General features: G+C 40.6%; 3 protein-coding genes and 1 long non-coding RNA gene across 4 annotated transcripts; 3 read left to right on the plus strand and 1 right to left on the minus strand.

Moving 5' to 3' along the window:
• Nucleotides 1-1,603: 1,603 nt before the first annotated feature.
• Nucleotides 1,604-191,156, minus strand: MCC (MCC regulator of WNT signaling pathway). Its single transcript, XM_054004021.1, is given in 23 exon segments — nt 1,604-5,276; nt 6,277-6,399; nt 16,793-16,890; nt 17,845-18,051; nt 23,851-24,085; nt 30,778-30,961; nt 33,173-33,273; nt 34,438-34,578; nt 36,235-36,383; nt 37,042-37,131; nt 37,430-37,576; nt 46,325-46,531; nt 51,137-51,300; nt 55,823-55,959; nt 62,885-63,027; nt 69,987-70,100; nt 154,119-154,330; nt 167,709-167,956; nt 183,409-183,676; nt 183,679-183,741; nt 183,744-183,888; nt 183,890-184,092; nt 191,006-191,156. Coding segments are annotated over 23 exon segments (3,711 nt in total). The 3' UTR covers nt 1,604-5,095.
• Nucleotides 190,984-221,874, plus strand: LOC128822328 (3'-5' RNA helicase YTHDC2-like). Its single transcript, XM_054004023.1, has 27 exons — nt 190,984-191,329; nt 191,974-192,064; nt 192,436-192,629; nt 194,242-194,441; nt 195,021-195,187; nt 196,971-197,073; nt 204,872-205,028; nt 207,177-207,284; nt 208,368-208,516; nt 208,898-209,033; nt 209,390-209,516; nt 210,486-210,551; nt 211,321-211,499; nt 211,651-211,747; nt 211,824-211,911; nt 212,011-212,091; nt 213,048-213,130; nt 214,015-214,120; nt 214,256-214,375; nt 214,730-215,002; nt 215,499-215,625; nt 216,072-216,277; nt 216,964-217,159; nt 218,267-218,376; nt 219,832-220,121; nt 220,522-220,699; nt 221,836-221,874. Exons 1-27 carry the CDS (start codon nt 191,155-191,157, stop codon nt 221,872-221,874), a joined length of 3,846 nt encoding a protein of 1,281 aa, XP_053859998.1. The 5' UTR covers nt 190,984-191,154.
• Nucleotides 221,875-253,421: 31,547 nt separating this feature from the next.
• LOC128822329 (uncharacterized) lies at nt 253,422-264,093 on the plus strand. Its single transcript, XM_054004024.1, has 24 exons — nt 253,422-253,579; nt 253,848-253,906; nt 254,009-254,173; nt 254,326-254,400; nt 254,546-254,700; nt 255,053-255,200; nt 255,466-255,653; nt 255,740-255,877; nt 256,368-256,482; nt 256,909-257,046; nt 257,291-257,467; nt 257,601-257,756; nt 258,088-258,183; nt 258,329-258,483; nt 258,836-258,983; nt 259,249-259,436; nt 259,523-259,660; nt 260,151-260,265; nt 260,450-260,587; nt 260,830-261,006; nt 261,141-261,296; nt 261,453-261,554; nt 261,963-262,065; nt 263,670-264,093. Exons 1-24 carry the CDS (start codon nt 253,447-253,449, stop codon nt 263,891-263,893), a joined length of 3,387 nt encoding a protein of 1,128 aa, XP_053859999.1. The 5' UTR covers nt 253,422-253,446; the 3' UTR covers nt 263,894-264,093.
• Nucleotides 264,094-282,799: 18,706 nt separating this feature from the next.
• LOC128822619 (uncharacterized) lies at nt 282,800-283,594 on the plus strand. Its single transcript, XR_008441518.1, has 3 exons — nt 282,800-283,032; nt 283,207-283,299; nt 283,523-283,594. It is a non-coding gene; the product is annotated as an uncharacterized LOC128822619 (long non-coding RNA).
• The last annotated feature ends 4,764 nt before the right edge of the window (nt 283,595-288,358 follow it).

Consider the following 288,358-nt stretch of genomic DNA (forward strand, 5'->3'; position numbering starts at 1 on the left):
TTTCTAAGCATTTATATTGTTGATCAGAAGAACTAGCTTCTTGTTTCCAGTATGGGTTCAGTGCCTTTAAGAAAATGATTACAGCTCATGGAGCATGAATCATTTTAAAATAAGGCATTCATAGCTTTTTAAGAAAACACATCCTGCAAACACATTTCCAATGGTGAGAAGAACTTTGCAAATTTTTTAAGCATGTTTGATCAAAATTACTAAACTGTGGGGATGAAATTTGTATCTTACTGGTTGGGTACATAATTTTGTTATGCAGAATATGTATGGAAAACCGCATGATTAAGAGCTCTCAGCAAATACTTCTCACACCAGTAGTTGCATCAGAACTTTACTGTGTTTGCATGGCACTGCGCTATGTCGAAATTTAACTTCATCCCTGAGGAGCAATTTAGCTGGGTTTGCAAGGCACTTTTACCATTAAAAAGCAAAACAGACCCCCCCCCCCCAGAAGGAGGTGTGGCGTTGTTAATTCAGGCAGAATGCTCGATTGGTGTTCATGTCCCAGGATCCGGACTTGGGTATTGCTTCCAACCGATGACACTTTTCAGGGCAGCACTGCATGCCTCGCAGAAAACAGGAGCCACTGCTTTGTGGTGTGGCTCAGGCATGAAGAGTTATGTCTTCCTCCTGTTCGTTAAAGCTCAAGAACTCAATCTGTTTTTCCTCTGTGTAAATGGCACATCGCTGCTCATTAAGTAGAAAGTTCATACAGCTAAAGAGTTAAAATCATTACGGATTTTATACAACTTCCATTATGTCCTTTTGAAGGAAGTTTGCATTAGTCAACTCTTCAATTGTATTAAGTAGAATCTGTAACTACCTGTAACATCTACTGTACTGATGATTGTGATTTTGTTTGTTATAAATTGATTCAAAACTGAAGCACACCATTTAGGAGACTATGACTAAGTTAACATTTTCTTCTATATTGTTATTTTTTCCTCTGTAAAATTAAATTACTTTATAAATAAACATATTGAAGTACTGAAGTATGAATATAAGAATTGCTGGTCATTGTGGAATGTGATGCCTCTGCTGCTGGCACAAGTTATTCTTTCACTGCAGAATGTTTACGTGTTGCCTTAAGCCAGCAGTGATTATATCTCCTCTAAGCCAGGAGAGGGAGTATTTTTTAAAGTCAGCTGTAAAGGTGGATGCCATTCAACACAATGGAAAAAAAAATAAAATGTGTTAGACAAACTGGAGAAAGGAAGTGTGTGAACTTCAATCACTGCTTTTAGAATATTTATGTAATATTATTTTGTTTTCTTTTTGTTTTGGTCCATATAACTTGTTATTAAAATAACTGGATGTGTGGTAACATTTTCACATTCACCCTTCCATTTCCATAAAGTGTTCATTGAAGATGTAGAGGGTACTGATGTTCTTGAGCCCAGCTAAAACCTATGTCCAGATCTGAGTTCTTAACAACTTTTCATAGCTCTTTTAAGTGAACTTTACTGACAATGTCAAACCATCTCCCTCAGCAACATAGCATGGAGATGAGATATCTTTGTGCCAAGGTGTCTTTAGGCAGTCCCACTCAACAGTAAGGTGACAAGCCATGGTGAAACAGCTCCCAAGGCAAAGAAACAGCATTAGAAATTTATTCAGAATATAAGAACATTTGTAAAATAAGTATTATAAATGCCTCTGTATAAATAAATGCAGTTTTTACAATTCTATATCAAATGAACACAAAATAGCTATTTTACAGCTTGGAAACTAAAAGGTAGCAACACATTTAAAGCTAATTCAGAAAGGTGAAAAGTTTCTAAAGTTACAATGCATGGTGCAGTATGCAGGAGGAGAATACTAATTAAACTAGTAAAGCATGACATGAATGCAAATTTAGTCACATGTGCTTTGCAAAAGCTAACAGTACATTCAAGCTGGTGAAGATTTATACATCACAGAATTTTTTAAAAAAAGTGAATTTTTTCTGAGTACTCTGTGAAATACAAAGTTTCATGCACTCTGGTGACTTCAGAAAACTCAAAAGAAGTCCAGTCATTAATTAACGAATGGACTTAGGTTGACAAGAATCACCTCTTTTTCTTGCTTTTCAAATGTATTATTTCTGCAATAAGCGTTAATAGTTAAGTTGCTGTAACTCACGGTGCACTGCACGCTCAGGTATTTCTGGTGTGCTGGTACTTCAGAGTTGCATAAAAGGAGTTTGAGGGTTTTTTGGCATTTTTTTGTGAGGGTTAGTGCCATTTTAATGGGGTACACTGGAGCTGAAGCTGATTATCACTAATGAACAGTTTTCACAGTAACATCATACCTGTGACCACTTTCCAGTTGATCCTTTCCACTATGCTAACAAATGATGCAGTAGCTGCTTGCTGAGACAAATAAATCAACTGGTGGTCTGGCAAGCTATGGCTACTGCTGAGGCTGGATGGTACCAGTGCTGCTTTTTCATCTACAACCCTTATGGGGAAAAAAATGGGAGTGGTTTACATTTACTGATGATTTATAATTTATTCTAATGCACGTCTAGAGCACAGTTGGCATGGAAGATTTGTGCTAAATGTAGAGAAATAATCAGCAAATTGTCAGGTCTGGAAAAAACACTGAGGCTGCAGCTTTTTATACCTCTGTGTAAGAGTATCTGAATTTTTTTATGGAAGAAACTCTTCTGTGCTGAGGGTGCAGAGGCAACATCTTCCACTGGCCCAGGTTGCCCAGAGGAGTTGTGTCTGCCCCATCCCTGGAATGTCCAAGGCCAGGTTGGATGGGGCTTGGAGCAGGTCCAGTGGAATATGTCCCTGCCCGCAGAAAGGGATTGCAACAAGATGATTTTTAGGGTAGTTTCCAACCTAAACCGTTCTGTAATTCCATTAATCTAAATAGGGGTGAAAAAATGAGCTAAGAGACAGCCCAGTGCAGTATAGTTTCTGTCCTCTCCAGTGAAGGGTATTTCACATGGACATTCTGAGGTGACCTCAAGTCACATGGGTGTTTCAGATGCTGAAAGACAAAAGTGTAACTGCATTTTTGCCACAGCACATGCTGGATACTTTCCTTTGTGATTCTTCAAAACGAGTGCTCAGCTACCACTGAACCTGATGGCAAACCCCCACCCTCCTGGGCATGAGAAAATTGGGTCAAAAGGGGAAACACCTTAGAGAACTGCTAAGCAAAACCACAAAGACAGAAGAAATCAATGTGCCTCCTCCCTCAAGAGATTCATTTGCAGTAATTTCTAGTGACATTATAAATTAAGAAGTGCAATTATTCTGAGAAAGAGGACTGATCAAAACCAGAACATGACTACCTAAAAATTTTGAAATCAGCATTATTTTAATTTGCTGTTGCAATCAACCACATGGGATGCTGGCTTTGTGGATGATGTACTAGACTCGAGAGAAGTAGGAATGACTCTACTACTCTAAGGACAGAAGACAACAGCAGCTACAGTAGTAAGAGATGGAAAACCAACTGCTACACTTCCAGATGTAACCAAGACTTAACAATAATGCCATATTCTGAACACGAATTCCCACAACTATGTTATCTGACCTAACCCAACAGTAGACAAAAAGAGTCCTCTAAAATATTCCCTTAGTACTAGTAATGAGAGGAATAAATGAGAAAAGTTATCATAATTCTAAATATCCTAGTAAAAAACTTGAGGTGCAACTCAACATGTAAAGCAAAAACAATAAACATCTCCTGAAATCAGATTCACTGAAAATCAGCCTGGAAAATGCAAAGCAAAGGCATAACACAGCAGCAGGCTAACACAGTGAATGGACTATAGCTTGGCTTTTTAAAACACACATGAAGATTTTTAACGTACTCTGTCAAAAAAAGAAAAAGAAAAAAAAAAAAAAAAAGGAAAAAAAAAAAAAAAAAAAAAAAAAAAAAAAAGTTAATTCTGAATGTAACAGGTGCTATGGCAGACTCCTGTATTTTGACCCCTACAGAAATCAACCTGATCCCCATGATTTGCTTAATGTTCATTAACCTAACAGGACAAAATTTGCACTTCAGTCACTTTGATAATACAGTAATACGTGATTTAAACAAGTGAATGTTAGCAGTAACAAAAACTAACCTAAGAAAGCTGTAAGACTTCACCATTCACATTCGGTTTGTGGCTGGATATCCATACATCTACACATCTATAATTTTGTGCCTATGTATTCAATATTAAACAGGTACATTACTTAAGTACCCCTTTTTGGTCAAAAAAAAGTATAAAAAGAAGACATTCCACCTCTTGATCACAGTAAGCTGTAATAAGCACAACACACATGACAAAAATGGCCCAGCTTCTTAAAGAAAATCTTGGATATAGTGTATATCTCAAGAAAAAACAACTTTTTCTACAAAGTAGTTGCAAACACCATGCAATATAAATACCAGGAGGTCTTCTGTAATTTCTTACTCACCCTTGGCACAGACTGTGTGGCATGGTGAAACCCACAGCCTTTGGCCCTCTTATGCAATGTAAGAATTACACTTTTATCATCATTCTTAGAGATGCAACTATGCTTTCTTGGCTTTTTCCCAAATCAACAGGAGTTTCCCCACCTGACCTGCACTGTGAGCAGCAGAACTGCAAGCAGGGCACAAAGAAAAAGCCAGCCAGGCTGTCATACCCACTCTGCAGCTGCCTGTTTGGTGGTGTAACCACAGCAGCGAGTAGCGAGTCATGAGGGTACAGTATGGACTTGTGTCAGAGAGAGCTCTGGGACTGGGAAAACTTCCACATGACCTCCAAACTACCCAAATGAAAACCTCTTAACATGAATTATTCTGCTGTGTGACACTGTCACCCATGGGCCATTGATAAAATGGAAGAGAAGCTGTATGAATACAGACATAACAACACAGACAATGTACACAATTATAGCATGATAATTCAGGCACTGCCATTTTACATTATGAAACAGTCATTAAGGTTAACACTTTTATTATCCCCATAATACCTCTCTGGGATCTCAGAGAAGGAGCTTTTAAGTTTGTCAGTATTGACAATCAGAGTTTTTAACATTTGAAGCTACCTAAAAGTCAACCTCCAAAAGAAAGAAAGTTGTAATGGCACTAAGCATCCTTTAAAGAGATGCACTTAAAGTGAAGTTTCATTGGTGTGTGGTCTGGAGTTCTCTTCTTCCAGTAAAGCTATTCTTTGTTTGAGCATTCTTACTTGGGTTTCATGTCTCTCCACCATGGCCATCATTTGTGATTCCAGTTTCTTCAGCTTATTTTGATGCTTTTTCTTTGCTTTTTCATAAGCTGCTACCAAGTTGCTGTTAAAAACACAAGGCATACAAGGTAATTTAAACAGGCTTGTTTCAGAGTAAGCGCTACAAAAAATCTACCCCAAAGTCCCACCCTCAGGGAACTTCAAAGGCTGGCTACTGATCCCCTTCCCAAAATTTACCAGTGCTTTAAAATGGATTAGATCCAAACCTTTCTGATCCAACCCAGATCAATGCTAATGTCTGTGTATTTCCTGGAAGAAGCACACACCTTTTCCAGTGAACTGGTAAAGAAAAACTAAACATGGTTCAAAGAGGCAGATGGAGGTTGCTGTTGATGACCTCTCATACCACTTCTTATGAGTCAAGATACCGCAGCATCAGATGTGATTTATAAAAACATTGCATGGCCAGAATCTGCTTAGAAAGTTAAGGACTGATTTTGCATTTTTCATTTTAAAAAAGTAAGATTTACATTCAGAGGACAGCATCTTGTGCTGATTTGCTAGCTGCTGAGTAGCTTCTGTGCCTCCACCTTGACTGGGTTGGAAAGCTTGAGATGGGTGCTGCTTCTCACCACAAAGGCTTTTAAAATTCATTTGTGAGTCAGAGGGCAGCTGCAGTCTACCATATCCAAATACAGTACAAGAAAAATGCCCTGAGTGAGCAACGGAACTTAGGTGTGATTATCCAAGACAGTTTATTAATGAAGAGGTTGGAGCCAAAGAAAAGGGAGCAGTTAAAAACTAAGTAACAGATTCATAAGTCTTTGTTTGTTTGTTTGTTTTTTACATTATACAATCACTAGTAGTAACTCAATTGAGATTAACCTACTTCCCTGCTTTCTGTTCTTAACTCTGTAGTTGTCAGTGGCCTACATGGGAAGTTTATACCTCCCCTTTCTCTAACTATAACCCTGGAGTGTCAACACGTGGACAGAATGTGAGGGTCCCGAAACATCTCATTAAGGTAAGTGGAATATTAATGTTTTGCAAGAACAAAGTGAAAATAAACCAATAGTGCATTCATCTGCAGGTAGATCCTTTACCTGTTTGCCCTTTTAAGGTCATTAACAAATTCTGCAGACTGCTGATGTCTGATTTCACTGCTCTTTGTGAGTCTCTCCAAAGCACTCACTAACTCCTGCACTCTTGCTTTCAGTTTCTTCTCCCTGGATCAGGAGAACAGGAGGTAGAAAACTATTTTCAAAACAGAAATAGTACTTCAGCTTGGAAGTGTATCAACAATTGTCCTGTGCTGGGTTGACATGCTGAAAATATTTTCCTTACTATTACTAGGATAATACAAGAGGTAGTTCTTACATTAAACTTTTCCAAAGATTGGTATTTATAACATTCACCATTTTAGAATTCAGGATCAGAGAAAGAGCAAACAAAAGAGTAAAATAACTTCTCTGGTATATCATGATGCTGTATGCATTGAATCACACTAAGAAATAAGATACATAAATAGCTAATATAGTTATCCATAATTACTTACCAACTCTGAACCAAAAGCTAAATACATGAAGTGTGACAAAATGGAAATAAGGTATCTTAAACATTTTCACATTACAAGTCTCTCTATGAGGGAAAGAAAAAGTGAACAAGATAGAAGTTCTGGGCAGGAGCAAGCATTACAGCCAGGGGATTAAACTGGATTTAAAAAGCATTTCCCAGGTAATCACATGACACGAGGCAGGTGCTTCTTCCTGGGGAGCTCCCTGCTCCAGAGCTGATGGCTGATGCCTGCTCAGCCCACTCCTACACAAACACGGGACTGTTCCAGGAGCTCTTCTCTGTGACCCAAACTCTGCACAGATAGCCCAGAGAAAATTTGGAAGGGGGGAGGGGGGGAAAGAAGAAAGGGGGAAAAAAAAAAAAAAAAAAAAAGGTTTTAAGAATGATACGATGATATGGAGAGCTGGGCTCAACGGGGACACAGATTTTGCAGCATCAAATCATCAAATCTGCCATGTGGGAACTTTGTGTGTTTACATGGAGTCTGTGCTTTGCTGCCTAGAACCACTCTGCAGTGACCCACCTCTCTCTCCTGCTTTGGTGCTGCTACATGAGTACACTTGTTTTCACCTCAATAAAGAGACAACTGCCAGCTCCCATATAAGCCCTTGGAATGGATACCTTGAAGTTTGTGAAAGCTTCCCTATCTCTGCAGAGACCACAGGGATCCTCCTGGAATCCCAGCTCAACAGCCTGCAGTTCCGAATAAGACCTGGATATGGCAGCCTTTTATCACTGGAGAGAGGGACAGCGCCCAGCTCCAGCAGCAACAGAAGGGCTTTCACGAAGTCAGCTGGGGAAATATTCCAAGTTAGAAATCTATCCAAACAGACTCCAGCGCTGGGTTATCAGCCAAATTAAAAAGGATATAAGAGGGTCCTTGTTGATGAAGAATCATCAGTATTCTTTGTACGTCCCTTCATTGAAGGAACACGCCCTCTGCTTTCAAGTAATGCAATCCTTCTCCCTTGCAGTTAGAAGTTCACTGCCATCCATCCCAAATGTAAATTTTAATTTTTATATTCTATCTCAGCAGTCAGAAAGGCTCAGCACAGTCTACAGGCAAAATCTGTTTTGTGCAAAGAAAACAGGAAGAAATAAGAAATAGAGAGCACAAATAAGAAAAGATCAGATGTGGCAGAGGCCAGACCCTAATGCATTTGTGGCACTGCACTACTGATGTGACAGAACAGAGTAAAATGTGACTGTAACACAGTAAATTTGTGCTTCTCTGATCCAATGGTTGCTACATCCAGAGGCTCTGGGGAAGGCTCAGTAGCACCATTTTCAGCATGACAACCTAGTTTGAACAGCAATTCCAGTGGAATAAACAGACACAGTGTTTACATAGGCAAAGGAATCGCAAAATTGTGTGAGGTTGATTTAACATCATGTCCAAGAAAAGGTATCACTGAGGAAACGCTGCACACAGTGCCATGTGAAAGAGCCCTGTAGAGCCACAGTTCACTGCAGCTGAACTGCTTCACACACACCTGTTGAAATAAAAGCTGCGTGGTAAAGAAATACAGTGGAAAGACTTTGAGGACCTTTCCATGCATGGTAAAGTTTGGTTGCTATGGTGATTGTTACCTGATAAAACAGTATCACCTTTTGTCTGTTTTTCACTCACACCATTCAACCAGCTCTGTTCAGGCCGAACCCAGCTAAACATCAAGCTGTATTTCTTTACATTTGGTCTAAAACATCCTTGTCTTGCTGCTTGTCAAAGACACAGAGCCAGCAGAGTGGTAAGCACCCTGTTCAAGCTACGTAAACAACTTTCAGAGTTCTGAACCTTCTGAACCAGGAAACAGTGGGTAATACTTCAAATCTATAGATGACTCAAATTTACACTAGCATCAGTAAAATATATGTATTTCTTTTGGCTTTTCAGGGATGTCTTCAAGTCAGTGAAACAGCACTAGATAATACCTACTCAACCTTAATCTCATGGAAAGCAATTGGTTGTTTGATTGCATGTACTGAAATGTCTCAAAAATCTGAAAAAACCAACACATTAGGATCTACTTTTACACTCTTTTACAATTTTAAAACTGCTTATCTAAATATCTTTGCTTCAAGAGACATTTCAGAGAACAAATCACACCTGAGGAGCCACACACAGCAGCAACAGTAAAGGCAGAGCAAACACCTTGGTTTACTCTGGGAAATGAAGATGCACTGGGTTAATGACTATTACACACTAAAACATGTAAAGTTTTCCCCAGGGTGCTGCATCTTCTGTTTGAGCAGCAGCAGAGAGACCTCAGAGCTGTACGTCACAGGCTCGTAAGAACCCCATGCTTCACAAGGGTGACTCCCCCTGCTTCCCTCAGTTTCTATCACTGACCACCTCCGTTTGGTCAGAAAGAACTGTCCACACTTGTTTCTCTTCAGAACTGATTGCATAGTTAGGCAGTGAATAGGAGCTATACTGAATCCTGAGGTGTTGTCCTAAGGGGATTTCCAGCACCACAGCACTTTGCTGACTGCAGGATGTGAAAAATCAGCCACTACAGGGCTTAATATGTCACAATATTTTCAATATTGCATATGAACCACGTCTCTACAATGAGAACACGTCAAAGCTGCAAACCAGGGATAGAACTGCATTTGATGTGACAGACATATGCAACATCCTACTGATGTAGGCATAGCCTGCTGCTGCCAGACAGTCTTCCAGAGTCCAATGTCTAAACTGCCATGGAAGCAGACACATCAAACTCACACTGCTATTGTGCCCCAGGGGTGTAAATATGGACCTCTGTGTATCCCAAGAAAGTACTTATCTCTGTATTTTGATGGGAAGGGGGAAGGAGAAGTGAGTGTTTTTCAGCGAACACAAATTCTGTGAGCTCCTGACTCAGACTCTATTGGACTGCAGAAGTCCACAGAGCTCCTTATACCAACAGCTCCTCCTTCAAGTGGCTACTGCAAGCTGGGGCTGCAGAAAACACAGCCACGACACTTCATGTGCACAGAGAAAATGAACAAGTATTCCCAGAAGAGGGAACGAGCCTATGATCGGAGGGCATGGCTCACTTCCAGCACAAGGGCTTTCTGCTGCTGAGAAGTCAGCTGGAGAAATCCCTGACTGCTCCATTTCCAGGGAAAAGCTCAGAATGAGTGTATTCACAGCCTACAGCCTACAACATCTGCTAAAAACACTATTTTCAGTGAAATGTCTAGTATGCTGGTAATAAAGGCTTTTGTTTGGTATTTTCACAATCAAAACACTCAGTGGACAGTTTCATAGTGGTTTTCAAGGGCTTTTTGTTTCAGGATGGCTGAATAGGAAGGTGCTAACTGGTGTTCTCTGGTTTCAATGCTACCACTTTGGACAATAGGAAATTCTGTCAGGGCCATAAAGGAAACTGTTTCTGTCAATTTGGCCTCCACACACTGACACCATGTTTGGCACACTGCAATGTAAGCAAGGTCGTGAGCACCTTGTATTTTCCCTCCTGACTAGGCTTTTCCAGACATGTTCAGGTTTCATGTGCTAGAAGTCTTCCCAGATTTTCCTGCTCTTGCTGATTTCACTGAAAATTCCCCAGTGCTGCAAACAAGAAGCTGCTCTTCTCTGGCACGCAGAAAGTTGATTTTTCTGCCCTTGGCTTGAAGTGCACCCAGCTAACTCCCCTGCTTATGAAAGTAACAACTACCACCCCTCTGCCCTGGGGTCAAGAACACCACAGCTCTTGCCAAATCTGAAGCAAAAGAGGAACAATGAGGTTTCTCCAAATGAAGAGGTGAGAAACTTTCCCACAGCCAGGCAGAGAACTCTTGTCATCCCTAGGGCACATCTTCTTACTCATCAAAAGAGATCTGCTGTGGGCAGATCCCTTCAAATCCTGGCTCCCCCTGAGGAGTGGGATGACACGGTTCAGCCCAGCACCTGCCCCTGAGCTCTGCAGGCACAAAGCCCTGATGCAGCAGCACCAGCAGCAGCCAGCCCAGGGGAACAGAATTCCTGGCAGAGCTATCCATGCTGGAAGAGCAGCCCCAGGCCGCGAGGGTGTGGGGAAGGGGAGGGAGGGAAGGCACTTCCTGCACGGTCCACAGCTATCTGCGAGGTACTCTGCTTTGAAGAGAAGGCACACATCTCCCATTCTGCACTCCACTCCTACTCCTTCCCTGATATCCTCCTGTTGGAGTGCGCCCGGCACCACCCCTCCCTCCCCTCTCTGACTTTTCCAGTCGAACAGAGTGACACATGATTGCTTTCCTAGGCACCTGACTCCTCTCAGGAGATAACAGCTGGACATTTAAAAGGAATACAGATAAATTCTCTCTTCATCAGCTAACTCTAGCTCTTCATCAGCTAATTCTCTCTTCATTCTTTTCATCTAAACTAACATCTTACAGGCTGGCATGCAGAATCCCCAGGCTAATTTGAATGCACAATGCACGCTTGCCTCACTGGTCTGGCTTGGCCTGCTAAGGGAAACAACCAGAATATAATAAATGTTTTAAAGAGGCAATAAAGCAACACTACACAAATGCCAAGAGAGCTACCCTCTTCAAATGCCGTGTCTCCCTGGCTCACCTGCTGAAGCACCACCTGTGCTTGCCAGCTACCTGTGTACAGGAGGCCTTTTCCAATTGCAGAGGTGACAGAGGGTGCTTCAAAAACCACTTTGCTGGTGAAAAATACTGTACTGCTTTTTTTGCTGATTGCCAAGATGCTCAGAACAGATCTCAAAAACTGTAACACAGTACCACAGATGTGTTACACCACCTGCAGTGGGGAGACAGGCCAGGTGTGGTCCTGAAGCAACATACTGGCAGCAAAAAGGGAGAACAAGCCCTGAAGGGAGGCAGCAGCATGCCTGCTACATTCACTGCTCAAACCTCCCACCCAGCTTTGTTAGCCCAGCCTGGAAGCTCTCCAGACCTGGAGCTATTTGGAGCTCTCTGTGATGATTATATCGAAGAGCACAGCAGTTCAGCAGTTCAAATGGTGCTAAGAATGACTTACTCCGTGTCAAAAATGGCAAAAAAAAGACAAATTATGGTTGTCTGTGAGGCATATGGTAAAAATAGTTACTCAAGGTGCTTTCTAAGGAATCTGTCCCTGCTATCACCATGAGTAATTTCTCTTGTGAGAAGGTTTCTCTTAGTGCGGCTCTCCAGAGGGATTTCCCCAGACAGGCCATGCCTTCTGAAACCCCCCTGGAAGCCAAGGGGAAACCACAGCAGGATACTGCACAGTCACAAAGAAGAGACATGTGGATGACTGCAAGCCATACTAGTGTCTGGCTTTCAAATGCTTCAGAGCTTCTTATCTCCTCATTTAATCGATGTGGTAATTGGAGAACAGAAATAAGCAAACACTGACATGACAGAAAGCAGCCAAAGACACATCAGTAGGTCCAGAACACAAACCTGTCTCTCTCCCCCTACTTTTATCTGCATGTTTGTCCTGTACTTTGTTCAAAGAAAAGTCTAAAGAGTAATTTTAAATATGAATGGCTATGATGTGTTTTAGACATTTCTATTTCCATTTCTGAGACAGCCTTACTGTGCTCAGCATAGGCCTGAATTTCAATGATGAAATTTACTGACTGCTGCTATCATGAAACTAAGGTCAGCCCTTGAAAATATGCAAGCTTAAAATGCCATCACGTGGAGTTTATGGAAATTTAAAATAAAGGAAAGTGGCTTGATTTCTCCCTCACTGACATTGTGTCAGGAAGTAGTCACTGCCATGCCTTGGCCTAGTTTTCTATTGAAATGTTTGCTCTCTGAAAAGAAGTGGACGTAAGAGTGCAACAAACATTGTACTGTCTCAATAGACACCAGGAAGTTATGGCAATAGGATTTGTTTTTTATGTCCTACTAGAAATACCTGCAGCTTCCACTCCAGAGAGGTGGGACCACAGCTCTGGGCAAAATGTACCTTTTGTTAACAGAAGAAAAGCTCTTTGCCAGTCCTACTGATAACTACTCATTTCCCCTCTCCAAAGTGACTTCACAATTAGTAGCATCATTCACTACATTATATCTTAGTTTAGAAGTCATCAGGCATGGTAAATAAAAAGTTCCTTTGCAGTGTTGCCAGATGGAAAGTCACTCTTTTGTGAAGGAGATACTGAAACATGTCTAGACTGACACGATTCATGTAATCCTGCACAACCATCAAGGATAATAATTTTGTGCCAAATGATGATGCAGCTGAGGTCTGAACAGTCAGTCTAGTTACAAAGTGTTTTGCCTGCCATGGTCCTTGCCTAGTACTGCTAGATCCTTCTTGACCAAGCATTTTAATGATTTATAAATGATTCTCTAAATGTATGAATAAAATACAACCCTACGCAGACAGAAAAGATATCAGCAGCTGGAAATACAAGCATAGATCACAGGAGCACCTCAACCATCAAAACATTTGTATCAAGGCCTAGGGAGAGGAAGAAGCTTCAGTCTTGCCAGCTTGGCCATTTTTCACAGAATGAAAGAAAATAGTAGAAGAAAATACCAGCTCTATCATCATTATCATCAGCCTTCTAAAGCAGAATGGAATTCTTACTGCCTCCCTCCTGCCACTTGTAATGCATTTACCTGCATTAATGCATAACCTGGTATATGTCTACTGAGTTACAAACTCATATAAGTCATGTACAGTGCTCCCTGCCCTGCCCCAGCAGAAGAGAACAAACCAGTAAGGAAGAGAACTCATTTAAGGTCTTCCCTCAGAGACTGCATCATGTGTCTGATTTTGCGGTATTCAACCAAATCTTGTCTTATAAAACTGGCCTCTGGCACAATCATCAAGGTGTCAGCACCAGGCCATGAGGCTGCTGAGAACACATTCCTACCCTCTCAAGAGTAAGAAGCCTGCCAAGAAGGCTGTTTATGGATGTGTCAGACTCAAGAAAGAAGAGGCTTTGTGCCCATTAAAGCACTTCATCATTCCATTAAGAAAAGAGAGAGGGAAAACCAAAACTGTTAAAGGCTCTGGCAGAAAGTGTTTACGTTTGGCTGGAACAGGATATGTCTGAATTAGTAAGCTTAGCCTGCAACACCAGAAATTGGTGTAACAGATGCAGCTTTAACCACATAGGACTTTAAGATAATTTACATTTCTCCCAGTTAGCATAGTGACCACGTAAAAACAAGTGAATTCTGTAAAAAGCTGGTAAGCAGGAGTTTTAATGCTGAGCACTACTACAGGAAATCTTGACTTTTCTAGAACAAATATGTTATGACCCAATAGATGAAGAACTACTTCTGCCTTGAATTTCTGCTGATGGGCACTACCAACAAAAGTTTCACAACGCGCTACTGGATTCCAGATTTACGAAAATATCCACATCTGCAGAGAGAAGCTAGCCTGGCTCTGTGGATGAGACTGTTCTGCTGCATGGCCATTTGCAGACTATGAGCAAATAAATGCTTCCAAACTACACCAAAACCCAAACTGTAACTATGTCCTGCTGTTTTATTTGGGTTTCACTCTGTTTCAATTAACTGAAAAGAACCTGACAATTTAACAACAGCAGAAGGACAGAATGGGAAAGTAGCAGAGGGGAGAGCAGCCAGAGCTTTAGTCTTTGTAATGATGGGATAAGAAGGGGACAGGAAGTAGGGCTGCTGATCGATATCACACACTCTGATAAACAGACTCAAAAACCAGTGGATTTCTGCCCCTATCTTTGCAGCTGTTGTCCCCTGAACCAGTGTCTACTGCCTGGAGAAACAACAGGGAGGACCAATTGCAGGACGTATGCACCAATTGTAACCAGTCCTGAAACACTCCTGAATGCTGGCATTTAGATACTGCCTCTGGACCCCAGAGCATGATATGCACTTGTTTCACATCTCCCTCCACCTCTGCCTTTCAGCAAACACAGCTACTGGGACTAATACCTTAAATTTTGTATTCTGGTCCTACTTCCTTGGCAGGTGAGGAGGATGCACTTGCAGAGGAGAAAGGACTTTGATCAACTTTAGAATTCTTTTGTGGATTTGTGATGGTCTAAATATCACTGTGATATTTGAGGGCTCATTTATCCAGAACAGCAGTTAGGTTCTTCTGGTATTTTTTAGCATAGCTGCGGCTAAACAGGTTGCAGTAAGCTTTCTCCATGTCCCAGACAGACCTTCAACTGACTTGCAGAGACAAGACTTCAGGGTAAGGAGGGCTAAGCATGCAGCCTGATCTGGCTGGCACACTGATTAGGGAGAAAAATACCCTGTCCACACAGCTTGCAGGAACTGTACTTGAGCCCCATTGGCAGCAGCAATCACATTTAGTACAGCTGTATTTCCATTACACAGAGAGCCTTCACAATTTATGTGCAGTCTAATCCGATTATTTTTCTTCTCCCTTTCTGCCTGACAAACTGTACTTGCAAGGCCCTTGGCTAGAAATCCATGCTAATCAACTTAAGGCCTAGTAGATAAAGCAAAGTTGTTTTCTCTGTGTTGTCAGCAAACCACATTTCATGACTGTCGCCCTGGTTATCAAGAGTTTTCTAAAGCTTTCTGAGTTTACATTCTTGCAGAGAACTTTCTCACACAACTTTCTGTAAATAACCTATTGTTTTGCATTCTTTCATAGAGGCGGAGAAATTTGATGTACAGGTAGTTTGTCCAGTGTCGTTGGAGAGGTGGCACGTTCACCCTCCAATCCACTGGCATCTTTTGAGAACTATAAAAGATTGGAGTCAGAAAAAATAAATTAGTCTCTTCATCGTGACCAAGGCTGTGGTGCGTCGTTTTCGCTTGTGTCATCTGGTGACACATGACTATCCTCAAACTTCTGCTAACTAAGGTCATTGGCATCTTCTCAAAATCCAGGAGCAAATAACAAGAGCTGGAAGAGCAGCAGCTTGAGAGAAGGGAGAAAATGCTGGTGGAGCAGCTCACACCAGTGAGCAATGTGGGGGATACAGGGGAGGCCAATGGCTCTCTGCAATGTTTATGTAAATTACTTTGCTGATGGGTTTTATCCACCCACATACAAATGACAGTTTTGATTATTTTACCCACAGAATTTTGTTCCCTGCATCATGCAAACTAAGTACTCAGCAACTGCCAGACTACTAAGCAAATGGTATGAAATGTATTGATTCTGCAGTGGTAATGATCTTACATTTTTACATAATGCCTTTCAGGCTTAAGTGTCCCTAGGCACAGCACATGTTGCACTTAAGAAAAAAAGCACCTCAGGAATGAAACACCACAGCTGCCCGAAAGGACATTCCACCATCAAAGAAGGTGCACCAGTAAAGCAAAACACATTCTTAGCAGCATTTTGGACAGGTTCTAAATATAAGAACCAGATTAAATACCAGACAGCCATTTCTTGGTAAACGTGGAACAAGTATTGAAACAATTATCGAAACTATGAATTTCTTTGTCATTAAGTTTACCAAATAGCTGGTGAAGGAAAAACTGCTGCACAAACAAATACCTAGCTAATGTATAACTGTATTGAAAGATTAGGCTTAAAACCTGGCTGTTGATAAAAGCTGTTTGTCAAGACATCAATTTTCTCTCCCATTGGAAAGCTAATGCCTCACACAATGTCATTTGTAATTGAACTGTGGCTCCACTTACATACTCAGGAGGCAAATGGAGCATCTGAGTCATCAAAATGCCTGCAATTCCCACTCCCGTAACTCCTATCCAAGTTTTAACCTGTGGCCAGCCTTCTTAACCAAAGATCAAACTTCAAATCCTGTCTTTACTAAATGTTTTCTTTACACACAAGAAATGTGTCATGTCACTGTTTTATGTCTCATAATCTTGCCTGGTAGTGGTCATTACTGCCATTTCAAGGGTTTCTTTTATTTCTAAAATTCAACTGAATTCTGGAGAACCTCAAGGAGAATGGAGTTGAGCACCATGTGAAAGCAGCTAAAGAACAACAGCAGGAGAGAGGGGAAAATTAGAAGGACTTTGATAGTTTTCCTTCTCACAGGACAAATCTGTGATCATTCTTCAAACCACTTGAGGGTTAGAGTGAAGGCTCAGAAATAAACCTTTCCCTGGACCTACAGGACAAGTCCTGACCGTGGTGAGGGAAGCTGTGCTTACCTCCTGAGTGCATTTGTCAGCTCAGCAGTCAGTTCACTCTCATTGTATGGTCTCAGCTCAGCAAGTGTTAGTGGTGTTGCGGTGCCATCACTGCATTCCTGAGAAGGAGGAAAAGCCACCTGATTAGAAATTACTGACCATCTTAATGAGAGAATTCTGAAAACACCTTAGTTCAGAGTACCTTTGAAATGAAGGTGAAATAGACAACACAATGCTACAGCAACACAGCAGTGTATCATCATACCAAGAAATGTACTAACAGATTAATACTTGACAAATGCTTCTAAATGTTTTTAAACCACCACAGCTCATCGACTTGCAGAATTCTGCCACGGTGTGCAAAACTGCCACTGCCTTCCTTATATTTCTTTTGACACGACACATGAAACAAAGAGGCAGTGGGATCAAGAAATTTAGATGACATATTGCCAGGAGCAAGAAAGTAAGACATTATGTCTCGGTTTTTGTTTTTAAACGCATTATTGACATTTTCTGAGGACACAGCATTAAAATAAAAAAAGTTTTCCAAGGTATTTATTTCTTAATGCAAATTATTACTGCAAATGCAGCAATCTGTTTATTCTGCATTATTTTGCATTAAGGGGAGAAGAGTCTTCATTCTCAAATTGTTACAACATGACTTGGAGAAAGAGATTGTCATTACAATGCCCTAAACGCTGCATAGAAATGAGTAGTCCTATTTTCATATTTTGTGTTTATGTGAGAATGTTATTTTGCTTAGACTCCCTTCCAGTGTTTCCAGTGAGTGGCAACAGGCAAAACACATGCTCAACCACAGCAAGTTGTATATCTGGCAAGACTGGCCTTGTGGTAGTCTTCAAAACACCCTTATTTTAGCCCATGCTTAACACCAATTCTGCAAAGTCCTCAAGTCACAGCATGGAATGAACCACCTCACAACTGGGGAAGAGAGAAAAGATCTGCATACAGACAAAATAAGAGCATGATTAACATGCTAAAGACTGCAATAGGGATGGGAAAGGTTTCATTAATCATGTTTGCAACTTTGGAAATGTAGCTTGACTCCCAACCTTGCCCAGTTTGTCTCTGCTTCCGCTGCTGGTTGAGCTGAGAGATCTCATTCTCTGCTCTTTTTGTTCTTCCACTTCAGACTTCAAGTGCTCAATATGGACGAGGTAGGCCTGCTCCTGGGCCTCTCGAGTGCTCAACTTCAATTCCAAAGCCTTCTTCTCCTTCTCCAGCAGGTAAAGCTGTGCCTTGAGCTCTGCCATCTCTTCCTGTTGAAGAAACATTGTATTATCACATGCTGCTTCATGGGACTAGGTACCTAAAGGAAGATGAGGTTAAACAAGATTTTCATCCACTCTTATAGCCTAAGTGTTCTTTTCATTGAGAAAACTATCAACATCCAGATGACTTTTTATAATCACATTGCATATTTGTCAAAGACCCGTATATCTTCAGTCTGAGTAGGATGAGCCGTGCCACTCTTTTATCATCTTCAGGAATAAGCTCAGAAGCAACATTAGAATTAGGCTATCAGAGATCTGAGAGAATTGCCACAGCTGTTGAAATTTCTCTGGTTCTACTTTGTCCTTCAGAGACTATTGTCTTAAAAGCAGAAGTGTATGACTTTGTCAAACATCTCCCTAAAAGCAAGATTTCAGTTTCTTATTGATATGCAAGAATTAATCTCCCTACAGTGGAAGAGGCTGGAGAGACCAGGACCTATTCGTGCCCTGTAATACCAGCCTCTGTGGTAAAATGAGTTATGTCAAAAAGATCAACTGAGTATGGCACCATCAGATGTCCATTTATAATTTCCCTCCCCTAGGTGGCCAGAATCCCAAGTACACACAACTTGAGTTGAACAGAAAAATGCATTCATTTATTTTCTTCCCTAAATACAATTCACAGCAGATGGATACTGGTACTTGATAGAAAGAAGCTCAATTCTGAGAGCTCCTTCTTGCTTTTGACAGGGCTGTCACCTATTGTAACACAATGTCTGCTGCCTAGGGACAGACCTCTGTTTTAACATCTGTCTGACAGTGGTTGGGCAGAAGTTTAAGAGCAGGGCATGACTGCAATGACCCTTCTTTTCAGCACATGCTCCAAGACTCCTGTGAAAGGAATAACTCCTGGGTTATTCCTGAACCAGAAGGCTCTTTGTGATTAACAACACTTCAGAAATGTTTCTTGTACAGAATGCCTAGTTGTTTTCTATACCCAGAAAATCCAATATCCACAAAACCTTTCAGATAGTACTAATACATAATTTATGTTATGTGCTTAAAACCACCATTAAACAAACAAAAGACTGCCAAAACAAAACAAACAAAAACCCAACAAATATACAAACAAACACAAACAAACAAACAACCCAGAATCATGTTTCCACTGTTTAGCTTTGCCCTTGGTCACTTAATGGGTGAATACTAAGTTCATGCAGACATTTTCTGTATTACATTTCTCTTGTTCACTGTGTAAACACCTCTGAAAGACAGAAGTTTCTTGTTGTGTGGCCAGCCTAGGAACAAGTCACTATTTATTTAAAAACAAACAAACAAACAAACAAAAAACCCACAACCTAAAAAAAACCCTAATCACAAAAATAATAGAGGCATCTTGCTTTATTGCTCAAAAATAATGCTGTTCATATTTTAGCCATTATTAATCAATGTTATACAAAACGAAATCTTTACATGTATTTAGACAAAGTTTTTATGCTGAAGGGAATCTAAGTTCCTACCAAAAATCTACTGTCTGGATTAAGAGTAAGCAGTGCACATAGGTGTATCACAGTTACTACAACCATTACTGGCTTATTCAGAACCACACAGAAATAGAATCCGTATCTTAAAAACCCTGAGGGGCTTGGAAAGGTTTGTATGAGCTTTAAAGTCATTGATTTATTCATCTGTGTGTTTGTGAACTGAAGGTTAGAAGCACAACCAGTTTCATTCAATGTGGTTTACATGAATTTAGATGTTGGGCAAACTTACCCTTAATTGCTTCTGTCAACAGTAAAAAATGTAAATAACACTGATAAATAATGATGGGGAAATTTTGTTACAGGAGTTGAACTGGATAGTCTGATATACTCAAGTGTATGCATTTAACTTCTTAAGTCTCTACTTCTAAAACCATTAATCTACTTAGACTTCTTAGTGAAGGCTGAGAAGAAATTTGAACAGAGTATTTTGACACTTGTATGAATAAAAGATACTTTCGGCTGTCTGTGTGGGATGGTCATGACAAGATCTTTCCTGGCTAGAGGATGAATCCAGGCAAATTCAGCCCAGAAATAAGGGACATTTATTTCCTAAAATAAAAAGGTGAATTTATTCACTACAACAATGAATCTGTGGAACAGGTTTTTCTCATCATGCAAAGATTTTAACTTATTTAATTTTCAAAATTTTAACTTATTTTAACATATCCAAACTCAATATTAATTTGACAATCAATGTGTAACTCCTTTATTTATGAAGACAGTAAATTAGATCATCATATATGAATTCAGCAGTTTGCATCCTGTCCCAGAAGATATATCATGCACCTCCCATATGTTAGTTACTTTTCTCATGTCAAAACAATGTGACTTGGAAATAAAGAAGCAAAAAAAAAAAAAAAAGCAGGGGAAAATTTAAAAAGCTTGTGTCAGCCAGTGTCTTACAGAGGCTCATAGAGAAGGAACAGGAGGGAACTGAAAGGCTGATGATGGTTAAAAATTTGATTGCAGTTGAGGATTGTGGTATGGACCCATGCAATGTGTGAGGCAGAGGGGTAGCAGCCATTTTGGGAAAATTCAAGTAGCTCACGTTTACTTAGAGAGTCAATATGCAGCAATTTTTTCCATGAAAATATGTTTCCTAAAGACTTCATCTAAATTTAATTGAAATTACAGTGCCACCTTTGTATATTTACTATTTCCATTTTCTTCCAGCTACAGGTTGCTGTGAAGCATTTTTGCGGTTTAACACACCTGCATCTTCAGAGTGTGAGCACAAGTGGCATTCACTAAATGAAACCCTGAAGGAGGAGGGAGGTAGCAAGTGTCCCTCTTCTAGGGGATTGCAGAAGACTTAAGACAATCCATGCAAATTCACAAGCTTCAGGAATCAAATCCAGCAGTTGTTTTGGGACTAGTTGATTTATTATTGAGGGATAATTTGTACTTGCAGTCATACTGTAAGCCTGATTTTGGGCAAAAACTTGAACAAAAATTAAAAACTTCTGATCCAAAATAATCAGAGATACCACAGAATTCTTAAAATCAAAATTCGTATTTGATTTGGTCACACAGGACTCTAATGTGGCAAGAAGTTTTTAAAGTCACAAAAAGTCATGACTCTAGGAGAACCACAGTAAACAAGGTGGGATGTACCAGCCTTCAGAATTAAAACAAACATCACAACAGATAAATGTCATGCTCTAGTTAACTGTGTTTCACTGTACAAATCTGTAAGAGCATGAAGGGCTGTAACAAAGGTGGACAATGGAATTCTTAACATTTTCCACCAAGAGACTGTAGTCTCAAAGCACATCATGAGCAACATTATCAACACCTGTACACAAAAAAGGAAAAATTATCAGTGGAGAAAGCTGAGACTTTTTATCTAGATTATGTCCTTTGAAATGCAGAAAGGCTGTAAACCAAGAATTATTTACACCCATCAGAAGTAATCTCCTTGCTAACTGGGGCATGACAACAACTGACCTCAAAGCAAGACTACTCAATGATAAACCTAGGATGAGAATGTATTTGGAAACATGGTTAATTATTGCTTGAAGCAAAGAACTGAATTTTATAGGAGTACTGGCAGACCACTACGTCTTACGCTCTGGATCAGTAAAAAGTAATAATGAACCCTCAAACTGCCTTTCTAATTAATAATGTAGAAGTACTGTTGTAAAGGTATTTCAAACTGATGAGGTGATCAGTTTTTACTGGAAATCAGAAATGGAAGGTGTCAAAAAATGTGGCAGAACCAAGTTTTGGGAAAACAGCAGGAGATTTTTAGACCCAGCAATGCAGGAAATCATCAAGTAGCTTGGTAGAGCTGTATTATCCTTGCTAAGAATGTAGAACGGAGAGAACAAATTAAAAATGCTAAACAATTAAGTCTTCTGCAGTCCATCTGCTTCCAGTTAAATAAAATACTGTAAGGAAACTTAAATTTTCTGTTTATCTCAGAAGGAGGCAGATGCATATGCTGTTCTGTGTAAGATACATGTTTCATATAATTGATACAAAAAATATACTCAGAAAGCCAAAGTGGGTCCCGACCTTAGGTTCAACTCTGTTCTAGCCTGACAAACAGATGAGGAGGTGTAATGCAGATAAATCACAAGTTTTCACAATTGAGTTTTCACAAAGTCTCTTTCAGAAACATAAGGTTTTCCTGCAGCTGTGAATTTCAGCAAAGTACAAGAAATTACAATGAATAACAGTATTGTCAGTTTCTCTGTACTGCAAAGGGCTGAAAATAACTTCACACTCCTATGCAAAATGCTTGTCTATTCTGTATGCACTCCACACAACCCAGTCAAGAAGAAAATGTTCTTCCAGAGGCAATTCATGCAGTGAAAACCCTGCCAGGTCCAGCCAAATGGATGCTGTGTGTCAAAAACAAGTTAGATGACTGTTGTGGGGACAAAAGAATTACCAGCACTCAAAAGTGTACCAGAAATTACGATACGCAACTGCTGGTGTTCCTGACAATCAGGGAAGACAAGGCCACTACTCACAAGGGATACAGCTCTGCAGTTTGCCCTTACCTTTAAATTAAAATAAAGTTAGAAAAATAAAGTAAGTTAAAATTGAAAAATAGAGGTAAGAATGGCATACAAGAGATTTCAGGAAAGATATGGATGCCAAAAAGGAGAAGGAAGTGTGCTATCTGAAATACACATCTGATTATCTACCAATATCTTACATTTCAGCTTGCATGCTTTAGTTGTGGGGAATATATTGCTGCTAGTCACAAAATATTCAAACAAGTAACATAATTTTATATCTCCCAACCTCTAGCAAGCAATCTTTTCTGGACTGCAAATAATGAATGCATTATTGCAAAACTGTATCTGCCATCATGGAAAAGCAGCACCACTAAGAACACAGTTATCATCACCAGGCTACCCACTTAGCCAGAAGCAGCACATCTGAACAAAAATCTCTAACTTTAGAAGCTCATGAAACTACTAGGATGTTCTGTCCCACTCAATATTGGGATATTCTGTCCCATCACCTGACATTTCAGCAATTAGTTGGCTAAAATATAGAAGTTAAACTTAAACTGAATCAAAGCCAGACAAATTCTGAATGCAGACATACACTTGTATAGCCTTTGGTATGTTCCTACATTTTAGTTCACCTCTCAAAATCAATACAGAAGACAGACTTAAAATGATGCAAGCTCTACACCTGCTCAGTAAAGATCAGCTTTTCTAGACTACATTTTAAGAGCTGGATATATAAACCAGGGTTTTCTCCAAAACCCTCTGTTAATGCAAGTCATTACACACGCTACCCTTTGCTCAGTCTCTGGACTGAGCTACAGATTGCAGCACAGTGCCTAGAACAGCTCAGGACTTGTGACCAACTGCCAGAGAGCATTAGGGATGATATCTGACAGATCATTCCTCCTTCCACACCAATATGAATTTGTTCTGCTTCAGCTCACAAATATTCACGATGCATATTTGCAAGCTCATAAGTAATGAACTATCTCTTGGGAAGTGCCGAATCATGTTTTTTGGTCATCCCTGAGCAATTCAGCTGCCATATCTCTCCAAAAGAGTGCATCTGGTTTGTCAAGTAGAGTATTCCAAGTTTAGAGAGACAGATGAAGTACTCCTAATTCAGAACACACATAGCTCATCACTGTTAATGCACTGCCTTCTGTCGCTTTCTGACTACTGGACTTTCAGTCCAGATTATGTGTTTCAACAAAGTTATCCTTTATTACCCAGTGACCACTATCAAAGCCTCCCGTGTGTGACTGAGCATGTTTTGTGACACAGGGGCACTGCCAGCAGAGCAGCTCCCCTCCCAGTTATGAATAAAATACCTTCATTGCCATGAGTTCCTGCATCAAGACTGCATTTTCCAGGTCCAGCCTCTGGTTGTCTCCACGTGGCTTAACATCATAACTAAGAGGATCAATGTGGATGCTTTCCAGCTCCAGCATTGTCAGTTTCACTGCTGCCCTGTCGTTTTTCAGCTGCTGGATGTAATCCTTCAGCCGCTGCTCATCCTCCTTCGTAAACTCCGTGTCACAACTGCTTGCGGTTGAGCTGGTAGTACTGGAAAGACAAAGAATGGTATTAGAAAAAAAAATACATTTGAAACAAAATCCTGATTTTTACATCAAACATCCTCCCAACACTTCATCAACATATCTGAGCCTTAATTAAAAGCTCATAGAAAGGAAACAGATGTAGCATGGGCTGGACACTGCAATGTGAAGTGTGACAAATTCAGAAAAGAAATTAATTCTCTAACCTGCACAAGAAAATTGAATTATGTGAGAACTTCTCTGCAAAGCCAGATATTTACTGATGTCTAACAGAATTACTTTATCTGAAATGGTGCCTTCTGAAAAAAAAGTGGTGGATTTTTTTATTCAAAAAGGAAAAAAAAAAAGCTATTTAAGACTTCTTAGCAATAACAGCACAGCAAGCTGCTCAGACACTGCGTCTTCTTTGAGAAGAAGCATCTGCTAAGAAAAAAGAATGAACCTAGACTTGATCTATCTCTTCTAATGACCATACCAGTTATCACCTCAGATATTTTAATGGACACTTTTAGGAATCAACCTAATGAAAAATCCACTGGCAGATGCCAGAACTTTCAGTTCATGTGAAGGTGTACTCCTCAGCATTCCTTCAGGGCTAGAGTGATTTAAAACTAACCAATGGAGTAGCAGGAATTCTAATAAAAAGTCATCATGAAAGACTTGGTGTATCTTCTGAACAAATGAGGGCCCCTTACTCTGCCACGTAAGTGTTTACACAGAGATTGCAGAAAGGGGTAATAATGTCATTAGAGCAATGGGGGCTTGAGTGCTGCCTACCCACCTCTATGCATGCCAGTGCTGCAGGGGGCCCAGACTGACACAGCTGTAGCATTCCAGAGCTGAATATAGTTGCAATAACACTAAAAGGAAAATAAAATACCATGTTGTTTCTATAGCCTCACTCAAAGCTCCCTGCTGTCTCCTGAGGTCCTGTAATCAGCTGCCGGGTGAGGGATAAGTCATCCATTAACTGTGCCTGTCTGGAATGCTAGATGATCTCAGTTATCAGCAGGGGAATAAATCACTTTCTGTATCAAATTGCATTGCTGTTCAACATTTTTGTACTAAGAAAAAAAGTCCCACCCGCTAGATGGTGTGAGAGCCAGGATGATATCCTAAAATATTATGCATGTGCAAAGGGGAAGCCTATCAAGACAGGCTTGATTTTTCTCTTTCCTTTGGATCTACTTCAGCTAAAGCTACACTGTGCTTTTAAAGTGCTTCATATAATTGCCCATCTTTCCACAAATTCCAAGCACAGCCTTGGAGAAGATAGAGAATTGGCAGGTCTACCAAGATTTCTCAAAATCCTTCCCCCTCATGGAATATTGTATTACAGCTCTTTATTACAGTTCTGTGTTAATTTCACATTATTCCCTCCTTTTCTGAGCGACAAGAGGTGCCTGCTATAGTCAACATAACTGTAAATTGGTCTTTGCTTTTGTTTTCATCCATTTCCTTCTGCAATGGCGCTTAAGAGCACTCAGTACCCATATGCATAGAAACCCTTTCAGGCTGAAACAAATTTTTGTTCATACTATTCCTTGATTAAAAAATCATGAAACACTTACTAAATCCTGCTTTACTGAGCCTAAAGGCATCTGCTGAATTAGATATTTATATAAAAAGAATGAGGATAGACAATGTGAAAAGTACTTTATTCTGTACTGAAGTCATGTTGTAAGTTTCTTCCTCAGCACCCAAAGACTGCAATTGCAGAGCTTTTCTGGATTAAATGTAAAACGGCTGTTGTTAGAGGAAGGATAGCTTTAAAAGTCTTGGGGCACAAAGACCTCATCTCAGTCTTTGCTGGAAAAGGAAAGAAAACCCAGCCTTCCTGCTGCAAATGAAACCTGAGCAAAAAAATGCTGAAAGTTTATTATTATGTTGAGCTGGACCTCATACTCCATGCATATTCACAGATTTTGGCCCTTGAAGACCCACAGTTATGCACATATATGTTAGGGGACTGGAACCCAAACTGAGTAAGGCAGTCTGGGCTGCTGCCAGTGATACTCAGGCTGCTTTTACTTCAGTCCTGGCTGCCTGCCTGCCTGCCTGTCTGCAGCTGAGTTGGCTCCTCTGGTGAATTGCTAGCAAGATCCTCTTCTTCTTCAAGGGTTTTTTTTTTGCTGTTGGTTGTTTTTTTTTTTTTTAAGTTGGAGGGAGCTCAGCAAGGAACTTGTGTCTCAGCCAGCACACAAGAGGACAAGAACCTTCAGCCTCCCCCTGCATTTAGCAGCACATCCCCACCCAAAAGACTGGAAGCAGCTGGGGTAGAAAGGACAGAAACAGCACTGCAGTGTTTTTGATCTCCCCAGCAACTCTGCCAGCGTGTGCTGCCCCAAAAACCCCACCAAACAGCTCTCCATAGCCACAGTGCTGGTCCACTACTGCTCTCTTCAAGTTGGTGAGCACTTCATCCTGAATTTCTGATATTGCCCTCCCTTCTGAACAGCAATCAGGACAAAGGAAAACATTTATACTATAATGCATCCATCCAAAAACCACAGGAAACTGTTGCAAAAGACGTGCAGTTTCTTATTTCTCAAGTGTTTAGGTAAGCACAGGGAAAGGATCACAGTTTCATCACAGCTGGAGGAAATACATCATCAATCTGCTCATTCTCACAGATGCTGTATGAGAACAAGAAATATTCTTCACACTTGTTTCACTCCTTGAGTCCTTTATGATGATGTCATGCCTGGGTGATGTCAAATTAATTTTCATATAAAATTTCTGGAAAATATATGGCCTGGTACAGTGTAATGTCAGTCTTATATGCTAGCATGCGTGTGTGTGTATAACATACAGTAGATGGACATAAAAGAGGCTTTCAGCAGTGCTTCTCTGTGAGTATTTTCTGCACACTACAAAAATGTATCCATAAAACCTTACATGAGCATCATTTTATCTGTTAAAAATCAAGCAAATAAATTAATATAATTGCAATTAAGCAAAGGTGTGGATAATACAGTTGGTAGAACTGAGATTAACATTGTCAGAATTGAATCTATAAACTTGCTTGAATACCTGCACAGAACCTAATGCTTTAAAGAATACAGTTGATCCACAGTGCACATAGCCCAAACACCTTCTTTCTAGCTGAACACTGTGGTTGAGATCTGGGACAGCACAATGCCAGTTTCTCTTCCTGAGAAACTGAAAAATACCCCAATCAGGCAAAGGACAAACAACAGCTAATACCAGAGCCTTTGGTAAACTGCCCTGCTTCCTTCTGAGACTGCTTCAGTCCAGCAACAAAGTGTTATGCAGGTAACACTGAGCTATCTATTTAGACACTTCCAAATAATGCATTTGCACACCTCAGCCAAGATAATCTTGTCTGTCACCACGTTATCTGAAACCTGAGATGGTTCTGATGAGAGATATATTCCTACCATTAACTGAGTTCAGATATTTCGTGACACTGCATAATACTGAAAAGAATTGCCTTTGCATATAAGGGACCCAATCTGTCCTCCCATGAGCCCAGATGTAAGGTTGGGCTTACTAGCACAACAGGGAATAAAATACACCATTTTCAGACAGTGTTACAACTGGGCTTCTTCCTTTTTGTTTCCTTCCAAAGGTGCAATCAGTCAAACCTTGTTGGCAGTGTATGTTCTATACTTAGCTTCTGTCCATTTAAAATAATTATGACTTCCAACTCCATTGCAAACCCATTTCTATTTTCAAAAACTGATCTGGCAACATTATTGTGGTGCTGTTGCCAGTCAAATGAATTTAGATGCTCTTTCATTGCTTTTCATTTATTTTCATTTCAGTTGCTCCCTTTTACAGTCTTTAACCACTCGTCACTAGTGGCTCACCAAGCACTTACTCTCAGTAACACGTTCAGTGATTGGATTCAGAATCTCATCTGAAATTTCAAAACCCAAGGTCAACAATTCCACTGTAAATCCATATTCTACAGGATTTCAAACAACAGGGAGAATTAGTAATTTGTCACAAGTCTCAACAAAGGATAGTTTTCATCATCCTACTACCACTTTATTCATTTAGTTTCAAAAGGGAAAAGGCAGCAATACATATCTGCAACTAAAAGCCTGCAACACTGAAACATCAAAGGCAAGAAAAATCTGTTTTGCAGATTCAAAGTATGTTTCAATTGAATACTGTAAAAATATTTTCGCAGTGGTCCCCAGGTGGGCGGTAGTTCACATAGCACTCACTAGAGGTGAGAAGAAACAACCTTAAATTGTGCCAGAGGAGTTTCAGATTAGATACTAGAAAAAAATTTTCACTGACAGAATCGTCAGGCATTGCAATAAATTGTCCAGAGAGGCAGTGGAGTCACCATCCCTGGAAGTGTTCAAGAGGTATTTGGATGTGGCACTTGGGAATAAGGTTTAGACATGGTTATGGTGGTGCTGGGGTGATGGTTGGACTGGATGACCTTGAAGGTATCTTCCAAACTTGATTTCTGTGTTTCTGTGATATAAACATAGAAAAGTGTATGCCTTTTGAACCAAGACAGATATTCCATCAATGGGGTAGCACAATGTCTGTTTCTATAAGCTGGAGAGAGGATTCCTCACTTTTGAGACAGGGTAGAAAAAATCTGAAAACACATCTAACCTCGTGTCACATGAATGCAACAGAAGGAAAGAAGAGAAGATTTATATTTTCTGGAGAAGCTGAAGTTTCAGAAGTGTTTTCATTGATACATATGCTTAGGCAAAGATAAACTACTTGGGGCATGGGGGAGGGGAGAGGGACAACAATCTGTAAGTAACAATCAGATCAGTGTGCCAATGTCACAAATTCCTGACTTGCTGTGTGCCCTCTGGGTGAGTGACAACAGCTTTTATCTCCTATGTTCCACATATATAAAAAAAAATTGTAGAAGTTACCTCATTCAGCACAGTATCTTGCTCCACACCAGAAAAAAAAATACTACAATGATAATAGTGGCTCAAGCTATAACATTTCTTTAATATAAGAACACTAAATTTGCATTTTCATATTCATGACATAGCTTATCCTGATGAAATTTTAAATTCAATGCCACTTTAAACATACTCTGCTGAAACTTCATCTACTGAGCCAACCTCTTACATAGACACACACACAGGTCCAGCTGTCCACCAATGAACACAGACACAGACTCTTATCCTCCCAAAAATTCTGCTAAAGCAAGCAAGAGCTGTAGAGACTACGTTCCTACCAAACGCTTTCAGTGCAAGTCTAGGAAAGCAAACACTAAAACAGGAACAATCCCCCTCCGCCCCAGTTCTTCCCTGTCAATACTGGAAACTGGCTGAACTGTTTCCAAGAAAAAAAAAATCACTATGCCTTGACTACATGCCACATATCTCACAAGGAACAAAAACACTGAGGTAGTCCTGAAAAACTAAAAATGACTCTTTTAAACAATAGAATGGGAAACAAGCTTGGCTTAGGTAGAGGTGTTACTACATGTAGACACAGACAACATGTTTGCATACAGGTGTAGATACGGCCTAAGACACAGGAAGCTAAGTGCTTGAAACAGCTTCATATAATTTCTTTCTAAGCCTGGTTTAAATGCTTTTGGTAGAAAGTGCTATTAGTGTGCTTCTAGCACAGATGCTGCCACAATCATTTCTATGCAAAGACACAGCTTTATTGCACTGAGAGTGCACCAGAAAACTTCTCTGAATAAAACATTAAAATTCACCTCACATTAGGACCCTGTTCCCTCAGATTACCTTTTTGCTCCCTTTTTAGCTATTCCATGCCAGTCATATGGCAGGAAATAAGATCCTTTGGAGGAGGCATCAGCAAGAAGAGGAAATGATACAGTACTAAAATAAACTTTTGAAGTGTCAAAAAAAAGACAGCATTTGAATAAAGAACTGGCTAGAAAACTGAATTAAAATGAAGTTTTAGAGCAAATCTGAGAAACAAAAATAACTTTTAAAGAGAAAAATGCTCATCTATATTTATCCAGGACACTTGCCAAATTTGTATCCATATACAAGCACACATATTTACTGCAGAGCACAATTACACCACAGGCAGGCAGAAACTCAAAATGAAGCTGCTGGCAGATACATTTGAACTGGAACACTTCTGCAATAATAGCTCATCTATGTTTTATTATTTTATAGGTCTTCAGAAAAACTGAAGTATCCAGTCCTTCCTGGAAGAATCCAATCTATTCCACGCCATGAGTGAAAAAGAACAGGATGAGAAGGAATAATTTGGAGGGGTGCAAAGGGTAAGGAAGGAGAAGGGAGAGGAAATGGTTTAAAAGCGAATGGCTAGATTTGCAACATTTAGAAAACAATTCTTGAGCACTCCAAAATGCCAGTGAAAGCCTGTTTCAGATCTCTGGTTCTCCGCACGTCCATGCTATCTCCATACCACAGATATGAGTAACAAGAACATGATTTGACTTCCAATAAAACAGTAACAAAGTGTAATAAAACAAACGTAATGGTTTTGCCCATTATAAGGAAGATCAAAGTTCTGAGTCACACATTTGCAACAAATTTATACAAAACTCTTCTTGGCTGGAGTTCCTCAAAGTCCAAAGACAATTAGACCACTGAGGCATGGCAACTTACAAATCAAAGCACAGAAGCCAAAGGACTGAGGTGAGGGGAGGTAGCTCAGCAAATACAATAGAGCATAAATTTTTGTCTGGAATCAAAGATTAGGAGATTAGGAGAGCAGAAGAGTTGCAGTTACCTGGTGTGGCTGTTGGAGGACAGGCTTTCCCAAGGCTGCATACTACAGCCTGTGACTGCATAGGCTCCCCCACAGCTCCCATCCAGCTTCATCAGCAAGGCTTTTGCTGCATTCTCAGCTGTCTTCCTGCAGTCATGAGCCCTCTTAAGTATCTGTGTGACATTTTCATCACCTGTCTGGTCCCCTAGTTTTCAAGCAAACAATGTTTCAGTCAGGAATTAAGGCAAGAGATTCTTCTACTCGCTCTCAGTTTATACCAAGACAATGACAGTAAATTACCAATCTGTGAACTAAAAGCAACTTCACTTCCTTGTGAGCATCAGTGATTAATTGGGACACTGGCCTGAATGCACCCTGCTCCTAGTCACAAGCTCCAGATACTTGTGGCTCCAGGCAACACGTCTTAAGTGATGCAGAATTTCAGCTTGTCTATTTGTAATGGGTGTGCATTCTGCATTAACATTAGGTTTGGATGCTCAAATTATGAACACACTGGAAAAGCCTCAGCCTCAATTACAACTCTTACTCCAGTCAGTGCAGTGTGGTTTCACAGTGTAGTCAACTCCATAACTTCCCCTCCCAGGTACCTTGATCTCAAGCCTGATGGTTTGCCAGAACACCTTCTTACAGGCTACCTGGCCAGACAGAAGAATTGCCCTGCTGCTCAGAAGCACCCTCTCACATTTTACAGTCATGCATATTAAGCCAAAGGAAAACTAGCCCTGGTTAAATTGCTGTAATTTTTAGTGGTTATACAGCGCCTGTGTAGCTCATAAGCTTCAGGAGAAGCAGGACTGAAACCACCACTGTCATTACTCCTACAGTCTTCCAGCTGCACTGCAGTCAAGTAATTAAGACATGTTATTGGCTACACAGAAAATCTACAAATGTATTTGTAGATTAAGCTACAATATATTTGTACTTTAGCAAAACCCAACAACTTGCTCTTGTGTTGGATTTTCATTTAATTCTTGTTCAAGTCAATTACTTATACTGCACACTTGTTGATTGAAGGGTATGCACTAGAAGTAACATTAATGAGGAAGAAAGGAAGGGTGAATGTTCTGTTAAGAGAAGCTGGATATGCTCATCGTTAAGTGATTTTACACCCATGAATTTTCCGCTCACAGATGTTGATATAAAGCTTGACTGATCTTCAAACCAATTATTTTATCTAGGTGTGTTCATCAAATTTCATAATGAAGTAAAGTTACATAAAACATACACAACTTCCTCCACGCTGTGGTGTATAATGGGAAATTTGCACTATTTCTCAGGGCCGTAACTGATAATACCATAACTAAGAGCCGTAGACAGATACCTACATAAAAATATAACTACAGTCTCTTCCATAAAATGCACATCAGATGAAATCCTACTCAAACCCAAAGTATTTCTTCCTAATAAGATTTCCTTCTACCATCTACAGGAATAGAAAATCCAAGCCTAAATTCACTTTTGCTACTCAGTGATCTCTGCCAACTGGGAGAAGTTCCCCAGCACATTGTTCAAGGGAATAAACAGAGTTTGGAGAAAGGCAGAAGAAAATCTCAGACATCCCCTCTACTGAGAAGCCAGTGCTCCTAAACACACCAGGCACTTGCTATGCATCAGCACAGTATGAATTCTCTCTCTGAATACTTCTTTCTAGTTTAAGATTACTATGACTGCCTTCTCCTGTCAAATAAAGGATAACACTGGAATTTAATTGTGCGATCACCTTTTTCTATCAGAAGAATGGAGCCAGCAGCAATGTCAAGCTCCAAATTTCTGAACTGTACTGTACCTGTGATAGTGGCTTGTTCCATTATTTAGCAGGCAGCATATTAAAAAACAATACCTAGCCACAGGATTAACTAACCACAAAAAAAGAAAAATCCAGAACATATAGGCTAAACAGAATGTTTTAAAATTCCACAGCAAAGGTAAAACAGGGTGTGAAAAACTACAGCCTTTAAAAAAATTTTTATTTGTAACTACTCAATGCTACCCTTGTATTATTTTCATCTCAGTTTTTCACAGATTAGACTGTTTCTGGGGAGTCAGTCTTAGTGAATCTGACTTGCAACTACCACAGCTGTACAGTCCTAAGCCACCTGTGCTCACTAGTATTGTTTAATTATTCCACTCTGTACAATTGCACGCCTACAACAATCTCACCCCTGCCAGGAGAGGCATCTCCTCGTGAAACCAACACAGGTGAATTAAAATTGCTCTCTTGCATTTTACCCCTATTTCTGGGGTGTATAAAATAATTTAAATAGTTAAAAACAAGAAATGACTGGAGAGCATTCTTAAGTAATGGGTGATGACATGATTCACCATTACAACCAATTCTAATGCTAACTGACATGCCAAAACAACACTTAAATTAAGTGATACATTGACATCTTACCAACAGAACCAACACCTGCAGCTCTGAATTGTCCAAGAATGAGACTCTGCTCACTTTCTGCCAATGCCAACAGCAGCTCATATGCTTCTATGCACTGTTCGCTGAAAGGGAAAACAAAAACCACACAAAATGTTAACTGCAGTTTAAAGAAGAACAATACCTGCAATAGCAACAACAAAAAAAGAGCTAGCTGATTAACTGCACGATTCTCTACTACTTGTCTAGCAGCAGGGATATTAAAGAACATGACACACATAGCTTCTATCACAAGCATTCAGCAGTCTCCCCATTCTTGTAACAGTGCCAGGCTGGTCTCAAGTAATGTAACAAGACAAAAGATAAGAGAGTGACCCAAAATAAAGGAAGCTCCAGAAGCATGTTTTAAACAGGTGGCAATAGAAACAGCGGTCAAGATGATCCCTTTGAGAAACTTTTCCCAGACCATCTTAGTATACAACATACAGTATTCTATATGCTACAATATAATTATACTACACAGTATTGTAAGCAGAAAAGAGGCAAGAAGAATACTTCTTGTTCTGTCCTGACTGTAAGATGTTCCTCCTTACAACAGAACAGCTTCCAATTATATTTATGAGTCATACAATCCGTGTTGCATTTTAATGTTTTTAAAAATACATACTAATATACTATTAGCAATTTACACTTCATTGCAATTTGCTCAAGGCTGATAGTAAAAGAATACATTCTTTAAAAGGCACATGATTTGTTCCAAGACCAAATGTGCCTGTCCCAAATTAGTTGCAGTTGAAGGTGTTAAGTGATACCGTATTTTTGCGAACAGTTTGATGCAAATTTAGACACTTACTACCAAACACCAAGCCATTAATCCACAATTCCAACTGATGCAATACAAAGTCATTCTGAGTTATGTGGAGTGTAACACTCTCTGCTCCACTGGTCTTGGGAAAGTACAGAGAACCTTAATCTTAAGGCTGGATTCAGCAACACAGTCTCAGCCTACACACAACCCCTAATTTAAATGCTAATTCAGTATTTAAGAATGAAGAGATAAAACCTCTACATTCCTGTCAGATGCTGGTCAACTACAGTTGAAATACCCTGTAAGAATAACTTCAGTTGCGTAGTTTGTCAGGTAGTTTAACCAAAGGGGTGCCTTTTCAGGGAGGAAACAAAAAATAAACAGTATTACTATGGCACACCATCAACTTCAATCTTAAACACTTCTACCAAGTCTCCCCCAGCTCCCTCTTCCTGGCTGAGCCCCTTGTGTAAGTACATACCTGTACTGCAGTGCCAGCCTGAGGGCTGTGGCATTGGACTCGTACTTGCCCACAAGCATGCTCATCCTCTCTGCATTGCTCTTGCACTCCTCCAGTGTTATTGTCAGCAAATCGTTTTGGGATTTCAGGTGTTCAATACGGCTGCAAAAAACCAAGTAATTTGCAACCTTCAAACTTAACTTGCAGTCATTGTCCTGAAAATTCTAGGAATATCACACTTCAAAATGAAAATTTCTTAGTCTGCACAAGTGTTTTTTAATGAAGATGACAAAACCCATTAGTTTTGTATATCTTATCAGAAGCCAAGAGAATAGAAATTTCTCTTAGGTAATATTCTCCTCCTCCCCATAAAACGTAGTCATAACCCTGTGCAGCAGCAGCAAGCAGAAAGCTGTATCCTTGTTTTGCAGCCACAAGACTGCACAGGACAGTTTCATATTAACCTTCTGCTCAATTTTTCTGCCTTCATTCCTCACTTTCTGCTGCCACATTTGCAACTTGTTTTAAATGGCATATTCATTAGTGTGATTGCGGGTGTGTGTAGGGATCATGCAGTTGCATAAATGCCTCCTTTCTTCTGAAAATCCAGAGTAACCATTCCATCTGAAGTCATGTTTGGGTTGTGATTAGAGAGGCAGCTTCCAAACTACGAATGAGGTTTCAGTGAGGCAATGTAACCTCCAAATGTTCTGGCAAAAGTCAAACAGAAGCTTAACTGTAATACCCTCCCACAATGAGGTTAACTCTGAACATGGAAATGAAGATTGTATTACTGTTTATTCTCTCTGCTGAACCACACATCAATATACTTTGCCTAACTGTAAAAATTGGATATATGCCAAAACCAGACACAAACAATTTGAAGCCTTGAGTTAATGAAGAAATCCATGCCATCCAGGACTCTAAAATCACTAACTTCTTGACAAAAACTGAGAAGGGCTAGTATATATGTTTGTCAGAACAAAGCCCTGACTTTTCTACCTGCTAGAACTGCCACTTTCCGTATCTTAACATCTTCTATAATGATACATGTTGCCAAAGCATAATTGTGCAGAAAAAAAAGGAAAAAAAAAGAATCAAGTTTTGCAGCGTTACAAAAACACAAGCTATAAATAAAAAGAGATATTGTACTCATCAGACTACATTTGAGCTAGCTATGGGGAAGACAGAATTTGGATACAGACATGCTGACACACAATTCTCATACTCCTGATCTAGTTTTGATTTTATGTGCCAAAAAAGACATGAAACACTGGTTTTGATAGAGCTTGCTAAAGGATAACACCAGCAGTGTTTTAACTGCAACCAGAAAACTGTAATCTCTCTTCTGCAGACAGAAACCTATTTGCTGGTATATATGCCACACCACCATGCATCAGTACATTTACTGAGACAGTTAAATGCCATTATTTTGTTTCTTCAGGACAAAACAAAGTCAAGTGATTTCAGAATGATGCAGACTAAGTTATGGGAGTCCTTATTTCAAGGAATAATGTGTCTTATGAAAAAAGATGCCGTGACTACTTGGTCAGCCACAGAAAGGGACACTCCAGAGTGCAGACAGGGGAAGGTGCTGCGCTGATCTAATAATGCACAAACAAACTTATTGTCATGGAAAGAATCCTTAGCACACGATTCAATCTCCTCTTCAGCAAGCACATTCCATGCTTATCTGCAGCTGCCACAGCTGAGCTAGAATCAAACTAAGAAATGTTCAAAAAGGGTAAAAAAAGCAGTCAACTCTAATGAAGCTAACAGAAGACAACATCTGTGAGCACATCTAAATTTCTAGCTCACCTATTTAATCTCTCCGTCTCCACTTCAAACTCTCGGATTTTGCTTTCAGAGATAGCAGATCCATGTGAATAAAGAGTCTGGAAGATTTCCTGGATGTTTGAGCAGTCTTGGAGGGAATGTGCCAGATGCTCAGCCACGGTACTAGAGACCTGCACAGGGCAGTTAATAGATCATTGTGAAGAGATACCGACCGGATTTCTCCCAGATACCTTCTGCATTAAGAACTGCATTTGATTGCATGCACTCACTCCAATGCGTTCATTATTAAATTTTTGTTATGAATTTTACATTGAATAGAACATTTACAAGATTCCACTTTTAGAAGCCATTTTGTTCTAAAATTCTACTAACCAAGGGTAAAGTCCACTATTTCATTATACATTTAAAAAGCCTACTGTGCAAGTTATTTATGTTCTTGAGAGCTTTGCAAAGGGTTAGAGCCAAGTTCTTCTGTAAAATAAATATTAACACACAGTAACAACAGTGTTATTGATTTACACTGGCATTTCAAAAGCAGAATCCAGTTTGCTGTTGGTTGAAAGTTGTGAAATGAAACTGGAGAGTCTTTCTGAGAATATTTTGGTGGAACTGACTCCAAAATTTTCCTCTTGAAGTCACTCATGAGAATGACTTCTAGCCACTGGTTTTGGGAAAATGAGATCTTAATACTGGGTGAAATATTCTTTGTTGAAATATTTTTGCTCAAACTAGCTTTTAAAGTATTTTCAGATAGCAAACAATTTTATTAAGAAAACAATGCTTTTATCGGAACATGGATCATGCAAGCACACAGTTCTTAGTCCTTACCCCTATGCTGCTGATTTCTGATCCTAAAACAGGTCTATCAGATGATGAAGACTCTGATCTTGTCTTTGACAACTTCACTCTTTCAGCAATCTGTAAGTCAGAATGCTGCACAGGTTACACAGCAGCCCATACCCCATAAAGATCACGCAAACCCCATCTGTTCTCTAGTTACATTTGCAAAGCTGAAGCAAACTACTAGAGAACTGAGTCCTGCATTGCAACTGAGAGAACTACAATCAATAATGTTTAATTCCTCTCCACAGTTCAAGTTCACAGACCTGCTCAGGACTCCCCTAAATGTCTCCCAGCTAATTCCATGCTTGCACAGCACAAAATGAAGCCTGGTTTTCCCAGGTCATGAGAAGGGTTACAAATACACAAACCCAACCTTGGCGATAGGAATGTCATTGCTGCTGCTGCTGGTGCTCAGCTCTCCTGTGCTGGGGTTGACGGGGCGGTTGGCAGGAGTAAGGCGGCTTGGGCTGGATGGGCCCGTGGCCTGCACACTCTGCAAACGAGTCTGCAGCTCCCGGACCTGCAATAAAACATAACATTCTGATTTTTCTATTTTTATGGTTTAAATAGTCTGAAGATTTTTTCATTGTCTAGCCAAGTCTAATTGCTTCTGGCTTCATCACAGAAGTTACATTTCTGTACTTTGGTGGCCGCAAAGTTTTCACGTGGGGAGCAGATGAGTGGAGGTTATTTTAAAATCCCACTGCTATCAGTTTTTTTAAATATATGCAATGTGGAAATACGCAGAATACTGTAGAGTAAGTATTCAAAGTTTCAGCTGTACTACAGGTATAGAAATAATTCTCTCTGGGGTAAAGCTAAAGCTCCAGCCTAAGATGATGATGGCTAAACAAATCAAATGACAATCCTCCTGTTAATGGAAAACTCCAGTGCTGAAAAAACCTCTTGACATAAATAGATCACATGGCGACTTGGTCATATTTAAAGGTTAAAGAAATTCAAACATGAATCATGCTTTGAAACTACAGTCAACTAAAATGACCATTCAGTGAGTAATGTACAGACAAAAAAAAAAAAAATACCAGCAAAGTATTCAACCAACAGTCTGCAAAAGCTCTCTGTAAACATACCCTGCAAACACTACATGGTCCTCATAAAACTTCAGACACTTCTAGAACTGATGTCAAAAGATTTTCAGTTTAAAGGTTAAAAAAAAAAAGAAAGGCCTGCAGGAACCAAACTATAGCTGTGCTAAAGATTATAGTGTTTACCTTGGAATAATTCTTAACAGACAAGGAATAACTGGTCTGCTTAACTCAACAGTTATGACACAAGGTAAAGTGACAGAGCTCATTTTTCCCACAGATCTCAAACAGAGTGTGAGATGGGAGAAGGTGAAGGAAACCATCTAAAGAGGAAATTCCCCTGAACACAGCTGTCCTTAAATACACAGGTTTCTATGCGATTTTGTTGGAACAGTCCCTCTACAAAACTGAACTTGTGAAATTTTATCAGAAGGCCAGTCAAGTAAAGTTCAGTCCATTTGTTATCTTCCCTCGTATGTAGCATGAAATGCAACTGTGATTCCTACTGTCTAAAGAAAGGTGGGATTTTATACTAAATACATTTATACAAAGACTAAGCAAACTGAAGTTCTGTAGTCAAAAACCCCCAAAATTAAAGTTACATCAAAGCTTAGACTTTCTTAGGTGTAGGTGCATCTGGACAGTGTTTATCTATCTCTGCTTGAAGCAGCAGCAGCAGTCATGTTCTCTGCACAACAGATGCTTCAACCTACTGCAGAGAGAGGAAAGAGTTGAAGTTGGAATGCTCTCCAGTCACCAAGGCAGTATTTTATGCCTCCTACAATCCTCTACAGCCTGCTCCTATTTCCTGAAGAGTATTCCTGCCTCTCCCTCCATTGTATGCAAACTGAAGGACAGACTGCCTGCACATTTAGTGTCAAAAGAATTTTTAGGTATTTACAAATTAAGAAAAAAGAAAAAAAAAAGTCTGTGTGTTTCACATAACATGATATTTTAAAAAAGCCATAAGTGGCAACAATAAAAACACATAAAGTCACATTGCACTTCTAAGTTCCCTGTTCAGTTGTGGAGGAGTGTTACACCTTGAACAAAATAATTCCAAACAACTAAAGTACACAAAACTCAAATCAAATCCCCCAGTGTTAAAAGTAACTTGCTGAAAAATAGATATGGGTGCTTGACCCAGAATTATGTATCATAAATTCAATTTTCTCATGAAGTTAACTGAGCTGAGTGTATGAAGTGGACATCCATAGCAAGTATCTTCTACATATTTGCAGCTGAGGCCTCCTTTGTTTATGCAGACATATTAGCTTCAACATGGGTACAGCTGCACTAATGCAAACCTTAAGGACAAAAGTGCTCTACTGCTACAAACCAATAATTACAGCCTGTTGATATGCATAAACCTGAAATAAACCACGCATGCATATTTTTGCTTGCAGATGTGGAATGTCAGTGCAGATAGGATTTGTACTGTGGCATTGACACTGAGAAAAAAAAAAAAAGCAACCCCAAAACTTCATTAAGTCAAAATTGCCATTTATTAATATTTCTTTTAACCCATGCTATACCAAATTAAATTTTCCAAGTGCTTAACTTACAGCACTGTTTAAAAGCAAACAAACAGGAAGGCCATTTGGATGTATTCTTTATAAAATAAAACCCAAGCCTCCATGTCCAGCTTAGAAATTGCTAAAATATTCACCTATGCTCAGAAACCAGTCCTGGAAGGATGCAGTTCAAAAGCAAGTAACATTTTAAATTTAAGTGCAACCAGGAAAGAGAGTGGTAAAGTTGCTTAAATGCCAAGTGTTTGTAGACTCTGAGGTTTAGAACTACCTTATGCAAAGACTGTATCACACAAACCTTTAATGCAGATAGGTTTCCTTTTTTCTGTGTTTTCTTACTGTGAAGTGACTATTGGCCAGGATTACAAAGTTAATTATTCATACAAATCTGTAAAACAACACTGGCAACAGAAAGAGAAATTAACACAGTTAAGAATGTAGTCAGGTGAAGTTTTGCTCAGAAAAGCACTTTTAGAAGATAACTTAGAGCACAGCACGGTTATTCATCTGTGCAACTCACTGCCTTAATATTGTATCATAGAAGCAACCATGAAAACAAGCTGCCTGCTTATCTGTCCTTCTTGATGTATTTACTAAGTCAGGCCTTCATTTATGAAATTACATGCTGAACTGACTGCTATAAATAACTGCACTAATTTTAGCAACACTGAGTAATGGATGCTAAATCTGAGCAGGGTAACAGGGCAAGTTTGTCTGACCGGTAAAATCACACATCTCACAATTCCCACATTCACCAAGCGACTCATGGCTGGGCAGCCCATCTTCCACACTGCCCAGAGACACATTAGGTAACTATTTCTGGTCACCAAAACCTCAATTTTAAATAGAGGCATATGCAGCATCTCTTCAGAAAGGACTTTTCCACACCAGTAGCTCTTCTACAGAAAAAATAAAGAATGACCAAAGAAGAGAAAAAATACCCCAAACTCAAATCAAAGTTCAGAAGAGCCATTTTATTCTCTGGCTTGGTGAATCCACAGGTTATGAAAAGACTGGTTTTAAAGGCAGGATTAAAAATAGTCTGACCCCCCTTGTCAAGTCTTTAGCATCATTACCAATGTAGTATAAATTATTCTGAAGGTTAACTCATAGAATGAAGGTAAATTGCAGTACTGCACATGAGACACAATAAACACTTGGAAATGGGAGAGAGAAGAAGGGAATGTCTTACAGGAAATCGATGACAAAACTGGCAAAATGCAATGGGCAAAGACAAGTATAAAAAGAAACCCAAAACAGTTACATTACAAGACAGGAAGAGTGTGGATTTCTGAGTTTGGGAGGAGGAATAACCAGGAAGGACTTAAAGAAAAAATTCTTGAGTCCTTGCATCACACTAGTTTAAAAACAAACATGCAGAAGGGTATAAAAACTGCCATAAACTCCTGAAGCACTAAAATGAGGTGGAAATTGTCTGGCAAGCAGATCTTATTATGTGGTCAGAAAAAAAAAAAAAAAAAGGATTTGAGAATGAAGGGAAAAATGAGATATCCAGGGAAATGTCTGTGAAATCCAGAAAAAAAGATATGGAAAGATCTTCCAAATGATTGAAGGAAGTCCAAGAAATTACAGAAGTAAAGAAGTGCTGGAACCCTGGGAAGAGCAGGAGCAGGTGCATTAAGTGAGACACAAGGCAATAGAACCATTAGGTTTCAGAGCAATGGATAGCCTAGATACAAAAAAAAGGTCAGGTGCAAACAGATGTTCTCAAGTTATAAATATGAACAAAAGTAACTTGAAATGTCACTTATAAATATTTTATGTTTTGCAATTGAACCAACTGTTGAGCTGCATTTCTAATTTTTTTCCTTTGAATGCTGAGAATTGGAGTAGGAAATACTGAAAAATTGAAGGTAATTTCTTATCACCTTAAGAACTAAATAAAAAGAAAGTAAGAGTAGAAGAGAAAAGGGGCTGACACACTATAGCAATGTTCAACTTATGAAAGACTTAATAAGCTATTAACAGATGTCACAGACGTGCTTGTCCAAATGCATTATGGGCTACAGAAAAATATTTCAATGGAATATTTTCATTATTTGTAACCATGACTCTGAGAAGAATGTTTTCAGTCTTTTTATTTTGCACATGCATAGTGACAACTACATGATTCATTAACATATCCTAAATAAAACACCACAGCTACGAACTGCCTGTTTCTATCACTGATTTCCACATTCAAAGGACACCTGCTGTTTTTGTTTCTAAACCAGTTTCAAATGAGGGACATGCCTGTGATTCTTTTCATTCTACCCTGCTTGTGACCTGTTTCATCATACAATACCTTTGAACCCTTCAAGTAAAAGCACTTTTCCCCCCTCAGCATTTTAATGTTGCTTCATTTCCTTTCCCCTATTATACAGTGGAGGAAGACAAACTACAACAAACTACAGGGAGTGAACTCCTCCCACTTCCTAATTTATTCATGCATACTGCAGATCTGTGAGGAGAAGATGCCAAATCTAACATCCGTGTAACAATTTGAGCTGCTCTGAGTAGTGAGAGTCTTTCCCAGGGAAAAAAAAAAAAATCCCTTACCTTTAATTCATTTTCAGTCAGATAATTTCTGCCTCTCCTATATCATGAGCACCAGAGCAAAGTTTGCTGAGTTTCTATGTATTGTCTTTTGTGATCAACTAAGTATGGTAAAGAAATCTTTCCTGGTATCTATAAGATCAATTAAACACTGAGTATTTGCATGCAAGCTTGGAATCACAAGTAAAACTCTACTTTGTTGACACCCAAGAGGAGATGCTGCTGCATAAGCAAATGCCATGCAAGTGAAGGGTGCAGAGAATGGAAATAGCTTTGGCTGCTAGCTCAGGTTTCTGGTGCTCAGCAAGAGATAAAGGAGACAGAACAGCTCCAGGGTCACTTTAAGCTGTGCAAGCAGATAATAATCTCTAAGGGCTCATAATGTATCAGTGTTCTCCAGCAACCTGGAACAATACCTTCTGATCCCAACGGGAATGACTAGAAAACACAGTCCAGCAGATCCTGCCAGCTTTGTGTCATCTGAGAACAGTGTGGGCCCAAGAACACCTGCAAAGCCAAGGATCTGAGTCCTGCTGTGGCAGGGATAGGTTTCAACTGTTCACAAGAACCACATATTTTTGGAGAGCCCTCTGCTCAAATTAAAGTTCTTTGGAGTGGGAAATGTGGGCAGCTGATGGGATCACACATAAAATGCTGATTTTCTACTACTCCACACATTATGTTTCTATTAGGGTCTTAGCTGAATACAGCTAATGAAGTGATTTTCTTCTGGTCAGTTTGGTGATTTCAGCTGAGTTTGGAGAAGGTACAGAACAACCTTCACAACCAGAAGCATGGGATTAACTGCACAAGCTGACATGGCTCATGTAGAACAGATTTAACAGACTTCCAGAGCTGGAACTGCCTTTTCACTTCAGACTTAGTTCTTCAGAACAGCCTCAGGGAAGCCTGAATGTTGCCCACATCCACTGCCTTTTATGCCAAACAACTCCTTTAGACTGTGCTGAGGTAACACTCATCTGACAACTTTTAAGGGCAGTAATTTAAAAACCCACAGTTTTTACTTTACCATCAGGATGGAGTTTATATGCTGTTTCACTGCTGCTCATCTGAATCCCCTGCTGAATACAAGGGCTTTTGTGTAAGAACACAAATATTACTTTTTCTTCTACTACTTAAGCCTGTTACTCTGTATAGCAGTTGTAAATAGTGCTGACCTGATTACAGCCTTATTCTCATGTAATAATAATATTAATCCCACAGACTGGTACAGAAGTTCCCTACCATCTTATCTGTATTACTGGATTCAGGATTATGGTCAGTTATGTGTAAGCAGTTTCTAGGGCACTAACCAGCCCAGACTTAAATAGATTTTATTTTTAATGCAGCAAAATAATGCAGAGGACAAAATAAACCCCTGCATTATGAAATTAGCTGTTACACTGCAGACAACCTATAGAAGTAAGCAATTACCTCACTCGCTAATGACCTGTGAGAAACAAACTCTGAATGTATGATGTTTCTTAGCTACTGTTCCAGAGAGCAGTTCAATCTGTTAACTGAGCGCAGTAAATACCTAATTAAATTAAATCTCCAACAAGCCTGAGAAAAATGTATTGAAATCATTCTGCTTGTTTACAGGCATTGGTCTGAAGCAAGAGACCTATTGATCTGGTCAACTTCAAGCTTGTTCACTTCACCCGATTTAATCTGAGAAGGACAATAACTAAATTTTAGTTGGATCTCCTTTCCCACTCTCCAGGGAAATAATTTGAAGTGACTTTTGAGTTCAGGTGGCATTTGAAAATATTTCATAGGTCAAAGAAAACATTTATTTTGTTGTCACTATGGACATAAAGCTACACTAAAAATGCAAATATGGTCCCCAGTGCAAGAATTACATAGTGTGCAGACAGGGTCATATGTCACGAACTAACTTCTCTGGTGGGGGTAATAAATCAGTTATTCTGCATGATAAGGATTATAGTAATTACCAGATTTCAGTAAAGTCCTCTGTAGTTACAAACAACTGAAACAAACTGATTACCTTAATTCTGCTTCTGCCAGAGATGCCTCCATAACAGACAACTGGAACTGCTGGCAGCCAGACAAACCATAGCAGAATTGTGAAAAGATGCTAAGGCTGGCTCTAGAATTTAAGCAGCTGTGTTAACTTGGCTTTTTCTGCTTTTCTTCGGATACAATGCTAATGTAATGATCCTGGTTTTAACAGGTATCCTTGCATAGTCATATATTTCATTATACAAACATAACTTTAATATGTTAAAGCTCCATTTAGAAAGTAGTCAGTAGCTTTACTCCTTACTGTTTCTTCAGAATCACAATCTTCCTGTGTCTTGGACACCTCACAGTCTAACTTCTGGCCTCATACAGCCACAAGTGGTTAGTATTATTCTGTTCTTGCTCCAGTTTTGTCCCTGAGTTTAGAGAGCCATTGATACCATTGTTATTTTCTTTCTCTAGCATTTGTAAAGAGAAAACAAATTAAGAATTTGTTTTGTCATGCTGAACAGGACAAGTCTCTACTCTACAGACAATGACTATTTCTCTGACCACTGTCTACATAATTTTCTGCCCATTTAAACTGCACCTTTAAGAGATAAGAATGACATATAACAATCCAGATCAGATCTCACCACTCTTTATACAGTTTTTCCAACCCCTACTGAAAATAACTTCTCTGGTACCTCATAGGACTGGATTTGTTACTATGGCTCAGCCATGCTGATCCCTGAGGGTACAACACCAATTCTTTCCCCTTTTCTGTTTCTCAACTGATGAGCTCCTGGATGTCAGCATAGATTCTTGGTACCATTCTTTTAAGCCCCTTAACTTGCATGTCGTACTTCTCAAAACAGGAATCTTTTTGTATACTCAAGGCCACCTATCTTTCTCTTGTTTGATATCTCAGTATTGTATCTCAGTGTCACCTGGAGTGTCAATAACTGCATTTGTGTAAGCAAATTTCTCAAGCACACACTTTAATTCTCTGCCTGCTTGTGTTCATGTCCACCCCCCTCAATTTGGCAACAATCCAGCCAGTCCATAAATGCTACTTCTGTAGCTCAAGGGGTAGTATTGCCTCCACTAAAAAAAATTGTCACTATCAGTCCAAAAATTTCAGGACTGAAAACAACCTATGGTATATTATAAGACAAAAATTTTAAAAGGGAAAGTTGAAGTGGTCTTGCTTTATATGATATGAGATTACTAGTCTTGCCTCATCACACATGCCTTTTTAGTGTTAGGAGAAGACAGGGAGTTTTGCAAAGGTAATTTGAGGCTTCATTCCTGAAGACTGCAAATCTCACACGATGTAGATTCATGCTATAATGGCAGAGTCACTGCAAAACAATGTTGGTTAGAACAGCAAAAAAAGCTAATCTGCTGCCAACAGGTAAAGAGCAATACTTGCAATCGTTTACCATGATATGGTGGTCTGAACTGACATTTAGACTGAACACAAACTTGAAACTGCCTGTTCTAAAAATAAAAAAACTTGACATCTAAACAAAACTCCGCAAATTTACCAGGTACAAAGTAAACAAATTTTAAAAGTAACTGAGATTGAGGTCACATTCTCTTGGATCTTTCATCTTTTTTTGTGAACAAATCTTCTCCCTTTTTTATTCCACTTTGGACTCCACACAAAGCACAAAGCCTTTATCTGACCTTAAATCATCATAAAATGTAGACAGGGAAGCAGGACATGGCTGGAACTACTCATTGTTCAGTATAAGAATTACTGCCCACTGACAGGAGTCCTGCTCTTTTTCTTTCTCCTAATCACAAATTGAATTCCCATCAAAAACAAAGAAATATTTGTTGTTTACAGGAAAAAATAGCCTCACAGGAAAATTCACTAGATGAACATCTGCTTTCTCTATATCCAAGTTATGTATGCTTCCTTGAAGATGAATATCAGTTTTTCTGATTTCTCAAATCAGGCTGTTGTGCACGCTGGCTGTTTTTCACACACTCTTTTTCAATTATGTTCAGTTCTGTCCTAGTTTGGTCATTTGTACAGCCCAGCTTTGAAAACAAAAAGCCCTATAGCCTATAGTACAGAAAGTAGGATTAAAAAGAAGCCTGTTCTGGTGACAAAACCACACAGGTTGGAGGAAGAAGGCGTCATCTATGCAGCAGCCTTACCCTTCTACGCAGCCTGTCCCTCTCCTCACGGACAGCGTTCATGGTGGCCTTGGTTCTGTTGAGCTCCTCTTCTTTACTGCACAACATAGCTGTGAGGCTCTCATTCTCTTCCCGCAGGCCAGCCAGCTCCTTCTCCCACCGAGACCTCTCCTCAGACAGGTTTGGATAAAGGTCACGTCCCAGCACTCCCTCAATCTCCTCCACAGTCTGCAAAAACACAGTCATCAACAAACAGAAAAGGGCAAAGACAACTGATCAGGACTAATGGGTAGATTAAAGAGACCTGTGTGTTAACAGCAACTCTATACACTTATATATACACTCCCAGCCTCTCAATACCATTACTTTGCTTCTTTTGTTTGCTAAGTAATATCAAACAAAATTATTACTTATTTTCTTTGACAGTTTGACCATATCATTAAAACATTTCATACTGACAAACACCCAAGCAGACAAAAACATGCAAACAAAACATGTCACCTGTAAATGACAGCAATCTTGGTAGTTTAATCTCAGAATACTTTAATAACTCCTTGTAATGGGCGAGCACTGTACTTACTGTTTCCCTCCTGAATAACAGGCAGAAATGAGCAGTCTGTGAATGTGCATGGCATGGGGCCTTATTTATTGCTAGACCAATGCCACAAAAGGGCAATAAAAAGAGTGGGAGAGGATTAAAAGAGGGTTCTTCCTTCCTATGTTCTTGAGTATGTTCTTTCCTTGAGGTGACAGCAAAATAAAAGAAAGAACTCTGGCCTTGACTAGGCTTACAGGGCATGTTACAGCCCTTCTAGTACCAAAAAAAAGGCTGGATTTCTCTGGGACACAATGGCATCCAGCACTTCCTGTCCCACCTCTGCGCTCACAGCTGTGTAGACACTGCTTAGTACAAGGGACATTCAGGAATTTCCAGTGAGAGAAACTGAATGAGCACCCACCACCAGCAAGGGAATACTGCCATGCCTGAACTGACTGTCAGGCTGGCCACTAACATGCTGAAGCACAGCATAATAGCCTGTCAGGGAGCCACCTGCAGTTTGGAATCTACTACCCAGTCTATGCTGTGCCTGTGCTCTATGTCTAACTATGGAAAATACCTGCAACAAGCAAAACCACTCCAGATGTTGCCCATAAGCTTTTGAATCTCCCTGAACACAGTGTATATTGAAATGATGAGAAGAAACATGGAAAATAAAAAAATATATGACATCACTGGCAATGCAGAAAGTTTCATTTCACTGGCTAATCAAAAAACAAGTTATAGGTAAAGCCTTTACTTTTACATCTAATATGGAAGATAAGTGATGCACCAAGGTTAATAATAATCTATTTAGTTGTTTTATTCAAAAGAACATTTATATCCTGATGTGTCCCTTCCAATTCAGCATATTCTAGGAATCTATGATTCTATATATTACTGAATATTTACTGCTTTGTTTATTTCTTTAAACTGGGAGGGAGCAAAAGAACCAACTAGACTACAGCTGAAAATAATAAGCCTAGTTGGAGACACTTTTTTTTCCTGCAAGAAATCTTACCACTGTTTTCAGCATTGTCTGACTTTGAGGTATCAATGAAATTTTATTATTTGTTCAGTTTATCCTTTTGAATTGTATTTCATGTCTCTCTTACATAAAACTGCAGTACAGTTTAGAGCCACAATTATGAAACTCTATTGACAGAGTATCAGAGTACCTACACTGTAATTCTGCTTACAGATTTGGCAGGAAACTGAAATTACTTTTCTGAAAAAGTAGAGGCTTGCAATATCTCCGTGAGGTGAAAGAAGCTGCAGGTCTCCCTTGTATTAGCTTCACTTGGACCCACAGGTCTCAAATTATGACTGGGTAAATTATTTCAACACAGCACGAGGATGAGTTCACATTAATAAGCATAGGGTGGTTAATCTCACAATGTAAAGAGAAGCTCTGTAATGGAAGGAGCATCCTCTTTTGATGATGCCAGCTTTATTTTAAACAGTGCCTCTTTGTTGCTGATTTCTCCACTCCCTTCTTACACCACCCTCAAACTTCCCCTGCTCTCTCTAATGCGAAGTTCTGCTGCTGCCTCCTTCCTCCCTATTCCCCATGCTCCAGTGTTGCTGTTTTCCCAACCCCTCCCCTTCCTAGGCCACTGCTTCTCAGAGCACTACCATTAGAGCAAATCTCTGGTGTCCAATATGCTACCAACCATCCTCCATGGAAAATAAAACGTAAACACTGTACACAGATATAGCTATGTAAAATAATGCTGATTAGTTTTCTCCAAAGCAGCATTACAGAGCAGCTTTATCTGGTGTGTTGCTGCACAGCAGATAATTCAGGTATAATTTTACGGAGTATGGGATTGAATTACAATGTCATGTTTTGAGCACAGGGCAGCAGGATGTCATATCATGGTAATTCCAGTCTCGTCGCTGACACTGCCATCAGTGCCCTCTGCCTTATTTTCTTTACAGTAAGTGTTGTGTTATAGATGAGATATCAGATTGAATCAGCAAGTATCAGGTTTAAAAGACACTAAAGCAGTACTTCTTTCCATGGTGTAACTTAATGGCAAAATTTATTCCTAACAGAATTTATGGAGGCCAAAAATTCAGACAGGTCCAAAACCACAGTAGATAGAAACAAAGAAGAAGATTTCACCCATTAAAATTAAACACAAAGACATAATCTTTGGTTCAAGTTCCTACAGACCCACTTTGCTGGAAGTATCTTTGAAGGAAGGAGAAGAACATACTATGCATGTCATTTTTGATGCTGTCTTTCCATTAGCGTCTGCCACTAGGTAGATGGACTTTTGATCCGACCCAGTACAGCTGTTCTCATATTCTAAATGTTTCAGGCTTGGAAATATTTACAGCTTCTTTAATCAGCATAATTTTAGTGGTTAGGTATCTGTCACTGATGTGATCTCCGGAATAAGCAAAGCATTAACCAGACTATTCTGTGGAAATTTTCTTAAATCCTTTTCTTAAAGTATGCTTTTGTAACTGTTCAGTTAGTAAGACATTCTAATAAATTTAATTTCAAGGTATTTTCAGTTTCTGTAGGGCAGAAACAATTGAGACAGCTAGGGTGACGTAATTTGTATAAAAGAAGCAAAAAGTAATTCAGCAGCAACTTCAATAAAAGGGACCCAGTGAAATTTAACCACCAAAGCTGAAGGATTTAAAACACTTAAATGCATCAGTCTATTGCTGAAGAAAAAAGCCAGTAGCCAAGGCAAAAGGTAGTCAGAACACTTCAGGTTTCCATTCACAATTCCACCCACTTTAAAATTCTCTCCATTTTTTCTCTGAGGAAACATGAAAGCAGAAATGGCCTGCAGCCAGGGGTGCAGCCAGGGTGGAGAGGGGCTCTATGTGTGGGTTTTGCTCTGTTAAACACATCTCACTTCAGATACCTCTGTGGGCCTCCACAGGCTGATCTCTATTTCCCAGAATCCACAGTCTCTCTTTTGGTGAATAGTGACCTCTGAAAAGAGTTAACCCTAAAATTCCAAACAGTAATTGGCAACACTCAAAGTACCGATCCTAATCCTCTGAGACACTCAAATAAACTGCTTTAATACTGATCCCAAGAGACCAGAAGTCATACACACATTCTTCAAATTACTACTCAACATTAATTGCTTTATATTTTGTTATATTCCTCAGGCACCACCAGGGAGAGAAGGAACTTTTCCCAGTAGTAGGACAAAGGGCTGTCAAAGCCATCTAGAATGGTCAGAGACCTCCTCACTGCAAGACCAAACTTGTCAGTACAATTTTTCTTGTATAAATGAGTCACTGACACCTTTCCACCTGACACAAAAAGCTTGTTCATGTCTTCCCCTGTATATAGGAAGATTCTCTGTGGCTCTCTGATCCTGAACTGCAGTGCCTTTTGTTACATGTGCCAGCAAACATCCATCTCCTTGATCTGTTACATTCACAACATACAGATATCACTTGAATTTGTTCCTGAGGCTGACTTATCTCATTTGAACGAATGCACAACCAATGCTTAGTGTTAAATTAGCTTTTGCTGTGCTGTGGGGAATGGTGTTCCCCAATTTAGTGTTCCCACTGAAACAACTCCAAACCACCCCCAGTTCACTCACTTCCCAGTCTCCAGTGGAGGGATAGAAAGGGAAATCAGAGGCATAAAAGGCAAAGATTGGGGGTTGAGATAAGAACTATTTACTGGAAATAGCAATGAGGTAAGAAAATTAATAGTAACAGCAAAAATACTAATAGGGGAGTGAACAAGAAATGGGCAGTTTGCACATGAGTTCTCACCCCCAAGAATACATGACGAGGAAGGGACCCCTTCCCCCCTTCCTGGAAAATGAGGGATATAAGATAACCTGGCCATGCCCCGTCCTGGCTACTGCAAAAATTAGCCCAGTCCTGGCCGGAATCAGGACAGCTTTATATTTTAAGGTAGCCAATCACAACTTAGCCAAGCACAAACATACACAGTCTGTTTTCAGTCACTGGTCAATGATTAGCTGTAGGACCTTGGGCAGGTGAGAACAAAATTGCTTAAGAAAGTAAATTAACTGTTGAGAATCCCCATTTCTCTTATCTTTGAAATGAGCACAGGACAAATACATTTCTGATTTGAGGTCCAAAGTAGCTCCTCCTGTACCTTGGAAGGTGAGAACAGGTGTGTTACTACTTACAAACACACACTGTGAACTTGAGTTGACTCCTGTAAAGTACTTTTAACACCTTTGGAAGCAAAGTGTGATTATGATTATTACAGAAGTGATCAGGTGTCTCAGGCAATGAACACGCTGCATTTTAGAGCCTAATGTTACTATTACCTTAATAGCTAAATCACAGTGTTCGCTGGCAGTAGTGAGTTGTTCAATGTGCCTGTCCACTTCTGCCACCGATAAACTGCAGCTGCTTTTCTTCCTCCCACAGACAACATTTTCCAGACCTGTCAGCACTCTCTGCAGTTCTGAATTCAAGTCACTACAGTTATCTAAAAGAAAGCAAGACAAAACAAAACAAACATCACAACAATTAGTGACTCAGTGAAAAAACAAACTCTTAACCAGAAGTGTCTGCTGCAGAACAGCCAGGACCGATACTGTTCAAAGAGTGTCCTTGCACTCTTGCCACTTTTCCCTCAACAACTGATAGGCTTAAGTACCATAATCACATCAACTGAAATCATGAGCTACTTCTCATCTGACAAACAACACCCCACAGCTTATCTGAAGTGTTCATTCTTTCTTCAAAACTCCCTGTTTTCTGAAGAACATTTCAAGATATTACATGCTTACATTCTGTGACCTTTTTATGTTGTTCTTTTGGCCATTCAAGGTTTATTATCCTGATTTTATTTAAGTCATACATTCGTCACTGTAAATACAAGATTCTTCTGTCTGGTACATTCAGGGATGTTATGACTTGATGTTTTTCAGAGGAATTTTTGTGGTTGTACTTAGGTGTGGTTGTACTTAGGTATTGCCTGATTTAAAAAAATCGTGGTGTTTACAGAAATGATCCCTACCAATCACCTTAGAACCTGTGTTTTATTTTAACAGCTACTCCTTCAGATAAAATGGCAGAATATTCAGGGATCATATCACCACAGCTTATGTTTCATACTACAACCATATTACCACTTATAGAACAATGCTATTTTAATTATAAAGTATCACAGAGAATTATTTTCTTTCCTGTCTTTAGGCAAACCTCTTCTAGTGCCCACTGCCCACTTATGTGAAAACAAGTGAGTCTCTGCACCTTGCTAGCTCACTCCATAAATTATTTTTGTTTCTCTTAGGTTCACCTCTGGTGATGGACAGTGGCAGATCCTAAGGCAGACCTGTGGCAGAATTCACCCTTGTGCTGTCTCTTGGATGTGCCAGTCAGTATTTCTGGCTTGCTAGGTCAGAGTCTGCAGTAGCTACCCACAGCAGAGCACACAGGGGGTGCACTATGAGGTGGTAGCACACCTGCAGCTCTTCTATCCCACTAAAAACAGCAGCAAGCATTCTTGGTGGAGGCTGTGATTCCTGTACTGCTGCTACGAACGCTTCAGCATGGTCAGAACTTCGTGGTAGTCTCACAGCTGTGGTTCTTGCAGAGCACTAAAGCAGTGTGGCATTGAACTGGGTTGTAATTTTAACATACTTGAGTCACCAGATTATTGCAGAACTGCCTTGAAACCTCCCTCTGCAAGGGAAAACTGAGAGCTGATGGATGAAGGAATAAGAGGAACAGAAAGTAAAAAACTGCAAACCCATTATCATTAACCTAACTCCACAGCCTAATAGACATAAACACAAACCTACTGCTGACCAAAAAGAAGAGTTTAGAATGATGTTACAGCATTGCATGAAAAATTTGAATGGAAAACATATAAAGTTTTTTCTGGGAAGTAATTTGACTAATTCCTAATTAGCAGCCACCCATGTGTTACAGTAGTACCAAAAAAGCCCTTCATAATAATACCACCACTCACTCACAAGCAGAATATTGCAAGCAGGATGCTTACTTGTAAAAACCTTGTGTTTTCTATGCTTGAATTTGCTTTTTTCCATAACATCTTCTGTAATAATAAAACCTTGTACATTTAAATAACCTTCACAAGACTTTGTCTGCTGGGATTTGTTTTGACTGTGACATTTGCCCAATAAAATAAATAGTTTACAATGTGAGAACCCCATTTCTGACAGAAAACCAGCACAGCCCAATCACAAGCTCTGCAAGACATACTGGAGAGCATTCACAATTCTAGCTCTCCATGTTTTATTGCCTGTAGCAACAGAGCAGCAGATCCACATGCATTAGAGTGTCGTGAGGTATTACTGGTTTTACTAAGTCACTGATTACGGGCACTCACTCTATCAGGGCAGTAAGCAGATCATGTACATGGGTTATTAGAGCATGATTTTTTATCCTTATATACCTATATCTAGAAGGATTTTAAATCATGCATATTCCTGTATCTATATATGTGTGTGTGCAATTTATTTTCACAGGAATATGGAAACAACATCCAAAAAGGACATAGTCTATGGATAGAAGGTAAATATGGAAGAAATGCAGGAAACTCTAGAGAGAACGTTCTTACTTTGTCCATTGTTGTCTGTGAGCCTACCCTTCAGGGAAAGGCAGCACCCAAGATTTGCAGATGCTTGTGGTCAAAGGAATGATGTAAGTCAGAGGGTCCACAGAAGCTCACAAATATACACTTGGCATGGAAACTGGGTCAGGTTAGGCCCTGACCTACTATATAAGCACATGGCAGTGGCTTTTGGATGAAGTGGGAAAGGGAAGAGGGAGAAAGGGGAGATAGAAAGAGAAGAAGAGAGAAGGAGAGAGACAAAGAGAGAAGAAAGGAGAAGAAGAAAGCAAAAGAGAGATTAAGATCACCAGTCCTGGCTCTGGCATGATTCAGTTGTTCAGGATGCTGGGTTGCACATGCAAAGCAAGCAACCTGGGCTTTGTGGACCTTTTTACAGGTAAGTTTTCCCCACTCTGGATACAAGTTTCTCCCTTTCTATGCAAATTAGTTATCATGGGTAATCTGTTCTTTCAGACCTTTCTGAATGTCTGGGAGGGCTTCTGGGGTCTTAGGTGACCTGGATTCCGCTCTACAGCACATGACCCCTTCTCAGCTTCATCCCCGTGCTGGTGGTGTGCTGTGTTGCACTCATGTCCTGGAGCTGAACAAGGACACTTGTCTCTGAAGAGTGCTGCCTGTTACCTCTGTATGGCTCTTTCTCCAGCCGCATCCTGTTCCTCCTCAGAGTGTGTTATTACCAACAATCCTTGGCTGGCTCCAGAGCTATCTGTCTGTTGGTTTTTGAGACAGAAACGTTATCCCCCTTATCTTCTAGGTCTCTACACTTTACATCATTCTACTGCCATGTTTTTCATTGTTAGAACAAACTTAGACAACTTGCCATTTATATCCACAAACCCTGGTTCAGCTTCACTTCATGAAGACAAAATAAACCCTGAAAAACAAATTAGTTTCTTCTTTTCTTTTCTTGGTAAGAAGAAAATTAAGGAAGAAAAAACTCTCATATTAGAATCTGTTCAAATAGGAATTTAACAGTAAGCACTAGCTTTTGAAAGTAAAACATTAACTTCTTTATAACTTTAAAAACCTCTATTAAATATTTTTAATTCCTAGGTCAGACACTTCACAGCTACATTATTATTAATACTGTTGTACCAATATTTGTAGAAATTGTAGACATGAAAATACAAATGTGCTGTTGCAGGTCTTGCACTCATAAACAATATAGTATAGAAAACAGGAATAGACTTCTGAAGAGAATTCTGGAAATCTGTCATAGTAAGGATTACACCAGAATTCTGCTATGCTGCATGCCGGGTTGGTTCAGTTAGGGGTTTTAATAAATGTTAGTTGTCGGTTCTATGTACCCCCATTTCCCCCCACGATGGTTCGTTCCGAGTCACTCACCATTGGAGCTTTCCCATGTCAGTCTTGTAGTCACCCCCTGTTCATTCCTGAAAGTTCTGGGTCAGTCATCCCACCCTTGTATTCCTATTCATCCCGGAACCCTGTACCCACCTCTGTTATGTTCCCGTAGGCTGCCGTGGTCCACGAAACTCCCCTGTTGTCTGTCCCCATTGGGTGAGGGGGGCTCCCGCCCCTGTCTGCCCGCCCCCTATATAACCCCATGCCTCCTTTGTCCGTGCGCGCGCTAGAGACGCCGCTCCAGCCACTGCAGCGGCCATGCGGGAAATAAAATTCTTCAGCCAGGCAGGACAAGGTGTGCCTCCCTCGTCCCTTTGCCTCCTCTCAGTGTACGGCTACGAAACTGGCAAACCCATGCGGAGGCTCAGCCTTAGAGCTCCGCACACACGTGGCAGCCCCAGTCTCTCCAAAGGGCAGCACTAGCTGGGCTTCCGAAATGCCCAAGACCAGAGAGAAAAAAGAAAAGCCACACTGCTAGAAGGTCTGCTTCTGGGGAAATGAAGGCTCAGGGGGGACCTTACTGCTCTGTACAACTGAGAGGAGGCTGCAGTCAGGTGAGGGTCAGACTCTTTTCCCAGGTAACAAGTGACCAGACAAGAGCAAACAGCCTCAAGCTGCATCAGAGCAGGTTTAGATTGGATATCAGGAAAAACCTGTTCATGGACAAGGTTGTGAAGCATTGGAACAGACTGCCTAGGGGATGCATGGAGTCACCATGCCTGAAAGTGTTCAAAAACTATATGGATATGGCACTTGAGGACAATAATTAAATTTAATGGTGAACATTGTGGTGGTTCTGGGCTGATGATTGGACTCAATTATGTCACCAATTTTTTCCAAACTTAATGATTCTACGATTCTACAATCAAGGCACAAAGATTACTTCACATGTAAGTTCACAGTCGTATAGAAGCTCAGAATCAATTGTGATTAATGCATCCTACATTCATTCATTTCCTCACCAAATGCTTTGATTTGCATTTCAAAAGCTATGATACCTTTCTGCTGTGGGAAGTCATCACTTCTGCTGAGAACTCACCCACATCTGCAGTGACCATGGTGGACTGGTTCTCTGGCACTGAGACGGAGTTCTGGTCCATGCTGCGTGAGTCTTCATTAACCTCTTGCTGGCTTTGGCTCAGCTCTGACCGCAGCTCTGAGTACTCGTCCTCCTCCCTGGCAGAGAGAGCAAAGGCAGAAATTAAATTCTCTGAGGAAAAGTGCATTTTTGCGACACTCATTTCAGACCTGTAAGCTGAGCCACAGGATCCAATTCACATGAGTGTTTTGTCCAGTAGAGATGACTTTAAACTCTTCACTGCAAAGCCACTGTGCCATGCCCGTAACAAACCACTTGCAGCAGTCGGTGCCTGGCTTTCATTTCTTTATTCCCAGATTCATTATTTCTCTTGGCCACTGGAGAAAGAAGCAATGGGTGGAACTGAGTGCTACCAAGGATGTGTGCAAGGACACAGGCTGCTCTGCAGTAACTCCCCATCTGATAATTTACACAAATCAGCACAAGTGGCTTTGATCCTAAAGTGGATTTAGACATAACTGGTTTTGGTCTCTTTCTCAGTTCAAGGATGTCACCACCTCATGTGCAAAGTAATCATGCACATGCATGTACCTGCATATGTGAATCAAAAATGCTCTTAGAGACAGGTTGGTTTTTTATTTCCTCTTCCCAAAAGAGAGAGGAACAGGTAAGTGAGCACTGCACTGAACTGCTGGAGTTAGTGTAAAAGGAAAACCCTCAGTTACCTAGGTTTTAGTTTATTTGTCAAGCTGGTTCGACTAAAATAATTGAGGACACAGAATACTTTAGCTAAAGCTAATGAGCTTAAAAAATTAGGGCTTTTCTCTCCCGTCTCCACACAAAGAGTTCAAAGCACTGGGAAGGAAGATAAGTAAATGAATAATAGCTTTGCTTGAGAACATTTGTAAACATTTTTTCTTTTGATCCATTTGCTGATTTGACTCAGACTTTTTTTTTTTTTTTTTTTTTTTTTTTTTTTTTCTTTCATAGCAACTGTTTTTACATTAAAGTATCTATTTTAAACATTGGAAAAATACCGGTTTACCCAGGTGCAGGGCTCCTCTGATAGAAAACAAACAGCAATCATTTTGTTGCACACTAAATCACATGCAGAGATTAATTTTGCTGCAGATTCAGCAGAAAAGTGTGAGAATGGAACCGTCTGGACTTGGAAACAACGAGAAACAGCAAAGACCTATCTGGGTATCTGCATCTGGGAGGGGTATCTATAATGTTAGGTCTGTTGTGTGTATGCTACATGGTGATGAGTGTTTCTTGCAGGATTCAGCCTGGAGGTATGTCTCGATTTGTCAAACAGCAGACAAGATGGTCCACACATGCAGGCATCAATGACAAAAGTAAAGTCTGCTCTCAGAGCTGCAGAGGCGAGAACTTATGTACCTCAATAAAACCCCAAAAATGATTTCCAGCTTGCTTGCCAAGCAGGGTTTCCCAAGGTGGTGAGATGCAATTTCTACCATGCTCTTCTAGCCCTTACATTTGCTTCACTGCAAAGAAAGTGTAACTTTAGCAGAAGTACTTAGTGGCTACTGTTACTAAACAAAATGCAGACCAACTGGTTAACACTGAGATTTACATCAAAGCAAAGTCTTAGAAGTACCATGCAATGCTTGTTTAAGACAGTGATAGAACCTAATCACGAATAGCAGGAGTTAAAACAGTGTAATGAAGACACATAAGCATCAGTTAATGTTCCATGAGACAGTTTGTTATTAGCCACAAAAAAAGCCACTAGTAATTAGCTTTAGACAAAACAATTACCAAGCACTCAAACAATTGTAATTTTTCATCTGAAGGTAATTGATTTTTTTAATTTATGAAACAATTAGTCTTACATTTTTAAAACCCGAATTACCTCTACAAATGGATAAAAAGCTCTACTGGCCCTAAAGCAACAGCATACATAATAATAATTTCTCAGCACTCTTCTTTGGGTCTTCTTGCACATATTTTTTTGTTTAGAATACAACACAGCCTCGTCTAGCTAGCTCTAGTTCTGGGTTTTTCAGATTAAGTGCCCCTCAGTATCTTGGGACAGTGAAAAGTACATCATGCAGTAGGTCTCTCAGCCTTCTCAAGCCAAAAGTCAGTTTCTAAATGAACTAATGCTTTTAATGGCTGACCAGAAAGATCAGAAATCCCTTTCTGATAAAGCGGCAGCAAGGTCCATCAGTGCCTCCAACACCAGAGAACAGACTGGAAACAGACTGAGGGCAAGAATAAGGGGGAATTCAAGGGCAGTGATACATCACAAATATAAATTTTGCCTTTAAAACTGATGCTGGTAGTAACAAAAGATGCTGTTTGAGATTTTTCTTTCTCCAAAACAGGGGAAAGAGTTCTCCAGTGGCACTGGAAAGGCAAGGTGCTCGACAGCTGACAATGACCAGCCACTGGACTCCAGCCACACCACCCAGAAGGTGGAAACATTACAACTTCCTTATTGCTGCCATTAGCAACAGCCTGGTTGTAAAAAGCAGGCATTTGCACTGTTATGGGCCCTGATGGTCCCACTTGCTGGAATGTCATGGTAAGTCGGGGACAATTAAGACCAGATCAAGCCATTCCAAACAGAGAGGATGAGAGGATTGGAGAAAAATGCCTGTGGTTTTCAGTTACTTCTGCACCAATTGTTTTCTTCACAACAGGTGCAACCAAGGACCAGTGTGTTGCACAGATGCTCAGAAAAATTTGTTCAAACAGTGAGCAAAATTACACATTTTTAAGCATCCTTTCACACCACAGCACACTGGCAAAAGGTACATGTTCTCTTCATGGCTGCAAACAGTCCATAGCTTTGTATTACAGGTGCCAGCAGTTTTTCAACAATCATTTAACTTAAACAACTGTTTTTAAAACCTTCTAAGACCCTCAGATAGAAAATATTACAGGTGTATGTGCACAAATATTGACTGCACTCTGTGTACAAACACTTGAGGTCCCTCTGAACTAGTTCATTGTGAACAAATAGTGACACGCTTGAGATGGCACAGAAATTAATCACTGAGGGCAAGTGGAGCTAAGCATTGTGTGCTGAAGCCAACATTATCACACCCACACTGCCCTTTGAATTGAATCCAGTATGTGCCAAGTTCCACCTAGCACATATTCCACCTAGAAGCCAGAATTAGACCTTCAGGTCGCTGTGTAAATGTGACTGTAAGTGCTGTGTGTTATTTCTTCTGATGCTGTAGTCTCTTTGCTACTCCTCCATTAACTTCTAACAGTTTCTGAACGTACCTCAGATTAAAAGTTGTAAGTCTGAACAAATTATTTTACAGTAATGGCTTATAAGCTTCTTGAAAACTGCTTCAAGTAATTCTTAGCAGGCACCAACACTGAACAGAGTATATTTCTGTCTGGTATTGTTATAGTTGCTTGTTATTTTTAGAGTTGCAGGGATGCACCCAAACAGCCACTGGTTTAGAACTAAAAGCAATTAGACATCTCTCTTTTCCTTTTCTTGAACCTCAATTTGACATCTAAGAAAAACTGTTAGTCACATGCTGAAGTTACAGTTGATTTTGACAGCTAAACAAATTATTAAGAAAAAAGAGTCAAGTTTGAATGAATCTAAGTCAATACTAAAAACTTCTTTAGTCAGAAATTTTCACCTTAAATGTAGATATTATTACATTTTAGTACTCTACTGTATAATTTCTAAATAGTTTTTGTCCTTCAGAGTTACTGGTTGTGTCCTTTATGTCCAAGTATTTACAATATGACTATAACTAGGAAGATCCATTCAACTGGTTTTCCCTCTTCTAGCCTGTACACACTTTGAGATAAAATTGCATGCACTTTGTCAAAGGACAGAGATCTTTGGCAACAGAGGCTCATCTACTTGCACATGAGTATTTGAGTACTGGAACTCATTTTTTTCACTTGATACCTGTTTTTGGAGGGGATTTCAAACCAGCTAGGCTGTCTGGAGCATCAGCAGTAGGGAGATGAGACAATTGCAGATGAATGCTGGCTTGCTCCCCCCCAAGCATGGTGAACTCATTTTCCTCAAGGAATGCTGGAAGAATGCAGAGCAAGAGCTGCAGCTAAATTCATGAAACCACACACATGGACCCAAGAAATGGCTAGCAAACCTAGAAAAATCCTGTAAACTTCTGAAAATATTCCTGTAAGATTACTGCTCCTGAGATCAGCGTATCAGACACACCTGGGAAGAGACACATGATTGACATGTGACTTAAGCTCTCTCCTGTCCCAGAAAAGCTGTGGCTGCCCCATTCCTGAAAGTGTCCAAGGCCAAGCTAGATAGGGTCCTGAGCCACCTGGTCTTGTGGAAGGTGTTCCTTCCCATTGCAGGGGTTGGAACTAGATGGTCTTTACAAGTCCCTTCCTACCCAAACCACTCCATGATTCTAGAGCTGGCATTACTAAACCACATGAGCAAAAGCCATTACAATTCTAAACTCTGACACTGCAAAAGCAAAAAACCCCCAACGCACACCAAAAAACAGAGAGAAAAATTCTCAGAATGGAGAATATTAACCAGCTTATACAGCCTGCCAAAACTCCTCCTCAAACTGTTGCAACACCTTATTCAGATTTAAAAACATGGTGTCTCCTTTCTTTCTGTCCTACATTCTGAGGGCACTGTTCACATTCAAATAAATAGAATACAATTTAAAGAGTATAGTCAAATACCCTCCATGAAGTTCTGGTTTCTTCTAATTGTTTCCAAAATATTTTTGTGTTTAGGAACTATAAAGAATGTCATAGAGTAGAGGTACATGAAGCTACACATTAGTTATTTTTACAATCTAAAATCATTATGTGAAAAGGAGAGTCACTGTGTCACCATTGGGGAAACATTAATCTGTTATGCTATTTATGTAAACTCTGCTTCCAGAAAGACAGCCCAAATTTTGTGACAGCACAAGTAAAGCCTCTGCTCAACACTACCTTCAAGTTTCAAAGAGACAAATCAAAACTAAAATCCTCCTGTTTTAGAGGAAAGTGTAACTGCTGAGGCCCCAGCAGGGCCATGGTCCCAGAACACTTCCACTCAGGACTGTTCTGTTCCAGCTCAGACTCAACAGTCCCCAGAGCCAAGGGTGGAGTGCTGTGAGTCACACCTGTTCCAGCAAGGACAGCAACTACACCACCCTTGCTCTGTGGGATGCACAGACAGCTTCTCAAGACTGACACATGTGGATCCCAGAGTGTATTTACAGAGAGCCACAACAGGAGTTATCAGTTTTCCTTCTTTCAGCTGGTTTTACAAACCCTGTGGAATCCCTTCAGTTTCCATTTTCAGTTGAAATATTACTCCTCTGTTCCCCAGATACCAAATTATTGGCCTGACAAAGAAAATAAGCTATTTCCATCATTAAAAGAAACAAAAAGAGCCACTAACTTAACAAACATTATTTGTTCTTACTAATAAAACCAAAGTAAATAAAACCAGATGAGGCATTCCAGCTGTCTGAGCAAAACAAGCTCTCATATGATTGAATTAAACTGGAGTGGCATGACAGTGGTGTGGTACCTGTTGCAGCAGTATTGCTCTGATGCCTTTAAAGGCCAGAACTGCCCAAAAGGGACAGAAAAACTGCATTTTTCATAAGAAGCAACATGTACATCCCATCAGGCTTGGTTCTTACACCTCATGTTCCTGCGCATGTCACAGCTGACTTATTTATGGACATGGTTAAACATTCAGAGGTATCCACCTGATTCCAGTAGTTCATAATTGTACACTAGTTGGCATTTACTTTGCCACAAGGATTCCAAATACACCATTTTTATGAATTCTATGTAATATTCTTCTTAAATGTCATCGAGTTTTTCTGTCACTCAAGAAGGAAAATAATCAGTGCAGCTCTCATGCTTTCTCAGATTTTGCTTTTCAACTAATCTTTTCAAAAGACAAATGGAAAGTTTGTCTGCAGAGGTATCAAGCATAAATGAAGAAGGGAGTCATGGGGATTTTTTTCAGAGAACTACTACCAGCAGAGAACTACTGGAAAATCTCACCATGACCATTGCTAGCTATGATCATCTCATAGGCAACGTACTTATGCTCTTAAATAACACGAACATGTGATTCTAACAAAGCTTTAGTAGTGGTAAATATGTATGTGATGGTATTTCCTCTCATTTATGGTACATCAAACATTCTTCTTTTTCCATTCTAATATTTTAATGAAAGATTAAGTGAGTAGTTGTAACAACGCTGCCTTGTGCTAGCAGAAGTATTTACAATGAAGAAATGAAGCAATTACCAAAAAAAAAAAAAAAAAAAAGCACAACTAATAGGTAAAGGAAAACTGAAAATTGGCTACATGGCCAGAGTACCGCATCAACATTACCCAAAAATGTATCAAATCTAACTTGACATTCCCTGGAAAATCCAGAGATCCTGACATATCGTTGCATCCTCACTAGGTAGACTTTAGGAAGCTCCTTCTGCACTCTAGTCCAACTTTCCCACATTGAAGATAATATGCAAAAACAAGTGAGGAAAAATGCTTCCACGTAGTCAAACATGAAGTTTATTTTAACAACCTAGTGTAATACCTCAAGCTTTGCTGCTGAACAATCAGGCAACAAGATGATTTGTACCATTGTGTTTTGTCAAAAAAGCCAGCACAAGAAGAGGTAAAACCTACCAATATCTATTTGAACCATATCTTTCCCACAAATGATTTTGCTTAGGTGATCTACAGGAGGCTGCAAAATAAAGTTAAAAGCAGAGGGTCAAATTGGGTGTCTTCACCTTCCTTTATACACTGTTGCTATCACTTATATGGCACACTGGCACATTACAAAAAGGAGTATTTAGATGTCATGGCACATGTTTTGCAGTGCTTGTCAACTTTTGCGAAGTGTGGCTTTGCCAAAGAGAAGGTAGCACTTCTTGGGTGCCTGGATGATACCCTGCAGAATACTCACCTTAATTATGGGCAGCTATTCTGTACCCGTTATGACAAGCCTGAAAGTCGTCATCATATTAGAGTATAACTCACACTATGTCTTGCATGAGTCTTGCCCTGGCCCAGAATCCCCAGGAAGCTGCAGTACCTTATGGTTGCTCCCTGCAGCCGATCGATTTTCTTGTTGAGCTCGGCAATGATGCTGTGCAGCTCTGTGATCCGCTCCTCGTAGCGCAGCGTCGTTCGCTCCTGCACATCCTCGTGCTCTCTCATCAGGTGGGACTGCTCACACTGCAGCAGAGAAGCAAGGAAACAGAAAGGCTGTTATGGACAACTGCAGGGAGATTGGGCACAGGGCAGGAGTGCACTGCACTATGGTTTTCTTACTCGTCAAACCAACGGTGCCTTAGCAAGAGAAAAGGACAGACACAAAACACTGACAGCTACAGACAGGTAGGTAGTTACAATATTTGAGGAACTGACAGACTATGCAGCACACTTCTTTTGTTTGGTTTTTTCCCAAAGAGAAGTTGCCATTTCTGCTTGGGAAAAAAACCACTATTTGCAACTCAAAATAGCTAGAAAATATATAATCGTTGAATCCTAGGATCTTCCCAATATGGTCTGAATTAGAACAAATCCTACAGCAGAAACCACATTATTATAAACTAATCACACTTTGAAGCTATAGCTTCTTCTCTAGTGTAAGTACTTCTTTTTCTTAATGTTTATAGGTAACACAGCATATTTTTAATATGTTCGTAATCTCCAATAAAATGCTCATGATCTGAACAATTAAAAAGCTACATGGCTGTTTGTTTTTCATACATATCACAAAATAGTCCTTCTTCCTTCACACAGTATTTTAAATGTAGACTCCCTGGCTTACTCTTCAGGCCAGCACACGCTCTATTTCAGTTACAACAAACCATTACAAACCATGGCAATTACAAGCCAGCACTGCATGCTGATTGAAGCTTTGCTTTGATTTCTAACATTTTGCTTCTGACCCCCTTCAGCCAAGCCTCCTTGCAATCACACAATGCCAAGTATCATGCTGTCAAAAAAAGAAAACTCACAAGCCATTTAACAGTATAAAACCCAAACTACTTAATTGAAGAGATGCAATGTAAAATCCTAGCATTTCTAAGGGCCAAAATTGATGGTAATATTGGAGGTCCTCCAAAACTGCTGAATCAAACATGTTTTTTTTCAAATCAAGTAAACACTCTATACAAGCTAACTCCCTAAACCCTTCGGACTACACAAAATAATAAAGTAGTAGATGTGCCAGAATTTTCATAATTTGCTCCCATATTTTTTGCCACTTACATTCACAGCTTGAGAACATAAGCTACATAAAAGACTGCTTCAAAATTAAAATTTAGAATAAGCTTCAATAATATTTTTATTTTGAACTTTAAATTTATACCACAGTTTTTAACTTCCATGAATATGCACATTTAAAAGTAGCACAGACATAAGAGCACCCTTCCACACACTATAACAAAATAGTTTCTACCTTCAGCTGTGATAAAAATCACTTTCACCTGCATTACGAAAAACAGATCATATTATCACACTGCAAAGGAGAGGAAAGGAACACATTTCACAAGACTGATAATGTTCATTTGGCTTAGAAAACTTCATGTTGGCAACTGATACGGCTGTACATGTAGGCTATGACGACAACTCTTTATCATAGTATAATTCTACAGCTTATTTCTCATATTTCCACATCTTAACATTGTATCTTTCTAAAGAAGTACCACAGCTTTCAAAGTGCAGAAATAACACAGAGAAAATGTTTCACAAAAGCTTTAGAGCAGATTTAGGGGCAATAAAGAGTTGCTTCTTCAGCCTTTCTAAACCTGAATTTCCTCTGACACACATATGCCCACAAATGCTACCTCAGCATTATCAAGATCAATCTATTATGTGCTCTTGTGGTTTTTTTAGCTTTTAAACCAAAGGGATGTTTCAGATAGAGTGTATAATAATTGTTTCCAGGCAATAAATAAAACCCTAATCACAACAATTTTTGTCTTTCCAAGCTATGCACTGAAAAGCAGAATTTGTTTATAGTGACCGAAGATATATGGACTTTTGCTAATGGGTCTCAGCCACATTACAACTTGATTTCTGTTTTCTCCAGACATTTCTCAGTCATCATTTTTCAGGATAACATCATTCAGATGTACTTTGTGAACAACCAGCAGTCTGGCAATATACAACAATAGCTTCACATTGTGTTTTTTAAAAGAACTCTTGAATTATCTTAGGTAAAAGCAAATGGAAAAGGCTGAAAAGAAACCCCTGTAAAGACAGGCTAAGGACTGGTCTGTCTTTGAGGTGGGGAACAGAATTGCATCTCCTAAGTTCTGGTCAGCCATCAGAAAAAATGGCAAAAGCATCCAAGCAAGTAAACATGGTTCAGAATCTCAAAATTCACCAGTGGAAATTTTTTCTGGCTATTCAGGATTGCTCTTTATTATGGAACATTCATCTGAAAACTTAAAAAGGAAAAGAAACAAATGCATGCACTTCTACCCACCGGTAAAGTTTTTCTCTGGGATACTGTAGCTGTTCACCATCCTCCTTAGTTTCTTTGTGCTTTGAGCCTCAGAACAGCAATCTGCCAACACTCTGTGCTTATTTGCAAGGTGTAGACATTCAGCTCTTAAAATTTATTTGCATGTTAGTCATACAATATAAGGTAAATATAAATACCTATACCCTTAATAATAAATAATAAATACCTTCTACCCTTTTCCTTATCTCTCTTCCAGCCTCATACTTAAGAGCTCCAGTCTAAAATTCTTAAGAGGTCTAATTCTCTAAGAAAGTAAACACAGGAATAACCTACTGAGAGATTGCAAAAGATGAGCAATTAATTGTTGAAGTCAGGAGAGAAGTTTCCAGCACAGTTCTCAATATAAGTTGAGAACTCTTGGTTGTTTTTTGGTACAGATTAGAAAGGTTATTTCATTTACAATAAAAATTAACAATCGTTAGAAGCATCATTGTCTGATCTTTTGATGTTGGGAAACAACAACAGCAAGAAGTGTATGAGGGAGAAGGACGAAATTTCCTATTAATGTACACAAATTCTTACTGAAAGAATGTAATGTGCTAAATTCTGCTAATCTTTATATTGAATTTGCAGTGTTCAATCAGAGCTCAAAAAAAAAAAAAAGAACTACTAGCAGCAGTGCTCACTAAGAGATGCCCCAGTGCCCCAGGCCCTGCAGAGATGAACACTGGCTGTGGTATTGTTCACCAAGAATACAAGTCATCACCTGAACAAGCCACAGTGATAAACCTGTCTAACAGGATTACAAAAGCTAAAAAACTTTGCTCAACTAATACAGTGTTTTAATTTGAGAGGAGTGGCAGATTTAGAAGTGGCAATCCATTAATCTAAATTTAAGTATAAAAACAAGGCTATAGTGCTAAATCCTCAATCACAAATACATGCATGGTCAGAATTAAGTGTTCTGTGGTATGTTCTGTGCGTACTTAATGTGGAAGATGAATACAAGAACACAGAATTAATCCAAGTCAGATAAGGACATCACACAACAAAACAAGTAATTTCAATGTTCATCTGAGCACCATGCATTTCTATTTCAAGTTTCTCTGTTAAATGAGAAACTGAAGCCTTCCTGTGAAGTTCACATGTTCTTACATGTCTACAGAGAATGCTGCTTCTGTTCTTATATGTCTACAGAGTGTTGGTTTTATTTTTATACTGAAACTCTGCTGTTCCTCCCTATATTCTGAATAATCAAGACGATGGCAAATAATTATTACTGCAGTAATGAGACTTACTGCTGTGACACAGGATCCAGAACAATATAGCATATTCTTTGTCTAGAGCTATTATAAAAATCCAAAATAACAATGACTAAGCACAAAAAATGAGAGAGCAGGACAACCTTGTGACAGGAGATGAAATTATAATATAGTAAGTGAATTATCTATTCTTGTTGTACTTGCTGAGACATTCAGCATGTTATTAAATCCCATGCCCAATCACAGAACTGCAGAACTCAATGTTGTCAAGGATATTGGAAATGGCAAGAATGCAGATAGATTAGAAAGATTATACAAATCCATGGAGGACAGGACTATAGAGGACTATAAAATGTGATGTGGCCTCCTGCTCACAGATGTTGGCAGAAAGGTGGGGGATATGAAAGAGAAAAAATTCTCTATGTGCATTTCTTATGCTCTCCCTTCAGACTCCCACTGTTTATCAAAGCCAAGATACTGTGCCACACAGAGCCAGTAGAAAGCACAACAATTCTCATAATCACAGAAAGATTTTTGGAAGAAGGCCACACAGAGCCAGTAGAAAGCACAACAATTCTCATAATCACAGAAAGATTTTTGGAAGAAGGCATTTTTGGAAGAATGCATAATTGGTAACCCATCAAAGAAAACACCAAACAATCTTGAGCTAACAGAGCACATATTAATTGGTATTAAGTTTATCAAAGCCAAGATACTGTGCCACACAGAGCCAGTAGAAAGCACAACAATTCTCATAATCACAGAAAGATTTTTGGAAGAAGGCATTAGTTGTGGTTGACCAGCGTTTCACAGCAAATTTCATTCAAGAGATCATTTTATTGCTGAATTGGACACTGATAAAAATACAGAGAAAAGAGATCTGTGTTACTGAAATAATAGAAGCATGTAGAGAAATGCTAAATCTGGTCTCCATAGGCTGCAGATTTGGAAGGGAGTATGCTACAACAACCACTAATCAATTACATCACTTCACAAAATCTTAAGCCCAGGCTGTCCAACTAGCTTTCTTCACCATTTGTCATCTATTACTTGTGTTGTGGTTCCCCAAATCACCTCCACTCTGCAAATCACTAATCCTTTCTTCCAAATGCCTCACATGCCTTACGAAATGATGGGAAAGGTATTACCAAAAATGCATTTTAAGAGCTATTTGTTCCAGAGAGCATTTACCATGCCAGCTAAAATGAAACATGTGCTGCCTTAGTAAGTACAGTCCAGATGCAGAACAGAGATTTAATACTGACCTACTAGCATCTGAGTATGGTTATGCAGAACCAGAAACACCTCCTATTTAATTTATGCCTTCTGAACCTCTGATTCACATTAGACAAAGGCTGTAGAGGAAAGAGTAATGAACAAATCTCTGTGGAGTGGGAACAAAAGTTGAAAAAATATGTTAAGTGGCACACATACTTGGTATGCAGTTAGAAAAAGAAGGCAAGGTACAGTGGTTTCACCAGTGTATGTCTCAGTACTTATGCACTGCCAACACATTCAATGTATGAGTTGTGTTTGTTTAATGATTTGAATTCCTTAAGAAAGATTTGTATTTTATTTAATACATCCTAAATTCTATCCTCTTGAGGGCTTCAGAAAAAATGAACTGCAAAGAGATAAATCATTAAACCTTTATATAAAACTGTTCATTAAAAATACTTATTTTTTTAATCTGAAATCTAGCTATCAGCCTGCCTTTCAGATATTCCAGTTATGTGCTCTTCACAGGTCAGGAGGCACTAATCACTATGTTTGCTTTGCATGGCTCAATATTGAGTAAAACCCCCAGTATTACAAACCAAGCACTATATACACATGCATAATTGGTAACCCATCAAAGAAAACACCAAACAATCTTGAGCTAACAGAGCACATATTAATTGGTATTAAGAACTGATCCTTAATCCTAATTGCCATCAGTGTGTATTTGGTACTGTATGAGAGCACCTACAAGGCACTCTTTACTGGCTGAGAGATAATATCTATATTTTTAAGTAAAGACCCAGAAATAAAAATGAAACAGTAACAAAAACCTGTGGTTAGCACCAGACCCTCCAGAGTTATAAATAACAACAATAAAGTCAGTGCAATCATGCAGAATGATGTGGATCATTTGGATACAGTGAATCCATCTGAGAGTTTAATGATTGTCAAATGCAGCCTCATATCAAACTGTAAGCCAGAAAGAGGACTGTATCCCAAGAATGCCACATAAATTAGAAAAGGATCTCAGGATTATAGCTGATAAACCATGTTAACTCCCAGCGTGGCTCAGGATCACATATTAAGGGGAATAAAAACATGAAAGTGATTTTATTTCTGGATGTTACATTGATGGTCTGCAATAACAGCGTCACTTACAAGCCCATAAATCTTAAAAGCAGCTGAAAAAAACCATTAGGGAATGCAGGCAAAGGCCAAAATAAGGGAGGACTGAAGAAAGAGCCTGCAAATCAAGACTGCTTAAACGCTTTTATATTTGGCTTGAATTTAAGTAACACAAATGAAAGGTCTCATCAAAATAAACTAAATACTGAAAACTTTAAATCGCAAAGTCACAGAATGGCTGAGGATGACAAGAACCACTGGAATTTACTCATTCAGTCCCTTATCCAACCCAAGACCTGGTCCAGGTGCCTTGAGTACTTCCAAGGTTGGATATTCTACAACATCTCTAAGCAACAAATAAGGTACCATACTTTACAGGACAAAATGCTTTGTTTGTCTCTAACCAAGAATTTTGAGTTAACTATTTATATTTAATATATTTATTATTTTAATATTTATTGAAATGTTAACTATTTATAAAAGGTATTTGGTACAATGGCAGTATCTGAAAATGCAGATTTTTTTTGCGGGAGAGAGAAATATTAAAAACAATAGTTCCATTTTCCTTGCTTGCATTTGCCTCTATATAAGAGCTATGAAAGCATTAGAGTTCCAACCTTATTCTTATTTAACCCCTTGGCTTTCCACTGGCTGTGTTTTCCACAATTCCACAATTCCAACTGGCATACTGGAAGCCAGACTGAGATCACAAGTAATTTCTCACATAACATCAAAGCACTGAAAATTGGCAGTAACTTTTGATCAGTGTTAATTTGTGCTGTGTTTAAATGTGACCCAGGAGTGCAAGGCTCTGCAACCAGTTACCTAACCCACTGAGAGCAACCTGTAGTTCTTATATTCTACAATAATTCAAAGCACTTGTTGCTTATATTGACTTCAAAACAAAATGTATCTAATTAATTTTTACAGGTTTTTTTTAGAAGACTGTCTTCAACATATAAAAGGTATAACCTATGGCAGCTATGTGTCTTGCAGTCTTAAAATTCTTTTGACCTGTGACATTGTTTGGTATTTTATCCTCTCTCTGAGGAACAAGGACTGCACAAAACCAAGGATTGCCTTCAAAATCTTGAACTACTATTGCTCACCTGTGCTTTTGCCAATTTCTTTTCCAATAGGTCACGCTCCTTTTCTGTTTGTTGTAGACGCTTATTAAGCTCCACAATGTCTCCCTTTAATGAAGCCAGGGCGGCTAAATGAAGCTGGAAGACAGAAAGGAAAGAAACAAATTAACCAATTCACAAGCCATTTAGCACTAGAGAAGGGATAGAATTATATGGCAGCTATAATGATGCTGGATTTATGTAGTAGTTAATAGGAACTTCAGTAGAACAAAGTCTAAAAGAAATCCACATGCAACTAACAATTTAACAAATAGTTTTTTTAATATGGAATTTTTCTTTCCAGGCAGAACACACATTCCTTCACCATATCCTTTATAAGGGTAAATACAATGAGGAGTAATTCAGCTAGGAATGTGTAGATTAGTTCTAACACTACTTTATTAAGACATAGCCTGAGTCTTGTGCTGTAAAACCTTACATTAAATGTTGTCTAGGATTTGCATTATAGAATAAGGCGTACCACATTTTGATGCCTTTAGACATACAGAGGTTATCAGTTTGGTGAAAGTGGATAGCTCCATGCAAAGGATTTGGTTTTATTTTGCAACCAATTTACTCCACTACAAGCTACTCTTCTGCAGTTGTTACTCTCCTCAGTCCCACGCCAGGGAGTTTCAGTGATTCTTATCTACTAACCCACATATGAAGAACCTGAACATTTTTTCTTTCTGCAGCAGATCCGTTTAATGAAAGATACTTTCTACACTTAGCTGATAGCATGTAGAAATATATATCAGGCTAGGGTAACTCACAACATTGAAATTAGGTTAGCTACACAACTTAAAAACCAAGAACAGTTCTTAAAAGAATTTTAATTGTTCCCACTCTCTTCTTGTCCTTAAATACCCCATTCATCATTTCACCAAATGTGCCAGCCAGAATTCAATACTAAGTATTGACAACTACAACTTGAAAGTCCACGAAGGAGCACTAGCCACTATCCCTGAAGTCTTTCTTTGTGGTTGTAAAGAAACACCTTTAAGTTATACTGGGTATGAAAACAGAAGTGACCTTTCACACCAGACCAAGCAACACAGCAAACACTGCTCTGCTGCCAAGATTCAGGCAGAAATACAAACTCTGCTTCTAATCCTCCACCCACTTTCAGTCCCTCAATCTGATATTCTATTCAGCAGGTCAAAAAATAATTTTTCTTGTTTCATTTACAATGAATCAGTTAGTGAGTCCTATTTTGATATAAATTCTACCTTTATAATACTGGAAGCTAGCAAAACCATAGCTGTTTTCCCATGCTGATGTGTGAAAGCAGCTGCCTGACAGCAGAGAAACCAGAACATTTGGCAACTGGTTCTTCACATACAGTTTTCCCATTGTTAATGAAAAAAACTCTGCCTTCAAGACATGAAAGATAATTTTAGAAAGATATTTAGATGTGAATTCTGCCTTTTTAAATGCTGTGTAACTAGTTATTCCCTTGATCCTCATTGTTAGTTCAGTTGACAGGGCTTTTATTACATCAGCTACAAAAACACCTTACATACATGCAGTTATTTGTTTCAGTACAAATATACACATGCACAATTATATATTGCAGAACATTTAAGATTCTCAAGGCAGCTTCATTTTTCATGTAAAAACTCAGTAACTCAGGCTTGCTATGGGCATATCCTACACAGCTTCTATAAAGTATGTACACTGAAACCTCTTAATAAACCCAGAAACATCCTGAATACTTTAAAGTATTTTTGGCCTTCAGAAGAAGGAAACTATGCACTGATTTTACAGTGCAGAAAAAAAAGATCCAGACCAATTGTACCAATCTGTTCGTAACTTTCTTCCCTTTTTCAGGAAACCTAGTGAATTTTTAAGCCATTCTTTTACCTTATTCCCATAACAGAGTGGAATTGTTACAATGAAGCTCATAAGTTTGTTCATCAGAATGCACATCCTTCACCACGGCTTTCAAATAGTACATGAAAAACGGCTACAATTCTCCAAATTGAATAAAACAATGATACATAGTCAAATATCATTCCCTTTCATACCCTGTAATTAAATGATCACCAGCTGTTGTTTTAATTAAATACAAGACTAATAATGCCCATACACATGGCCTTGTAATATAAAAGGACACCATTAATTTGAAAATCTCAATGAAAAGCAACTTGTTCTCTGAACAGCGGAACTAATGAAGCAGACTTCCAATGGATTTGTCTTTGTCCTCTTTACCCTCTGGAGTCCGCTCAGCTGTTCTTCATGTCCCCTAGCACACTACAAGCTGAGTAAGAAACAACATGAATTGTGCCTGGTTTTACAGCAAACCTGCTGCCTGGCCTAGCAGCCCCTGCCAAACCTGAGTATCCAATATGTGAGTTACATCCACCTCTGTGCTCAGTATAGCATCTCTCTTCTCCAAGTAACCAAAGGATGGCTTTAATAATGGCAAGGAAAGCTTGTTGAATCTTTTACCATCCAATACTACCCTTTCATTAATTGGACTGTTTCAGTTTCCAAGGCTAATAAAATTAAAAAAAAAACAAAACAAAACAAAACAACAAAACCCAAACAACATAGTGAAAGGGCAGACTAGGCAAAAAGAAGCCATCATAATAGAGGAGGGCTGCTTGTGATACTCTAGTTTGAAACCTCCAGCTATTACTGAATACGTAAGTTTAACATAGACATTGTAACTGTATATTCACGGCAGAGTCAAGATCTCCTCTCCAATTCATTAAAAAGGCGAGGAGAGGAGTGTTACAAACTATAGCTGCACTTTCCCTTAAGGTGTGAGTGTTCCCACAGACCATGCTTCCCAGTGTGCTTGTTTATCATAAGGCAGGTGGGAACTGGAACACGATCTTCGGATGTTGCTTTAACTCAGAAAAGGAAACATCTGATCAAAGAGTCTATGTAGAAGTGTTCTGGGTGGGGGAAAAATAAAGTTCATGTTTAGAAATCAAGTTTGATAATCCAAACTATTAAAGTGGGAAAGACTCAATTTAAAAATCCCAACCAGTATGTCAGTCACAATTGTAACTCTGAAGCACTGAACCACTACAGGATTGTGACAACTGAGAAAGAGAGAACAGGGATAGGTAGCCACACAGCATACTATTTTTTTTCTCTCCTCAGCAAATAATGACAGATAAGGCAGAGTCATAATGACTAACACTCATACCATATATTAATAGTTCAAGGTGGGCTGCCTCTTAGTGATACAAGATTTTGAAAGAGATCAAAAACTCAGCAGTGTACAAAATTAATACAGACAGCACAAAGATTTCTGCTCGTACAAGACACTGGTCTGAACCTTTAAGCAACAGTCTACAGAGAGACTGACTTCATACAGAGAAAACAGTCAATTGACAAAGCCTGTGCTGTTAAAAAATTTTTACTGATCCAATACATCCACTCGACTTCCATCAAGGAAAAAACACTGTTGTGATGCTGAGGCACCCAAACTGTCCAACAGGACACACTGGCTCAACAGGTGAAAGCGAAGATAAGAATGGTCAGACTAGTCAACCAATTTGCTTCTCTACCATCATCCAAGAAAGTAAGAAAATACATTAGATGCATAGCATAAATAAAAAATTCATTACCTGTCTTAGCTTAGAAGCTACAATTTCCTTAAGCTTTTATTGCAGTAACAACAGCATGTTGCTTACTGAAAAATATGCACCACATGCTATACCCCATATATCCTGCCAGGTTTTAATATATTAAATATATAGTAATAATTACTTATAATTGTTAAGATATTATTAATATAAGGTAACAAACTGTATAATATGCCTTTGTTAAAATGCAAACCAGAGCACAGCTAAGTTTTGAAAGATACTATAATTATAAAAACGTAAGAACAAGCTTAGGAAAAGCAACTTCCTAACCTCTGATCAAGCCTCCTTTATGAATGCAGTTTCTTCCTCAATATCCACCTGCTTCTACACGCGTTTCATACAATACTGCAGACATGATATGTGATGCCTATTTTGCATTGTGCTTTGAAGACTGGTTTTGGTGCTGTGAAATATTTTATGCAGGAATTAGGAACAACATTTGTGGGCAGTCAGATTTCTGAAGACTTTTATGGGACAGAAATACAGAAGTAGATGGGATAATAAGATGAACTGAATGCCAAGGAAGCAGGTGACTAGTGTAGTGTTGTACACACTGCTAGATGTGCTCTGATGCCAAGAAAAAAACAAGAGAAAAATCACAAAGGACAATGAATGAGGGTGTTGAAAAAATGATAAGGTTAAACGCCCCGAAAAGCACTAAAATTACTATTACACTCAGCATTTTTCCAAGCCGTTGTGAAATATGATCCTCACCACTAAATCTGATCCACATTTTTCATTCCCTCAGCCTGGAACCAGACTAATTAACCATATTGCTAAAACGAGTTGTACTGACTGCACGTTTGCTATTTTCAGCAGAGAAATTACAAAAGGACCTATGCACGTAATTCTCTGTGAAATTAAAGTACTAATCTTATCTTTTTCCTCGTTTCCTGTATTCCTTAGCTACAGTACAACTGCACACCAGTTTGGGAACCGATGTTCAGAAAGGCAACTTCTGACATAACCAGGGATCATACCAAATCATACCAAACTACATACCAATACAATGCAGCCGAACACCAAAAGCCCAGTTTATTCATTCTCTGTTGTCCTCTCTGGCTGACCACATGGGAGAAGGATCAGAGATGGGCCAGGGTATGTGTCCATGAAGCTCTGGAAGAATGTGGCTGGATGGGACTGAGTACAGCTGTTGCAAAAAAAGCTGACTTGATCTCAACAACAAGAGGACCTGAGGGTCGGTTTTGAATTTGATAAACAACTACCAACAGCTGAAAAAATGAGCTGGTGTGTATTTCTCCCCAAGCTCATTAAAAGTGTCAATTTCTCTGCGTTAGCCAGGCCAGTGTGAGGCATTATACATGGCTCAGCCCAAAATAAAAACTATAAAACCATAATCAGCTGACAGAATTTCAAAGCGAGTGATGAGCTTGAGCCAGTTTCATTTCACACATTTACACCTGGCAAGGCCAGGGATGCCCAGGGTGGTAGTGGTGATTACATTAGAGAGAGGCTGGGAACCAGAGAGGCTGGGCTGTGATTGAGCTGTGCATGGCAATTGCTCCCCTCTGCTGTGTTTGACTTGTATCTGTATTGTGCTCTCATTGTGTTTTGTGACATGATGCCAAAACAGAAATCCTGTGTACCATCGACTATCTTCAAATAAGTAAATCTGATGTTAAACATCACACCTTCCACATGTGGACTGTCTAAAAGAATCTGGTCAGAGAGTACTAGACTCTGCCATTCTCTCCTCTTTTTTATTTCCCACTGGAATTTTGCATAGTTTAGTGCAAATAATCCACAACATGGGCATTTTCTGTGTATTCCAACTACTTAGTTTCATGACAGGCACTATACATAAAAACATCTGATTAAATATTAAGAATGTTGCCTCTTTTCTGAAAACATTCCAATTCTTTTGTTATCAAATTACACTGGACACTATGCTGGCTTTGAAAACCCAAGCTGCTTTTTAACATGAGAGATGATAGGTGTAGAGGACAACATGGAAAATAGAAGTTAGAACTCCAGCTAACAGAACAGAAAGGGCAAAACAGCAAATGTCTATCCATTGTATTTTCTGACACCTTTCTTCTTCAAGGGAAGGAGGGATTTCAGTAAAGGAATGAAAAGGTTGGTGATGTAAGTTCATAGTGAAAAACACATCTGAAGACAGAACAATAAAACCTTCAGCAATCTCAGGGCTGTGGTTGTGCTGTGGATTGCTAACTTTCATAAATGGCAGTACAGAACATTATCAGGGCTGGTCCAGGGAAAGCACAGACAAGGCTGACACTTATCTGCTGAGATGAATGAGAAACTTTCGTGCTAAGGCCTGGTAGATATACTGAAGACATGTGAACAAGGTACAGAGGAAAAAAATTACACGGTACAGTAAGTGTGAAAGAAATCACAGCACTGCTCCACACAAGCAGGAAAAAAACCCAAACAAAAAGAAACAAAAGTCAAGTCAAAGCTTAAAAATCCTTCCAGAAGAGAAGTTAAAAGATGTGAAACTCATGTTACAGACATTTGTTACAGACAAAACTCCAAGGCGTTGTCAAGTTTACATTTTATCAGGAGCACAGATCAGCACTACTTGCAAACAACACTTATTTAAAGTGATTGCTATATAAATGTGTGGCTACTCTCAACCATTTTTCTTCTCTGTCCTACACAATTTTCATGCCACCTTCTCTTAGCCACGGCCCATAAAATGTGCATTTTTTATGGTCCACATGATGAAATAAATGTAATCAAATGCAGTTTCTGTAAATTTACTGACAAAATGGAAGGGAAAAACATAAAAGAATAACCATATCCCAGAAGCAGTGACATGACAGATCGATATTCCCCAGACATTTTCAGCCATATGATCTCTAGAGCACAGCCCTGAAATATCACAGTCAACAGCCCTGTAAGTAACTATCCAAGGCAAAGCCAAAATTACTAAAAAAAGTGGTACCACTGAATTGCTGTATATACCTACAAATATGCCCTAAAACTTTATGTCTCAAACTACTGTTACGCGCTAATAAAAAGTATATATATTTTCAAAGTGACATACAAAATGGACATTTTGTGACTGTGCTACTGAGGCAATTATTGTTATATTAAACATTAGACAGTTACTTCATATGCTTGTGCAATACTAAACAAATAATACACCAACACTTGCCAGGATGGAGCCATTCAAATTCTAGAAAAACAAAGACCAAATTTTTGTAAGACACAGTTTTAATATGAAAAATCTGAAAAAGATGTTTTCAATCTGTTTGTATTATTTACAAACATTTTCAACTCAATTTGCTTGTTTTTTTTTTTAACTGAAAATTAACATTTGCAGGCACTTGTGAATATTTCAAACTATTTCTTAAAACAAACAAAAAAACTATTGCAACTAAATCAAAGCAAAAAAATGTTCCATAAAGAAAACAGAAGAAAGATTGCAGAAGAAGTAAATGCTATTCTGGTGAGCAGGATCAGTTTTAAAATGTATTAAAGAAAAAAAAAAAAAGAATGTAATCATGGAAGATTTTCCCTTGAAAAATTAATCTGGTGATTCACAATTGATGAATGGACTCTGGTGCTAATTGCATTTCCGAGTATGACTGAGGCTCTACTTCTATTAAAACAGATGTTTACAATATCATTGAAAAGAAAATTTTAGGTGAACATGAGAAGAAAAGCCAAATACTGAGACCTGAAAATAACAAAAGGAGACTAACGCTTGAATCTGGGACTGCAGAAACAACTACACGTTGGCAAGTTCACTCCGTTGGCAAGTTCACTCGTTTGGGATTCTTAAGAACCTTCCCTGTGGCATTGCAGGGCAGCCCACATGTCCAACTCAATGCCTCAGAACTGGCATCTACACTGTGCAGGAAAGGTCAGCCTTGCTTTTACCTTCCAGAGGAGGAACCTGCAGTTACTTCCACTCCCAGTGAGGGACCAAAACAACAGTAATAAGAGGGTATGAAAATGGGCTTCTGGGGAGACTAAGCTTAGAACAAAATACTGTATGCATTTTTCAACACACTGTCTGCAATCACAGCCTTTCTTTAACTAAAAAAAAAAATAAATTACTACAAAATGATGAGCTAGGAAGGGTCGTAGCTAGGTCCTTCATCCAGTCTTAGAAGGATTTTATCCTCCTTCAGTGAACTCATTTAGCATTCTTAATCACCTTACACTTCCTCTCAACATAATTTAAGTAAGGCAAATTATCTCTTTATCACTGCACCAATGGAAAGAGGAACAGACTTATTTTTTCCTATCTCCTCTTCTGCCCAACATCCCCAGAGAAAATTAACAGAGGAGAAAAACAGCAAGGTTCATTGCAGGTCCTTTTCCCTTGAAATCTCAGGATGCCAAACTCCTTTCCTCTATTCCTTTCCAGTTCCTTGAAGTGACAGGCACACTATTTTCCCCTCAGGAACAAAATGAGTGGAAAACTAATCTCAAGAATGCACCTCATTCAATCCTTTGCATTTAGCATTATGGTGACCCACAGTACAGTGCTGGCTGCAACATTACAGATAGGGTGTAAGCTCATCCACACTGGATTCTTTACCAAAAGTTCTGCCATTTTTTGTAACAACTGAACTTGCTCCTTCAGCCTCAGCTTTTTCTGACAATAATACAGATCTTTCAAAACAGAGATCTCTATTCAAGAACCATTCAAACATTAGCTACTACTTGTTATGCTAATTTAATAATAATTTACTAAAGTATTTCGTTGTTCTTGAGTTCTTTCCAAAAACTATCTCAAAATAACTTCTGATTTTGAAAGATAGGACTGTGGAACAGCAATAAAACTACTTACAATGATACAAAGGATCTCTGTCTCCACAATGACCCATGTGATCTCCTGTCACCATAAATTTAGAGAAATAACATCTGTATTGCTAGGTCCAATCAGCACTTTGTTTCTACTGTAAGCAATAAAAAAAAACACAAACCAAAACCAAGTTAATCCAGAAAACAAACAAAAAAATCCACCAAATCCTCTAGGATGTCCAATTGTTTGAAACTCACAGAAAGAAAACATCTCTCCAGCTTTCCTTAGTCAGCTTATGCCCTAAAGAGCTTTACATTAGAATGTCCATTATGTAACTTCCAAAAGTACAGTTCTAAAATGATTTTTAGAAGCAGCTAATCAGCTTTGGAGCTCCCAGATGTGACAGCAAAATTGTCTGGATGTGCATGTACTTGCTTAACGAAGGACACTCAGCACAGTTCTTAATTATTTCACCTTCCCAACGTTAGCTGCACCTCTGAGACTTTCATATCCTCTTCCCTGCTCCTTTAAGCTCCGGCCAGCAGCCACTCCCACTTCCCTCTTTTGACGGCCACTCCTTCCAGGAGGCCCAGCATCCCTAAGGACATCCACCAGTCAAAGCCTCTCCAGAGTGAAAAAGTAGAAAAGTTGTTGAGGTCTCCAGTGACCTCCTAGCTTACATTGAAGCAGTGGTTTTTAAAATGCTTTTAGAAAGAAAACATATAAGGGTTACGGGGTTTTAAGTATCAACCACATTTACACTCCGGCTGTAAACCTCAGACTAGTCCATGCTATATTTCCAGGTCACTGTCTCACTACTGCATGTCAATTCTTAGCACAAGCAAGTGTTTCCTAGACCAGAACTTGCCATTTTAGGCAGAAGTCAGTTCTTTTGCCCAGTAATCTTCACAAGCCAACCAAAACTGGATGCACAACTTCAGGGACAGTTAAGTTTCTTCAGACTTAATACAAATCCAAGGCAGGAAAATTACTTATGGTACTATAACTTCAGTTGGTGCAGGAATTTTCTAGCTCCATGCCATAAACCTTTGTGCGAGTTATCTTTCAGTATTTCTCTCATACGAAATACCCAGTACATTCTGGCATTTTCAATCACAAGTCTTGCATTTTTCACTGCCCCCTCTTTCTTATTACCTGGTCAATACACGGGGGAAAAGCTGACTAATGTTACTGAAAGCTTTGCAAGTGGATGGCAAACTACAGGAGCAGTTAGCATTACTTCCTGCTGAGGTATTCCACTGCACTGGATGTTATTATTCAATTTATAATTTTAACAAATTGGATACAAAACAATTACTGTTGCAAAATACAGCCCTGATAAGGCTCTGTGATGAATCATGTCCAAGAGTGTGTTATAAGGAAGTGAGTATGTCAACAACAACAACAACACTGCTGGAGGAGTTTATTTACACCAGAAAATGCTAAAAAAAGCATCTGCTGCTTATCTGGATTTCAGTACATCAGTACTTTTTTATATATATTTATGTAAAGATTCTTAATGAAAGTATGCTGAATAAAGAAAAGACTCAAGCACAATTGCTGTGTTCTATTCTAACAAACTGCTGCCCCTTTCTAAAAACAGTTCATAGCCCTATTCAACTAAGTTCTTGCTCTCTGTGGCATAACTCTTTTGATAAAAATATCTTACTGAAAAATTCCACTTAAAACCTCTTCTTCTATCTGGAAAAACATAATTTGCATAACTGAAAATCACTAGAGGTTTTTTCCCCCCCCGCAAGATAAAAGCAGTGTCAGAGAAACAAGAAACTGAAAATGCCCTCCACTACCTTTCATCCTCCAACTGATACCAGTTATTTAAATGTTCAGATCTAGTGCTAGCCACCAGAAAACCTTATGCAGGATTTCTGCATGACGCCTCAAACTCCTTTCTGATAGCAACTACGTTTGGAATGAAGCAAACTGTACAAAGATACGCCGCTCATGAACCAGAGCTGTTCAAAGAAACTCGATTGCATGAATACGTTTTTCTTTTCCAGTGATACGGCTTACACTTAGAGCAACAGAACCTCCAGTGCACAAATTAAGAAGGTGAAAATAAAAATTGATAAATGTTTATTATCAATTACACTAACACAGATAAATTTGCACAGCTGGCAGACCTCAACTTGCTTACTGAATAAGTATTTGTACAGGTAAATTTTTTTGTATTTCAGTAACACCTGGATATATTACTCCATTCAGGAGAAATATTTTTTTTGTCATGCACTGGACTAATAACCCAACGTGGTATCTCTGTCTGTAGCTTCAGGCACAGCATCTTGTTCCAAGTGGCTTCATACTTTTTCAGCAATTTATTTAGCAGGCTTCTCCCAATATAAAAGCAAGTAGCTGTAAAATTTGCAGAGAATCAAGAGTCTGTAGCATGACAAAACCAAGTCAGATCATTTGAGTCTACTGGTGACAGCAATTTGTTAAGATGGGATCAAAAATAATTCAGAGGCACAGACAGTAATTGTGAACCTGAAGAGCTACTCCGAGTGTTCATGAATGCAATGGTTAGAATTTCAGTCCAGTTTAAAACTCTGTCTGCAAAACTTGTGGGAAGAAAAAGGTGTCTGGAAAACCCTGGTACAAGATTAAATGTTTTTCTCTTAACCTCTCTTCCCACAATGACCTCATTTTCTTTCTTTTTTTACTGTAAGTTCAGATACAGAGGCTTGGCAGATGAACTTCAGTTTTTCTTCAAGTGAGGATGTCTCTATTCTCTTTTTTAACTGGTATAAAAATATTCTTTTTCTCCTCAAGAAGTGTACAACAATTTTCTTAAATGTCAAAAACTTCTGCAAATGAAAAGCCATTTTCTAACCACACTATTTCATATTTGGGTTAAGACTACTACTAATTTTATATGAATTTTTCTCTGCCAATTTTTCCACAAAAGAATAAATGTGAAGATTCAAATGTGTTTACCAGACAATTAATCTTCACTTGTATATAGACACACTCAAAATTTAATTGCACTTACTGAAATTACAGATGCTTATAATTATAAACTTGAAAGTTTCAGTCACACAGAAAAATAGCAATTGCTCTAACATTTTGAGATTAATTTACATAGTATTCCCAATATTATGTGTCTGTCTCTACCAAGCCCAAGGCAGATTCACTCCTTATCTTGGACTCTGAATGCTAAATTCAACCCTGTATTTCACCCATGCAATCCTTTTAAATAAACAGGAGTTGCATAGATATTTATGAGTCCACAGTATGGACTCATATAAGTGCACATTCCCTGAAACTGTTGTACTCTCCTTGAGTGTAATTTTCTTTGCTTTAAATCATCAAATAATAACATTAAAAAACATTACTAATTCTCTAAGGAAGTAAGGACAGCAAAGAAAGTTGCTTTTACAATATTTTGACAAAATACATTTTTTATGTTTGTATCACACAAACGCATGCCTACACATGCCCGTATGAAAAAGCCAAATCAGGGGTCATGACAAGACAAAATTCATAATTTAAAGCCATTGTATGTGTCACACATCCCACTTAACACTTCAAAAATGTCTGCATCCTTTTTATGACCACTTTCACTAACATTCACCCATACAAAAAGACTCACTGTGAGCGTGACATATAAAAAGCTTTCAAGCAGTAACTGGCACAGCTGTAAATCTACATAAGGCTCTACAAATAAATCTTGTGCTCCCTGCTGCCGATATAAAAACATTAATCTTAAGAGGAACACAAAGCAGCACCTCCTTATCTGTTTAAAGTAGGGCAAACATTTTACTCATGTTAATTGTCCTGACAGAAAAGGATCAACACTCCATTATTCCATCAAACACATGGCTTATTTTTCACCCCTGAACAGCATGTAAGTAAAAAAATTTGCTGATTCCAAAGTTGTAAAGCTATTCTGCATTAATTCTTTGTAAAAATTGTACCTCATTCATACAGCATTTTTGTTTGAATATTTATACAGCATGTGGCATATTACTTCATACAATCTAGCAGAATGAAAGTGGAAGTTACTTTTTTCATTTTTTGTGGCTTCACCATCTGTTCAGGTGAAGAGCTACATTGGTGCATTTTTTTCCATTCAATTTCATTTACATTCTCAACAATTGTTTCTGTGGGCTCTAAAATCTTGACATATCAAGAAATATTATCATTAATGTAATTTTAAGAATGAAACAGTGATCACTCTAATGTAACTGAAGAAACATCAGTGAAAAAAAAAATCAGCTTTTCCATCTTAAAGTAGATTCCTGTGTCAAAAAACATACTAAAGAAGTGCTGTATCAGACCAGACCAGAGGCTGACAGTCCAGCATCCTCTGAGAGTGGCAAATCAGAGAGAAGTTGAAGAAAACACGTAAGAACTACCTTTACACATTTGTAAAGCTTCTCTGGTATTGCTTTGCACATTCTGCACCTCAAGGATAACTTTCGTCCCTTTTGATCTACTTCATATCACTCGTGAATTTATAATGCTCTCTCAAAACATATACCCCTTTTTCTTCCTTATCATCTGAGGCTAATATATTCTAATCTATTTAACAGGACAACCTCTTCCACTTTTGATCCTCTCTGGTGCCTTTCTTGGGACTGCTTTGGTTTTACAGTCCTGGTGCTTGACACATCACAGCCCTGTGGGACAGTGCCTGGCTGTACAGCTGGCCACGTTGATTTTTTTGCTGTCAGCAACCTCAATCTATACATATATTACATCACTGACTTCCACTACATTAACAATCTAGCCTGCACATAAGCAATCCTTGTGTTCTCAAGTATTTTTCCTGGGTATATTCCATGGTCCTCTGTGCTGAGAATTTCAAAGTTGTGTGTCCTCTCCACCACCCCTATCTCAGATAACTGTATCAATTGCAAGGAAAAACACAGGTCTTTAGGAGAAAGCAGTGGCAAGGGTATTAGCAGTTCCCCCTCCATGAAGTGGGCAGGCTCTGTCTTCAGCTAAAGCATTTCTGGGGGTTTATTGTGTATGAATGCTGGTAACAGCTGCTGATATGCAAGCAGCAACACAAGACACGTCTATGAACACAGTGGGTACAGGAAAGAAGGCAACTTACAAGTGACAACATCATGGCATGTAGCAGAGATGGCAATTACCCAAATTACTTGTATTCTACAGAACAGTAGAATAACTTGACTCTTGGGTAACTTGACTCTTGAGTGGCTGATTTCAGTGAATGAAACTCCTACTTTCATATTCATATTTTGACAAATACCATCAGAAACATGCACTTCTGGTGAAGCACTGCCACATACATTCATCCCCAGCAACATCCCCACACCTTCCATCAGAGCCCACTAGCTAAGCTAAGCGTACAATTTCAATATACTGTTTCAGTATTCAAGCTACACCTACACTCTGCCATGCTGATTTAGTTGTAAGCCTTGATGTTCACATGGGGAGGTCAAGGGCTCGCAGGTGGCTGCACCCAATCTTCCAGTCTGCAATTCCAACCTGAACTCTCCTTTCCTCCACTCCTGCCTGTTGTGATTTCTCCTCTCCCCAGGATCTCGACATAAGATACTTTTAGATGTTCTTTTTTTTTCTGGATTGTTTATTGCCTTCCCCACATAACATTCTTCTCCTGTTCCCTCCCTTCACCGAAGCTGCCAGCAACTCACCGTGCAGCCTAGAGCCTGCAGTGCAGCAGCTGTTTCCATTCAGCCATGTGGTCCCTCTGAGGATGGAATTAGACCCTCATTAACCCTCTCCCTCCTGCTGTTATGCATCGATGCAGCTATTTAACTAAGTGCGGGGAGCAGTTAGTACCGTCTCTGTTTGCAGTCACCATTCCTGCCTCTTTCAGCTGCAATGCTAAGCATGCAGCAGCATACTCAGCTGCCACAGGTACCTAAGCCCTAGAACATAACAGCTCAAAAGACTCTTTCTAGTAATTAAGGTCGGTAAACAGATATTTTAAAAGAGACTGTGTGACAGGGATCACATTTACAACAGCAAGGGTCAAGTTTTAATACATGTTATTGCTTGAAAAAAAAGCAGCCATTTCACAAAGTAATCTGTTATTTCTTGATGGTTTTGTGTTTGATTTGTTGAGGGATTTTTTTAACCTGCTCAATATAGTGGAATTCTTTATGATATTTCTTTGCTGAAATACACCGAACTGCTCCATGTGCCAGAGTATTTGGAAATACATACTGAAAAACAAACTTTTAAAATCCTGTTGAGATAAAACAGCTTTTTAAAAGAAGTAGCAGCTGTAGAAAATTAACACCGGTTGTTTTCTATTTTTACATTACAGTAAGAAGTTGAGTGCTCCTCCCCTGCCCAGCCACAGTCTCCAGCTGTCTCAGTCCATTTTCAAGTATTTTGTCCTAAACAAGAAGGTATTGGTGGCTTTCTTTCACAGACAGCTACTTGCCTCAGGCATCTCATCCAATTCTCAGGTTAAATTTGTCATTAGATGGACCCCGACTGCAATTTACACAAAACTCCTATTACAAAAGAGCCAAGCTTGAAACAAGTTGCACAGCACTCAGCTAAGTACAGGCAGCAAAGCTGGAAGTGGCTACTTGGGAAGAAGCAGCAATGCCTGCAAACCTGACCCTGATCAGTCGAACACATTCCTCTTCCTGCTCTCCCCAAACTCCTGGGAACAGCCACAGAAGAGTGTTCAGTGCTTGGTACAAGGCTTGCTGTCCTAGCAACAGAATTTCCCCATCACTATTTTGTTTACTCTTCCTCTAAACTCACCAGAGGCCCTATTACTTCCATGCTGGAGGAAATCTGACTGCAGCACCTGGGACTCACAGCACAAACCCTTGACACGACACAGCTGATTCTGTAACGTATGTTTAACTGTTTATTCAAATGTTTACTCCTTAAGTGAATCTAGGACTGAGTTTGGGGCTCTTCTAGCCACCCAGATGTTAGAATTTCTGAGGGGATTAGGGCTGGGGAACAAACTAAAAGCAAACAAGCAGTTTTCCTCTGAAGGAAGAATCCCTCCCTACCTCGTGACCTGAAATTATTGTTCCAGACAGTTAAATGTCACCCACTGAGCATTATCTCCAAGCACTATGCAAAATACTCTTTGCAGTCTCAACAACTGGAAGGGTAAAAGAACTACAGACGCAGCCATGAATTTGCTCTTTCTTGAGTCACACAATGGGATATCTTCCTGCCAATTTGACTGTGCTAACATCACTGTAAAGCAATCTAATCAGCAGGAATCCAAATGTCCACTAAAACAAAGAAGAAAAAATAAAATCAGACCTGACCCAGAAAATGCAGGAATGTAATTTATTTTCTTGTCTTGTTCTAAGATTCCAGAACCAGAAAGTGTATCCGAAAGCCTGTGACAATCTGAATAAAAACATACTGGTATACACTGTATATTTTAGAGTAAAAAGGTGTCAGCCTCTCCCAGGACATGCTTTCAAAGAACTAAATCTGGTTAGTGGACAGAAAGTTTATACAAAACACATTACATTAAACCACCACAGTGGAGACAAAACAAGACTCGGTCCTACTGTTCCCTTCCACTTCAATGAAATTGTAATCACGAACATAAAATTGCATGCATAATGTGGTTTAGCTGTCTAGGATATGTAAATTTCAGTTTAATTTTTTATAGTCCTAACATACCATATATCCACATCCAGTCAAATTTAAGTGTAGGTATTTCTTGAAGGAAAGTATGTGAAAGGCAGGAAGGGGAGACAAGTTTCCTGAGATTGTGTGCACCAGCTATATGAGATTCTCATATTTATCTTTTCAAATAACTCCAGTACAGTATTTCTGTATATGTAATTTGTAGTGCTCTTTAATCCTGTTACCAAGATTTCCCATTTGCCCAATCTCAACAGAGAACCAGAGAAATTTATAATCTGCTTCTCTGAGCTCTAATCATGCACAGTTCATGCACACTCAAAAACATCTATTCAAGTTCCATTAATAAATGTATAATGAGACTGAAACAGTCCCCACTGCACTAGCAAAATATTACACAATCTCTTCAGGTGCTTTGGGTGAAAATTGGATTTGTATTAACCTGGTTAAGATATTTTGCTGAGGTCAGTTCCACTGCCCAGCAAAAGCATGAGATTCAGAGTAAGTCTGCAAGACTGCAACATAAGGGATACCACAGGGCACCCTTATCTTTCTAATCTTTCCCCCAATCCATGTTCAGATGAGAATAAATTCCAGTTTGGGCTGCTATTAGAAAACAGAGCAGGAATGCTTATGTCTTGCGACTAGCCAAGTTTTTGAGCCACAGTGGTCCAAAGCCTCTGTCAGTAAGAGGTTTGTATCACCAATTTTGCAGCCCTCCTTGCAATTCTACCTGAAGCTCAGAGCTGGTTGTATCATTCAGTGCTACACACCAGCCATACTCTGGAATCATCAATTCTGCCCTCCCTTTCTTTTCATACAATACCAGGCTGTGTACCTAGAGACACACGCAGTTGTAGGTCTTACATATGCTTCCCTTGTAGTTACCCCCAACTTCTCCCAAATGTTGTAATGCTAACTGTGGGAACTTGGTCAGTAAATGGTGCTGTGAACTAGACAACCCTGCTTTGAACTAATATACTTGAGTTCCCTGAGATTTGAGTTAGCTGCTTTTCTTAAGTAAGGACATTAAGGGCTTTTCTAATTAATAGCAAATGTTCCATTACATTACAAAATCAGAAAACAGGACAGAGATCGGGAAAAGAATTCAAGGACAGTATAAACCAGATGTCTCTAGGCAAGACCATTACACTTAAACATAAACATCTCTCTGCACAACTCACGCACATTTTTGCAGCGTTACCAACTCAACAGTTCCAGTGCTATTCCATATCCCAGAACTACACACTGCAGGAGATACAAATGCAGCACAGTCAGCCAAGGGAAAATCCAGGTTTGTTTTACATACTCAGCTATGTGACTGTCAATGGACAAGTCTCAATTGCCAACTAAAATTATGAAACTGTGAGAATTAATCATTCTGTCTGCTCAATCCACTTCTCAGCTACAGGCAGAATGAAGGCAAACGGGAACACCCCAGCCCTTCAAAATCCCAACAGGCCTTACACATTGTAGCTTAATTTTATCCGAGCTGATTTTGGGTTTCTAATCCTTACACATGGGATGGAGCTGTTTCTCCCACCAGTCTGAATCATCTACTTTGAAACTATTAAATCTTCCTCCTCCACGCTCCCCACAGATAATCGGAAGATGAGACTCTTCCATGCCTAATGTAACACAATAATACTATGCCATTTCAAACAATTAAGAAAACTACTACATGGGCAGAGATTTAAAAAAGAGTCCTCAATCGCCTTTTACTGAAGTCTCTCACCCAGCTAAAAACAAAGTAACATCATGGCTTAACAGAATTAGGTTACTTACAGAATTACACAAAAACAAACCAAAGAATCCCCCCACCCCACTCCACCAAAAACAAAACCCAAATTATTTCATACTCTTAGAGTCAAAATAACACCAACAATAGCAGAATATTGAGAAATTCCTATAGCACATAGAAAGTAAGATTTGGGAGGCTCATTACTATCAACTCTTCTGAATTAAAGCCTGAAAACACCATACACTACTGGTTAAGGATCCCTGAGATTTCCTAGGCAGAGCAAGAATGTAAAACTACTAATACTGTAAAAATCTTGGAGTGAAAAGTAAGGTACCACATAAACACTTTACAGAAGTGGGCAATGATACTTCTTTCTACAGACAACAATACATGGGATTGCTTTTTTTTTTTCAGATATCAGACAGAAAATGGCAGATCTGGCACTGGAATCTAATTGTTTCATTTCCCAGACCAGTGGTCCTATCATCCAACCATCCTGACCCCAATGAATTTTATGAACATATTTTGGTAGGCACACCATAAGGTTAACTCTGCTTACTATCCTATTCTATGTGCATGAATTATACAATACAGTAGTTACATTAAAAACAGTCGTTTCAGAAACTAATAAAACTCTGAAATAATTTTTTTTAAATCAAAAATGAGGTGACAGTGCTAGTTTTCTGGTAACAAATAATTCATTTTTTAGATTAGGACAATAGGCATTAGAAAGCTTGTTTTGAAACAATAATTGAGAAGAGTAATTTCATTCACATAAAGCCACAAATGCACTAGTGATTTTATCTCTGTGAAGCAAAACCACAAAGGGAATGAAAGAAAAGCTTTTATTGTTGTACTGCAATGAATATGGAAACGATTTTTTTACCCACTGTAGACATTAAAATTTAGTAACGCTGTTTTGAAAAATTCGTAGTAGGTATTAAGATATTTCAATCTGTCTTCACTGAAGAGAGGAACTAGAAGAGCTTATGCAGCCCCCACCAGACACCAACAAAAAAAATGCTTTCTAGATCACCACTCCACATCTTAAAATATTTTAATGCAGCAGCTCTAAGGCAGAAGAGAAAGTAAAATAAAAAAGAACAGAGGTATATAAAACCTACACTGAGCACTAGTGTCTAGAACTATATGTAAAAGGGAGTTGTACATTATTTATAGTTAAGAAAGCAGGACCTCAGATGGGAATTGAAATATTAGATTATATTATTTTAGTTGCAACTTATTCACATTTCATGGAAGCCATGTCCTGCAGTCATTTCAGAATACCCTGTTTTCTTTTATAAATTAATCACAGTAATGTGCCCAGCTGTCAGACATCATGGAAATACCAGCCCAGCTGGCAAACAGAATTCTTACCCTCATTTGCAAAGGTGACCAAATCAGTTCTTTACAAAGGATCTATCAGTTGATAAAGATACATCTGTCAGTGTACATGAGTTATGTTTGGAAATGCAAAACCTACCAAGCTACAGCTAATCCAATGTACCTAACCTTATGTAACCAGAGAAGCAAACCTAGAGACATGAAGGATCAGGAGTGGTGAATCTGAAAGATGTGGAATGGTGTAAGGCTGATGACTGCTCCAGAAACATGAGATTACTCAGGCTGGATGGTTCATCTCTAGCCCAATCTTGTGCTCACAGTAGAGTCAACGTTGCTTAGGACTTTTTGCTCAGCTGGGTCTTGAAAACCTCCATGGAAGGAGACTGGATGTGGTAACTACAAAATATATCCCATTTAAGTAAAAGCTCCAAGTTTCTCAAGATTCAAATTTAATTAACTTACACTCAGACATACACAATGACACCATAAAGTAAGCAAAAATGCCATTAAGCTGTGAAGAGGCATCAATTGGTTAGGCCCACCTTACCTAACTTCAATACCTATAAAAGGGAACTAAATTGGACTAATGACATCTGCAAGTAAGAGTAAACAGGCTGGTGCTGGAAAGATCAGTGAAGAATGAGAAACAGTACATAAGTTTTACAAAGACAGTTTGAAAACTGAAGTGATTTTGGTAGAAGGCCAGATAATACAAGATGGGATGATATTACACCAAAAGTGAGTTATGGTGCAGCAGCACCCTGACGGACGCATAGAGGGAAAGTGAAGCAGCAGGAGAAGAAACTGTGCATTTATGGAAGGAGTCATGTTTGAGAGCCAATAAGATGACAGGCCTTTTCTGCAACTCAGGTAAGAAGTCATGTGGAATAATCCACTCAGTCCTAAAAGATGGAATTATCAAGCAGAGAATGAGATACTGAGGGATCAGAAAAGTACAATGATCAGCACAAAGCCACTGACCAGACTGCTTTGCATGATTATCTACCTACTCTCAAGTGCTATTTTCATCACTACAGATTTGTACACTTTTGAGACATATGAAGTTGAGATGAATAATCTGGGTAAGTGGCAAGGAGCAGGAACTGCTACTTCCAGGGTGTGCACTCAGTATGGAAATGCATTTTGGGTAACAATAACTTTAATACAGGACAGTAAGAAAGTATATTATGATTTTTTTCTGAGTATATGATTGTGTTCAGTTCAACAATCTCCCAAGAGACATTTCTGAGTTTCCATAATCTAAGACACGCTGAAGAGTTCCAAAAGGCTCTGAAATACTACACAGTAGTAGTAAACAAAGATATACATAAGGCACACCAAGCCAAGAGTGTTAGGGCCAAAATAAAGAGAAATAACATTAAATGAGTAATAACATCCTGCTCTAACAGCAACAGCCAAGCAAATAATCTCCGCATCACTAGTGTTCTTTGCAAACTTTAAACCTGTTCTTGCATTTAGTCCTCTTCATCTCTTGTCTTGAGAACATAAAGGTATATTTGAAATAGAAGAAAGAAAAACAAAAAGCCCAACACAAAGCAAAGTATGGAATTATTCATTCCCTAAAATCCTTAAAAAATACAACTTAAATTTAGAACAAAGCAAACTTCTCAGCACAACTTGATTTCTATCAAGAGATCTTCATTATTGTTTTACTATATACATAAATTAAGAGCTTCTCCTCAAAAGTATCTCTGATAAGGATAAAAAAATTGTGCCTGAATTCTTCACAAGAGTCACACTCGTCATAAATGAGCAACCACAGGAAAGCCTGTAAATCCATTAATCGGATAGCCTAGCACAGCTTTGATTTGCATTCTCAGAATCTTGCTTTAGGTTGGCATTATTCTGGCTCACCATGGGAGACACCCTCTAAAAGCCTGCCCTTCTATCCTGTCCCCACCCTGCTGTGGGGAAGGAGGCGAGCAACCAGCTGGGGAGTGGCTGCCAGAGGGGGTCAACCCACAACACTGCCCTACAGCACTGAGCAGCACAGCACATTCCCAGGTGAGAGAATCCGTATGGCTTAGAGCACTCTGGCCCTCCCCCTTCTTTCAAATACACTCTGAAGACTAATTTCATGTCAGTATGTGATTACAGCAACAATAACAAAAGGCACAAAGGAGTAAGTTGGAGCAGGAAACAACTAAGTCTAGGTGTTGGTTTGTTTTTTTTTTTTTACCTATCTCAATTAAAGAATTGAAAATATGTGATAATCAAGCATGTCAAAATGAACTTTCCAAAACCTAAATGAGATGTTATATAACTCAGTGAAATACAGAAAAACGTTCTGTGCCAGAAGAGGAAACTTCAACAATCATCTAAAAATAGTTTTTAAAAAATGAGGGAGTTCACTTCCAAATGAGTGATTGTGTCTTTGCTGCTTTCAAGCTGGCTGTAATCCAGCTGAGCAAGAAAGAGATTTGTCTTTGCAGGTCTGGCTAACACACAACTAATTTCAGAGAGAAAAGCAAATTGGAAAAGCATCAGATATCAACCTGTTCCTTTATTCTATAATGGCCAGAACACAAAATGACTTATGAGTATAGCACATAGGTCACACTGTAGCTTTTCAGAACTCATCTGAAGTCAGCTTTACCTCATCCCAAATATTCTTTATATCATAGAGAAAACTGACAGAATTTCTCCCAGATTCTTTACAATTGAACCTCTGGTTTTTATGGAGCTCTAAAGAAGGAAAAACACTAATGAAGGGCAAAAACAAAAGCAAAGCTAACTGTCAAACCACAGAGGAAGCCAAGCAAAGTCCGCTTCGGATGCAAGCCCCGGAGACAATACGAACACAAACCTTAGTTCTTGATCAAGCCTGAACTGTCCTGAATCAGTGGAAAACATCCCCAGAGCAAAGATCAAGGGGGGGAGGGGTGGGGGGAAACACTGTCACAACTTTCATAGAATTACACCATCTTCTCATTCTGAAAGGCTTTTCCTGTAAGGGACTGTCTCAGCTGAGATACCTTCAAGGAAACACCTATTTTGTCAGTCCTCATGACTGTCATTCATGAGTCCCCTGGAAACCCAGAGGGACACAAGTTTAAGCTGACCTCCTTGTTATCACCATCTCCTCCACATACTGTCACACTTCCGTGCTGCTACTTCCCACCTGCAGTCTTTGGACTAAGTCACACAGCCTACTCCTGCCTTCTGTCAATGTCACTCACCAGGAATGCACCCATGATCTTCTCTCTGCCTGAATTCTTATCTCCCCTGGAGTAGGAAAGCTAGCACTACTCTTTTGGCAAAACTTGTCAGCAAGACAGAAGATCTCACTCTGCTTGCTTCACAGCAAGATTCTTCCTGAAGTTTCTCTCCAGCGCCTTTTGTAAGTGTTCAAGACCTGCTTTGTACTTTTATCATCTAGGCCCATAATTCCCCCCAGGACACCTAAGAGTATAGCTGTTGTCTTCACATCCTAGCCAGCACGAAGTCTCAGAACATCTCCACTGCCTCTGTGGTGAATATTTTGATACTGCATCCACAGATCTTTTAGTCACGTATAAAGTTCTACATGGAAGGATTCAGCTTTGCCTGTTTTGTTGAACTACTGAAGCCATCCCCTTGAGGAAGGAAAAAAAGTGATCACATGGGTAGGGCTGTAACACTGTAATTTCCCCAAAATTCAATCTGAAAATTAACAGTGTAAAAATAAACTCAGTGTACCCAAAATCTGAAAAGAAGGTGGATCCTAGTGAGAAATGAGCAAGTCTGCTACTAGGACTGTGATCTCTCACTCTTGACCTCCAGATGACTGCTTATGCTTCCCAGAGTATCCCGTCCATAGGGAGGTGAAATTTATCCCAAGTCACAGACTATGTGAATAACCAGGTCAGGGGTGTTAATAAGACAGAGGGAGCATGTGAGCAAGCAAGAGTGCCAAGATGTGCATGCCAGCCTTTCCAGGCCCACTGTCCCAGTGACAGCTGTAACATGCAATGAGTTCACACAAGAAAGAGGAAGAATGCACAGGGGAAGGCCTGTGGACACAGAGGACCTTTAGACAGCACATAGTAGCTCTCATTGTTCACTCTGCTACAGAATTACACAATGACAAAGGGATGGAAAGGGAGGTCTCTAAGAGCAACAATAATGTGTATATTTTGGCTGGAAATAGAGAATTTACCACACTGGAGCAGAAAAGCAACATATCTGAGGCATTTACTATTGATGAAAACCCTGCACTTGAGAGGAAGAAAGACAATAAAACTTGTATGGTCAATTAAATACTCTGCATGGAAGACTAAAACTATTCCTTAGTCCCTGCTGTAATTGAGCTGAGGTAACCTATACCACATAATCTAGTATAGATTAGACAATGTACTGATAAAAATAAGAATACCTGTGTCCCATCTGTGCAACAGCTGCCCTTGTGATAGCAATGAAGGAAGTGAATAATGCTTTTGAACTTCTGTCACTGCTGCTGTAAGGTGGAGAACTTACTTAATAACATCCTGACTGGTAAATGGTATGTGTGACTTGTCTAGGTCCAGAGAGGCACAGAGCACTGCCCCATCACACCTCCCACACTTATTCGCAGTTTCGAAAGACCCTCCTTTAGCAGGAGGAAACAAGATGTGGTGGCTTCTTCTCTAGGTGTGAAGTTTTAGTTTATACTGATTCATAGAGGATGGATACAGTGCAAACGTAAACCAGCCCACACACTTCCAAAAGGAAGCATGAAGAAAACCCCAAACAAACAAGTTCAGACACTCTGAAAGGCCTACACCAATAGAACAGCAAGCTAGATATAAAACAAAGCAAGAGGTGTTTGTAATGTTACTTACATGATGCCAAGGAAATGCACAATGAAGGAGAGACTGCAGTACGTCTTTCTTTTATTGTAACTGCTAAAAAGCCTTCAAACATAAGAACAAGGCCAGAGTTGGTTTGGTTTATTTGTTTGTTGTTTTTTTTTTTAACAGAGATATCTTTGGAAAAGAAAAGGTTATTCTGATTTCCCAAGAGCATATTTTAGAATACAGCTCCCTCCCCACTTCCTCAACAACAGGAAAGTAGTTAAGCCACAGGGAAGAAGAGGAAGAAGATACTATACTGTATATCTTTTTTGGCCTTGTCTCAGCCTCCCAAAGCAAGTGACAACTATTTCACAAAAAATACAGAAGTAGTGTTTGCAGCATTCTTCAGGAGCACAGGCCAGCTCAAAGGCTGGACCTCTGAAACTAAGGTTGAGAACCAATACTGGATATAGCATTGTCACTTCCCTTACTCCCACCATACAGATGAAAGGTGAGAGTGAAATGCACTGCCCATTTCTACCTTCTTTATTGTGGACTTGATAGCAAAACCTTCACCTGTTTGAGCAGATTGTGTACAATCTGTCACAGCAGCACTAAGAGAGGGTTCCAGGATTTTTCAGAATTGCCCTTCATACTATTTCTCCTAAGACAGAAATAAACCAAATGAATTAGAGGCAGCTGGGACTGACCTGTACTAATATGCACAAGGGCAGACTAGTGAGGTTTGCTTTGTTTTCTAGTAAAAGAATCTAATATATGCAAAGATGCAGAAGCATGTAACAACAGCTGTTATGCAATGATTGAGATTTAAGAGGAAGTGTTTGTTGAAAAAAAAATTTTTTTTTTTTTTTTACCAGAGAACTTTATTGTTACCTGTGATGACAGAACATTCTGCACAGGCCCTGCCACACACAGAAACCACCTATGTACTCTGGGACAAAAGAGTTTATTTTACAATATGCAGAACTGTTTCCTTCAAATAAAGTGTATTCAGATGTGTGGTCTAAATGTTAATGGTTATTGTGATAAAGTATTATCTCATATTGCTTATTTGTCTGTAGCTCTTCTGTACTGTCAGGTAGGTTCACATCAAAACACCATTCAAAACCTACTTGTATTTGGCATTACAATTAATGTATTGACATGAATTAAAAGGACTGATAAATAAAAACAAGTCTATTCTTGTAGCTGACCTCTGACATGTCTCCAGCTGACAATAAAATTATAATGCAGATCAAAATACAATGGTGTAATTTCTTTGTACTCAGCAAAATTTAGTAAAAATAGTTTTTGAAAGATTGTTCACATCCAATTTGCTGCAACTGGTACTTTAACAAAAATGCCAAGAATTATCTGGTAAATAATTACTTTACAAATAAGACATTTTAAATTAAGGAGTTCAAGATGCTGTATTTATTTCTACTACATAACTGCTGCAGAAATATTCTGAACATTTGCTATGAAATAAGCTTGCGATTGTTTCTCTTGTATTAGTTGTGGGGATGGAGGCAACTAAAAGCTACAGAGAAACTTTCAGATCAAAGGAAAGAACAGATTTACTATGATATGAGGTTTTGTTAGGTTTATTTCTTAAGACCACAAAGTTTCCCTGCAGCTCTCTAGATCCTTCACTGATTTATCCTTCCTAGTAAGTTAAATTATTTCTCATTTTAAAAGTTTCAATGGTCAGCTCAGACATGTAATTCATCTCTCCTGTACCTCCAGTATGTGATCTCATTGTTCTTTTGGCTGGACCTCCCACTCCCAAGATCTGACTTGTCTGAAATATTTGTATCGAGGCTGCTTAATTATCACCCAGTATCACCAGCACTTCCTCGCCATGTTACCTTCATCTACCTCTGACACACAGGATGGTAATGCCAGCACACAGCTGAGACACAAGGTTTGTGGTTTATAACCCTGCTCCCAGAAAATCAGCCAGCTAATTATGCACTCCCATGTTCATATAAACATAAAGGTATTTACAGTGCAGGAAAAAAAGAAATATGGACTCATGTTTCTCATGTTTTAAGTTGTTGCTCCTCCCAGTTAAGATCATGCAGAGGTTAACCATGGAAGATGGGATCACTTATTATTTGAAGGCAACGCTATTACGCTGTAACTTAAGTTTAAAAAAAAACTTTTGCTTTTGTTCACACCTGGCACCTGTCTGAGTCCCCCTAGGAAGTTGTCCTGTTCGAAAGGGGAAAAAAGCTTTAGTCGCAGAAAATGGCGGGGCTACAAGAGCCGCACACGGCCACCATCCGTGTGCTCTCCTGGTGCCTTACCTGGGTCTCTCATCCTCGCCCGCCTGCGAGGACTCTCCGGGGCCGCCGACCCTCGGCCGCCGCACCCGCTCTCCTCAGGCCCACGGCCGCCCCCGGCTCCCTCCGCCAACTTCCCCCTGCCCGCCTCCTGCCCCGCCTCGCCCTTCCCCCGGCCCGGCGCGGCTCCCCACGGCCACAAAGGGAGAGCCGCGGGTCAGGAAAGGCGCGATGCCGCCTGGAACGCGGCGCTCGAGCCAGATAAAGTTGTGGGAGGCGGAGGAGGGAACCTCAGGCTGGCGGGAGCAAAGATGCTTTCGCGTTCTGTCCTCGCCGTGGGACGCAACGACTGCCCTATCCCAATTTCGGGCGAAAAACTTACCTGGAACAGACCGTTCTTTAAGCCCAGGGTATATGTCTGTCTGTGGGTGTTCAGCTGTCCTCAACGGGAAGAGGAGATGGCTGGGCGACAGAGGCCCTGCCCGCAGGAGCCCCTTTCAAGCCTGCCAGCCTTGCAAAACTATTCCCCACTAAAATCCTCTCCTGACAAAATCCTACAGGCAGCCAGTTGTTGTTTCAGTAACTCTGAAAACCCTTCCTTTCTGCAAAGCGTTTCTTGTTTAGGAATGTGTGTGTACATACCTGGGAGAGGAAGGGGCAAGAGCTACATGCCCTGGGAAGAGAGGAGTGGCCGACCCAACAACTGCACCTTCAAGTGCAGCCTAAGTAAGTGCCATACTCTCCAAAGAGCTGCCTTCTTCAAACAGGAGGAAAACCTTGCCCTCTACCCTCTTCTTCATCTACCAACCTCAGGCTACCCCACATTCCCTGCAGGGCCCAGCAAGAACACCCATCAGCACACTCTCATCAAGTGTCTGCAAGTGCCTAAATCCAATACTGGAGAGGCATTTTACATAAACCTGCTTCTTTTTGGACATTGTTTTCTCCCAGTACTTTGCACACAAGCCTCTGTTTTCTCCAGACACCTGTTTCTCCTTCACTTAAAATTTGTAAAGAATGCCACAAAATGCAGCAGAATGCTGATTATTTGTGAGAACTTCTATTTTCCTGTTTCTTTATGCAAGCTCCTTATCCACATGAACAGGAAACCTTGTGGTCAATCAGCCTCCTCCTTTTTGTTAAAAAACACTGATGCCGACTGCCTCGGAAGCAAAAACAAATCCATCCTGAGTTCAAGGGCATTTCTGCATTCCAGTTGTTTCTCTGACAAGGCTATGCGTGACACAGCAGCCAATTTTCTTTTCAATAGCAAAGCAGCAAACCCCCTGCACTTTAACCTCCCCTGACAATAAACAAAGCTTCTCATATCTGCTGCTGAAGAACAGTGCCTTTACCTTAATACACTGCTCACTTTTCCCATTAGCAGTGAACAGCGCATCTTACGTCTAACAAGATCTGCCATTTTTTAATCAGTGAAGCTTAATGAAATATTAGCCTCTTTCACACCCTCAATCTCTACAGCATAGGAAATATCTCAGCTTCAGCCTTCTCTCTGTCTGTCCCCCTGCTCTCAATCAGCACATGATGAACATGTGACAGCAGGACTTCTCCATCGAGACTAATCTCATATCAATAACAGCTTTCAGAATTACCCAATCCACAGATTGCTTTACATCTCAATGGTACTTTGCAGACCTTACCTGGAGGCTGAAGAGTGTTCCCATTGCATATCACATTTCCAGATTAGGAAAAAGATTTATTTTTAGGTGCTCACATTTGCAGTAAATTTCAAACAAACCTACAATAATAAACAGGCATATGCAACAACAAGGAACAAAGCATTCTACAGTTCAGGATACGGTTAGAAGTCACAGGTTAGAAACAGAGCATAAAGGGAAACTATTATTTCTGAATCTAAATACATGCATATTATATATATTATATATACCCATATATAACCTGTTTTTGCAGTGCTAAGTATCACTTTGACATAACAGTACTACATTATTTAATGAGGCAAATTAAGCCACAGATTCTTCCATTTCAAGGGGGCATCCAGAATATACTGTAAGATGTGTCAATGCCCACAGGAAGATGTTCTCCTTTTCTGTGAAGTATTTAAGTTCTTCACCCTAAATCTACAGTTGTCATCATCATTAATGCAAAAATAAGAAACTATGAATATGTGATATATACATGAAGTTCCTAAAACTTAGCAACAGAAGACCAGTAAAATGAACACACATCATTGCCATTAGTCAGCTTACAAATGTCACCACACTAAAATCCATTCTAAACACAGTTCTGGGTCCTAATAACACAGCCAACTTAAGAATGTTGTGTATGATCCTTTATATTTGAAAATGCACATTATTTTTGACTGTTCTGCAAGCCTTTGTCTAGTAAGGCAAGTACCAATTTTGTATCCTTCCCTATGGGTTAGTACAAAACCATTACAAAGTTCTTTCCTATGGAAGGAAATCACTCCAAAGGAGTCAAGAATTTACATGAGAATGTCCATCTTGTGTGCAAACCATCACAAAAAATCTGCGTAAATTGGCACTGTGTGGGTGGATGATAAATTTCACCACGCGTTTGAATATGAAAGACAAATTTCAGCCCTGACCTATTTTACTGAAGACTGAATTCCCTAAATACATACACTTGCAAATATGGAGTTAAATGCTGGAGCACATGTATACTTTTGTACAGATACATGATCCTGTTATAAGAAGTAATTTGGAAATTTGATTGAACACCATAAAAAAAGATTTTTGTTCATGAGTTCAAGATAACCAACATATTTAAACAAAATCCAGTTATTTGACAATACTTCCATAAATAATAGCTGCTGACTTTCTTAAGTGATGTTCTTGAACAGACTGGTTTTAGATCTCATAACCTCACTACCAGGTGAATGGCACTGGTAGCCATTCTAACCTTTCCTTCATAATTTCTCTGTAACTGCTCTGTCTCAAAGCTTACCCAGACCCTGCCCCTGCCCCAAGTGCCATACCATGACTGAGCTGTGCTTTTGTGATGCATGCCAAAATGTATTTCAGTTCCCTTCTTCATAACCAAAAGCAGCATTCCACTGTAACCCTGAAGAGCTCTTCTGGTTCCATCATCAAACTGTGGTATTTTAAAAGGTGGCTTAGATCATAAGCAACTTCTAAGGATTTACTTGCTTCAGACACTTGCATGCTCAGAAGCTTCCTTCTGATTTTTCCCACCCCTTTTTTGTGCTATAAATAAGTAATAAACAAAACAGCTGAATAAAGGTGCTTAAACTGCTTCCCAATACCTAAAGTGAAAACCATTCCCTGATATCCTTCTGTATCCTCAAAGAAACAAGGTTCTGACCAGTATGCTGACATCATGAAACCACTTTAGCAAAGGTATTTTGAAAGAATCAGAACTGCAGCTTCTGGTTCACATCACCAGGAACAACCAATTCTCTTCTACTGTCAGGAGGAACTTCTGAAAGGAAATTGTTTAAACTGCACATTGACAGTACTAATGAAAGAGCCAAAGCCAATGAGCACATGAGTGTGTGGGTTAGGGAAAAGCAGCCTGTAGAGGACTCAGATTTGGAAAACGCTTGACATGTGACCGACTAAGGCATCCTGCCAACCAGTAATGATAACCCTAAAAGCCATAAGTAGCTATAACCACTTTGCCACTTACCCAAAATGTATGTTTATAGCTAACAAGTAAGTAAAACTGTAATACCACAGCAATCCTCAGGTACCTTGCAAAAGGGGTAAGCTCAGAAACAGCCTCTGTAGCAAATTTTCATTTTTACTTTCAGCTTTTAAACCTTCTTCCTATTCTTCTAAATGCAAACTGGATTTCAAACATATTTTTTATCATTACTTTTTAAAACTGTATTTTTGTTTCAAAGAAACTAAATTAATATCCATCCAAACCACCCCAAACATTCCACTAAACCATACAGACAAAACCAGCAAAGGGTATCAGAGAAAAACAAAATAAAAGAAATAGCTCTATACACAGATTTTCTTTGTATGGATTGCAATCTATTCCTCAGACAATAATCGGAAAGATGTGCTGCTGTACCAAAAACCTGTGTTATGCCTAGTGCTCCTGAATTACATTAGAACAGTTAGCAGCTTCATCTGACCAATTTATGTTCCCTCTTTTAATGGGTATAGCTGATTCAAGAGAAGATTTCACCTATCAGAAAGACATTTTAAAAATGTTTGAAATATATAAAAGGTAACAGTGAGGGCAGAGTTTATTAATTATTGCTATTAAAAGTAAGCCTTTGCAGTAATTTTTAATAAGCTTTGTTGAGGAGAATTTATATACTATCTCAAATGCAGTATTTGTTTGACTAAGGAAAACACTCAACAGACTCATCATTTTACCCCAGACCCTGCAAAAAAGGAAGAAAATCTACCAGTTACTAATTAATATAGCATGACAATCACTCCATCCACAACAACTCTACCATTTGAAATTTTCCAAATAAAATTAGGCATTCTAAGAGACAGATAAGTTGAAGCAAGGCAGTAAGTGCATAGAGTGATGCTGACTGAAACTTTATTACAATGGTAACAGTGCTCTAAAATGCATCCATCTTGGTCTTGTCCTTCTTTGAAAATGCGTATGTGTTCCTTCTTGAAAAAAAATGTGTCTGGCAAATTAGTTATTTTTGGGAGGCCACAAACACAAGGAGGGGAGAGCTTTCTCTCTCACAAACATGGCAGACAGCACTGCAGTACTGTTAACCAGTTCAATATGACCAACAGATTTTAATCTGCGGAACTAAAACTTAACTCATATTCATGTAAGCTAAAAAAAAATTCTCAACAGTTAAGGGTTCTTTTTGTATTTTTATATCTCTATAATTATGTAAAAGTTTTTACATATTTTGTGTATACAAACTGTCAGAAAACTTAAGTCTTTTATCTCTAAGTAATTCTTATGCAAACAGGTTTAAACTTCTGTTACTCAGACCTCCAGATTTGGCCTAAAGTTGCATGCATAGGTAAATTCATGCCTGCAACCAGCCTTGTAAATATAAAGGGAGCATGAAGGTCTACTAAAACAAATATAGGGCTACTTACACATTGCTGAACTGCAAAATGGCATTCTTTTCAAAAACACCAAATACATCTGATTGAACCAATCTTTTGGCCTATCCTATACTCTCAGTGATGGAAACAGACTAATACAACCAGCATCATAAGAAAGGCTTTCAAGCAGCTGCAGCTTGCTTTAAGGTGACCCACCTACTTTGTCCTTAATTCTGTATTAAGAACACAATAATATATAATGGTAACAACATGCTACAAGTTGTAATACATGTAATATACAGCATACACAATACATAATAACAACATAATTCTGCATAACACACCATTTTGCACTGTGTTTTTATTATTCCTACTTCCAAACCTGACTGGTGTGCTACCTCAGTTTCAAACAGGTTCTGCTGATTTAGCATAAGTTAGTCAGGAATACTTGAATTTCTAATATAAAATTCTGTATTTTCTATACTCTTTCCCCCTCCCACCGATTCGATTCCACGTATGCAATAATTTTTATATAAAGTCCCATTTTCCTTACCACACTGACCTATTGGAAACCTCTTCATGCCCTGGAAAACAGGCAGCTCTATTACACTGTCAGCCACATATGGGTGCAAGACGATTTGGGTGTGTCGGTGATAAACAAGTATGGACAGTGATTGCATGGAACAACTGGTTGCAGCAGAGTCACAGAATTCAAAACCAGAAGAAACAGTGATGATCTAATCTGACCTCCTGCATAACACACAGGCTGTATCACCCCACCTAGCAATTACCTGCCTCTGTGACAAGTTTGATACGGTAACTCACCAACACTGGTTTTGCCAGATCCGTTTTGAAACATTCACCTACAATGCTAATTTGACGCATGCTGCATCAAGTAGGTCCTGCACCTCCCAAACACACTTACCAGAAGACAGGGGGATGTCCTCTTCTGGATCCAGAGAGTACTGGCTCACTTTGCCACCCCATTCACTCTCCAGCAGAGTCATACTCGGTCCACAGCCTCATGGAGAGCACCCACTGGTGCTCTCAAACATGAACACCAATCCAGCAGCTCTCCAGGGAGCAGAGAGTGCCCAGTCCCCTGATTCAGCTCAGGGACTTGCACCCTGCCTCAGAACAATCCCCTGGAGGTGACCAGGGGTAGTTGCCTTGCATGACTTCCCTGGCTTCCACAAGCCAGGTAAGAGCAAGGTGTCACAAGGTGGTACCACTTAAATGAAATAACCCCTGCAAAACATTTATTCAATTTCTAATTGGATTTGTCATTGTCAGGTAAATTGTTCAGATTAACTAGTAGACACCTATCTTTTCAATGCAAATATTATAATAAGTTTTATGTTGTCAGCATGTTTTTTAAGTAGAAAGACATTTTTTTGTTTCAGAGACAAAACCAATTAGATTGACAAGATAATATTATTTTGAGTTTTCATATTCTTTAAATTTGGGGTTGTACATAATTCAACTTCTGTATGATTATTTCAACCAGTTTGTTTGACACCCTGAGCCCATAGACAGAAAAATATATTTAAAATTGTTTTAAACTCTTGTTTTCTTTGGAACACAGGATTTTCCAATGAATTAACTGTTATATTTTATAAACCTATATATATATATATTTTAATTTAGTATGTTTCTAATACCCATCCATGGACATTCAAATGAGAAAACTCCAGAAAAATGTAATTTCTGACTGCAACCTACATATGTTCTCTGCTCAAGATTCACTCCTTCAGTATTTATCACAAGTCACAGCAAAGTGGTCTGCCTTAGAAATCTGTCTTCAAGTTACCTCTCCCTCCTGCCCTTGCAGTAATAATCAGCAGATCAAGCACTACACAGAAACTTTTTGTATGCTGTGCCTATCTTCCCTGTCATTGCACATAGTAAAAACTGTTTGGAAGAACCTGCAGCACGACAAATTCCCTGGAATGTGCAGGCAGAACTTCAGATGCACAATCAGCATTAGAAAACCCACAGTGCTGTAACTGCACCTTACAACACTGAACCTTCTCCTATATGACTTGGAAGTTATCTACTGTATTCAATTGTCTCATTTATCATAAACGAAACCACCAGCCAAGTTCTAAAAACAGAAATATTTCTGCAATTCAACAAAATGAAACCAGCAACTGCCTTTTACACCATGGGTTTTCTTTTTGAGTTACACATATGGTCTAGATGTTTAATACTGATACAAAAGGACAAACACTAAACCCTTAACAAAACACAAGGGCTTTTCTCATGTTATTGATGTGTGGTTATGAGGTTTTTCTGCAGCTTCCAACCTGACATCCGTCACATTGAGGTACACAGTATTTCAGATCTTTGTGTTCTGGGGATATTTCTGCTTCATTCCTGTTCAACGTTGAATTCAGGCCACCATAATTTTTGAAGAATGTTTTCAGCATTTACTCAACTCATAAGTGTGTAATACTTACAAGGTTATAAACTAAAGACAACTGTTGTATTTGTTTTTTTCCAAGTACATTAATACTTTGCAGAAAACACTGGTAGCCTGTTTTTTTTGTGGGTTTTTTTTTTTGGTTTTTGGTTGGTTTTTTTTTTTTGGTTTTTTGTGGTTTTTTTTTTTTGTTTTGTTTTTGTGCAGGAATACTGTCTTCATAATTTTAATTTCTATGTAAAAATACAGACATACAAAAGCATGTAATCCTTAAGCAAACAGAGAATTGGTTTTATGGGCCAATAGGCAATAACGCTTGATAGAGAAGTTTCCATCAAAATGGTCTGATCATAGGTCACTGATCTAGCTGTGAAAAGTTATCCAAGTATTCTTCTAGCTTCTCATTTTTTAAGTACTTTTCAGTTGTACTGACTTCATAAATCCATGACCTCACAGTGTTTTCCATATTTCAGATGGAGAAAAGGTTTTAAATACATGAATGGTTGAAAAAGCAAGCTTGTGTGCATGTCAGTATCTCCACCTTAACCACAAAAAGGAAGTCTTTTGGTGTTCAGAAAACTTGGCATATAACAACTCTCTCACTGAAGTTTTTATTTATCACAGGATAAATCAAGTAATGTGGGTCACAGTGGATGATTGCAGGGGTTTAGCTCAGCTGTTTTGAAAACAGCCTTGTCTCCTGTCCTTTAGGAATCTTTACTGAAATACAAAAACACTCCTCGTAACAAAACCTGCCGGTGCATCCGTTCTGAGCTGTGAAAGGAGGGCAGGAGGCATGGCCAGCGGCTCTGACTCACATTCCCAGAAAGTGAGGCGGTGCAGCTCAGGCAGTTCTTCCCCCTGCCGACTTCTCCTATTACCTCTAGAGTACAAAGCTCTTCCTGAGCCACTGCAGCTCACAGCCATCGGCATGAGTCATTCCTGGCTCCCGGCTGCATCCCTGTACAACAATGCAAGTTCAACGGATGTCCAGCTAAGCCAGACCCCTTACAGCCAACAGCAACCTCACAAGGGCAGCAGCAGCTGGACAGTCTCAGCCATAAAAAGTCACTGTTTGAGAGAATGACTGTGAGCTCAAAAGAATATATTTAAAAATGCTTTTGCCTTTCCCTTAAGAGAGTCACATGCTTTATGTGCAGATATATTGATGATATATATATTCATACATGTGTATATATGTGCATAAATATGTGTGCATAACTATGTATGCATATATATATCACAACAATCATGTGGTCTTGCTTAGGTGTGAGATAATAAAGTAAGTAAATTTTGCATTTGCATTTTTCAGTATCAAATGTGACTCTTACACTCCTTATTTAGTGCATTTACTGAAAAATATGATACTGAGAGCTTCTGTACCTTTTTTAGATCACTTCCCACTGTACAAGTATCACAGAGGAAATGGATTCTAGGCTAAATTTAAGCCTAAATTGAAGACAGTAATTTGTCACCCAAAGCTATTATGGCAAAAAGATTTTCCCATTACAAATAGCCACACTTTAGAGCCAATTTCTCACAGGTGTCACAAAACTATTCCTTTTTACGCTGTTGCATGAGTACAATTACTGTTACAGAGAAATCTCCCCAATGGTTTTCTTCTTATGTTGTGTCAAAGCTTTTCACAGAATTATCTCAGTACTTCCATGCATGTGAAGTAGAATTGTCTGCACATCCATTAAACACTTAAACACACCCTAACTCCTGAGCATATTTACTTCAATAGCAGTCATATTAACCTTACTTCAGAACATTTTAATAAACAAACATTTACAGAATCATGCTGCTCTCCTACTACTATCCTTTACCTGAATGACATTACATCTTGAGTTTGGAAAACAAATGGTTTTCTAAATCTCTCTGCCAAAATTAACCTCTATTGTTCTTTCCTTTTATTGCTATGCAGTTCTCATTTACAACATTCCCAGTAGCATCTGATAAAATCACTACTGATGGGAAAAGCAGCAGCTCCTCAGGCTAATATGCATCCAATATGCATCACCTTTTTTAAGCCTTTATAGTGGCTGGCCTGTGGGAGGTGGTGACCAAATGCCTTTAAATTGCTTTTTTAATTTTGTTTTCCTTCTCTCTTCTTCCACTTACTAAACAATTCTGATCTGTACTCACCCTAATTTATTGACTGAGGAAAGGAAGAATAAGAAACAGAAAAACCCGTGGCTCTGAGAAAGTACTGTTCATCAACAGCCAAAACATTAGTGTGTTATCTGCATTGTCTTGACTAAAGATCTAAAAGACACCTCAGTACAGGGAGCTATACTTCCCTCCCACCCAGGTCCAGTTCAAGAATGAAAAAATAATGTGGATACATCACGTACTAAGACAAGAAAAAAACCCCTTCAACTCTAAAATAAAACAAGGAGGAATGTTATGAAAATATGTTTTTAAGATGTTTGGGGGAAAATGACTGAACAAACACAAAACCCAGTGTGCTGTTCTGAGGGTAAGGCTATTAAGTGACAACTATATCAGATATACAAAGACATGCGTAAGCACAAAATAAAATGAAGATGAATGGCAAGGACAATCCAAGGCTAGATCAAGCAAAGTAAGTAGACTACAATGAAGAGTTGACTGTTAAGGAAATCTTGACTGTTAAGGAAAAAAAAAATCAAGGAATGACTCTTTATTTTCTCATAATACAAAATGAAGTTGTGACACTGAAAACAATTAGATGTCAGTTTCAATACAAACAAAAAGGGACTTTAACACAATATGCCACCAGTCTTTGGGACCACCACTCCACCACACAGGTAATATTTGCCAGTTTACGTGGATTCAAAGAACTCTTTCATTAAGGCAAGAAACATCCTTCAAAAACCGTTAAGCAGAATGGCCTATCCCCAGATTTCTGAGCTGCTGAACTTAGGCGGGGCACAGCAGTACCTCACTGCCATACTTTTGAACAAAGCATCTCTTCTCAGCCACTACACTATCTGAAACACAGACCATGCAGTAATTTGCCTTCTCCTCTGATGTCCTATAATTACTTACAGCTTAAGAAATTACCTATGCATTTATCAATTCAATTTTGCAACTCCTCCAAGCTCATTTTCCTTGTTGAAGAAATTCCATTTCAACATGTCCTGCTCCTACAAGTGTCTTCCCAGACCCTCACAAAATGTGGGACCAATTGGTTCAGTCCAAATAGGACAAAGTGCCTTGAAGGCAGAAGAACAAAAGCTTCCAGAGGCAGGGCAGCCACTAGTAAAGCAGAAACTGTGCTCTATGATAGGAGAATGCCAGCCCTACCCCTGCTTTCTGCCAGGAGCATTCCACCACCTCACCCAGGCCAAATCCTTTGGCTTGCATGCCACTTGTTTGGCTGCTGTCTGAGCAGGCAAGAATAATTTCTGTTACCTCACTTCTCCTCAGATTCAGTACTACTTTTCACAAACAACAAACTCTAGGGAAATACTGGTTGGAACGGGAAAGAATCTGAAAGAGCACAGAGTAAAAGGAAAAGGGGAGGAAAATGGAGAGAAGTTATTTACAAAACTGAAGCAGAGGACTGGCAGTGCAAGTCTAACTTGGTAAAGCAGAAAAAGCAGGTTATGAGATCAGTGATCAATTGGCAAGGAGAGCACTTTAAACATACACAGGAGAGGGAGGTTTGTGCCTGCAGAAGAAAAATGTGCAGTGGTATGCCAAGAATGGTACTGTTTCTTTCCATAACCAAACCAAGGCTGCAAGAGGGAATCTAATCTAAAGAGGTAAAGGAAAAAATCTGCATGGGTAACTCTCCAGAGTAGCTCAGCAGCACAAACACAGATGTGAAAACTATTGACAAAATGGAATGGCTTTCACTCACAGCCAATAAACCAGGCCCTCAGGACTACTGCTCCTGCCATCAGGAACATTTTGGTTGTTGATGAGATTGCCCTGATGAGAGTGGTATTGTTAGAAAATACTCCTGGAAGAAAGGATTGTTGCTGAACTGAGACCTGATTAACATGGAGGGGTAAGTCATGTAACAGCATTGAAATCAATGCTGCTTACACCCCAGTCAAAATTCAGCCCAAAGTGCGTTAATTGAAAGATAAATCTTTAGTAAACACACAAGACCTAGACAAATTATGACTACCAGAAAGTATGAAAGTCTCATTTTCTTCTTATGTGTAGCAGCAGATCAGCAGAATTTTAAACATCACATGAACACTGTCATTAAGGGAGTTTCTACCCTGTGACAGCAGCCATGATCCACTAACACTGATTAACTGCACTCAAGTGAGACCAGAAGCAGAAGGATCGTTTAATCAATGGCCAACAGAAGTGTGAATACCTTTTTTTCCATTTATCTATGTATCCATTTCTCTCTGCACATTCTCCTCCCAAAATAAAGAAATGGAACACATGTCAAAATGACCCAAAGAAGGTACCTTGCTACCAACTCTTTTACAGAAACATTCAAAATCTACTAAAATCTCCTCTTAAAATTCTACATTCAACCACACTACATGCTGTATCTGGTTATAAATTGTTAACTACTAGAAAGTGAGAAATGAGAGCGTTTATAGGATATGACCTTCTACTTGTTGCATTTCATCTGTGCAGCCAAGTGCATTATGAAACATCATTTAACCACTTTTGCTGCTTCCTTGTTATCGGATTTCCAGAAGGAAATCCTGCTCAAATCCAGGCAAATTTTCTTGACAGCTGTGAAACTTTAAATAGTGTAGCATAGTCTATCCTTGCTGACTTGACGATGTCTTTGAAAGGAACAGCTTGAGACATTGTGATTCACAAGTGGAGTTAAATCAGTAATCTGGAAAGTTTCAATACATGTTCTGGTCTAAATTTGCTTTGTGATTATTTAACTTGGTCAGCATGTCTTAATGCCAAAGCCATCTCTGACTACACTACACATCAGCTCTATTTGCAATAGTGTCCAGTCTCTTCTATGATGAACAACTCTCTAAATAGCACTAGGTTTTGCAAAGCCTGTTCAATTATGAAGTTTTAAAAGGGAAACCATTCATTTTAAGTGGTTTAATAAGCTCTAGTTGTCTTGGCATTTTATTTTCACTGTCAGCATCTTTCATTCTTCAGAAAACAAAAAACACTTTTTCTTCTGCCACATCAATCACACAAGAAAAGCTAATGATGCCCTGTCAAATTGACAGAATTTAAAAAGTTCCATGCATAAAAAGCATAGTCTTTAGTATTCTGCCATATTCTCCTTCATATCAACCAGTACTGTACCTAGTTGTTCAATTAATCTGGCAAACCTGAGATGACTACTTCACTTTCAAAATTAATCTCATATAAAGTTAGCATGTCTAGAACTGCAACAGCAATAAAGCATCCAATCACACAATTTCAAATGACACTCAGATAGACTCTCTTTTCGGTGAGGTTCAACTACAGTATTTTTTAATGTAATTAAAAAAACAGAGATTATACTTGGATTATGTATTGCGCTTTTGTCGTCACCTGATTTTTAGAATTTAATTGTTCACGATGTTTTCATGAAAAAAAATCAAGTCACAGAAGAGACAGCATTATCTACTTTGGCAAAATTTTTACCATATTAAACCTGAAATGATACTTAAATATAATTGACCAAACCTAGTATATTCTGCAAAAGGTATTTCATGCACTGTTTTTTTTTGAAAATAATGTCTGGACACTGCATCTTCCAATCAAATGTGAAAACAGTATATGGAGAATATCTGCCCTACCAGAAACAATCTTGAGTGCTCACCAAAGATCCAGAAAGTTATGAAAGCCAATTTCTCCTTCTTTGGAGCAGTTTTTTGTTACTCTGGAAATTCCTGAAATCAGACAATTCCCTTCCCATATGAATACAATGTTCCTCATTGCTCGTTAACAATAATCAACATTTACAGCTCATACAGTGCCTAACACTGGGACATTAACTGCTCATTTCTACAGTCATGTTTCTATTAGTGGGCGAACTATAATAAGAGGTAAAAAAGCTGTTTCAAAGCTAATTAACCAAGGCAGCACGCCAGAAAAACCAAGTAATGCTGCACTAAGATGCCAAAATGAGGACTTAGAATGAAAAAAAAAAGTTTTTCTGAAACTCAGTCAGTGAAGAAAATGGTTCATTACAGGAGGTCACAGAACAACACATCTCCAGATCCTACACCAAACACATCCCTCTACCCAGTAACTCATTCCCTGTGCAAGAAAACTCAAGTCCTGTGATGTCACAGAAAGTATCACAAAAAGGGTCAAATATGACATGGGGAAATTATAGAATACAGACCATATGAGAGGAGGCAAGAGATTTATGGAAAAAAAATGTATAATGAAAGATTTTTAAATGCCTTTCCAAAGGAACTAACAGCAACAACAAAAGCCTCCTAAACGCTTTTACCCATATGTATCCGTAACTTGGATATAACTCCGACCCTCAGGAAAACTACTAACTCTGATCTTCCTGACACTTCTTATTTTCAGAATTACTTTAAACTATATTTGAGCTATACTTTCAATACTCCATCCATAACAAAGTTTTAATTTATTTCAGAGTACACCTTTATTTCTCAGAAACCTTTATAAACACTATAAACACCCTGCCTGCATGCATAAAAGAAAGCTTTTTCTTAAATGCTGCTCTTTTTTTTCAGCCTTAGGTTCCCTTAGTTCCTTTAGGAGAACTATCCTCAGAAATATTTCCCATTATCTATAAAAGTTTATCAGATATTTTTTTGCATGCAAGTCTGCTGAAAATAGACTTTAAGTAATTTGTAACTAAGCTATGTATTTTTCACAGCATAGTTTATTATTTAGTACCAACATGCAACATTTCTCTGGAAGCTTTATATAGTCCATTGAAGATTCTTTTTCATTCTTTCTACTTTTCTCAATTTCTCATTACATTTTGTGACATCCTATTTCAGACATGGAAGGCAGACATTAAAAAAAGCTTTGATGACACACACATAAATACATAGTACATTTGGAGTTAAAAACCAGGCTTATCTTCCAGCCTACTCCATTAAATATAATGTAGGAACCCACACTCAATTTCTCCTACATAGCAGATTACTTTACATCTAAGAAGTGATGCTTGAAAATAAAATCATTAAGTGACAGAAGCCAACAACAAAGTGTGTTCGATGCTAGAACAGAAGCTAAATGAATACAATGGATAAGTATCTACATATCTCAATATAAATACGTGTTTATTCTAAGGCGAGGAAAAAGGGGTACATTCACTTTGCTCCAATTTACCATCCACAGCTGCTTGCTGAATTGTAGGACTGTGCCTGAAAATGGTGATTATTTTTAATGGAGATGCTATCATACAAAGATTATGGTATCTTTTGTTCTTTTTTTTGATTCACTATTGGTTGGCATTATTAATTATCTCAATCAACCTCCATTTCAATGATACACTCAAGGGCAGGACTGCCATTGAGAGAAAAATAAACAGGACTGGGCCAGCAGTAATTTCATTAAATTCAACAAGGACAAATGCAATCTCTTGCAGATAAGATGAACTAAACTTGCAATAAGCCATGCTAGGGACTGACTGACTTGGAAACCATTGCTGAAAAGGGGCTGGTAAAATGAAAAAAAAGGCTAAACAGGTGCCCACAGTGCACAATGGCAGCAGTAAGGACTAAAGGTAATCCTGAATCCAGGCGGTAGCTAGGTGAATACTCCCACTTACTCTCTGCTCTTTAGACCACCCTTTGGAAGTGTATGTTCAGTTTGGGGCCTCACAGCACCAAAACAACGTTCGAATCATAATGTCTGGAGTCATACAGTCACAGAATGGTTTCGGTTGGAAAAGAACTTTAAAGATCATTTAGCTCCAAATCCCCTGCCATGGGCAGGAAACTTTGCACTAGACCCTGTTACTTTGGGACCCATTCAGCCTGGTCTTGAACACCTCCAGGGATGGGGAGTCCACAACCTCTCTAGGCAATCTGTGCCAGTGCCTCACCACCCTCACAGTGAAGAATTTATTCCTAATATATAATCTAAACCTACTCTCCTTCATGTTAAGGCCACTCCCCCTTGTCCTGCCATCGAGGAACCTAAACAAGCTTCTCCAAGGGCCAACTAGATAAATGGGGTGCTGAGTGCTTGAGGAAAAGCTGTGATTACTTCTTCAGATGCAGCTTTAGAGAACCGCATGCAGCCTGCCAGTAGCCATGAAGAGTTTAGCGTGAAGATACAGCCATGATTCCTGCTGAGATGCATGGAGGACATGAGAGAACAAAAGTAAAAACAGAGGAAGTTCCAGCCAGATGTGTGGAACAACCTTTTCCCTCTGAGGACAGCCAAGCAACAGATGGGGTTGCCAAGAGATGCTCCATGAAACAGAACCTGGCAGAATTTAGTCAAGCCTCCAGCTATCACTAATTCAGTATTAAAACACCATTAAAAACTACCCTGTATCTATAACTACTCATTCATTGTTTAAGTAAGTATTCAAGACCCTGAACGGTACTGAAGGGTTGAAAAAGAGAATTGTTTGCTGTGTCTTCTGTTTTGTTTGGAAGTATGGAATAAGCAGAAGCCACCTCAGTCTCAATTCACATCAGCTTCTTCTACAGAACACAATGTATTTTATCATTATGAATGGCTGAACTGAACATGAGAAACATTTTTGATAGTTGTATTTGCATAAATGGATTTTATGAAACATCCCCCAATCATTATTTACTAGTTCCGCTGTGCACTATTTGTAAAATTATTAAAAATTATTTTTGTTCAATTTTTTTTAACAGAAAGAGCCAGCTTCTACTCAGGAAAGCCACAACAAAAGGCAAGGAAAGAACAGAATACTTCCCAGAGAGAAATGGTTTTAGATCACTGGATTACTGGAAAGGAACATAAACTGATTTTAAGGACTATATATATGACTGCATTAAGGTTATTTTACTAAAGACTATGATCTCAAAACAGGAGATAAGAGGCTGAATAAAACAATCTAGAATGAGACCTATCATTAAGACAAGAACACTATAATATCCATACAAATGCAGCAACATGCGAGCAGTATGTCATTTGAAAAAACATTTCTCTCATTGACCTCTCCACTTTCTTATCTATTAGCTATTTAGAATAGCTAAAGAAAAGATGAATAGACAAGCAGGGAAAAAAAGTAGCATGTGACACATTTGTCCTAAGGGGGAATAAATAAAAACCTGAAACATTCTTAGACTGTTAAATTGAATGGAAATCTTATTGCACTTGCTCTGCACTCTATATTTGAATTACACCCTTGAGCAACAGCAGCAAAATCACAAGAGCTGGGAAAATAGAAGTTTCTTTCAGTATTTCCTGTTCTTGTGGTTGACTATCATCAGGGCTAATGGGTAGATTATTATCAAAAGAAATAAAAATTATCAAATCCATTATCAAGAAATAAAAAATCTCCTGAAAATCATTGCATGGAGTTATTATGAGTTAAGGCAATATATATGTGTAAGCACGCTGAGCAGTGAGATACAAAAAACAAACAAAACACTCACCACCACCAAAACCAAAAACCCCATCAATATATAGATAATATCGTATTATATTATCAATCCAGGATTTTGCACTTGAAAAAGAAATACATTAATTTTTATTTCCTTAAACACAGTCAGTTTCCCCATGCACAGCAGCAGTTGTTTATATTACTTTGGTCCAGAAAGCTTTCCTCAGAATGACAATTTCTTAAGTTTCAGTGTTAGGCTTCTCTACCAGTTTTGGTGGTGTTTTTTTAAGCAGTTATAAGCAGAATAAAGACTAGAATTACACTCTGGGTTTTGCATACATGTTTGTAATTTTCAGTAATAATAATGAAAGGTCAAATATCCTGTAACAGATCAGAGCTTGGACCACAGAACAAAAATAAATAAACATGCTTACTTTTGAAACATGGAATTAGCATCTATGAAGGTAAAGAAGCATAGGTTTATGAAGGGCAGGTCCTACTTGACTATCCTGATCTTCTAGAATAAGGTGACCTGCTGAATGGATCAGGGAAATGCTGTGAATATTATCTGCCTGGACTCTAGCAAAGCCTTTGGCACTGTCTCCTGCAGCATTCTCCTGGAGAAACTGGCTGCTCATGGCTTGAACAGGTGTGATATCTGGGTGAAAAACCATCTGGGCATCTGGACCCTGAGAGTGGTGATGAGTGGAGTTACATCCAGCTGGTGGCTGGGAGTGCCCCAGGGTCCAGTGCTGGGCCCAGTCCTGTTGATAATGTAGATGCCACTGAGCTGGGTTGGAGAGCAGGAAGGCTCTACAGAAGGATCAGAACAGGGTGGATCCATGGGACGAGGACAGTGGTCTGAGGTTCATCAAGGCAAAATGCTGGGTCCTGCCCCTGGGTCACAACAACCCCTTCAGCTCTACAGGATGGGGGAAAAGTGTCTGGAAAGCTGCCTGGTAGAAAAGGACCTGGGAGTGCTGGTCAACAGCAGTTGAACTTGAGCCAGCGCGTGGCCAGGGAGTCAAGAAGGCCAAGGGTGTCCTGGCCTGTGTCAGCAAGAGTGGGGCAGCAGGAGCAGGGCAGGGAGCGTCCCCCTGGGCTGGGCAGCGCTGCGGCCACAGCTGGGAGTGCTGTGCCCAGTTGTGGGCTCCTCAATTCAGGAAGGACACTGAGGGGCCAGAGGGTGCCCAGAGGAGGGAATGGAGCTGGAGAAAAGGCTGGAGCACAAGTCCATTGAGGAGCAGCTGAGGGAACAGGGAAACAGGCTCAGCCTGGAGAAAAGGAGGTCAGGGGGCCCTTCTCACACTCCACAACTCCCTGACTCACTCCACCTGAGGAGGGTGCAGCCAGGTGGAGGTCAGGTCCTATTTCCAGGGAACAAGGGACAGGATGACAACATATGGTCTCAATGGGAGGTTTAGGTTGGAAATTAAGAAAACTTTCTTCACCAAAATGGTTGTCAAGCATTGGAACAAGTCACCCAGAGAAGCGGTAGAGTCACCATCAGGTATTTAAAAGATGTGTAGATGACATGGGGACATGGTTTAATGGTGGACTTGCCACTGCTGGGTTAATGGCACTACTGGATTAATGGTTGGACTCAGTTCTTAAAGGTTTGCTTCCAGCCTAAATCATTCTATGAAATCAATGACATGCATAAATGATCATCACACTATGACTAAATCTAATTATAACTGTGTTAAACATTCAAAGTCAAACATTCTTCCTCTCTTCAAAACTTGTTTTCTAATATAAAACAAAGTATTCAAATGCTAAAGTGGGAAAACTTGTACACTTGTATTGGTTAATTCAAGAAGCCCTAGGACTATTTGCTCCTGAAAACAATGAAAACATGTAAAAAATGGTTTTTAGCCTCTGGCCTTAACAAAATAATGAAGGATACATCATTTTGATTCACAAAAGTAATGCCTCAGTTACCATCCACTGTTCTACCCCTTAAACAAACAGCTCTTCAAACCAACATTAACCAGTAATGAATTAAAAATTAAGGGTTTTGCACTTTCACCAAATGGAAAGATTACAGAAATACTGATGAAAATGCAACCTACCAGTAGGTGTATGCTTCCCAAGCAATGGAATCTTTAGCACTTCCCATGGGAGGTCAGTATATAAGTCTTCTGAATTTTGGTGCAAATTCATCTGCTGTGCAGTTCTGCTGGACAAACACTAATTTCTAGACCTCTAACTGGTTTTGCTAATTTCTTTTTTTCACCCTTAATATGCTTCAATTATATGATTATTCCGACATGTTCCTGTACCTAGTACCTTGTAAGAGTAAATGAGTGGAAAACCAAGTACTGTTCAGTTGCAGTAACCTTTGTCACTCTTTTTTTTTTTGTATTTCAGTGAGATTTCCCACTTTTCATAAATGCTTGTGGTCCTGTTTTTCTTCATCAGCCTGTTGGTTCATCTTTACAATATCATTAATTAATTGGTATAAACCCCTTACTCAGAGGAAAAGGACAAAGATGGCCTTTTCTCCTCACAGTGAAGGCACAAAAATTGAAATTATTTCTTCCAACTCTTACATAGAGTTCTTTCACAAGGCAAGTGCTCTTTTTTTCTCTATTTGTGGCTGTGTACATCTTTACATCTGGATGCTGTTGGAGAGGGCTTTAATAGTCTTGCAGTAAGAAGATGAGAGACACCGTTAAATCAGAAGTCTTTTTTTATAAAGAGCACTTAACTCCTGAATTACTGCCAGTCCAATTTCACAGTGGGAAAATTGTTCCACTGTATAGGCCAGAGAATATCTCATCTTTTGCTATATATTCTGTATACTTGAGTTTCCTATTTTTTAAAAGTAACTTCTAGTGACTGTGGCACTGCTGTTGTACATATGAATTCTTTTGCAAAAGAAGCCCTCTAGGACAAACAAAAAATCTGCAGTGATTTAGGGAGAAGACAGCAGACACAAGGAAGTAGTAACACAGTATTAGCAAGCAGAAGAAACAGTGAACAAGCCCATTACTATCCTGTTCAAGGCTTGTCTAGCCAGGAAGGCTATACAGCATGAGAGAAATGTTTTAAAGCCAATAGTTACTGAGCATAACTTATTTGGTCTTAGTTTGCATTTATCCAGAAATTCAGTTTCTTTTTCCTTTTTTAGGTAACTTGAAATTTCTTCCAAAGCAGTACGCCTCACAACCAGAAAAGGATATGTTTCAACTCAGAGGAAAGTCTCACCCAGGGAATTCTACTAGCATAATTACAGCTGTTTAAATACAGCAGTGTACCGGCTAACAACACAACTGCATAACATCCCTGTGTAGACAAGCCCTCACTGTTTTCTCACATGTAATATGGGGAATAACTCCACTTTCTTAATCACAAAGGTGTTTAGTAATTACAGCACTCTAGATAATCAAACACACCTCTTTTTATTTTTTTTTGCCCAGATAGCACTCCATTCTTCAGCTTTTCTCCCCCCACAAAATTCCTGTAGCAGCCCCAGATTATGGCAGCTCTCTGTTCAGCTAAGGGTGATGTGTCTTGTGTGGAAATGTTGTTGCTCTCCCAAGTCATCTGCAAGGATCATTAAAACAAAGTGACTTGGCATTAGCCGGAACCGAAATTGCTCCTGTGGCTGCTGCTGCAACTGGAGCATTCTCAGCTTCAGACATCACAGGCACACTGAAGTCACACTGGCACACAGTGAGTAACCAGTAACTAATTAACACACCACACACACAGGAGACTACGGAAAAACAAGACTGCTGTAGCTATTCTTTAAATGAGCAGGCTATGGCCAGCAAAGCTCTGAGGTAAATACACTTGACATACGCTTCAAAAATATACAGTTAAAGAATTAAATACAGCAAAGACATACTGTATTACTTTACCTCTTTGCTTGCAGTCTGAAGCATGGTATCAAAGGAATCTATGTTTAAAACTATGAAAAAACTTGGACCACAATAAGGATGTCCACCTCAGATGTGAAATGGTATCATTTTGAACCATCTATGGCTCAAACAGTTAAAATGCCCTTCATGTAGACAAACAAAACAGATTTGGGATGACCAGGTGAAGCCTGAAAGAATTAAGAGGACTATCTCTTCTGCTAAGTGGTAGGATAGGCCGTTTTCTGAAGAAATACATCAAAACAAAGAGAGAAGCTGATTTATTTTACTGGTTGTCACTATTTTATTAGACACATACATTAAAAGTGTATTTAGCCTTTTAACTTCAAGTATTTCAGGCCACCAAATTAGCACCCAGGCTACTTATAATTTAGTAGCTATTAATTGCTACATGGAGAAAGGTAGAGCACATACCAACAACTTTCTTGTTTGTTTTTATGTGGAAGTTAAAACTGAACTCTACTAGTACCTCCCTGAAATGTCACAAGAAAACTTTGGGGATTTTTCTAAGCTGAAAAGGTGAAGAAAGCTCACTTCAGACAGGATTACAGTCTTGCAGAGATTTGACAAGACACATCCTGGAATCTGCCTCTTGAAATACAATTTGGAGTTTTCAAAGAATCTAACCATTTTCCTTTCAAAAAACTAATCTGTAAAGGAATACCACCCTTATTTCAAATTACAATAGGCAGTACTATAGCATCTAAAGACTCCTGTCTGGAAGGACCCTCTTAGTGCTTCTTGGCATTTGAAGCACACTTGAGCTACAGGTGCTTAAAGGGTATCTGATTTCTTTCACAGATTAAGTACCCAAAAGTCACAACAGGAAATCAGCTCACTGATGTGAGGTTTGGGAATTCTTCAGTGAGGAGCAGGAGATGAGCCATAATCAAGAGTAAGTGGGTGCATCATTTTTAACAGAAATCCTCAAGGGTAGGGCAGGAGAACTATACACAGTAAATAACTCATGTTCAAGACCAAATAGAGGGTCATGTATAAAAACAGTCAATGGAACAATATAATCTGTAGATAAGGCACTATAGTTTTGTCGCCACAGATCCTTTTGTAGACACACTTCTAATGGATGCCTTTTCCCCACTTTTGCTACGCTTCTGTTCCATAAACATGAAGTATATTCTCATTCACCACTGTGCTGGACTCCCAGTTAGGCTATGTACTGAACAGATTCAGCTCTACGAGGATAGATAAAACATTATATGTCTCTCCCACTCTTTTGCTGCTCCATCAGGCCCAAGCACAGTATTAACAATTAAACCAATGTAGACCAGGATATGCTACAGTCTCACGTCTTTCTCTCCTACCTCAAATTACAAATTATTTTCCCTTAGAAGTGCTATAGCTCTTACTGCTGCCCTTGGTGGATATCAAATCAGAGCCATAGATAACACAAGTAACCTCATTACCTGCAGGTGCAGGTTGGGATCACATTGATCCAGTTTGTGGGGCCTTGGCTGAAGGTCAGACATACCTGGCTACATGAATCTACGCCTGAGGTGGAATATGAAGTACTTGAAATTCAGCTCTACAAATTCTGCATAACTTTGGGCTTGGTGTCATATATAAAGGACTAGATTTCCTTTCCAGCTGTCCTGCTCTTCCTTTATTCCCTTTGGTTTTGATTGAACCTTATCTAGTGCCTGCTTACTTAAGCAACAGATTTCAAAGAAACCCAGAAATCAGTGAGCTTTCTTGTAAGGCTCAGGTGATCACAGACAGGAGTTCATGGTGTTTTCTCATATATCTACTTTGCATATTCAGTGGCATATTACTAGCAGGAAAAATACAAAGAGCAACAAATAAAAAACCTCAGAGGACACCGTGCACTTTTAATGCAATGAGTAGTTTTAATTTTCAATCAACACTACTGCTTTTAACCTGTACTCCTCCCTTACATTTTAAAATTAAGTTTGTCTAAAAAAACCCCAATCATATCTGGATGCTTCACATAAACATAAGCATAAAAAGTAAGTATTTTCAGAAAATACCAACTGTAAAAAATACATTAAAAAAGAGGGAATTCAGAAACAGAAATTAAGCAATTTAATTAAAGCTGTTTACAGAACCAATGGTAATGCTGTGGTGACAACTAGACCACAGCATCTCACTGGCAGCAGTGTCTAACCTCAGAGCAGCAAAAATTAGTAGAGCAGGAATAACTTCATAATTGACACGTTACAGCTGAAGTTTCACTATTTGCAAAATAGGCAATTCCTCAGGGTTTACTTGAGAATCAAACATATTCATAGGTGTAAAAACAGATTTTATTATGAACTATGCAGAATTATTTTTACTTTGACAAAATAGTTCAATTCTAGGCCTTAACAAGTCATCTTAGGGATATATATGTACTACTTTAACTACCTCCCAAGCCACAGAGCAGTTCCTAATATTTGTTTTAAAAGTAAAAAGCCAGATGGATCAGATGACAGACCTATTGTTATCATATGGTTTTGCTGCAGTTTTGGTTTTCTTCCTACGTTCACTCATTGACAGAGGAAAATTAAGATGTGGGCCTTGTTTGTGCTGCATTGGACAATCCCAGAGCTTAGTATCAACTCAGGGCATCAACTCTTGAAGTCTACACTCTTTTAGTGATCTTTTAAATTAAATTTGTATTTCAGTAAACAGGACAGCTGGAAATTGGTGTTCAGTATTACTTCATAGTAAGTGGAAATGCTGAGGAGTTAATTTAAAGAAGAAATATCCCAGAGAAACATCCAAAGCTATGTGACCTTAGCGTACTTTTTACTGGACAGGACAGACCAACTGTACAAGCATAGATATTCCTGTGAGGATACTTCCAAGGCAAATGGACACTTTCTCATCATGATTTCACAATCTTCATCATGAGCTTGTGGCAAAATACATAATGGAAAAATGGTAGCTGCGATATCTTTTTTTCCACATCTGGCTTTCTGGCTTGTGGTTTGGGTTGCTTGTTTTTGGGTGTTGGTTTTTTTTTTTGGTTTTTTTGTTTTTTTGGTTTTGTTTTTTTTTTTTTTTTTTTTTTTGGTTTTTTTTTTTTGGTTTTTTTTTTTGTTTTTTTTTGGGTTTTTTTTAATGCAAGCCATGGAATAATGTTAATAGAGCAGGTTGACTGTTACTCGGAAGACATTCTCAAGGTAATGTATACATGCAATGGGCCACTAACCTTCCTGCGACCTTCAGAAAGAGAAAATATTACAGAATCACAGAATAAGGTGAGTTGGAGTAACTCTGAAAATAGTTAAATTATTCATGCCTTTAATTTCTAAACCTCAGGATTCTGCAGTAGACAGAGATTAGTTCAGTGGTATAAGTACCCCGCTTCTGACTAGGGGGTGTTCTAGCCACATCAGAGCAGTCTGAAATAAGTCCACTGCAGTCTAGAAGAAACTGTTTTCAGAAATGCTGCATACTTGCACACCGACTGTCTGGACTGCAAAAAGTAAGTAAATAAAAGTTACAGACTCAACATTTTCTATTGCAATAAAATGTACGTAACTGAATCCATTGTTGTGTTTAAAAGCAACCAACCAAACAATATCATTATATATTAAATGTTGTTGTAATAAAGTTACATTTATTTAAAGCACATAGTTTTATACATTTTAGAAATTATTTCTCTACAATAATTTTGCAAGTTCTACTATCTATGTTTTACCTAACAATGTTCTTTTTTTTTACTTTAATAGATCTGAGACATTTTTAGTGGCAAGAGTAGATTGACACAAGAAAATAGCTGTAAGTTAACACAAAGGCAAAAAGTCCACCTAGTTGACACACCAGCAGATGAGTTTGAGGACTTTCATCTGGAATGTGGTTTGCTTGCATTAAAGTACTAAGTACATTTGGAATCATAACACTTTGTGTTAACACTTAATTCTTCAGAGAAAGATATGAACAGGGTTATGCTTTCCAGAGCACTACCTGGCCTGATGTGCAGTCTCATTCACAGACTCTCTGCCAGGTATTGCAAGGGAGTGGCAATGAAGGGTGTTAAAAAATAGTAAAAGCACTGAGGATACTCAACTACTCTTTCTTCTGCTACCAGCAAGAGGTTGGCTGGAAAAAATAACAGTTCAAGCCAATGCCAGACATTTCTACTCTGATTTGGGGAAACTGATAAAAAAATACATTCCAGGTGATATGAGATGGATTCTAAAACAAGTGACAAAAAGTTATGTGTAAAAAGTAGCCAGTTTGGGAATGCCAAGAGTTACAAAAGCCGTGCTGGTCCCTATGGTGTCACTTCAAAGGAAGCACACCCAGTTTGTGTTGTTAAGGCATTTTGCATAACACTCCCTGAGGCATCTATTTCACTCTTCAATTAAGGAAAGTTTTCTGTCCTCATGTCCCTATCCTGCTGGGCATGTCAATATGTATAAAAAGAGGGGTAAAAAGCTCATATTATTTGCTACTTTGGAAGTCTGCTTGTGACTGGTTTCCTCAAATATATTATCAAGCTTCCATCACATCCTTGAGCAGGTGACCAGAGGTACTGTAAACCTAAAACTTCAAAGAGCAAAGGAGATTTGCATTTGGCACAGCCTAAGCTTTCACAGAATACACAAATACATAAAGCTCCAGCAATTTAAAAAAGTTTCCTTCAAATACGTACCAAAATCCAAACTCCCTTGATGATTAATTGCATTGCATAATAGTGGCTCTTAAGAGATACAGTCAATAAGACCAAAAAGACATGGGTTTGTACAAATTATGATTCCTCATGACTTGCACAGACCTCTGACCCCTTGAAAGCCATTTTGATTATACCAGGGTAGTTTTTATGAAATGAGCAAGACATGCTTGTTTTATTTCATCCACAGTTTTCATCTCCATCAAGACCAATCACTCTCTGTTGAACAATAATTTATTCTTATGTCAAGCCCTTTTGTTATTCTTTGCAGATGAGTCATCAGAGAGAGTAGCTCTCTTAAATCTTTGCTTTATTAAGATAGTGAACTTGCTGTAGTCAAGAGAGCATGATATAACCATAAGGCACAGATAAAATCTGGACAAAATTCAATGCAAAATAAACTCTTAATTGATTTGAGATTAAACAGACATTAATATAACAGACTTTTTGAGAGAACCAGGTGCCAATGAGAGATGTTAGATCATGTACCCTGGAGTTAAAGAACTGTCATCCCAAGAACCTCAGCTGAAGCTGTGACAGTACACTATTATCAAACAATGTATTTTAAACCAGAGAGAAACATCGAAACACAGGGTTTATGGAAGAGCTAATTCTTTAAATAGAAAAATCTAAAATCTCCTAAATTCCGTGGCCAGAGAAAGCAGGGCTTTCAGAAATAGGAAAACATGAAGAAAAACATGGGGAAAAAATTAATGTCACACTGTTAGTAAAGAAAAATATATTGGCACAACAACATCAGAAAAACTGCATGTCATTGAACAAAATATCTCTATTTCTCATATATTCAAAACTGGAGCCAGGAGGAAAGGGAGGAGGGAAAAATATTTTAGAGACTCTGATAAAGCTCTAAAATGGAACATCCAAAGAGCCAAATATGATAGTACAGCAGTCCTTTTAGACTTCAACAGGGAGAAGACAAAGCTAGAATATTACTGACCAACAGTTTATAAGTAACTAATGGACAAGATTTTAGGGATTCCAACCAAGTGTGCAAAGAAGGAAAAAATTAAATCCAGATCCTTACAGAGCAGAATGGGTCAGCTTCATTTCCCAAAACATGATTCTGCAAATAATTTAGCTTAAGAAAAAAGTTTCAAACAATGTCTGTTTCTTTCCATCAGCAAATACTTTGCCTATGGATTATCTTCTTCTAACTTAAATGAAAAACAGCTGTCTTTTTCCCAATACCACTGATGTTTTAAAGGGGTGTGTAATATATAGTAGATACACAACATTTTGAGTTTTCAGGACACTGAAATCACTCACCGTAGCTCAGAACAACTCTGTAAATAAATAAATAGACACAAGTAAGAGTAATATCTTTACTCTTCTTAAATTAAGCATGGGAAGGGAGGGATCACCAAGTTTCTTCTTGCCCTGGGACAAATACACTACATGCACTCACTACTATTCCTTTTAAAACAATTAGCCATTTGGAATCTCCGTTGTCTCTAATGGTTTTCTGCCTCACCTCAACTGGAATTCATGCCAAGAATCTTACATGTTAAAAAAGGTCCGAGTAATCCGGCGGTAATTCTCAAAAGCTGCATGCCACAAACAACTGACTATATTGCAGCTTTAGGAGGCTCCAGGATACTAAATTCCCATGTGTTTTTGCTCATGTTCTGCAGCTACCCCAGCAGAAAGTTCTGTAATAGATCATCTACTCTGCTATTTGTGACCCAATAGGAAAGTACTTGTGTTCAGTGCAGCATACTGATTTTCCTTTTCCTAAAGTAATTCAATTATTTTTTTATCCTGTGTATGGAATCTACCAATCACCAATCAGTTCACAAGCTTTAATGAAGTGGAAAATCAAATTGCTTTTAATTTATTTCTTTTTTCCCTGATTATAAACATGTATTTTCTGTAATGGTTAAAAATACCTTTTACAATGTGTCCCAACGCATACAAAAAATTTAACAGAATCACAAGACACCAGTTCTCATTCAGCCACAAAACACTTGGAAAATGCTATCCTTAAATCTGCACTGAGCTTTTTAATAAAAGTAGAAATCAATTTCATACTGGTAGCTTCAGCTTTCATATAAAAACTCATTAAGAACATGGGTAGGCCTATGTCAGTAAACACTGATCATTTGCAAGATTAGTTAAATCCTCAAATGCTAGTTTGTCCAACTAACACAAAATTATGTGATCTTCATTAGTCTACTGCTTAGACAATCAGTATTTCTTGGCAACAACTATTTATCAAGCAACAATATCAATGAGTTACTTTTTTCATGTCACCCAGTCTTAGATAGAAGTATTTTACTAAAACTACCCTCAGCAGTGCTGTAAAACTGCAACTTCCAGGTAGTTTAGGACTGCACTTTTTTTTAATCACTTTGGCAAAAAAAAACAGAGTCACAAAAAAAAAGTGAACAAAAAAATGGTATTCTTTTTGTGTCCACAGATTTTTGAATTGGTACATTTCAATTAAAATTTGGAAATACTGTCAGGCTTGCAAAAAAAATATTTCTTGGAACATTACCTAGCAAAGAACTGTACTCTCTTTACTTTACAGTATCTTTTTACTTCAGTGTTCATTTTAGTTCAGCACAACCAGAAGCAATGTTTTCTGAGGCTCAAAAAAATTAAAGAAGATTTTAATTTATATAGAAAAATTCTTATAGTGCAATGAGTTAATAATCACAATCAAAGTATTTGGCATATAACTATGAATTGCATACCACTTATTAGGATGTTTCCAGGTTTTTATCTTTCTGCATATAAAATTTTATGCAGGAAATGCAGCAGCAATGACAGCAAAACATTTGTTAATATCATGAGACATTGTAATAATGCTGAAATGTCCATGCCTTCCCTCTGATCACAAATGTCTCAGTTTATCTAGATCAATTGTTTTTCATAATTTCTGTTAAAATGCCACAGACAAGTTAGTAAACCACCAGATGGAACAGAACTCAGTTAAACTTTAAAGCCATTTATTCTCTTTTAGCGAAAGAAGAGCATCAAAGCATTCAGTAATGTTTTATTCTCTGCTTAAACATTTTCTTTTCCCTTTTAAGGGAAAAGGCCTTAAGTCTGCCATAAGACTCTGGCTTTAGGCAAGAAGAATAAGAAGAAACAGTAGTAGCACTGTGGAACTTCTAGGTATATCACATTTGCAAATTACTATTACTATAGCTCAGAACAACCAGAACTAACTACATTTAGACAGCTTACAAGTGTTATCACAGAAAAAAAAGTTACTGAAGAGGAGGATATTTCAGGAGATTGCATGAGGGATCTCAGGGTAAAGTTACCCTCATACCCTATTACTGCTTATGGCCAGTAGTTATCAAACCTAAACTCTGAGGAGACAGCTATTTGCAAAATAGTAATGTGACACACAGGAATTTCAGTAAAACTCAGTCTGGCCATCATAACTTTTGTGTTCTCCAGGAAAACTCCTCTCACAAGGTCAGCTTGTCAAGGAAGCTTGACTTTGTACAAAGTATTTGACAACAAAAAAGTACAACTCCTGAGGCAAAAAACTCAAACTGTAAATTCTCCAAAAATCTTACTTTCATCATTAGGCTTTTAAATACTGTGTAATTTTCAGGAACTCTCTATCTATGGGTACACAATAGGAGTGGGTTTTTGTGAAAATTGTTTGCCTGGACCAACACCTCCTGGGATCAGCCTACCCTAGCCCACGCCAGCCTTCAGTGCTGCTGCTCATTGTGTTCCATTACTGTACTGGTTTAACTGCAACAGTTCATTTGCTGCAACATCCCGCTAATTAATCATGGGGCAGAAGCCTGCCTTTGTGCCAAGAGAACCAAGCCCTTTCTCCAAACACTTGCAGCCTCACACAGTCAGTTCTGCCAGAGGAGGGATTCCTTCTTCCTTGACTGAAGAATATCAGTGAGAACTCTGGAGGACCCTGCACAGTTTTGGAGTGCAACATAAATAAAAGGACAGAGACAGGGAAGAGGTAGACTGGCACATGCAAAAGGCAAAGGGATCAAGTGCAGCAATAATAAATAAGCAACTGCAAGAGAGCTGAAAGAAAAGGCTAATGAAAGCTGAGAACACACAGTGTATTTAGTGAAGCTCTAAGGAGGACAGAAGAGAATGAACTGCAGGCACTGAAAACAAAGAAGCAGAAAAGCCTACTCAGAGGCAAACTATAAAACCCAATGAACATCTGCTGGTTGAGCGTCCAGGCTCTAAATACAACTATTATGAGCAGGAGAAAAAGGATGATAATAATTTATCTTAAAATACATAAATAGGAAGACTTCATGGTCTAGAAATCCTCTGTGTCATGGTCACTTTTTTCAAAAATCTATTTTCTCAAAGTTACTAGATCACATTGTCTCTTCAAGCAATGCCATAAAATCCACGTTAAAGTTACAACACTGTCATTCTTTTAAAAAGTAAGCCTGTACCAATTCAGCCTATCAGTAAAATCCTCTAAAAATCTTTGTTTTGCTAAAAAACTGTTTCAAGTATAATTTCATAACCATGCTCCAGCCAGGTACATTCCTCTTTGCAAGGCCAAGCCAAGCAACTGCAATTGAAATACTAGTTTGATTAATAAGATTTTTGATAAATCATGGTAACATAGTGAAATTAATAAATTGAAATGTAATTTCTTATACATTACAATGACAGAATTGCATCAATAATGGTGTGCAGCTTATTTCAGCTCCTTAAATGAAATGCACTGTAAGGGACAAAGCATCACTATCATGGCAATAGTACTGCATATTACTGGATTTCAAATCTAACACAAAGCTTACTCTATCAGTTGTTCTATTTATATATTCTGTACAAAATACAGGGTTTTATACTTGGTCTAAATAAATAATGATCACTAAATCTTGACAGCATGATTCTTTAAAAATTTCAGGATAAGTCAGATAGATGATGTAAGGCTACCAACTGTTCACAATTCCCATTCAGACAAATAAATAGCGCAGCTTTAGATACAGCCCAGTTTGATGGGGGGGAAAAATCTAGAAAATGCCAAAAAACTGAACTATAACTCAACTGTGAATTACTTCATTGACTTCAAAAGACCACATAAATCTATCTTTTTCATTTCTCAGTAAAACTCTGCTGTTAAATTTAAAAAATGAATGCTGACTCAGTTGTCAAATGTTGTCCTGAAACCCTTTGAAGTCATGAATCAGCAATGGCAAAAGTTCACAAGAAACTCAAATAACTTCTTAAGTTTGAGGTGTATTTCATCTTGACATCTTTCTACTTCTCCCTCTCCCTTTCCCAATGGATGCTGATTCCTGTCCTCAGGTTTTCCTACACTGTAGAGTGCTTCCATCCTGACTGTGCCAAGTACCAGTGTTAACACGATGACAGAACAGTGGTGTTAAGAAAAAGTCCTTTCATGGGGAAGGGAATAACTCGTTTTTAACTTTGTTTTGATCCATTGGGAACTGTGTTTATACACTGTGAATGAGCTAGACTGTGTGTGGATTTTAATCACTGTAGGTCATCCTTTGTAGCACTTTGCCTTTTTTCCTTTAAATCAGAACAATGAAAATATCTACTAAATTCTAATCATACCACTCAGAATGAAATTAAATGTTTAAATAAACTGACAATTTCTGAAGCTTACTAATTCCTTTTAAGGAATTATTCATGCTAGCATACTATCCTCTCTTGCCACCCCAAGACAGAAAAGTTTCTGACAGAATTAATTCAATAAATATTCTGCAAGTGAATATTTTGTTTATTCACAGAAAGTTCCCTTGGTGTTTCTATTTTTTTTTCTTTTTGATTCCAATACATACTCTGCTCCTATCTTTTTCAAAGGCACAACAGTTCATGCACTTACAGAAATATTATTTGACCACTTTCATAACTGCAAAACAGTGGAGTTTATGATCCAGAGAGGAGAGAGGTGGTTAAAAATCAAGATCATTGCTGTAGATTTCACTCAGACCTCTCCTTGGAAAAGTCCTGTGGGATAAGGTTCTGAAGGGAAAGAGGCCCGTGGAAGCTGGAGGACATCAAACTGAATGTGAGTCAGCAACATGCTCTTGTTGCAAAGTAGATGGACAGATTCTGGGCTAGATTAGGCAAAGTATTGACAGCAGATCAAGAGATGTAAGCCTTCTGTTGTTCTCAGCTCTGGTGAGGCCACAGGTGGAATGCTGGGTGCAGTTCTGGGCTCCCCAGCACAAAACAGACATGGACATACTGTCAGCAAAGGGATACCCAGATGATGGATGGACTCTTAGCACCTCTCCTATAGGGAAAGGCTGAGAAAGCTGGGACTGTTCACCCTGGAGAACAAAAAAGTTCAGGGGATCTCACCAATGTACACAAACTCCTGCAGGGAGGCTGCAAGGAAAACAGATCCAGGCTCTTCCCAGGGGTGCCCAGTGACAGCACCAAAGGGGATGGGCACACACTGAAACACAGGAGGTTCCCTCTGAACATCAGGAAACTCATTTTCCCTGTGAGGGTGACTGAGCACTGGTTACTCAGGGGGGTGGTGGAGTCTCCATCCTTGGAGATATCCAAAAGTTTTTCACAGTCTTGGACACTTGGGTCTAGTTGACCCCACCTGAGTAGGGATTTATACCAGGTAATTACCAGAGGTCCCTCAACCATTCTGTGATTTTATAATGGGAAGTGACATCTTGTTACTAAAGAATATGATTATGTAACATTCTGAATGATATTTGACACTTGCCTATAACTCATTGGCATCAATCATTATATTTAAAAGTGCTTAAATATGCTATAAAAAGAAATTCAGCCTAACACACAATACAGAGATATAGGAAGTTAAAAGAAATTCTCACAGGAAAGGAGAAAATCTACCTTAATGAAAAGCAATTAGCACATTTATTTCCATTCCAGAAGGGGTAGGTATTGAAATTCAACCACATAGAGTTTCACAAAGAAAGATAATTATGGGTATTCAGAGGTATTCAACCCTGCAGAATGTGAGACAGAATCTGTAAGTTTTAAAAAGCAAGGAAAAGAAGTTCTGCATTTTGTAGAACTCTCTCACCAAGTAACTAAATTAATACAGATCTTCATACAATTATGGCTTGACAGCTGTGAACCAATAAATTTTTTTCCTACTTTGCTACATAGGGAAGATATCCATTAGTGGAAGAGGAGAAATAAAGAGATTCTGTTCATTCTTTAATCCAGCATCTCATAAGACAGAAAAGTGTAACTGGAAATACTGTTAACCATTTTTGTTCTTCACATACAGCAGGCACCTATTTGCTTCAGGCAGACAAAAAATTTTCTCTCAAAGATTTACTTACTTATGTCTTTCACTGAAATTAACTGCATTTTTAGTTAGCATGGGCCAGACCTTCCTCCAGGTGAGTTACACCCTGGCAGATCACTGACCTGTGCTATACCAAGCATCAAGAGAGAATCATCTCCTTACAGGAGTGAGATCACAACACACAAAAAGAAAGAACTAGCTGATTAACAGGTCAACCACCATGAGTTTTTTAAATTAAAAAAATCCAAGGACACTGGGAAAACAGTTTAAATAAAAGTAAAAAGTAAAAAGGAAAAAAAAAAAGTCAAACATGTAAAACAGCAAGGACAGTCCTCAGTACAGCATTCTAGACGTCTTTTTTGCAAATGACAAATACCCACTTTGGTTGGTTTCTCTACATGGCTGCAAAACCCATCTCGAGCACGTGAATCCAGGCAAAGGAAGGAAGATTCAGCTGATGTGCCTCTTAAGGAGTGGCAGTCCCAAGTACAGTTAACAGCCAGTTAGATTCCACTACCTCCTACCTGGCAACAGCTTAATGGTAAACAAACTGTGCAATTTAGATAGGATGCAAAGTTCAAAAGATTATCAAACTAGAGGCATTCAGTTTGATAGGAAGGATAGGAAGGAAGGATAGGAAGCAAACCAGCACAGTTTGGGGCAGGATTATCACAGCCTCTTGTAGATGAAGGCCAGATAACGTGTCTTTGCAAGCAAATGACTCTTTTGGGTTTACAGTCTGCAAAGAGAAGACTTTTCAAGATAGGCAACTGTGCTGCTTTGTGGGAACACCAGCTTCAGCCAAATCTCTGTGGACACTGCTCAGGAGGACACTGAGTTGTCACTGGAATAGTTTTGGACTTTCCACATAGTATAGTGATGATCTTGTATTTCTCTGTCACCACAACCATGAATCACAGTTCTGTGTTGACAATTATAATCCCCTCAGTACTACCAAACAATTTACTTTGTTTGGCAATATTTTAAAAAGATGTTCTGGCAGTTTAGAAGCCAGAGGTGCACTTGTGAACTTATCAAACACTGAAAAAGCCTCACATTTTAAAATGCATAAATGGCCTGTTTTTAAAACAGTACCTAATTTCAATTATCAGTAGATGGCCATAATCCTGATGTAAATTTCTATTTTGGAATTTACTACATTTTAGTGATATCCCAATAATCTGCAATAAAATCCAGCAACTACCTTCTGAAGCATTTAAAAAATTCCGCAAAGGTTACTGAGTGTATTTTATAAAACTTTGCATGCAAGTAATACTATTACAAACAACGATAAGGGGTATATCTAAACATACTGAAAATATATTTCTTTTCTTTACATTTGGGAGGGCTGAAAAGATTTCTGTAAATACTGTGATTTTAATGACAAATTTTCATATATAATAACAAGAGAGTGAGAACATGTAAGCCATTTTCCAGAGTCTTAATGAATATTTCTATTAATTAGAGACAGTTAAAATCTATATCTACAGAAAATATACATCATTCATACAAGACAGTTAATTTATATGGGAAATCCTGACATAGGACTGCCTAAAGCAGTTTGCCACCTGTCAAAAAGCCTTCTTTACCAGCATCAGATCCCCACACCAAACCTCCATCTCTCAGAATCTTTTAACTCAAGAGACCATCACAGAGTACATAAATTGGTAAATTATTACCACATGTAACAGAAGAGTACAATTAAACCTTTCCATGCTACCCGAGAAGCAGAAATTCTCATTACAAGTACGACCTGCAGCTAGACGTACCACACAATGTCATGGTAGAGAGTAAAAGACAGTAAAACCTAAACATAAGGAAAATACCCAAAAGCAACATGAACACATTTCATTTTCAATTGTACATAAACAACTCAGAACCCCAGAAGAGGAATGTAATGACACTCGACTGTAGGTGACCAAACCAATGACACAGCCTCCCTTCATGCCCTCTCTTCGCACAAACAGCACAGAAACTTCTGCCTTTGCAAACCTTGCAATCTATGGATTCTTCTTTCAGAACCTTTTATGAGTCCTTTTACAAACTACAAATCCAGAGACTGCAGAGGAATACAAAAAAATACCTTCTGAAAGAAGAATCTTGTAATTGTTCCCACACAGAGCCATGTTCTGGTATGTCCAAGTCTGATCAAAGGCAATAACACTTTTTTTCTTTTCCAAGTTGGAAGAGGAGGAGGGAGAAGATTAAAATCCTTATCTCTAAAAATATTCCAGAAATAAACTCTGGCTTTTTTATCTATGAATAAAAACATCAAGTCTCTAAACACAATTCAACAATGCAATACATTGTTAATGGTACTTTCACAGCATATATTTGTACAAACAGATTTTACAGCATGTAAGACATTTTTCAAACATGGTTTTTTTAGGAGCAAGGGATACTAAAATATCAGGCAGATAAGTTACATAATTTTTGTCTTTTTTTCATTAGGAGGCTGCAGAAGAGCAGTCCTGACAGTGTCTGGGCATTTTAACTAATCTTTTTATAGTGCTTCAATTTAATAATAGCCAAGCCTGGAACACTCTCTGTGCCTGATAAGCCGCTCAAACAAATCCAGGAAAAAACATTTTCTTTGAAGTCACAATGTTTTTTAACACTGGAAATACCATGCACATGATAAATTACATATGTTGACCATGCTGGAGCACCTTCAGCTTGACTACGGACCCAGTCTAAAGGTTGCATTCAGATTGAGAGTCACTGTCCAGAAGCATGGCCATTTACCATTGAAGCACTTTCTTTAAGTTATTATAGGTACATTAGTGTAACAGAGACACACTGGAAGTCTTTAAAATCTGTGATTTTATTTCACATCTAATGTCTCCACTCTCCTCATGACAACAGCATGGGAAAATGTCACATTTGTAAAGTTGATTAGTTCTTCACAAAACTCATGTGAACCAGGAAAGAGGACAGAGGTCACCCAAAGATTTGCAAACTTTACCTCAGCATCTCTGAAGCACTAAAGCTGGGAACACACTTGTAAGGCTACAGGTGTTGCTATCTCCAGATGGAAGTTTTACCCAGCTCTCCACTAAAAACCATTTAAGAAAGTTTCTCCTTAAGGTACTTTGATTTAAGCATACTGGGTTGCAATGCTTGCTTTTCTAAGAGTTTAGCAGTTCACACTGTTCACCTTTTTGGTTTGCCTACTGTTAGGAAAAAATCAGTTATGCATCTTTATCAAGGTTAAAGTAACTCTAAAATGTGCAATGTTTGCTGTTTGATAACTACATTCCACTCTGTTCTATAGTAAGGCTGCAATATTTTGAAGGATTAATAATTTATCACATTTCCCAAAACATCCTCTGACTGAGGAAAACACACCACCTCTGTTAGCAAGGCACCCTTCTGTGTTACAACCTGCACAGCTTTGGCACTGACAGCCAAGGCTATAGCCTGTAGCAGAGATGGAATTGCAGTAGAATATGGTGCTTACCTGCTCATGAGAGGCATTGGAAATACCCTGGCACATTTGTTGCATGACCAGAGACCATTCAGGAAGCAGATGAAGTATTAGGGTGGTATTTGCTCACTGATTTTCTTGGAAGACTACCAAACTCAGGAAGATAAAACAAGTGTTTGGGATTTAATCCTACCTTGGAAGACATAAAAAACCTCTTCCCCATTCCATCAGTGCTCTTTCCCCACACCTAGGTACAGTGACAGCACAAGCTGGCTCTTGTTCTAAAGGAAAAGAGGCATACATGGGAAAGTACCTGAGGGTGGGGATGGGTCTCTTCTGAACTCTTCCTCTGCCAGGGAGGCTTTGAGTGATGTCCTGCTCCTCTGCTGGTTATCCACCTCACCGCACAGATTCCTCACACTCACTGAACTTGTGTACACAACTCCAAGACATGCTACCCCTCTTATTTCTGCAATTCTCCTTCTACAATGTTCTTCATCAGAGTCTACTTTTTAAGGAGAGCAGCAGTGGAACACAAATCTAAGAAGGAAGTACAATATTGTCCTACTGTAAAATTACTAAAAAGTCAGAATTTAAGCCTTTCAGACTTGGTCCTTTCTTCACATGTAAGATTTTTGTGAAATCCTTTGCAAAAAGTCATTTTTCTGCTTCCTACAAACAACAGCTTTGAACCTTCTCCTTCCTTCCCCTCTCCTAAATTTTAAATGCCTTGTTGTTGAAACAAACAAAAAAGTTAGTAATTTTTCCAAGACAAACAGCCCATCTGTTTATTCCAGTCAATGTTGAAGGATTAAAGAATATGAAGCTTTAGCTAATACTGTCACATACAAGAGCAGTATCCTAAACACTTGACCTCCAAACATCAAGAAGCAGGGGGTATAAAGTGTGTACCTAAAGCAGCACGCTATCTCCTTAATTTTGCCATGCAGAAAATAATAAAATAAACTTTTCACATGTTTTCACCATCAACTCATGCAGCAAGTGCTAAAAGAACACAATAAACAGTAACATAATACGAATCAGCTGCAATGCTGAACGTATTACTTTACTATAATACCAGCCCTTACATCATTACAAAATCTCTTAGGCATAGTCTTATTACCAGCAAATTCACAAGGCTCACTTAATGAAAATTATAGCAAAGAACATAGCTTGGCTTTTAATTCAAGGATAAAATTTATTTCTTAAGTATGCAATTGAGAAAAATATCATTAAGCTCAGCACTTAACATTTCCTTCACATTCCCGCACTATTAATTTTAACTGTCCCAGCATTGGCACAGGAATAACTACTGGCCACATTCAGTCCAACATGTGTACCAGGTCAAACAACAGCTCTCTCTATTTCAGCACATCATCTCCACAATGAATGGCCAGGGGAGCAGGTAAGACCAGTGTTAGTATTTAAGGGATACCTCCTTAGAATGCTGGGGTTTAAAGCCAGGTAATGCCTTTGAATTTGGAAAAAAATACCGATTAGGCAATTTATCTCCTTCTAGATGAACACCTCTTTCTGCAGAACAAGACAATTTAATAGGTACAAAGCATTTAAATTCTGATACAAAGTTTCATTTTTAATGATTATAAAACAGTCTGCAATTATGGGCACCCCACTGTTAACCTGTACATGTTTTCAGTAAAATTCATTATGTTGGCTGTAAAAATATGCCTTATGTTTACAACAAAGGCTTTCAAAATTGTATGAGTAAGAAGTTGAAGGGATCCAATGAGAGCTTTCATAATTTGGGTATTAAGTTATGTATAAAAATCACATCCTTCCTTGATTTGAGCTTTAAAGGCAATCTCTGCAAATTGTGTTAGAAGGCCCATTTCAGAAAAGTAGAACAGAGCTTTTTCGGCTACTGTTGCCTATTTACAAAGGTACCACCGGCTGCTGTAGATGCTCACAGACTACACAACAGTGTTGCCTCTCTTACTGTATCTTATATGTATCAAAGAAACCCCCCAACCAAACAAACCACCAAGCCTAACACCACCTTGCTATGGAAGAACAAGGTTTCTTCTAACTCTCTAGACAGGTACAACATGACAAATCCACCATGCAAACAGCAAACTGGATAATCTTTCCTTCTTTGGACTTGAAACTTGAAGGCAAAGAGCAGAAGAAATGGGGTAACACAAACTGACACGTTTCAATAACAAAACAGCCTGAACTCTGGAGCTGGGGAACCACAGAGCGTAAGTTTTGGAGGTCTGAATGACCTACAACAGAAATCGGATTTTTTTAGTCTGATTTCTGCATGACCTTTGGATAGGGGCAGGTGAGTAAATAAAGACTATCAAGATCCCTGTTTACCTGGACAAGAGTTTAGGAATAATAAACATCAGCTATACACAAGTTTCTACAATCACACTGCGTCTTGGACAAGAAACATATCCTTTAATTCTTGCGATAGAGAGATGTAAATCTCAGGTAAAAAGTTCTAATACAGATGGAATGAATTGCAATACATTTATTTTCTATTTTGTCTAATGTATTCAGTTAAGAATGCATTTATTATGTCTTCAGGGCTTTGCAGCTTTCCTGTTTATTTTAATAACAGTAGTTTCATGCCTAGAGCTCTACATACTGAGATAAAGAGATCAAGGCACCTACAAGAAAACCCACTGTACATCATGTGAATCATATTGTTTCTTGGTCTGTTATCATTTGCCATTCAGATATGTACAGGAGTAACAGCCCACTGTAATATCAGCATATGAGCTGTTTTTAGATAGAGGTGCAGGTGAACACAAACTAAGACATCAGCCATTTATTCAAATTCCTGTTGTAGCCATTTCTCCATCATTTAAATTAAGATAAGGCTACTGTCCTTCATTGATCAAAAAGAAACATGGTGTCTAGAAGACAGAGCCCGAAAGGAAGGAGAAGAGCACAACAAAGATGGGAAAAATACAGATATATAAACCATAGGTACCAGCTTTACCCAGGACATTTTACCTTCAATTATAGCCAGTAGCAATCAAGTAAGACCTTTCCCAAGAGGGAAATGTCTAAGAGAAGCATAAATATTACAGAGAGCTATTTGAGAAATTAACAATTAGGGGTGAGCAGCTATCTACTTACATCTCAGAGTACTTACACATCTTCCCTAAAGAGGTGGAATATGTTTCTGTGAGGCTTCCATGTTTCACTGAAAAGACAGTGTTTTACCCAAGATCACTGCTGAAACTGACCCAGCCCTTACTGGTGACTGACTAAGGCTCCCTAAACAAGTGGCTCAAACTGCAAAGATGATGAGCAGCAAGCAAATGACGATAAGCAGCTGGGGAAAGTTAGGAGTTTTATGATCTTCTCTGCTATGTCTGCACTCAAAAAGGGGCCTATTTCTAACCCATCTGTAGCACTGGAGTCCATATGTGAACTAAGGACTAAAGAAAGCTTGTTGAGAAAAAAATCCCACCTAAACAATGACAATGCTGCACTGTCACAGACTCCTTCGATATCTCTCCCATGTTAAAACATCTGAAAGAAAAGGTATTTCTCACAACAAAAGTCTTATTCAGTCGATGCATGAAGGAAACATGAATAAGTAATTTCAAGGTAGCAATGTAAATACTACCTGCTCCAAATATTGATTCCAATATCAATTATTTGAGACACTCCATGATCTGTGTTATCTTGCAAAGTCTTGAAAATTAAATATTGAGGAAATAGAAAGCAGTAATCACCATCAATACAACCACAGCCAGAAACTCTGACCAAAAGTAACCCAGGCTTTTATGCTGAATTTATGAACCCCACTTATGCTGAAATGACAATATATAATTTCTAAGCAATACTTTGAAAAAAGTACCACAGAAATAATGAAATTGAACTATTTTTACTTTAAGGAGTAATACATATAACATTTCTTTTGTCAGAACCTCGCAGTAACAAATCTACTGTCCTCCTGTATGGCAGGGTACAACGCTTGCTTAAGTCTCACATATTTACTGTGCTTCCCTCTACATTGTTGTCTCCCTCACTAGCCTACTGATTTATTCCACTTATATTATTGTTCCATTCTATACCTCAGTGTCTCCTTTCTCTATACAATTAATTCCAGAAACTGTTAACTCTCTTATTCTGCCAATCATATCCTATTCTTAAAAAACCTAGCATGTAAAGGATATGTAATAGTAAAAGGTGTTATCAAAAAAAAAAAAAAAAAAAAAAAAAAAGGGTAAAAGGAACAGAGAAGCACTTCAGTTAAACTGGGACAAGACAGACTGCAGATTCAATTTCCTACAAAATGATCTTAATCAAATGACTGGGATTTCATAGCATAACTAAATTAGCAGTTCTCAGTAAAGCCCATAAGGATTACACATCTAAGATATTCCAGTAACTGGCAAAGTATGCCACTTCTACAGTATTCATTAAGAATCTGCATAACATCTGATACGGCTTTAATTTCAAATTTATTAAAAACACACACAATCATGTTACACTAAAACATAACCACCATTATAAGAAATAACAGCATGACTATGGTTTCCAGTGAAAAAGGAAAAAGTTTCTCATTACTTTTTTTCTTTTAGGCATGGAAGGAAAGTAACCTAATTCATCTCACCTAAACAAACAATATCACCTTGGCTAAATACAAGTAAAACAACTTCTGCCAATGTTGTTGTCTTATCAATAAATTTTTGTCATTTTCTACTCACCCCACTTCCCTCCTAAATTAAGCACTGTCTGTTTAATCTCAGCTGAGATCTCCATATTTCACCTACTGCAAAGATGAATGTTGGGTATAAACACAGCTCTCGGAGGGAAGGCAATCACTGCTGCACAGTAACAGGAAAAATGTCTCTACATGGTTGCAATCGTTAGCCTTTCACCACTCATTCAGAGCAAAGCAGCAAAAAAGTTCAGGTCATTTCCTGACTAGCACAGCAAGTTATAGCAAGATACACATTCTATTAATTTTTAATTGCGTTGCTCGTGGACTGAAAGCCCAGTGGGGAATGTTTCTTTTTAAAGCGTAAAGAAGGGCACTGAAACTGCTTACCTCACTGAGCTCTGCAGGGGACTCATTTCCATATTTCATAGCAACTCCAGAATTCATGATTAGTCTTCTCAGGGCTTGATGATTTCTGCAGATTGTAATGCTTCAAAGCTTTGTTCAACTGATTCAATACTTTCTTCTCCAAAATTTTTCTCTCTTATACATTTTGCTCTAGACAGCCATTTTTACTCCACATTGAGAGATTAAGTTAATGATGCAAGATCTTCTAGAAAAGCCAAACTGGTTTTGACTTCACAGACAATCCATTGCTTAGAGACACTTGTTAATAATGTGAAGTGCTCAGAGAATGCAGGGAATGACGCGCTTACCAGGATCCCAGGGCTGTCTTAGTCCATCTACAAGGCGTGCTTCATCTCTGTTGTCTGCTTTATGCTGCTCTTTTCCACAACTCCGTTAAAGGGCATCTCTCAATGCTGCTGAACACACTCAGAAAAATTTGATGAGCTTCACACAAGTTTACAGAGAAATTAAAAGGAAAGTGCTGCTATAGTTCTCAGTATTTGGGGAGGCAGAAGGGAAAAGAGAAGAAAGCTCCCTTCCCCGAGAGAAACCAGTGCTGCACTTCACCCTAAAGTTTCCCTGCCAGTGAGCCTGGAGTTTAAGTGGTTTATGATCAAACACAGCTGTCTTGCTGCTGGCTAAAGGGTGCATGGAAGGGGCGGTGCCAAAAGGAGAGCGCAAGTGGGAGGGAGGGAGGGAGGAAGGGAGGGAGAACGCTACAGAGAGTTCATTTTGGAACTACAGACATCTCTCCAGCTTTGTGCATACTAATTACTATACAGAAAACCATAAAGCTAAGTAACAGGAAACGCCACCTGGATAACAATAAATTGGATTCCTATTTCCTTATTCCTGTGTGCAATTAAGTAAGGAAAAATGGGGGGCTGTAGGGGGTGGGGGGTTGTAATGATTTCAAAAGGTCAAAGTAAGCCTGAAAGCACCATTAGAATGCTGCAGATTTTACGTAACAGACTGACATTTTACAAAGAGTTCAGGAGACGCTACTAGAAGAAGGGGAGAAAAAAGCATTTGCTTTCAACATTCTGCTAAAAATTGAGGAAAAATCTTTAATAAACTGGATTTGTGGACATCCTGTACCCATTAAAAGAAATGACAACTCCTTTTCCCCTTTCCTCTGTTCCCTAAAACACAGTGACAACTCCACACACTTTTTGATTGGATTCTGATTTAGTTCTTGAGTCAGATGTAGGAAACACAATCCTCTGCAGCTGAAATTTATCTGACCATCTTAATACAATATATTATTAAAGTGCCAAATTAGTTCAGAAAAAAACCCCAAATATAAGAATCAGGAATAAATGCTATACAAGCTGTGCCCCTGTCCTTGCACTCTGACAAAAATATTTTCATGGGAAACAATGTATTCCAAGATCAACATTTTGGAAATAATCATGTGAGTTTTTCTCCTCTGTCAGTCACAGATTAGTATCAGCATGCGGACATAGGGATAATTCATCCCAATTCACTACAAGAAGTGCATTAATATCTTGAATCCAGAAAAGCACACCTATATTGCTCTATGCTACTACAGACTCATCGCATATCCTGGGTCCCTGTCCTTCCTCCATACCCAGCACCAGGAACTGTAAAACTCTAGTGGCTCAAGAGTAACAAGAATGCCACGATCTTGTTCAAAGATGTTTTACTTTCATCCTTCAGGTCTCCAGTTTGCTTCAGCACAGTCTTGAGGTTTCCTGTCCTCTTTTGGGGTTTCCTGTCCTCTTTTCATGCCCACCCTGCATTGCCTCCACTCTCCATTGTCTTCCCCATAGAGTGCATCTTCCCTGTCCCACCTTCACATTCAGGTCTGCCTCTGTGTTCAGTGCTTCCGTGTATATTCCTCCTTACTCATCTGCTTTGTTTCCCACATATGTTTCCAGTTATGGCCCTGAAATCCCGGCAAAGGGCTGCACTGCTCTCTGCTGGCAGAGGGACGGTGTCTCACAGCACAGGGTGACACTGGGACAGACTGTGCTGTCCCCTCCAGTGAGTAGGAAAGCAGGGGAGAGCAGGCTCCTCCAGATTGCAGCATGGGACCAGCATATCCACAGCAGTGTTGTACGCTGATCTCCTGTGCATTAAAATGTGATTCACAGGGATCTGTACCCAGAAACAAGGGTGCTGTATAGTGACCCAGCACAGTTTTCATAGGTAAGTTAAAACCCATCAACTTTCATTCAAAACTTCCTGCAGCTGACATAGTACATTTTAAAGTGTTTTATCTTTTCAAAACTATGCCTTCAAAAACAAGACAGTCTTTCATATTTTGTATCACTACCCATATTATTTTCCTGTTTATAATCTGCTCTGATCCTATCTTCATCCAGTTCCATCACATCTATCACAGGTTTACCAGCACAGGGTTGGTCCTCAGTATTAATGCTAAGAATAAAGTTCTGAGGTTTTTCCTTTTCTAAAGGAACTCTTATTAATTATGGGTTCAATATACTGCACTTCCCATGCTCTATCCCCATACACCAAATACTTCCCTGCTGACTATGAACAGGCATTCAGAAATTAAAAGTTCTAATTTATTTTCTTCAAAACTCACCATTGTTTGACCATTTCTGGCAGACCAGCCATCAGACAGACCAGAGCACATGGTACTACATCCAAAGCACAACACTTCAGTATCTGAATGAGATCCATTCTGCATTCTACACCTATGCTACACAGGATTTTTTCCTGCCTTTTTCCTACTCTATGCAGTAACATGGTCGAAAGAGACAGAGACTGATTGAAAAACAACATCAGAATTCACAGCTTCAGTTGTGCCTTAGAACCTGGGAGATACATGCAGGTACTTTCAGAACAAAGTTTGTTTAACATTTAAAAATTAATTATAACTCGTGCAGATGAATGAAATGGTTAAATCAAACTCTGATGAAAAATGATTTTACTTTAACCCCAGATGACTCCTACTGCAACCTCTGCATACTTGCACTGCGTGGTACGGGATTAGACATTTCTCAGTTGGAAAGCGTCAAGTGTTAACCTACAAAAACTGGCAACACTTGTTTCAACATCTTTAAAAACTGTACAGGCATTTCTTTACTGGCTAGCGAAGACTAAATATAATAATTCTTCTAAAATAGTTACTATTACATCACATTTTTAAAACAGGAGCATCAAGAATGTATCCTGAATATCTGAAGATGTAGAACTTGTTCCTCTGTGAAATGTCATTATTTCCTTGCATTTCTCCAAGTCCATTAACTAACTGAATGAAAATGTTACATCCCAAAATCAAATTCCCAGATAGACCTGCCCAGCTGTCCGCAGGCTGTTTCACCACTTCCAAACACATGTGAGTGACCTAATACAATAGCAGGGTACTAAGAACTTTGTTTAAGCTGAAGTGTATTTTCCCACTGGCTTGTGCCAAAGGCAGGCTTCAAAGCAAACAAAAGAAAACCTCAAGTATGCCAATTTTGCTTTGCCAGGAAATGAACAGAGCACCCTGTGACCCAGTGAGAGAGGGGCCTGTTGGACTCAGTCCCTCTCTGTTGTTTGGCAGCTGACTGTTCATTCTCTGTCTTGGTGACTCAGCTCCCTGCCTACGACAGCAATGCTTCCTTGCCCTCAGCCTTGTTCCTGCCTCCTTTTTTAGCCTCTACAGGCAGGGAGGAGGTTGGACTGGGAAGAAGAATCAGATGTTTCTTAGCCCAAGATGACATACTGTCAGTGGATGCCTCGGTGTGGAAGTAGATAACAAGAAACGGGTAACAAGAAGATGGACAAACCCGACTAGCACAGAGGCTTCAGAAACAACATCCACCGCACACTTTCTGTCTGAGACAGAGACACGGGCCTGGGCTTCCACTCAATTGCACGGCATTTCTGATCAATTACTGCCTTATGCACCTCTAAAGCACTCATGATGCACATACTGCTTGTGGTAAGTGCATTTCCACTAACGGATTCTTTCCAAAATAATTTCAGAATTATGCAGCAACAACCGTTAGTGTGGCCAGTTTGCTGATTGTTGAACTAATAATCCTGTGGCCACCATATTCCATTTGTTTACTCTCATTCAGCTGTAGAAAAAGAATCATTGATATATGTCTGAGACTCACTGAGGATTTTTAGTTTATTGATTGTATCTGAACAAGCATTTCATGAGACTTGCTCTATCACATGGTGTGAAAGGATTCTTTTGGGACAAGGGACAACTCCATCACCTTTCTCATCTGTACTTCTGAAAGAGCCACAAAATATGCAAAACACTAGCACTCTCATTATTTTGTAAGACCTCTCCCTCATAATATGTAATTACAATAGTCTATTTACTTACAGTTACTGGAACAGATAATACTTGGCATACATGAATATTTCTTCCTTGTTTCAACAGCTGTAGAGTAAAAACTACAGCATAAAAGTAATTATCTACTAAATATGTGCATGCCACATATTCTTCAACATAGTGTGTGCCACTTTCTGAGAAGCAGTTTCACTCTGCATGCAACATGCACCATTAGCTGATCATGATTCCAGGATGTATGAAATAAGGCCTTGGTTGGTTCTGTTTAATTAGCTCTGTAATTGAAATGCAACTAATTGAAGTCCACTGAGCATATGGTTCCTGTTTGTTTGTTTCAGTATCATTCCTACAGTTAGAGCAGCACTCTGCACAACCCAACACAGAAATCACACCTGTAAGTACTGCAAATCTACTACAAACAATTTGAGTACAATTTTTTTTCCTTCTCATTCTTGCACAAAACACAGTGGCATAGTGCCAAAGTGCAAATTTCCATGGAGAAAATAGCACTCAGATTAGCATGACAGCTAAACTTGGAAGGAGAAATTCAATACAATATACAAGTTGGATAATGTTTCCAGAAAATTCTTTATTCAATAGCACTAATGCACCATGATTTAGGAGGGAGAGGCTGAAGGGGATGGTAGGTTCATGATGCAAACTGTTCTCATTAGTGACAGTAACGGTTATGCATATAGGAAGAGAGAAAAAAAAATCCAACCCATTTGAAACAATTGGGAGTAACCTTACACTGAAAAATGAAGCGCTGTCTCTGAAGAAAACATGAGCAAATATTTTTTTCTTTCATTCAAACCGTCTTGATTAGTCTGAAACAGGTAATATGTGTAGAACAATATAATTACAAAACAGTACTTTAATCAGCTACTCTCACCTGTTCACCCTCCCTCAGCTACTCAATCCACTTAAAAAGTCACGTCCTTGACCTGTGCAGTCTCTGTGGGAGTTCACATTTGATCCCTCTTTTCATCCCCCAGTATTTCACATGATGAAGCCACTCACCAACCTGTCAAACAAACACTCTCATTCCCTGTCATTTCATCCACACCTATCACATTCATCTGTATTCCCACTGACCCCACAGAGCCTCAGCATCAGGGCAGGACAGGAAAATGACTAGGAGTCAGTTTGTACCTGTTATTTATGTTGGTGACTTGTCTGTGAGGACAAGGAGAGACAATAATCATTTCTATGCCACAGCCACCTAATTATCATCACTTTATTTGTTCCTTGCTTGGAAATACCAACAAGGCTATTCTATAAACTACAGTTCATGCCATCATACTTCTGTTTAGCATCCTTTCATAGTCCATAATTCCTCTGGTTATTAACCACAAGGAAATTAATTCATTTCACTTCAAGTCTCTACTATCTTGGTAGCCACCTTGTATTTCCTCCTGTTTATCAGTTGTGAACTGAACCTCTTCCAAAATTTCTCACTTTTACAGAACGATCTGCCAGAATCCAGAAATACTCCCCTGCTAAGTCTCTCCTATTTTCCCAGTCCATTATAGTGAGGTTCCCTCTATTCCCTCCTTACTCCTTACCTCTCTGTTTTGTATCTTGTCTTTCACAGGCTCTCATTTCCAGCTCCAGTCCTCATTCCAGATCGTGCCTCTGCAAATATTCAGCAGCCCTTAAACTATACTAAGACATCCGCATGTAATTATTTTTCCTAACTCCAAGATTTCTCTGCACTCTGACTTTCATTACCACTGGCACATTGAACACTCAACTCCCTAACTTGGAGTGTCCTGAACCATGGATCGATGACGATATGAGTTCCCACAAAGAAAGGGGATGGATCCTGGCCCCTGGATTACATCAGAACTATGCTTTGGTACTTCATCCCCTACCTAGCCAAGCATCCCATTTCACCATCTGTAGACAAGATCTCTGAATGTTTAACAGATGAACTGTTGAATAGTTTCTGACTGTATGTGTATATATACACACACATAGGTACAACTATTTCACCCATTTGTATATGTAGAGTGTGTGACCTTTGTAAATATGCTGTACTTATACAAACAAGTGTGCACACATATATACTCTCACACATGCATGCACATACATCTATCTGCCTACCTACTATGTATATTTGGATCCAGTGAAATGTTCCACTTGAAATATCTTCAGTCCAATGAATTTTGGCAAATGCAAAGCAAGCATCTGACAGATCCCTGCTTGAAGCTTTACAAGACTTTAGTTGGCATGAGCACTTAAATTACAACAATGTTAACTTCTCTGACCACTTAAAGGTTTGGGGTGCTTTCTTTTAGCAGAAATTATAATTAAATTATATTAACAATGACACAAGCTGAAGTAATATATAAAAAAATTTTAGTGAATCAAATCCCCTAGTTTTCAACCAGATCTATTTTATTATTGTTGTAACTGAATTCCTACAGTCCTCATCTACATTCATTAATTTGATATATTTTGTGTCTGCATAGTTTAGTAGCTGCTTATGAAGGTCAACAAGTTGGTCTACAGATCACTTCTCACCTCCCTACTAGCCAATAAATACTAGAATTTTTTTTCCCTAAAGATCTGGTATTTGTGGTTTTTTTCTCTCTGCGGACAGCTAAACATAAAATCCAAACTCTCTATACTACCCTGACATATAGGTCTGGTCTACAAAATTCAGTTTTTCCCTTCTAACTGCTTTCCCATATACAATTTAAATCTCCCCAGTGACATTTTTCCTTTACATCTTCCTACATTTACATTTCTCATCATAATCTTCAAGGCTATCTTACCTCTGCCTCACTTACATCTACTTCAGGCTTCATACCTGTCCGTTCCATTTTACGTTTTGAAGGACAGCAGAAAACACTACTTCAGCATTTATGATCACTCTTTCTTGTATGGTTTTATTTGATTTGACATCCCAAGACATCTTTCTCAAGCCACTTACAGTCACTTCAGATAATTACAGAACTAAAATCTTCTTTATTTTCAGGCCTCATCTGGATAGTCTCTTACTTTCAGAAATTATTTGCTTACTGTTTCTAGTGTTTACTTTCAGATAAGACTCTATCAACGAACTAAACCAAGTAAAATAAACAACCCCATGTCTCATACAAAAAAAAATCTTGTTTGTTCTACCTTCACAATTCAAAATCCTGGCACAAGATAATTCATGATTATGAAAAAACAGCTACCACCCATGTGGGTGCTACAGAAACAAAGACTTTTCCCTCCTTTTCTATAATGTATATCAGAAAATCAATATTTATGTAAAAATTAGATTCAAACAATAATATGCATTTATAATCTCTTAAAAAAATTCAGAGAACAGAAAGATTCAATGTCTTTTTCTCCAGTCACATTCCTAAAATTATAGTTTCAAGCAGGTAAATGAATAAAAAACTCAGTGCAGGAAATTACAGATGCTATTTGGCTTAAAGGCATGAACCTCACTTGAGTATCTCAGTGAAGTTAACTTATTTAATTATGAACTCTTCACAGAACAGACAATGCCCTTCCTGAAAAAACAAAGTTTACTTTGGTTGCTTCCTATCAGAAAGACAAGTGGAGTTTACTAATTCACTGCAACACAGCTACAAACATAAACTGTCTCTCAGATGAGAAGTGATAATGTGGATTTCTAGCCCAAAATGGAGCAATCATGCTGAAACAGTTTTTAAAATAAAGTAAGAACAGTATTTACAAAGAGCGCATGTGTATAAGTACTCCCCTCCCATTTTCACAGTACTAGAACCAAAATAGCTCCCCAAAACAGCTGTGCTGACAACCACACAGTAATTTAAAAAACATCACAACACAAAGAGGAGTGGGGTGTTTTAACAGTGGCAGCATCTTGCACTGCCTCAGGTCAGTGTCTCAGACCTGACAGTGGCAGAGAAACAATTCCAAGGAACAGGAGCATCTTGATGAATTTTACTGTGTCACTGACAGGTTTCTATGGGAACTCTGCCTTGCCTCTCTGGGTTGGCAGGACAACAGCTGGTTACTCTGTTATAACTAAATTAGCACTGAATTGCAGAAGTACTTAAGAGTCCATTTTCAACTGTGCACTGCAATGAAGATTTTCACTTTATTACCAAAATCCTGTATTTCATGTAACCAGAACACAAGGGGGTAGTGTATGTATAAGAAAAAGGGCAATGAGTCATCTCCCCATCTTTTTTAAAAATGAGGATTCATAGAAGTTCGGCATTGCCAACTTAAGTCAGCAGCTCACACTCAGAGAGCAGGCAGAAAAGCTGGTGAAAAAGAAAACCCTGTGACAAGAGGTACGTGGTAATCTTTCTGGCACACCAGAACCCAGGAGGGTAATCTTGCTCCACCAGACTAACCTTGGCCCTCAGACTCAGCTTGCCACTGCTAATAATAACAATGTTAACACTATATTCTGTATAGCTGTGTGCAATGATGCTAGCCCATTGTACCAGGTAAATTGCTCTTCGTCTCAGACAACTGGATTTGGAAAAGCAAAAAGCTCTGAACACCTGCACTAGAGCTAGAGCTTCCTTGAGTACAGCAAAGGAAATTGGATGCATAAAGGCATTTTCTGAGCAATGAGGGAAAAAAATACAAAGTCCTTGCAACTAAGTTAAATCAGAAGTTTTGAAACCTTCAAAACATCTACTTAAACACCCTTGTTACAGTGCCTGATTGCCATATGCCATTTCACATAATCCAAACTAGGTCAAAACCCATCACTCTCTGCACTTCATCTCTGTCATAGGCTTGTAAGAGAGACTGTTCAACTGTCACGTAAAAGAGCCAATTAAAACCCTCAGTCAAAAAAGATCTATTAATAGTCTGCCTGAACAAATGTGACCTGTGCTGACACCCATCACACTGTGCTATGATTGTCTGCAGATGGAAATAGTAACAGAATTTTAAATACATATATATATATATATATGTAATTTGCCATTTGCTCACCTCTATCTCTGTTATAATGTTGGAAATTCAAAAGACAGCAAAACTACACTTCATATAAAATAGATGAGTCCTGGCAGACCTAATCCAGAACGTCCATTTTAAGAGAAAAACTAATAATTGACAATGATTTTAGAGAGCTATAGAAGCCAGACCTCTACAAACAAAATGCATAATCCCATTACAGCTGATGCCTGCTTGAGACAAACAAGGTCCATTACAATGCTGGCTTGAGATCAAAGAGCTAACAGCTTCCCACACCCCTAAACATAAAGTCTGTCAGACAAAACTGCCTTTGTGCCTACTTTTGGACAAGCCAAACCTCCTGAATCTATATTCCGATAATCAGTTCTTGCTTTAATGGAATTCTTGGATTCTATTTTTAGCCTGGCAGAAAGGAAACAATGCTTGGTTTGGAAGCACATACACAGAAGGCAAGATTATCCTGGGCACAAAGCTTTTGTAGTAGGCTCAACTGTCCACACCACTACAATCTTTAATTCAGTTCTTTCTATCTATTTCAGTTCCAACTGAAGGCATGATTAGACTACAGTTTTATAGCAATGATTTTTATTGGCATGAAAAAGAAATTGCAGAAGAAGTTGCATACAGAATATGGGAAAAGCATGTCTGCAAGGGGAGAAGAGGAAAAGTGGAAGCTCCTGTGGTTTACTGTATGTACTGATTCCCAAATATGGAAGAGTCCCCAAATATGTTCCAAATATGGAACAGAACTCATGAAAAAGCAGTCTCTACACAAACAACCAAATTCCAACATATCCCACAAAGTGCCTATGTACTGGATAAATTCATCAAAATACATAAAATCTAAGTATTTCCTATCCACACTAGCCTCATGCAGAGAGCTAGAAAGACATTACTTTGTCCCATTCAAAAAGAAGTGCCTTGAGAGGATGGGATATCTGATGCTTTGGTGCCCATTTCCCTGACTGTAAAGGAAGGGGTGGGGAAGCTGAAGGAGCAGAGCTTCCCACAGTAAGGCAAAAATAAATTTATTTTAAAACAGAGTAGATTTGGAGAGAAGGGTTGGGATAAAAGGGGCAGACTTTGCCAGAGAAGGACATAGCAATATTAAGGAGTTCTAAAACCATAAAAGTGTCCAAAATTAAATGAGAAATTTTGAAGTAGATTCTCATAACAGCAACACCAAACAAAAGTAGCCTTCAGACTTCTTGCTACTTTCCCTTAAAAGATCATTTCCCAAAAGAATTTCCACAGGATTATCATTTAATTTACAACTAATGCCTGTAAATTAGCAAAAGAGAAAATGGTTCACATTTAGGAGAGATACAAGACTATCCCTAGACTGCCACAAATCTCTAGGAATCCCTTTTTCCCTCATCCCCTGCAAAAGTAGCTTTGCTTTCTTAGGTAACCAGACAATCCTTCCTGTTTCTAAGGAATCAATTTTAAAATCTACATTTACTTGCTTAGTTAAAATGAGCCCAAAATGTAGTCTAAAAAAAAATCACACTACACAGACAAAGCATACATCTTTTTGGAGGGTGAATGATACCATGTTTTTAAGCAGCATAATTTTTAACCTCTAAACACATTAACATTACACTGACTTGTGCCACATAAAAGCTTATATATATAAGATGAACAAGCAGACATTCTTTATCATCAGGTAATCGCAACTTCAGTCTTTGTAATGAAAGACTGTTGGTCATGTAGACACATGCCCTGATAGTCACACAGCAAAGGACAGTAGAAATATCAGCTGGCTATCCAACAGTCAAGGTAGGAGGTAAGGTAAGAAGTAACAGAATAATTGATGTATTGTCAAATTGCCTGATGTGCTGGAGAAAGGATCAGACAAAGAGATTAAATTCAGTGCTTTGAATTTCATCACAGAATATCACATATGAACATATGCCATATACCAAGCACCTCTGTGATATTCTCCTTCTAAAGTACTAAGTACATTTTTTAACATTAAAGAATTACAATAAATTATTATATGCTCAATAACATGACAGCAGTATGGAATTTACATGTAAATCACTTAATTTACATTTACATGTACCACAGAGCACATAAATGCTTATTGTGACTCAGGATGAAGCAGGGCATTGATAGTGTTTGAAGCAATTATCCAGAACAAGCCTCACTACAGCCTGACGTAAATGTAAACACAATGATAATACTAAGTGTGCTCCTTTATACACAAAAGCTATTAATATAAGTAGATCACAGCATATTAGGTTTGCCTGATTAAGGAGCAGATCCAGGTAGGAAAGGAAAAGTCATGTGTTCCTGAAAAATGCAATAGAGACTTTCAGAATACTATTGCTCAGTATAAACTATGTCAACTAAAAAGAATAGCCTTCTCAAAACAGTGGTTCTGTCTGTCATAACTTGCAGCTCAATGCTCTCCAGGAAGAAAAATTAGCAAGGCAGACGTTCACTGAGTCTGACTAATAAAGAGGTATTGCAGTAAGATTATCTATTGTCAGATAACATGACGCTTCCTAAAACAAAGACATTGAGTTCTCATCTGCTAGTGATCATGCTGAGAAGCTAATGCTAACACAACTATATGTTGCTTTGTTACATGTATTTTCAGTTTAACTTTGTACTTTACAAACTTTTGGGCTATGTACACAATAGAGATGGTATCTGCATTTGATAGAGAGTCCATAGCTAGAACTAAATCCAGTTTAGGTGCTTTAATTCTGATGTACATAAAGCATACTTTGCCAGGAAGATGCAAATTAAGAGTCCATTCTCATGCCCAGTGATGTCATTAGTATCTCCAGATGAGATTCAGACACATGCAAATCAGACAGGGGGAGATAAGTAAGAGCATATACCAGAGCAGTTACAGGAAATGCATTAAGAACATTTTTGTACTAGTTTGCTGTTTGTACTTGATAGAGACATTCAAAAAACCAGCTCCTCTTGAGATGAGAAGTGCAGATTTGGCAGGTGGAGCAGTCTGCATCAACACCCTCCCACCTAGACACATCCATGTTGCACTGACAGCCCTGCACAAGATAAAAAGCAGGATTATGCACACTTAGTGGTTGGCCAGAAGAGTGAGATGCTGCAGGAAGTAATTCTGACAACTCTGTAAATAAGCTCTTCTCTCTAACTAAGAATAACCACATCTGTGGCATGGCTGCATTGAGGAGGAAATAGCAACACAGCCTCCTAAAACATGGTCATAACAAAATTCTACCACACTCTGTCCCCAAAAATACAGCTGTACCCTTCCCCTCGGTAAGACCACCATATTCTCATCAAATCTTTTCCAAGTAAAAAAGCTCTGGCAAGGAAGGTGAAGTCCAAGAGGTTCTAGTACAGCAGGAGTGTCTTTGGATGGGAAAATCAAAGTGTTCTGGATCTCACTAGACCAGGGAATGGATAGTTAAAAAAACACCACGTATCAACATACTTGGGGTCACATTTTAAAGACTTTTCTCGGCAGACCAGATGTATTTCCAGCTAAAGAAATAGAGATCTTATCATTGAGGCAAATGAAACAGACCCAATGGGTTTTTATTTATGTAAATGAAGTTACTTCTGACAATAAATACATTCATCTTCACACCTCATTTAGGCAACAGAAACCAGCATTAGGCACACATACATGCCTTACCATTTATATGCACACATTCTATTAAAAAAAATCAAGTGTATTCTAATCACATACAAGGAGAATATGTAAAGGTAATTAAGCAAATCTTATTGCTTCTGCTTATTAAACTTCAGTGGAATTTTAATGTGAAATATGCCTATTATATTGAGGTATTGCCTGTGTGATGTTTTCATAGAACAGCAATACTGCATTTGCTGGATCAGAATTCCATCCCTCCTTGTGGCACTGTAGGGTGCACACTGAGATCCCATGGCTGCTCCCAAACATCCACATGCACCAACAAATCCTTCGAAATGCTTGCATTCTTTTCTGTCCATGAAGATTTAAATTATTTACAGCTCCCAAACACACACACACACATGAGGACTCCTATTGGCACAAATAGGTACATCATGAGTAAGTGGTGACAAGTCATGTGAAAGGTTAATATTTTAGTTATAAATGTTGGTACCAAGGGGAAAGAGTTATAAAGAGGAACGAGTTCTTAATAATTAAGTTTAATATTGCAAATCTGGAAAACGCTGAAAGGGATTAACACCCTATAAAGATTACAGAATAAATTATTCAGGTAAAACAAAAACTGAATTTAAACATGGCTTAATAAATCAAATTATAGCAAAATGATTTTTGCTGTATGTCCGACATTGAGAAGCCGGATGTTTTCTATCGCCATCTGTGTAGCAGTTGTCTTCTGGGCAGTTTTCCTTATCTCCTGTCAATGGGCCCTTCAGTGTCTTGCCACAGGACTCAGAGATAACTCCCTCCAGGAGACGTTTCTGTTTAACAGGTTGATCAAGGACCCACTGCATGACTCAGAATGGCATCAGCCCATTGTGAAATGCTCTGCCCAGGGGGGAGGAGCTAAACATTCCCACCTAGATGTATTCTGGGATTTTCAGACAGGCTGGCAGCCTTCTCACAGGTTTCCAAGACGACAGAACTGGGGTTTCCACTGGACCACTACACCTTTTCTGCAGGACCACTGCTCCAACAGAAACCACATCTGCCACTCCAGGAGGACTGCAGCCACTCCAATTTGGACTGCTACCAACACACTGACCAAAGGGGTGTCAGGTTGTATTCTGACTTTGTCAGTGGTCTTCCTTTTGTATTATTGCATGTATTTTGTTTCTTTTCCCTTTTCCCAATAAATTGTATTTCTGACTTAGAGTCTCTCACTGGTTTTGCTTTCAAACCAGAACATATATTAATGAGTATAAATGGCTGAATTTCAAATAGCACTGTTTAAAAAATTGCATCACTCCTGTGATGAAGAATAATGCTTCAGGGCCGGCATTATGTTTTCATAAAATGCTGTAGAGCTGCATGTTCCCAAAAATATAAAAATGCATTTAAAAGAAGTTTCCCTTATAAAATTCTTTTCTTTCCTAGGCACAGTAGACTGATGTTCATTTAGCTTTTGCAAATGGAAAACCCAAATGTTAAGGACAGCATGGACACCTTCTGTCTTCACTGAGGGGTATAATCTATGCAGTAGGAGTACATTTTCACCACAAGGGATGTTTAGCCTGACTGCACAGTTTAAAATCAAAATGAGGCTAAAAAAAGCCTGCCAGAAAGTAAACTAGGACATTAATAACAAGAATTGACACTTGACTAATTAACTGAACTCAACTTTTAAGAATGGGAAAGCTGAGATCTATAATATCTGAGAATGAATCCTAGGGAGCAGCTCGCTTGTCATTGTGGCAAACACAGCTCATTAAAAGATCTGAGAAAGAAACAGAGAAGGAAGAACCTATATTAAATCTCAGCTCTGTGAAGGCTATGTTTATCTCTTCAAAGAGCCTAAATTTAGACTGCAGTAAGCATGCCCTATAGTATTAAATTTTGCGGAAAGATGAATAAATACTGAAACCCAAAGTAAATAATCTCTCAATTTTCTCTCGCTCCTTTCTCTCTCCATTTTAATAAAGCCAAAGCAAAAATTTACATATGACCCATGACACCAGTGCTCAACAGGAGTCAAATGAAGATGTTCTTGTATTCATCTACATATAAATGAGAAACTGATGACTCTACTGTGGTTTTGAAAAGCATAGAAGAAATACTCTAAAGCAGAAGTGTAACAGATTAAAACAAAGATCAGGCATCTTTCAAGACAGCAAGCATAGAAGGAATATAGAGATCACCAAATCATAGAATATCTTGAGTTGGCAGGGACCCAGTCAGGATCATCAAGTCCAATTCCTGGCCCTGCACAAAACACTCCAAGAGTCATACCATGTGCCTAAGAACATTGTCCAAACAGTTCTTGAACTCTGTCAGGCTGGTGCTGTGACCAGTGCTCAGGGAAGCTTTTCCAGTGCTCAACCACCCTGGGGGTAAAAAAACTTTTCCTGATGTCCTTCTCTGACTCAGAAAGCTATGAAACCTGGGAATCTGTATTTTTTATCAGCCTCCTACATTTTTATTTTTTAGATTTCTACATGTTGTAGCAATGCAGCAGCCATCACGTTGTGCATTCTTGAGTAACACTACACACTGCAGCTTTGTATCATATCTCTGTAAATGTGTGACAGCACAAAACTTCTGAATCATCACTGTACAACCATCAGTAGTTACACTTAAATTATGTTTCTTGCCTTGATGATGAGAACATCATTCAAGGCAGGGTCAGATGTTTTACCAGAGAAACGCAATGTGTATTGTTTGTCTTCCATCTCCTCTTGAAGGAGGTATTATATTGCATGGACTTGATAATTCTTTTACAAATCTACATGTTCTCTGCTCTCTCTTAAAATTGCTTTTATTTCCCCACAAGTAATAGAACTAAATGGCCTATAATCTCTCAATCCCCCCATATTATTCTCTTTATAATTGTTGTGGTTTGACAGTGTCAAACCATGACAATAATACATGCGTGCCTGCTTGTTTTCTGCTCCCATATGCTTCTGAGTGAGCTCATGATTGAACCACAGCTGATCTCTTATTATACTCCCTAGGAAAAATGAGGGCACAATTCCTTTAAGAAAATATCAATTTTCTTAAACTCTTTTCCCTCTTGAGGAATTTTTAATATCTACCTTTTTTTTTACTCTGCATATGGAAACAGGTCCTATATCAGCTCATGTTTAGGAACTTGGGTAAACAAAAAAGCTTTTGCAAGCATTGTCAAGAGACTTTTCATCTTTTTCTTTTTAAATAATGTGGCTGGAACACATCGATTTTCCTCCATTTTCAGCAATCACTTCCATTTTGAGTAGGATGTTGGACCAGACAACCTCCTGAGGCTTCCCTTACAGCTTAAATTATTTTATGATATCATGAACTGGGAGTCTACTTCATCAAGGTCAAGCATGCCAATGGAGAGTAATTTTTTTTAATTACAAATTTTTCACTTTCATTTTAGCATCTTTAACTTCTCCACGTAAGCTTCTGGGCAACATAAACAAGAAACATGCTACAAAATAGGTGGTCATTTTTAAGATGCCTGGGTTAAAATTAAAATATAAACATAGTCTCAATACAAATGGGGAAGAAGCAAAAAATAATATCTTACTCCTTCAAAAGTGTTCTCCAAATCACAGTTCCACACTGGTCACTGTGAAGAAAATTCACCTTTCTCCAGTCAAAACCAGCACACTGAGTTATGTGGGCTTTTTAAAATGGAAAATAGTATTTGCCTGTAGAAATAAAAAAGCACACCAAAGGCTGAAAGGAAGTACCAAATAATTTAGTGGGTAGTAATGAAATAACATGTGAAGAATTCTGCTGCACAACACTTTTGAGCAATCTGACACACTTAAAATTAATTGGGAGGACATTTGTATAAACAAATCTTCCATTAAATTGTATCAGTTAGGAACTTCAGTTTGACCACTCACAGATTCCTAACTTTTTTGACACAACTTGGTTATCAAGCTTTGGAAACACCATACACTACATTATTGCTAAAATCACATTGGTTTTCTGAAAAATAAAGTAAAAATTACTTCAATAAGGGCTCTAAGAGTGGAATAAATATGCTTCTTCAAAAATAAAAACAAGCGAAACCAAACCACCAGTCCTCCTACAAAACTTAAAAGCAAACTTAAATACAAAATGCACTTACAGTGTTGGTAAGTTCTAAGTAGCTTCCTCCAGCAGAGTTGCTAAAATTTGAGGCCTGAGCTAGAAGTCTTTGCAGAGCAGCCTGCTGAGTCACATTGCTTCTACCATACTCCAACACCTTTTGTAGCATAAAATGACTGTGGAGGTCTGGACTCGGAAGGTCTCTCATTCCTGAATCATACTCCCAGCTTTCTCTGGCTCCTGACAAGGCATCTAAAATGCAGAAAAGAAAAAACATTCTAGTATGGAATGTCTAGTTCTGTGTATAAAGAAAATACAGAATCTCTCAAGTTGGAAGGCACCCATGAGGATCACTGAGTTAAACTCTCTGCTCCTCACAGGACTGCCTAAACCTAAACCACAGGACCAAGTGCATCATCCAGGTGGTCCTTGAATTGAAACAACTAAACCATGTTTAGTGCTGCGACCACCTCCCTGGGGAGCCTGTTCCAGTGACAAGCCATCATTCCAGAATGGAACCATTCCCTAACATCCAGTCTGAACTCTTCCTGATGCAGCTTCATTCCTTTTCCTTATGTCCTGTCACTGCTCACCAGAGAGAGGAAATCAGCACCTCTGGGGTCACCCCTCAGCCTTCTCTTCTCCAATCTGAGCAAACCCAGTGACCTAAGCTGCTCCTTGAGATCTTTCACCATCTTGATCTCCCTCCTGTGGACATATTCCCATAGTTTGATGCCTTTCACGTACTGAGAAAATACCCAAAAATGCACACAGTACTCAAGGTGGGGCAGCAACAACACAGTGCACATTAGGACCACCACCTTCTTTGACTGGCTAATGATGCTGATACACGCCAGGACACAACCCTTTTTGGCTGCCAGGGCACTCTGCTGACATAGGAATAACCCTGATCATCATTCCAGAAAGAAAAAAACCCAAAACCTCCACTGCCATTACTGCCCATCTTGCATGCACTGATAATATCAGGGAAAAAAAGCAGTAAAATTTCCAGTGCATAGGTGAATTACTAAATTACAAGATTCAGAAGGAAAACTAAAAGCATTTGCATATGTTATTTAGTACACTGCAAAACTAGTGTCGTTTAGAACAGCTAAGGACCAAGAAATGAGTACCAGTAACTTACATCACATTGAAAAGCAGCAGAGATCAAAGAGCAAAAGAGGAACAACATAATTCCTTTAACTTTTTGTTTACTGAATGCCAACAAATAAGTGTATCTTTTAGCTGTATAGTTATAGGTTTTTTTAATGTTACCACTGCCTTTTTTATTATCTCAGGATTGCTTGTTTCAATTCAAGTTCCAGACATATCAATCACAAGATGTTTCATTACAAATCAATATAAGGATATGATCTTGTGGCAAGTGACAAACAATGAATGATTTCAGAAACTTTCTGTATCGTGAAGCTGTAGGGTTCCTGTTTCTTCATGAACAATCCTTCCAATTCCCTATGCACAGAGTTGGGGTTAAACCATAAAACAAGTAGAAGAAAAATTTCTAATTTTGTCAGTAACTATTTCATCCCTGGCTGTTTCTGATTCCCTTACAAATGTCCCACTCCTATTAAAATCTTGTAAAGTTTTAGATTCAACCGTTTCCTATGGCAAAACAATCCAGAGCAGGCACTAGAATATTTAATAACCCTGGGCAGTACTGTAAAATTTCATCTATAGTATAATGAAGATTAAAAACAAATAACTGACTTGTCCAGGCATACACTCTGGTTAATAGGAAAGTCAGAATAGAATCGAGAGCTACATACTAGATCAAAACTCTAAATCAAACATGCAATCATCAAACCGTAAGTAGTTACCTGTAAGGCCATCCTATTATTTTGAAAGCTTTTCCCTTTTTGAACTAGATTTCTCTCTCAAGTATTAACCAGTATTCTACGAAAGTGTTTACTAATCAGTGGTTATTACTTACTCAGTACATTACCAGGCAAAACCAATAAACTACATAATGGACTATTAGGAGAATGTCTCCTCCTCAACAAGAAAAGTTTGAGATGCAAAAGTACAAGTGGAAAACCAGCCAGAAGGGCTGTAAGGCAGCAACTGATCTGTTGTTTCAGGTCAACACCCTAACACCCTGTAAAAGCTTTTATGCGTGAAAAGCACACTTAGGAAACCTGGAGTTGGTTTCCCTGTCTTTGTACAATATTCTAGTCTTGAAACATTGAAGTAGAGAATAATGCATAATAATTACACTTTAAACCAATATAATTACCATGATTCCTTACCAGTGGTAGAGGGAGATTAATTAAAGACTAATTCAATGACTTTCACACCAAGAGCATGCACCACTGTACTTCATCTAGCTACATTCTGCAAGCTTTCCAACAGAATTGCACTGAGATACTGGTACCAGTAATATTTTATACAGCAGGCAGGGCACTGTGGCTGCACACAACACTGGGTGTCTCTGCCCTCGTGTGGCTACAGAACACACAGAGCAAAAAAATCAGCAGCTCACAGACCTGAAGCCACTGAAATGTCTCAGGCATCTAAGGGCAGCAGAGGATCGGTTCTGCCACTTCCCAGGCCTGCCAAGAGCAGGCGAAACAACCCTCTCTGGGCAAGCAGAGCCACACAATTAAGAGAGCTGGTTTTATCACATGGATACACCCCTTTCCACAGAGCTAAATATGGCACGTTTCTACAGAGAATATGCACTACATTTCTATTACTCAAAAAACATTGTTCTGAAAAAGAGCTTCCACATTCATGCAATTAAGAACAGCAGTTCTGTTGAAGGACCCAAGTGGCCTTCATAGACTGCACCATCTGCTATCAGATGAACACTCAGATGGCACAGAAGTCACCTGTCAGTCAAAGATGGATCAGGAAACACTGGGGTTTCATTTTTATATTATGACTGTATCTTTAACCCAAGTTTTCTTAAAAGTTCCGAATGTCAATACCCCTAATTTAAGACATACATACTAAAAATGGAAGGAGAGATGACTGGAAGGCATTTCCAGTATTTTATTTTGGGCTTAACCCTAATCCCTAAATTTGACCACTGTTTTCCCAACAGATTCCAGAACGCTGGCTGTTAAAATGCTGTCCTGGATCATGCACCTCTCAAATCTCAGCTTTGCAGGGAAACTCTGGAGTCAAAACTGAGATTTCACTGGTAACTGAAAATTCAACCAGGAATTAACAGACAACTCTTGTATCTTGCTGTAATTAACATATAATTCCTTCTCTTACAATACTAATCAAAAATAAGGAAACATTAGTTATGATGGCTGATAGCTGACCGAGTAACGAGAAACCTGTAGTTAATCAATGTGTTTAGGATTAGTCTTTGCAGAACAACATAGATCCCATGGTAGCTTTTCCCTGTGCAGTTGCACTTAGAATAAAAAGAAGCATGAAATTTCTGTATCAAGTTAAACAAAATTATCATGAAAATTCCCAGGTAATAAGTATGCTGGGAAGTTGGTGTTACTACAATGATTAGACAGAAAGAAAACATAAATAAATTCACTGCATAATATTTGTATTAGACTAGTAATATAAGAGCACATAATTGTTTTCAAATTATGTAAGTAACACTTTCATTCCAGAGTAAGAAAGTTAAAACAACACTTTCTAGAGTGAATGAATACATAGAGTATTAAAGAGTAACAAAGGACAGTTTAGTTTGATGGTACATGAAAGATTCCATAATTACATAAAATTTCAGTTTGTGAATTGTACCAAAGCTGTTTAAAACAACTTTAGTCAATTCAGTTGACTGAAGTTAAGTTGGTTCACAAACACTACTCTGAACAGTATACCCTTCCCACCTGCACTGAGAATTCTTGCTGTCTAAATCTTCCTTTACGACCTGCAAAGCTCTCTGGTCTGTGTTCTGGTGTTGGTGCCACCCTGCCACTCTGATCTGAAAGAAAATGGTGTTTCATCTTATGTTCCAGCAGTTAACCTTCTGCCCAGGAGGCTTGTATTCTGCAACAAAGAAACACATGCCTGCCAAAAATACAATCTGCCCATACAGCCAAGATTTTTGTTTGGTAAAGGCTAATTTTACCAGGCTATGCTGGTGAACCAAAAATTATGTGATTTCTTCATTGCTCACAGAGTAGAAAAGATAAACCACCGGAACGTTAGGACACTAAAGATGTATTTTTTTCTGAGAGGAGCTGGGGTATCAGGAAAAGCGAGGTACTGTAAAATTAGCCCTGCATCAAGTTCTGAAATGAGTCTGACTTGTGAGTGGTGAACATGAAGACAGCTGACAATGTAAGTGCACAACCAGCTCCTTGGTCACACAGATTCACCTCACACCGTGAGGAGTCAGATAACTATTTTCCATGAGGTAGCCAAGACATTTAGCTACTTAAACTTATATGCATTATATTACCAAAAGAATGGCTATTTTTCAGCCTTTTTTTTTTTCCCTCAGCTTTCATTCAAGGTAAATTGTGATAACCTATCACAAAGAGTTGGAAATTTGAATTATTATTATTCAGTGAAGGCAACAAGGACATTAGTGAAAAGCACTAGCCATTTCAGAGATCCCTGCGAACTTCAGTAATAATAGTTTTGGAGGTAAGTGCACTGAATGAAGGGGGAAATGTACAAAATTAACAAAGAACAGTCATTTTGCACTTGTTAGTCAAGTCAGGGCCTTGAGGAGAAGGTCTAGCTATAAAAAATGCAGGCTGTTCAGGAAGCGAAGAAAAACAAGAGTAAATCTTTGGACATTCAGACAATTCAAGTCTCCCAAGCTGATGCAAACATTACAAAACCTAAATGAACTTTAAAGAAAATTTAGGAACTGAATAGAGTTCCAATTGCTCAAGCAACATACCAAGTACAGTAAATCAAAACAACTGAAAAGAAGCTAAGTTCTGTAGGGGGATCAACTTTATACTAATCCAACCTGATTAGGAAAGTGAAAATAATAGTAATATTTGGAGCTTATCACAATTATTTCCACTGTTTTCTACAAAACACTTCCATACAGGGATCAAAGGCCAAAGGTTCTGGCTTCAGGGTAGCCTGACAGCTAATGTAACTCTTTCCTATTTAACAGGAATCACTCTTTAAAACTTATTTATTATTTTGCATTAGATGATAAAACAATATGAATGACACCTATAAATGGCACAGCAGCAGAGTGATGATGATAATACCTGATCCTCACATGCACAGCTGGGTGAGAGTGTTTATTAAATACAGAAAGCTATCTGTACATCCATTACAAGATCTAGAAGAATTCAGGGGGGGAAGAAATGTATTCTCAACTCAGCATTCAGTCCTAAAGACACTTCACATTAGAATTTTTTGCAACACTTGACCAGTGACCAAGAAGGAAATTGATGTGGGCAAAGCAGTTATGGGAAATGGGAAATCTCAAGGCAAGAGTCTGTGGGATCACTGTCTACATTTTTTTTTCTCCCACCATAGCTTTTTTCCAGTTTGATGAACACTGCACACAACATAAAATGTTAGGCTGTGTTATTTCAGTCCTTTTCTCATTAGTCTTGGGAGTGAAAATAACAAGCTCCAAGGGAAGGAAACCACAGCTACACCTCACACTAACTAACACAACTTATTCATGGGAGAAATCTCTTTTATGAAATTAGGTCTAAGAGGAAAACTGAACCACACTGATTAATTTCTGCTCTAAAAGACTGCTGTCAGCTCACATGTCATCTTCCTTTTGTCCCTGAACTATAAGTTCACACATTTGCACTTTCTACTGGTATATTTTGCAAAATCATCACAAAACCTCAACTGTATTTCCGGTTCAGTTAAGTATCCCCAACAATGGTACATTCAAAATTCAGGAATTCTCCAATTTTGTGCTGCCTGCCCGACTCACTACAGGTTATCATTATAGCATAAATTTCAGAAACACTTAAATGCACATTAAAGAAATTGGAACAGTCTGCAACATAACCAACACTCTTACTTACCACAGCTATCTCATTTTTTTAGGCTTTTGGATTTTAAATTTTTACATTCCATGACATATTTTTCTAAGCAGATTTTTATCACTTACAAAAACTATGTCAAATCTTAAGAAAAAGACATCAAACAGCTACATGAAAATTAGGATAGATAAGTAAGTAAGCTTGCCAAGAGCAAAACCATAAAATAGACAAGGTAATTCATAAAACCTTGAGAAAGTAAAACACAGAGATATATCTAGTTAAAGATAAAGTTTCTCTCAATACAATTTCCCAGTTACTCAACATAGCTTTTGGATGAAGAAGCTGGGTTTGTTAAACCAGTAGTTCAAAGCATATATATTAAAAAATGTTTGTGGAATTTCCATCAATTTACCTTCTTCAAATTTATTTCAGTTACTGGAGAAATGCATCTATGTAAACTATCATGGGTTCAGTACTTTCCAGCACACTGGCCTTGGCCATACAGGAAATAGTTACATAGAAAACAAAATAAAAGCACACTATCCATAATGCCTTCAGACACCTGTCCTTAACTCTGAAATTATTTAAGACTATCCTTGAGACCAGATAACAATTTGCTCTATTCAGACATAAGAAATAGAGGATGGGGATGACTTCTCAGCAGTCTAGAAACCAAGGTCTCCTAGTACCAGTATTGTTTAAGCACCTAAACTAAATTTTGCCAGAACGCTGCTGGCTAACAACTGCATTGTGTTCAGGAACTCAATCTAGAATTTAATTTGAAGCTTTTATTAAGGAAGAAAACAATCATTTTTTTCCCCTGAAAATTAATAATCTCTAGAGGGAAGTATACAGTATTTAGGAAAAAGAGTACATAAAACCTGAAGTTATACAGAAGCTAGAGGAAGTTCCAACATACCTTTCAAGTACAGTATTTGTACTGTATGCACTGCATTTCTACAAAAAGATGGCTTTCTTTACATGGAAATTTATAGGTGAAAAATCAGCTTCCTCCCTGATTACCTTCCACTCAAGACAACCTCACTTTAGATCTGACTATAATACACGTGTATCCAAGCAAACAAATGAAACATCCAAAGTTTGTTGCCTGTCACTTTCATTTTGTTCCTGTTTCATGAACCATAGTATGTCAGAGCCACATAAGAAGCAGGCAGGTGAAGAGCACATCACGTAAGTCAGGAGAGATAAAGCAAAAATGTGCTGAGAGGCAGGCCTTGATTTACAAAAGCTGAAGTGTAGGATGTATGACAGTGCTCATCTTGTGCCAAATGAAGCATGCCTTCTATGATAACCCCAGCGGCCTTTCAGTTTCTCAAGCTGATGACAGTTTGCATGGAAAGCATAAACTGGGACAAAACTCAGGAAGTGAGTTGTAATCCAGTTCCAAACCATATGGCAAACCCAAACCACAGGTACATGTGTAACCACTGGAGCTGACCAGGAGGCACAGACAACAGTGCCCTGACACAAGCCTGACCTGTGGGGCTCTGCAGAGCTGCTCTGGGCCAGCCCTTCTATCAACTCTGGGCAGCAGCAGCTCTCAGAAACACCAGCTTTCTGTTTCCCCCAATTCTATACACTCAGCTGTCGGCCCTTCCCCTTTCCTCTCAAAATTTTAAGGTATTTGGTTATTTCAAGGGCATTTGGTGTCAAATACACTGAATTTCTGTAACTTTTATGGAAGCCACTCTGTTAGTGCTTCTACTCAGGAAGGTAACACAGCTCAATGCAATGCTCAACCTTGACTAGATACACTGGGGGGGGGGGGGGGGGGGGGCGGGGAGGGGAAGAGAGAAAAACCCCTGCAAACACATGGAAGGAAGCAAACTTCAGGAAAGCAAGAGTTTCTTCCTCATACAATGGAAGGGCAAGATGTGCTACTCCTGGTGGCAGACCACGGTGAACACTAAAGACTTGCAGGTGTTCAGAGGCTCAGTCCTGCAAGACAGGGTTAGAAGGAGGGAAGCCATGTGTGTGAACAAGTGCAACTCTCTCTAATTCAAAGTCCCTGAGCTGAAATTTAATGTGCAAGCATTGTTACATGATCATTCCCTACTACCTTCTCTAATCATTTTCTTCTCACCATGCTAAGGGACAGAATTAACATTTGAGAATAAAGTCTGGTCTAATACAGATTAGCTGTTCTTACATTTTACAAATATTCAAACCAGAAGAAAGCTTCAACCAAGTTTATTTTTCTATTAGACACCAGAGATCCCTGCAGGGATCACTTCTATCCTATATAGATTCACTGGTGTTTAATGCATACTATATATTATGATTTTAGTAAGAGTCATCAACTGTCAATTATAAACCTCCAGAAATTCATGTTCATTTGTAAGGATGCTCACAGAACTTAAATTCTCTGATTATTAAAGAAAAGAAAAATAACCTATATTCTGCTGCTTCACACGAAGACAGTGATATCAAAAGATTATTTAAACGTAATTTTACAGTTACAGGAGTTTGTATGTAATTAAATTTGGCCTAGCAGAAACTCAAATCTTTTCTAGTTAAACATATTTAAGGGTGAAACTTTGCTCATAAATCTCAAGAAAATCTGCAGCATGCCTTTGAGTCCATATGAGCTCTGTAGTTTTTAATTAAATACAGCATAAATAAATGTAATCACTGCATCAGTTTCTCAAGAGCAATTTATTTGCAGTAAGATCAAACATGGAATTAATGTAAAGCAAAAAGAATGATTTTTCAGCCCCACTGGTCTGCCTCTCCTGTTTACCCATAAGCTTAATTTAAGGCTGAATTCCTACCATTCCTTTGATTATTTCTCATGCTTGATCCACTATGCAAATAAATTATCATATCAAGTTTTCAGGGGACTTATTTTCAGTAAAGAAAGGGGAATTGGCTGTGAATTAATTACTAAGCACTAACCTACAGACAAAAATTGATAAAGGACTCTTGTATTCGTGACTGTTTATCTAGAATATGAAATCAGTTCAATAAATGCAGTTAGAGGAAACCAAGAATTTACTAATAAATAGTGCCATTTCTTGTTCATCCAAGTCAATGGGTGCTAGAAATAGGCAATTTCTTATCAAGGGGAAAAAATGGTAATTTGTTCCTTGTAAAGAGCTAGATGAATCTATACAATGCATAATATAAATAATTCTAATGCTAGCTTCTATAAAAGATATACAAAGCTATACAACACTGAAAAAGCTAACAGAAGCCACAACTGTTCAGGTAACTCCCTGCTTTAAATATTAGAGATGTAGTTCTGCTGCGTTAAAGTTTTCATGTGCCAAGCAATCCACCTCCATCAGTCACTACATTGTTCACACAGACTTACTGTACCCATCATAGCTCTCATTCTCCACAGCTGGACAGATCAATCTACAGATTTGATCAGTAACTGACATTCTTCCTGCATTTCCTACTGAAATGATATAATAGAGTCAGGTCATATTTGGTGACTGCAAGACTCCAGCAACACTTTCAGAAGTTATTTTATTAATTTTTTTCAACTGGATTTTAAAATGCAAGAATGTTAACAGAGTTTACATTCCATTTCACTTATAGAAAAATAACTGGTTATTACTTGCAAATTATTGTTAAAGCTCCTGCTGACATTAGTAGTGTAGGATAAGAATGAAAACACATTATAACAGCTTTGAATTGCTGATTAATAAACATCAAAAAGCCTAATTCTAGTAACTTAGGAAACTTCCTTTTTTCTGCACTTGAATAAAACATTAAACTTTTAAATCCATACACTCATTTGCTCATCAGGATGGTAGATATGGATACAGGTTTGGCTTACTGAGGACATACATGAGTGACTATTAGTAAACCTGAGTCCTGTACCTTGATTAAAAGAGTCAAACGATTTCCTCTCTTCTGCATCCCACCTGGAAACACAGGTGTGAACATTTGTTGGGCAAAATTATTTGAATAACCTTATCAATGATAAAAAAGATGGATGAGATGAAGTTCAATAGTAAATTAGATGCAATTACTTCTTGCAACATTTTTTCAAGTTTTCTTCATAATGAAACACAAAACTTACAGATAGCAACGGTAATGTTGTATTTAGATAAAAGGTTTTGCCTTTCTTTTTTAGGAATTTGGAACAGTTCCAAGAAAAGGCAGCACAAAATGCTGCCTGACTGGTAATCTCTGCACAATTACACACAAACTTGCAGTGTAAAAACATTCATATCAGAGGCTGGATTCCTTTGTTTCAGATCATCTGGACCCCTGCTACTCAACACCAGTCAAATGAGTTTTGAAATTCAGTCATTTATGTGCCCCACATCAATACATTATACCAGCTTTAAATATTATCAGCAGCTCATAACCTATGTAGTAATTAGTCTTGAAAAAAAAAAGCCTGTAAACTGTCTTTGAAAATAAAGTTTAATTAAAAGTGTTTTGACCAGAAAAAAAAAAAACAAACAGTAACACAAAAAAAGAACATCCACCAAACTCATATTTGAATTAGTACATGATGTCTCTTGTCTCAAGCAATGCTTAGAAAGCAACAGCAAAGACCCAATAACATAATCTATTCTTTGATCACTAGTGAGTATATAAATGATCCCTCAAAGATATGAAAGGCACAGAAACATCAGAAATGCACAGAAAGGCACAGATCGTAATTCAAGCTTGACTGCAAGTGTAATTCCTCAGCTGTCATTACGTTCACACCACAGGCTTGGTTTATATCATAGAAATATATTGCAGTGCTGTTTCCTTGACTCTTTGAAAAGAAAGCTGTGTAGAATATTTTGAACAATGCTGCCAAAATGGTTTTCATTTACAACCAAATAAAAAACAGTTGCATCCTAAATGCTCATCTTTAGTATTTCCTCCCATCCTTTTTTTTTGGGGGGGAGCATCTCTGTATGTTCTCCAAGAATTCGTGTAAGAGTTAAGGCAGGACAAGGACAAATCCCATAATTCCCATAATTCGAAGTACTGAGCACTAAGATAGTCCCACTTGATCAGCAGAGCAAAATTTATCAAGGCAGGAAATTCAAGCATCTTCTGGACTTAACTTTTGGGGGAAAGAAAATGGGCTCACTCACCAACTTAAAAAATGCATTAAATTATTCTTGTAAAACTAACAGAAACTGGGGAATAGGGGAAAAAAGTAGTTGAGATTGAATTCTATACACTAATAAATTTGGAAGTTCATCTATGAATACTTTTTGGCAGCAATTGGTAGGATTTCTTTGTAGGATAAATTTTGAAACTATTATGTTGGCCTTTCTCATATCAAGTTTGTGTCTTTCACCTCTGATTATTACAAATCATAATTACTTGGCTGGTTTTTCTAAGGAAGAAGATTTTAAACCCCAGAAATCTGGTCAGCAAACAGGGAAACTTTGTATAGCCATCTGAGGGCAGAACAACAACTCTGTTTTGCAGAAAAATATATTGTGTCAGCACCAAAAAAGCAGGCAATGGAAGATAATTATATGAGCACGGGAATACACAATATCCTTAAAGCAAAAAAAAAAAGGCACAATCTTGGCTTTGAAATATTGTCTGACAGCTCCAGAAAGAGATTCACAGGCTGGAAATGAATTGAGCACAAGGCTTACGAAAATTTCAATACAGAAAGTGATGGGAGAAATGGGCACAGAAACTACAAAGTTTTTCAATTCAAGAATATATATGAAAGAAGCATAAACAGAAGAAATGATAACAACAAACTACCTCAATAACAAAATATGACTATGAAGCTATAAAATATGAGATGGAAGACAAACAGAGCTATGAAACAGATTTCCTGTGCTGAGAAGCCAAAATGAAAAGCCAAGGAACATGAGATAATAGGATGATAAAGGAGTGGTACAGTCCATCTAAAAAGCAAAAAGATAAGGAGTTCACCAAGGATACAAAGTAAACAAGGAAAATTTGAATTTCTGAGATGACTAGCCAAAAACATGTGCAAAGTGACTATAAGACAGAACGTGCTAATCCCATACCTAAAAAGCTAATAAGTAAACAGATAGATAGACCAAACCACCAAAATCAACACATGCCCAGTTTTACTTTCTATGAAGCTGACTACTGATAAGATAAAGACAGGTGTGACTAATCAGTAAATCCCTACTATGGGAGCAGGATCAGAGACGGGCCAGGGTCATGTGCCCATGAAGCTCAGGGAAGCATGTGGGCTGAGACTGATGACAGCTGTTGCAAAAAAGCTGGCTTGATCTCAACACCAAGAGAACTTGAGGGTGGGTTTTGCTTTAGATAAGCTATAAACAGTTGAGAGAATCAACTGGTGCTGTGTTTCTCCCTGAGTTCAGGAAGAGTGTGAATGTCTCCCTGAGTTAGCCAAGCCAGTATACACAGCTCAGCCTCAGTGGTATTGTGACTGAGCTGTACCCTGCAATTGCTCCCCCCTGGTAAGTGTGATTTGTGTCTGTACTGTGCTTTCTGTATGCTTTGCATCTTCACTGCTAGAACAGAAATCTCATTTACCATCAGCTACCTTCAAATACATAAATAGATCTGATGTTAAACATTATACCTGGCAACAAGTCAACAACATGACCTTGACATAACCCTGACATAACATGAGAAACTGGAATAACACAGCTCTCCAGAAGATGTATGAAGCACATCTGACAGTAAAAAATATTTCCAAAATAATTTAAGACACTTCAAAGAAAAACTATTGGGAAGACTAATGGAAGATTTGCAGTTTAAAAAGTGTTTTAAAACATGTAGACTCTTATAACCCAAAGAAAAGGCTGAGGAGACATAGCTCCAAATAAACACTATCAGAGGCTGATGCCATTTTTGTGAAGAATAGACACAGGTCAGTTCCATGGTCACCAGCCCAGCAGTCATACTTAGCCAGCAAGCACCTGTTGTAGGGAGGTTGGGAATGGACAGCATCCTCAGCTTTTTTCCACAAAACACCACAGTTTGCCATTTTTGACACCAGAATCTGTCCTTTCCTCTTTTCCATTTTTTACAGGGTGAAAGGAAGCATTGTGCAGGTGTTAACATTTCTGACCTAATGCTGATTGGTCACAGTGCTATCAAGGAGTGGGCTCAATGACACAGATAATCCCTTCCTACATCCCGTTTCCCTGTGGATGGAATAGCACTTTTTTTTTTTTTTTTTGTTCATTGGTTTGAGTTTTTTGAGGGGGGTTGTGGTTTGTTTTTGTTGTTGTTGGTTTCTTTTGGTTTGGTTGGTTCTGGTTTTCGATTTTGGTTTTTTTGGTTTGGTTTTCAACCAGATGGAGAAGTATTTTTGTATTGTCTAAACCATAGGACTCTTCCAGCATTCAAATCTTCCACTAAGAGGAATGATTTTTAAAGCATCCAAGAAACATTAGTTCCTACAGTATATTATGACTGGAACCAAGATTAAGTCTCCCCTCATTTTTCAGTTTTACCTACTTACTTGCCTGGGCTTTATGGAGAACTGCCTGATCTTCAGTTACCAGCCCTTATTGTTCCAAGGAAGTCTGTTCTCTTGGGCAATTTACATTTTTAGAAGAGTATGCTCTGCACACATTCTAGTTTACATTCTGATGACAAGTCTGCATCCATTACAACAGCACTCTAGTATATGATGAAATTATGAGAAGGCAGATTCACAAAGCCCTTTAGTGGAAACCCCAATGCCAGTGAAATCAGTCACAAACACCCCAGAGTTTACCTTTTGTTAAATTACACCCACAGGATATTTAAGTCATACCTACCTAAACTGTTACTGCTGCTAGTTGGCCAGGAAGCTACTCTATCTCTTAACTTTTTATTTTTACAAGAGTCATCCGATTTCACAGAAAGCTCCACTTCCTCCTTCTTGATTTCCTGTACCAGTTCCATGCGGCACTGACTAAAATCCTGGAAGGAAATTTTTCCATTTTCATCTGCTCCCAGCTGGTGCATGATCTCTGCAACAGACGCCTCCATATTCAGCTGGCGGCACACCATCAGCAAGTCATTCCTAAAGATATTTTTAAGGGAAAATGGGGGTGGGGGAAAATTGGAAAAGTGGGAACAGAGAAAACAAAAAAACACAAACTTAGTTCAGAAGAAAAGGAATACTAGCCCTGTCTAATCTGGATTTGCATTAATGCACAGGCATTTAAAATCAGTAAGCCAACTACCGAAGGAAACAAAATCTTAAAACAATTTCTCCAGCATCTGAATGATGACACATGCATATTTATCTAATGACAAATAATCACATTCTAAATAAAATGTGGGCAAACCAATTCAGCCAGATCTGAAGCAACAGCTGTTCTATGCTACCAAATCTCCTGGGTGCCCTATTCTCTCAGATTAGAATTTTTTTTTTTAAAAAACTACCACTACTTTGCTACTCTCACATTTCACTGCTTCTTTCCTGCCATCCTCTTCTTAAACACTTTTTGAACTGGATTACACAACACTACCATACCAATTTATACCACAATGAGTGTGTTTCTATGTTATGGCTTTTTTAAGAAGCTTAAAAGCGTATCGCTTATTTCTGTGTTGTACAAAATAGTTCAGTAGAAGGAAGGCAAAGGAAATGTGTAATATTATGTGAATTATTAGCAGATTTAATAGTATTATTATTATTTCATTACTAGTATCAGGGCATCATTCAGAAGGTTTCTGTGAAAGCATGATACACTGAAATACTCAAAGTTCTTGCATGAAGAGCTTCAATGAAGTAATTTATTATCAGAATCAAGGCCCATTCTATTCTGCAGAAAGAAGCTATACATTGGATGGAGGTCTGTAAGTCTCTTCTATGCAGAAATTCCAGAGCCACAGAAACAGAATTCTTGTCGGAGTTGTTTACAATAAAATTGGATAATAATGATCATAGTAACAAAAGTGATAGTAATGATGACGAGAATGATGAAATAATGACAATAATGATAATAACATGATGCATGTAGTTTAAAAAGAAACAAACAAAAATAACAGAATGCAACCACATCTCTACTTATGACAAGAAATAACTTTATTACAGAAGAATTAATCACATAGGCTAAATACAAGCTATGCTTACTTGCAGTTCAATTTTTACTCAGAGTTTTGCTCTTAGGTTTGACTCTGATCAATTAATAAATAATCTCCATGGCTCAGTTCCTTGTTTTTAAAAATTAAAACAACACAAATACAATCTCACAAGGGCGTTGCAAAGAAAAATAAGGATGGGGAGTGACAGATACAATTCAGCTATGTCTGTATCTGTTCTCTTGGAACAGAGCAGACATAGCCTCAGACTGAGGGACTCTGCAGAGGTGTGCTAATTTTGAAATGAGTACCAGGAGAAGTAGCGCAGGGTGATTTTGCCATGGGATTCCAGGACACAGGTCTGTTGCCCTGGCTCCAGAATTAATCTGCTGTACTGGGGCAGGAGGAAGCTGTAGCACTGGTAGCACACCTTACACCGCCCTGCTCATGACAATTGTAAAGCTTCTATTTCACTACAGCCCACAGAGACATGTCCAAACCCAGTTCTGGTTCCCTACAATCTACAGGTGTTACACAAATGCAAACTGATTTATAAAGCAAATCTCACAAAGATTGTTCCACTACATAACACCAATGAGAAACCATGTATTTTCTTAAAACAATTTAAAATTTCAGACAGTAAAAAGGTATCATCATTTTGTCAGGAAACATTTAACCTTTGCTAATGCAACTTGCAGTCTAGGCACACAAAACACCTTTGAAGAGGGAAGTCAAAATTATAAATTCAGCCATGCTCCCTAGAGGCAAATAGAGTAAATAAACCTGTAGGAAAACCTGTTCCATGCAGTTGTGTCATGCATCACTTCTAGACCAATACTGTAGATAAACAGTAATCTATTTGAAACAGTAATTTTGAAATTACTAATCTAAAAAGGACTGACTACCAGAGCACTCAGAGGCAATAAGAAGTTGCTGATCTAAAAGATGTACTAAAATTACTCCAGATCACTTCTGTTCTTGGTAGGAGGCTGTTTAGTTTAGGTCCCTGGTGCAGCCACCAATCTCCAGAGCATCCTGGACCCACTGCTCCATTTCCTCTGACTTTCATAGCAAGTCAAGCCCCTGACTACTTAAACCACAGAATCACATCAGCTCTACATCTTTGACATTTCTATGAGCAACTGCAGGCAAACAATCCTGGCAGCAATCCCAGAACTATGCTTGTCTGCAGTCAGAAGTCTTCCAAAAAACTCACAGAATGATACCTTTTGTTCTGAATAAACTTCTAACAGAGTTTTAAATGGTTAAAGAAATTATAAGGTAAGAGGTTCCAAACATCACAAGGCAGGCTGTATCAAAATGCTCATTTCTTAATCTGGATGAACAGAGGTAATGCACAATAATTCCAAAGTCATCTGAAATGACAAGACTGCAACAACCACAGTGAGTGTGTATCACAGAAGCCCTATATAACACTATAATCTTTGGCAAAAAAAGCATCTCCAGGTTAGCACCCAACTACAGAGAGCACTTTGGAAGGTTACCAGACTAAAAGAAAATGCTCACTGCTGTCTGAAAAACATGATTAAAAACAATGTCCTCACCTACAGGGGGTGCTGGATGGAGAATTTGTGTTATTTTGTGATCCACCCATGGCCTGCTACATGTTTTGACTTTACATAAGAGAAGAAAACTGTTCAAGAAGTTCACTAGCAGATGGAACTAGGCAGCAGGTAAGAGTAGGAAAGAAGACAAACACTCTCAGCAGTTCTTACTTAGTATGTTTTCTTGAAGAAATTATTTCTTCAAGAACCAGCAACAACCACAAAAAAGAAATTTGTTTCGTCTAATAAATTTAGATTCGGAAACAGATTTCATTACCTTTGTCATTATCTAAACAATTACATCTCCACAGACCTTTTCACACAGAAATACTTTAAGAGGTTATTTTTTGCTCTCCAATTTCCTCAATTATTACCAATTTTGATGGTTTAACAATACACAAGCTACTACTTTATCATGTACAGATCATCCTGGTAAGACTAAATCAGTGTTTCCATATTATCTTTTAAAGGAAATAGTAAGGCAAGACTGAAGTTACAGCTTCTGAAGGAATAATGAGGACAGCTTCAAAATTGCTGGAATTTTCCAACTGCTGCAACCTGCATGTCCTTACAGAAGGACAAAGTATGAAGAACCACAAGTTTCCTGCAACAATACATCTGCCTGAAAGTTATTCTTAGGATAAAAGGCCTTAAGTTCCCATCTCAGCTTAATAAACTGCATTCATGACCATCACTGCTATTCATACATGAAACAACTGATAAACTGATGTGTAAACAATTTTTACATGTATATTTGGAATATTCTCTGCATTGATAAACAAAATGCATTTTGTTTCAAAAATATTTTCTTTGGGTTTACTTCCTAGTGCCAGATCAAGTAGTAGTAGTATTAAACAACCCTTTTAAAAATAAAGTATAAGATACACAGTAACACCCGTTTTGTTCACTTTTAATGTAAAGCTCCATTTCCTTATGGCTGTCTCAATGCTCCCTATTTTCTGTGTATCAAATACACTGTCAGCACGGGGCAGTAGTTGTAAATGAGCCATTTCAGTGAAGCTGATGCGTTTGGCAAGGCATGAATAATGTAAGGCAGGATGGGGTGAACAGGCACATCAGCTGGACGTGCTTGTTAAAATGCTGACCAGTAATACTGTTGATACTGGGATCTGAAAACTTACACTGAAGCTTCAGTTTTAACATCTCATTGTGATCTGGAAGGGAATTCATACAGATGAGTTTTTGCATGCTACATGAAAACTTAAGAAGACGTAAAAGCATTGACTGACATTTGATAGTTTTATGGGACTTTTTTTCTATATTTGTTCCCATTTATGAAGGGATTAAATCAAAGCATAAACATAAATGTTAAAAACAGGCAAAATGAGGCTAGGATCTTTTAAAAAGCTCCGGCCTGTTTATTAAAAATCAAAGCAACTGAAGACGGGAGCCCAGGGTAAGCCTGTGGCCTACGCAGCAAGTCAGAGATACAAGTGTCAGCCTGTAGGCAGCACAGGGTGCTTCCTTGGACACTGGCTGCGCAGAAAGACCCAGGCGCTCAGCACCCGGGGGTTTTAAAGTCTCTTAAAGCTGCCGGATTGGTGCGCTCTTGATCCTTTCATAGATTGGCCTTTTTCCGGTCACCGGTTGGTCCAATTTGCGGTGCGTTCCTGGCCAGTCATTCTGGGATGCTTCGATGTCACTGGCTGGCTCGTTGTCCGATTACAGTCCGGGCTGCTGTCATCAGGCCGTGAGGTAACCTTCTGGAAAGTTCTTACCACCCTCCTCTAGCAGGCACATGCTCATACTACAGTACATTTAACTTCAGAACTTACTGCATTAATTAGGCATAACAATTCATTACATTCATTAACAATTCATAACAAGATGACATCATTAACAATTTATAACCCCACCTACAAAAGCCAATTTTATTTATAACAATAATGTTGAAGGAAATGGGGGAAAAAAGTTCTCTAGACCAGACTGCAGTCCTACAAGGGGATATTGTGAAAAACACCAATCACTTGTTTTTTAAAATCTTAAAAGTTTATTAGTAATAAAATAGTTATAAATAAATAGTAATAAAATTAGAGTAATAAAAATTTGGACAATGAGGATTAGGACACTACGAGACAATAAAAAGCAAAGAACTACGGACATCCAGATCTTTTTGGACACTAAACTGCCAAAAACATGCCTTGCGAACAAAGGAATAGCCCTTAAAAGCAACAGCCTGTTGCATATTCATATATCTCATACATGATGCATAAATTCCTTGCAGATTAAGAACTTTTCTGGTTTTTGTCAACTCCTTCCTCTTAATCCTTGTGGTTCCATAAAGATGGAGAGAAGGTGGAAGAATGTTTGTCTTTTCCCATAAGGAGGCAGTAACTCATTAGGTGTCCTGTTGCTGTTATCTCTGTGCGAAGAGCTTCTTGATTATCTTATCCCTTTCTTGAGCTAGTAAAAAATATCTTACATCGCAGAGTTTCTATTTTACCATTATGTTGTAACTAAGACTATATTTAACACACTACTTAGAAAGGATTAATACAGTATTACAAAATAACCCTCCATAATACATATAGCATTCAATTCAATATCTGTGAAGAGCCAATTATAAAATACACATTTTTCACAGATATTTACTCTGTGACCACTGAGCTCTGTATAATGGAAGTCTCTACGGCACTATATGGGATCTTGCACGTTTGCCTGATTATCAGCACAAGAGACAAATTGTGTAGGGCAAGGAAGTCCTACCAGTGTAGAAAACATACCAGACTCAAAAAAGTGTCATCCCTCATGCATAGGTGTCTAAGCTACTTTTTAAGAATGCCACAACCTCCACGTGTGCTCTGTCCTAGCACTTCACTGTTCTCTTCTGCAAGTTTCCTAATTTCAATTTTCCCAGATACAATTCGGATTGCTACTTCAAAAAGGAAGTTAACACACTGATTTCTGCCATTACAGTGGGTAAGAAAAACAGTCTTTACATATTTAAAGCCCAGAATGAGATGTTCCACCTTCTTTTGAGTAAAGAACCCCATGTTTTCTATCTCCAATCATCATAAGCTGCTCTTGTCTTTCTCTAAATGATCCACCAACTGAATGGATGACAGCACACAGAACTAGACACCAGCTTAAAGCATCACTGAAAAGAGACTGGAAGGCAAAAGCAGAAGTCCCACTCTGCAACAGCACAATTCTGTTAATTCAAGTTTAACCTGAGAACCACGATAAATCTCATAAAGTTTTTCATCCAGCTCACATCCTGTATGTGTACCACCAAATGTGCTAATGTCTGCTTATCCCTACTTTATGTCACTTGATTTTTTTCAAGCAACAGCTTCATCTGTCAGCACCAATTGTGACTCTTATCCCACAGCAAGCCTCCAATTTTCATTAGCTTGATGTCATCTCAGATTTAAGAAAGTTTACCCATTATTATGTCATCCAGATCATTAATCCTTAATAATGCTGATCTAGTCCAGGCCATCCTTCTGATTTCAATTTGATACAGTATTTTATTTGTCAAAGCAAGCACAGGTATCTAATGAGCTCCAAGTATAGCCTGGAAAAAAAAACTGAATAAACTAAAGTCTCTCAGCCTAGTTCCTTGGCTTGCCTACAAGTGTCATAGAACAACATCAAAAGCCCTAAAATAGACAAGAAGGGCATCTCTTGTTTCACTCCCACCACAAACTGCTGACATTAGATCTAGATTAGATGAGTTCAACCTAACTTTTTCTTAACAAATCCATATTCAGCTAGTTGTCTGTCGACTGACCACCATCTCAACACACTTTTAAAGAAAAGCAGCATATTTTATCTTTCCCTATTCTTTCTCTATAATTTTCTGTTCTTCTGTCTTTCAGAAGAGCTCAGGGAAAAAGAAGGGAAATAATTCTGAGCTTGTCTTTAGGATTATTATATCAAAATCTCCAAGTACAATTAATTGAAACAAATCCAAGCACTCTTCAACTTATTTCTTCCCTCTCCATCCAAGGTATTTGTTACCAGTCCTATTTGCAGGAACAATCTCACTACATGTATTATGTTCAATGTAGAAAGCAAAACAAAACAAACAAAAAATCTCACATGTCTTAGCATCATCAGCAGCTCACTGACTGCCTCTCTTGGGTACTCTTTCTCTAGTTTTTTCTGTCACTTTTTCAGAACTATTTCTACATTGTGGAACAATTTTACACTTGAAATTCCCTGCCAGTTTCAATTTCTGCATATTCCAGTGCCTGTTGACAACTACTTGCAACTTGATGCAGAGCCACAACACTGAGCATCATCAGGAAAAAGATAGGGTTAACAATCAGCCAGCCCCAAAACCCTGACGTCATGCTTTATCTCATAATTTAACCACCCGAGCTTCTGCTTCACAGCTCTGTCCTGCCTTGGTGGCCTCTCACGATACTATTCCAAGCATGCTGCCTGCACCACCCCCCCTTCCTCTGGGGAAGTAGGGGACGGTTCCCTTCCCACCTCCCTACCTCAGCGTGTCCGTGTGTGTCTCTCCCCCACTTCACACTGGATATGGACAAGACAGCCAGCCTGCAATAGGTACCTCTCAGAACAGAAATGTATTTTACAGATGACACAAGGAATGCATATTCTACTCAGTAGAAATTGCTTAAACTTTGTGTTCTGATCACCTACTCTGTACTGACAGCACAAACTGCAGCTCTCAACCTGCAAGGACAGGGTGTCTGTCCTCTTTTTGGCTAAGGATCATATCTCTGCAGAAAGAACTGTTGCAGGCAAACAAAGGTCCATCTGTCAAAGGAGAAACGGAGTTTGTCAACAGAATCTCTGCCATTCTACATTTATTTTGTGCTGTTCACTGGTTTCAAATATACTGCTAATACACAGTAACAATTCAACCTACAGACTCTTCCACGTGATTAGAAACTATCAGGAGCACAGCTCTCATTCAGAGATGGTCTGGTCTCTCCTACCTGGCTTACCCTTAAAAATTACATACGGGATTTCATTGAATAATCACTAATACTATATAAATATTGCTCTTTTTTTGGTCAAATATTAAAATGTACTGCTGCAGAAAAACTCTCAGAAGAAAGGAGACATTAAATTTGCTGATTACAATTTAGCATTATGGTGACATTAACACAGGTCAATTAATGCAAAACTCACTGCACTAGGATGAATTCCACATATGTATTATTTATTCTAAAATATTCATGTGAACATTCATGGAAAAAAAAAAAAATATTGGATTTGAAAAGCCATGCATCCAAAGCATAACTTTTCCTTCAGATGCCATTTGAAGCCCATCCTTTGGACAACACCCAATTAGGCACAACACAAGCCTTGTTAATGCCTTTCGTCTACCACCTGAGACACCACAGTCTCAGTAAAATCTCTGTTGTCCTTTGACACTTCTGAAAATGAATTCACTTTTAGTGAGATTTCTTAAAAATCAACAGGACACAACCAGAGGGATCACAACTACCCCCCAAGCTCATTTCTTACCCCCCTCCACCATCTTGTGCCAACATTACAAGTCACACAGCCAGATAAAAAGTCACAACTATAAACTGGCCACGCCGCAAAGAAACATTTCTTACCAAACTAGTGTACAGCTAAGGTAACTCTTTGAACAAATTCTCGTGCAGACAGAGTGAAACTTCAGGACCATGCACAGCAGAGCATGATCTGGCAGAACAGACGGACTTAAAAAAGTCATGAGACCCTCCACTAGAAATTCACAATTCATTGTGTAAAGAGTGCAGGCGCACAGATTAGGGCTGTATATTTGCAAGAAAGGTCAGGTGCTCAAGTATTTTGTGAGGTTCCTTACTCCCTGTCAAAACATGTATGACCTGCTGCTTCAATCAATGTCTGGTAATCTCTAGCCTACCCCAGCAATCAGAGACAAAGAGGATTTAAAAATAATCTTGGAATCCATCCACAGCTACCAGCAAAGTACTTGCACATGGCACCCTCAAACAATAAATACAAAGGAGTTACCTGGAAGAATGCTTTTCTCATTCAAATGCCTCCCAACACTGTCAACCAGTCAACACATCCATGAATTTCAAACTATAGGTCTTGGCAAATTAATTCTAAAAACATTTAGAAAGTTGCTCCCTAGGAACATGAGCTAACCACGTGATTAAGGAGAGTGCTAACTGCCTTGTCTGCTGGAAGGGAAGATGCAATCACACATGAGCTGAACAAGACTGTAGTCCCAGTCATACTGCTAGAACAACCACCAATGGTTCCAGTGTTATAAACGCAGGGCTATGGAGTTGCTAGAAAGACCAAGCACCAAAGCATCTTATGAGGGCTCGAGCTCCCTATCAGCCTTAGGAAGAAAGGAAGAGAATGTAGTTGTGAAGTTGATCTTTCAGAATTGCCAACAAGAAAACCAAGAAAACACAAGGCCAAAAAAATCCCAGTTGAAGAATTACTTTTTTTTTCCATCACAAAAGGGAAATTACTGACTTAAAAATTACTGACTTTAAAGAGTGATTAACTTCTCTTACAGAAATAACCCAGCTAGCATGGTACTTTCAACAATCCCAAATAAAAAAAAATTAAAAACCAATAACAAAATTAATAAATATAACAAATAACTTCCCTGCTTAGAAGCCAGCTGGATGGTAACTTTCAACGGGATCAAAAAAATTGACATTTGTATTTTCAAGTGAATTACTGTTTGGTCAGTTTTTCCACAGTACAACCTATCTGGACAACAAGGTCCTAAGAAAGAAAATATGGTAATGCCATGTAACAACAAGCATGAGATAAATACTTTAGTCCCTCTTACCAGACTAATAATGCCGATGAGGAGAGGAAAAAAGCAATATATAAAACACACCAAGTAACTCCACTAACTTTAAAATGTTAACAGCTCCAGCTAAAACACCCTTCAGGTAGGTGTCTGATGTTTACATAAGAACTAGAGTGCTAACCAATTAAAAAATATATTATGTTCATACAATTCAAGTTTGAATACTTTCCTTTGACTGTGTACCAGTTGTAAGAAATACAGACTTTGAAATACATACTCCCTTAGTGAATGTTGATTCTTGGTGTATTTTCTAGACACAATATTTAACAAAGGGGATACCTTTTTCTTCATCCTAAACTAAGTCTGTCTCCCTGGCTTCACATCCACCCTTCAGGCTTGACCTGTAACTTATGCTTTTTTTGGTTATGATGCTCTAAGAGGACCTGGGGAAGACAAAGTTGGTCTAAAAACCCCACAGAATTCTATACAACTCTGGGATCATTGACTAAGGCAAGTCCCAGGAGAAACAGAAAAAACAGACTATAATCATGTGAGAAACAGCACAGTGCTTCCCGTCACCGTTTTACTCGGCATACATCTACCATACAGTAAGTATTGTGCTGTGTCCATATAACAGCAATCCTTCAGTCACATGGATTCCAAACCCTGTGACAGCCTCCTAATGGAGATGGATGAAGACTAAAACTAAGCCTAGGAACAGAATCTGGGAGCTGAAACTAAAGTAGCAGCGCAAGGACAAAGTACATTTTAACCAAGGTTTGGGGGGTGCCTTGGGAGTTTTGGAGATGTGGGACTTTTAGCCCCTGGAATTTCTAAAACTGAGATTGTTTAAAGAAAACACAGAGCAAATAGTCCAGACCTCAAGTGAGAATAAAATCCTGTATTGAGGTCTTAACTTTTTTAGCTTCATGGTAAGGAGAGACCAGCTATATGAAGAGCCAGACTGAAGGCAAGGACTAAGCAAAGCTTTGTTCCAATCTTACTGACATTTTGCAGACTGCTTCTAAATGATGTCTCCTTGTTAGACAGCTGGATTGAGGCCAGACTTAGGACTGTACAGTACTGGGATCAGACTTCTTTTGAAATTTGAAATCCCAGTAGCTGCAAAACTAGCAGAATAAATATTACTTCTCTCACAAGACTTCAAAGGCAGTTTTTTATTTCCACCTGTTCTGTTAGAGTTGACCTTTTATAAACCTCTTGCTTGTAGGATAAATAGCTTCATCACTGCCTAGCCTGCTGACATTTGAGCACTCACAACAGCATGCTCCTGATAAAACTTTCAACCAGCACAAAATACCCTGCAGAGATTAAATGCAGAATATTAACTTATGCCCACAGTAAGTTTTCAGACATCCTGACTGAACATGTTCATATGACTTCATAAATGGTCATCTGATGGATTAAACAAGTGTTTTACCAACAGTGGTAACCTGACTGGTCACAGACAACCCACACTGGTTATGCTGCTTCATTTTATTGGTCCTTAAGTGCTTCAATAGGTATCTCTTTAAATATTAAGCACAGAAGTTGAAGCACATTAGCAAAATCAAACACTTCCAAAAAAAGTTACATGAAGTGGTAAGGGAGAGTAACAGAGATCTAGAAGAATAAATCCCCTCCCTTAAAAAGTCAATGAATAGGTTAATACTTTGTCTCCTTGAAAATACTGGGTTTTCTCCTCTAACAGCACATAGCCACTAGATGCAGAAACAATGGTGGGGGGAACAGAGGTGCCAAAATACACTCAGCAAGAAAGCAGTGACTGTCCTCCTAGTGTGACAACCCATTAAAAACGGAAGGACCGGCCTGTACTTGCAAAAGTTTTGAGCTCCCAAAGCCATGTAACACTGAAACCACTCAGGAACAAATCAAATCCAACTAGTTCCTTTTAACTGCTTCTGTGCAGGGCTAGAGAAGGCACATTCAGCACGTCCTTTTAACAGGCTGTATAAGCTCATTACAAAGTTAGTAGGTTTACTAGGTTTTTAATGTCTTACTCTATGTACTGGTACTCTACTTTTACCAAGACTTTCTGTAAGAAGTTGACCAGTGTAAAAAAAAAAAAATGTGTACACAGACAACACCATTTTCAAACAAACTCTACCAACAACATTTAATTCCATTATTGTTAATATAATGACAAAGTTCTAGCTGAACTAAACATTAGCTTTACGTTTTTTCTTCACAATCCTAAAATTATTTATCCATGCTTAAAAGTTAAAATTGGAAATCTAGCATATTTGTAGCTTAATAATGAAACTGATTTTTTCTTCACCCATTATTTCCACAGCTCATACCTTCATTTTTTAAAAGCAAAAGTATTTCCTGCAGATTCAAAGTTATCTTTATATTTTGCAGTGTTACAATAGAGTAATCCAAAACCGATTTAGTGACTTCTGCAGTGAAGATGAAATTCATTGTGTGCTAAATGGAATTTCAATATAATCCACATAAAATAAAGCTACAAGGCAATTAAGTTTCTGAAGAAGACATTAATCTAGCCTGTCACCCATAAAAACCCAGCATTCAAGGCTATATATGCAGACAGCATCAAAAAGAAAAAAAGGGAAAAAGCACACGCATCCTCAACAATTCACCAAACCTCTGAAACTGAAAATGTTTATAACTGTAACATCAGATTCTGAAACTTTTCAAAGCAAACAGAATGAAACAAAGGAAAGCAATTACTGTTTTTTTCAGTTAACAATTTTTTGTTAATAGCAACACAATCCAGCTACAGCTGCAAAACTAAAGTTCTGCTGTAAACAATGTTTAAGGCTGCCTTCTGCCCTCAGCAATGCTCATCCAGCTGATCTCAAGCTTGAAGAATCCAGCCTTAATTGCCGAGTGCTTTGCAACTGAGTTGGGGGGTGGTACTTCTTGGTTGGTTGGTTGGTTGGTTGGTTGGTTGGTTGGTTGGTTAGTTAGTTCCTTTTTGTGAAATTACCTCTTCTTGCAGAAGTATCATAAGAATGCCAAACATTTGCAAGATGTTAAAATAATTAAGTAACAAATATTAACCCCAAAAGAATCAAAAGCCATTTCAGTACAAGCCAACAAGTTAAAACTCTGATATTTTCTTAGTACTTTTCTCTAGCTAGATGCTGCAAAATTTTAATATGCACATGTCAATGCAAGGCTCAGAGACACTGGTTTAGCATTTCATATCCCATAGCTCAGTGTCTTCTGGATTATAACCAGCAATGGCACATCCTTAATTATGCTTTATTGCTTTAATATCATCCTATTTAGAGTCTGAAATTTAATCAGTATCTCAGGTGAGAGCCTAAAAATTAATCAGCATCCCAGGACATGCTCCTCCTCTCCATCTGTGCCTGTACTTCCCTGCTACTATTTAAAGAGGTTTATTACAGTTTGATGCACGACAAAGGATTTCCACAGCTGAGACAACATGTTATTTCATCAGGGTTGCAAACATCTCTTTTCCCCATGCAATATGAACTAAATAAATAGACACTAAATGCCTGTCTTTGCTGCAAATATAAAGATCTTCTTTTCCTTTACAGCTCTGGAGCTGGGGAAAAAAAAACTTTATAAACAAACTGCTGCATGTGGTAGGCAAAGAAATGACTGACCAAGCTTCCAGCCTGCAAATAGAAGGGATAGTAATTTTCAAAGATAAAATTTATACTCAGTAGCACTTGCAAAACAGCAAATTTCAGTCCCATTGCATTGAAAATAAACTAGTGTTTAAAAAGAAGCTCATGCTAATAATAGGTTACAGATCACAGCCAAGTCTAGTTCTAATACACAGGGAAGGAGGTGATTTTAAAATGCTAGTTTCTGTGTTTTCAGCTCTTTATACAGATGCCTGGGCATTTATTGCCATGTTTAACCTGCTGTGAAAGATATCGTGAAGTGCAGAATTCAGCCTCCAATCTCCACTGGGGCTGCAAGAAAGGCAAAAAAATTGTTGGCCACGAGGATGAGCAAAGAAGCAGGGCAAGAACAGGAAAACCAAGCAACTGGCCCATATGAAACAAAACAAAACAAAAAAAACTAGAAAGAAACAAACACAGAAACCAGACAGTATGCATGAAATTTAGTATAAAAGCAGCCATTACTTTTTTGCCTCTTTTAAAATTTATTATATTTAAAAGGATGCAATAACCTAAACACTAGGGCTCTAAACAACAAACCCACATCTGCTATGCTTTCAACAGGGACACTGTGAGTCCATAAGCCTGACAGAGTTGTCTATAATGCTATGGTGGTACATGCTAGAAAAACATCCAAATCCAACTGGACAAGTCTCCTCCTGCATAAGACATTGCCACAAAACAGAGTAGAAGCAAAATTGAGTAACTACAGAAAGCAAGAAAGGCATTCCATTTATACAACTCATCACCCAGGCTACCTAATGAAGTAAAGTCATGTCAAAGATAATTTCTTAAATATCCCTTCACTATTTTGTCACACATACAGAGATGTAAAGGAAGACAGTAATTTATAACACTATGTTCTATGATAAAGACCACACCAGTTCTGCCTTGAATGCACAACTCCTTTCTGAAGCAAAGTATTAGCAACCTTCAACAATGAACCCACCATCTCCTGAAGGATTTTCAACCACCACCCAGGCCCTGGGTTTTATTGCCATTTCATAATGGAATTCAATGTCTCTACTCGGACATATCCTGGTGTTTTCAACACTCTAGTTAAGCAACACTCTGAAACACCCACTTTGAAAAAAACAGAATTCAAATTTGTGACAAAACTTAGGGAATGTGGATTAGTGGATCAGAAATGAGTAGTTTGTGTCATGGTAACGTCTCTCAACTGTCTGTATGAAACACTAAAACATTATTATTCCCCAAGTAAGGTCTTTAGATTATAAATACACAGAGAGTTTACATTGCAGAAACACATGACAGTACAGAAGAGCAAGTGTGCTCTGAGGAGACAGTGTCCATTTTACGTGAACATCACAAGCTTTCAGACATCAGAATAAACTCCATGAAGACCATAAACAAATGGAAAGAGAAGCAGTCTTAGCACACTGGTTGGAAAGTACACATTTTCAAAGTGTGAAAAACAACTGTTCACTTTGAAAATTTAAACAGTTTATTAAACCTTAACAAAAATACAACAAAAGGACTATATAAGGAAAAATTTGCAGGGCTGGTTTTGCATTTCAAAACCACAACTGTCAAAATAATCATTAGACTGAGGGGGGAAAAAAGAGTGTTCAGAGAGCTGTTTAGATAAGAAATATCACAACCCTTGAACTTTATTTTTAAAGTAACTGCCAGTTGTTACAGATTTTCAACAACTTTATGGCTCCAAAGAGATGGCAGTGGGAATTCAAGTTTACTTAGCCTTTCTCTGGGGTCATATTCTTAGGTTACAGGTTAAATGGCGAATTTAAGAAATTCCCTCGCACATACTAATTCCAAGCAATAACGTAAGTTTCATTTTGCAATGCAAGTTTCCACGACCTCTGGTAAATCCCGCCTTTTGAAATTCTGTATTTTTTAAATGATGGTGTGAGAGCTCAGAAATACCATTGCCACGAAACCAACTCCCGACCAAAACACACTGCCAGTGCTTCCAGACACATAAACATTCCACTGTGGCTTATTTCCAAGTATCTACTGCAAATGTACAAGCTCACCCTTCTCCACCACAATCCATCAGCCTGCATGACACTCCTCTAACTCTCTGAGGACCAGCAGAGGAATTTAAACCAAAGTGTGTAATATGAATATTGATTAAACCGTACTGACATAACAAAATCATAGGATCCGGAAGAACAGTATGAGTTTTCTCCTAGATTGCCCACGACCGGCTTTTTGTGTGTTTACTTGCAAAAACCACCTGCCCAGGGCACGAGGTGATAAAATCCAGGATCGGAGGCGTCACCTTTCAGCCCCGGCAGACGTGGAAGCGCTGCGGGCAGCGTTCGCCCGCTATCCCGGGAAGCTCTCGGTGCCGAGGCCCCGCTGGAGCCCCTGGCTCTGGTGCCGGCGGCAGCGGGGCGGGAGCCGCGGAGCTCCCACCACTGCTCCAACTCGCCCACAAGTTGAGCTCCGGGGAACGCGGGGCGAGAGGAAGGAGGGGACGGCTCCGTACCAGCAAAGAGCCGCCTCCCGCTGTCGCTACCTGCTGATGAAGCCATCCCCATCGCCGTCGCAGGTCTGGAAGAGGCGCCTCATCCTCTCCTCCTCACCCGTGCTGGAGGTATCGGCGCTGCTGCTGCCGGTGCTGTTCACCTCCGCTACGGCGGCTGCCGCCATCACGCGCCCCGCTCCGGAGGAGGAGGAGGAGGTGGGGAAGGAGGAGGAGGAGGCGAGGCTGCCTCGGGCGCCCGGAATTCCCAATCCCGCCGCGCCTGCAAAGTGCGAGCGGCGGCACAAAGCCAGGGCAGGGCCCTGCCGCCCCCGCAGCCACCGCCCGCAGAGGGACACCCGGGGCGGGATCCCGTTGGGGCTCGGCTCGGAGCTCCTGCCGGCGCACGGCATTGTCCCGCGCCGGGATCACGGTGGGACCCACCGGGAGCGAGCGGGCGGTGTCGCCAGCCCGGGGGCGGCTGCCCTCTCTGTCGGGGGCCGCCGAGCGCAGGGCGACCCGAACCCGCCCCGAGCGTCGCTTGTTCTCCTCGGGCTGGGCAGGGCCGGCTCCTTGCTGCAGAGGTACTGCTTTGGCCGGTCTGTGGAAGCCGAAAAACCCAAGCGTTTCCTGTAGCCCTTCGTTTTCACTCCAGGCTGTTTGATGGGGTACTGGTCAACCAAAAGCATTCTGAGGTGCAGAGCACCAGCCCCTCTTGACTATTCCAGGTCGTTTCCACTGATCAAATTTTACCTGCAAAGTCCAACAATTCGTTTTCCTGTCCCTGAACATGTTTGTGGCCTATACCCTTCCCTGTCTGTTGGTCTCCTTTTCATTTAAGGAAAAATAGTTTTCTTTGCAGTCATCATGTGGCCAGATGAAAAAACCAAAAGCGTGCCTGTATAGTACAGCTTCTTCATTTCCTCTGGTATCTTTGCCACCCTACTCACTATGTAATTAAGTTTTACTCAGTGTTTTTTATTCTGATTCCTGTGAAAAGAAGTGATACAGCACCAGCACCAACCTGTCTTACCTCTAACTGGAAACAGGTATTCTGAAACAGTCTACAACAGCATTTCAGTTTACATAACACATTATGTTTCTTACTCCATCATGTCACATGATTAATTTGGGTGAACTAAGTTTTTTCCTAACCTTTTTCTGTGTTTGAAAAAAAAAGACTTTGATATTAAGGACATATGAGTTTCCCTCATAGCATCAGGTATTATTCCTTTCCTATTAATGAAGTCTTTGAAGATATCCAGTTCATGCCACAAAACATCTTGATCTTCCTTGTTGCTGTCAGGGATTAATGAATATATAAATCCAGCAAAGTTATTACACTTGTTGCACAGTGCCTTTAAAGTACATTAACTGATGGCAACAGTTCTAATTGTTAATATTTATTGTACCTTGATTACGTAAGTCATTACAAGGTAAAGAGTTCCTCTGGCATTTTATTAACTAAAACTGCTTGCAAGTTAAGCATGCATACACTCACTGGTCTCATATGGTCTCAGTCTCTGCAGATTTCCAAATTACATCGCTCACATTAGTTCTTGCTAGATGACCAGGGCACTGTAGTATGGAGCCAACACACTTCCATACTCTTCCAAGGCATTTAAAGCAGAAAATATTGCACCTATCCTTTCAGATGCTATCTGCTAAGCCTCACAGTTGGCCAGTTCTCACAATTTTTAAACTAAGCCTCACAGTTGGCCAGTTCTCACAATTTTTAAACTAATCTCCCACTTCTCGTCTAATCTAGATAACACTTTATCTTTTGTTCTCATCTTAGATGCATGCTTCACACACTAGCTTTCTTTCTGGATCAGAAATTCACCCATTCCTTATCTTCTCCCTGCTCATTGTGAATAATTTTTGGTTTGGTTGAATTGATTTTTTTCCTGCTATCTTTTCCTTCTGGGCATCAGCTGTAGTTAACTTTTTTTGCATTTGTACCAGTCCCAAGAAAACCTGGTGCAGTGGTTTCTGACTTTCCCTGATAACAAAGCAAAGAATGTGAATTGCAGATGGCAAAACCCCCACATTTAAAAGACAAACTATGCTGTGCAGCAGAAAGTACAATTCCGCCTGAAGCATCCCTGGTGTGAGGGGTATGTGGTGCCTAGAGAGTTGTGAGGAGGGCAAGGAGTGAGAGTTCTGTACTGCTGTGAGTAGCAAAATAGATTTGATATTTCTCAAAATAAATATTTAAAAGTTTGTATGTTTTCTGTTTAAGACTGGGGGTTTTAACTGTCAATCCGTTGGGTATTTCTCTTCTTATGCAAGTTAAATAAATCTTCCGTTTTTCAATATAATTTATAATGCACAATATAAATTTTTCCATAATGCCCTGATTTCTAAATTCAAATAAGCATATACAAGACACTCAATGCCAACGTTAATAACAATGCTGTAGCACTACTAGCTGCACTTAATCTCCAACATTGATATACCCAAAATCAGACATCTCTGAAAGATGACCAGGAGACACCTGATTTCCAGGGATGCTGGACTTTTCAGAGTTTTCACCAAATCAACAGGACACCTAAGTTCTTGTGATCTCTGAAAGTCAAGTCTACCTGAAATCAGATGTTGAACAATAGAAAAAGAAAAGCACTGTAAACCTCTCCAAATTTACCTAGAAGTGGTTTTGCAGTAGAAAACTGCTTAAGTCACTGCATAAAAAGATGCCAAATGACCAAAATCAACTGACCAAAAAAATGGAAGAACTTCCTTCTAGCTAACATTCAGCCCTAGCATTTTCAATTAACCTCTTTCAAAACCCACTAACAAAACAATAAGTTAATTTGCAAGCAGAAGTTTTAATTTAGTAATATTCCTTTGAGCAAGGTAGCCAGGGTGTGCAATGCAGAACTTTCTCAGCATCCAGAGCCCAACTGTCCAGAATACCATCTCTTTCAATTTCCTAAATACTACATCCAGCCCTTTTCACACACTTGCTAAAAAGTTCCCTGTTGCTCCATGAGGTTCTCGGTTAATAGACATGTCAGTGTTATCCGAGTGACACTGTCACCCAGCACAGATGGGTTCTCTTGGGGATATTGGCAGAGTGAGGATAGCACTAAACCATAGGTACAATTCAAACTTTGTTTTCTTAACAGGATGTTATGATTGATACAGAAGAGAATTTATTATTAGAATGGCACAGGATTTCTACAAGCAGAGTCAACATAGTACAATCTGTAACTAGGACGGTAGGGAATTTATAATACAATTTAACTTATAATTTCTCATCACCTGAATCTCTGCAGCTGAGGTCAGATCCCAATCCATGGTTTGTTGTATCAGTATTACAATGACAATCTCGAGGGGCTGGGGAGCCAGAAGTTGCAGGGGCTGCCTGGGAAGTCAGAGCAGGGCCTGGCAGCCAGGACCACCCAGCCATGGCAGCCAGATCAGCCCAGGGTATCAGACACTTCCCTGGGACAACAAAGGGCAGACTGGGACATGGGACCAGGGTGGAGCTGGCTTGGCCACCAGGCACTCACATAACGTGACTTTGCACACGTATCTCAAGCTACTAAGATGCAGGTATGCTCAGATCTGAATCTGTGCCTAGCCTACATAAAGCATGCCCAGGTAATATAAGGGCTAAAAATAGAAGTAACTTCCTATGTAAACATGCTTCTTTTTTTTTTTTTTTTTTTTTTTTTTTTTTTTTTGGAAATGAAATTAAAAACATAATTTATTTTCTATAATGCAACTTACAAACCACATATTTTTTGATGTTGCTGTAAGATAGATGGGAGAGTTAGGTATTCTAATTGCTGCCACTGCTTAGGTATTCAGACTGAAGATTTTTATGTACACTATGATCAAAAGCAATGCCTGATGGTGTCAAAGGAGAGATTATACCGTGTTTCAGTTGGCTTCAGATAAAGACCATCTTTGTTTACTGACCTTCATTGTAAAAAGATTTTTAAGATTTTAAAGATTTTAAGTAACAGACATATAATGTGAGTTCTAATTAATGTTATATAAAACATCACTGTGTACAGCAAACTGCATCTGCTGCCAACAGAGTAATGGTTTAGCTAGGAAATTGCTAGTTAAATTCTCATCAAAATCTTGTGTCTGAAGTCAGTGTATTACCCTCTTCACATTAGTTTGTTTAGATCCACTTCTCATCACAGATCTATGATTTAAAGCTCCATCTAGAAATATAAGTCTTGTGCAGCCTTTGCTGTGGAATTCTTAGCAAGTAGAGCTGTTTGAAAACTCTTACAACAGTATATTCAAAAGAATTTTTTTTTTCAATCTAGGATTAAAATACTTTAGAGAGAATATTAATTTTTAGATAGAATATTAATGCCTCTTTTGAGAAGCTTCCTAATAATTTTTCACCTTTATAAATGCTCAACCACCTTGTAAAACTGTTCTGAAAAGTGTACTTTTTTGTGATGATGATGATTAATAGAAATGAGAACAGATTTGCCCCTTTTTCCAAAAATATCCTAAACTGCTCTCCTAATCAGACAGGTTCCTATTCCTGGATCTTACATAAGGATCCACATTTTGGATACAGAAAGTTAGAAGTTCATTTCCTCATTTCCTGTATATACATGTAAACAAAGATATTGAATAGTCCCACTATTTTTTTGCCAAAGTATGTTATTTGAAGCTGTATTTCTGTTAACAAAATACCACTTTGGTCAAAAAAAGTGGGGGCACATGTAAAGATAAATGGTCTTTTTGTAGACTGTGACTAGGAAGTAACCTCAAAACCTTTTGCTGCAAGCTACTGATGACTGCGATAGGTACATGTGTTCTGTGCTCCAGAAAATTTCTGCAACATAGGTTTTATTTTCATCAAAATATTTCAGTGAAACAGTATTCTAGTAGGAAATTACATTCTGGATAAATTAATCTCCCTAGGGAGCACATCAGTTCCCGTTTCAGCAAAGACACAAGCACATGAATGACGGGGATGAAATCCTTCTGCCTTCAGTCGGCTCCTAAGCTCACAAGACATGGGATCCCTGCAGTTTTCATGCTGCCTTGATAACATGTTGTAGACACAGAAAGATCTGCTAGCACAGGATCATTCAACTCTCCCTCCTGTCCTCTGTCATTTGCTCACCCTGGAAACTAGAGTTTCTCAATTTAGGAGTGAGGAGTAGTGGAGAAAGCTGTGGGAAGACCTGGGGCATATCTGACCCTGTTGGGAATCACGCTCTTCCCAGCCTTCGTCCTGGAGTCGTTGCTGAACTCTCTGGATGCCTTGAGGGCACTGAAGGGTTGCGGCTCAGTTCAGTTCAGCAGTGATGTGGGAAATGGATTTGTAGAGACAAAGACCAAGTTCTGCACTGTGGCAAGTGAGCACCTGAGAGAGGTTGTTTTACAAGGACAGAACTGATCAAAAGGCTTTTTCCTTGATGTCTCAAAAATCAATAAGAACTGAAGTAAGGGAAGTGGAAAAGACAGAGGAGTAAGGAATGATGTGTCAGTAGATGATAGGAGAGGTTCCAGAAATGGGGCAGAGGCAATCACCCGCATCCGCAGCCAAAGGTCTGGGGAACTATCAATGGATCAGTGTATCCAGGAGTGTGCAGTAGAGCAAGAAATGCCCATTTTCACTGCAGTTAATTTATTAAACAAATATCTCTCAATAGAATTTGACATCAGTCTTACTTCCCTAAATGTGTATAAATACATAACTTACTTCATGGCAACATTAATGATCACAGCAGCCAACAGCTGTCTGCTTACAAATTTACTATAATGCTTAAACCCCTACATACTGGAATTCCTTTTTTTTTTTTTTTTTTTTTTTTTTGTCAAATAATCAAGGAACTGAAAAGAGAACTAAATCTTGTGCTCTTTCATTAACTTGGTCTTGAAGAATTGGCTCACCAGTGATCCTTGCATCATATTTCAACAGCTAAGAAGTCTTACAGAACTTAACATCTTTAAAAAATCCCAAACAAACAAAAACCAGAAAGACTAATTATTTTGCAGTCAAACCTGACACAATCTAACACAGTACAGAATGGATAATACTGTTTCACTAACTTCCTTTGCAGTTCTTTTTCTGGTAGAACTGGCATCTTTTGTGGAACATAAGAGTGTTTATAAGAGAGAAAATGTTCTGCAAACTGAAAAGAAGTCAGCAAAAGTGCCTCTAGGGAGGGTAAAATAAGAATACCTAATTGTATTTAAACATGCAGATGTATTTTTGCATAAAACTGTGCTGCTTCTTAATTCTTCTTATAAAAAATACATGGGTATTTGGACATATGTTAATACGAGGAAATAAATCTTATTCCAGGGGTTATTTGTTTCAAGTCAACATTAGCCAGAAGGTATTTCTGAGGCCAATCATGAAAATGGAATTTTTAAATACTTACAGATTGTTATTTTTAATATGAAAAACCACAGCTAGTGATTTTTATTAAGAGAATACGTATAAAGAATAAAACCTCCATGTCTAAGAGCCTGGGAAAGCACAATTCTTTGCTTATTCATATTCTGAGTGCAGACTGCAACTCAGTATTTAGCAGGGCTGCAGCAGGCAGTGCATGCCTGACCACACTCTCCTCTTTTTTCACTCTTCTAATAGCATTGGACAGTCAAAAAAGCAGTGAAAGAAGAAGGGCATGTATTAAGGAATTTGTTATGCAGGATGCACTCAGGCTTGACGCCAGTCTCAGCCATATAGATGAGACTTAACCCAACAGTTAGTTATCTCTGTGCCCTGCTGTATTTACAGGATTGCAAACTGAGAGCAGAATTGAACCTGAGGAATCATTTTTCAGAATCATGGGGCTTTTTGTCTATAGGAAGGCAAGATGATGCTGTTAAGAGGCAAAAACTGTTAAGAGATCTGGGCTCATAATTAAAGATTTCTGATGTGACTCTTTCAAATTAGTTATGAACTCTCATTTTGTACTGTTGATACCAAGGATGATAAGAGGAATGCTCATCTTATTCAGCTGAAGTGTTTAATTTTCCATAATAACTGTGATCTGCTTTGCGGTGGCAGTACTGAATGTCACAAAAACAGCTATGAGGACCTAGCATTATGTACTTTGATTGAAGATACACAGTCAGATAGCTGAACTGAAAACTGAAAAAAATTTAAAAATAACCTTAGAACAGATCAATTGTTCCGCTCCAGTGTGATCTCTCAGTGCAGAATTATGCTGAAGTTAGTCTTGTAAAAGCTTTGGTAGAGGTGGCTTAAGAGCTGTTTTTCAGTCAGCTGCATCAGACAGTGAGTGTTTATCTTCTATTTATTTAATTGCTCACTTCAGTTCACAACTGAGGATGTTTGTTCAAACGGAGGAGTAGTTTGTTCTTCTTCCAAGTACTCTCCTTCTGACCGATGATGTTTCCAAAGCAGCAGCCTTCAATCCCGAGCCCTGTGTCAAGCCCAAGAGGATTGGGTTTAGTTTCTACCTCGTGTCCTCAGCGTGGAGTCAAAGGACAGCAGGAAAAGACGATCCAAAACCAAGGGCAAGTAACACTTTACAGAGTGAGGAGGCCGAGGGCCGAGATGACCCTCGCCACAGCTACGTTTAATACCATGAATTAAAGCACGTAATTTATGACCGGACAGGGCACCAGTGCCACGTTTTGGCCACAGCCATACACATACCTCGGTACTAGGCAGGCTTGGCCCTACCGTCGGGAAAAGAGCCAATTTCCTTCCCTTCGGGCCGACGGGGCTGTGGGTGACTCCACGCAGGCCCCGCCCGCCGCCAGCGCCGCCCCTCGGGCCGAGCAGCTGCGGCCCCCGATCCGTGTGGGGCCGTGTGGGGCCGTGTCGGGGCCATGTCGCGACACAGGCGGGTTCTGCGGCGGCAGCCCGGCGGGGCTGCGGGGGACTGGGCTGCCGGCGCCGCGGGGCGCGCCCGGGCCGAGGCCCTCAGGGAGGTCGGCGTGGACGAGGTGGTGGAAATGGCGGTGCAGCTCGCCCTGGAGCGGTTCCGGAGCGGGGACGAGGCGGGTGCGCGGCACAGCCCGGCCCGGGGGCAGCCTGCGGCTGTTGGGAGGGCGCTGGCAGCGGGTCAGGGAGGGGATCCTGCCCCTCTGCCCGGCCCTAGTGAGGCACGGCTGGGGTGCTGTGTCCGGCTCTGGGCTCCCCAGCACAGAGACAGGGAGCCACTGCAGGGGTCCGGCAGAGACCACCGAGATGAGATGAGAGGTCTGGAGCATCTCTTATCAGGAGAGGTGTGGGAGTTGGTCCTGTTAAGCCTAGAGGAGACCGAGAGGGGATCTCACTAATGCATATGAAGATCTTCAAGATGAGTCCCAGGAAGGCGGTGCAGACTTTTTGGTGACAGGACAAGGAGCAGTGGCCATAACTTAAAACACAAGAAGTTCCACCTGAACATGAGGGAGAACTTCTTTCCTTTGAGAGTGGCAGAGCACTGAAACTGCTGCCCAGGGAAAGTGCTGAGTTTGCCCCTCTGGAGACATCCCAAACCCTAGATGTGTTCCTCTGTCAGCTGCTCCAGGTGACCCTGCAGGGGGTTGCACTGGCTGGTCTCCCTTCCAATCCTAGCAATTCTGTGGTTCTGTAACACTGAGTTGTCAAGATTAGTGCCTGTTGCATTGTTACTGTTTTCTCATTATTATTTATCATTCTAGAGATGGAATTTCCTTCTAGTTTCACTAGTACTGAAAGAGCATTTGTTCACCGTCTCTGTCAGTCTCTTGGACTGGTATCTAAAAGCAAAGGGTGAGTCAGGGTACAATTTTCAGTTTTTTGGTGCAGACCAATAGAATTTCAAGACTAATGATAACCTGACTGATGTTTTCAACATACTCAACTGTGTTGCAAGGAATAGTATTAGAGAAAAAAGTGTAAAAGAGAAATGAGCATCTGTGTTCGTTGCTGTATGCATGCTTGGAAAAGCTTGTGACATGCCTTTTGGGACAGCTTGCTTTTATACTTTGTGGATTTAATGGCTCCATTAAAAAAGCTTCTCACTGTGATTTCTGGTTTTTTTTTCCCAAAGATTTTGCATAGCATCTCCTACCTTGACAGATCAAAGTCAACCTAGAGTAGGTTCCTTTTTCCTAAAGTATGTTTTCTTCTCCCGCCGACAGAAAAGGAGCCAATCGCTACCTGACTGTAAGGAAGAAGGATGTATCAGAGGCACACGCAGGCATGACTTGTGGCTTGGCTCTCCGTACGAAACACGCTGTTCGGAGTCTGATTCAGCGCTTTCCCGTCACAAATAAGGAAGGCACGGAACTCCTGCCAAGGACAGAGCGAGGAAATGCCTGTGCTGTTGAATCTGGTACGTTGGGCGTGTGTTCTGCTTTGGACTTGTCCATCGCCACCACTTGGAAAAACCACCTGCAGCCCAAAGACAAAAGAAACCTCTTTGTGTTCTGTCCCCTCTCGTGTCCTAACAGACACCTTCTTGCAAACACATTAATTTTCCTTACTTTTAAGGTCTTTTGGAACTGGTGCTGTGAGGAACTTGGGAAGTCATATCATGCACATGGTGATGTCCACCTTGTGTTGTGTTACTTTAGAATCTTTGAGGCAGTTCCAGCCAAACCTTTTTGGAAGCACATTTTGAAATGTGGCTCCATAAAAGTTCTGTGAGGTGGGATTGAAGAGTCAGTGTTCCCCTGCTGCTGTAAGAACACCCATATGAGAAAATGAAGTTGTCTGTTCTGCTTGTAGAAATTAATGTCCTTGATAAATGAAGAATTTGAATTTTTATTTCTTCATCTCTACAAAATAGATTTGGTCCTTAAGAGACTACTGTCCAGACTTCTTGATTTCTTGAATATGGAAGAGTTCACTGAAAGACAAACTTCTGATAAAATGTTGGGGTTTTTTTAAAAAAAAAGAAAGGTTTTAATCTAGATTATTGCTTTAGCAGCTACAAGTGGAAGAGTTACAGTGTGTTTCTGTGTGCAGAGATGGGTGTAGTGAACAGAAAACACTTGTACCAATATGCCTTGTTTAATGGCATGGTTCTGATAGGTGGTGTCTGTTCTTGAAGTGCTTCCTTTGCTATTATTTCCAATTGTTTCAGTTGTTTAATAGGATTGTTTAATGAACAGAGGGAAGCTATAATGCAAGGACTGAAATGCAATGTCTTAGGAATGTAAGGGATACGTTAATGAGCAGTGTAATATTTGCCTTTCTCCGCATCTCAAGAATGTATTTTTAGTTCTCCCGATCTCTTAGTCTGTGTTTGTCTTGGTACAACAGAGGTTGAAATTTAGTATATGAATCTGTTACTGACATTACATATGTATCATTGAGTTTACAGCAAGCTTTTCATTCTTCTGGAAAATAATTCTCAAGGAATTAGAGAGTAGCACTTGCAATGATGGATGTGAAGTAGCTGCCTCAGAAGATGTGCCCGTTTGTTGGCTACTTATGCACTGCTTTGTAACACATCACACTGCTGTGTGGGGGCCAGGACTCTTGATACAGCATGCTTGCATTAGTATGATTTCAGGCAAAGGCGTGGAATAGCTTCAAGGTTTACCCCTGGAAGTGTGTATTTCTAGGGAGAACTGCAGGTGTGAAATGTGGGCGCAGATACAAGGGCCACCAAAACACACCGGGCTGTGTTCTCTGGTTTAGTTTCTGTTTCTCCTTTTGCTCTTTGTGGGCTTTTTTGACTTGGAGCAATGCTCTGGAAGAGTCTGGTTTTGTTCAAAATAGCTATGAAAGTAATAACTGTTTTGAAAGAGATTTATTTCAAGCACTGCAGGAGGACATGTTGCTATAAATATGACTTCTAAATGTGTGTGGGTTTGTCACTTTACCCACAGGGATGCATCAAAAGTCAGCAATGTTAATTTTTCAGTACAGTTTTTGAGCAGTGTTTTTGTGACCTTCCTCTGTATCTGCATAAATAAACTTTTACCTTGTCTTCACAGAAAACAAAGAAGTAAACAAGATAACTTTTCGACTTAATGATGGTATCCCCCAGGTCCCAGTGAAAAGAGGGGAATCAGAGTTTGATTCCTTCAGGCAGTCACTACCAGTTCTTGAGAAACAGGAAGAAATTGTCCAAATAATAAAGGACAATAAAATTGTTTTGATCATAGGAGAGACTGGATCAGGAAAAACTACGCAAGTATGTTTCTTCAATTAAATAAAAACTAGAACAGTATTTATGACAATTGTGTAATATTTGTGATACGGGATATTTTGATGCTATTGTAAGGCTTTTCTTTTCCTGTATGATTGAAAATCTTGTTCCAATTCACTTTCTTTTGAAACACTAAGCCAGTAGATAGGTACTAAAAGCATAAATGATTCCTCACAATTTTCTGGTAGATACAATTTTTTCATTAAAATAATACAGAATATTGAAGGGAAAGTAGCTGTGATGTTTGTATAGCCCTTTTTCTTCTAAGGTAGTTCTGTTCTTAGTACCCAGAGTGTTTTTTGTGTTAGAATGAGAGATTATCTACAGGAGTTTTATTTTAGATTTCTCTGAAGCAGGAGGGAGACACTGCGAGTTTTTTCTTAAAAAAAGCCTAAAGAGGTTATACTTAGAAATTTATTTTCCACTGCTTCGGGTATGCTTGCCATGATAATCCTAATGAAAAGTCTTTTGCAATGTGTAATACTGAGATGCAGTTAAATTGTTTCCCTGTGCTAACAAAGCTGTGGCTGTCTCAAAAAGTAAATTTGAACCACTTCTTTACAGATCCCTCAATTTATCCTTGATGACTGCTACAAGAATGGAACTGCCTGTCGTGTGTTCTGTACTCAGCCCAGACGTTTAGCAGCTGTTGCTGTGGCTGAAAGAGTGGCAGCAGAAAGAAGAGAGAAGATTGGCCAGACAATTGGTTACCAGATCCGGTTAGAAAGCAGGTCCTAATGGTATTTCTGAGTGCCAGTTGATCTTGTGTTGGTCTTGTGCATCTTGTGCACAGGTAAACTGCAGTGTGTTTGGGTTGCAGCCTCCCAGGTGGGATATGTTACTGCAGGTAAGGAATACGTAAGAGGGAAAAGGATGGCTTTCTTGCTGTGTTTTGCAGTTTCATGTAGTAGGTTGTCTTATAGAACTGAATCTCAGGTATTTTCTGTTGACTTCTGCGGAGTGTATGCATGGAAATCCTTGTCTGGTTTTCAGATCAAGTCTACACTTTCTTTTCCCCCCTCTCTACTTGTAACAAGTGTGGATCCAAAAGTTCCGCAAGCTTTGAAGGTAGGTGTGAAAAGCAGCGTGCTGTAAGAAATGTTATGTAGTGTGAGTTGATAGGAGTCATAAAAGGGAAAACAACAAAATTGGAAAGTGACTGATGGAGATGAGCATTATTTATCAGTCTAGTTTGGGCTAAATTTACTCTTCTTCAGCTTCTGTGTTTAAAACATGAAGTGAAGTAAAAGCAGAGATTTCAGTACCACTTGATGAATTTGTCTGTAAAGCAGAGCATGAATGGATTGTGTGGGGTTTTTACATCTTTGCACCGTGTAGCCAAATGACATTTCAGGGAAGGAAGGGCCAGCAGTTGGGATATGAGTGACCAGAAGATGGCAAAAGGTTGTGTTGCTTGAGTGAACAAAGATAACACACAGCTGATGAAAATGAATGCGCTTGAGCAACAAAGCTGCAGTAAGAATTCAAATGTGTGTACGAAAGCTCACAAGGATATAAAGAGATTAGAAGAGCTGGTGAAGATGTATCACAAATCAGCTGGATAATTAATATATGGAAGTACTATGCTGGCAGAAGAAGAGCAAAGTCAGGTGAAAATGGAAGAATTGCTGGAAGCAGTGCAGGAAATCCAGCTTGAGAGGAATCAATACAATTGCTGCAGAGAAACACTAAAAGGGAGAAATAACAATATTTTGAGCTGTGGACAAAAAAAATCTGGAATGGAGATGTTTAGAGGTGTTTATAGTAACACAGAAGTATAATTTTTAAGGTTTTCTGAACTGTCTTCCAGAGAAGAGCTGTAGAGTACAGTAGAAAGGAACTTTTCAGCTCCTTGAGGATGGCAGTACCAGAGGGCGTAGTGACAATTGCTGTTTTTATTGGGACAGCTTCTCTCAGTATAGAATTGTAACATTTTAGTAGTTTGACCCTCTGAAGGAGCAGAGGATCAAGCAGATGACTTTGTGATTTAGTCAGCTGTACTGTATTGTGTCCTCAAGGCAAGGCTTTGGGAGCTGTGGGGAGGCTTCTGTGAGGAGGTGCCAGAAGCCTCTCCCGTGTGTGACAGAGCCGGTGCCAGCCAAGACAGACCTGCCTGTGGCCGAGGCTGAGCCCATCTGTGATGGTGGCAGTGCCTCTGGGACAGTGGGGAACAGGGGAGGAAAACCTGCACAACAGAGGCAGCAGTTCAAGAAGAGCAGTGAGAGCATGCAGAATTTCTTCACGCTTCTCTTTTACTTCCTTATTTATTAAAATCTGAATCTTATTGTTTCAATTAATCTGTGGTCCAAAGTTTTGGGGTGCAAGCACTACAAATTGTTAGGAGATGTCTGGGAAAAGGCACAGGTTAAAAACAAGTGGTGTGCAGGAGTCTTTTGGGGAGAGAACTGTAATTCTTCTTGTGGTCAGCAGCTGCTTTAATTTTTGATCCCTGGAAAGCTAGCTGCCTTTAAATGGTGCAAAGCCCCTGAGCTGTCTGTGTGATGTGTTCCATAGGGTTTCTCCAAAGACACTGGTAACATTCTGCACTAATGACATGCTCCTTGGCACGCTGATGGCAGGAGACAGCACCCTCTCCACCGTGACCCATGTTATTGTGGTGAGCATCCTGTGGTCTTTCATGTGGGGTGGGGCAATATGTATTGCCTTGGAAAATGAGGTCCTCACTTGTTTTATTTAGATTTGCTGAGCACTTTAGGTGTTTTTGTTTGGTAGAAGATGAATCAGCTTTAGAGACTTTCTGAGTCCTTAGAGTAGCATGCATGTTTTGTGGATTTTGGTGTTTTTCTGCGTGTTTGTCCTGGTTTTGGACAAATTAGGGGAAAACACCTCCAAAGGAGCCCCCTATAGAAAACCAAACCCTCCGCAACCTCCCCCCACCACCGGGTTTGGGAGGAATTCCTTCAGAGGGGAAAGTGGAAAAAACTTGTTTATTAAGGCACAACAAAAAAACACTCCCCGGCACAAGAGAAATAGCCCAAGATGACCACAGATGTTTTCACCAGTCCAAGAGGGTTGAGCTGTATCTCTCTTCGCCGCAGAGGGTACGCAGCTTCTTTCGCAGACCCCGGGGGAGCTCCTGCCCGGAGTAGGTCCGATGTCTTCGGGGGGGGGGGGGGGGAAGGGAACAACGGAAACCGGGAAAAAGGGAAAAAAATTGGCAAAAAAGCAAGCCAGCGAAAAGCAGAGAAAAAAGAGAGGAAAGCAGAGCCAGCAAAGCATGCAGCCAGCAGCAAGCCAAAGCAGCAAGCAAGCTAAGCAGCAAGCCAGCAGCCAGCCGGGGGGGGGGAAGGAAGACAAAACAAACTGAGGACAGGGAACAGAAACCACGATTGGGATAATGAGCATGAAAATGTCCTGTCCCCACGACATTCCACCCCTTATCCCATATCGTGAACATGTTACTGAGCTTCCTTCCCACCTGCTCAAACCTTCCACACTTACACATTCCCTTCCATTCTCACTTGCTCTGACTTTCGACATTTACACATTTCCTTCTGTCCCATGTCTGTGTGGTTTAATGTAGAAACAATGGCAGTGACATCCAGCAAATTGAGATGTTTGCATGTGAGTCTCACCCCACAATCAGGTCTCCCTGAGGTACACATCGTGTTCTTCCATCTTTCTGCATTATCCACCATGTACAACCTGGTCCCTGAGCAAAGACAACCCCACGAATGGGTTTGTCTGTACTCGAGGCAGAATTGATCCACACTGTCCTCCCTAACAAACCTCTGATATGTACCACTGGGACTTTATCTCCGTCTACTATATTCAGGGACTCAGACTGGGCAGGACCTGCTCGATTGGTGGAACCTCGGGTGTTAACTAACCAGGTGGCCTGTGCCAAATGCTGCTCCCAGTTTTTGAAAGATCCCCCACCCAATGCTTTCAAGGTGGTTTTTAACAGTCCATTGTACCTCTCTACCTTGCCTGCAGCTGGTGCATGATAGGGGATATGGTACACCCACTCAATGCCATGTTCCCTAGCCCAGGAGTTGATAAGGCTGTTCTTAAAATGAGTCCCATTGTCTGACTCAATCCTCTCAGGGGTACCATGCCTCCAAAGGACCTGCTTTTCAAGGCCCAGGATGGTGTTACGGGCAGTAGCATGAGACACAGGGTAGGTTTCTAACCATCCTGTGGTGGCTTCCACCATTGTGAGCACGTAGCGCTTGCCTTGGCGGGTTTGAGGCAGTGTGATGTAGTCAATCTGCCAGGCCTCCCCATACTTGTACTTGGACCACCGTCCCCCATACCATAGGGGCTTCACCCGCTTGGCCTGTTTGATGGCAGCACACGTCTCACAGTCATGGATAACCTGAGAAATGCTGTCCATGGTTAAATCCACCCCTCGGTCTCGTGCCCACTTATAGGTGGCATCTCTACCCTGATGGCCTGAGGCATCATGGGCCCATCGCGCTAGGAACAACTCCCCCTTGTGTTGCCAATCTAAATCTATCTTTGACACCCCTATCTTTGCAGCCTGATCTACCTGCTGATTGTTTTGCTGTTCTTCATTAGCTCTACTCTTGGGGACATGAGCATCTACATGGCGAACCTTCACAGGCAGTTTCTCTACCCGGGTAGCAATGTCTTTCCATTCTTCGGCAGCCCAGATTGGTTTTCCTCGACGCTGCCAGTTAGCCCCTTTCCATCTCTCCAGCCATCCCCACAGAGCATTGGCTACCATCCATGAATCAGTATAGAGGTAGAGCTTCGGCCACTTCTCCCTTTCTGCAATGTCTAGGGCCAGTTGAACGGCTTTGAGTTCAGCAAGTTGACTTGATCCACCTTCTCCTTCAGTGGCCTCTGCGACCTGTCGTGTGGGGCTCCATACAGCTGCTTTCCACTTCCGATTCATTCCTACGACGCGACAGGAACTGTCAGTGAAAAGAGCATAGCGTGTTTCCTCTGCTGGCAATTGGTTGTAGGGTGGAGCCTCTTCAGCCCGTGTCACTGGTTCTTGTTCTTCGTCTGTGACACCAAAGTTTTCACCTTCAGGCCAATTTGTAATCACTTCCAAAATCCCAGGGCGATTCAGTTTACCAATACGGGCGCGCTGCGTGATGAGGGCAATCCACTTGCTCCATGTAGCACTGGTGGCATGGTGGGTAGTAGGAACCTTTCCTCTGAACATCCACCCCAGCACCGGTAGTCGGGGTGCCAGGAGGAGTTGTGCTTCTGTACCAATTACCTCTGAGGCAGCTTGGACTCCTTCGTAGGCAGCCAAAATTTCCTTCTCTGTTGGGGTGTAGTTGGCTTCAGACCCTCTGTAGCTCCGACTCCAAAATCCTAGTGGTCGGCCTCGAGTCTCATCAGGCACTTTCTGCCAAAGGCTCCAGGACAGACCATGGTTCCCGGCTGCAGAGTAGAGCACATTCTTGACCTCTGGTCCCGTCCTGACTGGGCCAAGGGCTACTGCATGAGCAATTTCCTGCTTAATCTGGGCAAAAGCTTGTTGCTGCTCAGGGCCCCAATGGAAATTGTTCTTCTTGCGGGTGACCAGGTAAAGAGGGCTCACGATCTGACTGTACTCAGGAATGTGCATTCTCCAAAAACCTATGGCGCCTAAGAAAGCTTGCGTCTCCTTCTTGTTGGTTGGTGGGGACATAGCTGCGATCTTGTTGATGACATCCGTAGGAATCTGACGCCGTCCATCTTGCCACTTCACTCCCAGGAACTGGATCTCTCGAGCAGGTCCCTTGACTTTGCTCCTCTTGATGGCAAAACCGGCTTTCAGGAGAATCTGGATTATTTTCTCTCCTTTCTCAAACACTTCTGCTGCTGTTTTCCCCCACACAATAATATCATCGATATACTGTAAATGTTCTGGAGCCTCACCCTTTTCTAGTGCAACCTGGATCAGTCCATGGCAGATGGTAGGACTGTGCTTCCACCCCTGGGGCAGTCGATTCCAGGTGTATTGCACTCCCTTCCACGTAAAGGCAAACTGAGGCCTGCATTCTGCTGCCAGAGGAATGGAGAAAAACGCATGAGCAATGTCAATAGTGGCATACCACTGTGCTGCCTTGGACTCCAGCTCGTACTGGAGCTCCAGCATGTCCGGCACAGCAGCGCTCAGTGGTGGAGTCACTTCATTCAATGCTCGGTAGTCCACAGTCAATCTCCATTCTCCTTCAGATTTACGCACAGGCCAGATGGGGCTGTTGAAGGGTGAGTGGGTTTTGCTAACCACCCCTTGGCTCTCCAGCTCACGAATCAGTTTGTGGATGGGGATCACGGCATCTCGATTCGTTCTATACTGCCGGCGATGCACTGTCGAGGTCGCAATTGGCACGCGTTGCTCTTCCACCCTTAGGAGCCCTACTGCAGATGGGTTTTCTGTCAGTCCAGGCAAGGTGTTTAATTGCTTAATGCTCTCTGCTTCTACAGCGGCAATTCCGAAGGCCCACCTGAATCCCTTCGGGTCTTTGTAATAGCCACTCCGGAGGAAGTCTATGCCCAGAATACATGGAGCCCCTGGGCCGGTCACAATGGGATGTTTCTTCCATTCCTTCCCAGTCAGGCTCACCTCAGCTTCCACCAGGGTCAGTTGTTGTGATCCCCCTGTCACACCGGCAATGAAAACAGGCTCTGCCCCCACATATCCCGATGGTATTAGCGTACACTGTGCACCAGTATCCACTAAAGCGTTATATTCTTGTGGCTCTGATGCGCCAGGCCATCGGATCCACACCGTCCAGAAAACACGATTTTCCCATGCCTCTACCTGGCTAGAGGCAGGGCCCCTCTATGCCTGATTATCCTTCTTTCCTTGGGCATATGTCTTGGAGGTTCCCTCAAGGGGATCAGACGTGTCATCATCATACCTGGCTGTTCGGCTACGGGCAACTGGGGCTGCTTTCCTTTTCTGACCTTCCTTCAATTCACGCACCCGTTGTGCCAGAACAGCAGTAGGCTTCCTATCCCATTTCCTCATGTTTTCTCCAGACTCACGCAAGAAGAACCACAACTCAGCTCGTGGGGTGTACCTTCTCTCCCCAACAAAGGAACGTCTGCGTTGGGTGCCAGGGCCTCTAATTTGCACAGCTGAGATTTGGAGGAGGTCCTCCTTAATCTCTTCCCTGAGTTTCTTGCGGCTTTCCTCTATTTTTCCTTCTAATTCCTGCAGTCGTGTCTCCACAGCTGCAATTCTGGCATGGGTCGGGCCATGTACAGCATCCGCATATGCCCGAAGCTTCTTTGCCATATCAAGTACAGTCTCATATACCTCCTCCCGCTTCATTATTGCTAGAGCAGAAGCGTATTCAGGTGGCCCAAGTCGCACCAGTTTTCTCCACATTACAGGTGTGCATGGTACAAGGTCCGGATTCCTAATTGTTATGTCTTCTGAAAAAATGATCTCCACCACTGCCATCTCCCTCAGGCGCTGGATCCCCTGTTCTATGGTCTTCCATCGTGTCTGCTGGACATAGAGGTCATCGGCACACAGATATCTTTGTGCTACGCTGTCCAGGACCCGTTCCCAGAGGCTTTGAGGGCTAGCGCCCCTCATCATGCCTTGGTCGATGACAGGATCATGTGACAGGGACCCCAAATGCCTTGCTTCAGTGCCATCCAGAATGGTAGCCTCCCCTGCCGCATCCCAAAGGCGGACCAGCCAACTAATTATAGATTCGTCGGGCTGTCGCCGATAATCCTTCCTTAGGCCTCGGAGGTCCTTCAGGGAGAAGGAGTCAATATTAGCCTCTGATCTGGTGCCACTTGCTTTGACTCCTGATTTTATGTCAGGAGGTGTTGAGGGTCCTTCTCCTGCATCGTACTCATCATTGTCATCCACGGGTCGATCAGTCTTCTCTGTGCACTTTCCACTTCGTGTGCTAGTAGCCACGGCCATTGGTTGAGGCTTACAGTCTGGTTTAACTACTGGGTTCGAACCTGGGCTGTTGGCTGCAGCCTGAGTGACTGGGATTGCTGCTGGTTTATCTCCCTGCCCCCCTTCCTCTGTCTGCTACCCTACAGTATCGAGCAGAGTACGATAAGCATATGCCAGGGCCCAGCTCACTGCAATGATCCTTTTCTCCTTGGGGTTATCCTGGCATTTCCCTTTCAGATACTTTGCCACCTCAGCTGGGTTCTGGATGTGTTCGGATGGAAAGTCCCAAACTACAGGATCAGAAAACTCCTTTAAAATTTTGCCCATATCCTCCCATTTCCCGCACCACTCAGGATTTTTCACCCTTAGTTGTACTCCTAAATCAGAGGTCTCACCAGCCCCTCTAGAAATCTCAGCCTTCATCTTATATAAACTGCGGACAGTATAGAGAAAGGTTATTAAATTAAATAACAGAAAGATGGTATCCTTGGCAGTCAGGGAGGACAGGACATTTCCTAACAGAGATGTAAACAATTCGGAGGAGGAAAAGGAAAGCAAAGGCTGAAAAGCCTCCTCCCCCATAACAAATTTAGTACACAGCCACAACCATGAGTTATACATTCCTGGAGCTGATAACAACATTTTTATAAGCCCCTTGCAGAATATTACAGCCAAGCCCAGCCCGATAAATATTCTCGTTAGTGCCCCTCTGCTACAAAAGCTACGTATTAGGGACAATACCGGAGCTACTTCTGGATAAGAAAATAACTCCAGGGACCATAAAGCGATCAAAACTTCGAAGAACCCTAATGACCACAAATAGAGGCAGGCTTTCACTCCAAATGACATCATAACTTTAAAAAGAGACATACCAATATTCCCGCAGAACGGTTAAAGGCAAAAATATTATTAGAATAAAGTTTTTTCCACTTTGTCTGGGCCTCCCCGTACGGGCCACCAAATTATTTGTCCTGGTTTTGGACAAATTAGGGGAAAACACCTCCAAAGGAGCCCCCTATAGAAAACCAAACCCTCCGCAACCTCCCCCCACCACCGGGTTTGGGAGGAATTCCTTCAGAGGGGAAAGTGGAAAAAACTTGTTTATTAAGGCACAACAAAAAAACACTCCCCAGCACAAGAGAAATAGCCCAAGATGACCACAGATGTTTTCACCAGTCTAAGAGGGTTGAGCTGTATCTCTCTTCGCCGCAGAGGGTACGCAGCTTCTTTCGCAGACCCCGGGGGAGCTCCTGCCCGGAGTAGGTCCGATGTCTTCGGGGGGGGGGGGGGGGGGGGGGGAAGGGAACAACGGAAACCGGGAAAAAGGGAAAAAAATTGGCAAAAAAGCAAGCCAGCGAAAAGCAGAGAAAAAAGAGAGGAAAGCAGAGCCAGCAAAGCATGCAGCCAGCAGCAAGCCAAAGCAGCAAGCAAGCTAAGCAGCAAGCCAGCAGCCAGCCGGGGGGGGGGAAGGAAGACAAAACAAACTGAGGACAGGGAACAGAAACCACGATTGGGATAATGAGCATGAAAATGTCCTGTCCCCACGACAGTGTTTCTGTTTTTTCCTGTAAAAATATTCTATTTTCATGCTAATGATTAATTGTGGAATCAGGAGGAGTGGAGAAAGACAGAAGTGTAAATTTTCCTGAACTTCCCCTGTCAGCAGCAAATCCTTAGGGAGGCTTACATGGATGAGGTTCAATGTGATTGTCTCAGAATTCCTGTTATCATTTCTTTTAGCATTACCAGGTTTTCAGTTCATTTGTTTGCCCAGAGTTTTCTAGATAATGTGGAGTCTAATGGCTAACAAATTATTCAGATGTGTTAATTTATGAGTATGCTAATATTCCTATTGTAGAATTTAATAAGGAAGGGGAACTAGAATGCTTATGGCAAGATTGAAGTCCTGAAGATTAAAAGGTAAATTTAGGTGCCTGCCTGTTTATCAAAGTTAAAAAGGCATGAGAATGATCTATGTATTCTTGATGTCAGCCTACAAACCTTGTATTTTGAGTCCTTGTTTCCTTCATTCATAATAGAAATCAAAACAGAAGAATGACAAAGATGATGAATCAGTTAGGTGCCTTAATTTATAGGCTTTGTGTGGCTTTGACTTGTCTAAGCAATCTGTCTGTTTTTCTGATTATGTGGTGTCATCCATTTCTTTAAATGCTCATCAGTGGTGAAGTGAGAATTTATGAAAATAAGATTTGTAGGATTTGTGGTTTGTGGCATTTTCTTGAAATTTGGCTTCAAATCCAAAATCAGAGAGGTCTCAGATATTCACTTTAGCCTCTAAAGTTAAGGTGTGTACAGCTTCAGCATGGCAACGCACTCAGCGCTGATAAAAACTTTTTGAAGTGGTTTTTTTTTTTTTGCTTATGGATAGTTTTTAAATAAAACCCTATTACTTAAACTAGACTTACACATTTTAAAGCCTCTGTAATGTGCCACCAGATCATGTATTTTATTTTTTTAGAAAAGTTTGTTTTTGTCAGAAGTTGTGATCCTGAATCTATGATGGTTTTTTATCTCTTTTTTTTTCCTTTTGTTACAGGATGAAGTACATGAGAGGGATAGGTTCAGCGACTTCTTGCTAATAAAACTGAGAGATGTGCTGCAAAACCAGCATAATTTAAAACTAATTCTTTCTGGTGCTGCTGTAGATACAAATCTCTTTATTAGGTATTTTGGAAGCTGCCCAGTAATACATAGTAAGTCTTGATCTTAACTCTTAAATCTGAGTATACCTGCCCTGAGACTCAGAGATCTTACAAACTATTCTGAGTAAAAGCACATGGTGAATACACTGAGAGTTCCAGGAATCCTTGTTCTTTGTGTATTCAGGTTTCTTGTTTCTTGACTATTTGCACCTCGTTCAGAGTGAAGTGTTTTAGTCACTGGGAGTTCTGTACATGCAGGTACATCCTGCCCCCCTCCACTATTAACTGAAGAACTAGGAAGAGGTTATTGAAGTGCTGTCTTCATGCTGATACAGGACTTAGGAGCTACATGAGTGTGATACATATGAATACATTCCAGTAGAATCTCACTCTTCAGGCTTGGTGAAGGTTGTTACTGGTTACTGGATGAAACACAGCTAACTGTAGCTGTTCAGCTCAGAAATACAGGCTCAGGCAGATCGGGTTTCACATGAAAAAAGAATGACATGATTCTTTGATTTAAAGAAAATTAGCAGCCCTTCATCTAGGTGAATATTCAGAAAAGGCATCCAGTTTCTCTTAGTTTGTGTTCAGACTCAGTTACCTGCAATTAGATTACATTCAAATCCAAAGAAAAGTTACCATTATTGCTGTTTTAATTTCATGTGACTGATCTTTAGTAGAGGCAAAATATAAATGTGTGGGAGATGGGGGGGGTTTGTGGGTTTGAGTTTTTTTCCCCATGCTTCTGGCTTGAAGGTTTTCTGCATGGGCAACCTACTGTGGCACCTTGCAATCCTCTTACTTTTTCAACAATAATGTCCAAGTTTAATGTGTTTTGAAAAGTAGCTTTTAAGAGAAATGCTTTATTTGACAATCAGGTCTCTGCATGTCAGCCTTTTTTAAAAAAATCTCAACAGTTTTAGGAAGTGGGATTGCTTACTGGTTTATTTTAACAAATGTTTGTGAGAGCAAACCTCTTTTTCCTAAGTTTTTTTTTTTTTTACAGATGGAAGTGTTTAGTTCCCAGTTTTGAATTTCTACCTAGTAAAATAAGACTTGCAACTTGTTGGAGACAGGAATCTGGAAATTACACATGCTTTCATGTTCTCTGAATTTTTTTTACAAGCGAGAGCCTCAGTTGTGATTGTTGTGTGGCTTTCCAGTTTACTCTTTTTGCAGCTTCCTGCTCTTTCAGATCGGTCAATTTGTGTTGGAAATTCTGATGGCAATCTCTCCAGTTTACCACAGTGCTTGTGCTGGTTATGTAACAGGCCAATAACAATTGAAAAGATGGTTTCCCCCTTTTTTTTTTCTTCTTTTTTTTGAGAATTTAAGAACTAAAAGAAGCGTCTTTGTCTGTTAATGTAATGTAAAAGGTTTGATTCTCCATCAGCATTATGGCTGACAAAATCCTGACCACAGAAACCAACATTTTGTAGCTGTGGATTGCTGTAGTACACAGAGCTTGTGCTCAGTGTTGGAAGGCTTCCTCTGTGGCAGCTTCTAAAAGTATGTGAATTGTGGATTGTTCTTTCTGAAGGAAAATCCGGAGTGATCCTGAGTCAGCTTAAGGGACAAGAAATCAAAATGCAGAGATTTGAATTCTTCATGCAAAAAGCATCCTTTAATGTCCACAGATAAGGTCTAGAAAATAGTCATGTTGAAAAAGAAATCAGGATAAATTATGAGAAGGGAGAGGCCACTGGGATGTCTCATCTGTCAAGAAGTATTCAGTAAAGAAAGCTCAGCTTTGCTGAATAAGTTGAGGACATGGAGATAAGAATCTCTTCTCACATACTTCTGATGAAAAGAAAGTAGTTCAGTACAAAGATGTACTGTCTCCGTGTGGAACCTTGCAAAAAGCTGTATTAATTGCCTATTAATTAATGAAATTTTAAATCCAGGTGGCAGACTTACATGGCAAGTTCTTGTTTGTAACCCTAAACAAAAACGGCTGTTCTCTTTTTCTCATTAAAAAGAAATTAATAACTGTCAGTCTTATGAACATCTCTTGCTGTAACACTTGATAAAATTGAAGAGGTTGAAGAGAAACAAGGTGGCATTTTACTTTGGAAATGTTTTGTTTTGTATAATTCTGAGAAAAATAAACTCCAGTGAAGATAGTTTTTGAAAAAATGAATGCTGTAAGTGAAGCTAGTGAATATATAATCTTTTATGGATTTTTTTCTATTTTAGTCCAAGGGAGGCCTTTTGAAGTTAAAGAGTTGTTTCTGGAGGACATTTTACGAAGCACTGGGTATACAAACAAAGAGATGGTGAAGTACAAAGAAGAGAAGCAGCAAGGTCGGTGGACTTGTTAATTGTAAGGGTTGGCAATGAGAATCATTGGTTGATTGAACAAACAATTAACAGGATACTTTTCTGTTAAAATTCCAAAGTCAGGAGATTAAATGAGATGTGATTAGATGACAGCAAGTATTTTTAAGCTCTCAGTATTTACATCACTGAAATAGTTTATGCAATTTAAGAAGAAGATCACTTTGATTTGGTGGTTGCATTCTTTTTTCTTTCAGTTGATAAATGTCATCTATTTTCTAATTATTACGCTGTAGAGTTATAGAGAACTGGGGGCTGTGCCCACATGAATACTAAAGAAGCATAGGATGCTCTGTACCTTTGGGTGCAAACTAAAGTGCAGCTATTAAAGCAGGCAGGATTTTGTACAATCTTGCACTAAATGGACAAGTTGTTGCCTTCAGTAACATTTTTCACTGCTTTCTTCAGGCATGGATGTATTTTTTGTGTTAACACTCTTGAGCTAAACATCATTGGTTTTCAGTTGATTAAGTAGATACTGCTTCAGAAGTTTTCCTGGCATCTGAAATGATCCCAGTGATTATTTAAAGAAATTAAAAAAAAATTGTAAACCCCAAAGCTATAACATACAGTCCTAACTGGATATTTATCACAGTCTCATCTCTGATCACTGGGGACAGAAAAGTTCAGTTAAGAGACTGGTGTTTTCTAATGTTTCTTCCACTTGTGTAGAAAAATAAGTTGTTACGTGCAGGAACTGAATTGCTTGTCTTCAGCATTCCATTTCTGGAAAAAGATCTGGGCTGAGATTGTGTGGAAGATGATTACTTAAGGAAGACCCTTTGAATGCAGTAGTTTGGAATAATGGAGGCTTGGGGGGGTTCAACACCAAAGTGGTGGGTTTTACCTCGTTCTTATAGCCCTTGTTTGCAGTGTGCACTTTGGGTATCCTTAAACATGTCATTTATGTTGGACTGGTAGTAGCATTCTAGATTAAATAAAAGAGGTTGAATAGGTAAAACTTGGACCTGCTGGAACTATCTTTTTTAGTAGAAAACAATGGATAATAAAGATGACTCAAACTTTCTTGGGGAATATTTTGCATTCTAGAAGAGAAACAGAAGTACACTCTTGCTGAGTGGTGTTCAGCTCAAGACAACAGTAACAAAAGGACATCTCGGAGACAAAAATCAGTTCCAAGGGCAAATGAGGAGTACAAATGGTTGGATGATGGTGGTGACACAGTATTTAATCAACTGGTAAGTTTCTTCTTTTGTTGGAAGAGACATTTATATTTGTGTTGTATTACTAGCCATTTAAAATCTGTTTTCTACAGGTAGTTCTGTAGAGTCTTTGGGGATATTAACCTATTTTAAAGATTACTTGATTGGGGTGAACTGCTGTAGCTGAAGTGTGCTCTTCAGTTAGGGTGGTTGCACACAGCTTTTCCTCAGATCAAATGGCTCGACTGCCATTGTGTTAGTACTTGCATATGACAAAATCAATGCATTGATACCTGAGTGCTGGATTTCTGGTTGCTGCTGGGAAAAATTACCATTCAAATTCTTTGTGGGTAATGTATGAGAATGAAGACAACTCTTGGAAGAGATTAATCTTTCAGTATTGTTTTTTATCTTCAGACTGAAAAAGATGTGAATTGCCTTGAACCGTGGATAGTAAAAGAAATGGATTCCTGTCTTTCTGACATCTGGTTGCATAAAGATACTGATTTGTTTGCTCAGGTGTTAAATCTTATTTTAACTGAAAATGTCAGTGGTAAGTTTCACGTGCTATTACATAAGAAAAAAGCAACCTCAACTTTACTTTGATTTTTGTGGCTACTTTTCTCTCCAGTTTCAAATGTTGTTACCTTTACATTCTGATGCCTACTGAAAAATTGGATAGGGCTAGCAGAATTAATGAGTTGTTTAGTTAGTTGATGATGTTGTTTTCAAGTATTGACAGAAGTGTGTTTCTAAAAGAGTGTGGAATTGACATGAAGTGACTGCAGAGATAAAGTGAGGAAACAAATTCTCTTTGGGCTGGAATTTGAAAGCAATATTTGTACTATATTTAGATGAAGAAATAAGATTTCTATGGGGTTTGCTGGATTTTTTTGTTTTACTTCTCAGTTGATTATAGGCACAGTGAAACTGGTGCGACTGCTCTGATGATTTCTTCAGGGAGAGGCTTTTTGAGTCAGGTAGAACAATTGATCAGCATGGGAGCAAGTATCCACTGCAAATCATCTAATGGCTGGTAAAAACAGAGAAACCAAAAGATAGATTTATTTGTCAATACAGGAGAAAGAAAGAAAATTCTTTAACATCTAAATTAATTTGCTAACTTATCACACTGCTGTAAGAACTGTAGATTTTGACAGCCTAAACAGTTTCTAACTCCTGTTAATCACATTGTTTTCTGTAAATTCTAAATGGAATTCTTAATTACATGGTCTTGATTGTGAGCTATAAACTTTGTTTCAGTAGGTCTTATTTAAGACACTGCTTAGCAGAACAACTGTAATCTACTGAACTGGACCAAAATGTTTGGCAGTTTGTATTTTCATGGAGTTACCTATATCAGAAGATCTTTCTGTTACGTTTCTAAATATGTTGTAGCATGTAAAAATATTTGTGAATCTGTAGAAGCTCAGGTTTTGTGGTCATGGAGTATGTCTTCATCTAAGCAGGGAAGTACAGTTTGTAACTGTAGTATGGAATGACAAGAATTAGGATTCCAGGGGTCTGATATCTGGTACTAACATTTGAAAAACTTGGGAAGAAATGCAGTTTAAAGGTGTAAAACAGTGAAGTGCATTGTGAGGAGGACAGCTTCTGAAAGACCTGAAATAGCCAAATGTTAAGCCTGGGGTGTGACTTTTGGAGATGACTTCAAGGGTACTGCAAACAGGCAGGTCTGATCTCTGCACGTTGTTGTGGGCTTTTTAAAGGAATGGCACCTCCTTCCTCCTCATTTCCTTGTGCATGTTTGCCGGTGCTCCTGTGTACAAGGACATTCTTCTGTGGTAAAGAACTGTAGTTACCTAAAAGTCAGATAGCTGTTAACACCTATTTCAAATGGGAAGTTGAAGATCCAGCAATAACTGAGAGATAACTGAGAGAAATGGGTACAAAAGTCTGGTGTCAATTGCCTCACCTGATGTGCTCTTCATCTTCATCTTTTGAAGTGAAAAATCTAATAAAACTACTTGTGCAACTCTTTCAGGATGGCTGTGGACTGGGCTAGGCACTTTGGACAGACAGAGGTTGTTGATCTGTTGGAATCCTACAGGTAAGCTGTAGCTGTTTTGCAGAAGGAGTTGTATATGATAGTGATGGGGAATTTGAGGTTTGTGTTCTCTTAATCAGAACAGGTTTTAGCTTTTCATGCTGTAAAATCTGGACTGAATAGCAATACCTTTTTTTTTAAGAATAAGAATTTCAAAACCAAACAAGTTTGTACTCAGTATCGTATTGTTTATGTTTGCACAACTTGCTAATTGTATGCTATGTGCCATTTTCTTTTCTCATGCTTACTTTGCAAACAAATCTGTCATGTGTTTTTATCTGTATATTTTTTATACTCAATAGGCATGTTAAAGAAAATTGACAGAAGTAACGTGTACACTAGGCCATTCAAGAATGCTTTTCTGATTAACTTACAGTTATCATAGTTGAGGTAGTGTTTTGTAAAGATTATATTTATTATCATTTCTCTTGGTGCAGTTTGTGCTAGTGGGAAATTTTTGGAGAATACGTATCTCTTAAATATTTTTCCTTGAACAGATAAACGAGAAGTATCTTTACACTTTCATTTGCTTATGGTTCTGTTTCAATGAAGTTGAAGAAACCTAAAGTTAGCACTAATAAATGAAGGGGCATCCTTTGCTGGGTTAACATTGAAATCAGTGAACAGCAATAGTATGGTGATTCCCTTCTGCTACACTTCAGCATTAGAATTCAAGACCAATAGTCGTGTTGGTCCTGATCTAAGTTTGAGCTGATGGCTCAATGCAAACCCGAAGGGGCAGCCTTGACTCTGGTGTATTTTTCTGTTACAGCGCTTCATTTGCATTTGGAAATCTGGATGAAAGTTCCCTGGTCCAAAATAGTGGTAGTGACCTTAGTGCAGAGGACAGAGAACTACTGGCAGCTTATCATCACAGTTTTGATGATGAAAAAGTGGATCTGGATCTGATAATGCACTTACTTCACAGCATCTGTCATAGTTGTGATGCAGGTAGGTAAATACCCAACCAGCTGTTGTGGCTTTGGCTTCTGATGAATCGTGCTCTTCTTTCAGCAATCCCCAAACGTTAAAACCTTCTGAGTGCTAGTCGACACGTATTTGAATTTTCTGTTTAACTTTGCAAACCCACTTCCTTTTTTAGGAGCAGTTTTAATATTTCTTCCTGGGTATGATGAGATAGTGAGCCTCAGGGACCGCATTCTTTTGGATGACAAGAGATTTGCTGCTAATGCTCACAGGTAAAGCCTTTAGTTGCTGTGGCTTTTCATTGATTCTTTTAAGGAGCCTTAGAATGTTCCTTTTGTCTTGCATTAGATACCAAGTTTTCATGCTTCATTCAAGTGTGCAGACTTTGGATCAGAAGAAAGTGCTTGAAACTCCACCTTTTGCCATCCGCAAAATTGCAAGTATTAGAGGACTTTGTCCAATGCTACAATGATCTGTTTTGCCTTTGCTTTTACAGTGACTCTAGTTTTGGTGGTTTTGGTTTTTTTCTTTGCAGATTCTTTCTACTAATATTGCAGAAACCAGCATAACAGTCAATGATGTGGTGTTTGTCATTGACTCAGGCAAGGTGAAAGAGGTAGGATTGCCTTAAATTTTCCTAGTGCAATTCTAAAACACACAGTGCATAAACTTTGGGGAACTTGGTTTTTTTTTCTTTTTACTTTACATGAAAATGAAAAAAAGCTTTTACTAGCTGAGAGCTACTGCCTGTCAGGCAACAGTCCTCGCTGAAAAGTTTCAACATCCATTTGTTTGAAGACAAATACTGTAAATAGCTAGCTGTCTAAAAAACCTTGTAAAAGCTAATCTAGGTTGATGTATTAATGGATCTTTCTCTTTCACAATTTAGTATTTCTGTTGGATTTTTAAAACAAGTCCTCAGTTTAGACCACCACCTTCCTGAGACTTAGAGAGCACTGGGAGTTCCTTTTGTCCTACTATTGTATCAAGTCCAAAAATAATCCATGAAGTTTTTAAGCATTTTTTTTTGCTGTGTTCAGTGCCCATTCCTCATTACTTGTTCAAGAAAAGTGAGAACACACAATGAGGCAATTTAAGACCTAGTGTACAGCTTTGAAAATGAAATTGGATTTCATAGGTGATATGCACACCAAATTTCTGAGGTTCTCATAAAGTGTTTTTTTTTGTAATTGTACATCAGTCTTAAGAAAATAAGTAGGTAATTTCCAAGTGAGATAAAAAGGAAAACTTTATTTGGTATAATAATGTAGTTTTACCTGCTTTGTGATATCTCAGAACACAGATTTGACATAGCTTTTACTGACTTGCAATTACCTATTGACTAGAAAATGTTGACTTTCACAAACTGTGGAGCATTAAGGTACTACAAAGGAGATACCATCATAAATTCACTTGAAACTGAGAAGGTACCTTTGTTGCAGAAGCTACTGCATATCTATTAGTGTTTCATACTTTTTAGAAAACTTCTGTTGGTAATCTAAATAACTAGTAACTTTTATTTCATGTACCCTATTGAGTTTTCAGTTTATATTCCTTTCTTTGTTTTTCTAGAAGTCTTTTGATGTGCTGAGTCGTGTTCCAGTGCTAAAAATGGGCTGGATTTCAAAAGCCAGTGCTGTCCAGAGAAAAGGCAGGTAATAAATGCCTCATACTGGTTTCCATTTTGCAGATATCCACAATCTGTGTTTCGAATAAAGCACACAATGTAGTAACTGTTTCTAGCCTAGTCCAGTGTGTAGGGTCAGTATGTATTTCCTTGGAATAATTTCCCAAGTTGTAGAAGAGTGATGCTCAGGCATTTCCCAAAGGTCTGGGTTGTTTTCCCCCCATTAATTTGTTCTCCTTCCTCTTTCTCCCATGTAGCACCAGCAGTCACAGTGTCCAGTGGGGTGTTTTCACATCTTGTCTGTGGGCAGAGGACTGCCTGTTTCACTTTCTCCAAGCTATCCATGACTTAACAGGCCATGATTATATTCTTCCCAACACTGTGGGTGAGGGCTCAGAAGTTTGTGTAGCAACAAATGCCTGTTTAATCAGTCATACTGGCATTAAGCTGCACATTTGCACATAGATGTATATCAATGAGAGAACTGGCTGTCTCTCATTCACTCACAAGTTACTTAATCTTTATTCTGCCTTTTACTCCAAGCATCACTTCTGTTTGGGGGATGTGAGAGGAAGAAATAAAGTTTGCAACTGATTCCTTACAACAAAGGATGATTGAGATTTGGACTGGTCTTAAGTTAGCAAAAACCCCACAGCACTTTACATTAGATAAGCCTTGTTTTTCTTTCTCCAGATTTCTCAGTGTTGGGTTAAAATTACCATAAAAAATTGCCACACTCTCAAAGATAACTCACGATTGGAAAACTCTCACTTTGCGTGTGACTGACAACACTGTCTTCATAGAACTGCTTCTTCTTTTCCATTCTGAGTTTCTGTGTCTGTTTGTTGGCTTTAGGTTTTGTTTTTAGAAAGAAATCCTCATTTTCACCACTTCCCATATTTTATTTTCAAGGGCTGGGCGCTGTCAGCCTGGAGTCTGCTTTCGTCTCTTCAGCAGGCTGCGATTTCAGAATATGTTGGAATTTCAGTCTCCAGAACTTCTAAGAATGCCGCTTCAGGTGCATGTTCAGTTAGAAACTGTAACTTTAAAAAATACAATGTCCTCAAACCATACTATTAATTGCAACAAATCATGGGTTTGGGGTTGTTTCCAAATCTTGGTAATCTTTTTTGTTCTGCCTTTTACCTTGCAGGAGATTTGTTTGTACACAAAACTTCTGACTCCAATTAATTGTCCAGTTGTAGACTTCCTTATGAAAGCTCCTGATCCTCCGCCTGCTGTAACTGTGAGAAATGCTGTGCATATGCTTAAGGTCAGAGAAGGAATAGGTTTAGATGGTAATTGTGTTTGATCCCAAATTTGTGGTGTAGCAGTCTGTCTTACTGACTTCAGTTTGTACTGAAGCCATTTTTAATTACCTAAGGATGTTCTGAGTTTTTGTTTATTGTCTGTTTTCATTTTGTGTGTGGGGATGTGGTTTTCCATGTCAAGGGAAGAGAGTGCTTTGAAGTCTTGTCTCTGTTAATAGTTTCACTTGCTTTTTTAGTGTTTGGAAACAAGTCTAGTTAATGTCCAGTATTCACATCCTTTCTGCTTTCTCTGTAAAGTGATTTTGTCCACCCTACCCGTCCCCCTCTCCTTTGTTTGTTCGTTTGTTTATAAACAGACCATAGATGCCATGGACCCTTGGGAAGATCTCACTGAGCTTGGTTATCACCTCACTGAATTGCCTGTAGAGCCACACCTCGGTAAAATGGTGTTGTATGCTGTAGTTCTGAAGTGCCTGGACCCCGTTCTGACCATTGCCTGTGCTCTTGCCTGCCAAGACCCTTTTGTGCTGCCCACGCTGGCCTCCCAAAAGCGAGCAGCCGTGCTGTGCAGGAAGCGTTTTGCTGCCGGGACGTTCAGTGACCACATGGCCCTGCTCAGGGCTTTCCAGGTAGAATTTCATTTCAGAGAGTTCTGATCACAGCACACCAGCCAAGCAATGCAAATGTACCAAGCCACTTGGATGTAGAGTGGTGGACTGTGCTTAAGTCCTCGGAGAAGACTTTCTTTTTGCCTAGTGGCTTTCCTGGGTATTGGACTCATAAATTTGTGAGGGAACCCTTTTTGTAGTATGTTTTGTTGATATTTTCAAACCTTATAAAATTCTAAATGTTCTAACCATGTGCCTCTTTATATCCTACTACACTGAACTTCAAATCATGATCTTAATGTAATGATCTTTATTTCTTGCTTTAACTTGACATAATCATCATTCTAGTAAACACGTAAAGAGAATCTAATTCTTGAACAGAAAAAAGTATCTGGTTTGATACATTAACTTTTGGAGTGGGTTTTGCATTTTATTGACATAAATGTAATCTTTTTTAAAAAATGCAGTTTTAGTTTAAGCCCTTCAAATTAATAGGCAAATGTAAAAACGTTGTCAGGCATGGCAGAAGGCCCGCAGTGACGGCTGGGAGAGAGCCTTCTGTGAAAAGAACTTCGTATCCCAAGCCACAATGGAAATCATTGCAGGAATGAGAACACAGTTGCTTGGCCAGCTTAGAGCCTCAGGTAAAGAAGTTGGAAACAATTTTAACCTTGTTTTAAAGTCAGGCATTTAGAAATTGTAACAAAAGTCATGTTCACTGGTGTAATTTTCCTTACTTAATTTGAAATACACCTCCATGTACACATTCATGCAGGGTATGGTGTAGATGAGGAAGTGTGGCTGATCTAACTGAAAGCACCCTCATCTCCACATGCCACTGCATTTCATGTTTTAATAAATTATTCCCAGAGGAAATGTCTTTAAATTGTAGAAAATAGCGATATTCTGTGTTAGTATGAAACCCCTTATCAGGAAGGATTTCAGTGTAATGGTTTCTTCTTGCTGCTGTTAAGGTTGGCAGTGGTGAAAAATGAAACAAATAAGTCATTTATTTCACCTTTAGTTTCTAACTCCTTTTGAGAACCAAAAGAAGCTAACGTGGCGCTGTTTTGTCTTTTTCATTTGTCAGGTTTTGTGAGAGCCAGAGGAGGAGCTGATATTAGAGATGTTAATGCTAACTCTGAGAACTGGGCTGTGATTAAAGCTGCCTTAGTGGCCGGGATGTATCCCAATCTGGTGCATGTAGACAGAGAAAGCCTGCTGTTGACTGAACCAAAGGAGAAGAAAGTGCGATTTCATCCTACCTCTGTTCTTGGCCAGTCTCAGTGTAAAAAGGTAAAATCACTTGGAATTCATAGTTCAAAAAACACGGCACTAAAATCTCTCCCATGTTTTAGAAATCTCTTTTCCTAGTTTTCAGTACGTTAAAAGCACTATGGGCATTTAACACTACAGCTTTAGAAAATACTGTTCTACTCAGCTGATAGAATTGGAGTTGTTTCATTTTTCCATTGTTTCAATTAGTCCTTTCTCTAGATGGAACAAGGCAAAATGGTAAACAAACCTCCCCAGTTATAAAATTGTTTTAAAGATATAATGATCCCTACTCTTAAAAGCAAGTTTTTCTCTGAAACTTTTTTTTTAACATTTCTTTTTAAAGCAAAATATTTTGTTTTTTCATGATAGGATAATTTGTGAATCTGGTTGAATTCTCTCACGCTTTTTTAATTGCATGTATATTTTTATATGTATCTAATTATACATGTATTTATTTCTCAAAATACAGAATCATAGAATGGTTTGGGTTGGAAGGGACCGTAAAGCTCATCTCATTCCAACCCCTGCCACGGGCAGGGACACCTTCCACTAGTCCAGGTTGCTCAGAGCCCCCCCAGCCTGGCCGTGAACACTGCCAGGTTGAGGCATGCACAATGTCTGTGGATAAAATGAGAGATACGTTCAAATTTACATTCATTACAGGTAGAGGGTATAATAGCCTGGTCTTACCTGCTCTTGCACAGATTGCCCCAGCAAATGGACAAGCTGCAGCCATCCAGGCCCTCCCTACAGACTGGCTTATATACGATGAAATGACGGCAGCTCACAGGACAGCAAACATCAGGTGCTGCTCTGTTGTGACACCTGTCACCGTGTCCCTCTTCTGTGGACCAGCCAGACTGCCAAGTAATGCCTTGCAGGCATCTTCATCCTTTCGAGGTACACCGGAGTCTGGATTTGGAATGTTTCTGTTGGTGTCCATCAGTGTGTGACATGGAAAGCTTACTTTTCAGTAATATTTAATACATATATTGGCTGATTCTGGAAACAGCACTGTTATAATTCCTGTAGTTATTCAGGAAGAGTTTGTCGGTCCTGTAAGAAATCTCTCCGTTTTGGGATTCCTTACATATTCAAGTGCATAAATGACACAGTTCCAGGGTATCAGAAACTGCAGTATAGTTCATAAGGAAAGAATGCAGCCACAATGTCTAATGATCATACTGGTACTGAGAAGTGTAGTATGTGTGTTCTTTTTCTACAGACCACTTTATTTGATACATTGAACCAGATTATTGAAACTGCAAGAATAATTTAGAAACAATGAATATGGCAAACAAGTCATGTTGCTTCTAGCTGACACATACATTTTCAAGATAGGTTCTATTGATAATTTTTAATGTCAGGTAACTGCACTATTAACTGTAAGTAATGGAGAAGATATAGAAATTTCCCTTTTTTTTCCTCATTTCAATTGAGTCCTGCTGGAATGGAAGCAAAAATAACTGCTGCTAGTTGTCATAGTTTGAATCAAACTAAAAGTCCAACTTATTTCTGAAGCTTTCCTGTCTTGCTTTTAAACTGTGAACCTTAGAGTAGTGTTTATGCTGATTGAATTGCATTTTAGAAAAATCAGGAATCCTAATTAATAGCCATATCTGTATATATATATTTCCTTACTAGGTCTTTAAATCTGCTGCTTTACTAGGAAATAGAGCCACGTGTGGTTTTGCAAACAGCTTTAGGCAAAAGTTGGATAGTGGCCTGTGAATACTGGGGAAGGTACATGAGTTGAGTCACATCATATCAGTACAGGTTTTTACATAGCAGGACTTTCAGCAGGTCTGGCTACTTGATTGCTGCTATCTGGAGCAAAGACTTTCCAGTGTATTTGCAGAAAAGAAGAGGTAGTTTTACAAATGGTTACATTTAAAAGTCAATTTTAGAAGGAAAAATATTATTGCTGGTAACACAGTAGTATGCAGGTTTTTGTGTGTAAGCAGAAATAATATAGAGATGCTAATGCACCTTTTGTCTTTAATTCAGGGGGATGGGTATCTAATGATAGCAGTGACAGTGAGATGGAGGACAAAACAGCTGCTGATCTGCCACTGCTGAAGCTGGATGAATGGCTCCATCTCAAACTGGACCCTGAAGTAAGAAAGAAATTAGTCCTGGGCTTGCTTCATGTAGAAGAATTGTAAAAAGATGTGAAAAGGTTTTTGTAACATTTGAGTAGCCCAGAATTTTCTCCAAGAACGTCATGGTCCATTTGGGTCTCTCAAACCATGTGCTCTGTGATTTAACCTTTACCTGACGAGCTCGTCAGGAATTGAAGGGCTTCAATCCCCTTTGGCACAGAGTTGTCTGTCACGTGAATTCGTGTATTCAACATCCGGGCTGCAATGCTTCATCACCTATCACCCATACCTTTCTGTTCTTTTACCTGTGAGCAAAAAGAAAGAAAATAATTAGTCACCTAAGTCAACAGTGAGAGTGCTCACCCCTCTTCCTCCCTCTTGGTGTGGGTGTCCTGTCTCTCACACAAGGGAGCAGGAAAGCCTCTGCAGTCCAGATGCTGTTGGATCTGCTTCACAAACTTTCTGGGCAGTGCACTGTTTTATATGTCTGAGCTTGGCAGTTTTGTCCCTTTCCATAGGTCAGCAGATTCTGAAGAGATTCTGCCAGACAAAAGATAATGGCTGCAAGGGACAGCAAGCTGCAGGTGACAGTGGCTGCGTAAGGGCCCTTCTGCTCCTTCTGGCCTCCTGTCCTGCCTGCATGGTGCTCCATCAGGCCATAGCATGAGCTGGGATAGCCAAAATCTGAACAAGAGCTGAGAGAACAGCCACATTGGCATATTGTGCTCTTCTTTCTCTGAGAGAATAACCAAAATCAGATCAAAAAAGGAGCACTTGAAGCTGGAGTTGCTGAAAGAAAGTTGCTGTCAGATTTTGGAAGGAGAAATTTCAAAACCTCTTTGAAATAGAAGTCTTTATGTCATTGAGGAGCTGTGGCGATGGTAGGAGGTAGTCTATGGGTCATGAAACATACAACTTTACCAGCTCTAATAATAACACTGTCTCTCCTAGATGTGTCCAAAACAGTAATTTTTAAAAACTGATTTCAATGCAAGCATTCCTGATAACATGGGAATTAGTCTATAGTCTTCTGAACTTAGTCATCACACTTGAGCAGGTGTCTCTTTAAGAAAAATGTCACTTAGAGCTCTTTTCCCTCAAGTATGACTGAAGAGTGCATGAGTAGAGACTGATTTGAGAGGAAGGGCATAAAGCATGAAAGGATTGGGTTTTCTCAGAAGATAAAAAGGAAAAAATAAGTCTGTGGGTTTACAGTACAAAGCTAAGTTTAGTACTTAGAGCTAAATGAAATGTTTCAAAAATTACCTTCCACCCAAGGCAAAGAAAGTAAAGTAGCATCTTAGTTTAAATATGGATTATTCCCCTTCCCCAAGACCTTAGTCTTGCCTTTCATTGTGGGCCCTGTTTATATTAGAATGCCAGGTGCTGCCTGCTGTGAAAAAGACAGGGTCCTCTTACCTGTGTGATCTAATTTTCATCAGTATTTAACAGAACTGGAATTCACTGCAGGCTGCTGGTATGCTGCTGCAACTCAGGCAGAAATGGCACAGCTTGTTCCTGCGTCGTATGCGAGCTCCTTCTAAGCTGTGGTCTCAGGCTGATGAAACAACTGTAAGAGCAATTACAGCTGTTCTGAGTGCTGAAGAACAGTCTGCAGGTCTGCAGCAGCCTTCAGGAATTGGCCAGAGACCAAGACCTGTGACCTGTGAAGAGCTTCCTTTGGCATCTACATGGAAGTCAACCAACAGCAGAAAAAGCTCAACAGAAACTGAATTGTCTGCCTCCTCTCATGCTGAAAAGTAAGATGTTGAGGTCTTCCTCTCACTGTAGGTTGCAATTGATGTATACAAGCTCCACTTAAATTTCTGCTAGTCATAGGAGGTGGAAACCGTGGAAGTACAGTTGAAAGGTGTTATACTGTTGTGTGCTGCTTTGTAATCCCATAAAGAAGTGTTTCATACCTGGGCCTGCTGTTTGAGAGAGCTGTCAGGAATATTGTCCGTGAATTGTGATGCTTGAGAAGTAGCAGAAGAGGTTTACCAGTAGCATTAAAAAGCAATGCATGATCAGTATGGGATTTTTAGTTAGGGTTTAATAGATTTTGTAGTTGCTGTAAATACGTGTGGTCATGCAGTAGCTGACAGGTCGATGTAAAATGTTCAGTGACTGCCTGTGAAACTCAAGGTATGTCCTTTTTAGGGTCTCAGTGAAATCTACTTCTCCTGCACTCCGCCAGCCAAAGAAGTACAAAGAAAAAGACATTTTGCTCTCCAAACGATCCTCAGCTGACAAACCAGCTCAGTCCTCAGTGAAGCCTGCAGAGAGCAGTAGCTGTTCCAGCCCCTGTGCTAGTCCTCCTTCTCCACTGTCTGGAAAGGTAGAGTTCTCTAACATATCACCCTGCTCTTCCAAAGTAATAGAATTTCTTGCTGATCTCATTCTGCAATTAGGTATTTTACTGATAAATTAGGAACCTAACTTAACTTTCCATTTATAACAGCTGCATAATACTTCCTTCTGGAACTTAAAATCTAGACTAAATATCCTTGTTTCACTAGTTTAATACAGCAAAAATAATTTGTGGACTGCTGAGGTAAAGCTATGCAAAGTAGAAAAAATGAGATTTTAAAACAAAACTTGTTCTAATAAACGTGTATTCGTTTTTTCCAACTAAATGAGTATATTATACGCACACTTTGAAGTTTTTGGATTCTGCCTTTCTTGGCTTCTCTAATAGATTTTCAGTATCAATACTGATTCTGTCTTATCTGCCTTACTATGACTGATTGGGGTTTTGGTGATGGTTATTTTAACAAAGCACACATTTTTAATGAGATTATTGTGGTAGTTGTCCCTGTATACTTGAATAGTAGACTGCAGTAGCACTAAAGAGATCATTGAGAGGAAACTTCATGGACTCATTGGAGGATTTAGTAATTCCTCTTGAGTCTTTCAGCTTTGCAATAAAGACAGTGTAAAAGGAAGAAACTATGTTTCCTGAATGCAGAAATGCAGGTAGTGGGCTGTAGGCTGCACTCTAGGATGATTAATTTTGGTGTCATCTCAAGGTGTGTCAGACTTAAACCAAGTCTAATTAATCACCAGACTTTTTAATCCTATTCTGTTCTACTTGTTTTCTGCCCCTCATGGATGAATTACTGCGGAAGGGGCTAACGGCGGGCCTGTCAGCTAAAGGAGCGAGGAGAAGCTGAGAAGCAAGAAGCTGATAAGGAGCTCTCTCCAAGGCTGTTACCAAGGAGACCGAGAGAAGAGAGGAATTGAAGAAAGATAAGGAGAGAACTTCGTAGCTGGACAACGTATTTTTAGAAAGTTAGCTGAAGTCACTGTTACTTTTCACCAGTGGTGTTATGTTGATTTATTGTGACCAATAGTTGGGGCAGAAGAAGTATAAACAATTAGAAAGTATATAAAAGGTCAGCCACTGTCGATAATAAAGAGTTGCCATCTGAGACTGCGTGTGGTCTCTGCTTTGTGTCGCGACCACCTCGACAGCGACATGTGGTGATCAGTGAGTGGAACAGCCCAGTGTGAGTGCTCAGTCGAATCCATTTACAAGCAGTGCTTGAAATAATGTCAAATCAAACTCTGACCATGGATCTCTTAAACAGCAGCAACAGCAAACACGATCAGTAATTTACCAGATTCGATTGGCAGTAGACTACCTCCTCGCAGAGGAAGGAGGGATCTGTGGAAAATTTAATACTTCAGAATGCTGCCTAGAGATCGATGACCACAGTCATGTAATTAAAAACGTTACTCAAAATATTAGAAAACTAACCTGTGTTGGAACACTTGTTTGGAGAATCTGATTAGTGGGACAACTCATTCACCTGGAATGGCAAATTGTGGAAGAAATTGGTCTTCTTTGTGGTGTGTGCACTAGCAAGTGTAATATTTCTACCATGTATAATTCCATGTCTAGTCCAGATAGTAACCAGCATTGTCCAAAGCAGCATCATGCTGCAAGGTAACGTGGAAGGGAAAAATGGTGAAAAAGTAACCGTAATAAAAGAACAGAGTGATCAGAATGCCAGAGATATGCTTGAACATCTCATTTTCCACAAGAAACTGAGAAAAGTAGAAGTGGAACTTTAAAAGGTTGATGCAGGCTAGAAGCCTGATCAAATAGTTAGAAGGGGGAATTGTTAACAATAGGTTAGAAAGGGTTGTAAAATAGTTGATAATTGTTAAGCAGGTGCTGTTAGTTTGGTTATGGTAAAAGGGGTTAAAAGGGTATTTATAAGAAACACGGTACTCAACATACTGTATTACACCTGTGAAAAATGCCAACCACTTGTGTTAAAATTTTAAAAGTTTAATAGTAAAGAATAGTAATAAAAACAGGATAATAAGAATTTGGAGAATCAAAGTTAGGACAACAAAAGACAATAAAAAGCAAAGAATGACAGACATCCGTATGCTCTTGGGCACTAAGCCACAAAAGCATACCTCGCTAACAAAGGATTAACCCTTCAAACCCAATATGCCTGTTGCATATTCATCTATCTCATACATGATTCACAAATTCTTTCCAAACAAAGGGTATTTTCTGGTTATTGTCAACTTCCCCCCTCATCTTGTAAATCAGTGTTTTGGCTCCAAGAAGTCTGGAAGAAGTCTGGTTCTTCCTGATAAGGAGGCAATAATTCTTCTTTTGAAATTTTGGTGTCTTGTTGCTGTTATTTCTATGCAAAGAATTTCTTGATGATCTTATCCATTCCTTGAGCTAGTTAAAAAAAGTATCTTACATCGCATAGTTTCTATTTTAATATTATCTTAGAGCCTAAAACTATATTTACCACACTACTTAAAAGGATTAATACAGCACTACAAAAATTAATACAAAATTAATAAGTTAATTATCATAACTTTCCAACATAACATGTATAGTATTCATTTTGATATTTGTGAAAAGACAATCACATAATATGCATTTTTCACACACCTAAGTAAAGTGCACCACCCCCCAAGTGAAACCAGCCAGCCTGGACAGAACTGTAATGGGCCAATGAAGCACCTTAAACTTTCATGCAAATGAAGGATCCAAAAAGAAACAAATCCAAAGAGACAAAAAACAGGATAAAAAGGGGCATCTGGCCCACTGAATTCGTGCCGCTCCACCTGGAACATTGAGGACATGGCTGTTCAAGAAGACCCAGTGCCAGCGCCGCGGCATCCTCAACGGGAACGCTCCTGCTCGGCCTGCGGGCCCCCTTGCTTTAGGCCTTTTTATTATAATAAATGCTGAAATCATTTTTAGTACCGGGAGTGGGGTCCCATTTTTAACTGCACTATATCAAAAGAATTTACTAAAGCCAATAATAGTGAAAGTCAATAACTACATCAATTATTCATAACAATCAGTTAACAAATGTTTTCTGAATATGGGACTGTGAAGTCAGTGGACTTGGATGGGCGTCCTGGTTGGGAATGGGAGGAAATTCAGGGACGTGATGCAAAGCTTTTTTGTAAGTGACAGTCTGTTGAGCCACTGAGAAGCTGGACACGGCTCTGTGAAACACGCATGTTAAAGACAAAAAAACCCGGGAACTGTCTCTTGCGATGGGTGAGGAGGTGGAGGGCCCTGGCCCCCGTCTCGGCCAGGCCGGGCCGGGCGGTCCTGCCGCGAGCCAGGCCCCTTTCCCCCTCCCCGGCCACCCGCCGGTCGCCTCATCGGCTCCGCCCTGGCCAGGCCAGTTTTGGATTGTTTTATGGGACTTTTTCTATGTTTGTCCCCATTTATGAAGGGATTAAACCAAAGGGTAAACATAAATGTTAAAAACAGGCAAAATGAGGCTAGGATCTTTTAAAAAGCTCCGGCCTGTTTATTAAAAATCAAAGCAACTGAAGACGGGAGCCCAGGGTAAGCCTGTGGCCTACGCAGCAAGTCAGAGATACAAGTGTCAGCCTGTAGGCAGCACAGGCTGCTTCCTTGGACACTGGCTCCGCAGAAAGACCCAGGCGCTCAGCACCCAGGGGTTTTAAAGTCTCTTAAAGCTGCCGGATTGGTGCGCTCTTGATCCTTTCATAGATTGGCCTTTTTCCGGTCACTGGTTGGTCCAATTTGCGGTGCGTTCCTGGCCACTCATTCTGGGATGCTTCGATGTCACTGGCTGGCTCGTTGTCCGATTACAGTCCGGGCTGCTGTCATCAGGCCGTGAGGTAACCTTCTGGAAAGTTCTTACCACCCTCCTCTAGCGGGCACATGCTCATGCTACAGTACATTTAACTTCAGAACTTACTGCATTAATTAGGCATAACAATTCATTACATTCATTAACAATTCATAACAACATGACATAATTAACAATTTATAACCTAAATTATAACCTATAACTTAATCTGGAATGTCTTGGCTTTTCAACAAAAAAACAAGGGTTTTACTTAACTTTAATGAAAATTTTGAAGAAATTACAGTTTAGATTTTATGCTGGAATAGTCTGTGCTTGACTCAAAGTGAAAAGGTAAATAATAATTTCTTCTTAAATTCTTGTCACACAGATATCCCACCTAGAATACATTTGCAAGCACAAGACTGACACTATGAACAACCTTCAGCAGAAGCAGGAGGAGGCTTTTGAGAAAATGTCTGAACAGTTAAAAGCACAGGAACATTGCAGGCAGAAAGAAAAGCAATATCTTGAAGAGCAGTACTCAAATATCCTTGCAGAAGTTCATGCAAGAGCACAGGTATGGTGCTGGGAACTTCTAATTTTTTTCCTTGTACCATTTAATGGATTCTTTCAGTAGTTTAACACCCTTAGCAGTTTAAGGTCACTTGGGAATGTTAGTATATTTTTAAATTAAAAAAAAACCCAAACAGCAAACCAAGCCATCACTGTGCTGATATTCAGATTATTTAAAATAAGGCTTGAGGGTGTATAGGACTTTTATTGTGAGTCCAGCTCCAAGCTGCCTTTGAAGGAAGTAATCCTGAAGTGGTCCTGGTCATCTCTTCTGCTTCCTGATTGCTTCGCTGCAAGTTTCCTTCCTTTTCATTTGAAAAGCCCTTAGAGTTGGAATTTAGATGGCAGGGGCCCATGTGATCTGGAGAAGGAATAATAGAAGTACAAACAGTCATAGAAACAACAGCAGTATGAAACCAGCCCTACAGCCAATCAATTTCTCTGAAGTATTTTGTCTCCTAAGACTGGTGACAAGTCTGGAGTCTAAAGGGAATCTAGGAAGCCAACTGTTCTGATCAGTGTGGCCAGACTAGCACACACACCTTCTCTGAGTCATTGGCTAGGTCACAGCCATCTGCTGCTCCCAAAACAATCCCTGCTTTTGTCTTTACTGTAGAGGGAAGCTCAGGCAAAGCCCACCCACTCCCAGCTGCCCTCAAAGGCAAAAGGAATGCCCCAAGTGCTCCCTGCCTGCATCCAAGCGCCACAGTGGCTTCTCTAGGGAGTCCAAAATGTCTCTCCCAACACCAAAGGAGGAGGAACGTGTGTTACAGCCCGTGCTGAGGCACACACACTATAATACACTGCTCGACTGGACAAAGAATGCACAGGACGTACTCAGCAGCTTCAGGCACCTCCTCAGCAGCCTGACAGCCAGCCCTCTCCCACAGCTCCAGCCTGGCTCTGCAGGGGCTTCCCGTGGGACCTCCCTCCTTCTGAGGGAAGCTCTGGGCTTCCCTTTCTCTTTGGGCCTGCAGCGCCATTCCTGCCTTCCTCAAACCTGCGCTCTGGTAGCCTCTCACCAGACGCTCCCTGAAAACACAAAAATCTCTCCAGCACTGTTTACCAAGGGCCAGCTAAGAGACAATGCCACCCAGACAGACAGTGTCCAGAGAAACAGTGCCCATAAGGGGCCCAGAGGAGTCCAAAACAACACACAAACTCTCTTTTCACACTCTGTGCCTCTTGACTCTCTCTGGTTCTTATCTTTTCTCGCCCAGGCTGCATGATGGCAATTTACTGCATCATCTCAAGCAGCCTGTTCTCCTGCTCCTTCTGTACCTCTGCCAGGAAATTTTCCCCTTGTGCCAGCAGCTGCTGTGCCTCCAGATGCTGCCCTTCTGACTCCTGGTGAGGGGAGGAAGACACTTCCACATGAAGTGCCAGCCAAGCTCCCCAAATAATCAGTGGACGCTTCATGCCTCGCACCACCCCCCACCTGAAAAGTGCACGTCAGTAGTGACTTTGTGCCCTCCAGCAATGCTGTCCCAAGCAGAAATTCAAAAGCAGGATCAGCAGGTGCGAGGAAAAGGAGATGCCACCTTCCTTTCCTGCTCTGATGGCTGCCTGTTTCCTGGCCCCTCTCCCCTCAGGATTTCTACCTGTTCTCACAGGTTCAGTTCTCCAAGTGCTGAAGTGGTCCTTGTCATCTCCTTTGCTTCCTGCATGACTTGGCTGCAGGGATGACAGCGATCAGGCTGTCAGAAGAGGCTTAAGAGAGGCTCCGCTGACTGGAGAAATGGATGCTGCCCAAAGGGGAAAAGGAACAAACCAAACCAAATTAAAAGAGACAAAGGAAAAAGGAACCATTCTTTTCCAAACTGACTTCCTAACAGGGTCAAGCTGGATTCCTCTAGCCCCCAGAAATACACAAACATAGGTGGCCTGAGGGCACCATCAGCACATGAGCCTTCATGTCCAGGGTGCTGCTAGCACAGGCAAACATGGCCCAGAACTGCACTAGTCCGTTCCTCAAGGTGTCATCACTTGCTGGCATTTTTGTCCTGACAGCACTGTGGGATTGCTGCTTGCTGTCCAAAGGTTTTGTTCCTTTCAGGAAACTCAACAGACTTATTCCAGCTCCTCTTTTCTACAGACATGGGCTATTTGAGTGTCCAAAGGAGATGTGGGGCATTGGGCAGTTCTCAAGAGACTCCCAAGGGCTCTGAAATTATTGACCGCACGTGTTGTTCTCAGGAGCGCTGGACACGCAGGTTTTCAGCAGCAAGCCAGGAGCAAGGACACAAACAGCAGGGCACAGATGGGCTGAGCTCTGGCTTGCAGGAAGAGCAGTGTCTGCCTTGGCATGCCCCCCGCTCCTGTGCTGGCTGGCATCTTCCTTCTCAGCAGGAACAGCCAAGGAAATGGCCTGGTCACCAGCCCCTTGTCTGCCACAAAACCTGGCAGCAAAGCCGCAGCAATTCTCATCTACTTGAGTGGGCCAGGCAGCACATGGGGCTGGCACAACTCCTGCTCAGCTGTCCCCGTCTGGCTGGCAGAAACCTCTAAGGCTGGGGCAGGAGGGACAAGCTGAGTGGCCTCGGATGCTCACAGTGAGCTCCCCCACAGCCCCTGCCTTCCCACGGACCAATCTAGAACCGCTTGGTTCTAGACTGCTTTTGTTGTGTTCTTCAAGCCCCCGTCCCTGGCATTGCAATACTTCAGTTCCTTTGCTACCAGGTAAACATGAATACACCACCTGAGAACAAAAGAGAGTCACAGAAATGACTAGAAGGTGGGAGCTCTCCTCTGAGGAACGGCTGGGAGAGTTGTGCTTGTTTAGCCTGGAGAAGAGCAAGCCCCAAGGAGACCTTTCAATATTTGTAGGGCCTTCTAAGAAAGATGGGGACAAATCTTTTCGTAGGGCCAATTGTAAGAGGACAAGGGTGAATGGTTTTAAGCTACAAGACACTTGACTGGCTCTAAGGAAGAAAGTGTTTACGAGGAGAGTGCTGAAACACTGGCACAGGCTGCCCAGGGAGCTGGGAGGAGCCCCAAGCCCAGCAACATTCAAGGTCAGCTTGGATGGGACCCTGAGCAACCTGATCCACTTGAAGATATCTTTGCCAGTGACTGGGGTTTTGGACTAGATGACCTTCACTGGTCCCTTCTAATCTCAACCAGTATTGGATCCTGCTTGGTTTTCATTGGAAAAGCACCCAGAGTGGATATTACTATGTGGGGGGGCCCATTGGAAGCCCTGGAGTTTGGCCGAGGAACAAACCCTGACAGGGAACAGCTCTTTGGGCTGCAGCCGCTTTGCCTTGTACCTGCAGAAGTTCCTTGGCAGAGCCTCGCCTGTCCACATCCATCTGCAGGCAGCAGCCCAGAAATTCACACAAGCCAGAGGGCAGCCTGAGCTTGTGCAGGTCTGGTACGCCTTGCTTGCCTATCAGGTAGTTAGTCTGAAGCCAAAGGAAACATGAGACTCTACGTGATTCTTCCATATCCTTCAGTGCTCACCTAGACCCCATCTTTTAAGCTCCAGGCTGCAGTGGCAATTTCTTGCCTAGCAGATGCTTAGAGATGAGCCTTCCCTCCCAAAGGAAAAAAGGCTCCAGTGCAGCCCCAGCTCTTCCAAGCTGCAACAGGTCTTGCCTTGACAGCTGATGCCAGCCCCAAGGACGGTTTTACAAGTGGGCCTTGGTGGAAGCACTTTAAGCTGTGGGCATGGGATTTTGTCTAATGGACACAGAGGAGAAGGACACCACTCTCTGAGCGTATTTGCACCTTACCCTCTCACTGGTTTCCCAAATATAAGGAGCCTCTCCTTTGGCCATTTCTATTCCCACGATGCCAAGGGACCAGATGTCCACTTTGGGGCCCTATGGCTCTCTTCTCACCACCTCGGGTGCCATCCAGCAAGTGGTCCCGACCATCGACCTCCGTTTACTCTGCTCAGGGCTGAGCGGAGAACAGAGGCCAAAATCGGCTGAGGAGAAAAACAAACACTGCTTCAAGTAGGGAACCAAGGAAAAGGCTTCCTCACTCTACGTCTCAGAATGCAGTGCTGAATCGAGCTGGAAAAGCAGCTGGGCTCTCATTCCTCAGGGCTGCAGCCAAGGACATGGGCAATTGTCCACTTAGCAACCCCCCCCCAGGATTCCCACCCTGGCTTTTCCTCAGGCACGGAACGTTTACACTGTAACTCTCTCCCTTTGGAAGGAACACACACACAAACCAAAGTTACTCTTGCTACCTTCTTGCTCTCTAGACCACTCAGCCCCTTACAGCTGCGCCCTGGGCTCGCAGAGTGCTCCCTGCCCTCTCACCAGCGCCACTGCTGGGCACCCGGCAGCCGCTCAAAAGCAGCCCCACACCGCCTCCCCGGAGCGCTGCGCCTGACCCAGAACACCCACCCAGCTTGACGGAGCCATCCCGGCCCAGAAGGATGTTGTCACTTTTGATGTCTCTGTGGATCACCTGGTTGGCATGAAGGAAAGCCAGGCCTTGCAGGCACTGGGAGAGAAAAAAGAAGCAGGAGGCCAAAAGTTAGCCTGATCTGATTTCATCACACCCAAAAGGACACTGCTCCTGAAGATTCACAGATCTCAAAGGAGCAGTGAGCACTGGCAAGAGGAAGTGCTTGCTGCTGCAACACGAGGAGGAGAGCAGGATCTTTCCAAGGCAAGGCATATTAGCGCTTGAGAGGGAAACATCAGTCCTTGCTCAAGACTGTCCCCTGCAAAGCCAGTCAGAGTGATCCCTGCTGCACTGGATGCGCTCTCCCTGTCTGGAGGACAAGCAATGGTTTGCCAAAAGAGGAAAAGTTCCTGCCTTGGGTACCAAGGGGATCACTGTTGGGTGGGAGGCTGGAGGACAAGGGTTATAGGGCTTCCTCGACAGCAGACTTGGAAGGAGCTCATCTGTCAGTTTTCAGTAGCAAGCAGCATGGTGGGTGCCATGCCATCCTTTGAAGTTGGGACTGTGACAGATGAGTCTCTCTTTGGCTTTGCTGCTGGTTTAAAACTTGGACACCAGCACCTTTGCTCTCAGTTTGCAATCCTGTAAATACAGCACCGCACAGAGATAACAAACTGTTGGGTTAAGTCTCATCTATATGGCTGAGACTGGCGTTAAGCCTGATTGCATCCTGCATAACAAATTCCTTAATACATGCCTTTCTTCTTTCGCTGCTTTTTTGACTGTCCAATGCTATTAGAAGGGTGAAAAAGAGGAGAGTGTGGTCAGGCACGCACTGCCTGCTGCAGCCCTGCTAAATACTGAGTTGCAGTCTGCACTCAGCATATGAATAAGCAAAGAATTGTGCTTTCCCAAGCTCTTAGACATGGAGGTTTTATTCTTTATACGTATTCTCTTAATAAAAATCACTAGCTGTGGTTTTTCATATTAAAAATAACAATCTGTAAGTATTTAAAAATTCCATTTTCATGATTGGCCTCAGAAATACCTTCTGGCTAATGTTGACTCGAAACAAATAACCCCTGGAATAAGAATGATTTCCTCGTATTAACGTATGTCCAAGTACCCATGTATTTTTTATAAGAAGAATTAAGAAGCAGCACAGTTTTATGCAAAAATACATCTGCATGTTTAAATACAATTAGGTATTCTTATTTTACCCTCCCTAGAGGCACTTCTGCTGACTTCTTCTCAGTTTGCAGGACATTTTCTCTCTTGTAAACACTCTTATGTTCCACAAAAGATGCCAGTTCTACCAGAAAAAGAACTGCAAAGGAAGTGAGTGAAACAGTATTATCAATTCTGTACTGTGTTCGATTGTGTCAGGTTTGACTGCAAAATAATTAGTCTTTCTGGTTTTTGTTTGTTTGGGATTTTTTAAAGATTTTAAGTGCTGTAAGACTTCTTAGCTGTTGAAATATGATGCAAGGATCACTGGTGAGCCAATTCTTCAAGACCAAGTTAGTGAAAGAGCACAAGATTTATTTCTCTTTTCAGTTCCTTGATTATTTAAAAAAAGAAAAAAAAAAAAAAAAAAAAAAAAGGAATTCCAGTATGTAGGGGTTTAAGCATTATAGTAAATTTGTAAGCAGACAGCTGTTGGCTGCTGTGATCATTAATGTTGCCATGAAGTAAGTTATGTATTGATGTCAAATTCTAATGAGAGATATTTGTTTAATAAATTAACTGCAGTGAAAATGGGCATTTCTTGCTCTACGGCACACTCCTGGATACACTGATCCATTGATAGTTCCCCAGACCTTTGGCTGCTGATGCGGGTGATTGCCTCTGCCCCATTTCTGGAACCTCTCCTATCATCTACTGACACATCATTCCTTACTTCTCTGTCTTTTCCACTTCCCTTACTTCAGTTCTTATTGATTTTTGAGACATCAAGGAAAAAGCCTTTTGATCAGTTCTGTCCTTGTAAAACAACCTCTCTCAGGTGCTCACTTGCCACAGTGCAGAACTTGGTCTTTGTCTCTACAAATCCATTTCCCACATCACTGCTGAACTGAACTGAGCCGCACCCTTCAGTGCCCTCAAGGCATCCAGAGAGTTCAGCAACGACTCCAGAAGGAAGGCTGGGAAGAGCGTGATTCCCAACAGGGTCAGATATGCCCCAGGTCTTCCCACAGCTTTCTCCACTACTCCTCACTCCTAAATTGAGAAACTCTAGTTTCCAGGGTGAGCAAATGACAGAGGACAGGAGGGAGAGTTGAATGATCCTGTGCTAACAGATCTTTCTGTGTCTACAACATGGTATCAAGGCAGCATGAAAACTGCAGGGATCCCATGTCTTGTGAGCTTAGGAGTCGACTGAAGGCAGAAGGATTTCATCCCCGTCATTCATGTGCTTGTGTCTTTGCTGAAACGGGAACTGATGTGCTCCCTAGGGAGATTAATTTATCCAGAATGTAATTTCCTACTAGAATACTGTTTCACTGAAATATTTTGATGAAAACAAAACCTATGTTGCAGAAATTTTCTGGAGCACAGAACACATGTACCTATCGCAGTCATCAGTAGCTTGCAGCAAAAGGTTTTGAGGTTACTTCCTAGTCACAGTCTACAAAAAGACCATTTATCTTTACATGTGCCCCCACTTTTTTTGACCAAAGTGGTATTTTGTTAACAGAAATACAGCTTCAAATAACATACTTTGGCAAAAAAATAGTGGGACTATTCAATATCTTTGTTTACATGTATATACAAGAAATGAGGAAATGAACTTCTAACTTTCTGTATCCAAAATGTGGATCCTTATGTAAGATCCAGGAATAGGAACCTGTCTGATTAGGAGAGCAGTTTAGGATATTTTTGGAAAAAGGGGCAAACCTGTTCTCATTTCTATTAATCATCATCATCACAAAAAAGTACACTTTTCAGAACAGTTTTACAAGGTGGTTGAGCATTTATAAAGGTGAAAAATTATTAGGAAGCTTCTCAAAAGAGGCATTAATATTCTATCTAAAAATTAATATTCTCTCTAAAGTATTTTTAATCCTAGATTAAAAAAAATTCTTTTGAATATACTGTTGTAAGAGTTTTCAAACAGCTCTACTTGCTAAGAATTCCACAGCAAAGGCTGCACAAGACTTATATTTCTAGATGGAGCTTTAAATCATAGATCTGTGATGAGAAGTGGATCTCAACAAACTAATGTGAAGAAGGTAATACACTGACTTCAGACACAAGATTTTGATGAGAATTTAACCTAGCAATTTCCTAGCTAAACCATTACTCTGTTGGCAGCAGATGCAGTTTGCTGTACACAATGATGTTTTCTATAACATTAATTTGAACTCACATTATATGTCTGTTACTTAAAATCTTTAAAATCTTAAAAATCTTTTTACAGTGAAGGTCAGTAAACAAAGATGGTCTTTATCTGAAGCCAGCTGAAACATGGTATAATCTCTCCTTTGACACCATCAGGCATTGCTTTTGATCATAGTGTACATAAAAATCTTCAGTCTGAATACCTAAGCAGTGGCAGCAATTAGAATACCTAACTCTCCCATCTATCTTACAGCAACATCAAAAAATATGTGGTTTGTAAGTTGCATTATAGAAAATTATGTTTTTAATTTCATTTCCCTAAAAAAAAAAAAAAAAAAAAAAAGAAGTATGTTTACATAGGAAGTTACTTCTATTTTTAGCCCTTATATTACCTGGGCATGCTTTATGTAGGCTAGGCACAGATTCAGATCTGAGCATACCTGCATCTTAGTAGCTTGGTATACGTGTGCAGAGTCACGTTATGTGAGTGCCTGGTGGCCAAGCCAGCTCCACCCTGGTCCCATGTCCCAGCCTGCCCTTTGTTGTCCCAGGGAAGTGTCTGATACCCTGGGCTGATCTGGCTGCCATGGCTGGGTGGTCCTGGCTGCCAGGCCCTGCTCTGACTTCCCAGGCAGCCCCTGCAACTTCTGGCTCCCCAGCCCCTCGAGATTGTCATTGTAATACTGATACAGCAAACCATGGATTGGGATCTGACCTCAGCTGCAGAGATTCAGGTGATGAGAAATTATAAGTTAAATTGTATTATAAATTCCCTACCGTCCTAGTTACAGATTGTACTATGTTGACTCTGCTTGTAGAAATCCTGTGCCATTCTAATAATAAATTCTCTTCTATATCAATCATAACATCCTGTGAAGAAAACAAAGTTTGAATTGTACCTATGGTTTAGTGCTATCCTCACTCTGCCAATATCCCCAAGAGAACCCATCTGTGCTGGGTGACAGTGTCACTCGGATAACACTGACATGTCTATTAACCAGAACCTCATGGAGCAACAGGGAACTTTTTAGCAAGTGTGTGAAAAGGGCTGGATGTAGTATTTAGGAAATTGAAAGAGATGGTATTCTGGACAGTTGGGCTCTGGATGCTGAGAAAGTTCTGTATTGCACACCCTGGCTACCTTGCTCAAAGGAATATTACTAAATTAAAACTTCTGCTTGCAAATTAACTTATTGTTTTGTTAGTGGGTTTTGAAAGAGGTTAATTGAAAATGCTAGGGCTGAATGTTAGCTAGAAGGAAGTTCTTATCTTTTTTTGGTCAGTTGATTTTGGTCATTTGGCATCTTTTTATGCAGTGACTTAAGCAGTTTTCTACTGCAAAACCACTTCTAGGTAAATTTGGAGAGGTTTACAGTGCTTTTCTTTTTCTATTGTTCAACATCTGATTTGAACTAGACTTGACTTTCAGAGATCACAAGAACTTAGGTGTCCTGTTGATTTGGTGAAAACTCTGAAAAGTCCAGCATCTCTGGAAATCAGGTGTCTCCTGCTCATCTTTCAGAGATGTCTGATTTTGGGTATATCAGTGTTGGAGATTAAGTGCAGCTAGTAGTGCTACAGCATTGTTATTAACGTTGGCATTGACTGTCTTGTATATGCTTATTTGAATTTAGAAATCAGGACATTATGGAAAATGTATCTTGTGCAATATAAATTATATTGAAAAACGAAAGATTTATTTAACTTGCATAAGAAGAGAAATACCCAACGGCTTGACAGTTACAACCCCCAGTCTTAAACAGAAACCATACAACTTTTTAAATATTTCTTTTGAGAAATATCAAATCTATTTTGCTACTTACAGCAGTACAGAACTCTCACTCCTTGCCCTCCTCACAGCTCTCTAGGCACCACATACCCCTCACACCAGGGATGCTTCAGGCGGAATTGTACTTTCTGCTGCACAGCATAGTTTGTCTTTTAAATGTGGGGGTTTTGCCATCTGCAATTCACATTCTTTGCTTTGTTATCAGGGAAAGTCAGAAACCACTGCACCAGGTTTTCTTGGGACTGGTACAAATGCAAAAAAAGTTAACTACAGCTGATGCCCAGAAGGAAAAGATAGCAGGAAAAATTCAATTCAACCAAACCAAAAATTGTTCACAATGAGCAGGGAGAAGATAACGAATGGGTGAATTTCTGATCCAGAAAGAAAGCTAGTGTGTGAAGCATGCATCTAAGATGAGAACAAAAGATAAAGTGTTATCTAGATTAGACAAGAAGTGGGAGATTAGTTTAAAAATTGTGAGAACTGGCCAACTGTGAGGCTTAGTTTAAAAATTGTGAGAACTGGCCAACTGTGAGGCTTAGTTTAAAAATTGTGAGAACTGGCCAACTGTGAGGCTTAGCAGACAGCATCTGAAAGGATAGGTGCAATATTTTCTGCTTTAAATGCCTTGGAAGAGTATGGAAGTGTGTTGGCTCCATACTACAGTGCCCTGGTCATCCAGCAAGAACTAATGTGAGCGATGTAATTTGGAAATCTGCAGAGACTGAGACCATATGAGACCAGTGAGTGTATGCATGCTTAACTTGCAAGCAGTTTTAGTTAATAAAATGCCAGAGGAACTCTTTACCTTGTAATGACTTACGTAATCAAGGTACAATAAATATTAACAATTAGAACTGTTGCCATCAGTTAATGTACTTTAAAGGCACTGTGCAACAAGTGTGATAACTTTGCTGGATTTATATATTCATTAATCCCTGACAGCAACAAGGAAGATCAAGATGTTTTGTGGCATGAACTGGATATCTTCAAAGACTTCATTAATAGGAAAGGAATAATACCTGATGGTATGAGGGAAATGTATGTCCTTAATATCAAGGTCTTTTTTTTTCAAACACAGAAATAGGTTAGGAAAAAACTTAGTTCACCCAAATTAATCGTGTGACATGATGGAGTAAGAAATATAATGTGTTATGTAAACTGAAATGCTGTTGTAGACTGTTTCAGAATAGCTGTTTCCAGTTACAGAGAAAACAGGTTGGTGCTGGTGCTGTATCACTTCTTTTCACAGGGGACATGAGGCCATAATGAGCCAAGCAAGATCCTGCACAGCATGGCAGCAAAGACATTTCCTCACCATGGCCTTGGCTCTCCAGGGCACCCCAAAAATGGCTGAGGAGTCCTGTGTGTAACCAGGAGGGATGACTGACATCACTGTGGGTCCCAGCATTCCCCAGTCCCTTGCTGGCCATTCAGTGCACACTGGGGACGCTGGGCATGTGTGGAACATGGGGATGGGGTGCACACAATTAAAGGGGGCCCCAAAGTGGAAGGAGTGGAAGCCAAAATCGTTGGGTGGAGACCCCCAAAACGGAGGTGCGATATCCCAAAATGGAGGGAGGAACCCACAGAATTGGAGCAACGCCCCAAAAAACCACATGAAGCTGTTCTCTCCCTCCACTGTTTACCAACAAGAACTATCTACCAACTCTGATTTCAGCAAATAGTTTCAAGTGTTTTAGCTGAAAGTCATTCTGAGCAAACTTTGTAGAAGTGATCACAGAATCACAGAGTGTTCTGTGTTGGAAGGGATCCACCGAGTCCAATTCTGAAGGGAATGGCTTGCTGGCAGGGTCAGCACCAAAGACACCCACACCAACTTAAGGAAGAAGTGTCATTTCCTGTAGGGCAAAGCAGCAAAGAAGTACAGAAGGATAAGCTAAGCAATGCACCCGATTATTGCTACAAAAGATTGTCTGTAGGGATTAAGAAAGACACATCACCAGTTACCCTAATACTTGACCATTGTCCTGACACACACGTCAGCTGGGGATGCCCTGTCACACCAAAGGATTGGAGAAGCACTCCCAGTAACGGGGAATTCCTATGTGGTTCGCCCACCCTCAGGCCAGGCTGCCAACTTTGCTGTGAGAGGGCCCAGATTTTATACTGTTGAATAAACAAGCTACCCTATCTTCTAGTGCGGGAACATCTGGTTTCATCCTCCTCTTGGGCAGGGCTCAGGGAGGAACCAAGGGAGTTTGCTTTGACCCTCTACCGTCAAACACAGCCAGATGGAGATGTGATAAATGAAGATGATTTGTGCTAATAATTGTAACTATATTGATATTTTAGAAAATATTTGTTAAAATAGGGGAAAGGGATATGTCATTAGCATCACAAAACAGATGTTCGCAGATGTTCATAAGATCCAGGATAGAGTATTGAGATATTTTAGCACAAACGGCCTTGGGAAGGACAAAGTTGGGAAAAACTCCAAGAGTGGAATTGCCATTGAGACAAATAAAAGTCCAGGCAACTTCTTCTTAGGCAAGAACAGCCTTGAAGACAAAGCAGTTGATATAATTCCAGATAGAGAACCCAAAACAGGAACATAATGCTTACTTATGTAACACCAAGCTCCATGTGCATGCGCAACCTGCCAGGTTATTCAGAGGACAGCCAGGAAGACCATCGGCCTTCATCCAAGAAGACCCCTGAAGAGTGCAGAAGACCCCCCAGCAACAACAGGAACATGTGCTGTATAATATGGTGACTTAGACTTCAAGAATCAAAACTGGGAGGAGATTTACAGGAACTATTGATGAATATGTATTAGCATACAGTGTAAAAGTTGTGCTCGGATTCTTTTGCCTTTTGTACATGCTGCAGGGTGAGAGGTCCTCCCCGTACCCCGCTTGGTTTTGCTTATGCTTTATCAGAACCACTGCCAAATTTCTATTTGTAACTACTTCATTATATTTATTATTATTTTATATTTTGTATACCTCAATTAAAATTGCTGCTAAATTTTAAATCTTGCAGTTTATTAAACCTGACATATGGCACCTCATTCATGACACCAGGAAGAGGCACGCAGGGCCGGGCTGCTGCCTCCTGCAGCTACAAGGGCCTCCTGGCAGCCTGCCTCTGCCGAGGCTCAGGCTGCTCCGGGCTCTGCCAGGGCTCTGCTGCGGCTCCAGCCCGGGCAAGGCCGGGCCCGCTCTCACCTCACAGTCGCTGACAGCTCTGCACCGCAGGAGACCTTTCAGAGCACCCCCTCTGATCTTGCTGCTTTCTCAGCTGAGCAAGGCTCTCCTCCAGCCAGAGACATTGCACTTAGGGATACAAATCCAAGTGGCAAGCGCCCAAGTGCTCTGGAGTCACAGCTGAAGGCCTGCATCAGCACAGGATGGTTTGGCTTCCCCACTCCCCCTTTGGTTTTTCCTGCTAATGCCATTGCCCTTTCTGCCTCAACTAGAAGTGCCCCAGATGTGCCAAAAGGGACCAGTGGGCTGTATTCCAAAGGCAGTGTGGTCTGGAGAGAATGAATGAAGAAGAGCCTTCTCCACTTACAAACCATACCAAAGAAGCCATAAGCGTGTCTTAGCACCAAGAAAAAACACCTGGCAATTCAGAAGGAAATGTTGAGTTTTCTGAAGGGGTCAGAAGGAGGGGAATCTGCCAAATGAGTTGATGCTTCAGAAACTTTATTTAATTCCAATCCTACTCTATAAACCTATACTACAAAATTACTCAACAATCCTACTCTAGAGTCCTACTCTACAATCCTACTCTAACTTGGTTATGGCAAAAATATCTTGACTGTTAGATTCTTGTCTTCTTCTACTTCTCCTTCTTCACTGAGTTGATGAGTGGTACCAGGGTGGACGCTGGCTTGGCTGATGTCACAAATGGATGCTGTCCACAGGAAAAAAAAAAAAAAAAAACAACAAAGAGCAGTGAACCATGACTTTCCAAGCTCAGTGCTTCACAGACTCAATCAGGATTCCTCTGGTACTTAGAAAGACCCATAAAGAGGAGTGACGGGGACATCTGCTCCCCTGTCATCCTGTGCAGGACCTTGCCATCACAGGCAAACCTGGCCCAGAATCCCACTTATCCCTTTATTCTGGTTTCTCCATCTAGCTGGGATTTTTGCCCTGCCCGTGCTCTAGAAATGGTGCTTTCTGTCCCTGGGGTTTCTTCCTTTCAGGAAACTCCAATGACCCACATAGGTCCCTGTCTTTGAGAGACAGGCACCGTGCTAATTTCCACAGGGAGACAGAGCAGTGTCTACCTTTGCATGCCCTGCCCCTCCTGTGCTGGATGGCACCTTCCTTCCCAGCAGGGCCAGCCGAGTGGCGCTGGCTGCTGCAGTTCCCTCTCTGCCACACAGCCTGGCTGTAAGCCTGGGCCAGTTCCCCTCTGCCTGAGCGTGCCAGGCAGCAGATGGGGCTGGGACAAGTCCCTCTCAGCTGCCCCTGTCTGCGTGCCAGAAACCTCTAAGGGTGGGGTGGGGGGCAGAAACCAGGGCCCCTCAGAGGCTCACAGTGAGCCCCCCACAGCCCCTCCTGCCCACAGCCAAATCTCTCCAGACTGCTCTGCCAGGACTGGCTTCCTTGGGTTCCTCCACCACCATTTCATGGCTCTGTACCCTGCATTGCTCTACTTCAGTTCTTTTGCCATTCGATAAAATGGAACACACCACCAAATTACAAAACAGGGTGACAGAAACAGCCAGAAAACAGAGCACCTGTCCTCTCAGGAAATGCAGAGAGAGGTGGAGTTATTCAGCTTTGTGAAGAATAAGGCCCCAGGGAGACTTTATTGCCACTTTCCAAGACTTCAGAGTGGCTTTGAAGAAAATGGGGACATCTTTTTTAACATGGCCAATTACAATAGAATGTTGGCAAATATTTTTAAACAAAATGGGGATCAAGTCAGAGTAAGTCTGAGGAAGAACTTGTTTACTCGGAGCATGGTGCAACACTGGCACAGGTTGTCCCAAGAGTTTGTAGGTGCCCCATTCCTGCAGGTATTCCAGGTCAATTCCGTTCACCCCTGCCGTTCTGGTTGCCGCGGTTCGCCCCCCCCCCCCGCTCCAGAGCCATCATGTCGGGCCCCTCCTCTGCTTCCGCCGCAGCGAGCCTGGCCACCAATGTAATCGCAGTAACACCTCCTGCTGCTGGCACTGCGCCGGCCCTGGTCCCCCTTCCCCCGCGACCCCGGCTGTACCCCCCTCCCCCCCGCGAGTTCCGCCGCTCCTCCAGACATGTCTTGCGCGGCTGTGGCCACCGCCATCACCGGCCTCCTGCAAAGTCAGGCGGCCACACTTTTGCAAGAAGCGCGGGTACCCCTCGCTGCCGCGGCGCTGGCGGTGCCTGGCATCTCGTCTGCACCCGCTGCTCCTTCGCCGCCGCTGCCTTTTGCCGATTCCAGATCTCCAGTGCTGACCACGACAGCAGCACCCACTCTCAAGTCATCAGATTTCGCCCCTGCTGACATGCCAGCAGGACGCTGTGATCCCGCCACAGCGTCGTTTGCGCCTCGGGACGGAGCGGTCCAGCCCACCAAGCCGCCCCATGCCTCCCGCGCTGTGGCTTCCCCACCGTTGTCACCACTCCCCTCTGACATCTCCAGTGCAACGGTCCCGTGCCTCTCCGACCGCCCGGCCCCTGCCTCAGCCCAGCTTGCGAGCTTCCAGCGGCTGAGTTCCGCGGCACAGACGCCGGCTGGCCCTCCGCGCCCCGTCCCCGCTCCGCGGTGATCCCTAGCCAGCCCTCCCGTTCCTGCCACCGCTGCGGCTACGCCGGGGGCCACGGCCACCACTGGGCTCGCGACAGCGGCCCAGCCCTCCGTCCCTGCACCTCCCAGTGTACTCCTGTCTGCGGCGCCGCTGCTGTCTCGGAGCACCGCGGCACCGCCACAGCCCGACCTGTCCCCATCGCGCAATGACGCTCCGGGGCTCCACAGCACAGCACTGCCATCCCCTGCAGCCAACGACGTCGTGGCGTTCCCTTCTATGGCCACAGCCGCGGTCCTGCTGCGGTCCCTGAGGCGGCTGCCATGATGCCTCACCACGTGGATCTCGTGACACGCCCCCCGCATGCTCAGTCCCTGCGACCCTCGGAAGACCTGCCTCACACCGCGACACTGCTGCCACCCCACACTGCCTCCACCACGCCTTTGATCCAGCCTCCCGGTTCCCACACGCTCCATGCTGCAGTCTACCCCCAGCCGACATCACTGTGCCCTCCCACGCCAGCACCACCGTTCCCAATTCCAGCCGCAGGACACCAGCCCACCCCGCCACAACTTCTGGGTTTACCAAATCTACAAGTGTACCCGCCCACACCACCAGCCCAGCTGGATCCTGTTACAGCCTCATCACAATTAGCCCCCACTGCAGCGCGCCTCGCACAGCCTCTGGAAACCCCAGCGCTACAGCCACCAGCAGTTCCTGTGCAACCGCAGCCTCCAGCCGCCCTTCACCTGCCTCCATCGCCACCGGGTTACCGTGCCTCCTCCCCCCGCGTCCCTGCCGCTGCCACCGCATCCTGCACCCGACCCAAGCAGGACTGGACCACAACCAAGCACACAAACCGTGCAACGTGAAGGGGGAGGGTTGAATGTGACAGCCACTTTGACAAATACAGGACAGACAGAGAACTGTTTTGCATTTGCAAATGCCAACCCTCTTAATGCTGAAAAGTCACCACCATCAATCGCAAATTTAGAAAACCCCAGAAAAGTTTTGATAATCTTCAACTGACAGACTGGCATGAAACCACACGTGAAATTTGCAAAGAGGAAAGTCTAAACCCTATAGCAATGCCTGTGATATTCAGCCAGTAAGCTGGTCGTCCCAGAACATGGACAGCTATCCCATCTCATGAGGTGAAAGAATTGCAAAAAGCAATAAAGGACAGTGGTATCTGCTCTCCATATTTTAGACAACTGCTGAAAAGTACCCTGGAAGGACATACACTCACACCAAATGACTGTAAAAATCTTGCTGGTATAATTCTTAGAGATTCACAGTATATGCTATGGGAACTCAAATGGAAGAGACTGCTTACAGGGGTACTAAACACTTACAGACAATGTACAGATGCAGACCTTCGTGCCCTCACCTTGTCTAAGCTAATAGGTGACCCACCTGATGACCAGAATGAAAATCAAGTGAATTTACCCAGAATGGTGTTAGATGACATCAAAAAGATGGCTCGCAAAGCTTTTTTGCAAGTTCAGCCTGCAGGAAGTTTTGAAAAAGCCTACAATCTAATTAGTCAAGAGTCATCTGAACCATTTATCTCATTTGTGGACCGGGTGATCCAAGCAGCAGAAAGACAATGCGGCGATGATATAGCCCGTCTAATAGTGATATGAGACATCATTGAAAGTAATGCAAACGTGGAATGCAAGAGAGCTATCAAAGCCCTGGGAAAAGAAAGACCTACAGTGCCTGAAATGATTGATGCCTGCAACAAAATTGGAAGCCCACAGCACGTAGCAACAATTCGAGTAAATGAACTTGGAGAAACTCTAGGAGAGAAAATTGAAAGGGTTCTTACAGCACAGATAGCGCAAGTAGAAGCACAGGCGGCACAAGCAGAAGCACGAGACCAAAAACTTACTGATAATCCTAACTGCCTTGCATCTAAGTTCCCAGCAAAGAGACAACACTGTGGCTGTCATGCGAGCTGCTGTACCTCCTGGACCTTGCTACTTCTGTAAAAAACCTGGCCACATCATGAGGGATTGCCCAGAGGTCACACGAAGTGCACAAGCCACCGATCGCTGCTCTATCTGCAAGAAGGGAAAGCATCTTGCCTGGCAGTGTCGATCCAGACATGATATAAGTAGGAAATATAATCCAAAAAACTCCAAGGTGAGCACGCAGCGCCATTGCGCGATGAAACAAATAGTGGCACCCCAAGCTCCCAAGGCAAAATTTGTGAATACCCCGACCCAAAAGCTCTTCGCTTCATCACCAGGACAATCCCAAGTTATGACCCAAGCCTATTACCCCCAGGGACCTGGTGCACTCTGGCAACCTCCAAGCCAACAACCTTTTTAAAGGATGATGGCTATGACTATATTTCAACAGGGATTACTGGGCCTTCACAACAAAGACAAGACTTTTTAGTTGTTGGTAAAGAAAGGAATAGCATCTTGGGACTGCTTGTTTTGCCTTGTGTAATGTTTGTTAACTGCAATGAAGAATTACTAGTGCTAGCCAATGCCTGCTACCCCCCATTGCATATTCCACCTAGAACCCCTATAGCTATTGCTATAGCACTGCCTATGGGGACTATGGATCAAATGCCACCACGCGGTTTCCCAATTGCTTCTGAAAATCCTGAAGTTCTATGGGTTCAACACATAAGTCAGCAACGACCAATGCTAACTTGTGAATTGTCAAATGGTGGGGTTCGAGTTTACATCAAGGGGATGATTGACATGGGGGCAGATGTTTCTGTGATCTCTTCTTACTGTTGGCCAAAAGACTGGAAGTTGGTCATTCCCCCAGGTACTCTCACAGGCATTGGAGGTGTCACTCCATGCTTGCAAAGTGAATCTGTAATCAACATTACAGGACCTGACAAGAAGAGAGCATCGATCCGTCCCTATGTAGTGCAGAAACCCATCACAGTGTGGGGAAGGGGCTTACTTTCTGAATGGGGAGCAAAGATTGAACTGGGTTTTTCGTAGGGGCTACTAAAGCACTCAGCACCCTGAAACTGACCTGGAAAACTGACACCCCTGTCTTGGTCGACCAGTGGCCCCTGCCAGACAATAAGCTGAGTGCCCTCAAGAATCTAGTGGCCGAACAACTGCAAAAAGGCCACATTAAGCCCACTAACAGCCCCTGGAATTCACCTGTGTTTGTGATCCATAAGAAAACTTCTGACACCTGGCGATTGTTACATGATCTCAGAAAGATCAACACAGTGATTGAGAATATGGGGCCTCTCCAACCTGGCCTGCCCAATCTTTCTATGATCCTGAGAAACTGGCCACTTGTTATCATTGACCTAAAAGACTGTTTCTTCAACATCCCACTGCATCCAGATGACGCTCCTCATTTTGCCTTTTCCGTTCCAAGCACAAACTTACAAGAACCACTCCAGAGATATCATTGGCTAGTTTTGCCACAAGGAATGAAAAAATCGCCGACTATATGCCAATATTTTGTGGCCTGCGCGCTGTCTCCAGTCCGTGAACAGTTCCCACAGTCAGTTATTCTCCACTACATGGACGATTTGCTCATCACAGACCAACACAAAAACAAGTGGAAGAGACTTGTAATTGTATTGTTGCTGAAATCAAAAAGGCTGGACTGGTGATGTCCGAATCAAAAATACAAGAGACAGCTCCCTGGAAATATTTAGGTTGGAAACTAACAGAAGAGTCTATTACTCCTCAAAGGATACAAATCCGAACTGATGTTTGCACCTTGCAGGACTTACAACAGCTTTTAGGGGAAATTAATTGGGTTAAACCTGTCCTTGGAATCACTGCTGATGAGCTTTCTCCACTTTTTGATTTGTTGAAAGGGGACAAGGACATCAGATCCCCTAGATCTCTCACTCCAGAGGCTTACAAGGCCCTGGAAGACATTACTGATGCTCTGCAGAACAGGCAGGCGCATTGCTGTGCTCCTGATAAACCCTTTTTTCTTGCGATTTTAGGAGAAAGGCTGAGACTGTGCGGTCTCATTTTTCAATGGAATTCTTCTCACAAAGATCCATTGCTAATAATTGAATGGGGTTTTATTTCTTACAGGTCGCCAAAGACAATCCTCACACCTCTAGAAATGATGTCTCAAATCATCATCAAAGGCAGAGCAAGGCTTCTTTCTATAGCAGGTCATGAATTTGCAATTATCTATTTGCCCATGAAGAAAACCTATTTTGACTGGGCAATGCAAAAATCAGAAGATCTGCTGTATGCCTTGCTCGATTTCCCAGGCACTTACTCTATTCATTATCCAGCACACAAAATGATCAAAACTAAATTATGTTACAAAGAAAAACCCCTGATCAGTGAGAGCCTTTAGATGCAATCACTATCTTCATTGATGGGTCAGGGCAAACGCACAATTTGGTTGTTACATGGCAAAACAAAAATACTAAATACTGGGAACAGGATGTTCAAAAGGTTGAAGGTTCCCCTCAGATTGTCGAATTGGCAGCAGTTGTAAGAGCATTTCAGCTCTTTCCAGAACCTTTCAACTTGATCACTGATTCGGCCTATGTTGCTAATATTATTAAGAGAATTGAAGGATCTGTTCTAAAGGATGTGAACAACAACAAGGTGTGTCTTTGGCTCACCTGTCTCTATCAAACTTTATCACACAGAATTAATCCTTATTTTGTTTCTCACATCAGAGCTCATTCTGGTCTTCCAGGATTCATGGTAGAGGGAAATGCACGAGCTGATGCATTGGCATCAGCAATATCTGATGAGGAAGGTGCAGCAAGCATTGAAAATTCCACCTCGGTGCTTGCTGCAACCACCTTACCTAACATTATTGAACAAGCCAAATTGAGTCATGCATCGTTGCACCAAAATGCACAGGCAATCAAACGAAATTTTTGCATTACCCTAGAGCAAGCACAAAATATTGTACGGGCTTGCCCAAACTGTCAGCATGTTCAGCCTCTCCCTTCTTCAGGAGCCACCAACCCACGAGGGTTGGAGAGCTTACAGAAATGGCAAACAGATGTTACTAAGTACCCCTCTTTCGGGAAATTTAAAAATATCCATGTCTCCATTGATACATTTTCAAATGCAGTTTTTGCCTCACAGGAGAAACAGCTAAGCATGTCTGCCAGCATTTTTCACAAGCTTTCTCCTATTTGGGTGTCCCCCAAGAAATTAAAACAGATAATGGTCCTTCATATGCTTCACAAGAATTAGCTGAGTTCCTGAATGACTGGGGTGTTTGCCATACATTTGGCATTCCTTACTCTCCTATGAGTCAAGGTATAATAGAAAGAACACATCAAACCTTGAAACGCATTTTAGATCAACAGAAAGGGGGAGAAGACCAGGCTGCACCTCAAAGGAGGTTGAATAAGGCTCTGTATGTTTACAATTTTCTAAATAGCTCTGCAGAAGAGCCTGACCCCCCCATTTACAGACATTTTTTGAACAACAAAAAAGCAAAACTAAAAGAACACCCCCAGTTTTGATTAAAAATTTAGACTCAGGACAAATAGAAGGACCATACAATCTTATAACATGGGGAAAGGGATTTGCGTGTGTTTCCACAGGTGGAGGACTTAAGTGGGTCCCAGCAAAGAACATGAAGCCCTACCACACATCAAAGCCCGCCAACACCCTCACATCAGCCAGTACTTCCACAAGTACAAGCCAAGAAGCAAGCACCCAGACCTGAGCTGCGCAGAATCATCAGGAGAAAGTGATCTGCCAGGAACAGCTCAAGAAAAGAATGAAGTTTTATCGTTTGTGCGCATGCATGTTGCTTTTGTTCTTTTGTTTTAGTTCTTGTAGTGAAGCTTTACCTGTAAGTCAATCAAAGACGAATGTCTGGGTTGCTTTAGCCAAGTCCGACACAAGCCCTGACAAACCTTTTTCAACCTGTTTCGTTGGAGTACCTCTTCCAGAAGGTTTTGATAATGTTACTCTTGACAAATACTGGCCATATGTTGATCATCACGTATCTCCAACTCCTAGCCAGAGACACCAAACTTATATTGATAATTCTAAAATTGATAAATCTGACCTTCAAGAGCTAGAAATCCTAGGCTCATTAACTATGGACACCTGCTACTTCTTTCATTTCCTAGGTGAAGGCGGCCCTTATTTAAACGTTACCCCTTATCACCCAGTTTATAGCAATATAACTTCTTGGTGCAATCGAACTAAGCTTCTCATATATGATGAGCCTCACACAGATCGTTTTAACAAACTTCCTGTTCAATTTCCTAAAGCAATTTGGCTCATCTGTGGAGACAGGGCCTGGCAAGGTATACCTTCAAAAATAGATGGCGGCCCTTGTGCCATGGGGCAACTTACAATAATTGCTCCTAGTGTAAAAAGGCTAGTCAAAAAGAAAAGCAGGAGGATTAGATCCTCCTGGGGACATCAATATGAGAGCGACTGTGATAGCGATTTTCATCCTTGGAACTCAGGAAATCAACTCTTATAAGCGTTTTTCTACCTCAGATAAGTTCCTCGATTGCACTGAAACAGTTAAACAAGTTAGAAACAAGTTAGGGTGTTGGCTCAGTAAAGAAGTAAATGCTACCTCTACTATAATCAGTGATTTGCTAACAGATGAAGAAGTAGTGAAACATGCCACTTTACAAAATAGAGCTGCTATTGACTTTCTTTTACTAGCGCATGGACATGGCTGTGAAGATTTTGAAGGATTATGTTGTATGAATCTGTCTGATCATTCTGTTTCCATTCATAAACAGCTACAAAATCTGAGGGATTTAGCTAACCAAATTACCACAGATAACCCATCCTGGCTAGACAATTTGTTGGATGGTTGGAGCTTTGCACCTTGGCTAAAGGAACTCTGTAAAGTAGGTTTGATTATTCTGATAGTGATAATTGTAGTTTTAGTAGCAGTACCCTGTATACTTCAGTGTGTGCAGAAGAAAATGAGTAAGACAGTATCTAATACCTTAGTTGTTCATCAGAACGGGGGAGATGTTGGGGAAGATGAAATAGGAAAGCCCTATAAATATGATGGCCTGGCAAAAGAGTCAGAAAATACAGATATTGAGATGAGAACAAGATTTGAAATAGCAAACCTTAATTACTGAGCAACTCAAAAACAATAATACAGCCAAGTTGAAAGCAATCCCCCCTTCTGATTAAACAATGCCCTTTACCTACAGATAGATCCAAGGGTCAAATGGAATGTTCTGTCTCACACCCCAATGTATGGTTCATCCCACACCTGTAACCCTCCCCTGAAGTATCAGGTATCTGTAACCCCATTGGCCCAAGTCCTGTTCCAGCCCACCTTGAAGCCCCCTGATAAGGTGTGGCCGAGGGACCGGACGCTCTCTCTTGGACCTTCCTCTTGGGATGCTCACCTGGAACCCTCTCTCTCTCTCTCTCCCCCCGCTCTCCCTGGGCCTGCCACGAGTTGTGGCTAGCAACTCCAAGCAGGGCCCTTCACCCTTTATAATAAACCACATGTTCTAAAGACCTGACTTCGGAGATCCTTCATCACCACCCATCCAAACCGTCCTGGAGCCCAGCAGTCCCCGCAGTAACAACTGACTGTACTGAAAACTGAAGTGAGCTTGACTGGGAATGAGTAGCAAAACAACCCCATTTTCACTGGCCCAGAGGCCCTGTGCATTTTTGGCACAGATTAGCTCAGAAGTGGCTATTTTGAAGACCCAAAAGGGCATCATTGGGCTTTTTGGAATGGCTGCTATGGAGACAGAAGAAGTTAAGACAGTTGAATACCTTGCCTAGCCTCTCAGAAGACCCTTCTGCTATGGAACTGCTGAAGGCTGAAGAACAACAGGTACTGATGCTACAACAACAGTGCAGCGTTGGCAACAGCTCATCAACTGAGACTCTGTGATTCTATACCACCTCACATCATTTTCTGGGGATGGGGAAAAGGGATCTTTTCCAAAGAGTAGAGGTTCCTTTCAGACAATTATGCGTGGTGCTTGTTCTAAGCTGAAGAAAGCAGTTGGGGTGGTGTAGCCATGGCTCTGTGATGAGCATTTTGTCTGTGAATCACTCTCTCTAATACACTTTTGTTATTAATATTGTTGCTGTTACCATTTTTTCCTCATCTAATTGCTGTTTCCAGTAAATTGTTCTTATCTCAACATGTGATCTTTACCTCTTGTGCCTTCAATTCTTCTTCCCAGCCACCCACAAAGGGACGGGAAGAGGGACAGGAAGGGAGCAAGTAGCAGTGTCATTTAAGGCCTCTGTATGAGCACTGAATTGGGGAGTACCAGCCCTAAACTATGACTATTGTGTACACTGGACATCATATGGATCTTGATGGAGTTGCTTCTTATTTGAATCATTATCGATTACCTCCAGCTCAGCTAATTCTCTCAGGCATCAGGTACCTTTGTCCATGGCATTCCACCTGCTTGGGTGTAATATTAGATCATCCTTGAGAGAATACCTTTTCCTCATTCTTGGCAGAAGTCACCTCCAGAGGATGAATGTTTCTGTCCTATTCCAAATCCCCTTGTCCCCTGTCCTGGGATGGGTGCTGCGGTGGACGAGTGGTGGTAGGAGTGCTGCAGCTTTCCCAAAGAAGTGTCCTTACGAGGATGTCCAGGGGGTACAGGCACATCCTCACCTTTGCCAGTGATTGTGGCTCTTCATCTTCCGGCTAGCTTCAGGCCATGTGGAAGAAGGAGAGACGAGAGCTTGTATGGCGTTCCACAGAGAACTAGCCTTTATTAAGAGCAGGGCACTTTGCAAAGGAGGCCAGGGACAAGAGCTCTGGGAAGGCAGGGGAGACAGGGGTTTATATGTGGAAAGCAAGGGGCGGGACAGAACTTGGGAACCAGTGGGGAGAGGGCACAGGGGCGGAGAAAAGGGGACGGGCCAATGGGGTACAAGGGATCAACATAACACCCTAAGGGATTCTGGGCTGATCTTTCTACTTGCCACAACCAAAAGGGTGGTGGCTTAGAGGTCGGCTCTCCAGGGGAGTGCAGCAAGCCTTTCCCTGGCTAGTTCTCCGGCCCCCACAACTCCCCCTTCCTTACTTAGTAAAAGGGCTTTCCCCAGAGACTTTACAAGCAAGACCTTAAAACCAAACATGCACCAAAAAAAATTAAAAAATTAAAACAACCAAAAGGATTCAAAGAATATATTTCAGAAGGGAGGCAACCCATCTCTCAAGTCTCCAGTGTCCAAAGAGGTCCTCAAAACATTTCAGGTATTTTTCTTCTTTGAGTTCTTTTACCAAGTCCTGGATCTTCTGGATGCGGGTGTGGATGCTTTCGCGGTGAGAAGTCAGGTTAAAGCAGCACAGCCCATTGAACTCCTCGCATGTCCATGGGCCAGCAGCAGAAAATCAATGGCTGCTCAATTTTGAAGAGTGGCATGCCTGGTAATCTCCTCATCTGACAGGAGATCACTAAGCACCAGAGATGTTAGGTTGGCCTGCTTACCGAGCTAACAGTCTAGGTGAGAAAGCTCACCGAGGGCCTTTGCGGTGGCAACGCATGGTAGAAAAAAGGACATCACTACCCTCTTCTTATGATGTTAATCAAGAATTTTCTTGTTAAAATTTTCATCAAATTGTACAAGTTCTCTTTTTTGGTGGGCCAATTTATTTTTCTTTTGCCAATCGTGAATTTTGGTTGAGTTTGGGGTGAGGATGGTAAGCTGGTCAAGGGTGCAAGGACCTCCCTGTAGATGGGAGGGCATTCCTGCCCACACCCTGTTGCTACAGATCAGGAACACACCCCAGGGAAGAACTCTGGGATGGCGAGAGGACACGGATAGTGGGTTGCTGATGTAATTGCACCAATTAATTGAATTTTAAATTTTGTTGGTAGGTGAGACATCCTTTAGATAGATAGATTTTTTTATATTCTGATGTAGACCACAGTTTACTCAAGGGCCTGTAATAAAACTTAACAAGTGGCCTCAGAGGACCCCAAAAGTTCCAATTCCTGGGGTTCCTTCAGTGCATGGGGCAAGATCCTCGTCCACTCATCCCAAGTGCCTACCAGGCTGGGTTCCTTCCCCGTGAAGGGGTATTCATTGGGTTTTAGGAGAATCTCTACCAGGCACGAGGCCAGCGAATTGCTGGCACTGCCCACAGACAGGCACATGTTGTCTTGGCGTAGAGTCTTGGCGAGGGCGACCCAGATGTTTTCTTTGGGCTGTGCTATTAATCACGCATCCACTGCTGGTGTTCTGACGGACATCCAGAAGACCAGGACTGGTATTTTTATCCTTGAGCCAGGTCTTATGAGCTCTCAGAGAACCTATCACACCCGAGATAGCTCAGCTACCTCGAATGGCATAAAATTAGCAGGATGGCTTCTGAGATAGTGTTGGAAACAGAAAAAGTTTTAATAAAAGGCAAAATAACAAAGCTCTTACAGAGAAAAGCCGAGCCAGGGGCAAGAGGTTCTTGCTCCTGCTAAAACACCCCACAAAAGTGATTATTTCCTTTGTTCTCTTCTTTTTCTAGTGAATTACCTAGGCAGGACCTTTTGGCCTCTGTCCACTTGGGTAGCCCTAGGTTTGAGGTGAAGTCCTAAAGATCCTATGGGGTGTCTTTTTACCAAATTGAGGAGAGAAATTTCTGGGCTTTTTGCCTTTTTAAGGAGACAAAGGATAATTTGGTCACTCCACCAACAGGGGGCACATTCCTAGACAGGACAGTCAGAAGGACCTCACTGGTGTGGGTGTTGCCAGCCATCTTGGTGGTAGGGTGATGTTTGGGGTGATTTTCTTGGGGTTTTTAAATGGGAGGTTGTTAGTTTTAGGGCCCAGCAATGCTCAGACTCAGGATCTGCTGTTCTCATCCTCCAAAGAGGATGGAGGGCACTTGATGATTGTGCGGGCCTTTTTCGGGCAACTGGAATCTGCCCGCTGGTTGGTGGCAGTGGAGGCCAATATTGCCTCCTTCCAGTTGCTGTCATTACATCTTCTGGTCCTGGTGTTGTGGGAACCAGGAGTGGAGGGACCACTGGGGGGGATGTGGTGGTTTGGTGTTTTACAGTTGCTATTTTAATATGAAAGTTAGATTTCTTTTGTTAGTAAGTTCTAGTGGTTTCTCCCATGTACCCCAGTTTGTTCCCCCAGTGGTTCGTTCCTAAGTTGTTTACTACAAAGTTTTCCCACCACTTGTCTGTCCATCCTTATGCCAATCTCCCTGTTCCTCCCCTTATCCCCTTATATGTCCTTGTCTGTCTCAGTTGTACTGCCCCCTACCCTTGCGAGTCAGAGCTGCTACACCCCTTTTGTTCTAGAATGTTCCTTGTCAGTTACCTTTACCTTAAAAGAGAATTGCCTTGTAAGGCTTCTTCCCTCCCCTGTGTGAACCCCATTGGACACATTCAGTGATGTACTCCTCCCCTGGGATTCCCTTACTGATTAAGAGATGTTTCCAGCCCTTCTACCCTCCCCTCTTTAAAAACACTGTTCAGACCTCAGATTCTGGTCAGTTGTTCCTGACCCCTTCCGGGAATAAACCTTTCTTGGAAACTCAGTCAAGTGATCCTTCCGTTTTCCTTTGCCTCAGACTCCTCGTGTTGTGCCTCTGCTGTGTCACCCACGCCGCAGTAATCACCACCACCCTAGGTGGTCTTGGCAGAGATCAGGGGGTGGCCACTCTTGTGAGTGCCCTCTGGCCACCGGGAGTGTGCTGGCTGGCGAATCTCCACTCTGTGGCCGCAGCGTGCAACAACAGGGGAGGAGCTCAGGCCGGAAGGGGTAGCCATGGGGACCAATGCTACTGTTAATTGTTCCTATGATGTTGGTTATTACTGCATGCTTATTGTTCTTATTGTCGATCGCCTGTTCATTGCTAATGGTGCTTGAAGAACAGTCGTCTATAGTAGGCATCGCAACTCGGTAACATTGCATCTACTTTGAACTTTGGAGGCGCCACCACTCCAAAGACACCGGTCAGATCATTGCAGTGGCGCGGCAGGAGCTGCTGAAGCCACCGCGTTCCCAAGAGTGTCCCCTAGGAGAAGGGGACAACTCAGCGCGCACCAGATGCTCACACCACACGTTGTTATCTGAGGGTTGATGAAGAAGCACAGGAGGGGCTCTTTGTATGGTATTCCAGTAGCCTTTATTATCAGCACACTGAAAGGGACCAGGGAAAAAGAGCGAAGAACAAAGAAGGGTCCAGGATTCTATATGGGACGAGGAAGGTCTGAGGGCCAATCAGGGCTGAGGGCCAATGAGCAAAGAGAATAGGGGCAGTACAGAGGCAGGGTTATAGGGTAACAACCAACTGGGATTCAGGGGAGGAGCTGTGAGGATGGGGATCAATAGGGAAGGCAGGAGCAGGGAACATTCTAGAACGGAGGAGGAGGAAAGGGATGACAAGGGATAACTTGTGTTATTAACATCTAAGAGCAAGGAACTGTGGGAGAGCAACTCTTTGTGTCACCCTAACTTAAAGGGGTGTTTCTTCCCAAGGTGTCCCTGCCTCAGCATCCTCCTCTGTGTCTTGGAATGCCACAGATCATGACTGTGGTTCTGGGGTAGAGTATGGCAGAGGCACCCACTATCCACACTCTTGGCATTGTCACCAGTGTTGATGCCTTGCTGAGGTAAAAGGTCTTCTGGGTTGTGCTTGTAACTGTCCTTTTATTGTGAACAAACGAGGTGACTTTGATGTGGTGTGTTTTGTTTCCCTCTCTCTTTGGGCTGCAGGATAAAAGCCCTGGAGGTTGAAGTCTGACCCACTGGGACAAACATGAGAACCCTAGAGGATGAAGACATAGGGGCTTGAGAAAGGATCAGACAGAAAATCCAGGTAAAGAGCATTGGTGGAGACATCCTCAAAGCAACACATGCCCATTGTTCTGCTGTATGAACATGATCTCTCCATCAATAAACATATGTTCATGGCAACCACCCACCATTATATGGGCACAGCCAATTGGACAGCACATGCCATGGACCCCTGTGTGACCCACTGTGACGTAGGCACTGCCAATTGGATGTCACGTGTCAGGGGCCCCTTTGTGACCCACCACCATATGGGCACTTTGTGACCCATTTCTGGCATCAAAGCATCCACCCACATAACCCCGGAGTACACAAGAGGACAGGAAGGAACAGAGCGGGGCTGCAAGGAGGCCCTGCATAGCCACCTCATGTCTTGCTGACCCCTGTCGTCTTTTCCAAGGCATCTCCCTTCCCTGTGGCTGAAGCCCTCAAAGCCCAAGCTCCAGCAGGATTAAACAGCAAGAACTCCCAGTGAAGAGAACCCCAAGCATGCCCAGATCGACCTCGATGAAGGGGAGGGAAGAGGAGAAGGGGGAGGAGGACAAGGATGATGATAAAAGCCCTGGGGCTGCTCTAGCACAGCAGTCTGAAGAAGTGGAGGGAGTCCAGCTGCTGCAGGCAGGTAAGTGGCTGAGCTGGGCCATCCCATGCACTGTGGACATCCCCAGGGAAGAAGGGGAGATGGGAATGGGGCTGATTCCCGCAGTAGCCCTGCTCCATCCACCAGGCACCCTCAGCCCCAGGCTGCAGCCAGAGAGATAGGGACTGGTGCCCGCAAGAGCTGTTGTCTGACAGCTGACCCTCGCTGGGGAGTGCAGGGCTTAGCTGTGTTCTCCAGCCTCTCCTGCACTCCCTCAGCTCTGACTGTGCTTGCTTTTTGCCAAATCCAGTTGAGAAACTGCCAGAAAAGAAGAAGCGCACCCATTGCTACTTCCGCAGAAATGCACAGGTACCTGCAGACTTCCCTGCCTGGGCTGGACTTGCCATTGCAGCTCAGCCAAGCACTGCTGCAGAGCACTGGATTTGACATCCGTCTTTTTCCTGCCTTAAGATACTTTTGAACTTCCATAAGCCTACTGATCCTGAAGACAATACCAGCATGGCCCCTGAGGACATGGCAAATGCTGACTTCTGTAAAGCAGAGGACTGTGCCATGCTGGATCATGGAAAGTGCTGTGCTAAGATCATGGAAAGTGGCACTTCCAGACTGAAGAAAGTAAGTTGTCTATGGCAAGGACTTGGCCAACGAGCAAATGTGTACATTCTCAAGCTGAGTCTGCTGGGCATCCAACAGACTTTTAGACCAGCACAGTGTGCTAGAAAAGGAAGCACTACATGGGGGTAAGCTGGGGAAATGGCTCTCTCCAGTGGCACACCAATTCCCTGCAAGAAAGGAAGTGCAAGTATCTGTTGGAAATGAAATGGAGAGGTGAAGAGTGCATGGTAAGGATGGACACAAAGCCCCAGACAGCCTTGTCAATGCTTTTCAAGTCCAGCACGGTGAATTGCAAAGGAAAACATTCTTGAGGCAAGCTAGGGAAATGGCTCTCTCTAGTGGCGCTCCAATTCCCTCACATGTCTCCTCCAGGTGCCGACCATTGTGAGGGACATTTACCAGTGGCTCTCATCCATCACGGATGTGTCTGCTGAGCACAGACTAGATAAGACCCTGCAGGAGATGACCCTTGCACAGCCACATGATGTGGTGGTGACCCTTCTGCGGTGTGCCCCATCGTGTGACAGGTACGAGGCCCATTGGTCTGGAAGGCTCAAGATTCATCATCCTGAGAGCCCATCAACAACATGTAGACACTGCCTCACGTGTAGTGGCAGAAAGAGGAAAATTTTCAGAGGCCCCTCCGATGCCATTGTTTCCCAGTCGTGGCATGTCAGCCCAAGACCCTGCTGCCATGCTCCTTCCCTGTCCTTCAAGGCACCATCACTTGGCTGTCTGCTACTCACAGTAGCAGTGTGGCTGGGTGCTGCTGGAGAGGGGCAGAGGGCAGGGGCAGAGCTGCTGACCAGCTGCAGCTGGCCAGGCCAGGCCACGGTGTTGTGGCCAAAACCCCAGTGACACGGAGTTCTGGGCCTGCAGAGTTGCTGTGACCATGTGGAGGGCAATTGTCTCCTCACATGGAACTGCAGAGAAGGTGCTGCCAGAGCTCCTCTGTGTGCTGGAGGACTGGCCGCTGCACAGCACATCCACCTCCGATAAGGACGACTCAGATGTCTTTCCTCTGGCCGTGAGTTTCTGGACTAGACCCAAGCATATCCTCAAGGGCTGCCTCTCTGGCATCTCTCCATCCTCAGTCCCCCATCCATCATTGCATTCCATGCCTCACGTGGTGTTCTAGAAGCCTGGGTTTGTGGCAGTTGCAGAGGCAGCCAGGGCAGATGCTGCTCCCCCAGGCACAGAGCAAAGCCTGAGCTTCATTCTCCCACGCCTGGGCCCTGCCACAGAGATGTCTTGGTGCTGAGCGTGGTGTCTGGCTGTTTTGGTTTTTGCAGGCAACCAGAGCACTGTGGGAGATCATTCACCTGCCTGAGCGCCCAGAGATGTTGATTCTGTATTTTCCTTGCCTCTTTGTGGCCCTGCTCTTCCAAGTTTTCTCCAGCACAGAGCAGATGCCAGTGAAAGTCAATGCCTTCTGGAGGCAATGTCAGCACAAGCACTTCCTGCCCAAGAACCCCAACAGGTGCTCCACTGGTCCTCCATCTCCACAGTGCCCTTGGAGCTGGGTCCAGGATTCCTGGCATCACCTGGGCTTTGCTCTGCACACAGATTTGCATTGATGACCATGAAAGCACTGCTCTGTGAGCTTGAGTATGAGGATGTGGTGCCTGAAGTTGAACGTGAGTGTGGCTGGGACACACTCCTCAGCACTGACACCCACCACCATACAGTGGGTCTTCTGGCCAGGTGAGAGCCCCATTCTTCCCGCCCCAGCTGTTATTTCTCCACAGTGTCTATAGAATCCCTGTGATCATGGGTGAGAGGGACTTGTCACTGAGGGATGGTGCAGCAGAGTGACAAAGCCTTGAAGGGCTGGGTGCACTGGAGCAGCCAGAACCCAAAGCGCCAGCATCTCTTTTCCGTGAGGAGTGCCAGCGTCTCTGTGCTGATGGCACAGAGAAGGAGCTGTGTCTGCAGGCAGCCTCACTGAGGACAGCCTGCTGGGAACAGGGCGGTTGCATCTTGAGGGCCACTGACAGCCCGGGGCACAGGACTGCCCCGTGGGCGGAAAGGGTGGTTTTCCAGCCTCTTCATTCCTGAAATGAGCCTGCTGGTGTTTGGCTCCGCCTTCCTCCTTGCAAGAGGTAGTGGTGAAAGAAGAGGCTTCTGTGAGTCAGTCCTAGGAGAGGTCTGCCTGCCCTGCTCAGAGTCAACAGTGTCTTTTTTCCCCTGCCAGAGCAATGCTCAGGACCTCACAGCCTTTGTGTTACCGGATTGCACGCTGCCTGTTCAGGCTGCTCCGCAGAGAGGAGGCACGCTGGGAGGTGGCTGCCATGGCCTTCCTTGTTGAGGTGAGCCTGATGGCAAGCACTGCCTTGCCAAGCTGTGTCCCACCACTCTGCCCTCTTGGAGATGCAGCTGCAGGGGAGTCCTGCAGTCAGTGAAGGAGGAGCAGAGGTGGGCTCTGCTCTGTGCCCTTTGTCCCTTGCTGCTGGGGTGACCCCTATGGTTTGTGCTATTCTAGTGACAGCTCCTCCTCCTCCATCATGCCTTGTCAAGGCCAAGATATTGGAGGCTGCCAAGAGCTGATGGACAGATTGGAGGGAGTGAGCAGCCTGTGCAGGAGCGTGGAAGCACAGGGGTGCTCTGCAGCCTCTACTACCTTTAGGCTCTGGTGTCTTTGATCTTGCATATGTCCTTACTGTTGTCCATACCTAGCCCCGTGCAGTGATAGGGTAGTATCAGCTGTGCATCCCTGTCACTGCTTTGTGTTTCAGATCCTGCCTTGCCTTAACGTAAAGCAATGCGGTGAACACATCCTACAGCTTTTCCCAGTCTACCTGTTGAGGGAATGCAGAGTGATGCGTCTCCTGGTGCTCAGATGCCTCGTGGTACTCTGCAAGAGACCCTCTATGGTAAGAAGCAGGCAGCCAGCCAGCCAGTGTGGGGTTGAGTAACACAGTAGCTTGCACTTGGATGGTCTTCAGAAGACGGGCAGCTTCTTCCAGCTCTGCTGACTTGCCATTGATCTTCCAGACTCCATCAGAACAGGCTTTGGGCTTCGGGGATCTGAGGCAGCAGCATGGGATTGAACTGCTGGAGTGGCTGTGGCAGTGCAGCCTTTCATGGCTTCACAACATTACATTGTGTTCCACACAGGCCAGCACAATGTGGGCCCTGACTGAAAGCCTCACAGAGGTGCTGAAGGATGAAGACGGGGAGGTGAAGGGGATGACACTCTCTGTCCTAAGAGAGATGCTCCTGAACAGAGATGTGCCAATTGCCAGTTCTCTCGCTCTGCAGCTGGTTGAGGCACTCCGGCCACTCATTGACAATGTAAGGCTCTGTGCCCCCCACCACAGGTGCTGGGTGCTGCCAGGAAACTCTTCCCTTGTGGATTTTCAGCTCCATACCCAGGTGGGTGTGGAGCAGTCAGTTCTGAGGTTCTTGCTCTCTTTCTTTTAATTAGGATATGAGCCGTGTGCAGCTGCTCTCCATTAACGTCTTTCAAGCAGTGATGAATTTGGTAGAGGAAGAGGGAAAAAAGCCCCTAGAGAGAATTTTACGCCAGAGCCTGTTCCCACTGTTCCGCCACTTGCATGATAAGAACCGGTTTGTGGCAGAGGTTAGAACTTCTGAAATGCTGGTGTCCAATTTGGACGTGACTTGGCTGCCTCCTGTGCGGATGCCTGGTGGAGCCAATGGCCACTACATCCTCCTCCTCTTAGCTACAGAGCAGCAGTTCTGGGATACCTCTTTTCTGCTGTCCTGGCAGTACTAGGTGCCTGGGGTGGGGGCTGACCCATCACTCTGCCCAGGCTCCTGAATTTGGTTTCTCAGCTGCTGCATCTTCCCACTAAGGGAAAAGAAAGGCCCTGGGCCTTGCCCAGGAGCAGGGGATGGAGGTTCTGTAGTCTCAGCAATGGTTAAATCTCCTGGTATCTACTGCTCTACAGGCCTCCTGGGAAACTCTGCTTCAAGTTAACACATTCCTGCAAGAAAGGAAGTGCAAGTATCTGTTGGAAATGAAATGGAGAGGTGAAGAGTGCATGGTAAGGATGGACACAAAGCCCCAGACAGCCTTGTCAATGCTTTTCAAGTCCAGCACGGTGAATTGCAAAGGAAAACATTCTTGAGGCAAGCTAGGGAAATGGCTCTCTCTAGTGGCGCTCCAATTCCCTCACATGTCTCCTCCAGGTGCCGACCATTGTGAGGGACATTTACCAGTGGCTCTCATCCATCACGGATGTGTCTGCTGAGCACAGACTAGATAAGACCCTGCAGGAGATGACCCTTGCACAGCCACATGATGTGGTGGTGACCCTTCTGCGGTGTGCCCCATCGTGTGACAGGTACGAGGCCCATTGGTCTGGAAGGCTCAAGATTCATCATCCTGAGAGCCCATCAACAACATGTAGACACTGCCTCACGTGTGGTGGCAGAAAGAGGAAAATTTTCAGAGGCCCCTCCGATGCCATTGTTTCCCAGTCGTGGCATGTCAGCCCAAGACCCTGCTGCCATGCTCCTTCCCTGTCCTTCAAGGCACCATCACTTGGCTGTCTGCTACTCACAGTAGCAGTGTGGCTGGGTGCTGCTGGAGAGGGGCAGAGGGCAGGGGCAGAGCTGCTGACCAGCTGCAGCTGGCCAGGCCAGGCCACGGTGTTGTGGCCAAAACCCCAGTGACACGGAGTTCTGGGCCTGCAGAGTTGCTGTGACCATGTGGAGGGCAATTGTCTCCTCACATGGAACTGCAGAGAAGGTGCTGCCAGAGCTCCTCTGTGTGCTGGAGGACTGGCCGCTGCACAGCACATCCACCTCCGATAAGGACGACTCAGATGTCTTTCCTCTGGCCGTGAGTTTCTGGACTAGACCCAAGCATATCCTCAAGGGCTGCCTCTCTGGCATCTCTCCATCCTCAGTCCCCCATCCATCATTGCATTCCATGCCTCACGTGGTGTTCTAGAAGCCTGGGTTTGTGGCAGTTGCAGAGGCAGCCAGGGCAGATGCTGCTCCCCCAGGCACAGAGCAAAGCCTGAGCTTCATTCTCCCATGCCTGGGCCCTGCCACAGAGATGTCTTGGTGCTGAGCGTGGTGTCTGGCTGTTTTGGTTTTTGCAGGCAACCAGAGCACTGTGGGAGATCATTCACCTGCCTGAGCGCCCAGAGATGTTGATTCTGTATTTTCCTTGCCTCTTTGTGGCCCTGCTCTTCCAAGTTTTCTCCAGCACAGAGCAGATGCCAGTGAAAGTCAATGCCTTCTGGAGGCAATGTCAGCACAAGCACTTCCTGCCCAAGAACCCCAACAGGTGCTCCACTGGTCCTCCATCTCCACAGTGCCCTTGGAGCTGGGTCCAGGATTCCTGGCATCACCTGGGCTTTGCTCTGCACACAGATTTGCATTGATGACCATGAAAGCACTGCTCTGTGAGCTTGAGTATGAGGATGTAGTGCCTGAAGTTGAACGTGAGTGTGGCTGGGACACACTCCTCAGCACTGACACCCACCACCATACAGTGGGTCTTCTGGCCAGGTGAGAGCCCCATTCTCCCCGCCCCAGCTGTTATTTCTCCACAGTGTCTATAGAATCCCTGTGATCATGGGTGAGAGGGACTTGTCACTGAGGGATGGTGCAGCAGAGTGACAAAGCCTTGAAGGGCTGGGTGCACTGGAGCAGCCAGAACCCAAAGCGCCAGCATCTCTTTTCCGTGAGGAGTGCCAGCGTCTCTGTGCTGATGGCACAGAGAAGGAGCTGTGTCTGCAGGCAGCCTCACTGAGGACAGCCTGCTGGGAACAGGGCGGTTGCATCTTGAGGGCCACTGACAGCCCGGGGCACAGGACTGCCCCGTGGGCGGAAAGGGTGGTTTTCCAGCCTCTTCATTCCTGAAATGAGCCTGCTGGTGTTTGGCTCCGCCTTCCTCCTTGCAAGAGGTAGTGGTGAAAGAAGAGGCTTCTGTGAGTCAGTCCTAGGAGAGGTCTGCCTGCCCTGCTCAGAGTCAACAGTGTCTTTTTTCCCCTGCCAGAGCAATGCTCAGGACCTCACAGCCTTTGTGTTACCGGATTGCACGCTGCCTGTTCAGGCTGCTCCGCAGAGAGGAGGCACGCTGGGAGGTGGCTGCCATGGCCTTCCTTGTTGAGGTGAGCCTGATGGCAAGCACTGCCTTGCCAAGCTGTGTCCCACCACTCTGCCCTCTTGGAGATGCAGCTGCAGGGGAGTCCTGCAGTCAGTGAAGGAGGAGCAGAGGTGGGCTCTGCTCTGTGCCCTTTGTCCCTTGCTGCTGGGGTGACACTTGTGACACTGTCACTGCTGTGTGTGTTTCAGGCCCTGCCTTGCCTTAAGTTAGAGAACTGGGACAAACGCATCCTACAGCTTGTCCAAATCTACCTATTCAAGGAGTGCAGACCAATGCGTCTCCTGGTGCTCAGATGCCTCATGGTACTCTGCAAGAGACCTTCTATGGTGAGAAGCAGGCTGCCCAGCTGAAGCTGTGATTGCAGTGTGGAGCTGAGTAACACAGTAGCTTGCATTTGGATGGACTTCAGAAGATGGGCAGCTTCTTCCAGCTCTCCTAACTCCCCATTTGCCTGGCTAAAGCCTTTGGCATCTGGGCTCTGAGGCAGCAGCATGGGATCGAGCTGCTGGAGTGGTTTTGGCAATGCAACCTTTCATGGCTTCACAAGATTACATTGTGTTCCACACAGGCTGAAAGCATGCAAAACCTGAGTGAAAGCCTCACCGAGGTGCTGAAGGATGAAGACAGGGAGGTGGTGTGGATGACACTCTCTGTGCTAAATGAGATGTTCCTGAACAGACATCTGCCAATTACCAGTTCCCTTGCTCTGCAGCTGGCTGAGGCATTCCGGCCACTCTTTGACAATGTAAAGCTCTGTGCCCACCTCTTTTCCCCCACCCCTTGAGATGCTGCCAGGAAACTGTTCCCTTGTGGATCTTCAGTTCCGTGCCCAGTTAGGCCTGGAGTAGGCCGTGCTGAGGTTCTTGCTCTCTTCACTAGGATGACAGCCATGTGCAGCTGGTCTCCATTCACCTCTTTGAAGCAGTGATGCAGTTAGTAGAGGAAGAAGGAGAATGGCCCCTGCAGGACTGCGTGCACCAGAGCCTGCTCCCGCTGTTCTACCACATGTATGATGAGAACCAGTTTGTGGCAGAGGTGAGGACACTGAGCTGCTAGTGTCCCCTGTGAGCGGGCTCAGCTGCCTTCTGCTCTAATGTCTCAAAGACTGCAGCACTCCGACCTCCTCCTGGCCTTTGGCTGGGCCTGTGCCCTGGGATGCTGTGCCATCTCCCAGTCTCTGCTGCTCTGCAGGCCTCTTGGGAAACCCTGATTCAAGCAACGATATTCCTGAAGAAGTGGAATCTTGTGCAGCTCCTGGAGACAGAAGAGCTGTGGAGGTTTGGCGAGTGCCTGGTAAGGGTGGCCTCAAAGCCCCAGACTGTGTCTGAACAAGCCCTCTGCCCTCAATACCCACTGTGAGGGGCTGGCAGCTGTGGCCCCTGCCTACTGCTGCACTCATCACCAACAGCCTGCTCCCCACACACTACTCCCCTCGGGTGTGTGGCCCAGCAGTCTCTTCTGCAGGCTCCTGTGCTTCCCTGAGCCAGGCTGCCAAGAGAGCCCAAGCCCAGCTGTGCTTTGGCATCAGGACAGCACGGAGGCTCCCTGTGGAGTTACCATCACTATGCTCCCTCCAACCCAGCTGTTGGCCGGCCATCAGCACTGTCCATGCAGGGATGCCAATCCTGGATGCAGGGGCTGCCTGTCCAAGGGGAAGAATCAGTGGCAACCCTTCCCTCAGTCCCCTTGTGCTCTTTTCAGCTGGAAGAGGACAGAGACAGAGCAGATGGGTACCTGCGCCAGTCTGTGATGTACCTGCAGAGCCCACACAAGTCCATGCGAGAGGCAGCCATCAGGCTCACTGGTGAGCCAAAACCCTCAGGGTCCCTCGCTGCCCTACTGTAGCTTGGCCCAAGCCCCAGCAGCAGGACTCAGCCCAGTGGCTGTGGTGCCCTGACTATGCCTTAGGACTCCCTGCCACCCTCTGCCACCCTTGCCCTTGTCATTTATATATGGCTCAGCCCTGCCAAGGGGAGGAGGACATGTGGCCAGGCGGCAGCACTGGTGCTGGGGAGCTGTGCCACTAGGGCGATGACAGGCTTGGTGTCCCTAGTGCTCAGCAGCTGCCACTTGAGCAGGCAGCAGGAATTGCTCCACATCACCTGTGAGGATCAGTGGGAGCAGTGGGATGTCAGAAGGGACAGGTGTGAATGCATAAAAGATCCTGGGCAGGGTTCTGCTCTGTCCAAGAGGGGTGGTGTGGGCAGAGCAGACAGAAATTTAAGGGACACATGGGATATTCATGGCAAGCACCTTACTTGGGCTTATCCTCTTCCAGTTGCCTTCTGGGCACGGGAAGATGTGGGATTGGGTGGGGTGGGACGGAGTGGGGCTGCCGTCACAAGAGAGATTCCTGGGGTCCCTAAAGGTCTGGGCTCTGACCTTGTGACCTTGGTTGAACAGCGCTGCATCTGGCTGGCGGCCAGTCACCAGTGATGTCCCTCAGGGGTCTGTGCTGGGGCCAGTTCTGTTCAATATCTTTACTGATGACATGGATGAGGGGATTGAGTAAATTTGTGGACGACACTAAGCTGGGATCGTGTGTCGATCTGTTGGCTCTGCAGAGAGACCTGGAATGGTTGGATGGATGGGCAGAGTCCAATAGGATGAAGTTTAATAAGTCCGAGTGCCAAGTCCTGCATTTTGGCCACAATAACCCCCTGCAACATTATAGGCTGGGGACAGTGCAGCTGGACAGTGCCTGGGCGGAAGAGGACCTGGGGGTACTGGCTGACAGCCGGCTGAACATGAGCCAGCAGTGTGCCCTGATGGCCAAGAAGGCCAATGGCATCTGGCCTGTGTCAGGAATAGTGTGGCCAGCAGGAGCAGGGACATCATCCTTCCCTGTACTCAGCACTGGTGAGGCCACACCTCGAGTGCTGTGTCCAGTTCTGGGCCCTCCGTTCGGGAAGGACGTTGAGACACTTGAGCGCGTCCAGAGGAGGGCAACAAGGCTGGTGAGGGGCTTGGCACACAAGTCCTGTGAGGAATGACTGAAGGAGCTGGGGGTGTTTAGCCTGGAGAAAAGCAGCCTCAGAGGTGACCTTATCACTCTCTACAACTTCTGAAAGGTGGTCGTAGTCAGGTGAGGGTTGGTCTTTTTCTCCAGGCAGCAACTGACAGGACAGGAGGACACAGTCTCAAGCTGCATCAGGGGAAATATAGGTTGGATATTAGGAAAAAGGTTTTCACTTTTGAAAGTGAAGTGAGAGAGTGATAAAGTACTGGAATGGTCTTCCTGGGGAGGTGGTGGAGTCACCATCCCTGGATGTGTTTAAAACAAGACTGGATATGGCACTCAATGCCATAGTTTAGTTGAGGTGTTAGGGCATGGATTGGACTCGAAGATCTTGAAGGTCTCTTCCAACCTAGTCATTCTGTGAATTCTGTGAATTGTCTCTGTTCCAGCCCATCAAGATATGAGAAAGAACTTTCGGTTCTCCATCCGTAACCTCGTAACTCGAACCCGGCACTTTCTAAGACCTGCAGAGAGAAATCTTGACTCCAGATTCAGGCTGCTGCAAAACCAGCGCCATGAGGCATGGAGGAGGCGAGCTTCTCTCTTGAAAAATGGCTGCTCTTCTCTCTGGTACAATGTTGGGTCACAAAGCTGGAGGTCCCCGCACTACTGATCCCAAGAACTCTCAGGGCCATCTGAATGGAAATATTCAGTGGCTTCTGGCCTCCCAGGACAGCCTTCCTCTTAGGTTACTTTTCTCCAACTCACAGGACAGCTTTCCTCTTAGATCACTTTTCTTCACCCCTTTTAAAGAAACTAATAAAATGCAAAATAAAAAGGCACTCGTTCACAATCTCTTTCCTTGGGTTCCTGCCAGTCAGAGCCCAATCTGCAGCTGGCACTGCAGCTGCACACTGAGCTATCTGCATTGACTACATCTCTTAACACTCCCACCCATGTTTTACTTGACCATACCTGCTAATATACTAAGAGGGAAACAAAAACATTTCCATGCATTTAACCACTGCTCTTATATACAGCATTATAACAAGTAACAAACTTAACAGTATGAAGGCTAACAAGAATGTCATAGGACGAAAATATTTATGGATATGAAACCACAAAGGATCCTCAAAAGTCAGTTACTGATCTAGAGACTGATCCTTCTCTACTTGTTAACATACTGAGTCAAGCATTCATCACCATTGAACAGGGCTTAACTGACGTGAGTTCACACAGGGAATATTCTGAATTGGAAGGGACCTACCATGATCATGGTAGGTCTTTAAATAAATGGTTCATATGAGGCTTGAACGTGTACGTGACCTTGGTATTATTAGCAAGCTGATTGATTGTATTTGATTAGGACAGTAGAACAGAACAGCATAGCCTTGGAGAAAGAAAAATAGGATGTAACTTAATCAAACAGAAGTCATGCAAGACACAAGCAGGATGCCAGCTAAGCTCTGCAAGGCTGACAAAGCAGGAGTTATAAACAATATTGCGCTTACTCAAAAGCAGGGGTCGAGGAGCAGCCACCTCAAAAGGACAGCAGATGTTGAAGACCAAGGAAGAAGACGCCCAAAGAACATATAAGGACTTTCGATAAGGGCTGTGACAATGTAAAATAAAGTAAAACATATACATCAAGTACGTGGGGGTAGCTAATGATTATGTAAATCCGTGTGTATGATAACACCCCTCAACCCTCAGGGCAATTAATTGGGGGAAGGGTCCTCCGAGTGACCAGCATGCTTCATAAGGACTGCCTGCTTTCTAATACTCAAAACTTTTGTAGAAAGTTTCTATCTGGAAAATTTTGGTATCATATTTGCTATAAAATGAGCCCTGATTTCTTTAAGAAGGCTTCTATTATTCTTCCCGACTAAGACTTTTTTGTTGGATAAAAAGGCTTCTGCCCAGCCTGACAGCTGGTCTACTACCACCCAGCCAGAGGTGGCATGCCTGCAGGGTCTCTTTGCAGTCCCTGAAAATGGAGATCAGTCCATGGTCACCCTCCTTAACTGTGAGCTCTGTCTGCTACTTGAAAACTCATGTCAAATTGGGCAGCCATTTGTGATTCTCTTTTGTGGTGGCATAAATTCCTAGAGCTGGCCATAATTTTTGTACTTGGATAAATATTGCCTGTGTCCCTCCATAGGATTTATCATGAAACCATCTAGCCAGAGTAACTAAATATTCTTGTCATAATTGGTATTCTGCTTTACCTCGAAATGTGTTTCATTTGCTCACACTGGTGATGTTTTTCTCCATCATCAGGTACTGCTATCAGATTTTTGGATTAAAGGTGTTAAGATGTGATATCTATGTGTTCGTTGTGGCCTTAGAACTTTGGGTTCCTCCTGCTGTTGCCACTGAGTTAAAACAGGCTGGTGCTCCTGCTGCAACTGTATATAGTTGCAATCGATCTCTCATGAGGTCCTAATTTCTGCATTACCTCTCCACTAGCTATTCTCAAAGTTCTCAGTTGTCTCAGTCAAAGACTTAGTCAATTCCCCTAACCCAGGAATCCATGGATGTCAGATGCCACAGCTCTGAGAAAACTTCATGCCTACCTTTTGTGATCAGACATTGGAGCTTAATTATGGCTTCTCTTTGTTATCATTTATTGCCCCTTCCCCAAAATACAGCCTAAATACTTAAATTTCCTTTTGACACAGCTGAAACATGGATGGAGATGCACTCTGTTCCCTTTCTGCTAGAGCAACACAAACTAGTACTGCAACCATTCATTCTCATCACAGTTTTCTTATGACAAGTTATTTTCATGAACTGATTGTATAAGAGCTGAATCCAGTAATTTTGTATCTTAATTGCAGTGCAGTAAGTGACAAAGTCTCTGCAGATTCAAGGGCCCTAACATATCTCCTAAAGCTAAAAATACTTCCTCATTCACAACTTTTTTTTAAACAGCAGCTTTTCCTTTTGTTTTGCACCAAAGGAGCAATACAAAACCCTAGGCAACAGAGACAGTTTCTTGCTCAGGCAGCACTCTTTGCATATTATCCAGGAAGAAAATAACTCTTTGCATATTATCTCCACATTAATAGATATAACATTATTTTGAATACTGAAAAGATTTCCTGCTCCTGTAACCGCACCAGTAAACCAGGCCACTGAGAATGCCCTTTGTTTATGAATAGCAAATCTTACCAGACAACTGCAACAGTTCTCCATATTCTGGAGAAAGTCTTCAAATATTATTTGCATGTTTACCATCCTCATACTTTAAATAAATGTACACGCAGAAAAATGTGCGATTATAACTACTTTTTGGACATATATGCAGAATTACCACCATTACAAGCAAGTACTAGTCATGCACATACAAAAAATAAAGCAGCACTTCAGCATACCTTCTGGTGTTCTTGGCATGGTGTTTCAAATTTACACCACAAAAATCTATTCAAATAGTAACAAACATGGTTTGAAGATGAGTGTACCTCTACATCAGATCTTTGTGAGTCTCCCTCTTTGAAGAGACTGTGTGCACATAGCAGCAATCTAGAGTGAACAACTAACTCCTTCAGTGTGTGTGCTTTCCAGAGATGTGGTCCATCTGTGCACTGGTTGCCTATTTGTTAGTTGCAAAATAAACTCTTGAAATGTGTTCAAGGAATCACCACACACTAAAACACTGTCACTTACACATGATACAGCACAGGTTTTTAATAGTTTCCTACTTAATCTTTTAAAATACTTAAAACAACTCTCCTACCAATCTTTTCTTGCTATACCAAATTTAGTTAATCCCTCAAATCAGCCGGCAATGTTCACAGAGCAATGCTGGGATATGGGCAGTTCACCTTGGAGACCGGCTGTGAATATGGGTACAGTCTGTCATGGACTCTCCCTTCCCCTGGATGGCCACAGGCTGTTGAGAACTCACAGGGCACTGTCAGAACTCTCCCTGGAGCTCCTGATGGCTTCTCTGGGACGGGTTACATCAGCACACTGGGTGCCTTGTGACACTCATTTGTGCCACTCTGGATTTGGGCATCTGAGTTCGTCACCCCACTCCAGCTGGTGAAGAGCAGCAGAGATCACGAATCTGTTCTGAACAGCTTTTGCCTGTTGTTTAGGACTGACTGACCCTTTTCAACAGCTGACCCTAAACCTCAAGCCCCTGCAGGCCTTTCGAGGAACCCCAGCCCCTGTGTGCCTTACTAGGGACTCCAAACCCCCTGCGTGCTTTACAGGGAACTGCAGCCCCCACATGCCTTAGGAGAGACCTCAATCTCCCCTGCACACCTAACAGGTGACCTCAGTCCCCTGTGCAACTTAGGAGAGACCCGAAAAACCCTTTTAAGTGTGCCTTTTGCTGATCAGGCTGTGCACCCATACTCAACGCACTAACCTAATTTCACCAACTATGTACATAACGCTTCAGGAAGGAAAAGTCTGAAATAATTAGAGACATTTATTAAAAACAGTTTGAGACCCTTGTAGCTTACGTTGAATATACTTGGGGAATTTTAGCATTCATCCTTTGTATCCTCCCTGCTTCAAGGATCTCAGGTGAACTCACACAGCTCCCCATGAACTCCACGGCAGTTGGATGTTTGAAGAAGGAAGGCTGTGAAGGTGGTGGCCTAGGGTCCCATTTCAGTTGCCAAACTGTTAAGGAAACTTCCCTGTCTGACCGTATCACGACCCATTTGGTTGGGGATGTGATGTTCGCTGTAAATTCTTTGTTCCCTTGAACAAAGACACCAGTCCACATCCTTTTACTGTACAGTCACCTAAAATCCAGCAACCAGCCCTTCCAGCACTTCTGTATAATTGCAGAAGCGTTGGCTACAAAGCTCTCAACTTTTACAACAACCTGCCAGTCCTCACCACAGACTTTGGTACAGAGCAAGGGGTAGAATATGTTAGCTATACTTTGCCAAGACGTAACAAGAAAGGAGAGAAATAAAGACAGAAAAGAGAGAAGGAAAATCTTGATGACTCCGTAAAACGTTCCAAACAACACGGCTGAGGACTGCGATATTACCACCCACACTGACCGTCATTCAGTGAAATCGCATGTTACCTGGCAGGTATCAGCGCTGCTTCTTCAGTCACGGCCGACTGCGACACCATTGCGCGACACCGATTCCACGACACACTGTGTCTGTAAGGCTCTGCCGGGCATAAACCCACCCCAGGCGCTCCTTCTGTGTGCGATCTCGGCCCGCAGCCGCCCAGCGCTGGGCACGGGTCTCGGCGCCGCGCCCGCCCGGCCCTGCTGCTGCGTCGGGGGCAGCGCCTGTCGTCTCCGCGTGCGGTGGAGCCCCCGCTCCGTGCCGGAGCCGTGTCGTGGCCCAGGAACCAGGAACGTCCCGCCGCGGCAGCGCGGCACAGCGGGCACGGCGGGCTCGGGCGCTCCCGCCGCGCCGGGCGGCGGCCGAGGCGGCAAAGGTCTGAGGGACATCCGCGTGGACGAGGAGGTGGAGACGGCGGCGCCCCTCGCTCTGGAGCGGTTCCGCTATGGCCAGGACACGGGTGCGTGGGGAAGCCGCGCGGAGCGGGGCGGGCGGGCAGCCGGGCCCGCGGGCTCTCCCGGGCAGGAGCATCTCGGGCGGCCGCGCTGCCCCGGGGCGGCCGAGCCCCGCACAGGTGCCAGGGGACAGCGCTGCCACCAGTCCCGCTGTGCACGGGAAGCGTGGTGGGTTTGGGGACTGACGAACTCGTGGCGCCGAGGTCATACGTCAAGGATACTGCCTGTTGAGTTTATGTGCTCGGGGTTTTCTTTTTTAAATTCTCTTTCCAGAAACGGAATCTCCGCCTTCTTTCACTAGGACCGAAAGAGCGTTTGTTCACCGGCTCTGTCATTCTCTTGGAGTGATATCAAAGAATAAAGGGTAAGTTTGTCTCTTCTTTTGATGTATTATTTTCTCTTTTTGGTGCAAATGTATGGGGTTTCGTTATCAGTGTTAAAACTCTCTGTATTTTTAACTTATCCTGCAGTGTTGTGGGGAATGGTACTAGAGAAGAAACTTTAAAAAGTAAATATAAAAATAAGGGTCTCTGTGCTTTGCTTGATGTCTGAGTAAAAAAATGCATGACGTACTAGTTTGTAATGCAGTTTTGAGGACTTTGTGTGCATAAGAAAGACTTCTCGAAAAGATCCTTCCTGTTTTTTTTTTTTTTTTCCTGCACTAATGTGTTTTCAAAGGTTTTGCATAGAATCTCCTGCGCTAACAGCTAAAGTGCAACTTAGAATAGTGTGTTCAAAAGAGTGCTTCTGTTGGGAAGCATAGTAGAGGGTTCAAGTGTTGCTAGCAGGCAGAGGGAGGTCATCATTCACCTCTACTCAACACTGATGAGGCTACACCAAGAATGTTGTGTCTGTCCAGGGCTGGGACCAGCAGGAGGACAGAGACCTAGACTGGTGAGAGTTCAGTGAAGGACCAACAAGCTGGTGAAGGGGGGATGGAGCATCTCCTCTATGCAGAAAGGGCCAGAGTGCTGGGACTTTTCAGCCTCCAGAAGACAAGGCTCGGCGTGGGGGGGTCTCAACAGTATATGTAAGTACTTGAATGAGGGTGTAAAGCGGACAGAGTCGTTCTTGCCAGGGGCTGCTGGAGGTGGCTGTGCCTCTCCTCACAGAGACTACCCATGCCAGCACCTGCATACCTGCACCAGTCTTCCACCCTTGCCAGGGACAGGTCACTGGGCTCATAGTGAGACCTTCTGTTCTTAACCCTGAGAAGTTGTTTTGTGTCAGTTGTAGCCCAGGCACACCTTAGTTCAGTTTCAAGTACATTTACAACAATTTTTTGCATTTTGGGGTCAAGAGTTTAGTCTGAGTAGTAGGTCAGTGTTATGACTATTGTGAACGTTGCATTATGCTAGTTAGGACATTTTTTGGAGGATTCTCATTATGACATTATATTTGAAAATAAGCTGAAAGTCACCTTGAAAGAATTATTGTCAAAGATCATTGCATGGAGGTAAGTAGTTTGTTTATTCCTGAAATGCCTTTTTTCCTTTCTCCCAGAAAAGGAGCAAATCGATATCTAACTGTAAGAAAAAAGGAGGATCAGAACTAAAACGTGCAGTAATGACTTGTGCTTTAACTCCTGGTACAAAACATGCTGTTTGTACTTTAATTCTGAATTTCCCTGTCACGGATAAAGAACAAACAGAACTTCTGCCAAAAACAGAACAAGGAAATGCATATGCTGTTGAATCTAGTATGTTCAATGTGTCTTGTAATATGGACTGGTCAATCAACACTACTTGAGAAAACAACCCAAACCCAAACCAAACCCCTCTATTTTCTGTCTCTTCTTTTGTCCTAACTGACATTCTTCTTTCTAAACAAACGTAATCATTTTCTTGACTTGTAATTGTTAATATAGGGTCTTTTAAAACTCGTGTCATAAGATGCTCAGGCAGTCATGTCATACACGTTGCAATATGCTCCCCTATATCAAGTTAATTTTGATTCTTTGAGACAATTTCAGCCAGATTTCTTTTAAATACAGTTGTGATTAATCAAGTCCGTTGTGATACAGACTTGATTCCTGCAAGTTCCATGGGGTAAGATTAAAGAGACAAGTGTTACCATCACTCTGTGTAAGAATACCCTTAAGAGATAATGAGACTTGTCTGTTGTGCCTGTAGGAATTAATGTCCTTGATAAAATAAGGAATTCATGTTTTGTTTTGTCATCTAAAATAGATTCTGTAAGAGCTATTAAGTAAACTCGTGCTATTATGTAAACTCCTTGATTTCTAGAGTATATAAAAGTCCTCTGGAAGAAAAACTTCTGATACAAGATGGGCTTTTAAAATCATGCTTTTAACATGGTTCTTGCCTTAAAGTTATGTTTGTAAAAGTTATGTTGTGTTTCTGTGTACAAAGCTGAGTGTAGTGAACAGAGAACCTAGCAGTATGCCTTGTTTAAATGGATATTTCTGATTCATTGTGTTTATTCTTTAAGTGCTTCCTTTGCTAGTTTTCTTTCTCAGTTCTTTCATTTGTTTAATAAGATTGTTTAGTGAACAGAGGGAAACTATAATAAAAGTACCAAAAAGCAATTTCTTAGGGACGTAGGGTATAAATTAATGAACAGTGTAAAATTTAACTTTCTTTACGTCTCCAGAATGGTCTTTGGCTCTTTTAATCTGTGTTTGTCTGTGTCTGTCTTGGTAAAACAGTGTTTGGAATTTAATACATGAATCTGTTAATTGCATTAAATAATTACATTATACCTATATAATTGCATTAAAATTGCGTTGACAGTGAGCTTCTCATTCTTCTGGGAAATAATCATTAAGGTATGATAGAGCAGCATTTAACATACTGACGTTGAAGTAGCCTCCTCAGAAGACTGCAGGTTTTCTAGCTACTTATGCATTGCTTTCTGATAGATCATGCTGCTGTGTGGCTCTAGGGCTCTCAGTAGATCATGTTTCAATTAGTACCTGCTAAGACAAATCTTATGGACTAGGCTTTTAGGTTATGTAAGACTGACTGAAAGGAGATCTTACAAGGCAAGTAAGGATGTGAAAGAAGGCATGTGAATCACAGTAAAGTTGTCTTTTTGTTGGAAAACACACTTGTCAGTTTGGAATAACTTAAACGTTTAACTCTGTGGCAAACTTTTTTTGTAGGCAGACTCTTGAGGTGGGAATATATAAACAGATACAAAGGCCAAGGCTTTTTTTTCCTCTGATTTAGTTTCTATTTCTCTTTAAGCTTTTCATGCCTTTTTTAAACTTGAGCAATGTACTGTGATAATTCAGTTGTGTTTAAAATTTCTATGAAAGTAAAAAATCCTTTGAACTATATTTATTTCAAGCACCATAACAGGAAATAGGTAATGGGTTTCTCACTTTATCAACAGGGATGCTAATAAAACCAGAAGTGTTCATTTTTAAGTACAATTTTAACCAGTGTTTTAGTGACCTTCCTTTATAATTTATTGACTTCACAGAAAACAAAGAAGTGAAGACAAGTGGACAACTTAGTGACGGTATCCCCCAGGTTCCTGTGAAAAGAGGGGAATCAAAGTTTGATTTCTTCAGGCAATCACTACCAGTTCTTGAAAAACAGGAAGAAATTGTTAAAATAGCAAAGGACCATAAAGTTGTTTTGATTGTTGGAGAGCCTGGATCAGAAAGAACTACTCAAGTACATTTTAGTGAAATAAAAAACATAACAGCATTTATACCAAACTGATGCCAAATCTGTAATATTTCTATAATAAGGGATTTTTAAATTCTAGTTTTAAGGCTTTTGTTTTCCCATGTGGTTCAGGGTCTAGTGTTCCAGTTAACTTTTTTGCTTTTACAATACTAAGCCAACAGATACATATTTAAAGCATAAATTATTTTGCACAATTATCTGATGGACATCAGTTTGTCTTTAAAATCATCATAGAATATTGAAGGGAAAGTAGCTACTTTTTCCTTCTAAAGCTAGTTCCTAGTATCTGGAGTACTGTTGTGTTACAATGCAAGATTGTCTACAGGGTTTTTTACATAGATTTCCCTGAAGCCCGAGCGAGAAGCTTCAACTTTGAGTTGGTTGTTTGGGTGGGATTTTTGTTGGTTTTGTGTTGAGGTTTTTTTGGTTTGGTTTTCTTGTTTTGTTTTGTTTTGTTATTTTGGGGTTTTTTTTGGTTGTTGTTGTTGTTGTGTTTTGTTTGAAAGAGATGAAACTTAATAGACAAAATTGATTTTTGTGGCCTTTTTTGCCACTTCAGGTACATTTGCAATGGTAATCCTACTGTGAGTAATTTTGCAAGGTGTGCAATACTGAGGTATAGTTAAATTGTTTCATTGTAATAAAAAAGTTACGAGTCTATCAAACTAAAAAGTAAATTTAAACCACTTTTTTACAGATTGCTCCAGTTTATTCTTGAAAAGTGTCACAAAAATGGAACTCCCTGCCATATGTTTTGCAGTCAGCCAAGATGTTTGGCAGCAGTTGCTGTGGCTGAAAGAGTGGCAGCAGAAAGAAGAGAAAAGATTGGCCAGACAGCTGGTTATCAGATCCGATTAGAAAGCAGGTAGGGATGACATTTCTTAAAGTCAGTTGATCTGGTATTGGTGTTTTGTCTTTGTTATTTAAACTTGAGTGTATTTGGGATGCAGCCCAGTAAAATATCAGTGTGTAAAGTATAAGTCAGATGTGTTATTTTGGGTAATGAATGTTTAAGAGTTGAAAAGGATGGTTTTTCTCCTGTATTATGCAGTTTCCTGCAGTGAGATGTTCTATAGAACTGAACTGCAAGAGTTTTTTCTTGATTTCTTCTAGGAAGTATGTGTGTGGATATCCTTGTCTTCTCTATTTTTAACATTGATAAATCCAAAAGTTCTGTAAGATTTGAAAATAGCTGGGAAGACCAGCATGCTGTGACAGAAGTTATGTGGAGAGAGTTTATAGGGCACAGAAAAGGGAAAACAACAAAATTGGAAAGTGAACAATGATGTTGAGCATTAACAATCTACTTCGGGTTAAATTTACTCTGTTTCTTCTTTTATGTTTAAAGCAAAAGCAGAAATTCTAGACAACCTGAGGAATTTGCTCCTAAAACAGAGCAGGGATGGATGAAAGTCTGTAGATTGTGTGTGGATTCTAAAATCTTTGAATTGTGTAAGTAGTGGGATTTTCAGGAATGGGGAGCAGCGAGAGAAAGATGGCAAAATGTATGGCTGGTTATGTTGCTTATATGGATGAAGATAACATTTCTAATGAAAATGAATGCACTTGAACAGCAAAGCCAAGTTAAAGAGTTTTGTTATGCACACCGAAGGTCACAAGGCTAGAAGAAGAGCATCAGAAGATTAGAAGAACAAGTAAAGATGAATTGCAAGTAAGGTGGATGACTCTTGTGTGGAAGAATGATGCTGAATGAAGAAAAACAAAGTCTAGGTCAGATGGAAGAACTACTGGATGCAGTGCAGAAGAGCCAGAGTGTTCACTTGAGAAAGAGCAGAAGGGAGAGATGGCACTGTTTCCGTCTTAGCAAAAATGTTGGATGGAAGCGTTTGCAGAAACACAGAAATCTATTTTTTTAAGATTTAGTGTCTATTAGACAGTAGAGTGTCTATTAGACACTAGAAGGCTGATGAAAAAGAGAAGAGATTAAAAAAGTAAAGCACTTCTATCTGGTATGTGTTCCATGAATTCAACATGTAAGAGTATTTTTGAAGTGCAAAAAGAATTCCAAACTTGAAATAGAGACATATGTGTGTGTGTTCCTTGGTTTAGTACTGGACAGCTTTTTGTGGAAGTTTTCAGTACTTAAAGTGTCAGTGTTGGAGGAAGTAATTGCTGTTTTTACTTGCACAACTAGCACTGCCACAGGTTGTAGGTACTTTTAAAGAATTTTAGATTCTTGAAAAATCAAAGCATTTGAAAAGGCTCAGCTTATTTCTCTGGGATTCAGTCAAGTATAGTGGATTGGGTTTGTATGGCAAAGCTTTGGTAGTGAGGGGGGTGTTTTTTGTGAGAAGGAAGCTTCCCGCATGTCTGATAAAGCCTCTGGCAGTCGGCTGTAAGAGAGACCTGCCTCTGGCCGAGCCATCGGCAACAGTGAGCGTGACTCTGGAGCAGCATATTTGAGAAGAAAATGTGTGCAGCAGTACAAAGAGAGGATTGCGAGTATTTGAGAGGAATAGTTCTCCAGACAGCAAGGTCAGTGCCAAAGGAGTGGCAGGAGGTGCTCCAGGTGCCAGAGCAGAGATCGCCCTGCAGCCTGTGGTGAAGACTGTGGTGAGGGAGGATGTTCCCCTGCAGCCCATGGAAGTCCACAGTGGAGCAGTCCACCTGCAGCCTGTGGAGGACCCCAGTACCAGAGCATGTGGCTGCCCAAAGGAGGTTGTGACCCTGTGGGAAGCCTGTGCTGGAGTAGGCTCCTGACAGGACCTGTGGCCCCACGGAGAGTGGAGTTTTCACTGGAGCAGTTTTGCTGGTGGAAATTGTGAGCCCATGGGGGTCCCATGCTGGAGCAGTCTGTTCCTGAAGGACTGCACCACATGGGAGGGACCTACACTGGAGCAATTTGTGTGAAGAGTGGGAGAAATCCCCGCCGTGAGGAGGAAGGAGCAGCAGAGACAGGATGTGGTGAATTGACCACAGCCTCCATTCCATGTCCCCCTGTGCACTGAGGGGTAGGAATTGGAGAAAAATGGAAGTTAAACCTGGGAAGAAGGGCAGGGTGGGGGAAGGTGTTTCAACATTTGATTCTATTTCTCATTATCCTACTTGGATTGAATTGGTAATACGCTAAACCGAGTTGCGCAGGTCAGGTCTGTTTTGCCCATGATGGTAACTGGTGAGTGATCTTTCCCTGTCCTTACCTTGACCCTTGGGCCTTTTGTTGAATTCCTTCTCCCCTGTCCAGCTGAGGAGGAGAGGGATAGAGCAGCCTGGGTGGGTGCCTGGCATTCGGCCAAGATCAACCTACCACACGTAGACAAAGACTATATCTGAGGGTATTTGGAAGAATTGCAACCTGTTTTTTCAAGGCAGTCCACACTGAATTTTCCGGTAGATTAATACAACATGGCGAGGTTCTTAAGATTCTGTTTCACTTGGTTATTAATTTAGGAAGAAAAATGAATCTTTCCTTGTTAATCAGTCGCTTGTCTGAAGTTTTTGAGCATTAGCGCTAAGAATCCTTAGGAACTCTTAGGAAACAGGCATAGTTTATAAACAAGTAGCATGTGTGAGCTCTTTGGTGACAGAACTGCCATTCCACTTCTGGTGAGGAGCTGTTCAGTCTTTAATTTTCAGTAAATAGTGGGAAGCTAGCAGCATTTAGGTGGTGAAAAAAGCTGAAGCATCTTTGTTCACTGTTGACGAGGGTTTCTCCAAAGACCCTGGTAACCTTTTGCACTAATGGCATACTGCTTCACATGCTGATGGCAGGAGACAGCACCCTCTCCACCGTGACCCATGTTACTGTGGGAAGGATCTTGTATTTTGTGTGAGATGGAGCATATGTATTGTTTCTTAAGTGGAAGATGAGACCCTCGTTTTCTGTATTAATTAGATGGACACTTAAGGTGTTTTTGTTGAGTTAGAATCTGAATTAACGTTAAAGAGTTACTGATTTCTTTATTGTGATATGCATATTTTTCTGGGGTTTGTTGTTTTATTTTTTTCTTGTAAAAGCATCTTATATTCGTTTTTTGTCAACAGTTAATTTTGGGACTGTGATGTGATTGTGGAGGGCAGGGATCAAAATGTTCTGAATTTCCTCTGTCAGCAGAAAAGCCTTAGGAAGGCTTAGGTACATATGGTTCGATGCACGTGTGTCAGAATTTCTGTTATCATGTACTTGATTTTGCAGTACCAAGTTTGCCCAATGTTTTCAACATAAAATCTAGTCTAATTTCTAGCAAATTGTTTGTGTTCATGTATGATTATGGGAACTTCCTATTGTGGAATTTGGTAAGTCAGTGGAATCAGAATGTTTACTGCAAGTTCTCCACTGCTGGAAAAGAAAAAAACATGGTAATTTTAGCTGCCTGTCTGTTTTCCGAGGAGCGAAAGAGCAGAAGAATGGCTTGTGCATTCTTGACTTCAGCCTGCAAATCTTGTTCTTGATTCATACATTCAGAATATAAAACTAAACAGAAGATAGGCAAAGATGATTAATCAGACATGTGCCTTAACGTTAAGCTTTGCTCGTGATTTAATGGATCTAAGAAATATATGGGGTTTTTTCTCATTATGTGGTATCATACAGTTTTTTTAATTCTTATCAGTTGTGAAAGGTAATTTTATTGAAATAAAATTTGTCGGATTTGCAGTTTGTGGCTTTATCTTGAAAATGAGGTTCAAGTGCAAGAATTAGAGAAGTTTCAGATGCACACTTGGGTCTCTGCAATTAAGGTCTGTGGTGGGTTGCGCATTACAGTGCAGTCTACTCTGATACCATTATAAAACTTTTTGAAGTATTTTTTTTTACTTTTGGATAGTTTTTAAAAAAATCCTTCTTAAGCTAAACTTAAACATTTTAATACCTTTGCAATGCACCACCAAATTACATGTTTTAGTTTTAAAAAAAAATCATATTTGTGAAAAGTTGTGATCTTGGATCTGTGATGATAACATGTTCTTTTTTGTTGCTGTTTTTCTTTCCATTCCTACAGGATGAAGCACATGAGAGGGATAGGTTCAGTGACTTGCTAATAAAACTGAGAGGTGTGTTGCATAGCCAAGCTGAAGTAAAACTAATTATTTCTAGTGCTGCTCTAGATGCAGATCTCTTTATTAGGTAGTTTAGATGTTGCCCAGTAATACACTGGAAGTACTTAAGTAAACTCTTAAATCTCAGTATACCTGCCCTGAGACTCATAGATCTTAACTGAACTGTACCAAACCATTCTGAATAGAGGCACGTGATAAATACACTTACAGTTACCAGCAGTAGTTGTTCCTTGTTTAGTTCTGCTTGATATTTCTTAACTATTTGCATCTACCTCAGAGGGAATTGTTGTTATCAATGGATATTCTGTAAATGCAGGGATGTCCTGGCCCCCTCCATGTTCAATTCAAGGAGGAAAAGGTTCTTAAAATGCTGGTCTGCATAGCGATAGAGACCCTAGGATTTACAAGAGCGTGATATCTATTAATATATTCTGGTAGATTCTAGTGCTGGCGTCAGAGATTGCTACAAGTTAGAGGATAAAACTCAGATAACTCTGTCTGTTCGTTTCAGAAATGCAGTCCTAGGCAAATTGGCAAGTTTTATGTTTTAATCATATTCTTCAGTTCGTTTAGAGTTTTCTACACAAGTCATTGGTTAATTTTAGGGGATGTTAATGAGAAAGTTATTTTTTCTTATTTACACATAAAAGTGTTCATTTCTGGTTTTCAATTTTAAATTGTTGCCTAGGAAAATAAGGCTTGCGGCTTGTTTAATATTTGGCAATGCTTTTTTGGAGGAGGAAAACCTCGTTGTAATTTTTGTGTGGCTTTCCAGTTTACTTTTTTTGCAGCTTCTCATCCTTTTAGATCAATAGATTTATTTTGGAAATTCTGGCTATTGTCTCTTTCTTCAGTTTGCCGCAGGGGTTATACTGTTATCGCGTACTGGACTTAACAAGTGAAAAGATGCTTTTTCCAATTTTGCTAATTTAAGAATTAAATAAGGAGGTTTAACATATTTTGTCTGTTAATACAATGAAAAATATTTGATTCTTCAGCAGTATAGCCGATGGAATCCTGACTGCAGAAACCAACATTTTTTAGTTGTGGGTTTCTGTTGAGCACAGAGTTTGTCATTAGTGTTAGAAGCTTCTAAAAATATGTGAACTGTAGCTTGTTCTTTCTGAAGGAAAGGTAAGTCCTAGGTGACCTGAACTTAGTTGTGGTAAGTGCTAAGTTGTGCTAAGGAACCAAAAATAGATACGAATTCTTCCTCTGTAGAAACATAATTTAATATCAATAAATAAGGTCTAGAAAACAGTGATGTTAAAAGAGAAATCAGTGTAAGTTCTTAGGAGACAAAGACCATGGGAAGTAGTCAGTAAAGAAAGCCAAAGTTGGCTGCAGTAGTTGAGGACATGGAGAGAAGTCCATCTCCACATACACTTCTCATGGAAGGAGGTAGTTGAATACAGACATGGTAGTCTGTTCATGGGATCTTACGCTAGAACTGTGTTAATTGCTCTTGTATTGACTAACTCAGGTGGCTTACACAGTGAATTCTTTTTTGTGCACCTAAACAAAAGTGACTATTTTCTTCTTCTCATTTGATAAAATTGCAGTAAATAAATGTCAATCTTACATCTCTTGCTATTAACACTTAATAGCATTGAAGACGTTAATGAAAAACAAGGTACGCACCTGGCTTTTCTTTTTTTTTTTTTTTTTTGTTTTTGTGGCCCGGTCGCTTAAAGAAGATAAACTCAAGTGAAGATGCTCTTACAAGACTTTCCAAAGAATATAGTCTTTCATTAAATCAGGTCCTAATCATATTTAATTCACTTTCCTGTCCAGAAAAACTGTTTTTAAGAACTGATGTTCTTAAAGCAAAGCTTGGGAATATCTAATCTTTCATTAATTATTTCTGCTTTTAGTCCAAGGAAGACCTTTTAAAGTTAAAGAGATGTTTTTGGAGGACATTTTATGAAGCACTGGGTATACAAACAGAGATGGAGAAGCAGCAAGGTTGGTGGACTTGTTAATTGTTCTGGCTTGACAATGGGTCTCATTGATTGATTGACTGAACAACAAGTAAAATGATTCTCTGTTAAAATTCTAAGGTCAGATTGTTAAATGAGGCATGATTAGCACGTATCTTTAAAACTCTGTGTTTACATTGCTGATGTAAATTGTGGTTGAAAAAAGTATTTTTACTTTCAGTAGTTATAGTCTTACTTCTTTCAGTTGATAAATGTTTTATTTTTCCTAATTATTATGAAGTAGAATTACATACATGCGTGGGCTTTGCCCACATGAACACTATAGAAACATAAGATACAATATGCATACAATATGCTATGAACATTTTTAAGTGCATTCTTCAGACATGGATGCATTTAACATATTTAGGTCAAGGAGTAGTAGCACACTTGAACCAAATATAGGAGGTTCTTTTCTATTGATTAAATATTTGGGTATATTGATCACAATATTTGAGAAGTTTTCCTGACAGCTGAAAGGAATTATTCTCATGAGTATTAAAAATAATTTTTGAAAGGCCAACCCCAGAGCTGTAACATACAGTCCTAACTACACATTTATCATGGTGCTCAGCTCTGATCCCCATGGCTAGAAAAGCTCCACTGGGGCACTGATGGCTTCTACTGTTTCTTTCACTGGTGCACAAAAATCAGTTGGTATGTGCAAGAGTTACATCACTGCTCTTTGGCATTTCACTTCTGGAGAAAGATCTGGATTGAGAATTGTGTAGAAGTTACTTATTAATCTCATTTGAATGCAGCAAGTTGCAGGCTTCATGGGGTTAAGCAACCTTCTGACCTTGTTCTTATAGCAGATTTTTGCAGTGGTGCACTTTGGGTGTCCTTAATCATGGACTTTGTATTGGACTGGTAACAGTGTTCTACATTAAATAAGAGGTCAAATAGTTTTAACTTTGTGATTAGATATCGCTATTTTTTTTAAAACTGAAATTAGTGGATAATTAAGATGACTGCAAAACTTTTCATGGAAATCCTTTTTGTATTGTAGAAGAAAAGCAGCAAAGCACTCTTACTGAGTGGTGTTCTGCTCGAGAAAGTTATAGTAAGCTGGAACCTGAGAGACCAAGATTTGTCCCAAGGACAACTGAAGAGTGTAATCTGTTGGGTGATGATGGTGCCACAGTATTTAATCAACTGGTAAGTTTTTCCTTTTGTTGGGAGATGGGTGTAAATCTGCTTTAAAAACTGTTTTCTGAAGATACTACTCCTGTAGAATTTCTTGAAGAATATTAACATACTTTATAGATGATTTTTTTTTTAATTATCAAAAACTTCTCTAACTAAAGTCTGCTTTTCACTTACAATGGTTTGTACACAACTTTTCTTCAGCGTAAATGACCAAACTACCATTGATTAAAGTACTTGCATGATGCAATAAATGCATTAACTGGTGCCTGAATGCTGGATTTCTGATTGTTACTTGGAAAAGCAACTGTTCCATTTTTTCATGTGTAATATATGAGAATAAAGGTAAATCTTGGAAGACATCTATCTTTCAGCACTGTTTTTTCTCTTCAGACTGAAAAAGATGCGAATTGCCTTGAACTATGGTCAATAAAAGAAATGGATTCTTGTCTGTCTGACATCTGGTTGCATAAAGATATTGATGCCTTTGCTCAGGTGTTCCATATCAATTTAGCTGAAAATGTCAGTGGTAAGTCTATCATCTTATTACATAAGAAAAAAAAACCAGTAACAAAATGACTTTAACTTCTGTGGCTGCTTTGTCTCCAGGTTCAAACGTTGTTAGGTTTGAATTCTGATGCCTATTGGAAAAGTGAATAGCATTAGCAGAATTAATGCATTGTTTAGTTATTTTTTGGTTTGTGCTTGTTTTGAAATATTAGCAAATGCTGTGGTGTGTCTAAAGTAGTGTTAAATTCATATGAACTGAGTGGTGGGATGAAGTCAGAAAACAAATTCTGTCTGGCCTGGATTTTAAAAATCATGTAAGCCACATTCACAGCACCTTTAGGTGAAAAAGAAAGAATGTTTTTCTTTGGTTTGCTGGTTTATTTGTTCATTTATTTATTCATTTGTAATTCTCAGCTGATAATAGGCACAGTGAAACCAGTGCAACTGCACTAATGATTGCTTCAGGGAGAGGCTTTTTGAGTCAAGTAGAGCAGCTGATCAGTATGGGAGCAAGTATCCACTGCAAATCCTCTAATGGCTGGTAAAAAACAAACAGGCAAACCAAAGCATAGATTTGTCAGTATACAAATGAGAAAGAATTTTCTTTAACATTTAAACTAATTGCTAACTTAACAGGCTACTGTAAGCAATAGTAAATTTTGACATTCGAAACATATTTGAACTTCTGTTTATCACATTGTATTCCTGAAATTATAAATTGAATTCAGAGTCTTAGGCTGTGTGTCTTTTGAAGCAAGAAGTTTAAAAAAGATTTCTGTGTACTCTTTCAGGATGGCTGTGGACTGGGCTAAGCACTTGGGAGAGACAGAGGTGGTTGACTTGTGGGAATCCTACAGGTAAGCTAAAACGACTTTGTAGAAACAGCTGAAGGGAAATGTTGAAGAGAAATTTGCATTTTGGCTTCTAATCAGAACAATTTTTAGCTTTTTGTGCCTTTAAGTCTGACCTAAATAGCAGGATTTATTTGAGACCAGGAATGTTTCAAAACCATGCTTTTTAAAAAATGGTGTTTGTAGTCAGTGTATTTCTTTGATTATGTTTGATTATTGATTTGCACTTGATTATATGCAAATCATAGGATAAGTATAGTTAGAGTGGTATAGACTTCTTTCATATTTTTTTTTTATCATTTTGATGAGGGCATTGCTATCATGATTATATGTCTAGGCAGGAAATGAGTCTAGTGACTTAGATAAATAGAGATAATGATTCTACTATGTACCATTTTAATTTCAGATGCTTATTTAGGAAACAAACCTGTTGTGGTTTTGTCTATACATTGTTGTCCATACATAGTAGCCATATGAAAGAAATTCAGTAGAAGTGACATTTATACTAGGTCATTCAAGAATTGGTTTCTGATTAACGTACAGTTACAGTTCAGTTGTCGTTTTGCAGAGACTAGTATTTTTAGAACACTTTTTAGTGTAGTTTCCACTTGCATAGTACCTACTTATGGGAGGAAAACATTTGGGAAAACATTGCTTTGAAATACTTTTTATTTAACAGGTAAACAAGTAGTGTCTTTATACTTTGAGTTCTGACACTTTGCTTATGGCTGTGTTTCAATAAAGAGTAAGAACTGAAAGTTATGCTAAAAATTGAAGTTTCATGCTTTGTTGGATTGCACTTAAACCAGTGAACAGAAAGAGTATTTTGGAGGTGCTGTTCTGCTACACTTGAAAATTAAAATTGGAAAGGAGTAGTCTTGTTGGTGTTGATCTAAGCTTAGTTGGTGGCTGAATGCAAACCTGAAACAAACAGCCTTGATTCTGGTCTGGTCTGTGCATTTTGCTATTTGCTTCAGCAGGTTTTGGAAATCTGGATGAAAGCTCCCTGGTCTGAGCAAGTGCTAGTGAGCTTAGCGCAGAGGACAGAGAACTACTGACAGCTTATCATCACAGTTTTGATGAAAAGGTGGATCTGGACCTCATTATGCACTCACTTCATAACATCTGTCATAGTTGTGAGACCGGTAAGTATAAACACACACTCCCAGCCAATGATTGTACTTTGAGCCTTTGATGAATCCTGCCCCTCTTTTGGAAACACTACATAGGTAAAACCTTCCAAATACTACTCTGCACAGTACTGATGGATATTTTAAGCGAATTTGCTGCTTAACTCTGCAAACCTGCTTCTCTTTCAGGAGCGATTTTAATATTTCTTCCTGGATATGATGAGATAGCTTGAGGGACCGCATTCTTTTTGATGACAGGAGATTTGCTGACCATGCGCACAGGTAAAGCCTCTATGGTTGAGGTTTTCACTGTGTCTTCCAAAAACACTTAAATGTGCATTAGATATCAGGTTTTCATGCTTCATTCAAATACTCCGACTTTGGATCAGAAGAAAGTCACCTCCTGCTGTGCGCAAGATAGTACGATTTAGAGGACTTTGTCAGATATTGTATTAATCTCTTTTGTCTTTGCTTTTAACTATAGTTCTGGTTGTTTTAATTGCAGATTCTTTCTACAAATACAGCAGAAACCAGCATAACAGTCAATGATGTGGTATTTGTTATTGGCTCAGGCAAGGTGAAAGAGGTATGAGTGGTTAAAACCTTCTGTGACAAGTAAACTTCCTAGTGTTATTCTAACATATGTAATAGGTAAATTTTAGAGTACTATTTTCTTATAGTAGGCTGACAGCTAGTGCATGTCAAGTAACAAAGATCACAGAAGTTTTGACATTCTTTTCATGACAAATACTGTAAAAAATTAGCTGTTAATAAACCTTGTAAAAGCTATTGTAGATTGAAATGTTGATGCATTTTACAGTTTCTGTTAGGTGTTTTAAAATGAGTCCATCTGTTTAGACTGCCATATTCCTGAGACTTAAGAGAGCACTGGGAGTTCCCTTTGTCCTACTGTTGTGTCAAGTCGAAATCAAATCCATTAAGTTTTTAAGTATTGCTTATGTTGTGTTGAATGCCCATTCCCAAATGACGTGTGAAGGAGAGATAGTATGATGAGGCAGTTTTAGACCTATGTCTTTGAAAATGAAGTTGGATTTCATAGGGCAGATACATGCCAAATTTCTAAAGTTCCTGTCTTTTTCTGTGACTTTGCATCAAATGTAAGAAAATAAGGATGTGCTTTCCAAGTGAGACAAAGAAGAAGACATTAATCAATACAAGAACATATTTTTTCCTGGTTTGTGATAATTCAAAATACAGTCCATCTATTTTATTGACTCAAAATTACCTACTGAGACTACAAAGAAAACTTCAAGTTAGGAAACCGTAGCACAAAGATAATGCAAAACGTGTATTATAAATTCAATCGAAAGGAGGTAGTTCAGAGCATACCTCTGTGCCAGAAGCTGCTGGTGTTTGTTAAAATTATTTTTTCTATTTTTTAAAGAATTTCTCTTAAAAGCTTATTAATAACTTCTTTATTTCATGTATCATGGTTAATCATGGTTTTATGTTCCTTGCTCTGCTTTTATAGAAGTCTTTTGATGCACTGAGTTGTGTTATAATGCTGAAAATGGTGTGGATTTCAAAAGCCAGTGCTATCCAGAGAAAAGGCAGGTAATAAATGCTTGAGATTTGTTTTTATTTTGCAGATTTCAGCCGTCCTGTATGTTAAGAGTGAAGTGCAAACCTATAGCAGCCAACTATTCCCCAGCCAAAACAACTGGGTAATATTTCTCGGCTAGTCCAGTATCATGTCGAACAATGGCTAATACTTCTTCTCTGCAGTAAATAAAGAGTCAGCATGTATTTTCTTGGAGTAATTTCCCAAGATACAGAAAAGCAGCCCTCAAGAATGTCCCAGAACTTACATTAGGTCCAGGTTGTTTTTCCCCCATGAACTGAATTGCTCTTTCTGCCACGTAGCACCAGCATGCAAAGTTGTTTGTCCGTGGGTAAAGGACTGCCTGCTGCTAGTTTTTAATTGATACCCTGGCGTCCCTTCTTTAGAAGTGACACTGAGCAGTGATTCCTTATTGACCATCTCCAAAGTACTCATAGATATTCAGACTTTGCATATTCATCAGGATGCTCAGGATCATACTCCTGTCAGCACCGTGAGGGCTGAGAAGTTACGTGTGTAGATAGCAACAACTGCCTGTAATGTTGTCATTATCCTCCAGGTTTCTGAGCATGAACTGTGAGCATTTGCTGTCTCTGTTCCTTCGTTCACACATGTTAGGGTCTTCATTCTACCATTTACATCTAGACTTCCATTTACCCTTTTCACTTTACCCGAGCTTTGTGGATGCCAGGGAGTATGGTATTGCCGCTTTGTTCCTACTTCTTTAATTATTTTGGAGGCAAAGTGTGGGCCTCTGTCTGAGTCTATTACTTCTGCTAGTCCGTAGCGGGGGATTATCTCTTCTAATAGTATTTTTACTACTGTTTGTGTAGTTGGCCTGGAGGTAGGGAATGCCTCTACAAAGTGAGTCAAGTGATCTATTATCACCAATAAGTGTTTATACCTTCCTACTTTAGGCAAATCAGTAAAATCAATTTGAATGTGGGAAAACGCTCTATGTGCCAATTCCCGTCCCCCCATTTCCCTTTGTCTCCATTGCCTCTTGTTGACCCCTTGACAGGTTAGGCATTGTTGTGTTATTTGTTTAGCTAAGGTGTGCATCCCCATACAAGTGCATTTAATTGCAAATTGGTCTATTAATGCCTGGGTACCCCAATGTGTTTTTGTGTGAATTGCTTCCAGGATTTTTCAAGCCACTGACTTTGGGAGTACCTCACGGCCATCTGGTAATTCTTTTCTATTTCCCTTCTCTATGATCCCCATTTCTCTTAGTTTTTCCTGCTCCTTTTCGGTGAACACCAATATCTGGATTGGTCCGTGTAGTATACAATACTTCCTGTGGGGATTCTCGCAAGTACAATTTATTCCACACATCCCAAAATCTTTCCAACAGTCGTGACAACGTTTGCCCTCTAAATCAGCTGCACAATCGGGGCAGTCTTCCCTAACCCTTTTGGTAATTACAGTTTCTTTTAACACTCTAAGAGCCGCATTTTTGGCCTCTTGATCAGCGACATTGTTTCCCCTTATTTGGTTACATATCCCCCTCGGGTGGCCTTTTACATGAACTACAGCGATTCCTTCAGGCAACCTTAAAGCTCTCAGTACTCTCCTAATTAAAGCCTCACGAATTAATCCCTTTCCCTGTGAATTAATCAAGCCCCTTTCTTCCCGTATCTTTCCAAATGTATGTATTACCCTTTCCAAATGTCTGTATTATAAGCATATTTTGAGTCTGTATAAATGGTTCCAACCTTTCCTTTTAACAGCTCTAAGGCCCGTAATACTGCATATAACTCACAAGCCTGTGCCGACCACCCTGAGCTTAATGGCCCTGATTCTATTATCTTCAAAGTTTTTCCGTCAATTACAGCATAACCTGATTTTCTTTTTCCATCTATTACTCGAGACGATCCATCCACAAATAATTTCTCACCATCTTCTAGTTCTTCTTCCTCCAAATCAGGCCTTATCTTTGTCTGTTCTTCAAGAACTTTTAGGCAATCGTGTGTCAAGTTTTTGCTAGGTTCTCCATACAGAAACTGAGTAGGGTTTGGGAGGGAAGTGGTTTCTAAGCTTAATTTTGGTGAAGAAATCAGGATTCCCTCATATTTTAGGAGCCTAGCATCTGTGATCCATTTCTCTGCTTTTTGCTGTAACACTCCTCGAATGTTGTGGGGAGATAGTACATGTAATTCCCCTCCAAAGGTCATTTTTACTGTTTCCTCTACTAACAGTGCTGCTGCAACTGTTGTTTGTAAACAAGTGGGCCAACCCCTAGATACTGGGTCTAGCAGTTTTGATAAAGAAGCCACTGGTTTTTTCCTCCCTGCCCAATCTTGAGCTAATAGTCCGTATGCTGTACCATCCTCAATGTTTACAGAAAGATAAAAGGGCCTTTTTAAATCAGGAAGACTGAGAACCGGTGCATTTACTAATTCTGCCTTAAGGTCCTGTAGTTTTTCCTCATCTTCCTGAGTCCACCTAAGCAAGCCTTCTTTTGTTAGTTTCTCATATAGGAATTTTACTTTCCTGCTAAATCCCTCTATCCATTGTCTACAGTACCCAAACAATCCTAGCAGCTGTCTAACCTCCCGCTTCGTCCTTGGCCTTGGCATAGCCAAGATTCCCTTGACCCTTTCCGGGTCTAATTTCTTCATTCCTTGACTCAGTCTATGTCCGAGATACTTCACCTCTTTTTCCACAAATTGTAGTTTGGATTTTGACACTTTGAGTCCTTTCAGGCTTAGAAAATTGAGTAATCTCATACTCTCTTCCCTGACAACTTCCTCTTCTTTTCCAGCTATTAACAAGTCATCTACATTCTGAATCAGGACAGCCCCTTCTCTCAACTGAAAACTGTAAGTAACTGCTCCAGTGCCTGGCCAAATAAATTAGGGGACTCTGTAAACCCTTGTGGGAGTACCCTGTGGGTGTCTGGGTCTTCCCATTCAAAGGCAAAATAGTCCCTACAACTCTCTTTGAGGGGACATGCCCAAAATGCATCCTTTAAATCTATAACACTATACCACTGATATTCGGGGCCTAACTGACTTAATGAAGTATAAGGGTTAGCTACTACCGGGAATCTTTCTACAGTCCTTTTGTTCATTTCTCGTAAATCATGTACCAAACGGTATTTCCCATGGGGTTTTTTAACAGGAAGGATAGGAGTATTAAAATGGGACATGCAGGGTTCTAATAACCCTTGTGCTTTTAATCTTTCGATTTCAGGTTTGACCCCTTTCCTTCCTTCATTTGAAATTGGGTATTGCTTAACTCAAACTGGGACTTCAGGATTCCTTAACATTACTTCAAAGGGCTTTATGTCCAGTCGGCCCGCCGTTTCTGGGGTATACCATACTTCAGGGTTAATTTTCTATTCGTCCTCTACCCAAAGAGAACATAATTTAATAGTAGCTTTTTGTCATTTATGTCAATTTCAATTCCTAATTCAATCATCAAATCTCGTCCCAGTAAGTTATAGTCAGCTTCTGGAACGAATAGCAGTGACCCTATACCTATTTTGGAGCTGGTTTCAAAAATCACGTCTTTAATTACAGGCACTTTTGCCCCAACTACCTGTATTGTTTCTCTTGGTAATTTACACCCTGAGGGAAGGGTTTGAACCGTTGATCTCTCGGCTCCTGAGTCCACAAGGAACTCCTATTCTTGCTGCTGGGGACCAAGTCTCAGTTTTACCAGGGGCTCTGTTCTTTCCTGGGTCCCCAGCAAATAGAGCCCCTGACTTCCTCAATCTTCCTTGAATTGCTTTTCATCTGCCAACCTTTTTCTGCA

Source organism: Vidua macroura, chromosome Z (genome assembly GCF_024509145.1).
Source record: "Vidua macroura isolate BioBank_ID:100142 chromosome Z, ASM2450914v1, whole genome shotgun sequence".
Classification (NCBI taxonomy): domain Eukaryota; kingdom Metazoa; phylum Chordata; class Aves; order Passeriformes; family Viduidae; genus Vidua; species Vidua macroura.

Coding starts and splice junctions, on each gene's coding strand:
- LOC128822328 (XM_054004023.1), top strand. CDS start 191,155: ATGTCGCGACACAGGCGGGTTCTGCGGCGGCAGCCCGGCGGGGCTGCG. Junction 214,376..214,729: donor ATGCTGTGCATATGCTTAAG/GTCAGAGAAGGA, acceptor GTTTATAAACAG/ACCATAGATGCCATGGACCC. Junction 218,377..219,831: donor ATCTCAAACTGGACCCTGAA/GTAAGAAAGAAA, acceptor AATTCACTGCAG/GCTGCTGGTATGCTGCTGCA.
- LOC128822329 (XM_054004024.1), top strand. CDS start 253,447: ATGCCCAGATCGACCTCGATGAAGGGGAGGGAAGAGGAGAAGGGGGAG. Junction 254,401..254,545: donor GGAGAGGTGAAGAGTGCATG/GTAAGGATGGAC, acceptor TGTCTCCTCCAG/GTGCCGACCATTGTGAGGGA. Junction 255,878..256,367: donor ACAGTGGGTCTTCTGGCCAG/GTGAGAGCCCCA, acceptor TTCCCCTGCCAG/AGCAATGCTCAGGACCTCAC.